This window comes from Oreochromis niloticus, linkage group LG8, assembly GCF_001858045.2.
Source record: "Oreochromis niloticus isolate F11D_XX linkage group LG8, O_niloticus_UMD_NMBU, whole genome shotgun sequence".
NCBI classification, from domain to species: domain Eukaryota; kingdom Metazoa; phylum Chordata; class Actinopteri; order Cichliformes; family Cichlidae; genus Oreochromis; species Oreochromis niloticus.
The window spans coordinates 13,584,241-13,828,033 of NC_031973.2; the positions used below are offsets into that span (position 1 = coordinate 13,584,241).

Below are 243,793 nucleotides of genomic sequence, written 5' to 3' on the forward strand. Positions count from 1 at the left end.
GCTAAACACCGACTTCCTCTTAAAGAAGTCCTTTCTTGAAATTTTATCAGATGCTGATGCAGCCGATAGTGTCTGGAAAATTAGAGCTAGGCAGCTTCATTTAACGGTGTAGTAATAACTAGTAATTTTAAGTGAGAGGACGTCAGGGCTGCTTTACAGGACACCAAGACATAGAGAGCGACATGACAGGAGTATGAAGTAGCTACCCAGGCACTGTACTGGATTTGTTGAGTTTAATATTCACATTATAATTTCCAGGCTTTTTGCTGAGGTAAAAGTGAGACAATCAACCATATGGATGATGCTTTACGCAGGTTCAGTTCTAAAGAGGTGATAGACTTAAGATTAGAGGTCAAATCTCTTCCCAGCTGAGGAAATCTGGGCCTGGATCCAACAAATAGCATCCAAGTGTCCTAACTTAACCAACCTCTGCAGTTTGTCTTTGTGGCTCCTGCCTCTCCCACATAATACGATGATATTCAGGAGGATTAATTGTATTATTATGATCATTATTATAATAAACAGCAGAATTTGGATAAATGGAAATCCCAAATTATATTTAATATTAAATAGCCACAACATGTAAAATGATGTAAGATGTAAATTTCCTCTATTCTGAAATGTTTTGAGGCTTTAATTCAATTACAAATGATAATGTGGTTGACACCATAATTTCTCTGCTCAAAGTCATGAAAGTGACATTCACAAACACAAAATAACATAAAGCGCTTGTTATATTGTAGCTGTTAGCTGTCAGTGTGGCTAAATCATCTGTGTATGGTGAGGCCAGAGAGACACTGCTTGGATGTCTCTGTGCGCATGTGTGTGTTTTTTATATTTCCGTATTACACAGACTAATATTTTAATATTTAACCGTAACATCTGTGTATCGCTGATTTTATAAAACCTGAAAAATGCTGCACAAACTGTCATTCACACGGACAAAAAAAAATCATGTCTTTAGTGGATTCCTATATATTAAAATATGTAAATGCAACTACCAAAGACCTGATTTTAGATACAGTAAGACGAGAATCTGCCAGGTGTGCAGATTTCATTTAAAGTTCAGTGAAATAGACCCGTGCTGGCCGCTGTCCATATGTTTCTGCATTCTCCCACTCACACATTAGACATCCCCCAGATGTACACGCAGCATAACACAGCAAACACACCATAACAGAAGGAAAACTATTTGCATGTCCACAGGAGAAGCTCAGACACTCAGTACTCACTGATGAGGATGCAGTTAGGTAGAGGGTCAATTTTTTAAATAAAACACAAGTTTTTTGTATGCATGCATTTGAAACACTGATGCATTAAGAATTACACCTTTTATTTCAAAAGAAGCAGTTTCAACTATTATTAAATACTCTTTTTTAAAATGAAGGGTGCATAGGTTACAAAAAAGACCAAAATTAAAATAACACCAATGGAGATTGTTATCAGTGAGATAATATTATGCTGGCCTGAAAAATCAATCAAGATAAAAATGAAGACAAAGAAAAGATAGAAGGAAAAGAAAATTAAAGAAGAAGCTTTAATATTTAGCTAAAATTTAGATTTGTCAAAAACAGCAATGTATAAAATTTCCCCCTTTTAATGCATAAACCTGTATGAAATTTAACGCCGGAGGAAAGACAGGTATCATAAGAACACACACACACACACACACACACACACATACGACAACAATTAAGATGTATGTATATGAAACGTGGCCCGTCCTTCCTGTTGTGTCTTTCTGCTTGTATGTGCTGCTTCGAGGAATCAGCAGTGTGGGGTTGTAATGGACTAATGAACAGCTGTCACTGAATTTAAACACTCTCTCACACATACTGAGACTACCACAGTGTCTCTCATGCATGCAGATGCTCACAACACACACACACGCACATACACATATGTGCAGACATGTATACACACACAAGCTCTTCTATCTCTTTAGTCGCTGGCCTTGACTTAGCAGCCACCCACAGGTTTCGACTTTGTGTGGCTCTGACCTCTAAGTGTGCATTTGTACCTGAGTTTATTGCTTGATGTGCATATAAAACACTTGTTTTCCCCTGGTTTGAAAAAAAAAGAAGTCTTTGATCAGAACAGGCCAGATGTTAAATTTGAAAGTGTTCTCTGTCTTGTTGTAGACCTGCCCCTGATTTTATTTTACTGTAAATACGAGGCTTAGATTTACAGGGAAATGATGCTGTGTACAGTGATTTCAAAAATCAGCGGTATGATGAGCTGTCTTTACATATTCTTATGTCCTTAGAATCACATTTAAAGGAATGCATGTTCCAGAATTTTTCATTTTTTTCACATGCTGTCAGCGCTTTTACCATTAGCATCAGTAATCAGTATCAGTGTAGTATTTAGCAAAAATAAAAATATACAGAAAAGAAATTTCAAAATCTAGCTTTGTTGGATTGGAACATACTGAAATTATTAACATGTTAAAACATATTCAGACTCGAAACAACAGATTTGCACAACACAATCAGATATTAAGACAATAAAAACACATTCAGTTATTTCCAACAAACAACGTGCTTTCAATCAATTTTGAGAAAACAATAGCCTTTAATTAAATATCTACTATGTTCCACTTAACAAGAGATTTATAATCCCACTTGTTGTGATAAAGAGGAAAATTCAAGACAGTTTCTACCTTTAATTTTAAATGCTATACTTCTTTTTCGTCAAACATAAAGACACATAATAGCCCAATGAAGCAGAGAGTGTATTTGTTCACATTTCTAAAGAAAGAAACAACAGTTTAGTATTCAGATCAACATAAGCTGTTTTTATGTGAACTTACTGAAGATTAATAAAGGTTTCTTCTCCTGGTCCTCAGAAAAATGTACATAGTAATATCACATTGATACATGACTGGAAATACTTACCGAGCTGACACAACAAACAGATGCTTTGATTTACAGTTTCACTATTTTGTGTGTTAAGGTATTTTGGTAATTTAGTTTCACGTTGCACCCAGAGTTATGTAAGATCCACAATGTTTATTGTGTTTACCTGGTGTAGCAGCTTACCATGTGTAAAATGTCAAGAGTGTGAAGCGTTGCATGTTCTGGCTTTGCATGAAACAGTTGCATTTCGCTCTATCCTTGTTTTGAGTTTATGATCCTCCAAATAGACATGGATCTCTCTGAGGTAAGTGCACTTCACTTTCATGCTGATTATGATGAGTTTGCCAAAGCTTTATAATTTGAGCTGTTCAGTATTATGTAAAGCAACAACTGGCAATCATGTCCTGATAATTACTGTGTATTGTTGACCTTTATTAACATAATCTCAAATCTCTCAGGCTGTTTTGCACAAGTCAAATACCGCGGTTTGAGGCTGAAGCCAGTGCCGAAGTGCAGTGCAACCAACAGTCGCTGGGTGCTGGATTCATATCAAATCTCAATCTGATTTAAAAAGTGTCAAATTTTCAAACCAATTAGTCATTTCAACAGTCGGTTTCATTGTGGTTTCAACAGCTAAATTTATAGCGTTGATTAATGTGCTGGTGATCATATAATATTGACTTTTTGCAAATGAGAAAAATGACAGACTAGATCACACTCTCTGACTTTTACATTGTGCTTGATTTCATTAGGAAGACAGCGATTTCCAGGAAATGAATGCAAATGTACAGTAGAACTGACGTGGTGTTTATGATACTGGCTGTTTTGTGTTGCTCACTGTTGTCGTTCCACCAACTGCTGGTGTTGTAGCTACACCAGCAGATTCCTCTTTATTACTCCTCAAAGGCTGACAGTGAACACTTTTCAACTTATTAGAAAATGCTAACATGCTAATCTGCCTTTTGGAGTTCCAGATACGGCATCAGTTTGTGTCCATTATGACAGATATTCCAAGATAAAGTTGTCATGTCAGTTGTCATGCATGGCACCCTTTTTTTGTTTCTGACCCCAACCAAACCCCTTTGTCATCGTGAATCTAGCCTTCATTGGGCTAATTTCAAGACATTGGAGTGACAGAAATCTCTCTGGAAGTCTGCTTGTTCAGGCTAACAAGCTAATATGCTTTGTCTCAGGCTTTTGAAACTTTTTGTGATTGATGTGTGATTTTTTTCACTTTCACTTTTACTTAAGTAAAGCAGTTGAATCAGTGCTTTTACCACTTTTACACTTTTAACACTCGTTTTTGTACTTAAGTACAGAATATCTGTGCTTTGGCCACCTCTGCTTAAGAGAAGGCAGCAGCAGGGAGAATTCCATGGTTTGATTTAGGATTTGAAGCTGTATCACGACTGCTTTAGCGCATAGTTCAGGAGGTTAGTTTGAGTTCTTGCTGGCAGAGTTGGGACTACATCTGAGGAGGCAGAGAAATCATTTCAGAGAGCTGATTGACCTGGAGCAGTGTCTATCCTGTGTCTTACTACTATTGCACATTTGGAGCTTTTAGCGCACTTGTTGCCAGATGCAGTGGTCTGATTGGTCAGATCTGCTTATTGAGTTTGGTTTTAAAAGAATAAATGACGCAAATTCAGCCTGCAAATGATGCGGCCTATCTGAATGGCTGTGTAGAGAACAGGACAGTCTGAAAAATATTTTTAACGCACTTAATATTGGCACATATTTTATGGTTCTGGTGTGTAAAGGCCTCTTGTGCAGTAGCTGACTGTGACCTTATTACTATTATTCTTATTACTAAGAATTCCTCATGTTAGTGTTTCCATTTGAGCTAGAGGTAACTCTAACTATGATAGGAATGCTTTTTTTGTGGAGTGTGAAGGGTGAAACCTCAGGTGGAAATTCATGGTTTCAAACAGACGAGAGCAGCGCCAGCTGAAAACTGAGCCCATCTGGCTCCAACGTAAACCAGTCCATTACGTTACACCTTGTTACAGCCATCTTTCCTCTATCTACATGTATACATAGACTATGGCACTGACATGGACTCTGAATATTTGCAACCATCTCTCATAGGTCAGTGTCACCTTTCTCTGCTCTTCCATCTAGTTCTACATCTCTTTTCTTTTTCTGCTGATCCATAGCCCCCATTCCCTCATCCTTCATTCTCTCCCCACATGCTAAAAAAAAAACAAGATGGAGTGCGTATCCCAGTGGAAGCCTTGAGACAAGGTAATGCCATAGCCACCCATGCTTTTTCAGATTAAAAGAGATTATGAGGAGAGGAATGAACAGAGTAGCTCTCACGTCACATCACAGCATGTGGGAAGGGGTGTGGGTGAGGGGCTCGATGGGCATCCATTGAATTAAAGAAAGACATGAGGGTCGCATTGAGACATGCTGGTATTAAACACATGTCCATGCATATGCACACATGAATGCATACTAAATGTAAACAATAGCACAGACCTTGCATCCAATTCAATTGCGAGTGACGTATCAATTTCACTTAAAATATGGGTTTATCTCTGCTGTGTATATTAATGCGTCTTTTCACTACTTTTATTCTCATGCTAGGAAGTGGTATTAACAAAAGGTAATAAGTGCTTCCTATCAAAACTACAGATGAAAGACTTGTGTTGAGCACCTGGCAAAAATACACATTTATAAAGCCGCTTTGTTAAAAAAAATTTCAGTGTGCAACAGCTGTTTGTGAAATGATGAATATTAAAATCTTTGAAGGGCAGTACCCCCCACCACCACAACTTTTTTTTTTCACCATGTGTCACTCAGTCCCAACTCAGTTAATTCCCATAAATGATAGTGAATATAATTTAAACATTATGTAAATTGTATGTTTTTAGTTGACTGTTTTGAGTGCAAATTAGTATACATTTGATGCTCCAGTGAGCATTTATTGCAGATTTATGGCAGGAGAAGAGCAGAAATCTCACTCGATTCAGCAAGTGCATCAAATAATATTTCTTTAAGCTCAGACAAAGAAAATGAGGAGATGGTGTTGTAGCGTGATAAATAGTTACGGAGGAGTTTGGGGCGGAAGCATGGGTCAACAAAACATCTGACTTTTTCACAGGGGTCTTCTGCTTGCTTCCCATTTTCTACTTATCAAAATATTTGGTTTTGAAATGTTTTTTTTCTTCTCATCTGTGTTTTGTAATGGTTTATGACTGCAGTGAAAGAAGTGATGAGATTGAGACTTCACATCGAATGAGACATGTCTATGTGTCATTCTTAGGCTGCGACTGCAGGGAATGAAAAAAATGAAGCTAATATGGAAGTAATAAAAGCTTCAATTTTATAAATGGCTCCAAAAATGAGCCATTCCTCATGAATTCCCACTTTACCGCAGAAATAAATATGCTTGCAGCCTGCAACTTCATGACAACTGCATTCTAATCCCCCTGTTTAAAAGATATTAACTCTTACAGGCATGCATTATTAGGAAGCTCACTCATGTGATTAATAAGTAGTAATAGTAGATGGCTGCTAGATGTTACCTCACCGAATTTGACCTTTGGAATGTCCTTGTGGTTTTGGTGCATTTTAAATCTAATGATCTGATAACTAACAGGTCGTCTGTGCTTAAGTTCTTCTGTTAAGTGAAATTCTAATTAGCAGTTTTGTGTTTGTGCTTTGTACCTAAATAGGCTAGAGCAGGGGTTTCAAACATGTGTCCCCAGGGTCAGAACTGCCCTGCTGAAAAGTCCAGTTTGGCCCCACTGGTAGGCAGTCACAGTGTGAAAATTGCAGTGAAATCACCAGTTACTCCATATGTGGATTGACCTGAAAGCAGGCCTGCCTCAGCTAAGGATGACAGAACCTGACATTGTTCCCCAAAATGAGAGGTCACACCAATAGCTCTGAATAGCTCTCAAGGAATCCTGCACTCTATATGCCAATAAAAAATTTCCATCCTATCACACCATCTTCTGATATAGCAACACACATGGTCAGGGGCGTAATTTCTAGGGGGGTTATGACCCCCCCCAGTAATCAGACCCAACCAATATAACCACCCCAGTAAAATTAAGAATTATCTTGCATAAATAGGCTGTTGATTTTCTTTACTCATTTCAGGTATTACCAGCAAAATAGTTGCATGTTTACCCAGATTTATTTATTTATTTACCCCCCCCACCCACCCAATGTTCAGCACAAAGTTACACCGATGCACATGGTGATACTGACCCCATGATACTGCGATGGTTGCCCACTGGTCAGTGAAATTCTGACCTCCTTTTATTGAGCAATTTGAAACCTGCCTCATCCACAAAAATACATTTATGATGTTTTTCACCAGCATCCAAAAAAGACATGTTAGCAAGAGAAACACTGATTACAGTACAATGATAAGGACTCTCACAAACAGGCTTCTTGAAACTGAACATACCTGTGCAGTTGTTTTACTCTGTTTACAGTTTTTTTAAAATGCACATTGCATAGCTGCTTTAGGGGCATTTGTTGTATTTTAAGAATCTGTGCAGTGGGTGGCAAACTTATTGTTTCCACATTGTTAAAGATGACGCAGAGCGATTCTTCTTCACTCACTATGTGTTTATTCACCACTCTGAATTTAATCATTAGTTATTATTAATCTCTGGCTCTCTTCCACAGTGTGCCTATTGTCCTGTCTTCCTCCCCTCACCCTCAACCAGTCATGGCAGATGGCTGCCCCTCGTTGAGCCTGGTCCTGCCAGATGTTTCTTCCTGTTTAAAGGGAGTTTTTCCTTGCCACTGTCACCAAAGTGCTTGCTGACAGGGGGGTCATGTGATTGTTGGCTTTTTCTCTGTATTATTGTAGGGTCTTTATCTTACAGTATAAAGCACCTTGAGAAGACAGTTGTTGTGATTTGATAAATAAATGAAATTGCATGAAAAACAGAATTGAAATGTCAGGGACATAAAAGGTATTTTTAAGATTTTGACAAATTGAATCATAAAGTGTAAAATAAGTAAAAACTTGACGTGTGAAGGTTTTGTGTTTTTGATGAACCACTGTGACGCTCTAGTCACATATCACATAGAACATGATGCTTATGCTGGACTTGTTTTTTAACATATCTCAGACTGTTCATCATCTGATTTGGAAATGTGGTGGTTCAATAAAAGAGAATGTTTGCTTGCACATCTTTAAATTAAGATATGATTATTACGCAACTCTTTTACTATTTCAGCTCACTTGAGATCAGATTGGACTCAAGTAAGGCCCAGTAACTTAAGTGAGTTTGACACTCCTGGTCTAGCTGCACCATGCTCACAGCTTCACAACAATCTTCAATGACTGTTGCCATCTTTTATACACATAGTTGTTGCAGTATATATGGGGATTTTTTTTAAAATTAATGACACATTATGACAGCAGGCTGGCATATTTTATATTGGCTTAACATAAAATACAGTGACCATGCGCTTTGTAATGAAGTAAGACATCATCCAGCTTAAAGGTGACATATGAATGTGTTTGTTTCTCCAACAAGAGAGCTCAACCGCTATAAAGAGCAACTCTTTGATCTGTTGTCTTAAAAAATGTGATGATTACAAGAAAAACAGAAAATATCATTAGACTTAGCCTTTGTCTTATCTGATGATGAAGATGGAAAAGCCCATCAGCAGCCCCAGCAGCCACGTTTCAGCTGTGGTACGGTTGAAAAATCAAAACCAGTCAGAAAATGGGCAGCCATCAGAGCTGAACATCAGAGCGAATGAGGAAGTGCATCAGTAGCCACAAGGATGAATAAATCAACACTTTCCCCTAAATTAATCTCTCTCAAGTTGAAATTTTATTATAGGCGAGCTTGGACATCTCCATGGTAACAGGAATTCCACCGCCATTCCCAAGTGGATTCACAATCAGCATGTACGGACTGACAGCGTGACATGCTGTGCACACTGCGTACGCTGTACACCTGTGCACAGAAAAGGAGGCAAAAGGCGCGCAAACTCACAAGCCATCACGCACACGCACAGTTCCATCTCCCATCAAACTGTACAGGACATCAGAGCCGTTGTCGCTTGAAAGTAAAAATCAATTCTTCAGTTTTACAAAAATTATTGCTTCAACAAACTGACAGTTTAAGTTTTCTGCAGGTAGAAACAAATGCACACACACACACTCTCCCAGACAGCACACAAAGAAAGAGTGCACTTTGAGTCTGCTGTTTTCTTAGTCTTTCCAGTTGGCGGCGGCCAGACGCGGCAGAGTTGGCACAGCCAGAGTCAGAGTGCCAGGGGGAATGGAGCGCCACATGGCATGTTCATGGCAGGGCCAGCTGGGGGGAGGGAAAGTGAGGGTTGTGTGTGTGTATATATACATGCATGTGTGAGTTGCATGGGGGGTGATGGAGGGGTGGTTTTGCATCTTAAATTCCACAACATCTGTTCAATAGGCAGAGCCATATATACCACTGAAGCTGGTGTGCTCACAGGCAACCATTGTAATTGGGGGGTTGGTGTGTACATGTGTGTGGGCATGTGTGCCGTCTGTGCGTGCCTAGGTGTTGTAGAAGAGGGGAGATGAGGATGGGAGAAAGAGATGATGGGTAGGGATGCAGAATTTTGAGGGTAAGTTTCAATTGTTCTCCTCTTGGCTCAGCAGCTTTCAATGAAATAAAGGCTGGCCCAACAAAAAAAAGAAAAAAGCACAAAAATCAAACGAGCGCTATTAAATTCCCCTCACATATGGCCGTTTTGCTCGAGGCTGATTTATGGTGTCTGACGTGAGGATCACAATTTGTAGTTCATCACAACAACTGGGTTACGAGTAATTTCAGCATCTTCTTCATACAGCCTTGATGCCAGCAAGCTAGCTGTGTACTGGCACGTGGGGAGTCATCACTCTTCTCCAACGCTGGAAGTCCACAGACAGACACTGAGTGGGCACAAGGCACTGGGGCAACGGCTCCTCACCCAGCTCGATGAGAAGCGGGAGTCTGAATATGGCCCTTGCTTCACACATGCAAGGCGGGCACACACATGGAGATGCAGGCACACTCGTACAAGCACGCTAACATACATCTAGTCCCCCTCCTCGTCATCCCTGCTGGCACTTTGAGGAAAAGTACCTCCTCCCACTCCCATTTATCTGCCCCCACTCCACACCCCCCGCACCCCCCACCCCCACCCGTGGCAGCCGACGTCCCTCGCAGCGTGGCGTACCATCTGTTGCCCCCCCTCCACCCCACCCACCCCCCAATCTCTCCCTCCAACACCATCCCAACCTACTCCCCCAAACTTCCTCCGCCTTCCTGCGCCATCTTAGCCGTACGACACCTCTCTAGACCGGATCTGGGAACCACCAAAACAGGAGGACTTTTACTGTACGTATGTATGGATGCACCATGACTGAGGAAACACCTTCATGTACTATGTTTCAAAAGACAAATAATTACAAAGTGATTGCATAAAAAGAGTGCACACGCCATCCAGGCGGATAATTCAGCGACATAAACCTTGACATGCAACACTATATTGCAAACTACAGATGAAGTTGTACAGCAGGAGAGAACACATAGGGTTTCCTGATTGCTCTCATGAATGTTTAATCGGTGAGGGTCTAATAGGGATGAAGTCTGTAAAACCTCCTCCAGCACCTCCAGGCAAAAAGTGAAGCCATGCCAAAAGCCTAATTAAATGTTTTTTAAACCTTTCCCCTTGGAGAGGACACAGAGTAGTTTCACCCCAGAGTGTGCCTGTGCTTCAAAGAGGTGGGTTAGTATGGGCTGTATGTAGCCTACCAACTACATAAGGGCAGTCTGTGGTAAGCTTGTGCACCCAGGGTGAGAGCAACACTCACAAAACCTTCTCTATATTAATACATTTTAAGAGTGGGTCTTTCTATAATGCACCAGAATTAAACTTACATTCATGACATTGAATTCCACTGTGTCTGAAGGGTATTGATCACATGACAAACTAGCAAGTGTTGCCATTTTGCCTCCCTTGCCTTTCTAACAGAGTGCAGAACACACAAAATATTAAATGGAGTTACTGTTATAACCGCTGATATCCTACTATCCTAACCACAAGGTCACCTAATGTCCTAACACCATCAATTTACAGTATTAATTGATTAATTCTCCCTAACCAAAATAATAAAAAATAAAAACTAATGTAATTTTGTTAGCACCTAATGCAATCCAATAAAATTTAAATGAAAAAATCAGTTAAAACCTTCTACTTTGTGGTATAGGTTGCACAGAGTCAAGAGCTCTGGTTATCCCTGGTAAAATGCTGGCACTCGGGCTAAGGGTCATTCCAGCTGATTCCACAGATTAATGCAACAAATTCAAATTTATACGCCACATTTGCCAAATCAGAAAGTGGCATGACTCCTGACCTCAGTGACCAGTCCACCCTATTTCTGCGGAGCTGGAAAAATGGGCTGGAATTTAATATGCATGTTTCGGTAAACCATTTAGACTGACATACTGATTTGGCACAGATCCGATATTGGCTTTTTAACATATACATTCCAGTCAGTGTGCTAACGTGCTGTATTGCAGGTTCTTTGAAGGCTTTGTATGAACAATTTCTACAATGTCTGTTTTTTCTTTAAATAAAACAAAAATCCAACTGTTACATTTCTTGCACTTTTGAATTATTTTCATCATTCCAGCAACAAGCTTGGCAAACACACAAGTATTGTCTTCTCGAGTCTATAATTAGGCATTCATCTTGAAAAACCAATATCTGATGAACCCTTTGCATGGGCGGATGTAGGGGACAAGTGTGGACAGCAGAAAGTACCTAAACAGAGGAAGATGGATAGACAAGGAAAGAGCCACTGCTGTTTGTCCATTCATCTCAGGTGTATGTAGAAGAGCTCAACTATGACAACTCATCCATCAGCCACAGGGAGACTACTGAGCCTCCTGGAACGGAACCAAAAACCACCTCTATCCATCATGCTTCTCTTCTCTTCTCTTCTCTTCTCTTCTCTTCTCTTCTCTTCTCTTCTCAAAAACAAAATCAGGTTACTTTTACTTTTGACTGAGATTGTGTCCGGTGCTGACAAGCGGCCAAAGCGCAGCTCTCGTGTGGGGTGAAAAGATTAAATATGGAAGGGGAGCCAGAGAGACAGGGCAACAAAACATGACAGGCCAGGAGGACATGTACAAAACAATGACTAAGGAAAAAGCCTTAGAGCATGAAGAGAAGAGTGAAATAAAAAGGAGAATGACAATGAGAGTGTGAAAAACGTGTGTACATATATGAGGAAGGGAGAACGCTGGAGCAAGGTAAGCAGCTAAACAGCAGCTGTCGACCTAATTCCTTCTTAACGCAGTGCTTGTGCTCTGATTAAGAAAGCGATCTGGCCTTTAATTTTCTCCTGACACTGGCTAATGCTCTGTATCTCAATCGCCCATTCTGGCTCTCCCTCTCACAACTATATGTACACAACAGCTTGCACTGCTTGTCAGCATCCTCCTAGCCGACTTAAGAAGTGTAAGAGATTTTTTACAAAAGGAAATCTAAAACTCTCTTGCAACTGTGTTCAATCTTTAATCAAAAGGGAATAATTGTATTATAAAAAGATCTTTTCCCCCCGAGAGTCATAATGCACAAAATGAAGAAACATAACTTAACATGCTGATAAAAATTATCAAAGCAACAGAAGTGGAATGGCATGACAGCTAAACCATCTCATAAGGAAGGGCACAGATTCAGGTCTCTATGAACAGTCGCGTGTCTTGTAGTTGTTTTCTTTACGAATGTGAGTAGAAAATTTTACTCTGGCATAAACGAAACTCAGCAAAACCTAAGATTTCATGGTCATTTTATGGTTATCAGTGTCAAACCATTAGCTGGTACCCTTTGAGTCCCTTGCGCCAAGTTAGTTGTACAGGCAGCCAGATCAAAAACTGCAGTGTGAGTGGGAAGTGAGAAAATCAATTAGGAAAAAAAAAACATTCTCACATGCTGTGGGGGGAAAAAAGGCTCATAGTATAAACTGCTACATGTGTAGAGTTTTGTACCGATACTTTTTAATGCTTCTAATTGAGGAGGAATAACTTTTTATCTCCATTTCCACAGCTCCACCAGTTGAAGTCTGTAGGGTGCTATATGCTCCAGCAGAAAATATCTGTGTGTGGTATCAGCTCCAGTAAAAGACATATAGCATAGAGTAAACAACAACAGAGATAACTGCACATGTTGCTGTATGCAGGAGAAACCCAACACAAAACAGCAAACTTTAAACAATGTCAAAAATAAGTAAATATGATACAAGTAAAATAAAAATAAATAAATAATGGAAATGTTTCCTCAGTCAGAGGACTTCATCCACGACGCTTTGCATATGAACAGAGCACTGAAGTGACTGAGAGAACTGAAAATTAAAAGGTGGAAATAAACCCTAAAATTCGGTCAACACAAAAGAATAGATCTACTGTCATGACGCACATATTAATTTGATTAATTACATGCTTCACAGAGAGAGATGTTAGAGTGTTCAAATACAAGAAAGAAACTTGTCAGCTTCCAAAACAATCCCAAATGGGACTAAGAGCTTTCTAAATTTATGTGTACGCACATTTGTGCATGCTCATATAAATGCTAAGGAGAGCAGACGGAAGAGAAGCCAGAGAATTACATGCTACCAGCATCAGAGCCTAATGTGGCCAATACAAAAAAATAAAACTAACAATAAAGAAATAAAGTGAAATCCCACAAATTTTGTGGAAAAGTAGATTGTTGCATGTTGCGATCTAACAGTGATGCGTCAGGTGATATCAGACACTGATTTCTCCTCAGTGTCTAATGTGAAATCAGGTGCTTTAGATTTGTTTGAAGTGAAATCACACAGAAACGTGAAACTCCTCTTAACAGTCTCTGTTACCATAAGAAGTGACTGAGTGACGGATCAATTTCCAAGTACACAAAATTAATCTGCTGGAGGTGAAAATAAAACCTGAATAACATTTTAAAAAGACTAAAAAAGGCTACAAGTTTAGGATGAAGCTGTACACAGTAAAGTATCATACAACCTGTAGAAATGTCAGTAAGTCATCATGAGTAAAAATATTATGCTATTGAAGAGGTAAAATGATTGTAATCATTGAGAAGTAATAGAGTTGTCTCACACGATTTAGTAAAGAACACTGTTCAAGATGGCATGTGCTTGAAACAAGCTCAACGATTCCAAACCAGCAGCCAATCAGAAGTCGAGATAGCAAAGAGGGTTTATTGAAATTGACATTTTTAATTTTGTTTTCTTTTGAAGTGGCAGAATAAACAGTGAGCTTTCACACTGTGGACAAAGGATTTACGATACGACAAACAAACATAAGAGCGGCGATAAACCTTCGTCAAACACGAGGTGTGTGTGTGCGTGCTTGGTGCAAACACACATGCCAATCGGACTGCCATGTGGAGTGTATGCGAGAGAGGTGGCGTTGCTAGGAGCACCAGGTTGTGTGCAGACAGTGGTAGCAGAGTAGAGACGGCAGCAGCAGCCTGGCAGTGGAGAAGAAAGGAGTGGAGCAATGCCAAGAAGATTCCCCCAGAGAGACCGTAGCAAGGAGAGAATGAGGCAGACAGAGAGGGAGAGAGGCACGGACAGGGCATGCTGATATGATCATGTGTTTCCACCGAATGACGGACGAGCAGTTCACTATCAGCAGATAAACATCTGAACCCTGGTATTAGTGTACTGTGACTTCACTATGAGGCCAAGAGGGTCATTAAAAAGCAAAAGCGCACTTGCTGCAGCTTTGAGGAGATATAATGTTAAGGCATTAATGCTAGGAAGTGGTGATGATGAAACAGCAGGAGAGGGAAGCTACAAGGTTGACTGGAGGGATGAAAAAGCCCCTTCATCTGGGCTCATTTTTGTCACCACTCCTCATGTCACCTATCAGTCAAAATATAAATGTTTGCCTATTTCCAACCAGGCTGCATCACTGCCTCACCTCTGCGTGTTACCCTGCTGAGCCTCTCCCTTGTTTTCTACGTGTCGTCTCCTTTTCCAATTTCTCTCTTCCTCCCGCGCTCTTCCTTTCCTTATTTTGTCTTTAAACGGAGAGTCGTGTGAACAGGCTATGCAAATGAGATGGTTATTACCCCACTGCTCATCAAGCCGCACAGAGGAGACATTAATAGGCTGATGAATATGCATGTGAATTTGTTAATTAAGTTAATTATTCTGCTGAAAATGCATTCGTCTTCCAAGGACATCTTCCCCAGGATTTCAACCTGCTCCACTCATTAGTCATGCGATATTTCATACACAGAGTGAGAATGAGAGAGAGGGAGGCAGACAGTGGGAGGGAGAATGAAGGGGAGAGGAGACAATGCTGTTTTTGGAAAGTGGGTGCCATGAACATGTGGGGTTATAAAAGTATGGGGTAAAAATAATGTATTTTAATGTCATCAGCGCTCACAATGGGATGCGCCATAACTACCCATAATAGCAAACCGCATCCTGCTTTCCAGATATGGCACATTATTCCCAAAAAGACCTAGCTGGAAGTTTATACTTTTAGAGTTTTTTACATCTATTTTTTGCGCTTGCTTCTACCTCACTGGTTACTTCTCCCTAATTGCTTATTAAAACCCTCTTAAATGAACTTTTTGTGCCAACTTTCCAACACATTAATTAATTGTTGTAGCCAATTAAGTGCCGTTGTGCAAATGAGCCTCATCACAAATGGTCCTATAGGGCTAACCCCTCCTTTCTCTCTCCCGCTCCTTGTCTCTTACTCTTCCCTCACCACCCTCCCCCTCTAGTCTTCCCAGCTGCCCGAGCACTTCAAGGCACTCGGTGCCAAAGAAGCAGAAACTGTGTCCTGATAATGCTTCACTGTTTTCTGGACTGCTTCCAGCCTTCAGGCTCACTGATCTCAAACTTGTACGATAGGTGGAAAGCAAAAAGCTCAGTTGATTCCTTTTTTGTCTGGCACATTTGTACAAGAGCATCTTAATAAGGCCGCTTCTAAACCCACCGCCAAACCATATAGAAAGTGCGCTGATTGCATTGTATGCTTAATTTGTCTGGTGGCTATGAATTTTCAAGCAGGCATGCATGCATCAAATAATTTATCTTTATTCATTGCAGGTAATATGAGAGTTCACCAAGAGAGGCTGTGGGAAAAAAAAGAAGGAGGGTAGTTAACTTCAAAGCACTCAATAAGGTTGCCAAGCTGTTCACACATCTTCATCCCCTGTGTTAAAGCTGGAAACATGCAGAGGAAATCAAATACATGTGTATTAGGAGATGTTCTCCACAACAACACTGTGAAAATATACAAAATGTAAAAACACTGAAAATTAGTGGTTGATGCACAGCGTATATATGTTCACCACCCCACACATACAGCTTATATGTAGGTGTATGCATACATATAATATGTATATTATATGCATGCATACACACATACTATGCAAATCTTTTGTGTACTGGATGTAACATCAGGTTTCTTTTAAAATAATGGCACATCTTTGCACCAAATGCGGAAAGCAGAAAAAGGCTGAATCGGATCAATAGGTATGTCCAACATTTGCCTTTAAGCATGTGCCGAGGTTAGTATCTTCTGTTGATTTAGGCTGTCTCATTTGCTTCTGCTTCTTTATGCAGTTCCATCCTGACTCAGTGATGTTGAGACCAGTGTTTTGTGGAGGTCATACCATCTGTTGCAGGACTCCTTGTTTGTCTTGCTGAAGAAAGTTCTTCGTGACTTTGGTTGTATATTCTGTGTAGTTGTCAAGCTGCGAAATGATTTTGGGGCTCTGTTAGGCTACACCCTAATGGTGCCATATGATGAACGAGCATCTAAACATTTAAAGTGTGTAGAAATGTTGCACAGCAGTGCACGTGGAGCGTATGTATGTGTTCACATGTGTGTGTGTATGTTTTATCTATTCGTAAAATAATAAAATGTGATAATAAATGGCTCATGATGTGCAAAGAAGCAATGTAAATGTGGCCTAAATGTGAAATTTGTAATGTGTAATAATGTGTCAAAAATGTACTGCCAATAATGCCTCATGAGATAATACCTTTTCTGATTAATGTGACATTTCTTAGATTATTATTATTATTATTATTATTATTTCTACTGCTGTTGTTGTTGTTTTCCTTTGGGGTTTTTTTTGAGACATTGTGGCATTCATTTTGTAGTTGAGACAATGCGAACATTTTTCCATCATGTTAACAACATGCAGAGAAGCGTTTCTCAGCACAGGGGCTGAACTTTCTCTTTTTTTCTCATGCCTGGCTCTGCCCACTCTGCTGCCATTCGGACGTGGCACTGATACACCCACCAGGAGGATTAGGGAAGGTTTAACACCGGTGCCAGCCTCACTCCCTGTGCCACGCCATCCCTCGGCACAGAGGGGGGTCCCGCTTGGCATGGCAAGGTGAACTAGCCTCTGATTGATGGGCATGGTTTCAGCCTGCTACTGTGCTCCCTAAGGCCCGTGCCTCCTTTTCCTTTTTCCTACTGCTGTCTTGGCAGCAGTGCCCAACTCCTCTTCCATGCCAGGCAGCCAGCTAAAGCTCCTGGTGGGCACATCAATTACATAGCGGCACCTCCCCTCTTTTCTCATGTCTATCTGTGGGTCTGTCTACTGTCTCAGACGATGCCAATCTGGTCCCACTCCATTTCCACTGCTGTCTATAGCTATCTCCTGTGTTTGTGTGTGTACGGCTTTATAGCCTACCCATGTTCACAAATACATCTTTGCATATGCACAAATGCACATGAATCCTATTCATGCACACACCCCGTGCTTTCCTCTTAGGCAGGTCATAATGGTTGGTGGGAAAATCCTCCCTAGAGAGCACTCTGCCACAGGCTCAGCTGTACAATAGGCTCAGGTGTGTGCCTGTAGTATGTGCTTGTGTGTGCAAGGCATGGATGCTTTTGCTCTTTAATTTTTTTAAATTTACTGCTTGATTAAACAGCCTATTTCTCTGACTGCTTTATAGTAGAGAGTATAAAACAGTCGAAAAAACAAATAAACAAAAACAACAAAAAACATTAGTAATGTAGTGCATTATTTACATGATTATTTCAACCTTCCTTTGGATTTTGCCTGTTAGTTGCTGCTGGCAAATCATGAATCATTTACTCACAGCGACCGTACGCCATCTGCAGTATTCATTTTGCCACTGTCTTACTATAAGCTGAAAAGGCTTTTATTTTTGAAGCGATAAAGGCAACTGTTTCGTTTCTCCTGGAAACGTTGTGATAAATAACCCAAAGTAATTGTTACAACGTGCAAAATGGTAAGTCAGAACTTTAAAATGTTTATACTATTTTAAATGTGCTCGTGTGTGTTATATATACACACAAGCATGCAAAAAAAATTGATACATAAAATTAAAAAAAAAATAGTCTGGAGAATACACACAAATAGGGAAAGGACTCACCCAGGAGAAAAAAAATCGCTGTCCCTCGCTTGCTATGACGAGTTTATAGTAGTACGGAAGCCCGGAGAGGATGCTAGGAATCCAAAGCGGGGAAGTCGAAGTGGAGAAGGGGGGTACAATGGCGGCGGGGCCTGGTGTTTCTATGCAGAGCTGCAGCCCTGCGAGGGAACTTTCTATTTCAGTTCAGCAGGGAGGAAATCAGACTCATGGTGATCGGGTTAAAACCGAAGAAGTAACGGGTAAGAACGCGACTCGTGCGTTATTTTTCGTTGCTTTACTGATAATTTATTTTGCGACTTGGGCTATCAATGGCTAACTGCTAAATCAGCCCACTATGTTGGCGAGTACTGCTGCTTTTTGTGTATGTTTTATAGATTTTAAATCTATCTGTGGGTACCATATAAACACAATAACCCCAGATTGTTAAGTGCGGCTTATCTGTACAAGGATTGGTGTTATTTTTTTGGTGTGCTTAAAGTCACGTTAGTTGCCTATCTGTAATCAGCTAACGGCTAACGTTAGCAACTTGCTAACGTCAACTTTCTGCAAACACCGATGATAGGTAGGTCGTGCAAGACAGGGCTCTGAATGTATAAACACCACACAAGTTTTGCTTACCTATTCAGTGTGTAGAGCAAAAAATGTCAGTCTGTCCACCAGTTTGGCAAACTGTGTAATAAGCTGCAACATTATAATAGCTCATTATCGACATGTTTTGACAACACTAGACATCCTAGACTAACAGCCTGGTAAAGGGATGCCAACACTTTTATTTAAAGTTGTTGTTGTTGTTGTTTTTTCCCCCAAAGAGCTGACAAATCCTACCACCCAGCTAATGTATAAAAATCATGCCAGTGGCCTACCTACGTGAGACATCTGCCTGGGGCACAAATAGTACAAGTGGGAGAAAGATGATGATAATGATGTTGTTGTCATGCTCTCATGTCACTCGTGAAAATATAGAGGAAAGAAAGTATTTTTATACTTATATTTGTTACAGTACACATTTGGCTTCCAGTTTGTTTGGAATTCGTAGATGATGATAATACCTACAACACTATTAGACCTCGGGCCACCAGGATGGGCTGTGCTATGTTGATCTATCTATCTATCTGTCTATGTATCTATCTATCTATCTTTGATCAGTGGTCTTTGATCAGTGGTTGTTGATCAGTGGTCGTGACATATTGCATATTAATAATCAAGAAAGGGACCTCATAGCCCATTGTTCGCCAGTGGTCCTAGTTGCAGTCATTAAACAAATGTACTCTTTGTAAGGTTGAGGAAACCTGCAGTCAGCTGAGACTGAAGAAGTCACTTGGATGAGTGACAAACTGTTTCTCCTGCTGAAAAAGCTACATTTTTGGGATTCCTGCTGATCTACATTCAAAAACATGCACAAAACTTTTTTTTTTCTGCATAGAGTTATACTAAATAAAAATGTGTTTGTGTGTTTTAAGTTGCTATTTTATTTCTTTAAGTTTTATTTTGTTGTTTTTATTGCCTTAAAACGTTGTAAAGCCACATGTGGTAACTTCAATGTTTACCACTTCTTAGACAAATGCCACATAGAAGTTTGAACGTGAAGTTTTTGTATAACCTTTCACACAGGTGTTGATTAACCAAAATTATTTCTAAACAGTATAGTTTGTGGTTGTGTTTTTCTCAGAATAACAAGGATAATAGAAACGCCCATAAAGATATACAATATAGCTTAACAGCAACTCCATTAGCTGTTAAACTGACAAAATAAAAATGTGTTTGTTTGATGAAATTAGTTTTGGCCAAGAGGAATAGTAAAAACTTTGTCCTTGTATTACATAAATATGGTTATTCTGGGTGGCAAAAAAGATCATAAACCTCTCCTTTAAAATGCAGAACAGAATAGGAGTATGAAATTTGCTTAAAAGTTATCTAAATGCATGTATTTTCTTTTTAATTTAGAAGCAGAGAAGCAGAGTCGCATGGCAGCTCTGCTGGAGAGGCTTCACGCCAAACACAATGCTTCCCGGCCATGGCAGGAGACCTGCAAGGTTGTGCGTCAGGCCATGGTGAGAGAGACATACACCTTTCTATAAGTGATTTGTACTAATTTCAAAAGCATTATTTTACATCAGTAAAGGCAGGAAAGAGGCATCTGCAGCAAGGCCCCTGTGATAAAATCTGTGGCGCCTTTGTGAATAGAAAGCCAAAAACATCCTCAACTCTATTTCTTGAAACAGTAAAAGGCACCACCTAGTGGTGCAGTTTAGCTCTACAGAAAAACCAAGTGTTTTCATGACTTAGAAAGACTTTGACTTTAAGGGGAAAGTCATACAATATATTCTCTACAGTTGTATAATATACCAGTTTTAAAAGGCCTTAACAACATTATAAACACACAATATCCACCGTGACCCATCTGTTTACTTAACAATCCCACATCAGGTCACAACTTAACAAGTAATCACAACAGAGAACACGTTTAATGTCATTAAACATATAATAGCATGAAAGGTATTTTCTTCAGTAACTTAACTTCTGGATAAATAAAGCTGTAATGGTGGCATTTAAATTCTTGAACCCAGTGGAGCAAGTGGAAAACAAATTTTAGATCTTGTTGATTAAGCACATTTTTTGTTTAATGAACTGTTTCTCTTTCTTTCCTCATAATGTGTCCCAGGAGAAACGTGGTGTGATGAATGCAGCAGGTCACCAGCTCCTGCTCAACTGCCTGGAGACTCTGCAGAGAGCTTTGAAAGGTGAGGATGTCAGCTGATTGAAACACAAGGGAGAGCGAGTTGACCTTTTTGTTTAAAAAAACAAACTGCTTTCTTTTTCAGTCTCATCACTTCCCTCCATGACGGATCGTCTGGAATCCATAGCTCGACAAAACATGTGAGTCTCTTAAGGTTTTGGAGGTGGTAAACCTAAACACTGAAAGCAGTGGAAGCTTAACAATGAAAAGCCTTTAGTTTAATATACAGTACAATACAATACAACTTTACTTCAAATGAGAATGAGCTTCTTCATTGGTTAAGTGTGCTACATACAACACATTGCATGATGTTTTTTATTTTACAGTTTTGCTGGCATTTATCCATTGTGAACGTAGTCAGCAACAATATTTATATTTTTGCCAATATACTAAAATTGTTTTAGCTAAAGCACAACAGGAAATGGAGTATAGAAAAGTCATAGCATTATTTTGTAAAAATTTTTTTGCCTTGTTTGCGCAGGCTGGGCTCCCACCTGAGTCCCTCAGGAACGGAGTGCTACATCACAATGGACATGTTTTACGTGGAGGTGCAGCTAGACACCAGTGGCCAGCTAGTGGATGTTAAAGTGGCTCATCAAGGAGAAAGCCCCACGGTCAGTCTAATCACTATGCGGTTCGATAAATTAGTAATAGAAGGCCTTGGTCACACAGGTCTAGAGACCATTCAGTGCACCATTGCGACCTCCACCTAATGGGAAAAATACTAACCAATCACAAGGAGGTTTCCAGTGCAGCACAGTATACCTTATTGCAACTACTGGGAATCTTTGGCAACCGTTTGGAATACACATTTTTTCCCCTTACAACCAGTGGTTGCCGGGGGTTGCCAACTGGTCTCTAGCTGGCTTGTGTGACTGGGAGAGGCAAATTACATTAAATTAATTTCCACTTAAGTGAAGATTCAGTAATCTTTTTTTTCTTTAATTCTTGGTCACAGAGTTGTCCTGAGCTTTTTCAGCATTTAAGGTGAGTAGAATCCACAAGTGTAATTCAAACTATTGTGGATGATAAGAGACAAACCTGTAGTGCATGGTGTTTCATTTCTGTTAATGATTAAAAGTTAAAATTGCAGTTACCTGTTAGAGATTCCTGTTTAATAGCTGACTGAGCCACTTTGTTTCCTTTTTAACAGGGAAAAGAACTTTGAAGAGTTTTCTAAACATCTCAAGGGACTGGTTGATTTATACAAGCTTCCTGGAGACAAGTAAGTAGGCTTGCAGGCTTTGATGTTTGGTTTAGGCTTATCTAAAAGCGTGAGTAGATATTTCGTTCCACATATAAAATTGAATTTACATGTGCTCTCTTCCAGATTATGAAAGATTATCTTTTCTTCCATTGTTGAGTTATGAATATGTAATGTATAACTTGGTTTAGGCTTTTTAACTGCTGAGAGACCGGATAGCTGAAAAGAAAACAGTCAAAGACCAGATTAGTGATAATTTTTTTTATAAGATGCATGTGCCATACATCTCTGAATATTGTTTTCATACGTCTAATAATATTTCCTTTCTATGTATCAGTAAACTGAAAACCAAGATGTACATAGCACTCCAGTCTTTGGAGCTTGATCTCACAAAGATGATGCACATGTTTAGGTAAGTGAAATAAGTCTTTAATTTACTGTTTAAGTTGCCTTCAGGATCTTTGGACTTTTCATGCTCATCACATTTCTGGGGGCTTTGGTTGTGTGCTATATGTATGTGCTTCTAGAAAATGTCAAAGCATGATAAAAAATAAATCCCTGAAGATTTAATCAGTTTGAACCTGTGGTACTGTTAAAAGACCAGGTACACTAATTTTATGAGGGGTTGGGACACCTATTGTTAAAGATCACAAGGGTCATCTCTTATTATAAGAGACTGTATTTCTGTACATTTGCCTAAATTGTATAAATTAATAATTATGACCGAAGCACTAAATTTGATCATCTCTATTTTAATGCAGTCTTCTTTGTTTTTATGTTTTCTAGGTTAGCTACCAATGCTAATACAGTAGAAACTATTCTGCATGGGAGTGTGGGCTTGCTGACAGCCAGAAGTGGTGGTCACCTTGTTTCTCTCCAGTGCTATGTGTCCCCTTATGACATATTTGAGGAGGGAACAGGCACACAGCTCAACCTAATGGACAACAATGGCAAGTGCATGCAAGACATTGATGTCTTTATCAAGAATAATCTACCAGTCACGACCTGTGTAACTTACTGGATGCTTGTTGTTACAGTGCCGCGCTCTCTGGGTGTCAGTGTCTCTGTTACAATTGAAGGAACCTCTTCTGTCTATAAGCTCCCAATTGCTCCACTGATCACAGGATCCCACCCTGTTGACAACAAGGGGTAAGACAATGTTTACCAGTGTTTACAAAGTCCTCCAGTGAGCAACTCTAATCTGTGTAAAACCTGCCATTATGCTATACTGGGAATTGTTTATAAATTCACCACTCTTGCAAATATTAGGCAGTTATCATGGGTAATTGATTTTTTTTCTTTATTTTAGGACACCTTCCTTTTCCACTGTGACCAACTCCAACTGTGTGGACCTGCCAGCTTGTTTTTTCCTTAAGATGAACCAACCCATGCCCTTTTCACTCTCTTTTATTCAGAGGATGGGCAATGCTACTTGTGAGTTTACCTTTTGCATGTTGTATTCACTATTCATTAACACACATATAAAATATTATTCTTTGTTTAAAAGGTTTAACCTTAATCTCTGTCATTTTTTTTCCCCAGCCATCCCAGTATTTGAGACCCCACCCACCTTGTCACCTCTTTACCAGTTAATTGTCCAGAGCCAGCTCCAACGTCTTGAGGAGGGCAGCTCCCCGCCTCCACCCCCGCACAACATGCACTTTTATTCTGTGAGCAGACATTACGTGCCTCCACAAATATCAGCGATGTGTTGTAAATCTCTAGAATCTTTTAACTTGCACGTTATTTGGTTTAGGTCTGTCCACTCACGTTGGTTACCCCCAACCTCTTCTTTTGGCTTTAGAATTGTCTCCATTACTTGTATTTATATATCACAGTTATCACAATTTCTGTCACTGGAAGTATCTGAAAACTTCTATTTTTCTTTCTAAGGTGTTACCTGATCAGCAGCACTGTTACTTCCTGAATGGCGATGCCCCAGTGCAAGATGGTCGATCTCTTCAAGGAGCACTGGTGTCCAAGATCCCCTTCCGCCATCCGGCACAAGTACCATTCCTGTTGGATATCATTCGGCATCAGGCAGCCTATAACACCTTGATTGGCAGCTGTGTGAAGCGGACTTCTATCAAAGAAGGTAGGTGGCTTCTGATTTTCTGTATTTATTTCCTGTTATTAACATATGTTCTGTTTTCTGACATATTAAATTACATATAATGAGTGTCATTGTTATTTCAGACAGTGCAGGACTGCTGCAGTTTGAGGTGTGTCCTCTTACTGACTCAAGTTTCAGCGTTTCTTTCCAGCATCCAGTGAATGAGTCCCTGGTCTGTGGTAAGCACATACTTTCCCTCTTTTTTTGGGAGGTTTTGGGAAATAAAGTTGTTTTACTAAAATAGATACATTTAAAGAAAATCACAGCAAACATGATGTTTAGTAACAAGTGCATTAATGGTTTGACACAAAGAGAAAAGACAAAACTCATCAACATGTCTTTATACAACTTTTTTTTCTCCCAGTAGTCACTTACTACAAATACTTGAAATCCTGATAGAGAGCTTGAAGTTCAACTTTAATTTGTTTATATTTCATGTATTCATTTTTAAGTCAGAGGTTCTGACTACTGAAATTGATGTGACACTGTTGGAGTGGTTGATATTCATTAATTATTTGGGAAATTGGTCTTCTCTGATTGTATAATGGTTTTACAGAGAACTGCTTTTTTTACATGGTAAAGTATCTTGGGTTGAGTATATAAAGGTTTTCCCAACTCATTGCACAGAAACACAAAGCCAACAGTTGCAAAGTTTTTTATAAAATTTCCATTGAGTTAAAGTTTATAATTTTAACTGGAGCACTTGACACATGACTGCAGCATGTTGAACCCTTATCTCAAACCTATGTTTGCTGTTTGTCTCTTCGCTTTTGGCTGATCTAAAATGTTGACTGAAAGAAAAATCATCCTTGCAGTCACTTCAAGGTTGATTAGCGGGCAGCCACTTGAAACTTTTAGCTTTGGAGTAGATTGCAGTCTGAAGGGGTTCATGTGTTCATCTGCTGGAATATCTTTTGTTTTTTGTGTAACTCTTCTCTTCTATGTGATCTCTTTCCTTTAGTGGTGATGGAGGTGATTGACTCTAGACAGGTGTCCTGCAAGCTATATAAAGGAGTGTCAGATGCTCTAATCTGCACTGATGAATTCATTACCAAAGTGGTCCAGAGGTGAGATGCTAATTCCTTCTAATCGTGTGGTTATGCACGGATTAGTACATGGTTGGTAATTATTTCCTTCCTCTTGTAGATGCATGTCCATCCCTGTAACCATGAGGGCAATTCGAAGGAAAGCAGAAACCATTCAAGCAGACACTCCAGCCCTTTCACTAATTGCACAAACAGTGGAGACTATGGTGAAAAACAACCTTCCACCCTCTGGTAGTCCCACCTATAACATGGTAACAGCTGATGGATCTAATCCCATGGGACTGCCTGGGCTTACAGGGGGCAACACACCTACTGGAGGAGGGCCCAATTTTACAGGTCCAATCACTTCTCTGTATGGGATGTCCCGAACTGACAGGCAAGCTCAAGGAGGAGAGTGCCTAACACCAGGAGCTGTGGCTAGCCAGCAACAGATGCAGCAACAACATCAACAACAGCAGCAAGGTCAAGGACATTCAGATGACTACAGCAAAGTCACACAAAATCCCATACTGACAAGTCTGTTACAGATAACTGGAAGTGTGGGTTCTAGTCCCAGCTCCCAGAATGCACCACAGCCCCACCAAACTCCACCTCCAACATCTTCCCCTGCCAGCAACACCAAGAATCACCCCATGCTGATGAACTTGTTGAAAGACAATCCCACTCAAGATTTTGCTTCACTGTATGGGTCTAGTCCATTAGAGAGACAGAATTCTTCTGGTTCTCCACGGACAGAAGGCATGGGCGGAACCTGCCCTGGAGGTAGCACGAAGGGAAAAAAGAAGCGCCCACGGGGGAATGAAAAGGGTGGCATGCTGCCTGGAACAGCTGGTGGTGGTGGAGGCGGTAGCTTAGGCATGAAGTCTCAACAGTCCTCTTCCATGCCACAGCACCACCAGCACCATCAAGTCACTCATGAGGATGATTTCCACCGTGAGCTCCTCTCTATGGATGTGGACGCATCTCAAAATTCTATCTATGATGTTAACTTGACTAGTGATGGCTTAGACACACCCCATAGCATTACTCCTGCACCAAGCCAGTGTGGAACACCACCGTCTGGTCCCAGCATGCCTTATTCACAGTCTCATGTCCAGTCTCAGCAACAGCAGCCACCAGGTACCGTACCACCTCGTATGGTCCGTCTCTCCAGCTCTGATAGTATTGGACCTGATATCACAGAAATCTTGTCAGATTTACCTGAACAAACTGGCAAAGGCAGTGGTGGGAGCCATGGGCAGCATCCAATGGGCAGCGGTGGGGAGGATGGAGGTGCACTAGGTACCCCTATCCGTGACTCTTCGAGTTCAGGTCAGGGTAGTGCAGTGTTTGACTCAGCAGATATTTTCAATACCAACAGCAATGAGAATCCCTTCACAGACCCCGCTGACCTGATTGCTGAGGCGGCCGGAACTGTTACCACTCCCACCAGTGACTCTTCTTCTACCAACTTCTTCCCCGATGCTGCGGACTTCAACCCTGACCTTCTTACTTCAGGCCATGGTTTCTCCCAGAGCTACTTTGATGACAGTTCTCCAAGTGCTGATGGAGACATTGACCTTGTCAAGGGTTTTGGGGGAAGTAGCCAGCAGAATACCCCATCAGGAACGCCTCAAAATCCTACTCCACATGGACAGAGCACTCCAGAGCCTTCACTAAAGGACCCTTTTGATATTGGGATGGTTTTTGGAGGCAACAGTGGTAGTGGTAAACCACTTCTGGGACAAGCTCCTGATTTAGGAGACACACATGGTGGAGGGTCCCAGAGCCCCCTTTTGAGCATGGGCCTTGGAGGAACATCTAGTGAACCAAAAGTTAAACAACAACAGGGTCTCATGCGGCCAAAAGATGAGAATGGGGGCAGCGGTGGGAGCAGTTCTGGGATGGGAATGGGGAGCAGCTCAACAGAGGGAAAACAGGTGAAGCGTAGCAGGACTCCATCCAGTGAGGGAAAATCTAAAGATAAGCCTCCCAAACGCAAAAAGCTCGATCCTGATGGAAAATCCCCTTCTCACAGCTCAGGAGGGCGACCTTATACACCACCTAGTGGTGGCTCAGGCTCTGGTAGCAGCATAAGTGGAGGCGGTTCCAAGTCTCCTGGTAGCTCAGGACGCTCACAAACCCCCCCTGGAGGTGCCACACCTCCAATTCCCAAAATCACTATTCAGATCCCAAAAGGGACCATAACTGGGGGCAAAACCTCTTCCCATAGTGGATACACCTCCAGCAGTTCAGCCACAAGCAGCACAGGAGGAACTGGAGGAACCAGCAGCAGCAAAAGCCATCATTCACACTCATCGTCCTCTGGAAAGATCAAATCCAAGGAAGGCTCCATGACACAAGGCAACAGCTCCAAACCAGGGAGTGGAGGAGGTGGGCCATCCCAGTCTAAAGGCTCCTCCCAAGGGATGGGTGTTGGCAAGCCAGGATCTTCACCAATCACCAAACATGGCCTGTCTGGGCCTGGAGGTACTGGCGGAGGAATAGGAAGTGGTAATAAAGTTAAGCCTCAGGGGGGCAAGCCTCCTGGTTCACTTATGAATCCCAACATAAAGCCCAACATTTCACCTTCCCATTCTCGTTCCAGTAGCTCTGGTGAAAAATTATCCTCCCCTATGAAGATGCAGCAGTCCCAGGTTCCAGGAACTCCACCTTCTTCCAAGGCCAAATCCCCCATGGGCTCAGGAGGTGGCAGCTCCGGAGGGTCCAAGTCTTCTTCTGGTGGAGGCATGAGCTCACAGAAACCAGCTGGGGGGAGCTCTTCATCTGGTTCTTCATCTTCTTCATCATCCTCCAGTTCCTCGTCATCTTCAGGTTCAGTGGGCTTCTCGGGAGGCTCTCAGTCTCAGTATGGCAGTGGTGGAGGGGGAAGTGGAAGCGGTGGAAGTGGTGGTGGAGGTGGTGGAGGAGGCAGTGCAAGTGGGGGTGGAGGTGGCAGTGGTGGAGGGGCTGGCCAGAATAATGCAAATAACCCAAACGCCAAAGGAAAGTCTCCTAGCCGTAACAAGAAACCCTCTCTAATAGCAGTCATAGACAAGCTGAAGAGTGTTGGAGGAGGAGGAGTAGGGGAGGATGGTTGTGAGGTAGGGCCACCAGTAGGGGGATCTGGTTCGGCATCTACTCCTGGTGGTGGGTCTGGAAATGTTCCCAGTGGGCCTTCAAACATGGCGCCTTCCAAGCATGCCTCATCCTCTCAAAGTGGTGACTATAAGCGGGAAAAGTCTGATAAAGAGGCAAAGGCAAAAGTGTCAGTGTCGGGGGGAAGCAGTGGGGATAAAAAGTTGATGGACCCAAAAACAGGTGGGGTAGGTTCGACTGCTTTGGCCAAGATTATAATTAGCAAACCAGACGGTGGCTCTCCAAGTATCAAGGCAAAAGTGACCCTACAGAAAGCAGGAGAAGGATCTGGTGACAATATGCGTCCTCAGATTTCTAGCCTGAAAGCTTCTCCACTCTTCAGTGGCTCGACTCCCAAACATGACCGCTCCTCCCCCAGTCACAGCCGCTCACCAGGATACACCCCACTTAACCAGGATAGTGAGAGCGAGTCAGGAAGCAGCTCAGTGGCTGAAAAGTCTCACCAGAACAGCCCCAGCTCGGATGATGACCAGACCATGCGCCCACTTCCTCCCCAGGACTACATGAGTTCTATTCCCCTTAGCTCAGGTGAGAAACATAAGAAACACAAGAAGGAGAAAAAGAAGCAGAAGGAGAGGGAACGGGAGAGGGACAGAGACCGAGAACGGGACAGGGACAAAGAGAAAAAGAAATCTATGTCCATGGGGCCGTCTTCTCATCCATTAAAATCGGACAGTTGGTCAAGGTCTCCCATCTCAGCTTCAGAGTCATCTTTGTCCATGTTAAGTTCAGATCGGCCTTCCCGGCCGAGCCCAATGTATATGAGAAATGAAGATGATGACCTCATGGACTCAGCTCTCACTGGCAACCTTTAATTTGATGTAGAAAGTGCTTTGATTTCACTCATTTGTTGTCAAATTTTAACCCATTCCTTTTAAAACGTAAAGTAAACTTCTATTTATTTTATTCAAGCTGCAGATTAGAGCTGGATATAGGAATATTAAAGCTCTGTAACTGATCATTGAACTGTTAAAGCTGTATTTTAGTTTTGTATTTTACTGTATGAATACCGATGTATAATGTTGGGGAGGTTAGGATGCCAGGTTTATGTGAATGTGAACGCTACACATAAAAAGCCACATCCGAATTGAGAAGTTAACCATTTTTGTCTTTCCTGTGATGTCAGATGTTTTTATTTTTTTTAGTACGTTTCCCCATTTCTTTATCCATGTAATCCATCTACAGTCTGCTTATGTCATAAAAAACGATGGGTTGCTATTATACAGTATGACATCTATTGAAAGTTATTGTAAAGACAGAAGCGTACAGCGGTTACTTGCCTTGTTTTTCACAAAAAACTTCACATTTTTAGTTTTTTGATACATTTTAAATTGTTAACAAGTAAATTAGTGTAGGTAAAAAGACTAACTGAAAATGATGATGATGCCGATGGTGGAGTAAAAGAGACATGCAGTTATTTTTTATAACTGGAATTGTTTTTGAAGGTTGGAATAAAAATTTCATATGTGAAACAATTTCCTCATATTAATATGTTTTGGGAGATTTGATTACTGTAACTTTCTGTCAAACAAAAATCCCAGTCGCAACCATTTAGAGAAAGCGAGGAAAGTGTCCGTAGCACTAGATGGCAGCAGTGTATCAGGCTCTATTTGTGGCTGCAGAATTACAGGGTGCATTATAATGAGTCATGTTCCCAAAGGTAATGTGTGGAGGTTAAATGGATTTTCGCATCTTTATTCACAGGTATTATAAAGGATGATTTGTAGATTCAGAGTGCAACTAAAGGTTTTTTCTTGGCTCACGATGGGCCCATTTTGAGCCTCCAAATTGACAGAACTAAGAGATGTTTATACTGTCATATTTAACATCAACAAAATACTTGTGTTGACGTAATCTTTCTAAGAAACTAACAGGTGTTAAGACCTAACAGTACAGATGTGCCAGATTGAGTTGGTGTAGTTTTTTGATTTGGTGCTATAAAGAAGTATGACTTTGTAGCACCAGATACATACCTGGTTACCCTTTAACTCAAAGCAACATCTGTGTATCACTGTATACCACTGTGGTATGCATTGTCTTTGCGAAATTATTGGACATAAGACATATACTCTTTAACAAGTAGCTGAGGTGTACTTAGTAAAGCAAATATCTAATCAACCAATAAGATGGTAGCTCAACTCCATGAACTTGTGCATGTAGATGGCCTGCTGAAGTTCAAACTGAGCATCAGAATGAGGAAGAACGGTGACTTAAGGGACTTTGAATGTGGCACAGTTGTTGGTCTCTAGGGTTTACAGTGAATGGTCTGAAAAAGATTGTGGTGTAATGGCATGGGAAATATTTTCTTGGCACACTTTGGGCCCTTATTATCAACTGAGCATTACTTAAACACAGCCTAGCTGAGTATTGTTGCTGACCATGTCCGTCTCTTTATAATCACAATGTACCCATTTTCTGATGGAGTATGATGGAGTCATGATGCAGCTACACATAAAGCAAGGTGATCAAGTTGTGGTCAGGCCAACATCACCATCCATAGTAGCAAACTTCCAGCACAGCTCAAAAATGTGTTAGCTAAATTAGACTTTAAAAAATGGGGCAGTCTAAAATGTTGGGTTGCTGAGTATTCTAATAAAATTTGAAATTGTCAGGACTTTAAATTTGTATCTACATTGCACTGAAGAATGGGATTATTCATGCCAAAGTAATCAATTAATAGAGGAGAAATATAAATAAATATTATGTGCCACGTGACCAGTTCTGAAACCTTCCAGTAACATTGCAGTCAAAGGAGCTTGGAAAAACTGACTGAGAACCTTCACACACATATTCCAGTAACATCACACGGACCTTTAGTCAACATCAGGCTTGTGCCCGAGAGACGATAAAAGACTTTGCACAGGATGAGAGGATTATGGGAAGAGAAGGAAGTATGTGGATATATTCCAAGCAGTCAGAAAGTGTGAGTGACAGGGTCAACAATAGAGAAATTAGCTGTGCTGGAGAAAAAGGGCAGATCAGCAGTTTCAAAAGGTTGGCAGGGAATATCAAGTCAAAGAGCTACAAAGGGAGGATGGAGAGAAGCTCACAGCTGGAGGATGGCGAAAAGATGGCTTGGTAGAAATGAGAATGTTGATTATAAAAACTTTGGCTGAAAATGCCACTTTAGAAACTGAAACAGGAGTTCAGCTCTGGGCTACTGTCTCCATAATGAGGGCACACATTCAACATATCGTTTTAGGGTGATGTTTTCTCTTTTGGTGTAAATGAAATGATACATTCATTCACATCATTAAATGTATAAACTGTGTTTGAGGCTATCGGGAAACTGTCTCTACAACATGTCTCTACATATACTGAATTAAATAAGGTGAAAATAAATGCATCTCATGGTTTTGTTTAGTTTTGAAGCCAAAAAAAAAAAAAAAACCACAAGTCAAATTCCTAGCAGTCATGAAGAAAAGATGCAAATAGGTGCTTTGAACGCTGAGACAGAAGAGGAACAGACTGTGCTGCAGCTCAAAAGCAGGAAGACTTGATTCCTTTATTATTCACAAGGACATGATAAACCACATTGGCAGTAATGACATTCAAGCAACCTCCTGCTGTGGTGTCGTAGGGTACTTAGCTGCATATGACACCCTGCATTTATCCTTTCCACATATACAGTACAAAGGATCAGATGACTTCGCTTTGGGGCCCTTCAGATGGGGCACTGGGGACATAGACAGGAATGTGAAGCCAATCAAGGTGCACATGGCTGACAATAGCGTTTTTTCTTATTCTTTTTTTAAATCATTTTTTAAAATCATAAAATAACCATATTAATTTGTGGAAGCTATACAGTTTAGCACTGGCTTCTGGGGAAAAAACCCCTTCAAAAAACAGCCCAGTCAGCAAACCCAAGGAAAAGTGAGGTAATGTTTCAGAGGATCAGCTTGCTAAAAGGTTTCAAGCCAAGCTTGGTTTCATGTGTTGTCATTTGAGACATGAGGCGAGGCAAAGGTTAAAAAGATATTTTTTCCATCCATACAGGAATATGTCACATTGATTTTGTAGAATATCAGCAAAATTATGAAGTGATTTGATTCATCAAAGTGCTGAAACTTACTGAAAGTTACTGCAGATTTGTTGGCTGCACATCTGTGGTGTGAATCTCCTATTCACCACATCCCAATGGTGATCTATTAGATTGAGATCTGGTGACTGTGGAGGTCATTTGAGTACATTGAACTCATCGTCATGTTCGGGAAACCAGTTTGAGATGATTTGAGCTTTGTGACATGGTGTGTTATCCTGCTGGAAGCAGCCATCAGAAGATCGGTAGAGAGTGGTCATAAAGGGATAGACGTGGTCAGTGACAATACTCAGATAGGCTGTGGTGTTTAACAAATGCTTAATCTGTATTAAAGGAGTCAAATTGTGACAAGAAACTATCCACCACACCATCAAAACACCTGGAGCCTGAACCACTGATACAAAGCAGGATTGATCCATGCTTTCATGTTGTTAACACTAGATTCTTACCCTACCAACTAAATATTAGACACTGAGGTAGACCGCGCAATGTTTTTCCAGTCTTCTGTTCTTAAATTTTGGTGAGGCTTCAATATGCATACCCTTCTCTCTCCTTTGAGATTATTATTTGGAAAAATCTCAGCAGCAGTTTGTGAAAAAGTCAACCATGCCACATTTAACGTCACTAAGATCACCTTTCTTACCCATTTTGATGCTCAGTTTGAACTTAGCAGGTCATCCTGACCATATCTATATGCTTAAATGCTCATTTACACCACTGAGCCCTGCTCTCAAAAACTGACAAAGACGTAACACTAACTTTCAGCACTTATTTCTCAAATCCAGATACACAAAGTTTTAAAAACATGTTTAGTGACGTCTTCTGTAAGTTTGGAACTTTACGTCACGGGCTTGGTTGGTTGCTGTCAATAGACTTACATTAGCTTATTTTACCTAACTAGTAACAGAACCAATAACTTAGGGGAATATAAGGACACTAAAACTAAAAATTAGCTTAAGGGGATCACTTTCGTGCTGTCCCTGGCTGCAACAATGAGTTTTATGTTTAACCACTGTCCACTTTGACACTCTGTCTCTTAAGCACTAAGTGTTGTTTCGTTGTTTGGCTAGCTACACTGACACGGGAAAATCCACCTGGATGATTAGATACTATTTTGTGTCCCCTGGAGCTTTATTCTTTTACTCCGCAGCACCACCAGCAGGTAAAAGCTTAACGACAAGATACGAATTACCTGCCAATTGTTAGCATTCTGATGTTACTGTAACATTAAGCTTAAAGTGCCACTGTAGCTGATTGCAGCCTGTGGTGCTAAGAATCTTTGCAGCCCAGAAAGGATGCCGGCCAGATTTCATGTTGTGCTGATTCTCTTCACTCTGATCCTGTAGTACTCTTAATTAATTTCATTTCTAATTCCACCATTATTCTGTTCCACATAATATGATTACCAATTCACTCTCCTCTCCTCTCGCGTTCCCACATCTGTTTTGTTTCTTCCTGTAGCTCATCCTACACCATCCCTCTCTCCTTCAGTGGCTCTACTTTTGGTTTCTTTTGGACTCCTTGCCTGTCTTCGTGTTCTGCAGCCAGGCTCATCTGTCTCACATGCTGTTATGCATCACTGTGCATCACTTTTTTTCCTTCCCAGTTGTAGCAGATTCCTTCAATTTCAGGTGTGTAAGACACACAAGGTTCATCTAGGGAGATGACTTCAGCAAACTGCGGTTTACCCTCGAGCACACAAGGAAGAGCTGCAGTTCACGACTGTTGATGAGCTGTATAGCATGGAAATAACCTCCCAGCTTATCCTGTAGATAAGCAAGCAAGAGGGAGGCAGTCATTTGCCAGTTAGTTAAGCTTTATAGCTGCACACAGTCAGCTTTTGGAGGCACTGGAGGAGGAGAAGGGGTTAGAAGAGGGTGAAAAGAAGTAAGAAGTCAAAGGAAAGATGGAGGAGAAGAGAGAGATTTATTTATGCTGCATCCTTAACTAGGGATGTTATTATAGCACAATAAGAGCTGTAGACAAAGTCCAGATTATACTGTTTGGAGTATTCAGCAGCTTATAGGCTGAATCATTTTATCAGTACTGAGCGTAACCCGCCAAAAAAACGAGTTTTATATTTATCAAGGATATTTTTAATTTTTCTCCATGTTGCAGTGGTTTCACTGTGCCAGTAATCAACATATTTGTGTGTGCAGACATGTAGATCAGCATCACTGAATATTAATTGTTCTGTTGAGAAATGGTAACTGAATGGGCTGCAAGTGAAATTGAATTTAACCGCTTTTCTTAGGCAAGTTGCTGCAGCTGAAGCATGAAAGCTGTGGATTAATTTGTTGAATCGAATTCCATTATTCAAACCGCTTATGCAAGTTCATCAGTAGTTTGCAATTTCATTTTCCGTCTGATAGTAAAGTAATCATTCTTGCTTTGACCAAAAAACAACAGCGAGCAGAATGACGTTTCCTTCATGGCATAACATGCTTTGAGGGAAAAATTGTTGGTTGTGTAGCTTTGCAGGTCTTTTTAAAATGCTGTGCTGAGGAAATTTTCCCTAACTGCATCAAGTTTTCAAGTAATGCTGAGGCAAACTGAAGTAAGCGGCTGTAAAACTGTGTCGCTTGTGAAACATCAGCAAAAAGGAAGGAAGTGAAGGTACACCTACAGTTCATAGCCACCGTGTCACTAAGCATTTCACTGTGTGGTTTCCCTTTTTAAAGAGCTGTTTACAGTGAGAAATCAGGATGAAATATGCATATGACTTAGTTAAGTGACTGTAATACTAGTCTATACTGTCATGAGTGGCAGAAGAGGACCTAAATGTAGACTTCTGAGGCAAAACGCAATAAACAAACAAACAAAATCAACATTTATTTAGCTGGACTATTCAGTCCATAGCAGAAAATTAATTGCAGAATCCAAAGAAGCCTAACAAACAATAAGACAAAGGGAGACAGCAACTCTGCATACACAGAATAGCAATTAGGGAAGAGTGGAGACATCTCAGAGACACAGCTGAACTAAATCAGATAACAAGACATGGTGAGGTAAAACTAAAACATGGTACCGGAGACAAATGACTATCAAAATAAAAACAGGAAGTAACAAGACAGAAAAACACCACACGGAGACACTAAGACTTGACAGGGAACAGAGAGCAGGTAAAACACAATGTAGCCTCAAGGACTTAAATCTATTTTATGATAACACTAAAAAACCCCAAAATGGATAATCCAGAAACACAACTACACAAATCACAAATAAGAAAACTCTTAAGAAAGGATTAAGAACAGCAAAACCCAAAGTGCTGGGTCAAAGAACCCACCACTCAGTGTAAGGCTTATATCACATCGGCCCCAAATGAAAATTTTAATGTTTCTGTGATGGTTAATCATGTGCTGAACACATACTAAGGCACTAATACTAAAATCTAATCATTATCGGTAACCACAAATGTTCAAATTTACTGTTTTACAAAAATCCTAAAAAAAGGGTAAAGCACATTAATTTTTTTAGTAAGATACTTGCATTTCTGAATAGATGAACTAGTTTTACTGGCTAAATGTTGTGCTTGAAGTCCAGTGTGCCGTCTCAAATTTGGGTATCAACACGTGAATTCAGATTGTTTTTTGTTTAATAAATAGCAATATATGTCTTAGTTCTGAACACAAATGTTCACAAACTCCTGAAAGTGTTTGCATTTCCTGTTTTTATTACAGGTGGTCTAATAAATTAATTAAGCAAATGTTTATATGCAGCATTATCTCTCTCTATCTCTCTCTCTTTCTCAAAACCAAAAGAGCTGTGGGCACCTGTTTAAACTAAAAGGCAGGTATTTGTGTCAGAGTGGGTCACTTGGCCCTTACACCACTTGTTTGGGAGTCTATTGTCTCTATACTCCCAGTGAGGCTGGGGTGTGAGTCAGCGAGTGGCAGTGCCAACACTTTTTGGCATGTTGAACACAAATCTCAGTGTCATTCTGGCCAGCTGCCTATCCTCTCCACCTAGCCTTTTCTTTAGCCATCTCCTCCCCGACTCGCTCACAGAATCACTGCTGCTGACAATGTTTTTTTCTTCAGTTACTCTATTGCTGTGCACTGCAGACGCATAATGTAATGTGTGTCCTGCTCCAGAGTGAGTTCAGATCAACTTTATAAGAAGACATCTTTTGAAAGTCTATCATATTAGTTATATTTTGCTCTCATGAGAAAGAAAATATTGCTAAAATTTAAGACTCTCTCCAGTTAAAATGACGTTTATAACTTTTCACTAACACAGTGATACCAAAAGCTTGTGTTACCTACAGTTAGTGGTGCTTTTTAGGTACACAGCAAGTACATCATGTAATTTAAAAAGCTGTTGTGTTTGCATCTCATAATGTCTTCTGCCAGCATTTATCAGACTCATGGCTAAAATGATAAAGATTCCTACCTTCCACTGCCAACATCCCCTCAAAATGCAAAATGGAGTTTACATCATTATCCAAAGTAAGAAACCGAGTGGGTGTAATTGTGGACGTGATAAATTTTCACTTAGTTATGAGCTTACTCAGTATGAGCAAATGACATTTTGCTACTGTTGACACACACACACACACACACACACACACACACACACACACACACACACACAGAGTAAACACTTTCATTCCACACCTCTAAAACGTTTTCTTGAACCCTCAGCCTTAAAGCTGTAATGACCAAACAAAATAGCTTTCATAATGGGCTGAATTTTGAGCTGGGTCTCACAGGGAAAGAAAAACACATGTAATTATTGGCATAGAGTAAATAGAGTAAATCTTTAGGCAACAGCAGTCTGTGAAGAGACAGTGTTTGGCACAGTAGAACTGCCTGTGAAGCTAAATATAGCTGCCACATTTGTTTAGCGAATTATTCCTATGCAGCTTCAGCAATCGAATCTAGTTTTGTATGTCACATCTTCTTCTTCTTCTCCCCCCTTTAGGGATCACCACTGTGGATGATCTGCCTCTGTCTCACTCTGTCCTTAGCATCCTCTTCTGTCACAAAAGCCCTCTGCACATCCTCCTTCAGTGCATCCATGAACCTTCTCTGATTTTTTCATTTCTTGGCCGCTCCATATTCAATCTATCATTTGTCTAGTATATCCACTACCCCTCTTCTGCACATGTCCAAACCATCTCAAACTTGTCTTCAAACTTTGTCTTCTTGTTAGCGCCACCGTCACTAAACCATACATCTAAGCAGGTCTCACTACCATCTTATAAACCTTCCCTTTCTCTCTTGCTGCTATCCTTCTGACACAAATCACCCCTGACACTCCACCCTGCTTACATGCACTTCTTACCTCTATTGCACACTGTCCATTGCTCTGGATGGTTGACCCCATTCGACCTTCACTATCTCTACTGCCTGCATGCTCGCCTTTCTATGTGTCTTCCTCTCATTCACACACATGCATTCTGTATGGACTTTCATTTCTCTGCAAACATCATAGTCCTCGGAGACTCCTGCCTGACCTCATCTGCCAACCTGTCCTTCAGCACTGTAAACAATAAGGTTCTCAGAACCGACCTCTGATGTAATCCCAACCCCACCTTGAACCCATCCATCGCTCTTACCTCACCCTGTCTCGCTGTCCTCATACATGTCCTGTACCAACCTCACATATTTCTCTGCCACTCTGGACTTTCTCATGCAGCTTCACTCTTGGGACCCTATCATATGCTTTCTCTAGATCCACAAAGACACAGTGCAGCTTCTTCTGACATTCTCAATACTTCTCCATCACCACTTTCAAAGCAACAAAAAGCACCAATTGAAACATTTGAAGCTGAAGTACTGAAACTGGTTTCTAAATACAATTATGATGATGATTATTTGACCAGCCTTGTCTGCTTCTTTACAATGATGCCAACATCCCCTCTGCCCAGGAGTTTGTTCAGTTAACTGACTATGAGTATAGGAACTCAGTTGTCAAGAAACAACTGTTTACAATAGTAAATGTACCACATTGGATTTACATTTTTGTTGCAAACCCTATGGTTCCCAGGAGGGAGAGCATTTCACATTTTTTGGTGAAATAAAAACCAAATATTTGATGGTTTACCATCAAATTGATGACTTTCATCAGATATAAACCTCGGGCAGAATTGGGTTTGAATTATATTTGATACCCTGTCTTTTCACCACTGTCAACACATTAGGTCAAATTGTAGATAATATAGAGTTCTTTATAATAAATACTTCAACATGTAAGGAAGCTGTATGTTTATCTCACAGCCATCATGTAATGGCCGTTCATTTCTTTTTCATGTCCTGCTCCCTGAGCTTGTAGTGAGCTGTGTTACTCAGCAGGTAATATGCTTTCTTGCTCCAATTAGGTCAGAATCATTTTCACATAATCAGATTACGGTCAGACAATTTAATTTCTTGTTGTTAATAACTTCTAAAATTGTTATTAAATTATACCGTAGTTAAAGACAGGTCTGCGTTTTCTCCACCTGTCACCATGTCTGTTTGCTTCTGCCTCGTAACACAAGAAAGGATGAGTGTGAGTCTTTCATCTTACAGTCAGTTACCTGAATAGTGTCGCAGTGATGTTCGCAGCAGCTTTTTACTGGAGGGGAAAATGACACATTCCTTGTAACCTCATGACAGTTGTGGTGTATAAATAAATCATACTGTTTTTAGCAAAGTCTGACATCTCTTTCTTTATATTTATATATAAAAAATTTTTTTTTTTTAGAGGACCGCATCTACAGTGTGATCATTTTGAATGAAATAAGATTTCATTCTCTACACTTGAGTTGGTTCCTCTTATTTCACCATCGCTACTCTCTCACCCCGAAAGTCTCACTGGGATCCTTTTTTTTCATGATGGCTCACACTTTTATAAATTTCATAGTTCACACCTGACCTGGTAGAGCAAACACTGGGGACTCTGTGTTTTCACATTGTCATTAAATACTGTCACTTTGTAAATAGAATGAAAATAGAGAACCACACATGAAGTTGGAATAAAAGAAAGGAAATAGATCCGCTACAAACAAAGGCAAAAAAAAAAAAAATCCACACAGAAAAAGTGGGCCACGTATTCCATGTGGATCAAGTTAGCAATGAAAAACTCTTCAAAGTGATAAATAAAAAAACAAGGCTGTTTCACACATGAGCAAACGTTTGCTTGTTATATCATGAAAGAGATTTGTCTCCTATCAGGAATTAGTAGGTTAACATTTGACCCAGATACAGCAGGGATCTGAGGTTGTTCATTACATCAAAGACTTTAAATTAAGCTTTCTCATTTAAATAGAAAATGATCTTTAAAATAACACACTTTTTTACTCAGTGGTTTCAAGGCTGAGTTGGCCTCATGAGACAACTGAAATATGCAACTTGTCTCCTATTTTCTTATTGCAGGCTATTCAGATTCTTAATAATCTTCTGAAGCTTGTTGCACTTGGCAACTTTTTGTGCTACAGTGTCCAGCATTGTTATTTCCATCTCTTCACAGAGAACCTTTAGAGCTGCATGACATGTTTTTATTCTGTGAGCAGTTTTCTAAAGATACCAAGTCCTACATACTTCCCATTACACAAAACCATTTAAAACTACAGCATCTCTTAGAGATTAGTTTAGTTTCCAAGAAGTAAGTTTGTGTTGTGATAGCTATGTCTGCTCTCAGGCTGTGTTGGCAGCAAAGAGATTTGCACTGTGTGCAGCACACGAGATAACATGTGACTGTCCTTAGTGACCTGCACAGGCTGGCAGATACTCTCAGACTTTGCTATGTAACTGCTGAAAGTGTCTGTTAATCTATGCTTAGTCTGATCAACGAATTTAGCATTTCAATCCTATGACTGTCATCGCTTTTATAATTGTCACACTCACAGTGGTAAGGTTTCATTTAAAGGAACAAACAGACCCAAAGGAACTAGAGATACTTTCTTTCTATATTTATATTAGGGCCACAAGGCGATGCAGTGGTTAGTACTGCCATTTCACAGTAAGAAGGTCCTGGATTTGAATCCAGCCTTGAGCCTTTCTGTGAGGAGTTTGCATGTTCTCCCCGTGTCTGAGTTCTCTCCAGGTACTCTGGCTTTGTCCTACAATCCAAAGTAATGCATGGAGTTATCTTGGTGTTTCTAAACCGGGTAAAGGTATTAATGTGGATTTAAATATTTGTCTGTCTCTATGTGTTAGCCTTGTGACAGACTGGGATAGTGATCATCAGAAAAAGATCAGAAAAAAATCCCTGCAGTCAGTCACCAGCCACAGTTTTTTTGTGGTCCCTCACAGTTGTTGACATATTTTTCCCTTCCGTGACTAGGACCTAAATGGGATGCTTATTTGAGACAATCTATCAGGTTTTCTGTTGCATCATTTAAGGCTTTATTTAAAGGCTTTATACAGCTTTTCTTCTTTCAATATGCAATACGCTTTTGCTGCTGAGAAGACAAATAAACAGACTTCAGTATGACTGAACTGAAGTGCAGCTGAACAAATACACAATGTAGTTCAATCAAATTATTTATTCTTATAATCATATTTGATTTCTTTAATATGACATGGATCAGACAGAGTGATAAAAGAGATATTTATGTTGCATTTATCTTGTGTGATTCCTTGGTTTTGAAGATAGAAGCAGCGTTCAACAACTGTGGGTGTATAATGGATGGAAGTGGGTGACAATGATAATTCATCTTTTGGTCTACACTGACATGATGGCATTGCACAGATGCTGCAGAGTCATGATGTGTTTGAACTTCACCAGGTTATCTCGACCATGTCTACATGAAAGAATGGTGAATGAACTGGTACTTTTACTCCACATTTTAACTCAGGTAAGCAATCAAAGCACCTTCTACTACAACTTTAATTCACCCAATCACTCATATATTCATACAGAGCTTTGTGACTTATGTCTTTGAAAAGCACTATATAAATAAACCTTACTTACTTGAGCCACAGCTGACCCATACATTGATGCATCCAGTGGCTGGTTGGATATTTGCATTGTCAAGCAGTACTTAATATAGAGGCCGGTAAGTGTATATCACTTTTTCAAAATTTAAGTTCTTTTTGCTTCTGAGACCAATAAAAATGTTTTAGCTGACAAGGTCAGCAGATGACTAATGCATTCATTACAACTCAATGTTACCCAGATGAATTCTGGGGTATAATGCTTGTTTAATGCTTAATAAAATCTGTTGGCCACATACAGAGAAACCCCCCCGGCCTGAGCGATGTGTGCATTCTTTTGAAGTCGAGGGTCTGATGATAGAAAGATAAAACTTGCATCAGGAAGGTCATATGCAGCATAATCTTCCAATAATGGCATATAAGGACAATGACTAAAGAATTTTGATTGTGCTTTACAATGACAGCAACCCAGCAAACTTACAGTAATCCTCCTGAGGATTATGATAATGTTGACATTATTATCCATGAGTTCGATAAAGTCCATAAAGTGGATTGAAGAGCAGATAAAAAACAAGGTGGAGTGGTAGGTGTTACAAGAAAAGGTGCTTTAACTGAAAACGTACCTAACAAATCTTTAATCTAAAACAGGGAGCTAGCAATGACCTGATAAAGACAGAGGGAGAAGAACAGGCTAAATACAGATTAACACAAAGTCAGTGATAGGAGAATGAGAACCCCAACTAAAACCAATCCAGTTCTTCATCTGTTTCTTACTATATGGAATAAATTGTACTTATTGGTGGCTAAATGGCACCACAAGCAGCTGGAGGCAACGAACACAGCCCAAGCAGAGCCCAACTGAAGCATTTCAGAGCAAAACCAAAACTGTCTGGCCACCCAGTGCTGGGAAGCAGCTGAAGTCAGCTGTCTCTCCAGACTGCCTGCTGGGAAAATACTGTTTTTCTCCTGGAAACAGATGAGAATCAAAGTTAGCATAGATGACGAATGATAATTTGGAAATGAGAGGGAGTGTGCGGATTGACAGATTTAAAAATGGGAGAGGAGAAGGAAGAGAGGCTAGATAGAGGGGAAGCAAAAGAGAAAATAGGGTTATGCTAATTTGAATGGATGGGGAGATTAAATAGAGGCATATCAGGTCATGTGCCTTCTAGAGACTGGGCCCTAATCCCCTTCTCTCGCTTCTTGCAGCTCTTCTTCACACACATAGAGTACAAATGCACACATTCATATACACAAGATGACGTAAAAAGACTGGTGCACTGTGCAGAGCATTTTAGATGACAGTCGTGAAAATGGAGTAAGACAGCTGGAACTGCAGGGAAAAGAAGAAAGAGTGAAGAAACAACATGTGTAAAATATTTTATTTTGCTTTTTTCTTCTGTTGCCAATGCACGCTGTTGGTCCTTCTGGAATATCTGCTTTGAGCAAACTTCACATGTGATAAGGATTTATGTTATTTTTTATTTTTTGCTAAATCAAGGCTTGTAATCAAACACATATTTACCTTTAAACCTGAATTAGACATCAAACATACACGCTGAGAGACAGAGAATCAGTAAGCATATGGAAGATAGAGTATCATAAGTAGAGCGAAAAAGTACTTCCTTAAGCAAATATTAAAAGATGATGCTCCAAAATAGATATTGGCAAGAATCCTGCCATGACATGACAGCAAAGGACATCACCTTTGTCTAATAATAATTATTTGGCAACCAAGTGTTTTCAGTGGCTAATAAATGTAGCAAAAACATGCATACAAATGTGGACATTTAGTTGTACATACTTATCTGATGCTCTGCTGATGATATTTGCAAAGCAAGAAATAGATAAAAAGTACAGATGAGTTCTGTGACATGTAAAAGGGCAAAAAATAATCCTAATCATAAGGAAATGATTACATATACCTATGAAGTATTAAAATGTATGCACGAAGGTCATAACCTCACTCTGTTCCTTTCTAGAGCCGATACTAGCTCTATACCACACACACAGTTACCCAGAGGAGCCCTTGAGAGTCCTTATCAGCTTTTTCATGCATTTAAGATAAGATAATATGGTCTTCAATTTACATAATTTCCTGCTCCAAAATAACACAACATTGTAGCAGAAATGGAGAAAGGCAGGCTCTGTCAGTGTACTGTTAAACTGCTCAAGGCCAGCTATGATTATTTCAGACAACTGCCACTAAAAAAACTGGGACATGGTGTACAAACATCATCTGCCTCAGAGAGAATATTTTGGTGAAGATAGATGGATAGGTAGAAAATGTTGTATAAAAACATTTCATTGTGTATATTTTTAAGTCTGAACATAAATAAAACTAGACAGAGCATCATCACAGCGTGATATGTTTCCTCTATGCTCATTGTCAAAGTGTTTAGTTTTCAGTATAGTATCTAAATATTAATGAATCATTAGCAGTCGGTGCCACTGCTTTGTTCTGAGTCCTTTCTATAATTAGCTTGTTTTTATGGAATACATTACACGCTGTATACAGGTTGTTGCAACAAACACAAACAACCTTGCATGATAAGAGAAGTTCTATTATTGGAATGAAAAGAACTTGTCGACTATGAAACCAGACAGTTTCACATGTAAGGCTGATAATAAGTGACAAAAACACACACACATATACACACACACAGAGGCAGGCAAGAGAGGGGAGGAGCTGTCCTTGGTGCTGAATCAGCCACCTGTGCTTTGCTGCTGGTGCTCGTTGTGAATTGTCTACGCATATAGTATTGTATTGTTTTAAAATATACTCTTTTTTTCTTCTTGTTCATTTCAATTTTTTTAATTAGACTTTAATTTTAAATACATAAGATAAAATCTATAAAATCAAATACTTGTACATATTTATGAGAAATTACTGGGTATTAGAATAGTATGCAAGTGCAAGATATATCAGTCATGGGTATGCATCAGATAATTTGCTGATTTGTATCCATACGCATGTGCAGACACCTGCTCACAAAATTTAGAAGTGCAAACCTTTTATAAACACGGTTGTATTTGCCTCCATACCTCCACTATACTACTTAAGTGTCCATTTGGCTATAAGCATTATTCTTGTGATGTACAAATAAACATTCTATTGGACGAGATTCAGCCTTATTGCCTTTCATTTTTCATCAACCCCTGCATATTGCCCCAGTAGTGAATGCAGTCTTGCTTTCAGGAAACTGAATGAGATCATATTGTATGCAGCCGTTTTCAGAGGGGGAAGAAGTTTAATTTCACTAATGAAGTAATAATATTAAATTTGCAGGCTTGCAACCAATATCCTGTGCATCAGGAGAAGTGTATTAGCATCGCACCACACTTAAACATCAACAACATAATCATGCTATTTTTATATGCGATATATTGGAATTGTCTGCCTGGTGCAATATTGTGGAAGTAATCTACTGTTTGCTGGAGCAAATTTAAACAAGTCAAAGTTGACAAAGTTTAACTCCAAATAATAAAACCACTTTTTATAAACACAGTCAGCTAAGAAATCTTTCATTTAAGTAAAATAAGCTGTCGAAACACATCATTCCACTGTTGAGCGGCCATTCAAGACATTTACACAATTTTATTGGCCCTTACTCTTCACTGTAAGCAAAAGCCTAACAACAACATAGACGCTGAATATCTAAATACGATGCTTATAAGGAGAATTCAACAGCTCTCACCTGAATCTGGTACTGCCCCTTCATCATCATAATTTTCCAGCCTATAGAATTCAGCTCCTCTGCTGCTTTTGGCGTAGTTTCGTTGGTCTCGACCAATCAGGACGAGCGGAACACTTGTGACGGTGAAATCAAAGTTGTTGTAGGAGCGCGTGTGCGAGTGAGCGAGCGAGCGGAGAAAAACTGGCCGGTGTGAGAGAGAGGAGAGAGGCGGCGGAGGGAAGTGGACGAACCGGCAGGCTGCAGCTGTTGGATATTTTTCCCACCGCGTCTTCAGAGCGAAAAAAAGGACGGAGACAGCTTTAAAGCGCATTCCTAGATGGATGCTGTCGATAAGTTAGCAGTCAGAATTCGTCCAGGGGTGCTGCACGAGAGACCGTAGGGATGTTTGCACCTCTGCATGCGTAGTTTCCAGATTCCTCTGTCGCCGTGGACTTGCCAGTTGGTTGAGTTTTGCTGAGGAAGGAAAATTTTTTTAAAATAAAAAAATGACAGAAATAAGCGAAAAGGAGAACGAACCTCAAAACCGGGACCTTCACCGACCACAGGCTACTGTGCCTAGTCAACAAGAATCAAAGGTAACGGCACACACCTGTGTAAAAACTGGAGGATTTTTTTTTAAACAGTAATTTGTTACTCAAAGAGGACTGTTGTTTATATCCTTTTTTCTTTACTGTTTTATGTAGCGGTCTTTCAGTTTAAAATAAATAATTTTTAATATGTAAATTGGGACTAACTGCGAGTATTTACTTTCCCACGAGGCTAATTCTGTAGCGGCTTGCATAACAACCCTAACCCGCTTTAATTCAGGTAATTAGCTTGGCCTCAGAGTTGGAGAGCAGAGATTACACAGAGGGGTGTGAGCTTTGTCTGGTATGTGTGCACAAAATATCAAAAGCTGCAAGTAAACAAAGAAAGGTCCTTATTGCTTGTTTAGCTTAGGCCAGAGAAGGATGTCCACAGTCGTTTTGTGTACATGCTGTAAATATTAGAAGTACAGTGTCCCAGAAGAGGAGTCCTCCTTGCTGCCAAACATGGAATCCAGTCGCCCTTTTATAACACCTCGTGTCTGGTTAAATGGATGTGCCAACACTTCTTCTGTGCTTTATCTGCTAATGTTGGCAGTTATTTGATTAAGTACATTAATTTAGGCATTGGCAGTTTGCAGACATATGAGATTACTAGACGTACAGTGCATTAGTTATCACTAATGTACACATGGAGGCTGGGAAGAGAGACTGCAGCAGCCACCTTTAATAGTCTGCAAATAGAATTAAACAAGTCTCCCCTTGAAGAAGGTTTAATTTTGGTTCCACTCATTTGTGCTCCAGTTCTCTCGCTTAAATCTATGCCCTGAGAATACCTGAACAAGGTTTGGATGCTAATGCTTGTTTTCAGGGACCCTGCTTGTTTTGAGGTTAAATTGATGAGTCCAGTATCCTTGGCTAAATTCAGAACCATTGTAAATTTTATGGGAAGCAGCTGCTTTTATTGCCATTACTACTGCTCCTGCGATTAGCCTTATTTTAACCTTGTAATATGAGTTCATTGTAGTTCATTCTGGCGTAGTGTTTTAGTTTTCAGCCTTGTATACTGCCATCTTGGCTATACTTCCAACCTCAGTAGGATTTTCCCAAATAAGTGGGGAAAAGGAGTATAAATAAGAAAATTTAAGGTCAGATTTTTATGGCAAATGGCCTTTTGGATGCAACCCTGAAGGCTTTTGTGTCTCCTCCAGGACTGTAATAATAATAATAATATTAATAATAATATTAATGATAATAACAATAATAATACTAGTAGTAGTAACTAAGAACAACTAATTTTTTTTTTAAAAGGACATGGAAAACCCTCTTTAAAATAGGACCAAATGATCTGGAAAACTGAGTGGAGCTCACATCAAGGCATCGAAAGCAACAAATTTTTTGGCACTACTCCACCTATTTCCAAGGTGCATGGAGGAGACAAACATCTGATGACACAAAGACTCTAGTGACACTTAAAGTATTAGGGAACAACTTTATTACGCACATCTATTTACACATCAAGGCATCTGCCATTTTCCATTTTTCACTAACTAGATTTCAACCAAATTTGCTCTGACTAGTATTTCTTAAACTTTCGACCTGGAGTGCTAATGTATACTTGCCTACAACATTTAAATCTAGCTTATGGTCTCTGCACTGGTAATGTCACACCAAACATGACATTACCACAGCACCGTATCCATATATGCTGGTGCTTGAGGCACTGGACTTGCTGCAGTCTTAAAATGAAGGTGTTACCATTCAGAAGAAAGCTCTGCACCAGCTCTGGTGCAGGAGTAAAAGTTGGGAGGCAAGTTTTCCCTAGAAAGTTTTTTTAAGCTGTATACAGGGTAACAATTGTGAGCATAAACTAGGTGTCATGCTTCTGCCTGCGTTGCTCTGCAGTTTTGTCACCAAAGTTGTGTCGTTGTGAGGTGTAGTTACATTTTTTTTCATGTAAGGTGAAGTGGAGGGTTTCAGAAGAGTTTGTTGTGTTTGGTTGTGTTGTACCTCTGGTTTAGATTTAAACGAGGGTTGTTACCTGCTTTGTAACTTTGAAGTTTTATTTGAATTTTAAAAGGACACGCCAATCCGTTTTTCTCCGAATTGAATCTGAGTAAATTTCCAGTGACTAAACCAGCTTAAATCCCTCACCAACATGGATCTAAATCTCCAACGACAGCTTTAATTGCAGCAAATATCACAGTAACAAATCACATTATGCCCGTCTTTTGTTGGTCATCACCACAGGGACCTGAAACAGGCCTGGCAGGAAGGGCTCTTTGTTGTTGTTACTTGACTACAGACGGCACAATGGATGGTGGGCAGTGAGGTGCGGCGTGAATTTATGAGACAATCAGCTAGCATATGTTTGCTGTGTCCTGCTAGTGGCTGGGTCATAATTCATGCGAATGGTTGTCCAGACAAAACAGAAATGGGAGGAAACAATCCTCTGAGCTACGTTAGCCATGTCGCCCCGTTGTTTGCAAAACCAGCTGCTGGCAGCCATGACCTATTCCCATCTCACAGAAGAATAAGGAAGAGGAAAGGGGAGGGGAAAGATTAAATATGTGATACAACTGGGGTCTCTTTAAGAGTAATCTACTTGAGAGTATGTCTAGAGATTTACTTGTTTTTTTTTCTTCTGTCACTCTGAATATTTTTACTTAAATCTTCTCATTTCATAACAGTTTCTTCCTTCTGCTCTCGCCCTGTTTCCCCCGTTCTGACTTCTAACAACCAATCTTTGTATTCTTTCTCATCTCTTTAGCAGCTCTCCCTTATGTCTCACTCATTTTCCCCTCTCTCGCTCTCTCTCTCTACACTGTCCCTCAGCTCTCAGAGTATTTATTGCACCGCTAAGTGGGCCCACTGGCTTTCTTGAGTGCTTCTAATAGAGCTAGTGACAGAGAATGAGTAGTTATTCCACCTCCTCCACCTACGGCCAAGGTGATTGCTCCAAAAATATTATTATTCCTCTCTAATCACTTGGAGCACATGTTGTACAAGTTTATTCAGTATTGTATTTGCTTTTGCTTTTGCCTTGTTGTCTCATGTAAATGCACTTTACATGAAGCTAAAGGCTCAAGTCTTGGCATCCTGGCACTGTCCAGAAGCAGCAAAATCAATCCTTCTAGCACCTCTAGGAAGACCAACAACTCAACAATTATGGCACACAACAGTCTCATCGCGGCACGAGTTGTTAAAAACTGTAGTTTATCATGTCTGTAAGGTTGCATGTAGTTATAAGGCTCCAGGCTTTTTTGCCAACCTCTGTTTAAAAGGCACCTTTAAGGTTTTCCACTCCTGTTTTTTAGCATCACAGATTCTGGAAGCAGCTGAATTTAACGACCAATTTAGCAACCTTTTAACAAAAGTGCACTAGCAATTTGCTCCATATTTAGTTATTGTGCTCATTCTATAGCACATTTGATCATGCACATACAGGTATGGAGAGGTCCAAAAGTTGAAGTCCATCCCAACTAGTCATCTCAAACATAATACTCCTGAGGAACTAAAGACCCAGTCGATTACTTTAAATTTGGATGTTAATGTCTTCCCAATAACAGGAAAATCCTTAATGTTAGCATATAGCTCATAATCTAAAATTCTAATCGGATTATTATCTGATATTCCCATGTAGTATCATTATGTAATGTTGGCTTTGGCCCATCAGCTGACCCGTCCATTCATCCATCCATCTATTAATTGGAAGGTTGGTTGACTGGCTGTTCTACTCTGCATGCCAAAGTATTCTTGTGCAAGATGCTGACCCTCAAGTTACTCTGCAGTGTGTTCATTGGAGTGTGAATGTGTGACTGTTAAATAGAAGGTGCATATGAAGAAAAAAGTTGCTTGTATGAATGGGTGAATGAGGCATGTTGTACAAGCGCGTTGTGCTCAAGTAGAATAGAAACGTGCTCTATAAGCACCAGTCCATCCATTATTGTTATGATTGCTTATGACACAATTACCTTTTAATTGCATCCGGGTTACTGGGGCAGCAGTCTAAGCAGAGATGTCCAGACCTCCCTCTCCTCTGACACTTCTAGATTTCTGGGGAAGCACTGAGGTCTTTCCACACCAGCTGAGAAATAATTTCTCCGGCTTGTTCTTGGACTGCCCCAGGACCCCCTCCCTGTAGGACATGTTGAAAGTGCCTCATCCAGGACATACTTAGGAGGCATCCTTGTCAGATGCCTGAACCAATTCAGTTGGCTCCTTTGTGGAGTAGTGGCTCTATTCTGAGCTGTAATGAACTCCTCACCCTTTCTTATCCCAGAATACCCTACATTAATTCTGCTATCGTAACCATGATCTTTCAGTATCTACCCTCTGCTTGTAACCATAAAATGTTAAATACTTAACTATAAACCATAAATTATAAATGCCAGTTGAATATGTAATGATTTACACAAAGTAGGTGTCGTGCAGTATTGTGCATCTGCAGATAACACTTATTATTATTATTATTATTATTATTATTATTATTATCATTGTTATTATTATTATATTAACTTGGTGCAGACTTCTGTCACTCTTTGTAGTTTTTCCTTTTTTGCACCGTTTACTGGACTTTTTTGATGGGGGGCCTTAAAATATCACAGGAGAGAAAAACAGTGTCACAAGTACAATATGAAAAAGAATGTATTTTTTTAATATCAGAGCATGTAAACCTATTGCTGTAGAAAAATAAAATTTAAAACATGTAACTGTTCATAATATGGGTTCTTTAAAACACCACTTTTGTTAAGTAGTGGATAAAATGAGAGCTGTGCTCAGAATCAGCTGCTACATAAAGTTTAATATTCACATTAGACTTTGCGTGTAAATGCTGACAGTGCTAGGTGCCCCGGTCCACAGGGAGTTACACGGACCACCACGTTTTCAGCCAACACAGAAGACATTTTTATGGAGGTAAAGTTATAGCGCAATTTCTGTCTGACTTTGCCCTTCACAGTCACTTCTCAGAGCCCTCCTCCTTCTGCTGTTCCTCTCACTAACTTGCTTATCAGCTTTTTTCCTCCTCTTTAACTAATTAATTCTTTGCTCTCCTCTTAGAATATCACTTTCCTTTCTCTTTCATAATTACTCTGGGCAATTTAAATAAACTTGTAGTTGAAGTTCATCTGTATATCTTTTCTTTTTGCGTTTCCTGTGCCATAGCTCTTTATTTCTGTACATGGTGACTTTTTCCAAAGTTCAGAATGGGTAGATGGCTATGGGTGGTTGGAAGGATAAAGGGGATTTAGGGACTGGACTTCAAGCCGGAGTTAGCAGAATTGACTGAACAAGCAAAAAAGAGAAGCGTGACAGTGATCATCATATTATCAATAGCTAGAATTTAGATGGTTAAACTAAACTATAGGCTCCACTTATTTTTGATCCAGACTTTCTTTAAAGTGTTAATTAGAAACATGAATTTTAAGATTTGCAATATTTCCTCTTCATGAAACAAACCGCACATAAATGCACTGCAGCAAATTAGATAATGATGATCTTCTTCAATAACATTTTGTATAACTAAACTCCTTTTAATGAGCACTCAGTTCATACAGTCTGATTATACTGTGTAGATGATGTTTCTGGACAAAGTGTATTCCGTCTCCTTGTGTTTGTTTCAGCTGCATTGCTGCTGGAAGTATCATTCAATTAGAAGTGAGTGAATGATGCATCTTCCTCCTGACAGTCTGTGATGTGTTGTTTTTCGTCTGTAAGATAGATGGATTTGTCCTTCTGACCTTTGAAAATAACTAGAGAGAAGCTTGCAGGGAAGGCAGATAAATGGTTGGGAGACAGATATTTACAACAGCAGGAAAAAGTGGATGTTCTCCACAAACTGCAAACTGATAAACCAACTCCTCATTCTTAAAGCCTCACTGTTGTACTTATGTATCTCGCATTGTTTTGATTGATGATGAAGTCAGTAAATTACTGTCCTTGATTGAGTTCAGAAATGCTGCTGATTCAGCGGAGTCCCGTGTACAATGTCAGGGTGGAGCCAGCGGGGAATAAGCAGGGACTTTGTTTAGTACTGACCTTAGGTTATTGCTTTAGGGATAGGGAACTTCTAGGTTATTTTCTCTTTTCAAATATAAAGCTGTTAATGTAATGAGATGGAAGAATTGAAAATTCATAATTAATAGTTTTTATCCTCAGCTCTAAATGGCAGACTTGCCTTGACCAAACCTGGGAAAAAAAAGTACATGTGTGATGTAAAATAAAATGAATTTATAACAATTACTTATCCTTAAGTTGCTTGTGTTGCTTGGCAACTATGATGTAACTTAGTCATCTACTGAAGAGGGTACTTCTAGTACTGCATTGACATTAAAATAATAAAAATACAGCCTTGACTTTTTCTTAGAGGCTGAGACAAGTTTATCAGCTGAGTAGGACGTTTCACTTTCCATATGCAACCCCAATTCCAATAAAGTTGATGCTGTGTAAATAAAAACAGAATTCAATGATTTGTAAATTCTATAAACTTGCATTTGGTCAAATTAGAACAAAAGAATTTATCAAATGCTTAAACTGCGAAATTTCACTATTTCATGCCAAACAGTTTGACTCAGTTTGAATATGATGAAGCAACATATCTTAGGACATAGTTAGGACAGGGGCAACAAAAGGCTGCAAATATGGCGGCCCTGAGAGGTCAAGTGCACTGCAGCCTAAGAAAACACCAACAAATAGAAAAATACTGCAAAGGCACACGAAGCACAATCCAAGTTGAATAAAACACAACAGAAGTAGAAAATATCAAAACCTCACAAAATATATGGAAGTAATTTAGGGGAAATGAAGTGTTGATAAGAAGTGGAGGCTTCGTTGGTATTCAGCAATCCACACAAAGCTGGATCTTGGAGATTCTAGAGCAACTTTTAAAGCAAGTGGGCAATAATTTGTTGACAGGTGTATATGCAGCTATTTTGGCTGTAACCCCAAAATTATAATGACTAGATCCTTATGCACTCTTCCTTTCTTGATCCTTGTTATGATTATTGATCTAGTACAACAAGCTAATGGAACAGGACTGTAGAGGTTTCAAAACTTGACTTTGAATCCTTTAAGATTTCTTTAGCATTAAAGCAATCCAGCACTATTTGTCAATACTTCCACATGTACACAGAAAAAAAACTTTTAATGGTTCATTCAGCTTCTTTATCTTCCGGTAGCTTATGTTGTTATCACAGTATAACTCGGTTTACCACATTCAGATGAACCTGTCAGTCACAGAGGTTGTGTGTGCACTGAATCTGACAAATCACTTTAAGGCCCCTTCTTTCATTGGACTTTGCCCTCCTAAACTGTCAAAAGTCTGAGTAATTTGTGTAAACAGAGTTCAGCTTTCAAAGCAGAGCTGCCTGTGAGAGCACGAATCTGCTGCAGCGTTAACCAAGCAGAAGCTCTCACCAGCGTGATGGCTATTTTGTGTGCTTGGGCTGCTGAGTTCTACATGTGCAGAACTTAACCACGTGGCGATGAAAACCTGCACCCGTGTAATTAAATTATTTGCTCATGATTACATTTAATCTTACGTGGGACTTCTGACACAATATAACTCCAGAGTCTGCAAAGAAGATTAACAGAAATGTAGAAATGTGAAAGGAAAAGCAGTGCCCTGTTGCTTGTTTCTATATAATTTATATATGTACATAATATTTTTTTCTAGAAATTTAGGAGAATAAGAAGGTATGTCTGTATTTTTATTTTCAAGATCAAAATGCTAACAAATTGTACAGGTTTTCCAAGATCCCATCGGCCTTACTTTCCATCAAGCTGGTTTAAAACAGCTGAATAATAGCACAGAGATGGTTGGACTGCATATTAATTATTGCTTTAACCAATTAGTTCTTCTTGTGGTTACTGTTTATTTAATGAACTAATTGTGCATATGCCCACCTACAATGGTGGCTTAGTGTTAAGAGGCTTATGTTTGGCCTTTTTTTTTTTTTTGTGCACATAAATACTGTCACACGCGATGTACCTCAGTGAAATGTTAGGAAAGTATTGGAGAAAAATAATAATCATATAATTACTAAAGAAAACTGGGTGACTTCATTGTCAGAAATGGTGTAATTTTGAAATGAAGCATCTTTTGGAAACCTGTGTCAAGTGTCAAGAAAAGTGCAGTTTTGTATTGATGTTACATCAAAGTAACACCTTGCGATAAGTGTTTTTCCTTAGCATTGTGTGAACATCAAAGAGCCATTGTGATCGTCACCTCATACTAACTACAAAGCTGCTTGTGCAGTTAAGCCCTTTAAATGGCTGGATTTGGAGATGCAAGCTGCTTTTGCTGCACACTTTGGCAGACAGGCTTGTGGGCTGGTGGAGTCTGCTTGCATGGATTGCTAAAACATAGGACTTCAAACAATAGCCAGATATTTTGAAGCCACACACAGAGCTGTGAATGTCACGAAAAGGGAAAAGACGGGAGAATTTGCCTTGAGTCTGGCCTATTTCTAATCTTTACTGTCTTGTTTCCTATTGGTTGATGGACACAGCCAAATGCCTAATACAGTCAAAATGAACTGAGTAATGTCTGGAAAATTTAGAAGCCCTCCAATTTTAACAACTTTCTTCTCTTTGCTATGATTTCCTTTGGTGTGAGTGTGTGTCTTTCTCCAATTTTGGCAGGTCAGCTACATAACCCTATTACTACCACTTATAGGGTGATAATGCAGATCAGGGCAGATTACTTATCTGATTATAACCACTCTTTTAAAAAAGAAAATAATTACTAGGATAGATTCAACACCTAGCCCTGGAAACAGGTTTGATCTGTAAGCTTATTATACAGGTAATTTTAGGGAGCTTTAAATTTATCTGCGTCTGACTCAAAATTATATCATGATTCTTCAAGAAAATTTGTGATACTATTTCTGACATTATAGCTAAAAAATAATGAGCTTTTAGTTGATGCTTGCTGGCGGCAGCATTCATAAATGTAAGTAAATGAAGGGAATTTTCCATCCTCCTTTTCCAGTGAGATTCTGTCACTGATGACACGCTCCCTAATTAGAAGTGTGAATCTACCCAAACAAGGTGCCAGCACCAGCATTAAAGTGCAATAGTAGTGACACAGCATGAGTCAAATGTAAGCACAAAAGTCACCTATGTTGTGTTTTTCTTGGGTATTTTAACTGAAAGTATGAAATATGTTATTCATTGTTAAATTAAAGCATGAAGAAGTTAACTTAACCTTTTAATTCTACAGGGGCTGAACAATATTATCACATAATAAAACTGAAAACTATTTTCTACCTGGGATGTTGCATCTTGGGTTGATCTTTTTAAACCAGCTGCATCAGTCACTTCCATTCATCGTTTGCTCTTCCTGTCATGTGGAGTGTAACTGACTGCTCTAGCAATGCTCAGTGGAGTCATTTGGTTACTTTTGGGTGGCACGTCATCGGCTGCTAGTATCTCCTCTTCATAGTCTGGCTATGCTTGTTTTATGATTGTTGGTGTTGATGTTTTTTGTTTTATATTTTTCATTTTTAGCAGGTACTAAAGGTACCAAATCATTATTGGAAGCTGACATGCCGATCTTGCTTTCAGACATTTCCAACCTTTTCCCGTTGTGTGCACTAGAGAATGTAAGCAATGATAACAATGATCTTGCAAGATGACACTAAAAATAAAAAATCTGTACTGTTACTACTGTGAGCAATGTGTCATGGTACTGCCATAATGCATAAATTTTGTGATGCATCACAATAAATTGTGAAAGGTGGGAAAGGTTAAGGTCCTATGGCAGGCAGGTTGAAGATTGCAGCCCTGGTATAAATGTGAATGTGTGAGGGGAAGTGAGTCTCCATAGATGTAAAATGGAGTCAGGTAGGGAGAAATAAGCAGGTAATTTATGACACATTGAGATAAAAGTAAATGTTGTTTCATCTGAATAGGACTCTGGATTATAAACAATGAGAATCAACAACAAAACCGACAATTTTACCTCTCGGGGTGTTTTTTGAATGAAGTGACAGAACTTTTAGCGAAGGCTCCTTACACATATACACATGGAAAAACTAGAGTTTGGACTTGTTTGGGAAGTTTGTTCTAATCAATGTGACCTGTGCTGCGGTTTGTTCTGGGAGGCATTTCCATTGGCACAAAAGGTTGTTTGAGTAGATGCATTTTTCCCTAACAAGGGCCAGCTGATGGAGTGCCTAATGAGGTCACCTTTAATTCACATCTCAGGTCACTGCAAGAGCACCAAACATCAGATCCCACTGTGTTTAATGAGACTTTGAGAATCACAAGCAGGCAGAGATCTCCTGAGAACAACACTGCAGTGGGCTTGAGATGCCTAAAGGCTACAAGACACTACAACTGTCCTAGTTTGTACAGACAGAAACAATACCAGACCACATTAAACAAGCATTTCTACATAAATACAATGGTGTGCAGTTATAAAGTGTGACTATTGAAAAATGTATGTTTGTCAAGATAACAAGAAGACTAAAGACCGGGGAATGAATTGCTTATCATAATGTAATTGATCTACTTGGGGTTCAGTCATTAGTCAGCTGTTAGCGCTTTAATCTTATTGGCCCAAACTGAAGAAAAAGAAGAATTTCATAACCAAACCAGGCTCATAAACCTGATCTAATAAGTGCCTATGGATATATTTACGACTCAAATCACATAGTTTTATGTATTTGCACCCAGTTCGCACTGGGACAGCTTCTTGCCAGAGGAGACCAGTCAGATTTAAGGCAGCTAAAACTGAATGGGCACATGTACTGAAATGCTTACAATTAATTTATTTTTTAAATTTTATTTGATCTACTTTCATAGTAAAATAAATATCATCTCTATACAAGCTAGATGACCTGGGGCATATTATGTAATCTGTCACCAGCTGCTGGTTCAGTTGAATAATCTGTTACTAGAAGAAGGTTTTTACGAATAAATGATGACACCCAGCAGGGATTTTGTCTTCAAACAAAGTTATCAAAGTTATTTTGAGGCATTACATATACCTAGCTTAAATTTTAATGTTAATAAAAAATGATTTACAAAACTGTCATAATGTATCCCAATCATTTCAGATTTTAAAAAAGTGCTTAAAAGTTTTGCTTGTTTTCTGCGAAATAAGAATTTTACAGCTTTTTTCCCCCTTTATTAATAATTATGCTGCCGTCTTTGCTATCACAATTCTCTTATAGATTTTAATTCAGGACTTTTTGAGTGTCATATCTTTCTTATAACGTCCCTGTTTTTAGAGGACATTGTTTCTCAGATCAGATAACTACAAACCTCTTTTACTACTCCACATGACTTTGTTGGTGCATGAGTTATAAATACATTTGCCTTTATATTTGACTAAATATTCACTTGATGCTGTGTTGCGGGGGTAATTAGGTGACAGTCATAGACTTTGCCAGTGCATCAGGATTGGAGGACAAGCTCATAGATAGATGCAGATGCTCTCTGTAACAATAAAAACGGAATTTAAGCAAACATCTTACCTACCAGTTATCCCAGATGAATAGATGTGCCCCCACAAAATGTAAGTAAAGTATAAAAAGAAAAAGAAAAATCAGACACCGCCTCTGTGTGCAAATGCGATATAAAGTCAGCAAGTGCAAACAGCTTCATACAGAACAATAAAATTGTGAAATTGTTTGCAGCTGATGCAGAAAAAGTCGAGGAATAAGATTTAAAGTTGCATTTAATTATTTATTTATAGCACTCATCATCTAGGAAGTGCAGAGACTTTAAATGCTGAAAAATGTCTTGGTGTTTTTCACAAACTTTAGACGCTCTTACACTCTGAACAGAGGTTTAGAGGATATTCCAGGAATGGTGCTATTTTCCAGAGAACTTACTGGTCAGTAGGTAGTAATTTCATACCTGTTGATCTGTAATCTAGAGTTACAAAACATTGTCAAAAACCTTTTTAGTCTTTTGCCAGTAAGTTAAAGCTTATCTCACATATGGTAAACCCTTCTCTCTGAAGTTGATTGGTGTCAGATTTGGTAATAATTTGTCAATATTTAGGACCACGGTTATAAAAATTCACATTAAAATACCATATTTTTGTAAGGAACCAAGATAAATGATTTCTGATTTTTTTTTTTTCACCTTTGTGACCTTTAACCTGCAAAAATGAAACTGACAAAACAAAAATAAGTGTAACTAATATGGTTACATAAGTGTGCACACTGTTATAAGTAGGGGTGTTGGTAAATTCAGAATTAACCCAACCTAAACAGTAGTCAGTACACACCTGTCATCAGTTAAAGTGACTCTATTTAAAGTTACATGAATTCCAGTTGTTCTAGTTGGACTTTCCTGACATTTATTTAGCTGCATTTTACAATTTCACATGAATCTCACTGTTAAAAGGTATCAGTGAGGGGAAGGGTACAAAAGACGTTTAGGTAAAGTCTTTTAAAGTTACTGTGATCCAGGGAATTGGGTGATGGCTACTTTTTGAAAAGAATCAGGAGATTGTTTTCCGTTATTGTGCCAGATTTCAGTTCTTTACTAAGGTCGAAATATTATTCCTTTTCTGCTCAGCCCCACAAAAGGCGCAGGAGCATCAACTCCATCTTGGTGGCAGCAGGATGACTTTACCTCACACAGGCATCTTGTCTGAACGCCCACACCTCCCTTCTTAATCATTAATTTATCCAAGTATTCCCTACAACAGCCTATTTATAGAAGGCTTCACCAAACATCTCTGTGCTCATTTTCAAAGTGCAGCTGAAATACAAGGCAGAGTCTAGGTGGTGGTGCGATATTTTCATCTCTTAACATGTTCTTTCCTCCATTTCTTGCTTCTGTTTCACTAATTCTTTCAGTTTTTTTGACTACACACATACTTTACATGTGTTCTTTGACAGACTGCAGCCTGTTCTAATACACTACGTCATAAATGCTGTGATGAAGTAATTGCTCTCAGCTGTTTAGTGTGATGGCTTTCCAGTTCTGTGATCTAAAAATAGACTTTTCACCACCTTACAGAGAGTAATTACAGAGAGTAACTGTAATTAATAGGCTATTGCTTTTGAATTGTTCTTGGATTGTTATAAGATGTATAAAATCTGTAAAACAGCAGCTGTTCTAACATTATCCAATAATAGATAATAAGAGTTATAAAGCCTAGGAGATCATGAGGATAGTGGTGCATATCCAGCAGAATGCACTGCAGACCCCTAATTTCAGAGGGTCAGGCAGCTGTAATTTTTGTAATTTCTTGATGTATAGATACATTCATTAAATAATTAATTATACTCATTTAATCAGTCTTTTTGTCAGCATGCTTGAATATTCACAGAGCATGATCAGTGTCCCCCGACATGTATTATAAAGTCAGCAGAGCTTAAATCAGACTGAACCCAGTGTGTATCTCAGGTAATGATTGTTCACACTGTGTGGCTGTGATGCATAAATGCACACTGCCCATGTGCATGTGGACAGAATATTTATGGACCAGCACTGACCTGGGCCCTGAAAGTCAGTTTGATATATTCGAGTATGTAGAGAACCAAATATTAAATGCATATGTGATTAGTATGCTGGTTTCACAGCCTCCACTCTTCAGATGGCTTTTGACAAGATTTTATAACCTTGCTGCCAAAATGACATTAGTGAGGTCAGCCCCTGATGTTTGACAATAAGGTCAGACCTTGATGGGATTTAAGTCAGGCCAGTAAAATTTCTCTTCAGCAAACTGGAAAAAACGTTTTGTTATGGGCTTTGCTTAAACCCTAAGGACACTGAAGCAGGAGAAAGTATTCCTCAAACTGTTGCTGTATGCCACAGTGTTTACATTTCCCTTAGCCGCAAGTGTAAATTTGTTGTATTTGTAATGATTTGACTTATTATTTCAGTGAAATACGTGTTTGAGGGAGTTATAAGTAGCTTGTTTCATGTGAAAGAAGAGAAGGATTAAATCTTGAGTGTCTGTTTTAATCATGCAATCAAAAAAATGCAGAAAATGGATGTGTTGACAACTAGATCAGCAAGTGTGGAACATGCTGTCTTTATCATTTCTTTTCAGCAGGACAGGAAGTCTTGCCTTTGTTCTTCACACTAGATTGTAAAGATAACCATAGTTCTTTTCAAGCCACATAATGTATTGCCATTTTTTAGATGTGAAATTGATAAGGCAATGGAATTCAAATTGGAATAAACAACATTATGATTTTTTTTGTTTTGTTTTATTCAGGCAGATCTATAACCAGACTCTTGTCAATATGCTGTTGTAATTTGGAGTACTAATGCCCAGATTTCATGATTATTCAACCATGTAAAGCTACGTACCAAATATGTTTGGCAGTCAACTAGCTATTCTTTCACTTTTTTAAATTGGCTCTGAATCCCGGCTTCTGTCTGTTTTTATTTAATCTTTTTAAAAGCTTGGGGAGATAAATAAAGCCATTGATTATCGGACATGTGTTGTCTAGTTTGTGCTTGAAGAAGTTGTTCCTTTTCCTTGGATGTGAAGCAAAGACAGGCATTCACTACAGAGAAGATTAACAAAGTCAGACAAGTTAAAAATCTAATAGAGAGGAACATCCATTACTGAATGGGCCACCAGTCATGCCAAGAAAAGGCCATTAAGGAAAGCATGGACTCAGCTCCCTGTAGAAAACATTTGAGAGAGGAGCTCACTAATGGGTCAACAGAGAGGACTGTTTTCATCACTCAAACTAATTGGCATCTGTGAATCTGTAGCTTGAAGAAGGAAAAAAGGAACATGCTCAATGATATTGATTGGGTTTTCTGTGAAGGAGTGCAGCTGGATGATTTCAAAGCTCAGAGACGCAATAAACCTGATGAAGAGGCTCTCCACATATGAACATAAAGAGGTCCAGTGAAGCTGCAATGCTGGTCTTACTGCCTTTGAAGAAATGTCTCGCCTTTTGCTGGAAATGGTTACACAGGAAGAAAACTAATGCTTAGAAGTAACAAGAATCCAGAATTGAATATAAATTTGGACACGCTTCAAGTTTGAGGCACTGCTCTGTATATCAAAATGGTGTCTTCAACCAAGTCACAAACGCAGACCACTAATGAGCTCTGTGCAAATCGAGGAGGTCTCACGGATCCATTATGTCCTTGCTCCCATTCTCCAGGCCATTCTCTTGATGTATGAATCCATATCAGTTATTATTTTCCATAAATTGAGTTCCATCACTACCAAGTCCCTGTAATTATTTGTCATTCTCACTTCCACTTTATTGTGGCCAAAAGCGCTGGATGGTAAGCATACAAGAAATTGAGGCAAGTGAAGTCAAAGATGAATACCGTGCTTGCCATGCATCACTGGCTGTATCAAATGCATAGCTGCAGTCTGCTCAATAAAACTAATCAAACATGAATTTTAAAGGGTATTGACTTGGGTGAATTTGCAAGGGAAAGCATATTTGCCATCTAAGGAAAAGAGAATAGGGGAGTGGGCTGGGCTGAATATGGAAGATCAGAAGTCAGCCTAATAGTGCAAGGACAGAAAGGGTACGACTATTTTTAACAGACTAATATTTAAACATGGCACATACACTTTAGTTGGTTGCCTGTTTGTTGTATCAAAACCCACTGCTATTGTTCCTACTTTAAATCTGGTGCCACCGCACAACATACACGATCCTCAATTAAATACAAGGTGGGTGTTTTAACGTTTGAAGTTGCAGTCATTGTTCTAAAAGCCCTTGGAAAAAGTATAATAGTCCTTACTTAATCTTTAGTAGGGACATAGAAGTCCATATTAAAGAGGAAATGATTGAAATTATGAATACATTCAAAGATGAAATGGATTGCATTTACATTTTGAAAGAAGTTGTGTTGTCAGCGAATCTCAGCTCTAGGCATATTTTTAGGACCTTTTAGCTCACCGTTTTTGTCTTCTGGTCCACCGTGTTACTGTTTTGATTCCACACTGCTCACCACCGACCAGCAAACGACCACCAAAAGCCTAGTGGATGCTAGTGACTACATGATCAGTATAGGACATTAGCATTACAGGCACAAATATATACATATACATATAACCCCAAAAATATTTGGTTAAATGTCCCTTAGCAAGTTGGACCTCAACCAGACACTTTTGGTAGTCGTCAGCAAGCTTCTGAAAGGATTCTGTCTGGATATTTGACCACTCTTCTTGGCAGAATTGAATAGGGTTGTAGGGTTTCCTTTCTTTGTTGGTAGCCCCTTAGTCCATGGTGATGTAAAACTCCCTTCATTGTGGGCAGTGATGCTGGTTTTCCAGCACTCCCAGTTCATAGCAGGCTTGAACCTTGGTGGTTTCCTGGGTTGTTCCTAAACATCCTAACCAATTTCCTCAATCATGATAGCTAATGAACTTAATAGAGACTGGCCTTGTCAAGTTAAAACACTGTATAATCTTCAGAATCACTTACTAAATGATGTTAAGTGCATGCATGTCTATATTTGAGGCTGTATGTATGATTTTGACCCCATGTGGATTATAGAAAAATTAAAATTGTTTACTCAGCTCTTGTTTTAACATGTATGCTGTGCAATCATTTCACTCTGGGCCTTTTAGTACTTTTGTCGCTTGCTTTCTCAGTTTTCTTGAAAACAGTTATAATTTTATGTGCTGTTGAAGCCTGACTAAATATCTTTAATGTTTTTTGTTCTAGCTGCAGCGGCTGAAACGCTCCCTCTCCTTCAAATCGGTCATACGCAGCAAGAGTGTGGACAACTTTTTCCAGCGCAGCAATGGTGAATCACGGCCACCTTTATGCCTAACTGCCACATCGGCACCACCGGCATCCCCTCCCCCCATGTCTGAGTCCCCCCTGGCCTATGAACACTCTCCCTCTCTCTCTCCATCTATCAGTCCTAACCCTTCATTGTCATCACACTCCCCATCTGTCAGTCCTTCACTATATGGGACTTCCAAGATCCAGCCAAAGTGTCAGGCCCAGCCAGTGCAGCCGGTCAAGACCCACTGTTTCCAGGAGCATGTCTTCCGTAGGCCTACAAGCTGCCAGCGATGCAAACATACAATCCAAGGTAGGTCAGTTGTGCCACTTCAAGAACGTCCTATTCACAGCAAAAAGATGCAACCATGTTGGCTCAGAGTGTAGGAATTAGATTGTTATCAATCTGTTTTCTGATGTTTACTTTGATTTAGAGTGTTAGGGGCTGTTTTTGTTTTTTTGTTATTTGTATCTGTCCGTTGATGGAAATAAACATGACAAAGAAAAAAGGCAAATGTCATTTGAAATTCAAAGACAAGCTGATATTCTTGAGTGTTCTAAACAACGGTTTACTGTCCCTGTCATGATAATGCACAAAATATCTAAATGATCTGTTTCAACAGATGTTCTACCTTTGCGTCAGTGTGTGAGCAAATATTCCTAAAATGGTCATCTCAGACACAAGCCACACTCAGGACAGGCAGCCAGTCATAAGAAAGCTGGATTAAAGTGAGGAGAATGAGAGCTAAAGTGGCTTGTTTTAGACAGAGTATGATGTGAAGGAGTGCCAGGATAAAAAAGGATTGGTTTGAACCGTTATCATGCAAAGTTACCTGTCTAGATATAAAAACATGAAACTGGAAATGAGCATAATAGGTACCCTCTAATGGACTATAGCTCGTTTCTCATTATTACCCAGTCACTGTGGGCAGTTTGCAGTCTATTTGCTCATTGGTCCCAATGAAACCTTCCGACAGCAGGCTCTATGGACCTCTGTACATGCTTCCACTGGGAGTTGTTTTGCCTTCTTGTTCTGTTGGCATGCTGACCTTTCTCAGCAGTGCCGTTTGTGTAAAATGGGATTACCAGTAACATCCACCAAACTGGTGTCTTTGTGTCCCTTTGTCTTTGGATGGTAATCAGTATAGACTACTTTTAAAACCATGTCAGTTTACGCACAAAGGCCATTTCTGAAGGTGGATATACTAGCTGTGCCTAATATGTAACATTAGTTTTCTGTAACATTTTGCACACAAACTACATGTGAGTGACAGAGCTGGTATATTTTATACTTGATACAGGACCCACAAATGAGGCACACCTCATCTTTGCTACCATTAGAATACCATCGCTAGCTAACGATTGATTCAAAGCTACAGAAACATTTCCTAACAGGCTTATTGTAACACGTGTAATGTTTGGTGTTAATACAGGAAACTCCAAGCAGGGCCTACGTTGTAAATCTTGCAAGATGGCCACCCACCTCTGGTGCTCCTCCGAGCTCTCCCAGCAGCCCTGTAATGGCAAGGTAAGGCTCTTTGCACCTTCATCAGATTGTTACACTTTAAGATTGGTTGAATGATGGCATACAATTTCAGTGGAAGTGTCTGAAATACCAAGATTTAAATATTTTACAATTATAAAGCACTACTCCATCACTAGTTCAGTGTACCTTAGTTGCTTTGCTCTTTACTGCCATCATCTCCCAACAGCTCTGCTTGATGTGGCCAAAAATTCTTGTCACTTAGTTAATTACCTTTCTATATGATGTGTTCTTGCATAGAGAATTTACTGAAAACGAGCATGTTCTCTGTAGAATGGAGACTAACACAGATTGCATTGTGCCAGCAGCTTTAAACAGAATCTGGATGCTGTAATTGTCTCTGTCAGCTGGCATAGTGTTTTGTCTTGGTAATATGCTTAGCCTCAGATCCCCCCCGTCTTGTTAAAGAGGATAAAAGCCTTTTTCAAACCAAACCACCAAAGACAAAAAGGTATGGGTTATAATTGGAATCTTTATTGATGTTTTCACAGTAGACTGAGACTAAAAGTGTGAAGCCTGAGGGGGAAAAAGCTGTGGATGACACTCAGAGTATACGTAGCCAGGTCCAAATATTTCCTCACACATGTGCTGCTCTTCTCACATGACGTCCTCTTCTCTCCCTCTCTCTTGTCTGGATGCTACATTTCCTTCCTCCCTTCTCAACTCAGTTGGAAAATCAATATCTCTCTGTACCAGCTGGTCTGGCTAATTCAGTGTGAAATTCAGTGTGTTTGAGGCGTACAATCCCTTGAGGATATGACACGGCAGGCTTTCGCCAAGCCTTCGGCAGTGTCCTTTTCGATCACTGCACGGTCATCAAAGCAAGGATTAGGCATTTTACTGAAACTGAATGGAGTTCAAGGCTACATCGACGTACATTAAGGGGTTCACTGACTCCGAACCAAAGCATGCCGCCCAAAAGTTTTGTGTACAAAACATACTTTTCAATGTAAATTGCAGTTGGATTACAATTACTGTGTGTCAATTTCTCAGGTACAAGTCATAAATGATCTAAAATTGGAGAAAAAATGTAAAGGGAACAAATTAAAGTCGGAAAAACGTACATGTGTGGCAATTCATGTAAAGTAGCCAGGTTTCCAATTCTGTATACATGTTACTAAATTTAAGTCCCCAAAAACGGGTGCTCTGGTGCAATCATAAGTCTTTTCAGGCTTGAACTCCACTGTCTTTTAAGGACATTTAAAATAATAAATCTATTTAAAAAATCACTTAACATATTCTGTGTTTTTGGGGGGGGTTTAAAATTCATTTTTACACTTTAAAATGTTTTATTTATATTTATGCCCAAGTCTCCAGTGTGTTTATCTGTTCTAGGGCAGCAGCCAGAACACTAATAACTAACAGAGTCTAACGATACCACCATGGAAATGTATAGTTACTGCTTTTTAAGCCTTCTTGACTGGAAATTAATCATAAGTGATCCCAGGGACAGTAATGTCATATCATTGTTATAATAGTTACATGACCCAGAAGAAGAAAGGAAAAAATTAAAATCTTAACAAATGAACAGGATACTTTTTTCTTTTGAAATTTATTCTCTTGGGTTTGAGTAATGAAAAAAATCTTAAACAACCATCATTACACGAGGAGAATGGTCAAACAAAAAAATCTGAAAAAGTGGCTTAGACCCTAGAAAGCACAAGAGAGATATTGATGACTGCGCTCTTCTTGGCTCACTCTCAACCCATTTGCTGAGTGCACCGATATATGACCAATTACTTTAAAATGTCTCCAGAATCAAGCAGCTTTAAATTGGCTTGGAATCATGACAACTTTTTGCTAATCAATGCTAATTTGAATTAAAGATGAATTACAGTATTATTAGAACTAGGCCTGCTGCATTGCACAAAATCGTTGCTTCTGCGTGAAGTCTTTCTACAGTTTAGCAATCAGAATCCAGTTTTGATCTTAAATAAGTGTGAACTTTCAGCTTGTCTGCTCCCCTAAAGACTAAGCCATTCCAGTAATACTGTCACAATTGTAATATATTGTGATACTTAAACAAAACCTGTTTTCAGTTAAAAGAAAATATGATAAGGGTTAAATACAAATAAATAAAGGCTGGGTAAAAATTAAAAACATCTGGGGTTGACAGCTGTCCTTGTCTTAGAGACAGCAGGTATATGTAAAGTGATGGCCTGCTTGCTTTTGAAATAAGGAGATGTGCATAGAAATTTAAGCTACCGAGTGATCCAGGTTCTGGATAAATAAAGTTACCACTCACTCTTTAATGTGAAAGAAAGGTTTGTGTGCTTAAGAACATTTTCTACCTACAGTTTTGAGCACAGTTTATTTTAATTAGGAGCGTTTGCTGAATGGTTGAGTCCAGTTGTCTCTCAGTAATTAGCAAAAGTGTGAGAGTGAAGCATTTGCCATATTTATTTACTGAGACCTCTGGTTTTTTTGTTTGTGTGTCTGTGTGTGTCCAAACTCCTGTAAAGAACCTTGTGATAAACAGATTAAAACAAGGATGATATTTAAAATATTCAGTGAAAAAAGACAGCATACAATACCAGGACTTGGCTGGAGTTGCTTATCTGTGTCTCTATGCTAAAGGTACAACAATGCATAAAAAGAAGATTAATGGCATAGACTTAAAAAAGAAATAGTGAATTGAATAATTTAGGCAGTTTATGGAGGAGATAGCAGGCAGATTAATTAATAATAAAAATACAAAAAGTACAAATGTAACGATTTTATTGAGAACTTATGACTTAGCCTTATCAAAGCACATAAGGACAGAGATAATCTACTTACCTGTAGTTAGTACTAGCAACAGGAAGTACTAATAAGTACTACAAATGATATAATTCTGGGAGTAAAACTATATATTATTGTTGTTAATGAGGAAGTTTGGCAATAATTGGCCTTTTTTTCATCAGTCTATGATCATCTGATCTATAGAAGTCTATAGGAGACTATCCAGGGTAAGCTCATTAGCTAATGAGCAATTCAATGAGCAGTTTCACATTCAGATGTGCCCCTTAATCAGATCCAGATTCAAAACAAACCACTGGATGACATCATGGTAGCTACATCCATCTTTTATCCTGTCTATGGTGCACTTTTATGCTGAACACAGCACGAGTCTATGACTAATAGCAGGGCATAGTGGACGAAGTCACCTCACTGAGAAGGTGTGCACCTGCAGCATTCTGCTCCTTTTTTGTTCCTGTAACGTCTGATCAACTTTCAGAAAGTGCAGTAATGATCATTGTTTAGTTTTGTAGACGCACCGATAGCTGTGCACACTGTCAAACAGGTTTCATTTCATTATAAAAGTCAACTAATATTTTGCCAGTTAAATGCCATCAATGGCCATAATGTTAAAATACAGTGAGAGTAAACATTTGATTTGCATCCCTTTTTTTCCCTGTAACTGTTACCACATGCATTCAGTCTGTAATACTTCAAATACACAAACTGCAGTACTCTCATTAGTGGGTTTGATTAGGCAGATATGTTCAGATATTTATCTGAATGTGTATTTCTGATATTGTCCCTTTTAACAAAAAGTTTAACTGTTCAGTTTTATGCAGTCATTTCTGTCTAGAGCTGAAGGTTATTTTCTGGGAACAAGCAGATTAAAAAAGAAATAAAAAATTCTGGGCAAGATCTTGTCTGTCTGGCTTGAAAATAGCCATCATCTCCTTCTGTACCTTAAAGCAGCATTTCACTTTTGAATGATTTCTGCACTTTTTAGATGATCTACAATCAGATATGTTAAATGATCACAGCTGCCAGTTTGCAATATATTCTTTATTCTTTTATTATTTTTAAAATTGTAGATCCTGGAATAAATCATTAAGTGATAATTGGGGTTGGTAGATGGCAATTGTTTATCAGTAATTTCTGGTATGGTGTGCTTTGACCTTGTGAAATATTTTTGTATAGAAAAGCATCTCATGAATTTTTCATGAGATTGTTTTAATCTAAAAATAAAACACAACCTTGAAAGTGCTGTTTTTTTTAAAGTACAACTGTACTAAAAGTAATTCAGAGATTAAAGCCATTTACCTGATATGTTATTTTCAGCATATATCACAAAAAGATGAAAGAAGAAAACAATCAAAGAGCTTAAATAAAGCTGAGATTCTTTAGAAACTGTTTCTATTTTGCATCCCTTTCATGAAAAACAAGGCTTTGGAATTTATCTCTGAGTCACATCCTGTAGCTAAACATGTTTCTCTTACTAAATAAAGAAACACAATCAGATATCAGAGGAGTACAGTATCAGATCTGTACTGGTGAGCTTCAGTTTGACAGTGACAAACCTTTGTGACGAATTAATGCAGAGACCACGTGATTAAATCTTCCTGAAAGCAGGCATATAAAAGGTACAGCAGTGTTTTTGGACATTTCTCCAACAAATCATCTAATGCTTAGTGTAGTGCTAACACACTTTGCTTGTAAACGTAATGCTAACAAAAGTTAACACCTTGTCACTGGTTACTCAGGGGGGGTCAGTACTGAACCACTGCCTGCTCATTCATCAGGAATGCCTTCCTTCATGCTACAATCCATAAAATTAAGGCCTCTGGTGGAAAAATATGAACAATATTTTGCTTGTTTTACGTTCAAGACACATGAACTACCTTAGTATGTGCTTTGATAAATATCCCTTCATTTTTGCCATATTTTAAGGTGCACCTTTACAGTCTAATGTTGTCCTACACGACATCCCAGCAGTAATATTTTGCCTTTGTTACATACTTTGGACCATTATCTATTTTTATAAAAACTGACACCACCTATGCTTTCAGTCACCAGATGATGTGTGAATATCTCTGTGATGCTAGTGGCATCTGACAGAAGAGTTGTATTTGATTGCCTGGATGCAAATGTGCTGCAGCAGCAGAAGACCACAGCCGGTGCCACTCCTGGTAGTTAAGAAGAGTAAAAATTAGCTTCTCAAATAGAGCAGTTCACCAAAATTGAACAATAGAGGACTGAAAGACATTGTCTGATCTGTTGAGAGCAAACAACATGAAAGCATGGAGCTATCCTGCCTTCAGCTTTTGGTGGTTTATGAAGATGGCGGTGATGGTGTGGGGGAGGTTTTCTTGGCACATTTGGGCCCCTCAGTACAAACTGAGCATCATTTAAACCCCACAGCCTGCCTGAGTATTGTTGCTGACCATGTCCATCCCTATTAAGACCACAGTGGCTGCTTCCAGTAGGATGACACACCATGTCACAAAGCTCAAATAATGTCAAACTGGTTCCCTGAATATGACAATGAGTTTGGGCTGCATAAATCGCTTCCAGAGCCACCACATCTGCGTTTTATTTACTGCAGTTTGTTTTAGTATTTTTTACATGGGTAAAAAATAGTTTTATTTAATTTGAATAAAACTCAAAGAAAATATATAATTTGCAGTTTCGAAAAACACAAACAAGATTTTGAGTGCATTCACATTAGAACCTTTTCAATTACTCAGAGTTCATGAGTATTTTCTGTAAGTATGTATAAGTATGTTCTGCTTTTCCTTGATAAAGCCTACAAAAGCATTTTTCCACTTCAAGTAACGTTTCTCCCTTCCTCTTTCCTTCTCTGCTGTCTCTCTCCTGGTATGTCAGACAGGAGCTTTTAAAAGAAACTTCAGCTCTCCTCTTCTTACCATTGATCCACTGGGTGTGGTTAGAGAGGCTCCTGCTGCGCAGGGTGAGTGATGGAAGCACAGACTGATTTATCTCAGCAGCAAATAACTAGACTCTGAGGATGACTAACCATGTCTGCGGCCTTAAATGCTTTTTACATGAGAGGCGTGTGTGTGTATGTGTGTGTCTCAGTATAGCATCATCTATAAAACTGCACATATGACAATCTTTTTCTTTTTGTCTGGTCATATGTAGAAGCAGATAATAGCACTGTTGACCCTGTGTATGAGGCACTGCGCTACGGGATGACACTGGCTCAATTGAGTCAATCCAGCTTCAGTAGTATCTCAGAATCACCCTGTCATGAGGTATAAAAGCACACAGGCAGACACACACACATAAAATAGACTGACAACCCTCATCATTCAGAAAAATCTATGTTGACATAATTTCTTGCAAGAATATTATTCTTCCTGTCTTCATCACAGGAAGAAAAACTGCAAGACAAACTAGAAAACCAGCCTATAGCTGAAGAGGATCACATCCCAGGAAGTAAGTCAAATAATTTTCTTGAATACAGGAAATGCATTTTGTTATGTTGTCATGCTAAAATTCCTTGAGGATTATTCTTAACATGACATCAGATCTCAATAGGAAATAAAATCATGCTGGGTATCTATTTTTTAATTGTAATGAAAATTATCAACTTACAGAGGACTGAATTCAAAAACACAGTTTCATTTTCCCAAAATTTAATTGTGTAGCCTCCTCAGCATTGTCAGGAATGCTTCTAATGAGATGACGGATAGTGTTTTGGGGGTCTCCTCCCAGATCTGGACCAGGACATCATTGAGCTCCTGGACAGTCTGAGTCAGGGTGCTGTTCCCTAGACTGTATATATTTGTGCCTCCCTCTCAAACCATCACTGACCCACCACCAAAACTGATCATGCTGCATTATGTGGTACAGGCAGCATAACATTCTCCACCGCTTCTTCAGACCTTTTGACATCTCTCGTGTGTGCTCAGTATGAACATGCTTATTTCTTTGAAAACCACAAGGCAGTGGACCTGCTTTTATTCTATGGCAAATGAGCACAGGGCCCACTAGAGGATACTAGGCTCTCAGAAACAGACTTCATGAGGGTGGCCTGACTTTTTGGTCAGAAGCATTCACACCAGCGTCCTGCCGGAGGTCATTTTGTAGCTCTGGCATCATCCTGTTCCTCTTTGCACAAAGGAACAGATACCGGTCTTTCTGATGGGTTAAGGACCTTCTACCACCCTGTCCCGCTCTCCTAACTGCCAGTCTCCTAGAATCTCTTCCAAGCTCTTGAGACTGCACTGGGAGACACAGTAAACCTCCTGGTAAATGGTGCATATTAATGTACCATCCTAGAGGAGTTGGACTACCTGTGTATACTCTATAGGACGCAGGTATTGTCTCATGCTACCAGTAGTTTCTTATTCAGTAACAATTTCCCTTTTTAAAAAAAGACTTGGTAAACTCTCATGCTGGACAGATATAGGCATTAGTTGAGTATTTGTTCATCACTGTTGGGTAACCGGTCACTGTGCTCAGCCAAGAAATAGTCCCTTGCATAACCCCCCATTCTTTTCTTTTAAAGCTATTTTTAATTTCAATTTCTAACACTAAATGAGACACAGCATGTCCATGTGTGAGCTTTAGAGCTTCTGGTAGATTTATTTTCCTTTTTTTTTCCTTTTTTTTTTTTTAGGGGTAGGGTTTGACATTTTTCCTCGCTTCTGGCAGCTGGGCTCTAGTTTCAGATTGCGTTACTTCAGACTCGTATTGATTGTTTACAAAAACAAACAAAAAACCAAAGTATTCCTTGTTGAGGGTCTTTGTGTAACATTTTCTGACTACATACTGACAAAAGAAAAAACATGCACCAGTACATTGTCCTGAAAGTGATACTGTACAGGTATTGTCAATGGATTAATCTAGAATTTTTCATTAAAAGAAGTTTATAGTATCTGAATACTGAGTGAAAAAATGTGTAATGCATAAAAAACACTTTCTGAAACAATACACAATTTGAGTACTTAAAGAACAAATGTTCAGCTCTAATACATTGTGACGTGTTTCTGGTAAAGGACAATTGCAAACTAAATGTCAAAGAGTTAAAGGACCACATTAACATAATATACAGTACAGTGTAGAGGTGGTAGTGTGTGTCTTCTGTACTTTTCCTCTTTGACTTTAGTCCCAGGAGAAGAGATCATCTCTGTTTGTACCGCTGCCACTTTATAATGAATGACCTTCCCTTCTGCCTTATTTGCTTGCCACAAAGTGACAAGAGCTCTCCCTCTTCCTGTGTCTTGTCTTTTCTTTCTTTCTCTTACACCACCGCTCTTTCATGATTTTACTTTTTTTTTGTCTATGTGACCTTTCTTTGCCTGATACATATTGTCTGTCTTTGGTTTCTGTATCTGTCTCTCCAGTGCTCACCCCTCCTGAAAGCGAGAAGGCTGATTCAGAAGAAAGGGTCAGTCTAAAGGTGTGTAGTCAGCATTCCTCTGTTATTTCAGCTTTTTTTTTTTTTTTATTAGTACAAATGCATTCTGTCAAAAAAATATTTTTATGTTTCATGATTCCACAAGAGAAGCATGCAAAAAAGCAATCTTGATTCTCCATCTGGTTTTTGTTTTGTTAGACTCCAAAACGAGTGGAGGTTCGCTCTATTCACACCTATGTGGCGCTCTACAAGTTTCTGCCTCAGGAGAAGAACGATTTGGAGCTGCAGTTAGTAAAATTCCTTTGTTTACTGTTTGTTTGTGTGTCATTTGTTGTCAGATTGTTCAGTTCCGAGAGATGAGAAAGTGTGTACCTGGACAAAATTTTACTGACATTCACCCACCATCTGCCTCCCCAGCAGGATGATTGTAGGGGGTTGCATGGTTCGGTTGGAAAGGGAGAACGTGCTGGGAGGTCAGGAAGGACAAACAGCTGCACTGAGTGTTAAAAAAGGAGTCTTTGTATGTCAGTAGGTGCAGGAATCTGCTGAATGTGGAATTACATCCAACAGTAATATGGAGGATACATCTGTGCAAGAAGACAGCACATCAGGCATTTCTTTACATGGACAACAGTCCACTAAGGCTACGTTCACACTGCAGGTCTTAATGCTCAATTCCGATTTTTTGATCAAATCCGATTTTTTTTGTCTGCTTGTTCACACTACAAATAAAATGCGACAGCAAATGTGCTCTAGTGTGAACGCACAAAGCGGCCCGCATGCGCAAAAGAAGACATCACACACAACGCGCTCTGTTTAGACCCAGAGCAAACAATATTGTTTGACTGATGGCCCTTAATATAAAGACTTCGGACTTTACGTTTCCCAATTTTTGCTTTAAGTTATTTTGTTATTTACATAATAATGTAAATAACCTAATAATTACCCTTATTGCTGTTTTAGAGAGGAGCGGTGCTTCAAAGGATAGTTGCAGATTTCTGTCAGAATTTGCAGATTATACAGTACAAATAAAATGTTCACGTTGTCTTCCCAACAGTTTCACTGACATCTACACTGGATGGCCAGGAAGCGTTCGCGATGTCTTCTCGGGCGCTTCTCCGGCGCTGATAATTGGCGTCTGTCCTGTGTCAGTGACGTAAAAGACGGATTTAATGCGACATGACCGTTCAAACAGCAGTCGCTTTCTAAAACATCGGATATGGATCAGATTCAGTACCACATACGAAAGTGACCCAGATCGGATTTGAAAATATCGGATTTGTGCCGTTCACACTGTCATACCATGATCGGATATGGGTCGCACAGGGTCAAAAAAATCGGATTTGATGCACTTTCGCCTGCAGTGTGAACGTAGCCTAAGAAAGCTCAGTAATGTTATAAGTGTTCAGACATTGCTGGACTCATCAGTCTGGTAAATTGATGGCATTCACTTACATTTCAGGACACTTAAATGTTATGTTTCTTATGGCTTTATATAGACAAAGTGGTTGCATTTCTATTAATGAATATTATCTGAATAAACCCTAATTAACTGCACTTTTCTTGGGATCTCAGCACACATGTCTATATCTGTACTGTACTGCATCAGCCACTCACAGAAAAAGCTCAGACAAACCAATATCTCTACTAGGTTGGGAAGCCAGAACTATATGATAGACAAGTATTCTAATCTTTTTAACAATTAGCGACAGTTTATTAGACATCAGAGACCGGTGCTGTTGTAATTTTGTTTGAGAAGTGTGCAGACACAAGTCAGTAAATGTTGGTTGGAATAAAATAGCCCTTTATTGTTATTGTATATGTAAGGTGAAATTATGGGTGCTTAGTCCCAACTGTGCAGGAGTTTAAAAAAATCAGGAATAAATGGCAAACAGAAGAAATATATACAAACTAGAAGAATACATATACAAAACAAGAGAAAGGCACACTTTGGAGAGCAAAGTGTTTGGAAGCAGTGCAAAGGACTGTTTGAATATAGAGTCTGTGTGAGAGTGGCCTGAGTGATGAGGGTTACTCAGACCATGGCTCAGATTAATGAGATGGGTGAGCAGGGGTGGGGTGTGGGGGGATAGTGGGGGTTTTTTTAACAGTCTGAATGACCCAGGGGAAGAAGCTGTTGGTGAGTCTGGAGGTGTGGGACCTGATTGACCTGAGGCGCCGACCAGAGGGCAGCGGGTCAAACAGGTGGTGGGCGGGGTCACCTGTGATGGCCCTGGTTTTTCTGAGACCGAAGGATCTGGCGATGGCCTCCAGAGGTGACAGAGAGCAGTCAGTGATTTTGGGGGGGGGCATTGTTAATTGCCCTATGCGCAGCCTTCCTGTTCTCATTTGTGGCCCCTGCGTACCAAACACCAAGGCAGTAGCAGAGCACACTCACCACTGAGGAGGCAGTAGAAGGCCAGCAGCAGCTTACAGTCCAGGTTATTCTTTCTAAGGACACGGAGGAAGTTTAGCCACTGTTGGGCCTTAATAAGGTCAGCTTATTAAAGTTAGGTCAGCCTATTAAGATTGCTGTTGTGACTTTAATGGAAAACTGACCAAAGTACACGGTCCGGCATGAAGCCAGCTATTCCAGCTGCCTTCAGACTAATGGAAAGAAGCGTCTCGGGCTGCTGTGATATTTACGGGATTATACATAATAGAAGAGGGAACAAATACATAGTGAAGTCCATTTTCGTTATGTAGCACATTAAAAAAAACCCACCAAGACACAAAAGTGTTCCAGTTCAGGCAAACCCCTTAAGACACACACTAGCCTGAAAATGGTCAGTGATATTCTCCTGCTGTATACTTACTGCCATTATTAGTATTTTGAATGACATTTGAAAAACTCTAAATGGTTTACATCAATGTAAAAATACCACCTCCACAGTTCTTAGTTTGTAATAAGGGTTCATAGACAGCAGAAGTATTGTATCTTGTATTTCCTGTTGTCTATAGGTGCCAATATGTGTCGAATTACTATAGCCAGGACTAATTTTTAACTGTATATCTAACACTGCCAACTGTTTAGTCTTTGTTTTTGGAGGGGGGGTAAAAATAGAATAAAATTACAAGTGAACATCAAACTTGACACTATTGCTTTTAAAGTGGTAAAAATCCTCCTCAAAGGACGCTCAGCTCACTGCACTCTGGTCTATATTCTATTTTCTCTGCAGGCCTGGTGACAGAATTCAAGTCACAGATGATTCCAATGAAGACTGGTGGAAGGTAGGCTTTATAAAACAGACTTTATATTTAAATGCACCGAAGTGTTATCTATTCAATAAATCATTCGGAAGCATTACATTTTCTTTTTTTTTTAACTGAGCCAGTGCTTTTGTAAATAACATATTTACTTATCCAGGCTGTCTCAATATATTCATCAGAATCACACACAAATGGGACCCTCAGCTCGACATTTGAACTTCCTTTCAAAGCAGAGCTGTTTGGTCACAGTAACAGAGTTGATAGTTGAGCCCTGAAGTAAGGCAGGTGTGACTGTTAGCAGAGCTAGTTAGCATGAAGAGGAAGAGGACAGATTGCAATCTGTGTTTTAATGAGACGGCAGACGATTTTAACCTTGACCAGCAGAAGGACAGACAAGTCTTCACATAACAAAATATCAGAGAAAAGTACAAGCTCGTCTTACCTACACGGTGGCAGCAGAGGAACTGTTTTTCTGCAGCTAATTTTAGTTAACGAAGAAGCCTCAATTAAATGAATGAAAAGATCATCAAGGGGCTCAGGTAAAATTTACTGTAAATAAATATTTTGTTGGATTTTTATATTTTCCTTGTTAAAGAGTACAAACCAAATTACTTCAGACAATAATATTTGTGACTTGATTTAAAAGTGGTACAATTCTTCATTCAGAATGTGTGTAAACTGATTCAGGACAGACTAGTGACTTCAGCAGCTACAAATGCACAAACAGTGCTACTGTTATTTCAACAAAAATAACAAAAAACATACAAACCACCTTCCAAAAGAGATACTTACACTCTGCAGAAATCTGCTGTTTCCCTTTCATATATGCTTTCAGTTTAAGCAAGGACTCAGCCAAGCCAGCAAAATGGGTAAATTTTGAGTTGTGCGACTCCAGCACTCCTGGGTTTTGCATGCTTGTGTGCCAGAGTCTCTGAAGAGAATAGCAGGGGATTAGGGCTTCACAAATACAAAAATGCTTTTTGGTCTAGTGGCTGTGTTGCTAATTAGGGAAACAAAAACTCAGAAATCTCTTTTTAATTTCAGATTTCTTGCTAATTGTGACGGTTCATTCAAATTCATTTTTCTTATTGAGGTACAAATGTGATGCATATTTGAGGGCTGCAGAGGAAGCTGCCTCTGAGTAACATACTCACATGTTGGAACATAAGCAGACATGATATGAAATAATTTACCTTAAGCTAGTGAGCAAAGTTGAGTGAAAACCCAGTGAGTGAGATCTATTTTTATACTACAACCAATGCAGAGCTTTTTTTTGCTCTCTCTGTTTAGACTAACGGGCTAAATGTTTGTGTATGTGTGTGTCCTTGGTTGGGTGTGTTTGCCAGGGGAAAAGCAGAAACAAGGTGGGATTTTTTCCGGCCAACTTTGTGCAGCGTATCCGCCCTGGTGAGAGGGTGTGGAAGGTCACCACTGGTTTCCACGGCAACCGAGACAAAGGCCAGATGACTGTGAAAGAGTCCCAGGTGAGACTGTAAAATACACACGGTTTCTCTTGCACGCTGAAAGCCTTTTAAAAATCTATGCAAATGAATGCAAAAAACTGCTGAGATTACAGAGGACTGCATGTTATGACTTTTCTTTTCGCCTCAGTCCAGAAACTCACATTTATTTATTTTTTTAATTTCACTTGCCCTTCCACCTGCTCCATTGTCCTCTCTTCCCGCCTTTCCTCACCCTCTGACTCTCCCTCTGCAGATCTGTATCGGGAAGAACGAGGAGATTGACGGTTTCCTCCGCCTGAGCAGCGGGAAGAAGAGGGGCCTGGTTCCTGTGAAGTGTCTGCTAGAAATATGACGGTGCTGCTTTCGCCTTGACCCTCATTTTGTTACAGTGATGGAGGAATACTCAGGAGTGTTTGGCCAACACCTCACTGACCACCAACCACCCGCCTCCATCTCTAAAATGTGGCAGTGAAAGCAGTGTGAGTGGAAGATAACTCACAACTTTGCTTTTTACCGCAGTTTAAGACTTAAAGGATGCAGGGGCTTCCTTGCAATTATTTAGAGCTACTTTTCTTGTAGCACAGCTTTCCTTTTTTTATACCCTCCCAAATGAAATGTAGCATTATGTGGAAGAGGATAAGCGTGCAGGAAGTCTGGCTACCTCAATAGCCATCTCCATTCGCCATCTGTTTGTGAAAAAGAAGAGAGGACTTTTTAATTATGATGTCGAGGCTTGTCCAAGCCTAGAGAGACATTGTAAGCAAACTGTCTTAATGTCATTGTTTTTGTAGAGGAAACGAGACATTGTGAAAGTCTGTAGCCGTTTATTGTGATGCATTGTGCAAACACACTGTTTGGTTGTTTGTTGAAACCCTGTTAAACCGCCTGGATTTGATAGATTTAGCTGAGAATTTAAACCATATTTGGATGTGCGGACTGCAGCTCTATATGAGCAGATTTTAAATCATGATATGAATTGATGATATGGATATGTGTCGCTCCTGCTCCGAGTAGAAAAAGATTCAGGTATTACATTATATATAAATGTAAGTCTTCTCGGCTACATCTTTTATTAATGACACACACAGATGCTGAGATTTTTACATTTCAGACTGCTCTCCGGTGATTGGAATATCGTACATTTGTGCTCTTCACAGCTCTGATGTGACAAATGCTTTGCGTGCACCTCGGGGAGTTTCTTCGTCAGTGTACCCTTCAGTCGCACTTTCTTTACACACACAGATTTCATAATTCACTCTGTTCAGTGTAGCGTTAAAAAGCAACCACTAGAATCTGCTTTCTGTCATCATATACACACCAAGCCATGTCTATCTGTAGGTAATGTCCTGTAATATTCGCTGTCATATCTAGTTGTGCACTTCAGCATGAGGATGGTGTCACTGTTAGGACTTTTTGATGTGCTTGCTTTTCCTCCTGGACAGAGCAGAGCAAAGAAATAATCCGGGATGATTTATTAAACTCTTCCAACTTTCAGTCTCTCAGACACTCAAAAGTTTATTTATTTTAAATCAATGGCAAGTTTCTCCCAGCACACATAAGTGATAAGTATTAAAGAGAGACCAGGGTTAGGAAAAAGACAAAATCACCTCACGACACTTGGTTTATTGCTCTGTCATTTAAAAACAATAAGGCAGTGACGGACTGCCTTGGTTGTGGCAATAACTGTAAATACAATTATGACAGTATTTGTAAATAGCCTTAAAAATATTGTATATAGTGGCTCTGAATAGCACTCTGCTTAAGAGGTTTGCAGCTATCCAGGAACCAACTAAGGGCATTAATTTCACAGTTACAACTTACAGGAAATTACTATTTATTGTCTTACTTACCTATGTATGCATCTCTTTGCTCAATTAACAACTACCCCTGTCAGCACAAGTCTTACAGATACTATGCACAACAGTTCTAGTCACTCACCTTATTTTATACTCTGCTTATTTCCAGTGTATCCACACGTGTGTCGGTATGCTTTTGCAAGGATTTGAATTTGGACTTGCTTTTACATCTTGAATTAGTCTGTACCATGCTACTCTTAAACATTACCCTCACTGACTAGAACCAAAATTGGCTCAGGATCAGTATTACCAGGTGAATCTCAAATCTAAATGCGCACTATCAGGCTAGTTCTCTGCATGGCTAGCTGCTCTGTGATCTTCACAGCTCTCAATAAAGTTAAATGAACTCTAAAATGCTGTGTCTTTTTGTCTTTGTTATCCGATTTTGTGCTTTCAGTTTGAAGTCAACAATAGTTGTGGAGAGTAAAGATTTGGTAGTATAACCTATTTCTCTGCAAATCTTTGGTTTTATCACTAAAGGCGGAAAATTGGTGCTTTAATTTAGTGCTTTTAACTCTTGACCAAAATGTTGAGTCTTCTCAGTGCATTTATATTTATCACTAAATATCAGGGACTCTTATGTTGACATAAATATTAAATATAGCTGTTTTTTTTAACTCATAAATGTTCACTTTTACAAGAGGGCTAGTGCTTTAGGAAGCATTTGGGTCATTTCCTGAAGAAGTAGCATGGACTGCACATGAAAAATTGATTCAGCACTGTTGCAAAGAGGCATCAACATTACGGGCATGTTGGACTGGTCCTCTTCCTTGTCTTGAATTTCCAGAATTTAAGTGTAGCTCATCTGACTGTGTTGTTCAATAATTTATAAATAATCAAATGATTATTAGCTAAAGGTTTATAGTAAACTGTAATTGTCTTTGCTAGCAGCTCTGTGAGGCCTTGAGCAACGATTTTAAGAAAATGCTAACAAGCTTGTGTTTATAATGGATAGCCTTAGCATGCTACATTAGCTAATTTCTACAAAACGCCAAGCTAAAGCCAATGGGAATGCTGCCAATTTTGGAGAAATTTTGTAAAATATCCAAGAACTGGACACAGTTTTGCCTGACGAAGCTGCTACGACTGAAGGCAGGAGTAAATCCCTTTTTCTAAGTAACACTCCCATAAAAAAAATAGGAATGCTACTTTAGAAAAAGCAGCCTAACAGTCATTAGATTAGCTTTCATGCTCTGGTGACCAAGTACTTGCTGAGATATTTCACTCAAGCCATCTACAAAGACAATATGGCTAAAAAAGAGGAAAAAATGTATATGTTGCTATGTAATATAAAGCATTTATTTAAAGCTGAAAATATTTGCTGTAACTTTACATTTACTGAGTAATCTTGCATATAAAATTGATACTATTCACCCAAATAGAGTGTCTCCATTCATGGCCACATCAGTGAAGTACATTGAGAGCTTTGATTTAAAGTGACAACTGCTTGTTCTTAAAGACCATGAATAATGTGATTAACTCCCAATAAAATTAATTGGTGACGGAGGGGCTGCTGGCCAACTATATACTAAGCAGGCATAGAGAGTGTTGTGTGTCTATGAATGTGTTACGGTTGTGCGTGTGTCCCTGCTGTAGAGCCAGGAACATTTCTCAAACCATGACCCAGTTCTGTTATCAAACTGGATCAAATGTGATTTTCATCTCTGCAGAGAAGGAGACTGAAGAGTGTGCGACTGGCAGTACATCAGGCAGCGCATACATTTCATAAAAATTGCTGACTGTGGTGCTCCGACACTGCTCTCCACTTACTGTACCGCTCTGCTCTCTCTCTCTTTCACTATAATGAGCTGAGGAAGTTGAAGCCTTTTTTTTTTTAAATTCTCTTTGTGTGGCTCGAGCAGCAACAACAAACCAAGGATGCACAGATTAGTGGCCGTGTCTTCCTTAACAAATCATTTTCACTCTGCTTTCACGCAACATCCATCAACATCAACGCTGAAGTGTTCAGTTCGGGCGGCCATAATTCTACACCACGTACATAAAAGAGACTGCTCCCAGCCCCAGAAAATGATATGAAATGGCTCATTAAATGTGTGATAGGTTATACAATCATGTCTCATCCTGTAGATTTCACACTTACTTCTATGCATCTTTAAAAAATGAGCAGCAGCTGGGCAGATGCACAGCAGGAGTGATGACAGGAAGAAGGAATATAACAACAATGCAAATTCTAGAAGAAAATCCAAGCTCAAAATAGCAATTGATAATAAAGGCAGGCAGGAGAAAAGGGAATGCACTGTCAGTGGAAAATAAAGCTTTCTGGCGCTTGCTGACACCTTACAAACCCCTGCATCAAATACACAAAATAAAAATAATCTCCAATCCCTCACTTCCACTAAGTCTACAGGCGAGGATATTAACATATGAATCTGTGGAAGGTTTGCATCATGAAATTATCACTTCAGTTTATGAATTACACATTTTAACAGCCCACTTTGTGGATGTAGTTCAGTCAGCTCAAATGGTGCACATATATTATGTAAAAATTGCACAGTGTGGTTTCTTGAGCTGGGGATCAGGTTCATGAAGTGCTGAGCATCACTGGCAGCGTAGCACAGAAACAAACTGGCCAAAGTGCTCACACCTATATTCCCTTAAAAAAGAAAGTTTCTGGAAAGCTCTATGTACAGAACTGTGAAAAAGTAAGTACACCCCATGATCCATGATTCAGTAGCTTGTAGAACCACCTTTAGCAGGAATAATGTAAAGTAATTGTTTTCTGTATGACTTCATCAGTCTCTCACTTTGCTGTAGAGGAATTTTGGCGCACTCTTCTTTGCAGCATTGCTGCAGTTCATTGAGATGTATGGAGATGTGTTCGTGCACAGCACCACAGCATTTCAGTTGGGTTAATGTCTGGACTTTGACTGGGCCATTGCACTGCCTTGGTTCTGTTGTAGATTTGCTTGTTTGCTTGGGATCATTGTCCCGTTGCGTGACCCGATTTGCTTCAGTTGTCCGACACATGGCTTCGCATTTGACTCTGTAAATACTTTGGTATACAGAGGAAATCCAGTGATCGGAAAGTGCCCAGGTCATGTGGCTAGAAAACAAACCCAAATCATCACCCCTCCACCATCGTACTTGACAGTTGATATTGGCCAGAAATCTCCGCTTTGGTCTCGTTTGTCCAAAGGACATTGTTCCTGAAGTATTGCTGTTTGTTCAGATGCAACTTTGCAAATCTGATCCATGCTCCCATGTTTTTCAGAAAGAAGAAGCTTATTCCTGAAAGCAGTTGTAAATAACCTATACTTTTTTGGTCTTCTAATTCTGTCCTGAACTTGATACTGTCTTGAACTTTAATATTGAACATGCTAACTGAGGCCTGTAGAGACTGAGGCGTAGCTCCTTTTTTCTGAGCATTGTACTCTTTGACCTTGGGATGAATTTGTTGGGAATTCCCCTCCTGGGATGATTTTGACATTGAGTTGACACACAGCTGAATGCTTTAAACCAGAAAACTGCCACAACCTCTGCTTTTATAGAGGATGCAAGACACTTGCTGATGATCGGTTGATCATATACATTTGATTAGCAGGGCCTGGCTGTTACTTACCCTCTTAATTCCTATGGAAGCAGTAAAGGTGTACTTAATGTTTCATATAACTGCACAGAGTTTTGCATTAGACTATTTACAAAGTATCCACTGAGCAAACGCTACATCTATGTTGGCAACTAGTAGGAGTAACCTGTTTTTGACTGTTATCAGCTGTAGACTAGGATGTAGGATTCATTTGGTTTTTGAAAATTCTTTTAGAAGACAGTGGAACCTCCTTCACATAAACCTTTTTAGCAGTTTACAGACAGCAAAAAGAGTTAGCTTACTGAATGAACGTTTAAATTAGTGTGTAAAACGCCTTCACAAACAGTGATCCCTATTTATTCTCACATTATGGCTCTGTAGCTGCTAAATTATGCACTTTGGTTACAAGTAATGGTATCTCTTGTATTTGGCTTTGCTAGGAATACAGTGCGCACCAAGTTCTGAGAAATTTCCATTTAAAACATCTGAAACTGCAGAGTTGGTGACCTCTATGTTTTCTGATAGCTTGCCACTAAAAGCAGTGTGCTTGTAGTTATGTGAATAACAAAATAGGCTGCAGATTATAGCAATTTTAAATAAGAGGACAAGTAGCCTTGGTTTAAGCATGTGCTTAAATCTCATCTCATCCTTTATCATGTAGCAAAACTTCCTGTTCTCAAAGAAGTACACAAAATAAAAAATATGTATAGCAGTCTTACAAATCATTAAAAATGTAATAACGGCATGTCTGTCGTGTCTGTTATGTTTCTTTCCTCCTCTCTGTCACATGCAGTCAACACCCCATTGTTAAAATCGTGTTTACATTCAGACCCACAGCCAACTGCACCATTAAAAATGGAGAAGGTACACGGAGGCTGCATGTTTAATGCATGGTCTCATCTCCTGGAACTGAGGCTACCTCCGCTTTTTCGGGATGCTGCTTGCACAAACACACTTTTAGTGACAGGAATGAGCATCACATGGCAAAGTCCTGAGGTAAAAGATGGCACAATGAGTTCAAGGGCTCTAAGTCTAGTGGAAAGTCTCGGAGTAGATCTCAGAGGTTGAACAGGACAGACAACGTAGGCCTGGGGGGGTGACACATGAAAGCTGTCTTTGAAGCACGCTACACTGGGAATGGTAGATTTAAGGAATCACATATGCTCCTTTGCCTCTATTGACGAACTATTTCAGGGAGGCCCTGGGTGATTTACTCGTTATTCAAGTACATAATAAAAAAGAGATCAAGCAAGTGTTATGTATGAGGAATTGATTAAGCATTAAGCATTAAACCAGCACACTGTGAACAGTTTCCATAATGGTCCACGGCATATAACCCCGAAATGGCCACCTACCAGCCCCTCACAGCCAGACTACATGAATGATTGTATTTATAGTTACATCTTTTAAATGTAATGATAATAAGGAATCCATAAGCTGTTTAAACTCTAACAGAATTTACTGTTGAAAAAATATTTTCTGGTTGTAGCGTGGCTACGTATGTCCCCCAGTCCTGTGAGCTGGGGTAAATATCTACGCCGGATGCCGGTTTGTATTCCAGATGGCTGTTTCTTTGCTTATGACAGATGTTTCTCTGAATTAAGCCCATGACACCAAATGAAAACACAACACTGTGTTTCACTCTTGCCGATCCACCCCACCTCCACACCTGCCCTCAAGCTCTTGCTCCACACTGTCACTCCACAGCTGCATGGTGTAAGAGGATTAAACTCCACAGCACTTCACCCAATGCACTCTTTAATCAGTGATGACAATCTCTTTTTTTCTCCCTCTCTTACCTCTCTGTGTTTAGCCTTCGGGCTGTAATGTAGGTTTGATATGACTGGTGGCTTCATGACTTGGAAAAGGACAATTTGGGGAGGTCAAGCAGGACAAGAGGACGTGGATTGGAAGGACAGTGTTTTTATTTATCAATTTCTTTTGATCAAAAAGGTTAAAAAGGGTTAGTTTCCTGTTTTGTTTTTAATCCCAACAGTACAGCTGCAGCTCTGCATTAGTTACTCATTCATTTAAAATTGAGTTTCCACCTCCATAATCACTGGGTAAACACACTTTTTGTTACTTAAGTGTCCTGTTTTCCCAGTTACTTATTTCTATCAGTTACAAAATTGTGCATTCATTTAACCATTAACATTCTGTCCTAACTATCAAAAAGCAAAAAGTGTCTCAGTCTAATCCAAATCTAAAAAGGCAGGCTATTCAGTAGATTTAGAAAGTGTGACATTTAAACCAACAGAGTGGTGCCTTGAAATAAAAACCTTTTTAAAGACATATTTCTGCACAACTACATTGGAGGAAACAATTATTTGATCTCCTGCCAAATTTGTTTAGTCACTTACATTTTAATAAAGACAGAATATCAACAACAAATCTAGAAAAAACACATTTCATGAAAGTTATAAATTGATTTGTATGTCATTGAGTGAAATAAGTATTTAATCGTCCATTAAAAGGAAACTACCATAAAAAAATAGAGACTCACAAGTTCAGCAGGGAATCAAATAATTATTTCCCTCACTGTATAACCTAAAACAAAACTAGATTTTAACATAGATAGACAAAGAGAAACCAGTTAAACCAGAGAGACAAAAAAATGTACTTTCATTCATTTATGTGGGAAAATATTTCAAAAAATTTATTTTATTCTGCTTTGAATAATTTTTTTTGTTATTAGTAGAAAAATGGCCTACTTTTAAATCTTGAAAATTTGTTTTTTAATTTCTTGATATAATTCAAAATGAATTTTCCCTTTAATTATAACAGGTCAGATGGAGCAAATGCTGAAAGCATCCCTTTTGGTCTCATCTGTTCACAAAACAACAACTTGGACAGGAAGCTGTGTTCTTTCTCCTTACAGTCCTGCACAAACACTGTTGTTGTTTAGTGTTCCCGTGATGGTGGACCCATAAACATGAACATTAAACAATGTGAGAAAGAAACTCAGGTGTTTCTACGTGTTCCTTGGTGACATCCTGGACTGTTATACCACTCACTCTTAGTGTTCTTTGTTGAGTGACCACTTCTGTGGAGAATCGATGCATTGAATTTCTGCGTTTCTACATTTTTAGAGAGCAAAATTTAAAAAAAAAAAAAATGTTTGGAGATGCTTCTGTGAGGTTTTACCCCAAGACTTAATAAATTAGCCTGGTCCCTAACAGCTCTTAAAATTAGTAAAAGAGCTGCCAATAAACAACAAGGACATGTCATATTACACTGTCTCATTTATTTATTTAACAAATTGTGATCCAAAAGGCTGAAACAGTGTGTGAAAAGCTAAGTACTTTCTCCAAAGTGGAGATTTTCGTCCATAATGCATAGAAACATGTTTGGAGTAAGCCAAACACAGCATATCAGCACAAACACCTCCACCAACTGTGAAGCACGGTGGTGGAGGGGTCATGATTTGGGTTTGTTCTGGAGCCTTAGACCTGGGCAGCTTGCAGTCACTGAAATGACCATGAATTCCTCTGTATATCCTAGAGTCAGATGTGAGGCCATCTGTCTGACAGTTAAAGCTTGGTCAAAATTGAGTCATGCAACAGGACAATCATCTCAGTCACAACTTTAAACCTACAGCAGAAATGCATAAACAAACACCAGCAAACCTCAATGGCCTGAAGGAATGTTGTAACAGTAAGTTACCAAAAAGTGGCCAAAATTCCTCCACAACAATGTGGGAGACTGAAAAAGTCGTCCAGAAAATGATCACGCTATCTACTCAGACAGGTTGCACTTTCTCTCTAAACTGGAGTCGGGAGTTGAGAGATGTATTAGGTTACCAGATGCTACTTCTTCCTCTTCACTGTGTCTATATTTCGGTACTACTAAATTTATGTTATATCACCAAGTGAAGCACTGACTTTGCTGATTTACAGTTTTTGCCTAAGCTGTCTGTTGTGGGTTTCAAGGGCTGCATTAGATTAGAAACTGTTTCTTTTATTTATTTATTTTTTGATTAATGAACTTGTGTTCTGTAATTTTGTATGCTCTTCTATTAAAGGTTTCCAAAGCATATGAATCTTTTATGTAATAAAACATGGCAGAGTTTGGTTTTAACTAGTTGCTGTGCTTTGCTTGCAGCACTAAGACTTAAGAGCCTTTTGATCTAAGATGTTTCCTGCAGTCTTGTCGTCTCAGCTGGACAGCTGTAATGTTTCTCTCAGCCAAACATGAGTGCGTTGCCACAGGTCCTCTTTATACCTCAAGTCCTAACCTCAGCCCTCTCTGCCTTTAAATGTTTTCCTAATCCAGCATGCTCTAAAATCTTAAAAGCATACTTCAAAATCCATTAAGTCGCTGAGAAAAGGATTTGAAATCCACAGGACGAGTTTTCTTTGTGCTTTCTCTCTCCATGCTCTCACTCACAGTGCATTTGTGCATCTGAAAATATAAATTTTTTATCTACTCCGCCTCAGCGCTTTCCTGTGCCTATACATATATATTCCATTCTGTGACGTTTGTCTGGGTCTATATTTTGAGATCAAAATATAGACCCAGACAAACGTCACAGAAACATCTATTGTTTACATTACAATAGGCTTATTACAGTCAAACCCTCAGTTTAGTGCTATTCCCACAAACGATGCTGTTAAATGTTCCTGCTACAAATAGGATAGAAAAATTTATTCCATTCAGTTTAATGTGTGTCACAGACTTTGGGGTGTGTGGCTTCACAGTGCAGGGATTAGAGGATAAGTGGGACTGCTCTGTTTTGTTAATGATGCTTTGCTTGCTATCTGTTACAGCTTTTTCCCTCTCCTTATCCAACTCAACAACTCTGTTATGACAAACAGAAAGATGAAAAAGGAGAAGCTATTCAGCAGGCTGAAGAATCAGCTATACGGGGAAAGAGCTGGAGATAGGGTTAGCCTTGCCTGGTATGTGTTTGGAAAGCTTCTAAGAAACAAGAGGACAGGAATGACAAATAAGGATCTAGTGAGAGAGAAAGCATGAATGCTGGGGGAAAAAATCTAACTAGATTCAAATCATAAAAGACTCAGAACTCTCTGACTTTCATCAGTCATCACTTCCAAACACTTTCCTGAACTGCAGTCATCACTTTCAAATGAATGACTAAGCTGTGCTCACTTCCATGAGTTGACATGTTCTCTAATGAATGAAACTGATTTTCTCCAGCATTCAGATTTATAAAATTTACTTTACTAATGTTACCCGGCTGGCGTTTTCTGAGTCAGCTTGTTTTGAGTTCTTATTTTTTTTTCTTCTTCTTCTAATGAGTCCATCTGGCCCTCCAGCTCATGATCACAAATGATTTTCATACTTGGAAAAATTTGCTCAAAAATTATTTTGATGCTTTAGGTGTTTTTTTTGTGACTCTCATCATTTGACCTTTTCTGCAGCTCCAAACCTTATTCGCTCATCTGAGCCAGTGTTGTCGCTGGCCTGTTGTTCACCTCAAGCTTTTAACCAGTTCCCTCTTCAAAGACTTCTTTTCTTCCCATCCTTAATTGCATTCATTTCTAAAGTGTAATATGTAATTTCTTCTGTAGATAATGTATCTCTCTCCTCTGGGGGCTCCAGGTACATATTTCTAAATGGGTTTAGGGCAGAAACAAATCCCTGTTAACAGTTTTGTGTTTTTAACTAAACACAGAATTCATTAAATTGCACAGATTTCTTGCCAAATGTGAGAAGATGAATCATCTGAACACTCAGCAGAAAACAGTTCCATTTTGCATTTTAATCAGTTATTGATAAATGACTTTATCTGACTCATTTATCATCAAATGAAACTTTTAGTTTACTGCAGCTCAGATTCATTTTCCTCAGTTTTGTTATTAAGCTCTGTTTTCACTTAAGCTGTCCCTGTTTTTTTTTTCCAGATTATAATTGACAATTATATTTGTGCCTGATTGAGTCCTAAGAAGAGACTGACTCCTAAGAGCTAGTGAGGAGCTGCAGCGAAATGACACACATGCATACACTCAGTGACCACTTTATTGGGTATACTTTGTTATGCTAGTGTAAGGTTCGACCCCTTTTTGTTATCAGAATTGCCTTAAATCTCCAAGGAATAGATTTAACAAGATGCTACAAATATTCCTTAGAGATTTTGGTTCATGTTGACATGATAGCAGTAAGAAAATACCCCTCGCACCATTATACCAACAGTAGCCTGACCTGTTGATATAAGGCAGGATGGAGCCATGCTTTCACGTTGAACAGGAAACATTTTTCCATTCTTCTGCTGTCCGATCTTGAAGCCTTTGTGTGAATTGTAGCCTCAGTTTTCTGTTCTTAGCTAACAAGAGTGACAACCGGTGCAGTCCTCTGCTGCTGTGACCCATCAGCTTCAAAGTCATAGATGCACTTCTGCATCTCTTTATTATAACCACTGGTTATTTAAGTTACTGTCACCTTCCTATCAGTTTGATGCAGTCTAGCCTTAATTCTCCTCAACAAGGCTTTTCCCCCCAAAGAAGTGCAGCTCACTGGATATTTTCTCATTATTGGACCATTCACTGTAAACCCTAGATATGGTTATTTGGGGGAAATCCCAGCAGAATAGCAGTTTCTGAAAAAATGCCATCCTGATCCTTGGTTTGAACTTCAGCAGGTTGTGCTTCAAAAAGATTAGCTGATTAGATATTTGCATCAACAAGCATTTGAGGAGCTGTACCTAAAAAGTGGCCGGTGAGTGTATAATATAATGTATATGTTTTTCTTGTAGACTAGCATTTTACTTTAATCCAGGTTTTCCACAAGATAAGAAACATACAAGGAATAAAAACAGAGAAGAAGAGTGTAAGTGTGGCACAAAGAACTAAGAAAAGGGCAGCTAATGGTTTTGTCAAAACAGCAGTGGTGTCAGTTAGCACCACTGAGATTTCTCTCTCATATTTGAATCTAATTTCTTATCAAATTACAGACTGCAGCCTACAGTCTGCTTGATATGATGTACCCTGACCTCTAACTGGACACTTGAGAACCCAGTCTCCGTATGTAATCCCACACTGTGGTTCACAGAGCAAGAAAACCAATAGATTAGTTAGAAGGCAAATAGAGGACATTCTCAGGTTAAAACAACTACAGTGTTCAAGGTGAGTCCGATGTCAGAGCAGTAAAATTATATAAAAGTTTTAGTAAAACTTTTCTTGCACACAAATTAAATACAGCCTCTGATTTTAAAGGTAAGCATCCTGGCGTTCCTGTTTCTGAAAACTGAAGAAAATGAATCATGATGTCTCCGTTGTTTGCAGGTCTGCCCTTGGTCTGATTGCGCCTAAGACAGCATTTGGAAGTGGAATTTGAGTCTTCACACAGAAATAATTTAGAGGAGAGATGAACTGTCATATATCTGGTGTAAACGAAACAACAGAACACTTGACATGATGCCGGTTGGCACACACCAAAAAATTCAAGTCGAACTTTTTAACCTGCTCTTTTCAGGAGCAGCGTTTGATTGCTTTCTAGTAGTACTGCTAATTTGTGCACACAGGATCCCAGTGGATCATCAGCGCAATCACTCTCATCATATTATACTGCAATTTCTTTGATTCCGTGTGGATTTTGATATTGAGCTTTGTCTGGATGTCACTAAATGAGCGCGAGGCAGTGTGAAAGCGTAAAAGAGCAACCCCTGGTGTTAAGAAGACAGGCCTGAGGCGTATCTGTATAAGATCAGAGCGACTGCCTGTCTGATTGATCTGTATCAGTGAGCACTGTTACAGTAATCCCTCCTATCAATCAGCAAACGAGAATGAGAGAATTAGAGCTCCTGAATTTTTCCCTCATGCTTTGTGTCTCTGTCAGTCTATAAGCAAGAGTGATTAGGTAATAGAGTCCACTGAACATGTGGGAAGAGAAAATAAAAAATAATGTTGAAAAGGATTAAAAAGATTTACAGAGGACGATGACGTGAACATTTCATATGTGACAGTGCTCGTGTTAATGTGTGGACTAACAGTCATTGTCTATGTGATACAGAGGCTGACCGACAGTTTAGTATGCAGCAAAGAAGAGAACCAGTCCTACAGTGGAAAGAGGGTAATCAAACAGGCGAAAGCAAAGTAATTCGTTTAGTCGTTAGATAACTGTTTTTATATTTTAAAATAATCGTCCTTTAATCACTTTCATCTCTTCATTTCATTTGTTATGAAAGCCCTCCTGAACTCTTGAGTGTGCTCCATTTGTTTTGCCTGGGTTGAAGGCCAACTGTAATAAAGAGTGCTGCTTGGTTTCAGCTCATATTCCTCTCCTTATCTAATCCCATTAAGGCTCACGCTTCAGGAAATAGGAGTGCCTCCTGGTAATGAAGAAATACATTAACGGAGCTGCAAAATGGCCTCGCTGTACAAAGGCTGTTTTCTCCTTCAGTAATCCCTGCGACATATTCCTGCAGAGCTCCCGTTTATTTATAAAGATCGTTTTGTCTGTGCGGAGCAATTTGGTAATGACCGCATACAGCTGAAGTGCATTTTAAGCAAAAGTGTTGTGCATAACGCTGCTTTGTGAGAAAATTAAATCAGGATATCAAGGTAAGCAAGTGAATTATGCTGTGTAAACCTTTATTCCAGCTACTCAAGGCCTTTGAAACCCAGACTGTAGATGTGAGGGCTCTTCACTGCCAGCTTCAAAAGCTTGAGTGTCCCATTGTTTATGCATGACTGTCAGTCACAAACATAGCAGCTTAAGAATAAGGAGGAGGTGGCAGAAAATTTTAAGTGACGAGTTTACACTCCAATAAAGTGTACGGGGATTATTTTTTATTTTCTAGATTCCTGTATTTACAATGATCTGAAATGCTGAATGTGCTTTGGATAGTAAAAACTCCCCTTTCTCTCATGCACACACACTTGCACAGCACAGCAGCAGCCTGTCTGTCCCAGTTACCACTGGATGCATCTGCACACTTCAGTCACACCTTCTTCTGCATGCAGGAGAGATGAAATCCTTCAAGGCTCAAGCAAGAAATAAGTGGATGTCTGGAGTGTCAGTAGCACAGGTTTAATGGGGCTAACGGTGGTTGTCTGAGCTTCTGCTACTTTGGTGCCTGCTTTCAGGAAAAGGGAAGCAGGGAAAATAATTTAAAATAAGCAGCTTTTATGGAGCAGACCATTGAGTATTTAATAATGCATGAAGTGCACGAGTTGCTTTACAAAATTAATAGACTTTGTTATAGAATTACAGCCAGTTAATGTGAACACATTCCTTACAGGCCATCTTCAGAAAAATCCAATATGGTGAGGGCTTCCTGTTACGTAACACTGCTCCTCACTATCAGCCAAGTCTGCATGACATCCAACCCAAACTTCAGATGCTCATACTCTAAGGATGAATATGACTTGCGAACGTTTGCCTCAGCAAGGAAGTTACTATTATATTTATAGATGTTTCAGGAGTTGCCTTATAAAATATGAAATTCAACAGCGGCTAAATTGTTGCTACTTCTACCTTCCTAAAAATGCACACAGGCTTGCAGTGCTTTTGCTGAACGAACAACAAATTGAACTGTAAGTTGTATGTGGAAAAAGTGGAAGATCTTTGTGTTTGTTGTTACCAAGTTGCTCATCTACCATTTTCAATAATACCAGCTAGGAATACTGTGCTGCGTGATCTAGTTGCTGATTGAAAACAACTATTTTTACCAAACAGTTCTCTTTCTAGTTTAATTTCCTCTGGCTAGAATGAGTAGGCATACACATGGATGTATTTGGTACTCTGCTGCCACCTGTCGTAGTGTTCAGAACATTACCTCAGTAGTCTGCTGTCTTTTCATAGCCATATTACAATATATATGGCCATGTTAAAAGAAGAAGAGGGCTTCTCTCACCTCTGTTTATTCAGGTATATATAAATCATAATCAAAATGAAATGTTTTCCAAAGTATTCTTTTCATGTCAAATCATTTTTAATATCAAGGCAAGAACATTACTGATAATATTTATCTTATCCAAATTTATTCACAACAAAAAGCTGATCCTCACAAGATTTTAATACATTTTAGATTCACTTTTTTGTAGTTTCCTCCTCCTTTGATAAGTTCTTGATGATCTCTTCTTTCTTAGCCTGGAGACGCTCTTCTCTGCGTTTGCGGGCTTCTCTTGTCTTTGTGCGCCGGGCCTCGGCCTGGTCACTGCAGGACAGAAACAAATTAATTTCAGTGTATAAATGTTGCTGCGCTTGGACTGAAATAATACAAGAAAAGAAGAAGGGGAAACATACGCCAGGAGCTTCTTGCGAGCCTTGTCAGCCTTTAATTTGTGGATGTGCTCCATCAGGATGCGTTTGTTTTTGAAGACATTACCCTTGGCTCTTAGGTAGAGACTGTGGTACCTGGAGGACACAAAACATTACTTATCTATCAATGAAACTGACATAACACCTTATTCATGATCAGTGAGTACATCAGTGATGACATTCACTCTTACATGTGCCTGTCAATTTTTTTGGACTCCCTGTAGCGACGAAGAAGACGTCGCAGAATTCTCATGCGCCGCATCCATGACAACTTCTCCGGCATACGAGCATTGGCCGTGCCCTTTCTCTTACCTGGAAAGAAAATTATATTACTGAAATAAAACTCCTATCTTACTCCAAGTTCATACTGAAACTACCACTACTTGCAGTTTCTATAAGCAGTCCTCAACATGTACACACCACTTGATTTTCTTTTCCCAAATAAGCAATTATTAGCCACATTATTAGTGAAAGCAAATTTGGGGAAAGATAACAATAACCTAACTACTCACCATAACCCGTGTGACGTCCCTTGCGGCGTGCCAGCGTGTTCTTGCGGCAGCGTGCACGGGAATGAACAGTCACAGGTTTTCTGATGATCAGTCCATCCTTTACCAGTTTTCGTATCTGCTGGCCTGTAGCCCAAATAAAATTCATTTAAATTAAAGCGTAAATTTAAGGAGCCCAGAGCCTGCTACATAAACAAAGGAAACAACTCACGAGAGTTTGCGTTGGCAATCTCATTGGTCTCGTTGGGGTCCAGCCACACCTTCTTTTTACCACAGCGCAAGACACTGGAGGCCAAGCGCTTCTGAAGCCTGAGCATGCTGGAAGAGCAAAATCATTATATAAGTACTGTAGGAAATTGTTTTTTAGTTTAATAAAAACTAACAAAAACCCCCAATATTACAGCAACAAGAAGTTTATCATTTGATTTGGTTTTATCTAGTTAAGTCCAGTGTGGATATAATTTAGTAATAGAATTTATTATTCTATTACTAATACTAATTCACTCTGGTAGTGACAGAAAACATACATGAAAAAATATGTCACATTCTACATTTCTGTAGTACAATCTTATTTGTTGAGATGGAATAAACTTTGCCTACCCATCACCATTCAACTAAGAAGCACTCTCGAGTGTGTTCATAAGCCATTTTTACTTCATACCTAATTTTTTATGCCTATACAAGAAGGTGTGACCTTGACCAGTCGAGCGCCTAACGCTAAATACCATTTAAATTATTTTCTTCGAGTGTCATAAACTGTTACATAAATGGACAAATCAGCTACTGAACTCCCATTTGAGTGTTTTTTGTTTTGTTTGTTTTTTTGATGAAAGGCTGTAAAAGATTGAAACGCCATTTGCTGACTTTTAGATGTGCAGTAAACTTGTTTGTTTACTGGTTGGTTTTCCACTTGGGAGAAGGAGATTGTAGCCCAAGTACCAAAACACATGACAACAAGTAATACCTCCACCTTGCCGAGATAATTGACTTTCATTATTAAATCTGTTTTATTTCACTCAATCCATTCCTCAGCTTGTTGAAAAAAAAGTCAAAACACTGCAGTCTTTACAGCTGATGCCTGGCTCAGTAGACGGGCTGTCTTCTAACATGTTGTGACATGTCTCATTATATTAGCACGGTTTGCTTACCAACACAGGCCATAAACGCATTCTGGTAGAAATGAGCGAATTCACTTAAAGTCAACTAGACAGTTCTCCCCGCTGTTTTAAATAAAAAATCTCTAACACTTCCTACACTCTGCTTAGAAATGAAAAGCTTAATTAAATTTCAAATATCCAGCTTACCTCATGGCTGCCGCTAGCTTGATAGAAACGAAGGAAATAGAACGTCTGTGACACTACCATTATAGCCATTGCCATGGGTGAGACAACTGTGGCTGTAATATATAGAAATGTAAATACAACAAATGTTCATGAAGTGACAGAATAGTTAAATAATTAACTAATAATTAATAACAAATAATTAATAATCTTAATATTTTGGCTTTGGTATATTGCGCCTTAAAATAAGCCACCGTAACTCTATTGATGTAGCACAGTGGTACGGTCCGATAAAATGCTTGTATCAATCCGCCCACTAGAGGGCGCGTTAACCCAATGTTTCAAAGACTGCATTTTTAAAACTTTTTTAAAACGCTTTGCCAAGATGACACATTTCCACATCAAATAAAAAAAATGGACAAAAAAAAAAAATACTAACGAACCTTTATATTAAGTGTTTAATGTTGTCAAATTGCAACGCAGAGTGGTCAAAGTGGCGTCGCGCTGCCCTCTTCTGGCTGGTGGCAGAGCGGCACCGCTGCTTGTACCAAAACAAAACCACCGCAAGTGGTCCTCCCTCCTGTCACACATCCCCGTGTGTCAGAGCTGTGCTGTCCGGTGTACCAAGGACAGTGGAGCTAGTGTGTTACAAAAGAAGCGCACCGAAATACTCAGCGGCCGGCTGTTTGTGGATAAGCTTACATTTTAGATATGACTCAGCGTAACACTGTTGTCAAGGTAAGTGAGAGTCCATTCTCGCGAGCGTGGCTGGAGAGCTAATGCTAACAGCTACATCGTTGCATTATTAGTAACTGTTAGTAACGCCGGTCCTGTCCTGTCATAGAAACAGTAACTGTGTCGTTAATATGGACTTGTTGACACGGTTGTGAGAGATAATTACTTATCATTTAGAGCCGTTTTTCACAGTAAAACACGACATAGTCGGTCAACTTTACTCTGACATTGAGTTCGAGACGACCCCCGGCAATGTGGGATTTGACATTTTTCCATGTCCCACCCGCACTGAGGTACACCGGGCTAATGCTAATCATTTAAGATTCAGACTAGATTAAGACATTGAGTGGAGGACAGGTTAAAGTCACTCCTGTCTTGGAGACCATCGTGAATACCGGCGTAATCTGTAAGATGAGATGTGCCTCATGAAGCTCGGAAGCATGCCATGCAGCGTGCCACAGACGGTCACGGAAGCTGCTCACATCACGTTTTAATAACTTTACGCAACAACATCCAAATGTACAAACTGGAGACTTTTCAATAATGTGTTTCTACGAGGTGTCGGCTGTAGCTTAACAGTACCGCGTTACCGCGGCCAAGCTAGACATGAGCATGGCTGGTTGGTACTATTGTTGTCTGATCAGCTAGTTATCTGAACTGACCATCTGTCACAAAGAGACCTCTCCTGTTTGACCTGCTTATTGCAAGGCAGGTCTGAGCCTGTCTGCCGGATTAACCCAGTGGTTTTCAGTGTGCATGAACAGGCATGATTTTGCTAAAGGTAAATAAAACGTGATTGTGTGGCAGATGGCCCGGGCCATACTTTGCCAGTGTAATTCGATAGTAGCGCCTCAGCGTGTTGTTTTTTTAAATAATTTCTTGATGATACTTCATTTTGAAATTACTGATTGAATCAAATATTTGACGACGTTATAACAGATAGTGGAAATTAATACAAACTAATGTAGATATATCCCATAAAAATTATTCAAATTAGTTTATAGGATTTGCATACGTTGAATGTTATTATCCGTGTACTCATTAAACTTTAATGCAGTGTAAGGGCTACCTTCACCTGTTATCTAATCCCTCAAGCTCCTCATTCTTGGAGGTCTTTGTTTTTCTGGAGTACTCTCGGCCATTGACCCCTTTGAAATCCCTGCTTCCCTCATCTGTGTGCACATCACCTACTACAACCACGACACCACAGGAGGACAATGTCACAATGTTCATTCATTCATTGAAGCTTGTTAGGCGGGGACATTTTTGTGAAGAGGCCAGTCTGCTGACAGTCAGACGTATTATTCAGAGAAAGATGGAGCAACAGTGTTCTTAACTGACACACATACTGTACAGTCTGTGTAAGCATTCATTCATAAAATGACTCATTTCCAGGCTAATCGGAGACATTCTCTTAATTACCTTTGTGCGATCTCTTCACATCTTCTCTCTTTCCTTACTGATGTCTAGCTATCCCCTTACCTTGTTTCTTCAGGAAGGTTCAGTGTTTATGTTATGTTTGGTTCATTGTAAAATCCTCCAGCATTGTGTGTTTACTGTAAATTTTGACTTTGTTTCAGGACGCTTACCAGTGTTATGCAGGACAACTGGTGTGTAACAAAAGCAAAGTGTCATTTGAGACACATTAGACAAATTATGTTTAAAATGCCAAAGAAAAGCTTCCCACTATGTTATTTTTAGATTGCTATTTTGTGTAGTGACTATTTCTACATAGTCACTGATAGGGATGCTCCAGTTGTGTAACTGTGAGCTGATACTCATGTTAAAATGGGCCTCTATAAAGCTTGACTTGACTTGACTTGACTCTGTCAGACATCATGGTGAACTGGTGACTTGTCAGATAGCACTGTTCAGCCAATAAATCAGTGCATACATAGTAGTTGATGTTGTTACTCAGTCTAACTGCAGGCCTTTGATAAAATGATAATTTTTCTGTGCCATAAACCTGCTGCTTCCCAAATTAAAGGCTTTATTTGGTTCCCTTTTTTGTTTTTTTCCATTGTCAGATATTTAATGTGTGCATTAAGCCAAACCAAAAAAAGAGCAGCGTAGTTTGGCTGCATATATCTGAGTTTGTGCATTTAATTTAAGGTTCTTGTTAGCTGGAGTTGAGTACAACAGCTGTGTCTTGAGAGCAGATGATGATCTCAATTTACATCTTTAGAAGTGCATTGTTTGGTGTTTGAAAATGTGTGTGTTTTCTAAAATGAGGAAGTCTTTGCCCCATCTGTGGTCACACTGCTATTTAAAATGGCTTACTCGCATATCAATTAAAGAAGTAAAACTTTGACTTCTCTGTTAACTAGTCCCACCAGACTGCATTTGAGATGTTGGAGTGATTAATGTACATTATTACCCGCTGCATCTTGTTGGTTTTGCCAGTATAACTTCCAACTTTTCTTAGAAAATCAGGTCTAACCGGAGCACGCCAGCGTTGACTGAACCTGAATAGCACAGAGATGCCTCATGTGGGAGGTGCTGACTTTTGGCTTTAAAGTTGAAAGGAAGCTGTTAACATCTGGTTGTTCACCATCATTGCTCATGCAGTCAAAATGCTGAGCAGAGGCAGCTTGTGAAGGCGAGCTAAGCTATGTCGCCCACTGTAGCTTAATACATTGCTGCAGTGAGGGTTGTATTTTTCCACCAGCTGGATTTAAACGCTGTGCATTTTCTTTGTGCTACTCTCTAATATTCATTGATCACTTAAATTAAAAAAAATGTAACTGTATAGTATTTGTGTGTGCTGTCAGCTTGCCAGCTAGTGGTGTGTGACGAGGAGGGAGAGGAAGGAGACAGCAGAGAGCATGGAGCTGTCAGATGGCTTGCTGCTGCAGGTCAACAATGGAGAGCAGTGGTGTAACCGCTGGAAACATCCCAATGAAGAGTCGGTAAGCAGCAATTAAGTTTTTTTTTCTTCATTGTACATTCAGAACAGATCCATGCATCCCCCCAAGATCAAAGGCGATAAATCCCATCTTAGCACACACTGTCCTTTCATGTGATGCTTTTGCTTCATCCTAATCAATCTTTTTTTCATGCATTTCAAGGACCGCAGCACCAGAGGATCCCTTCAGTCCTGCGTAATGTCGCCAGCACGTGGAAGGAGGGTCTGCTGAACAGAAAGAGGCCCTTTGTGGGGCGCTGCTGTCACTCCTGTACACCACAGAGCTGGGTAAAATTACATCGCAGCTAATTAACTGTGACTTGAGTTAATTTGCTGATTTCTGGTCTTTTTGTAAAGAAATTGGCCAGCATGTGGAGTGGACAGTTCCTGCTAGACTCGATCTATCCTGGCTGTTCGAAAAAGCAAGCAATCCTCTTAAAAAAATCAAGATTAAAATTAATTTTAGATAAGTCATTATTATTCATATAATGCATTCAAATGTAATTTGATTATTTAATTTTATTTAAATTATATGTGGGATCTCAGGTTGTCTTCCTGTGTTTATATGATATGGGTGAAAATCTGAAAAGTGGTTACAAGGCATTTTCTAGGAATGTTTTTTTTAGACATAAATCAATACTTAAAACACCTAATATTGGGTTTAGTGCAATAATATAAAAATTAGCTATTAGAAAAAGACATTCTAGTTAAATTTATTTTCTTAACAAGAATTAAAGCATAACAAGCTATAAACTAACGCAAAACAAAACTAATTCGAGTTGCTTTCTCATTGTTTATCTTTTTGTTCCTTGCAGGAGAGACTGTTCAATCCCAGTATTCCATCTCTGGGTCTGCGGAACGTCATCTACATAAACGAGACCCACACTAGGTAAACAGAGCTTATCGCTTCCCTTCCACTTTAGGAACATTCTTCAACTGAAACTTCACGTCGTGCTTTGGCAGAACAGGAAAGTCTCTACTTGCCTTGTCAGTCCATTCCCACCAAATGCAGTTCAGATTGAGGGTGAAATTCTTAACAACCAGTGTAAAATAACTGGATTTAAGAATTACTCTCTGGAATTGTGGAAAGGTCGACAGATGAATAATTTACGGTGTTTGTCAATGGACACCAGACACATGCACCCAGTGGCTGGCTTTTGTTGACAATACTCAGTAAGATATATGCCACCATGCTCCAAACTGAATGGGGAAAGCAGAAATAAGTTAATATCTAGTTCTATTAGCATGTAAACAGAGATAATGATGTACTGTACTCAGCATGGTTGGGTTAGCATAGTTTGCTTTGCCCTGACACAATCAGTATTATGTTACTTAAAAGCTCATCAAGGTATAGCAAACCCAACCTGTAACACAGCTGTTGATGATGAAGCTGTGTGTTTGGGTTATTCAGGTTATGCATTGTTCTGCAGTTCCTGGAAATGTGATATTACCATGAAAAGTCGTGCAAGTCTTCCTGACTGTCCCTTATCTGAAAGTTGATTTATGTCTTTAATTTATCTGTTTTTGTGCTAAAGGCTAGGCTCATGTTTATAACACAGCTTACAGCATATATCAGAGTATATTTGAGAATCTCTTCTCGTATGTAAATATGTGTCATTTTTGTGGTTTTATGCAAGCGTGTTTCTGTGCGTGCTCATGCAGACAGCGGGGCTGGCTGGCGCGCAGACTGAGTTATGTGCTTTTCGTTGTGGAGAGAGATGTCCACAAGGACATGTTCACCAGGAACGTGGTGGATAACGTGCTCAACAACAGCAGGTAAAAGTCAGGATACAGGAACTGCAGCCCACATCAAACTTTATGTTTCAATCGTAGCTAAATTTGAGATATGGTGGACATAAAGAAACCATTTTTTTAGAGAAATGGAGACAATGCGTTGAATGTTAGAAGAGGCAGCTTTATGTTTGTGTTCTTCTTTTGTTGATTGCAGGGTGGAGAATGCTATTGTGACAGTAGCAACAGACTTGGATGCTGCAGCCAGCCAGCCTGGCCAGGAGCACAAAGCTGTCAGCAAAGTAAAGCAGAAAGCCAGGGCCTTCCTCCAAGAGATGGTTGCTAACATTTCCCCAGCCTTTATTAGGTATTTGTACTTTTTAGTTTATGACAATATTGTAACGCCTTAAGTAGTCCCTCTATGTATTGTTCTGTTCTACATCTTAATTTTTCTTTTGGATCAGGCTAACTGGTTGGGTGCTTTTGAGGCTGTTTAATGGCTTCTTCTGGAGCATCCAGATCCACAAAGGACAGCTGGAAATGGTGAAGAAAGCTGCTACAGAGGTGAGGGGCAAATACACACATGAGAAACTGTCTCAGCACAATCTGCTACACAAAATGAGTAGGACTGTGTTTTCCATTAATATTGAAAACTTGTTTATGATTGCTGAAAACGTTAACAGCTAAACCAGTAAAGCTCAAAAACTGATGTAGTATTTCATGTACATGGTCTTCTTCACTGATTGCTGTGTCTCGATCAACTAGCGAAGCAGCCTTTATTTCTGACCACTGAAGAGGCTTTGTGAATGTAAATGATTGATAATTGTAAATATACATAAACTAGCACTATTTAAATACACTCCACTTTATTAGGTACACCATGCTAGTACCAGGTTGGACCCCCTTTTGATTTCAGTACTGCTTTAATTCTCTGTGGCACAGATTCAGCAATGTACTAGGAACATTCCTCAGAGATTTTGAACAATGTTGACATGATAACATCACACAGTTGCAGCAGATTTTTTGGCTGCACATCTGAGATACAAATCTGTCGTTCCACCACTCTGTAAAGGTGCTTCATTTGATTGAGATCTGGTGACTGTTGAGGCCATTTGAGTACAGTGAACTTGCTGTCATGTTCAGGAAACCAGTTTGAGATCATTTAAGCTTTGTTACATGGCGTGATATTTACACTGGAAGATGGGTACAGTGTGGCCATAAAGGGATGGGTATGATGAGTAGCAATACTCGGAGCTAGGTTCTAGTGTTTAAATGATGTTCAGTTGCTACTACGGGATCTTGACCTTACCATCCAAATCTTGCAGCAGTAATCAAGTGTTCAATTCAACTCAAAGCAGTCTGCTCATTTTTCTCTGGCCTCTGACATCACCAAGGTATTCTCACTCAAAGAACTGCTGGATGTTTTCTCCTTTACAGGAAAATCCCAGTAGATCAGCAGTGTCTGAAATACTTAGATCAGCTCATCTGGCACCAACACTTAGGTCATTTAAGTGATTTTGAATGTGGCTTTTCTTCCCCATTCTGATGCTCGGTTTAAACCTCAGCAGTTCATCATGGCTGTGTTTACACACCTAAATGCATTCAGTTCCTGGGCTGTTATTGGGATTGGCTGATTAGACTTGTGAGTTAACAAGCAGTTGAACAAGTGTACCTAATAAACTGGCTGTTTAGCTGAGTGTTTAGTTGCTTGCTTGTGATATTTACAAGGTGTTTTCTGTCATTGCACATTTCTCATAGATACTAAAAGTGCTCAACATTGATCGTATACAGACTTCTTAAAAACGTGTTAGGAGAAATTGCTTATTTCTCTTTTCTTTGCAGCAAAATGTGCCGATGGTCTTCCTCCCAGTTCACAAATCCCACATCGACTACCTGCTCATCACGTTGATTCTGTTCTGTCATAACATCAAAGCCCCGCACATCGCTGCTGGAAACAACTTAAGCATCCCCATCCTCAGGTAAACATGAGGCCTTGTGTGAAGATTGATCTGGAAATAAGGTGTACTTATGTTTAACTCAAACAATAAAGAATTCCCTGGAAATATGTTCGATAGTTAAATCTTTTTTATAATCCTGCTTCAAGTAGCATTTGATGGTTCAGCACTGATCCTTTTGTACTACATGAGTATTTACAACATGGGTTCCCTGAAGTGTCAGGATGAGTCATCCTTATATTTTAAGTGCTTCGGTATCAAACTGTCCTCCTTTTCCATCATAGTCACACCTTAATCCAAATTAGTACCTTGAGGAAATTACTGATTAAAACTGTATTTGCTGACAGCTGTGGAGTTTGTGTTTGCTGTTGCTGCCCATTCAAAAGCTTGGAAACTACTTGATAAAACTTTTTTGTTTTCAGCACCCTGATCCGTAAACTTGGAGGTTTCTTCATACGACGAAGAATGGAAGAGTCTGCAGATGGAAAGAAAGACATTTTGTACCGATCGCTTTTGCACGCAGTAAGTCTGCAGAGAGGGTTTTCTTCATGTTTTCTCCTCTGTGTGTTCTTTTCTATTGAGTAATGAGAGAGTGAAATGTTTTTGTTATTTAAGCCTTGTCTTTTTTTCCAGTTTTACTTTGTAATTAGCATTATATCTTCTAAAGAACTTATTTTGACTCTGCTACAGTCCTGTCATTTCTAAGCCCAAACTAAATTTTTGGGTAAAAGTAACCTGCTTTCCTTCATTGTAGTGACCCATGTGTCATCGGTTTCGCTCTCTAAGCATATTGGGTGGGCTTATACATCATCTAACCTTTTATTTACAGGTTGTAACCCAGTGTTAGTGATTATAGGTTTTTCTGTATCACATGACGAGTAGATGTTCAGGCCTGTGTTGCAGATTCATAGGTTTTTGTTAGTGCTTCGCCATCAAAAACTACTTGGAAGATTTTCAGTGTGTTTTCTACAAAATAGCGAGGAAACTTAGGTGGTTTATTTAATTGCATGGGTTGATCTGAGTGGCAAATTTTCTTCGTTTGTATCTTCAGAAGGGGTTGGCAATAATTAACAGTGTATTGTGCTTGTAAGATAGGTTCGTATTGTGTCCTTAAGATGAGAGTTATCAGCTCAAGACATGAGCAGCTAGTAGAAATGATGAGCTGAAATTCAATCCTGTTATACAAGCAATATTTTATCTCTTTTTCTTGCTAAAGAGTGCACAAGTTGCAGCTGTAATTATTCAAAGTGGTCTAAGTAATTTAATTTGCTAAAAAGTGAGATTTTAATCTGGCACGCACGTGTCACTTACCAGAATGGAATTAACTTTCACAGGCGAGCTGTAGAAAAAGGTCACATGCTGCTCCAACTCCAGTTGCTCCCATGAAAACTGAACCTAGACGTCCCGGCTTACTTTGAATGCCACGGACTGGAGTTTATTTCAGGACAAAGCTTCTATTCTCAAAAGTGTCTGCATAGTTAAGACAGCTGTGTACACACTGTACTCAGGAGGATATCATTATACAGCAAAGCTACCTCAGCATGCACCCGATTTCCTACACTTTGAGTCAAATTGTTGTTGCTGCTATTCATGTTTAACCTGCTTACCACAGTACTGGCATGGCCTTGACTTTACTCAACTGTCACCTTGTTATTAAATGAATTTCCTGCTTCGGGACGTCAGCAAATTATATTTTCACCAAAAATACTGTGACCTTTACATGCAGTTTTTTTCTCATTTGTCTGACACAAACCTTTTCTGTATTCACCTGATCATTTCCTTGTTTCGTCATTGTCGTAGTACACAGAGGAATTGTTGCGGCAGCAGCAGTTTTTGGAGGTCTTTCTGGAGGGGACTCGGTCGCGCAGTGGTAAGCCATCTCCAGCACGTGCAGGCATGCTGTCCATCGTGGTTGACACAATGTGCACGGGGGCCATCGGAGACGTGCTGGTGGTGCCAGTTGGCATCTCCTATGACCGCATTATTGAGGGAAACTACAATAGTGAGCAGCTGGTGAGTGTCTGGATGACGTCGGTGGCAACAAAGGTGTTTTTTTTTTTTAATCATGCCCCAAAAAACAAACAAAAAAATACACAGAAAAATAAATTACTTGGATTTTGAATTTGTGACTGAAGAAAATATATGTATTTCTGGTGGTAGAGCCAAGCATGTTTTGACACAAACTGCTTCAGCTGTGTCCTTATAGCTATATTTTTGGAAACTTTCAAGTCTGTCTTGTTCTAGGGCAAGCCGAAGAAGAACGAAAGCTGGTGGGGAATAGCATGTGGTGTGTTCAGGATGCTGAGGAAGAACTACGGTTGTGTCCGCGTTGATTTCAACCAGCCCTTCTCCCTGAAGGTGATTAATCACACTAAAAAGAGCTGAAAATCTTCCATGTTTGTTTTTTAAATTGAATATATATTTATGAATACATATGTCACATTTATGTCAATTATAGGAGTACTTGGACACCCAGAGAAGCCGTCATAGTCCACCACCTGTATCTCTGGAACATGCTTTGATGCCCACCATTATTTCTGCAGAGTTAGTACAAATATACACACACGCTCACTCCGTAGTCTCACATGTCATGACCTTCCTGGACAATCTTCATGTCCAAGCTCTATACCTCCCTCCTGCTACTTCATGGCAGGCTCTGTGACATTCGAGAACGGGTCGTTAGTTAGCCCTGGCAGGGGTCAGATCAGTTCAAAGCTGTCTCTTCATAGTAAAAATGAGCGATAAAGCACTGTTGCTGGGATGATTACAGTCTGCCCCAGCTGGTCTACAGTCAGTTTCAAAACTTGTGCCAACAGTGGTGATTAACAACCATCTCAAATCTTTCGAGACAGATTGTATGGAAGACTCTTTTCAACACTCACGTGAAATAGTGGCATATCACGTTTTGCTAATGGCATGGTTGGATGAGACATGCAATGACTCTGGCAAAAGCCAGGAAGTAAAAGAGTAAGATAACCACCCCGAGGTCACGTTAGATAAATGATGGCAAATAATTGGTAAGCTATTAACTTGAGATCAGATGAGTACTTTTTTAACGGCAGGGGCAGATTGTTTGTAGAGAAGTCGGACACAGGGCACTCTCACGCCACTTTGTTCCTCTTTTGTCTGTTTATTATCATTCATCTATGTTTATTTGGGTTTTAAATACTGTATCCCCGTGTAGTGGCTGTATATTCTAATGTGTATTACATTTTACAGTACCTAATATTATTATATTCTTACATTATTGGGGGTTACGTACACTGCAAGCTTCCAAAAATGGAAGTGAAAGATGTCAACTGACATCTTAAATTATGTATACTGTATGTGACACAGTAAAAAAACATGTTGGCTTGTTGTTATTATCCTTCCAGGCCTGATGCTCAGCTGTTTGATGGACAGGAGGAAGAGCAGGTGAACAGAGAGCTGCCTGAGGACATCTCTAGACGACAGCTTATCAACAACCTGGCCAAGCACGTTCTCTTTAGTAAGAAAATCACAACCCGCAGATGGTGGGTTTACTACATGCATGATGACTAGGAATCATAATTTAAAGTCTTCAGTAAGCCCCCCTGCCCCTTTAATAAGCACATAAGTCTCCTTTTCATCCTGTGCTAAAGGTGCACCTGCTCACAAAGGCAGCACTCATGAAATACAGCACAGCACAGCATCAGTCCATCCGCTTCACATCACTCTGGGTGTTTTGCCCTGGGATAGCACTCCAGAAACCGGTTCTCCCCAGCTCATTCAGCTGCATTCTCCTACACTAGCTTTTTTTTCCTTTTTTTTTTTAAACCAACAGCCTATCACAGAGCCACCAGCTGGATGGCATGTTGTTTTTAGCCAATAAGGTGAAGGGGAGGATGGAAGCACAGGGGAGGGGGAAGAATGCAGTACCAGCTTAGCTGTTCATAAATGTCCTGCACCTCTAGGCTTGATTACTACTTGAGGTGATCTGTAGTAACCCTGGTCTTTACACGCTCCCTCACATACTCTTTCTTTCTGCCTTTGAGTGCTATCAATATAATCAGCTCTTTTGGGCCTATTTAATATTTTGTTTTTAGTAAGTCAAACTCTGATGAATTAATTAAAATTATATTTTAAAAAACACAAGTATATAGCTTTTTTACATCCTTTCTCCCCAGCCTATTAAATCAGACAGCCACCCACCTTCAGTTGGGTTCTGTCTGAGGTTTCTTTATGTTAAAAGACTTTTTTTTTTATGTCAACACTTAATCAGGCTCAAGGTTGAATTGTCTCTGTAATACTCTGTAAACTTTCCTGACTTGATATCTGCTATGATTGGATGCTATACATATATACACATACATACATATATAAAAAGGAACTGAACACAGCTTAGTTTGGGGCTTACAGCATTGTAGTCTTGCTTTCTGTTGTGTGTTGCTTATTATACCCTTTTTGTATCTCCTCCTCATAGCGGCCAATAAATCGTCAGCAATCATGTCAACCCACATTGTGGCTTGTCTACTGCTGTATAGACACAGACAGGTACGTATAGCTGTTGCCTCCTCTCTCTCGTGTTCTGTCACTGCCAGATATACCAGCTCACATTTTTTAAAATCCTGCTATTACTACCCCTTCTGGTATTTTGCTATGTTTTTTTCCCTTGTTCCTCTTCCGTTTAGCAGGTATGCACCTTCCTGGGCATGGCACTTAAGTCATAAATATAGGAATAGATAACTCTGTTAGAAAATCGTATTTCTTCCTGCATTCGCTTTCATCGCCTCTTGCATTAATTGTGAGACTCTGCCCTCTACAGACACACTAATGTCATGACATCTGCTCAGTGCTGCGTACAACCCCAAAAGCCCTTTTGTAGTTTTTTTGTTCGTTTCTTGACTTTTATTATTTTGAAGTGAGCTTATTATAATTCACCAATATTCTTTTTTTTTTTTAAAGTTTCTGATGTTGTTGTTTGTTTGTTTTTTCTGCTCGTTTTGTGTCAGGGGGTGGTGTTGTCCAAGCTAGTGGAAGACTTCTTCAACATGAAGGAGGAGATCCTGTCACGAGACTTTGACTTGGGCTTTTCGGGGAACTCAGAGGACGTGGTTATGCGTGCGCTCCACCTCCTGGGGAACTGCCTCAATGTGACCAGCAGTTCTAATCGCAATGGAGAGTTTACCATCGCACCTACTCAAACTGTACCGGCGCTTTTTGAGCTCAACTTCTACAGCAATGGCCTTTTCCATGTATTCATTTCTGATGCAATCATTGGTAAGTTATGCCAACAGTATTATGTGCTGTTTTGGTACATCATTGTGGTTATTATTTAAGATAAAAATACTGAACGTGTAAAGAAAGCTTGAATAATTAATTTTTTTAAATAGTTAGTTTAAATTGCTGTTTGAAGTTAATGTGATGTGACAGTAAATCTACGTTCAGCAGTCCTAAACACACCTCTACCTCCCCAGCCTGTAGTGTCCTGTCGCTGCAGCGAGAGCTGGTCATCGAATCAGAGTCTGCTCGCCAGCCTGGCAATCCCAGTAATCTTCTTCTAAGTCAAGAGAGACTCATCCGCAAGGCCGCTGGTCTCTCCCACTTCCTTATCAATGAGGTGGCTGTAGCACCAGTAAGTCCTGCATATTCCATCTTTATCACTCCAAATGTCTGCACACATTTTACATAAGCATCCATGATATTATGACTACTGCTGTTATCCACCTCATGTCCACTTCCTCATTTCTTCAGCAGTGGACATGTTTACAATCAGAGTCCTTTTATATATGCCAGACATTGTTTTGTGCAATTGTGACAAGATAATTAACCTTCACTTTATCTCTGTGTGTTCATTGTTCATCTGAATATAAGACATTCCTGTCACTGTAATTAGTAACTGTAAACTACGCTGTTTATAAAGATTATTTACAAGGTTTGCATATTAGTTTACACTAGTACTGATGGAACAGGTTTGTTGACAAGTAGTTGTTTGTAAAAGTACATTTTCAACTCCTATGTGGTTTCATGTTTTAGCGTCTCTGCATCTCTCCTGTCTGTCCCACAGCCCTGCCAGACCATTTACCAGGTTTTCCATGACACAGTAACCAGGCTGATCCAGTATGGAGTTCTTTATGTGGCAGAGGTGAGTTTACAGGTCGTCAGCCGCTGGACAAAAATAACAGATCATGGCGGCTAATGTCAGAAGTTGAATGTTTTGGGAAGGACTCTTAGCGATAGTTGCTATTGGGTAATGAAACTTTCAGATCATCTGATCTGTTTTTGTGTGTCAGGAGGACCAGGAGGAACTGAGCCCAAGCCCCACAGATGAGCCGTGGCCCAAAAAGTTTGCTGAGCCCCTTTCCTGGAGAAGTGACGAAGAGGATGAGGACAGCGATTTTGGAGAGGAGCAGAGAGATCGCTACCTTAAGGTATACTTACGTGCACCATTTGGAATTTTACAGCCAACACAATCGCCACAGCATTCACATCCAAACATCCACTGTTCACCATCAAAAATGACTTTATTTGACTTTTGGTCTGTTTGTGTTGTCTTCCAGGTGAGTGTTTCTGCAGAGCACCAGGAGTTCTTTGTCTTCCTTCAGCGGCTGCTCAGCCCGGTGCTGGAAGCCTACAGCGGGGCCGCGATCTTCGTCCACAGTCTGAGCCAGCCCATGGTCGAGTCCGACTACACCCAGAGGCTCTTCAGATACCTGCTCACACGCACAGAAAGAGGAGTGGCTGGTTATGGTAATATCCTAACATCACCCACATACTCCACAATGTAGTGTGTTACGTCCCACTTGGAATTGAGAAAATTGCTAAAAAATGAGAAAATGGTTATTCCAGTCATGATTTTTTAGGTGCTGGGAATAAAGTCCAAAAGTATAAGTAGTATTCACATGAAAAATAAGAAATTATCAGCAGATTAAAGAAGGATTTAGCTAGTGACAAATTTTAAAAGTAAGATCCTGTCTCTGGTTTATGTATTTCAAGCACTTCATAATCTTATTCTCATTTCATTCAGGTGAAAGTGCAACTCATTATCTGGTTAAGAACACCGTGAGGACATTCAAGGAGCTCGGGGTAAGCATGTGTGCGTTTGTTTGTGTGTATTTGGGGTATGTGCAGAGTCCTCCAGCTGAACCTCCTGTTTTCTGTTTATTCTCCAGGTCCTAAAGGAGAGGAGAGAAAACAAGGTGACGACTCTGGAGCTAAGCAGCACCTTTCTACCTCAGGAAAATCGGAACAAACTCCTGCAGTACATCTTAGGTTTCACTCTGCTGTGACCGCGTCGTGCATCACCCAGCTCGGACCCCAGGCTCCTTCCAATAAAGGGCTTCTACTGGTTACTTCTAAACAGTCCCAGGTGCTACTCTGTGGAAAGCTTTACCAGGAAGTGCCTTCACGTAAAAGCAGCTAACTATCAGCTGTTAGTCGGAAGAGACTTGAAGCCAGTCTTCCCTTTCTTCTTTTTTTTTTTCTTTGTGTTTCAGTCTCTGACTCCCTATGTTAGAACCGCACAGCTGATTTAACACGTGTATTGAAGGGGTCCCTCTAGGAATCGTTCGTTGTGAACTTTGCAGGAGAAGTCAAAAGGTTTTAATATGAAAAAAAAAAGTTTAACCGTGCAGTCTGAACAAAGCAAAGCTGCCTTTTGTCTATACAAGTGAACAAGTAAAATATGCATATAAAATAACTGTAAACATAACCAACAACAGAGGCATTTTTATGTTAACTCTTTGTGCTTGTTTAAAAAGTTGCCGTATTCTCTCCAGTGCACTCTAATATCTTACAGTTTAAAATGTGTTTCCTGTACATAGAGCGTAGAACAACTTCATTTATAGTGCACTGAAATTATTGCACTCTGGTGTAATCAAAGATAAAAGTTCGCTGTTCTCAGAGAGATACAGTGCCCCTGCAAAATGTGTACATATCCAAGGTTTCAGTGGCAAAATGTATGAATTTAAATCTCCATACAGCGAAGGTCAGTTATTTCTAGTTGCTGTTTTTTTTAGATAAAAACAATCAGTGTGCAGTTTGGCCCATGAACAATATTTACTTAGTGAATGCAATACGTACCTGTTGAAAGTCTGCCATAGTTGAGGCCTAAAATAACGTCCACCCACAGTTAAGTGCATTCAAACCACTAATATCTAAGTGCATTCACTTACACTTTTCATATGAAAAGTGACTTTGATCTCTTTTCTTTTTGCAGAACACCTCACTTTTCGATGAATGTTACACAGCACAGCACTTAAAGTAATGAATACCAGCCATCACACCCACTTTTATTCTAATAACAACACGCTCAGACACTCTGTGGCATGCCTTTCAGGGAAAGCAGATATTTGGGATTACCACCTTTTTTTTGTTTTGTTTTTTGTTGTATCATTAACACGCTGTATAGCCTTTATAGCATTGCTGCTGAAAGAGCAATAGTTGGGCATTTGTGAGATAAAAGTGCTGCATAGTGTGGTAAAATAGTGCAGTTCTTTTGAACAGTTGGCTAATTGTGAGTGCAGTATAGTGTTCTCTTTACAGACCTCTGTAAGGTCAAAAACAAACAGGAAACAGGAAAAATGCTGTCATCCGAAACTTCCAGGTTAAATTATTCTTTTTTCATGTTAGATATAGCAGTGGAATTTTAAATTCCATCATTAGTTACATTCTTTAATAAAATCAATCTTACACTGACTTACATTATGATAGAGTTTAGGCTACCAGTAAGTAGATATTACCTATTCTTCTTCCTATTATTATTGTTATAGTTGCAGTACATTTAAGTGTTTCAGTGTTGGAATCAAAAAGTCAGATATGCCTGACTGTGAAATTTTAAATGAACAAAAAGCAAAGTGGCTGAAGTTAAAGTACGATGGTGAAACAACAGCATTGTGCATTTGGCTGCGAGTTTCTAATTCTGTTGTAAAGTAACTTGATAACACAAAGTCGATCATTAATATTAAGTCAATATTAAGTGTGTCTTTCAGTTTCAGTTTGCAGTGAATATGAATATAAACGTAAACCGCTCCTCTTCTTGATGGCAGAAAAAAGAGGAAGCAGCAAGTTTGAAAGCGTGGGAGGAAGTGTAATGAATTGCCATCATTATTGAATGATCGTGAGGACATTGTTGATGTGTCAGGGCAATAGAAGAATTGGGACCTTTAAATAAATATTTCTATTGGGAAATACGTGTGATAGCTCAACACTTCTTGTTACAGGTCATTGTAATGTTTATTTTTCATATTTTTCTAAACTTGTAAATGAAAAAAAAAAGTTACATATTGGTGAAAGACACCTAAAGCATGTGGAAGAACAGAAGAGTATGTTACTGAAACAAGAATGTGCTCTGAGAGTGTCACGAGCTTTCTAGCATTTCTGAGCCCTCGGTCTGTACAAGTCTCCTCACCAGGGGACCCATCTGCCATGATCCAACCACTATACGTACTGTACTGCATGTTTCCTCTGGTCGCCTTTAATCATCGGCACTTCAATGTGAACTCTGCTCAACCTGATAATAATGGTCTTTTACAGCCTTACCGCTGTGTACGTCGTGTAAGTTGTGTTGATGAAAGCGAGCTGTATGTGTAGAAGATTAATTGTGTTACCTCTTGAATGTTATCTAAAAAGGTCATTGTGATATTGTCAAATACTCGATGGATGTGGTACAGATTTATAGTTTTTAATGAACTGCTTGTGGGATACTGAAGCTGCATTAACCACATCCCACTACTCTGTATAATGTAGGATAAATGCCTGTATCTGGGAAGCAGGTGCCTTTTTAATGCACTGTAGTATTCTTTTGTTGTTTGTTTTTCTTGTTCTTTTGTGCATGTTAATAATTTTGGGAATCCAAAAGAACACTGTAGATGGTAACTTGGAAAAAAAATACACAAGTTGAGAGAACATGTTAGAATCACCAGCTACTAAAAATATGTCACTTTTCTTTTTGCTTTATCGAAGCAAAGCACAATTGGCATTGTTAGATTTTGTTTTTAAATAAATTAATGATAGATTAATGATGGTGTTGCCTTTTTATTTCTTCTATTATATCTAAAAAGCAGTTTATCAGTGGATTATTTTTCTGGTGTGTGAAAGGAGTAAAAGGTTATAGTTAACTAATGCTTAAATAAAAATGAGTTAGGAATGGTAACTACAATGAAAAATTAAATAAGAATAAACTATAGTCATGTTAAAGAGAGAATACACCATATTTCAGTTTCAAAGTTCAACAGGTCAATTATTTAAATACAACCTCAGATGAACAACAGCGTGACTTATTACACTGTGTATGAAACACTAAGTATATCCCATCACTCTGTAGCTTGTAGAACAAACTGTAGGTGGTAGGTTTTTGTTCATTACTGTACTTCTAACAGCTGCTTCTGACATCCCAATTTCTCTCTGCAAAACATTCATATCTTTCAGTTTTCTGTAGTATTTGGAGTGAACATAACTCACAGTATGTCCAAATAAGTAGAAGGCGATCAAATGATGCAAACACATTATTAGCACATTAGAGCTAATTTTGTTTATTTATGTCTAAAGAGATCAAACTGCTAAATAAATACATTAAATTCTCTGGTTGCAGATCTGGTAATGTGAGGACTTTTGATGCATCTGTCTGTTTGTATAGACGTCATTATGTGTCAGGCTGAAGGAGGAGGCAGGCTTGCTTTGTTGGGCCTGTGGGAGGATGCTAGGAGGATATATAGTGGATCGAGACCATGCGAAGCCTAGTGGCAATGAGGACCAAACAGAGACGACAGGTGTGCGTTCTTCTACCGAACAAGCAGCACCTGGATTGTGCTGTCACGGTGAGTGACCACAGATCCTTTCTGTAGCATATTTTCTTGTTTGGTATTTCACTGTGACACGTCACATGGACACAGAAACCGAAATTACACTCGTTAAGATTGCATTGATCTGTCAGTGGGGTATATTTATTTTTAAAGCAGTGGAAGAGTATTTTATTAGAAAAAAATACATATTAGCAACAAAGCCAAAACACTGAAAGCATGGACTCTCAATATGTTTTATGTTTTCTTTCTTCTTCCTGTGTGTTTATAGGTAAAAGCCAGAGGCCATGAGGTGTTGAACAATGTGTTGAAGCATCTTGGTGTCAGTGATCTCCAAGTGTTTGGTCTGGCTGTTATGAAAGGTCAGTTAGTTTCTCTGCGGGAGTTCAGGAGCAAATGTTTTTTATTCATTAACTTTGGAACGCTGAGATTCTGGGAGGCTGCTGATAGTGAGTGAACCTGCTGTAACATATAATACATGGAAAGCCATCTCCTATCAGCCGTAAACAGCATTACTGAGCGCCATCAAACATATGGTTTACAGGACAAATATGGCCAAAACTGAGTTACTTTACTTGAGCGTGCAAGTTATGTCGAATTTTTTCTTCCTATTTTTTCACTCTTTCCTGTACAGCATGAAGTGTTGTGACAGGAGTTAACCTGCCTCAACTGTTAATTTTGCCGCCCTACCAAGAAGTGTGAAATATGGTCAGTTTCATAGCTGTTCATAGATGCGGTTCTTTGATTAAGACAGTTGCATTTCTTTTTAATGACAGTGGAAAAACTGAGACATATTGTTAAAATTGCACTCATTATTTAAGACACATCAGCTTGTTTGTGATCCCATAAGTGTGAATGTTTTAAAAATGTATTTGTTCTTCTTCAGAACAAACGCAATGGAAACAAAAGGCCTTTGTACTGATAGGTTGTTAGTCAATATTTTTACTTTTCTGGGCCACATGCTGTGAAACTGAGCCTGACATCTCTGATTGAATGTGTGCTTTTTTTCCTTTTTTTAAGATAATGATTATCTGTTTCTTGATTTGGACCAAAAGCTGAGCAAGTACTTTGGGAAACGATGGAACAAAGGATCTTTAATGGTTAGTTTTCCATTTCTTTTTTTGGTGTAGTGTTTGCACTGTTGAAACAGAAATCACCAGATTTACAAATGGCTTCTGTGCTGTAATGGCAACACTGTGAAAGCTGAATTTAATGATGTCACTTCAAATTTCAGGTTTTCCTGGTTTTATTGGCAGTCATGATGATTTGCATATCAATGATCTCAAGCACATCTTGTGGCTCATTGTTATGCACCGGTGCTGGTTTCAGTAGTTGTGCAACTTTGCGACTGGGGAAACCTGCGACAGATAAGACTGTATGAGTACTAAGATGTTTCTCCCAGTGAAAACACTGCATCCAGATAAAGTCCACCATTGGACTAACATGTCAAACATATTAGAAAGATCTGGCTTATTTTAAAAGTTCTTTTATGTCCGTGGGTTTTTTTTTTTTAATGATTTATCATATTGGTCAAATATTACCTAGACTGTCTAATAGCAGAAACGATAAACTGAGTACTCTCTTTACTGATCCCACCTTTCCAGGTCCCATTTATCTTATTTCTGAGAGTCCAGTATTATGTAGAAAGTGGGCTGCTAATTTTGTAAGTTTGTTTTCCATTACCTTCTTTTTCCAAGATTAATAATTTCCACTATAAGTGTTGTTTAAGTTTGTGAAAATATTTGTGGAAAAACTAGACAGCTGACTCAACCTGACAGACTTCATAACAGGAAAAGAAAACCTCCCTGTTTCTTGCAGGAGCACCACAGTGCAGCAGCTCTACTACACTGAGCTGAGGCAGAAGGTGCTGCGTTCACAGAGCCACCATCAGGAGGCTTTGTTCTTCCAGCTGGCAGCCTCTGCCCTCCAAGCTGACGTCGGCGATCTGGCACAGGGAGAGGAGACCGAGGAAGACGGAGAAGAGAAGAAGCAGGAGAGAAAACACAGATGCTACTTTCTCCCTGAAGATTACTTCCCCTCATGGGTAAAAAAAAGAAAGAAAAAGAAGTGTAGTCTAACCTTGACAGAAATACTATTATATATATATCTCTGTGTGTTCATCTTCTCAGCTCATAAAGCACAGAGGGAGAGAGTATTTACTTCAGCACAGCCCAGTGCTGCATGGTGAGCTGAGGGGGGTGTCTCGCAGGCAAGCCATCCTGCACTTTATAAAGGAAGCCAACGGGCTGCAGGATGGACCTGTCACATTCTACAGGATGAGAGAGGTCAGACAGTGTTTCAGTTAAACAAGGACAAACTCTGATGTAAGGATGTCTGTTTCTTAGTTTAAGAGAGACTAACTAAGAAACTCCTGTCCTGAGATGTTGAATATGGAGCTATCAGGCAGTTGAAAGGAAAAGGAAAAGAGGTCACATATATCAGACACTCCATAAACTCGTACATTTCAGAAAATCTTCAGAAAAATGTCCTGCAGTGTGAAAACTGTTACAGATCTCGTAAAAAGCCCCAGTAATAATCCTTTGGCATGCTCTAGTATTATTTGTCTGCCTTGGTCATTTTAGAGAACTCTTTGTGAGTCATGTTTGTTATGTGAGCCCATGGCTTTGTTAAAAAAAACTGCTTTATCAACTATTATTTTACACACAGGAGGAAAAACAGCCGAGGAGTTTAATCCTCCTCGGTGTGACAGTGAAAGGAGTCCATATTTGCCAGGTGAGTCGTTTTCAATGACAGTCTCACACATAATTTTAAATAAAGTTTATGAACTTATTTTCACATGTACATATAGATTCTTGATCTGAATTTGTGTTTTTTAAGGAGGTGGAAGGGAAGCAATCTTTGTTGTATGATTTCTCCTGGACAGGTATTGATCGCTTCACCTTTCAGGTTAGGTTCTAAAGACTGCACTATAATCAAAGTATACATACATTAAAGGTCACATTGACCTGTATGTAGCTTTAACCGTACCACACGAGCTCATCCTCTTTATGTATGCCTCTTACTTTTCAGGGCAACAGGTTTGAAATCACTGCTGTGGGCTCTTTGTGCCTTCCTAAACTGGTTTATTACACTAAATCGGCTTTCCACTCTAAACACATCCTGAGGCACCTCCGTGACAGTCACCAACTCCACATGAACACCAGAGATGCAGTCAGTTACATCCAACAGCTGGAAAACATGGGTAGTATGTAAGGCTTTACTTTACTACAACTTATCTAAGACACGACTGAGTCAGCTATCTTGGTCTGAAACCAATATCATGTAATAATAATAACAATAAGTCTTGTAAGTGATTTTAAAAGATTTGAGATCACAGTCTCTTACACAGTCACACTCCAAAGGTGCTCTCTTTTCTGTCTATCTTCAGCCAAAGAAGCCTACATCTGTGACACAGAGTGCCTAAGAAAGAGTCTCCAGTGCGGCAACCTCACATCTTCAATGTCTGACTGCAGTGATACATTGGAAACAGCTACTGCCTGGTTTAAAGAGGAAAAGGAGGAGGATGGAGGCTCTACAACAGGTCTGCTAATGGTTGAAATGTTTGTGTAGATGGTGCAACATTTGCCACTCAGACAACTTGTGAGTGCATTTATGTTTTGAAACTGGTAAAAACACGTTTAATTCTACCCAGCAATGGTTTACAGCAGTAAGTCTGCAGACCTAATGAAGGAAGAAAACAGCTGATGTTGCTGAAATGACCGAGAGGGAAAGTTTAAAAGCTCATTAGGCAAATGAAAGCAGAACTACTTTCTTAACTTACTTGTCGTACTTTTGCCTTGAACTCAAAAGCAGTTGTTTGTTTACACGGATGCCAGAGTCTGAGCTGTGGTTGGACGAATCAGAGGAGTTGTTTGTTGATGATCCAGCTGAGGTGTCCTGGCTGGCTGAGCTGCTCCATGGTGTGTCTGTTGACGCTCCTTTGATGTTACCCTCTTTTTGCTGGGCAGGTGAGTCCAAAAACCACTATGACCATTCTAAAATAACAGTTTAATCATGTGTTAGTTCTGTGTAGCATGTGATATTGTGTCCTGTTTTATCAGCTGTCACCATGGAAATGAAACAGGTGAGCAAACTGCAGGTCTGTCTGTTTGAACATTTCCAGCACGATCCTGCATCAAAGCCAACATCCTTCTCTGTGATCTTCAGGTTCTGTGGAAGAAAACTGATGAAGGGATGTCTGTGGACTAATTTAGAGTCAGAGGATGCAGGGATTCATCACCTGTTCTTCATCTCATGACAAGGAGACACCTGTTGGAGTTTGTTGTTATGGAGCGAAAATGCTGAAAGGATACAGCTGAGTGTTATATTTTGTTTGCTTAGAGGAAACCTCATTATATGTGCTAAAACAGAAGCCACATAGTGACCTGAGTGCAGCCCAAAGTTGCAGTAATTACACTTCAGAGATCGATGTATACAGACTAAATCTTGCCCACAAAGAGGTATAATATTGTTTTAATACATATTTACAAACTAAATGTATTAATATATCAATAACATAATAAATGCAACACTTGGGACATTTTTGTCATTCTTTGAACAGTGCTATTAAAATCAATGCTGACTTCTGTTCATTTGCCATTATAAGCATTTTACAATTAAAAAAATGTTTAAGTTAATATGTCAGATTTTATTCTGTTTTATGATTCAGGTGAAATTATGTTGTCAGGCTTCCACAGTGTGGCATTATTTCCAAACAATCAGAGTCCATGCCATGATGTGAGAGGTCTAAGGTGCTGTGTTAAGGGTGCACTCTCCTCTGGAGGTGTGGGTTCAAGGCACACTCCTGTTGTTGCATTAAACCAAACAGATATAAAGGAGCTTTTCTGAAAAAAAAACAACAACCTAAAGATCTGTGTACAATATCAGAAGGTTAGTAGCAAAATAGGAGAGCAATGCACTGTGTAGGACATATGGAAGTATAGTGCTGAGGACTCATCTCCCTCAAAAACACAATGATAAAACCCTGCCTAATACTAAGCGCTCAGAAGATTGTTTCACTGTCAGTATTGACAGCTCTGCACATTGACTGCTGGGTGAATCCCATCTAGGGCTCTCCTTGGCTCTCTTCTAGTTGGGTGTAACGATTGCCCCTGCGGTGATCCTCCTGGGGCTCTCGTGCTCTGGGGGGCCTCTGGATGTTTGGGGCCCAGGTCTTCTCTATGCCTGCTTCATGTCCTTGGGGGCAGGCTGTGGCTCCCCACACCTACCTGTTAAATAGTTGAATTGAGTAACCTTATGAACACAAGCGTGTTCACACAAGTGTACAAACAGGTACTCACTATCTTGGTCGACTGCTGCCTCTAAACATGTATCATTAATACTGTGTGCTGCTCAGCATTTTTTTTCTTCACTCCCTCTTCTTCTCTATTTTTATCTCCCCCTTCTTCTGTTAACTTTCTCCCCAACTCCACTCCCCTCTTTCTTTCTTCTCCCCTTTCACCCATATTGTCTGTTCTGAGTCTACTAAGTCAAAATAAAAAAAAATCCTAATCAAATTCTAATAAAATATGACTATAAAGTGGACCAGTATAGCAAAAGCCGCAATGGTCCACTTGGGAAATCTGTTGGGCGTTTTGCCTGATTGCTACACTGAAAAAACTGAAAAATAGACAACAAAAATACAATATCAGCATTTTACCATTAAAATATATTTTAATCACTTATTAAAACTGTGTTTTAGTTTGCTTTCATCCAAAGCATCTTACAGTTTTATGCAGAATTTCATTTGACGAGATCACATTGTGTGGCTTCCAAAATCTGTCTGTAAACTTTTCATGTTGTGGGTCCCATGGTGTAATGGTTAGCACTCTGGACTTTGAATCCAGTGATCCGAGTTCAACTCTCGGTGGGACCTCATGCATGTTTTTTGTAAGCTTTCCTTTCCTTCTTCACATCACCTGCTACATGTTCAGTAGCAGTTGATTCATTTAGGTGGTGAGAGGATCCACTTGTTAGTTCCATAAAACATCCAATGACAGTTGTCTTCTAGTCCTGAGCGCACAGAAAGCATACATGTTGTCGGGGGTGCAGGTTTGTCAGCATTTGTAAAGAACTATACTACAGAGTATGTGTTCATTACATAACCAACTTGGATTCCAGTACCCAACACTCCTGGATACGCTAGTATTCACTGACAGCAGTTGTATAGAGGTATTTTAGCATGAGTATGAGTATTACATGTCATTCAAACACTTACTGTCATAAAATAAAACAGTTTCCTCTACAATATCTTGAACAAAGGTAACATCTTCACTAACTGTTGGCTGTTACCTTCTCGACTTAAGCTGTTTTGTGAATGGTTGAGTCTTAGGCGTCAGATCATTCGAATGCTTTTTTTGTTTGTTTGTTTAGTTAGGATAGCCGAGTGTTCTAAGGCACTGTGTTAAAATTAGAGTTCCAATCCAACTCCTGACAGTTGGATTTTATCTTCAATAAAGGTTTTCGTCCAAATCTGCTTGCAAAATCTGTCTGTAAACCCTTTACGTTGTGGGTCCCATGGTGTAATGGTTAGCACTCTGGACTTTGAATCCAGTGATCCGAGTTCAAATCTCGGTGGGACCTCATGCGTGTTCTTTGTCAACTGCTACATGTTCAGTGGCTATTGATTAATTTAGGTGGTGAGAGGATCCACTTGTTAGTTCCATAAAACATCCAATTTTAACAACAGTTGTCTTCTTGTCCTGAGCACACAGGAAGCACACATAATATAAACATTAAATTCTGTTTAACACTAAACACTAAAACTGATTTCTGACTGGTATACAGCAGTGACAATTGCTCAACACAAAGAAACAAAGTACAAAACTAGAAATAATGGGTTCTCCAAGGAAACCCACTGAAGAACAGTAACACTAAGAAACAACAGAAAGCTGAACTTAACAAATATCATTGTTCCGTGATGCGCAACATGAGCTTTGCACTTTTTCAGAGTTTCCACAATCTCTCTGTAAATCCATGCAGTAGGGGTTCTGCTGGAGATTTCTCCCTGACAAAAGGAAGTTTTTCCTCCCCACTGTTGCCAAGTGCTTACTCAAAGGTCTTTTGGTTGTTGGGAATTTCATTCATTTATTACAGGTTTTTAAATGACAATATAAAGCACCACGAGGTGACTGCTGTTGGAATTTTACGCTATATAAAGAAAACTTGCAGGAAATGTTTTTGACCACTGAAATTTGAAATGAGCACACGGAATATTCACAAGACAGTGTCTACACTGGTTGTATCGGTATTGGGATACACCTGCAGATGTACTAACTGAGGCTACTGCATGATTATGCAATTCACTCTAAATAATGATGCTGTGTCAAAGCTTTTTGTGACAATTAACTGTCTTTGGATGGGTTTTTTTTGCATTTGCCACTGAAATTACCACTCTTGTGTGATAGGGTTGCATGACTGCTTGTCATAAAATGAATAATAACAATGAAATCATCTCCTTTACTTTTTTAAAATTCATGGACTTCTTCCCAGTTTTCTGACACTTTTATTTTACTGTGTAAAAATGTGCAGGTGTGCTTCCCGTGTGACTGTTTCATTCCCAAATTTTGGCTCCTGGGACAATTGATTTTGTGAAACATTAAAACTCTGACAGATGCATGTCACAGATATATGAGGTCAGTACTTTGCACAAGGATATTTGGCATGTAAATCACGTAACATTTCAGTCTTATGTGTAATAAGCAAGTGATATCAGGAGTGGGATTTGAACCCATGCCTACTTAACATCTAAAGCACATTTGTGAGGTTTTAGGTTTAGATCTATGAATTTTTGCAGGCTGAGATCCACTTGGTGAAGGAAGTTGTAATGGATGTCTGTGAAGGTTCTCAGTCATCCAGGTGATTGCAGTCTAAGGAGCTTGGAAACTTCTTTAAGTTGCTTGAAGACATTTCACCTCTCATCCGAGAAGCTTCTTCAGTTCTAGGGTCAAATGGTGGAGAGTTCCAGATTTAAGGCCTATGGGAGCGTCCGCCCAAGATGGACGAGGGACCCCTAACGATCCTCTCTCTAATGACACGAGCCAAGGTGTGAAAACGGGTGTAGGTCACAATCAGCCAAGGATTTGGGTGAGCTCGTTGTGAAACCTAGCCCTAACCTATCATGTGATTTCCTGAGGTCAAATGGCCCATGATGTGAGTGGGCGTTAAGGCTTCTGGGAAGGTATCTCCACACTGGATTATAGATGTCAGACAGTTGGTGCCCTATGCCACCACCTCTTTTCAAAGATGGTCATTCACCGTGGACATAGATGTAACGGAGCAGTCTGTATCTGGAGTGAATTTGGCTGTGTGGAACAATTGATTTTGCCGAACATTCAGACTCCGATAGACGCATGAGAGAGGTACTTGAGGATATTTGGCATGTAGATTAAAGCTTACAATCACCAACCAGGTAGGCGACCCCCAACACCAACTAAACCAGATTTCAAGTTGATAATTTATCAAAGCAGTTGCCATCTAGTGGCAACTTCTTTATTGAAGGAAGACATCACATAACATGTCAGTCTTATGTTTAATAAGCAAGTGATGTCAGGAGTGGGATTTGAACCCACGCCTCCAGGGGAGACTGCGACCTGAACGCAGCGCCTTAGACCGCTCGGCCATCCTGACACATTTGCACTTGTTCATACAGAATCCACATGACAGGCTAGCAGATCAAGACACCTTTACAACTTATCATATTTGCAGACTATTACACCTCTGCCTTACCAACACATATTTTAAAAACAACGAGGGTGTCTACAGACAAAAACATGACAGTGTTGGTCTTTATGCAAATGTCCTGCTTATAAGGAAACCTGCATTCAGCTGAGATTGAAGAAGTCACTTGGATGAGTGATGAGACATTTCTTCAACTATCTGATAAATGAATGTGACCAAGTTGCAGTACGGAAAGGAAATGACTTCTAAAGCACATTTGTGAGATTTCAGGTTTAGATCTATGTATTTTTGCAGGCTGAGATCCACTTGGTGAAGGAAGTTGTAATGGATGTCTGTGAAGGTTCTCAGTCATCCAGGTGATTGCAGTCTAAGGAGCTTGGAAACTTCTTTAAGTTGCTTGAAGACATTTCACCTCTCATCCGAGAAGCTTCTTCAGTTCTAGGGTCAAATGGTGGAGAGTTCCAGATTTAAGGCCTATGGGAGCGTCCGCCCAAGATGGACGAGGGACCCCTAACGATCCTCTCTCTAATGACACGAGCCAAGGTGTGAAAACGGGTGTAGGTCACAATCAGCCAAGGATTTGGGTGAGCTCGTTGTGAAACCTAGCCCTAACCTATCATGTGATTTCCTGAGGTCAAATGGCCCAGGATGTGAGTGGGCGTTAAGGCTTCTGGGAAGGTATCTCCACACTGGATTATAGATGTCAGACAGTTGGTGCCCTATGCCACCACCTCTTTTCAAAGATGGTCATTCACCGTGGACATAGATGTAACGGAGCAGTCTGTATCTGGAGTGAATTTGGCTGTGTGGAACAATTGATTTTGCCGAACATTCAGACTCCGATAGACGCATGAGAGAGGTACTTGAGGATATTTGGCATGTAGATTAAAGCTTACAATCACCAACCAGGTAGGCGACCCCCAACACCAACTAAACCAGATTTCAAGTTGATAATTTATCAAAGCAGTTGCCATCTAGTGGCAACTTCTTTATTGAAGGAAGACATCACATAACATGTCAGTCTTATGTTTAATAAGCAAGTGATGTCAGGAGTGGGATTTGAACCCACGCCTCCAGGGGAGACTGCGACCTGAACGCAGCGCCTTAGACCGCTCGGCCATCCTGACACATTTGCACTTGTTCATACAGAATCCACATGACAGGCTAGCAGATCAAGACACCTTTACAACTGATCATATTTGCAGACTATTACACCTCTGCCTTACCAACACATATTTTAAAACAACGAGGGTGTCTACAGACAAAAACATGACAGTGTTGGTCTTTATGCAAATGTCCTGCTTATAAGGAAACCTGCATTCAGCTGAGATTGAAGAAGTCACTTGGATGAGTGATGAGACATTTCTTCAACTATCTGATAAATGAATGTGACCAAGTTGCAGTACGGAAAGGAAATGACTTCTAAAGCACATTTGTGAGATTTCAGGTTTAGATCTATGTATTTTTGCAGGCTGAGATCCACTTGGTGAAGGAAGTTGTAATGGATGTCTGTGAAGGTTCTCAGTCATCCAGGTGATTGCAGTCTAAGGAGCTTGGAAACTTCTTTAAGTTGCTTGAAGACATTTCACCTCTCATCCGAGAAGCTTCTTCAGTTCTAGGGTCAAATGGTGGAGAGTTCCAGATTTAAGGCCTATGGGAGCGTCCGCCCAAGATGGACGAGGGACCCCTAACGATCCTCTCTCTAATGACACGAGCCAAGGTGTGAAAACGGGTGTAGGTCACAATCAGCCAAGGATTTGGGTGAGCTCGTTGTGAAACCTAGCCCTAACCTATCATGTGATTTCCTGAGGTCAAATGGCCCAGGATGTGAGTGGGCGTTAAGGCTTCTGGGAAGGTATCTCCACACTGGATTATAGATGTCAGACAGTTGGTGCCCTATGCCACCACCTCTTTTCAAAGATGGTCATTCACCGTGGACATAGATGTAATGGAGCAGTCTGTATCTGGAGTGAATTTGGCTGTGTGGAACAATTGATTTTGCCGAACATTCAGACTCCGATAGACGCATGAGAGAGGTACTTGAGGATATTTGGCATGTAGATTAAAGCTTACAATCACCAACCAGGTAGGCGACCCCAACACCAACTAAACCAGATTTCAAGTTGATAATTTATCAAAGCAGTTGCCATCTAGTGGCAACTTCTTTATTGAAGGAAGACATCACATAACATGTCAGTCTTATGTTTAATAAGCAAGTGATGTCAGGAGTGGGATTTGAACCCACGCCTCCAGGGGAGACTGCGACCTGAACGCAGCGCCTTAGACCGCTCGGCCATCCTGACACATTTGCACTTGTTCATACAGAATCCACATGACAGGCTAGCAGATCAAGACACCTTTACAACTTATCATATTTGCAGACTATTACACCTCTGCCTTACCAACACATATTTTAAAAACAACGAGGGTGTCTACAGACAAAAACATGACAGTGTTGGTCTTTATGCAAATGTCCTGCTTATAAGGAAACCTGCATTCAGCTGAGATTGAAGAAGTCACTTGGATGAGTGATGAGACATTTCTTCAACTATCTGATAAATGAATGTGACCAAGTTGCAGTACGGAAAGGAAATGACTTCTAAAGCACATTTGTGAGATTTCAGGTTTAGATCTATGTATTTTGCAGGCTGAGATCCACTTGGTGAAGGAAGTTGTAATGGATGTCTGTGAAGGTTCTCAGTCATCCAGGTGATTGCAGTCTAAGGAGCTTGGAAACTTCTTTAAGTTGCTTGAAGACATTTCACCTCTCATCCGAGAAGCTTCTTCAGTTCTAGGGTCAAATGGTGGAGAGTTCCAGATTTAAGGCCTATGGGAGCGTCCGCCCAAGATGGACGAGGGACCCCTAACGATCCTCTCTCTAATGACACGAGCCAAGGTGTGAAAACGGGTGTAGGTCACAATCAGCCAAGGATTTGGGTGAGCTCGTTGTGAAACCTAGCCCTAACCTATCATGTGATTTCCTGAGGTCAAATGGCCCAGGATGTGAGTGGGCGTTAAGGCTTCTGGAAGGTATCTCCACACTGGATTATAGATGTCAGACAGTTGGTGCCCTATGCCACCACCTCTTTTCAAAGATGGTCATTCACCGTGGACATAGATGTAACGGAGCAGTCTGTATCTGGAGTGAATTTGGCTGTGTGGAACAATTGATTTTGCCGAACATTCAGACTCCGATAGACGCATGAGAGAGGTACTTGAGGATATTTGGCATGTAGATTAAAGCTTACAATCACCAACCAGGTAGGCGACCCCCAACACCAACTAAACCAGATTTCAAGTTGATAATTTATCAAAGCAGTTGCCATCTAGTGGCAACTTCTTTATTGAAGGAAGACATCACATAACATGTCAGTCTTATGTTTAATAAGCAAGTGATGTCAGGAGTGGGATTTGAACCCACGCCTCCAGGGGAGACTGCGACCTGAACGCAGCGCCTTAGACCGCTCGGCCATCCTGACACATTTGCACTTGTTCATACAGAATCCACATGACAGGCTAGCAGATCAAGACACCTTTACAACTGATCATATTTGCAGACTATTACACCTCTGCCTTACCAACACATATTTTAAAAACAACGAGGGTGTCTACAGACAAAAACATGACAGTGTTGGTCTTTATGCAAATGTCCTGCTTATAAGGAAACCTGCATTCAGCTGAGATTGAAGAAGTCACTTGGATGAGTGATGAGACATTTCTTCAACTATCTGATAAATGAATGTGACCAAGTTGCAGTACGGAAAGGAAATGACTTCTAAAGCACATTTGTGAGATTTCAGGTTTAGATCTATGTATTTTGCAGGCTGAGATCCACTTGGTGAAGGAAGTTGTAATGGATGTCTGTGAAGGTTCTCAGTCATCCAGGTGATTGCAGTCTAAGGAGCTTGGAAACTTCTTTAAGTTGCTTGAAGACATTTCACCTCTCATCCGAGAAGCTTCTTCAGTTCTAGGTCAAATGGTGGAGAGTTCCAGATTTAAGGCCTATGGGAGCGTCCGCCCAAGATGGACGAGGGACCCTAACGATCCTCTCTCTAATGACACGAGCCAAGGTGTGAAAACGGGTGTAGGTCACAATCAGCCAAGGATTTGGGTGAGCTCGTTGTGAAACCTAGCCCTAACCTATCATGTGATTTCCTGAGGTCAAATGGCCCAGGATGTGAGTGGGCGTTAAGGCTTCTGGGAAGGTATCTCCACACTGGATTATAGATGTCAGACAGTTGGTGCCCTATGCCACCACCTCTTTTCAAAGATGGTCATTCACCGTGGACATAGATGTAACGGAGCAGTCTGTATCTGGAGTGAATTTGGCTGTGTGGAACAATTGATTTTGCCGAACATTCAGACTCCGATAGACGCATGAGAGAGGTACTTGAGGATATTTGGCATGTAGATTAAAGCTTACAATCACCAACCAGGTAGGCGACCCCCAACACCAACTAAACCAGATTTCAAGTTGATAATTTATCAAAGCAGTTGCCATCTAGTGGCAACTTCTTTATTGAAGGAAGACATCACATAACATGTCAGTCTTATGTTTAATAAGCAAGTGATGTCAGGAGTGGGATTTGAACCCACGCCTCCAGGGAGACTGCGACCTGAACGCAGCGCCTTAGACCGCTCGGCCATCCTGACACATTTGCGCTTGTTCATACAGAATCCACATGACAGGCTAGCAGATCAAGACACCTTTACAACTATCATATTTGCAGACTATTACACCTCTGCCTTACCAACACATATTTTAAAAACGAGGGTGTCTACAGACAAAAACATGACAGTGTTGGTCTTTATGCAAATGTCCTGCTTATAAGGAAACCTGCATTCAGCTGAGATGGAAGAAGTCACTTGGATGAGTGATGAGACATTTCTTCAACTATCTGATAAATGAATGTGACCAAGTTGCAGTACGGAAAGGAAATGACTTCTAAAGCACATTTGTGAGATTTCAGGTTTAGATCTATGTATTTTGCAGGCTGAGATCCACTTGGTGAAGGAAGTTGTAATGGATGTCTGTGAAGGTTCTCAGTCATCCAGGTGATTGCAGTCTAAGGAGCTTGGAAACTTCTTTAAGTTGCTTGAAGACATTTCACCTCTCATCCGAGAAGCTTCTTCAGTTCTAGGGTCAAATGGTGGAGAGTTCCAGATTTAAGGCCTATGGGAGCGTCCGCCCAAGATGGACGAGGGACCCCTAACGATCCTCTCTCTAATGACACGAGCCAAGGTGTGAAAACGGGTGTAGGTCACAATCAGCCAAGGATTTGGGTGAGCTCGTTGTGAAACCTAGCCCTAACCTATCATGTGATTTCCTGAGGTCAAATGGCCCAGGATGTGAGTGGGCGTTAAGGCTTCTGGGAAGGTATCTCCACACTGGATTATAGATGTCAGACAGTTGGTGCCCTATGCCACCACCTCTTTTCAAAGATGGTCATTCACCGTGGACATAGATGTAACGGAGCAGTCTGTATCTGGAGTGAATTTGGCTGTGTGGAACAATTGATTTTGCCGAACATTCAGACTCCGATAGACGCATGAGAGAGGTACTTGAGGATATTTGGCATGTAGATTAAAGCTTACAATCACCAACCAGGTAGGCGACCCCCAACACCAACTAAACCAGATTTCAAGTTGATAATTTATCAAAGCAGTTGCCATCTAGTGGCAACTTCTTTATTGAAGGAAGACATCACATAACATGTCAGTCTTATGTTTAATAAGCAAGTGATGTCAGGAGTGGGATTTGAACCCACGCCTCCAGGGGAGACTGCGACCTGAACGCAGCGCCTTAGACCGCTCGGCCATCCTGACACATTTGCACTTGTTCATACAGAATCCACATGACAGGCTAGCAGATCAAGACACCTTTACAACTGATCATATTTGCAGACTATTACACCTCTGCCTTACCAACACATATTTTAAAAACAACGAGGGTGTCTACAGACAAAAACATGACAGTGTTGGTCTTTATGCAAATGTCCTGCTTATAAGGAAACCTGCATTCAGCTGAGATTGAAGAAGTCACTTGGATGAGTGATGAGACATTTCTTCAACTATCTGATAAATGAATGTGACCAAGTTGCAGTACGGAAAGGAAATGACTTCTAAAGCACATTTGTGAGATTTCAGGTTTAGATCTATGTATTTTTGCAGGCTGAGATCCACTTGGTGAAGGAAGTTGTAATGGATGTCTGTGAAGGTTCTCAGTCATCCAGGTGATTGCAGTCTAAGGAGCTTGGAAACTTCTTTAAGTTGCTTGAAGACATTTCACCTCTCATCCGAGAAGCTTCTTCAGTTCTAGGGTCAAATGGTGGAGAGTTCCAGATTTAAGGCCTATGGGAGCGTCCGCCCAAGATGGACGAGGGACCCCTAACGATCCTCTCTCTAATGACACGAGCCAAGGTGTGAAAACGGGTGTAGGTCACAATCAGCCAAGGATTTGGGTGAGCTCGTTGTGAAACCTAGCCCTAACCTATCATGTGATTTCCTGAGGTCAAATGGCCCAGGATGTGAGTGGGCGTTAAGGCTTCTGGGAAGGTATCTCCACACTGGATTATAGATGTCAGACAGTTGGTGCCCTATGCCACCACCTCTTTCAAAGATGGTCATTCACCGTGGACATAGATGTAACGGAGCAGTCTGTATCTGGAGTGAATTTGGCTGTGTGGAACAATTGATTTTGCCGAACATTCAGACTCCGATAGACGCATGAGAGAGGTACTTGAGGATATTTGGCATGTAGATTAAAGCTTACAATCACCAACCAGGTAGGCGACCCCCAACACCAACTAAACCAGATTTCAAGTTGATAATTTATCAAAGCAGTTGCCATCTAGTGGCAACTTCTTTATTGAAGGAAGACATCACATAACATGTCAGTCTTATGTTTAATAAGCAAGTGATGTCAGGAGTGGGATTTGAACCCACGCCTCCAAGGGAGACTGCGACCTGAACGCAGCGCCTTAGACCGCTCGGCCATCCTGACACATTTGCGCTTGTTCATACAGAATCCACATGACAGGCTAGCAGATCAAGACACCTTTACAACTGATCATATTTGCAGACTATTACACCTCTGCCTTACCAACACATATTTTAAAAAACGAGGGTGTCTACAGACAAAAACATGACAGTGTTGGTCTTTATGCAAATGTCCTGCTTATAAGGAAACCTGCATTCAGCTGAGATGGAAGAAGTCACTTGGATGAGTGATGAGACATTTCTTCAACTATCTGATAAATGAATGTGACCAAGTTGCAGTACGGAAAGGAAATGACTTCTAAAGCACATTTGTGAGATTTCAGGTTTAGATCTATGTATTTTTGCAGGCTGAGATCCACTTGGTGAAGGAAGTTGTAATGGATGTCTGTGAAGGTTCTCAGTCATCCAGGTGATTGCAGTCTAAGGAGCTTGGAAACTTCTTTAAGTTGCTTGAAGACATTTCACCTCTCATCCGAGAAGCTTCTTCAGTTCTAGGGTCAAATGGTGGAGAGTTCCAGATTTAAGGCCTATGGGAGCGTCCGCCCAAGATGGACGAGGGACCCCTAACGATCCTCTCTCTAATGACACGAGCCAAGGTGTGAAAACGGGTGTAGGTCACAATCAGCCAAGGATTTGGGTGAGCTCGTTGTGAAACCTAGCCCTAACCTATCATGTGATTTCCTGAGGTCAAATGGCCCAGGATGTGAGTGGGCGTTAAGGCTTCTGGGAAGGTATCTCCACACTGGATTATAGATGTCAGACAGTTGGTGCCCTATGCCACCACCTCTTTTCAAAGATGGTCATTCACCGTGGACATAGATGTAACGGAGCAGTCTGTATCTGGAGTGAATTTGGCTGTGTGGAACAATTGATTTTGCCGAACATTCAGACTCCGATAGACGCATGAGAGAGGTACTTGAGGATATTTGGCATGTAGATTAAAGCTTACAATCACCAACCAGGTAGGCGACCCCCAACACCAACTAAACCAGATTTCAAGTTGATAATTTATCAAAGCAGTTGCCATCTAGTGGCAACTTCTTTATTGAAGGAAGACATCACATAACATGTCAGTCTTATGTTTAATAAGCAAGTGATGTCAGGAGTGGGATTTGAACCCACGCCTCCAGGGGAGACTGCGACCTGAACGCAGCGCCTTAGACCGCTCGGCCATCCTGACACATTTGCACTTGTTCATACAGAATCCACATGACAGGCTAGCAGATCAAGACACCTTTACAACTGATCATATTTGCAGACTATTACACCTCTGCCTTACCAACACATATTTTAAAAACAACGAGGGTGTCTACAGACAAAAACATGACAGTGTTGGTCTTTATGCAAATGTCCTGCTTATAAGGAAACCTGCATTCAGCTGAGATTGAAGAAGTCACTTGGATGAGTGATGAGACATTTCTTCAACTATCTGATAAATGAATGTGACCAAGTTGCAGTACGGAAAGGAAATGACTTCTAAAGCACATTTGTGAGATTTCAGGTTTAGATCTATGTATTTTGCAGGCTGAGATCCACTTGGTGAAGGAAGTTGTAATGGATGTCTGTGAAGGTTCTCAGTCATCCAGGTGATTGCAGTCTAAGGAGCTTGGAAACTTCTTTAAGTTGCTTGAAGACATTTCACCTCTCATCCGAGAAGCTTCTTCAGTTCTAGGGTCAAATGGTGGAGAGTTCCAGATTTAAGGCCTATGGGAGCGTCCGCCCAAGATGGACGAGGGACCCCTAACGATCCTCTCTCTAATGACACGAGCCAAGGTGTGAAAACGGGTGTAGGTCACAATCAGCCAAGGATTTGGGTGAGCTCGTTGTGAAACCTAGCCCTAACCTATCATGTGATTTCCTGAGGTCAAATGGCCCAGGATGTGAGTGGGCGTTAAGGCTTCTGGGAAGGTATCTCCACACTGGATTATAGATGTCAGACAGTTGGTGCCCTATGCCACCACCTCTTTTCAAAGATGGTCATTCACCGTGGACATAGATGTAACGGAGCAGTCTGTATCTGGAGTGAATTTGGCTGTGTGGAACAATTGATTTTGCCGAACATTCAGACTCCGATAGACGCATGAGAGAGGTACTTGAGGATATTTGGCATGTAGATTAAAGCTTACAATCACCAACCAGGTAGGCGACCCCCAACACCAACTAAACCAGATTTCAAGTTGATAATTTATCAAAGCAGTTGCCATCTAGTGGCAACTTCTTTATTGAAGGAAGACATCACATAACATGTCAGTCTTATGTTTAATAAGCAAGTGATGTCAGGAGTGGGATTTGAACCCACGCCTCCAGGGAGACTGCGACCTGAACGCAGCGCCTTAGACCGCTCGGCCATCCTGACACATTTGCACTTGTTCATACAGAATCCACATGACAGGCTAGCAGATCAAGACACCTTTACAACTGATCATATTTGCAGACTATTACACCTCTGCCTTACCAACACATATTTTAAAAACAACGAGGGTGTCTACAGACAAAAACATGACAGTGTTGGTCTTTATGCAAATGTCCTGCTTATAAGGAAACCTGCATTCAGCTGAGATGAAGAAGTCACTTGGATGAGTGATGAGACATTTCTTCAACTATCTGATAAATGAATGTGACCAAGTTGCAGTACGGAAAGGAAATGACTTCTAAAGCACATTTGTGAGATTTCAGGTTTAGATCTATGTATTTTGCAGGCTGAGATCCACTTGGTGAAGGAAGTTGTAATGGATGTCTGTGAAGGTTCTCAGTCATCCAGGTGATTGCAGTCTAAGGAGCTTGGAAACTTCTTTAAGTTGCTTGAAGACATTTCACCTCTCATCCGAGAAGCTTCTTCAGTTCTAGGGTCAAATGGTGGAGAGTTCCAGATTTAAGGCCTATGGGAGCGTCCGCCCAAGATGGACGAGGGACCCCTAACGATCCTCTCTCTAATGACACGAGCCAAGGTGTGAAAACGGGTGTAGGTCACAATCAGCCAAGGGTTGGGTGAGCTCGTTGTGAAACCTAGCCCTAACCTATCATGTGATTTCCTGAGGTCAAATGGCCCAGGATGTGAGTGGGCGTTAAGGCTTCTGGGAAGGTATCTCCACACTGGATTATAGATGTCAGACAGTTGGTGCCCTATGCCACCACCTCTTTCAAAGATGGTCATTCACCGTGGACATAGATGTAAGGAGCAGTCTGTATCTGGAGTGAATTTGGCTGTGTGGAACAATTGATTTTGCCGAACATTCAGACTCCGATAGACGCATGAGAGAGGTACTTGAGGATATTTGGCATGTAGATTAAAGCTTACAATCACCAACCAGGTAGGCGACCCCCAACACCAACTAAACCAGATTTCAAGTTGATAATTTATCAAAGCAGTTGCCATCTAGTGGCAACTTCTTTATTGAAGGAAGACATCACATAACATGTCAGTCTTATGTTTAATAAGCAAGTGATGTCAGGAGTGGGATTTGAACCCACGCCTCCAGGGGAGACTGCGACCTGAACGCAGCGCCTTAGACCGCTCGGCCATCCTGACACATTTGCACTTGTTCATACAGAATCCACATGACAGGCTAGCAGATCAAGACACCTTTACAACTGATCATATTTGCAGACTATTACACCTCTGCCTTACCAACACATATTTTAAAAACAACGAGGGTGTCTACAGACAAAAACATGACAGTGTTGGTCTTTATGCAAATGTCCTGCTTATAAGGAAACCTGCATTCAGCTGAGATTGAAGAAGTCACTTGGATGAGTGATGAGACATTTCTTCAACTATCTGATAAATGAATGTGACCAAGTTGCAGTACGGAAAGGAAATGACTTCTAAAGCACATTTGTGAGATTTCAGGTTTAGATCTATGTATTTTTGCAGGCTGAGATCCACTTGGTGAAGGAAGTTGTAATGGATGTCTGTGAAGGTTCTCAGTCATCCAGGTGATTGCAGTCTAAGGAGCTTGGAAACTTCTTTAAGTTGCTTGAAGACATTTCACCTCTCATCCGAGAAGCTTCTTCAGTTCTAGGGTCAAATGGTGGAGAGTTCCAGATTTAAGGCCTATGGGAGCGTCCGCCCAAGATGGACGAGGGACCCCTAACGATCCTCTCTCTAATGACACGAGCCAAGGTGTGAAAACGGGTGTAGGTCACAATCAGCCAAGGATTTGGGTGAGCTCGTTGTGAAACCTAGCCCTAACCTATCATGTGATTTCCTGAGGTCAAATGGCCCAGGATGTGAGTGGGCGTTAAGGCTTCTGGGAAGGTATCTCCACACTGGATTATAGATGTCAGACAGTTGGTGCCCTATGCCACCACCTCTTTTCAAAGATGGTCATTCACCGTGGACATAGATGTAACGGAGCAGTCTGTATCTGGAGTGAATTTGGCTGTGTGGAACAATTGATTTTGCCGAACATTCAGACTCCGATAGACGCATGAGAGAGGTACTTGAGGATATTTGGCATGTAGATTAAAGCTTACAATCACCAACCAGGTAGGCGACCCCCAACACCAACTAAACCAGATTTCAAGTTGATAATTTATCAAAGCAGTTGCCATCTAGTGGCAACTTCTTTATTGAAGGAAGACATCACATAACATGTCAGTCTTATGTTTAATAAGCAAGTGATGTCAGGAGTGGGATTTGAACCCACGCCTCCAGGGGAGACTGCGACCTGAACGCAGCGCCTTAGACCGCTCGGCCATCCTGACACATTTGCACTTGTTCATACAGAATCCACATGACAGGCTAGCAGATCAAGACACCTTTACAACTGATCATATTTGCAGACTATTACACCTCTGCCTTACCAACACATATTTTAAAAACAACGAGGGTGTCTACAGACAAAAACATGACAGTGTTGGTCTTTATGCAAATGTCCTGCTTATAAGGAAACCTGCATTCAGCTGAGATTGAAGAAGTCACTTGGATGAGTGATGAGACATTTCTTCAACTATCTGATAAATGAATGTGACCAAGTTGCAGTACGGAAAGGAAATGACTTCTAAAGCACATTTGTGAGATTTCAGGTTTAGATCTATGTATTTTTGCAGGCTGAGATCCACTTGGTGAAGGAAGTTGTAATGGATGTCTGTGAAGGTTCTCAGTCATCCAGGTGATTGCAGTCTAAGGAGCTTGGAAACTTCTTTAAGTTGCTTGAAGACATTTCACCTCTCATCCGAGAAGCTTCTTCAGTTCTAGGGTCAAATGGTGGAGAGTTCCAGATTTAAGGCCTATGGGAGCGTCCGCCCAAGATGGACGAGGGACCCCTAACGATCCTCTCTCTAATGACACGAGCCAAGGTGTGAAAACGGGTGTAGGTCACAATCAGCCAAGGATTTGGGTGAGCTCGTTGTGAAACCTAGCCCTAACCTATCATGTGATTTCCTGAGGTCAAATGGCCCAGGATGTGAGTGGGCGTTAAGGCTTCTGGGAAGGTATCTCCACACTGGATTATAGATGTCAGACAGTTGGTGCCCTATGCCACCACCTCTTTTCAAAGATGGTCATTCACCGTGGACATAGATGTAATGGAGCAGTCTGTATCTGGAGTGAATTTGGCTGTGTGGAACAATTGATTTTGCCGAACATTCAGACTCCGATAGACGCATGAGAGAGGTACTTGAGGATATTTGGCATGTAGATTAAAGCTTACAATCACCAACCAGGTAGGCGACCCCCAACACCAACTAAACCAGATTTCAAGTTGATAATTTATCAAAGCAGTTGCCATCTAGTGGCAACTTCTTTATTGAAGGAAGACATCACATAACATGTCAGTCTTATGTTTAATAAGCAAGTGATGTCAGGAGTGGGATTTGAACCCACGCCTCCAGGGAGACTGCGACCTGAACGCAGCGCCTTAGACCGCTCGGCCATCCTGACACATTTGCACTTGTTCATACAGAATCCACATGACAGGCTAGCAGATCAAGACACCTTTACAACTTATCATATTTGCAGACTATTACACCTCTGCCTTACCAACACATATTTTAAAACACGAGGGTGTCTACAGACAAAACATGACAGTGTTGGTCTTTATGCAAATGTCCTGCTTATAAGGAAACCTGCATTCAGCTGAGATTGAAGAAGTCACTTGGATGAGTGATGAGACATTTCTTCAACTATCTGATAAATGAATGTGACCAAGTTGCAGTACGGAAAGGAAATGACTTCTAAAGCACATTTGTGAGATTTCAGGTTTAGATCTATGTATTTTTGCAGGCTGAGATCCACTTGGTGAAGGAAGTTGTAATGGATGTCTGTGAAGGTTCTCAGTCATCCAGGTGATTGCAGTCTAAGGAGCTTGGAAACTTCTTTAAGTTGCTTGAAGACATTTCACCTCTCATCCGAGAAGCTTCTTCAGTTCTAGGGTCAAATGGTGGAGAGTTCCAGATTTAAGGCCTATGGGAGCGTCCGCCCAAGATGGACGAGGGACCCCTAACGATCCTCTCTCTAATGACACGAGCCAAGGTGTGAAAACGGGTGTAGGTCACAATCAGCCAAGGATTTGGGTGAGCTCGTTGTGAAACCTAGCCCTAACCTATCATGTGATTTCCTGAGGTCAAATGGCCCAGGATGTGAGTGGGCGTTAAGGCTTCTGGGAAGGTATCTCCACACTGGATTATAGATGTCAGACAGTTGGTGCCCTATGCCACCACCTCTTTTCAAAGATGGTCATTCACCGTGGACATAGATGTAACGGAGCAGTCTGTATCTGGAGTGAATTTGGCTGTGTGGAACAATTGATTTTGCCGAACATTCAGACTCCGATAGACGCATGAGAGAGGTACTTGAGGATATTTGGCATGTAGATTAAAGCTTACAATCACCAACCAGGTAGGCGACCCCCAACACCAACTAAACCAGATTTCAAGTTGATAATTTATCAAAGCAGTTGCCATCTAGTGGCAACTTCTTTATTGAAGGAAGACATCACATAACATGTCAGTCTTATGTTTAATAAGCAAGTGATGTCAGGAGTGGGATTTGAACCCACGCCTCCAGGGGAGACTGCGACCTGAACGCAGCGCCTTAGACCGCTCGGCCATCCTGACACATTTGCACTTGTTCATACAGAATCCACATGACAGGCTAGCAGATCAAGACACCTTTACAACTTATCATATTTGCAGACTATTACACCTCTGCCTTACCAACACATATTTTAAAAACAACGAGGGTGTCTACAGACAAAAACATGACAGTGTTGGTCTTTATGCAAATGTCCTGCTTATAAGGAAACCTGCATTCAGCTGAGATTGAAGAAGTCACTTGGATGAGTGATGAGACATTTCTTCAACTATCTGATAAATGAATGTGACCAAGTTGCAGTACGGAAAGGAAATGACTTCTAAAGCACATTTGTGAGATTTCAGGTTTAGATCTATGTATTTTTGCAGGCTGAGATCCACTTGGTGAAGGAAGTTGTAATGGATGTCTGTGAAGGTTCTCAGTCATCCAGGTGATTGCAGTCTAAGGAGCTTGGAAACTTCTTTAAGTTGCTTGAAGACATTTCACCTCTCATCCGAGAAGCTTCTTCAGTTCTAGGGTCAAATGGTGGAGAGTTCCAGATTTAAGGCCTATGGGAGCGTCCGCCCAAGATGGACGAGGGACCCCTAACGATCCTCTCTCTAATGACACGAGCCAAGGTGTGAAAACGGGTGTAGGTCACAATCAGCCAAGGATTTGGGTGAGCTCGTTGTGAAACCTAGCCCTAACCTATCATGTGATTTCCTGAGGTCAAATGGCCCAGGATGTGAGTGGGCGTTAAGGCTTCTGGGAAGGTATCTCCACACTGGATTATAGATGTCAGACAGTTGGTGCCCTATGCCACCACCTCTTTTCAAAGATGGTCATTCACCGTGGACATAGATGTAACGGAGCAGTCTGTATCTGGAGTGAATTTGGCTGTGTGGAACAATTGATTTTGCCGAACATTCAGACTCCGATAGACGCATGAGAGAGGTACTTGAGGATATTTGGCATGTAGATTAAAGCTTACAATCACCAACCAGGTAGGCGACCCCCAACACCAACTAAACCAGATTTCAAGTTGATAATTTATCAAAGCAGTTGCCATCTAGTGGCAACTTCTTTATTGAAGGAAGACATCACATAACATGTCAGTCTTATGTTTAATAAGCAAGTGATGTCAGGAGTGGGATTTGAACCCACGCCTCCAAGGGAGACTGCGACCTGAACGCAGCGCCTTAGACCGCTCGGCCATCCTGACACATTTGCGCTTGTTCATACAGAATCCACATGACAGGCTAGCAGATCAAGACACCTTTACAACTGATCATATTTGCAGACTATTACACCTCTGCCTTACCAACACATATTTTAAAAACGAGGGTGTCTACAGACAAAAACATGACAGTGTTGGTCTTTATGCAAATGTCCTGCTTATAAGGAAACCTGCATTCAGCTGAGATGGAAGAAGTCACTTGGATGAGTGATGAGACATTTCTTCAACTATCTGATAAATGAATGTGACCAAGTTGCAGTACGGAAAGGAAATGACTTCTAAAGCACATTTGTGAGATTTCAGGTTTAGATCTATGTATTTTTGCAGGCTGAGATCCACTTGGTGAAGGAAGTTGTAATGGATGTCTGTGAAGGTTCTCAGTCATCCAGGTGATTGCAGTCTAAGGAGCTTGGAAACTTCTTTAAGTTGCTTGAAGACATTTCACCTCTCATCCGAGAAGCTTCTTCAGTTCTAGGGTCAAATGGTGGAGAGTTCCAGATTTAAGGCCTATGGGAGCGTCCGCCCAAGATGGACGAGGGACCCCTAACGATCCTCTCTCTAATGACACGAGCCAAGGTGTGAAAACGGGTGTAGGTCACAATCAGCCAAGGATTTGGGTGAGCTCGTTGTGAAACCTAGCCCTAACCTATCATGTGATTTCCTGAGGTCAAATGGCCCAGGATGTGAGTGGGCGTTAAGGCTTCTGGGAAGGTATCTCCACACTGGATTATAGATGTCAGACAGTTGGTGCCCTATGCCACCACCTCTTTTCAAAGATGGTCATTCACCGTGGACATAGATGTAACGGAGCAGTCTGTATCTGGAGTGAATTTGGCTGTGTGGAACAATTGATTTTGCCGAACATTCAGACTCCGATAGACGCATGAGAGAGGTACTTGAGGATATTTGGCATGTAGATTAAAGCTTACAATCACCAACCAGGTAGGCGACCCCCAACACCAACTAAACCAGATTTCAAGTTGATAATTTATCAAAGCAGTTGCCATCTAGTGGCAACTTCTTTATTGAAGGAAGACATCACATAACATGTCAGTCTTATGTTTAATAAGCAAGTGATGTCAGGAGTGGGATTTGAACCCACGCCTCCAGGGGAGACTGCGACCTGAACGCAGCGCCTTAGACCGCTCGGCCATCCTGACACATTTGCACTTGTTCATACAGAATCCACATGACAGGCTAGCAGATCAAGACACCTTTACAACTGATCATATTTGCAGACTATTACACCTCTGCCTTACCAACACATATTTTAAAAACAACGAGGGTGTCTACAGACAAAAACATGACAGTGTTGGTCTTTATGCAAATGTCCTGCTTATAAGGAAACCTGCATTCAGCTGAGATTGAAGAAGTCACTTGGATGAGTGATGAGACATTTCTTCAACTATCTGATAAATGAATGTGACCAAGTTGCAGTACGGAAAGGAAATGACTTCTAAAGCACATTTGTGAGATTTCAGGTTTAGATCTATGTATTTTTGCAGGCTGAGATCCACTTGGTGAAGGAAGTTGTAATGGATGTCTGTGAAGGTTCTCAGTCATCCAGGTGATTGCAGTCTAAGGAGCTTGGAAACTTCTTTAAGTTGCTTGAAGACATTTCACCTCTCATCCGAGAAGCTTCTTCAGTTCTAGGGTCAAATGGTGGAGAGTTCCAGATTTAAGGCCTATGGGAGCGTCCGCCCAAGATGGACGAGGGACCCCTAACGATCCTCTCTCTAATGACACGAGCCAAGGTGTGAAAACGGGTGTAGGTCACAATCAGCCAAGGATTTGGGTGAGCTCGTTGTGAAACCTAGCCCTAACCTATCATGTGATTTCCTGAGGTCAAATGGCCCAGGATGTGAGTGGGCGTTAAGGCTTCTGGGAAGGTATCTCCACACTGGATTATAGATGTCAGACAGTTGGTGCCCTATGCCACCACCTCTTTTCAAAGATGGTCATTCACCGTGGACATAGATGTAACGGAGCAGTCTGTATCTGGAGTGAATTTGGCTGTGTGGAACAATTGATTTTGCCGAACATTCAGACTCCGATAGACGCATGAGAGAGGTACTTGAGGATATTTGGCATGTAGATTAAAGCTTACAATCACCAACCAGGTAGGCGACCCCCAACACCAACTAAACCAGATTTCAAGTTGATAATTTATCAAAGCAGTTGCCATCTAGTGGCAACTTCTTTATTGAAGGAAGACATCACATAACATGTCAGTCTTATGTTTAATAAGCAAGTGATGTCAGGAGTGGGATTTGAACCCACGCCTCCAAGGGAGACTGCGACCTGAACGCAGCGCCTTAGACCGCTCGGCCATCCTGACACATTTGCGCTTGTTCATACAGAATCCACATGACAGGCTAGCAGATCAAGACACCTTTACAACTGATCATATTTGCAGACTATTACACCTCTGCCTTACCAACACATATTTTAAAAACAACGAGGGTGTCTACAGACAAAAACATGACAGTGTTGGTCTTTATGCAAATGTCCTGCTTATAAGGAAACCTGCATTCAGCTGAGATGGAAGAAGTCACTTGGATGAGTGATGAGACATTTCTTCAACTATCTGATAAATGAATGTGACCAAGTTGCAGTACGGAAAGGAAATGACTTCTAAAGCACATTTGTGAGATTTCAGGTTTAGATCTATGTATTTTTGCAGGCTGAGATCCACTTGGTGAAGGAAGTTGTAATGGATGTCTGTGAAGGTTCTCAGTCATCCAGGTGATTGCAGTCTAAGGAGCTTGGAAACTTCTTTAAGTTGCTTGAAGACATTTCACCTCTCATCCGAGAAGCTTCTTCAGTTCTAGGGTCAAATGGTGGAGAGTTCCAGATTTAAGGCCTATGGGAGCGTCCGCCCAAGATGGACGAGGGACCCCTAACGATCCTCTCTCTAATGACACGAGCCAAGGTGTGAAAACGGGTGTAGGTCACAATCAGCCAAGGATTTGGGTGAGCTCGTTGTGAAACCTAGCCCTAACCTATCATGTGATTTCCTGAGGTCAAATGGCCCAGGATGTGAGTGGGCGTTAAGGCTTCTGGGAAGGTATCTCCACACTGGATTATAGATGTCAGACAGTTGGTGCCCTATGCCACCACCTCTTTTCAAAGATGGTCATTCACCGTGGACATAGATGTAACGGAGCAGTCTGTATCTGGAGTGAATTTGGCTGTGTGGAACAATTGATTTTGCCGAACATTCAGACTCCGATAGACGCATGAGAGAGGTACTTGAGGATATTTGGCATGTAGATTAAAGCTTACAATCACCAACCAGGTAGGCGACCCCCAACACCAACTAAACCAGATTTCAAGTTGATAATTTATCAAAGCAGTTGCCATCTAGTGGCAACTTCTTTATTGAAGGAAGACATCACATAACATGTCAGTCTTATGTTTAATAAGCAAGTGATGTCAGGAGTGGGATTTGAACCCACGCCTCCAGGGGAGACTGCGACCTGAACGCAGCGCCTTAGACCGCTCGGCCATCCTGACACATTTGCACTTGTTCATACAGAATCCACATGACAGGCTAGCAGATCAAGACACCTTTACAACTGATCATATTTGCAGACTATTACACCTCTGCCTTACCAACACATATTTTAAAAACAACGAGGGTGTCTACAGACAAAAACATGACAGTGTTGGTCTTTATGCAAATGTCCTGCTTATAAGGAAACCTGCATTCAGCTGAGATTGAAGAAGTCACTTGGATGAGTGATGAGACATTTCTTCAACTATCTGATAAATGAATGTGACCAAGTTGCAGTACGGAAAGGAAATGACTTCTAAAGCACATTTGTGAGATTTCAGGTTTAGATCTATGTATTTTTGCAGGCTGAGATCCACTTGGTGAAGGAAGTTGTAATGGATGTCTGTGAAGGTTCTCAGTCATCCAGGTGATTGCAGTCTAAGGAGCTTGGAAACTTCTTTAAGTTGCTTGAAGACATTTCACCTCTCATCCGAGAAGCTTCTTCAGTTCTAGGGTCAAATGGTGGAGAGTTCCAGATTTAAGGCCTATGGGAGCGTCCGCCCAAGATGGACGAGGGACCCCTAACGATCCTCTCTCTAATGACACGAGCCAAGGTGTGAAAACGGGTGTAGGTCACAATCAGCCAAGGATTTGGGTGAGCTCGTTGTGAAACCTAGCCCTAACCTATCATGTGATTTCCTGAGGTCAAATGGCCCAGGATGTGAGTGGGCGTTAAGGCTTCTGGGAAGGTATCTCCACACTGGATTATAGATGTCAGACAGTTGGTGCCCTATGCCACCACCTCTTTTCAAAGATGGTCATTCACCGTGGACATAGATGTAACGGAGCAGTCTGTATCTGGAGTGAATTTGGCTGTGTGGAACAATTGATTTTGCCGAACATTCAGACTCCGATAGACGCATGAGAGAGGTACTTGAGGATATTTGGCATGTAGATTAAAGCTTACAATCACCAACCAGGTAGGCGACCCCCAACACCAACTAAACCAGATTTCAAGTTGATAATTTATCAAAGCAGTTGCCATCTAGTGGCAACTTCTTTATTGAAGGAAGACATCACATAACATGTCAGTCTTATGTTTAATAAGCAAGTGATGTCAGGAGTGGGATTTGAACCCACGCCTCCAAGGGAGACTGCGACCTGAACGCAGCGCCTTAGACCGCTCGGCCATCCTGACACATTTGCACTTGTTCATACAGAATCCACATGACAGGCTAGCAGATCAAGACACCTTTACAACTGATCATATTTGCAGACTATTACACCTCTGCCTTACCAACACATATTTTAAAAACAACGAGGGTGTCTACAGACAAAAACATGACAGTGTTGGTCTTTATGCAAATGTCCTGCTTATAAGGAAACCTGCATTCAGCTGAGATTGAAGAAGTCACTTGGATGAGTGATGAGACATTTCTTCAACTATCTGATAAATGAATGTGACCAAGTTGCAGTACGGAAAGGAAATGACTTCTAAAGCACATTTGTGAGATTTCAGGTTTAGATCTATGTATTTTTGCAGGCTGAGATCCACTTGGTGAAGGAAGTTGTAATGGATGTCTGTGAAGGTTCTCAGTCATCCAGGTGATTGCAGTCTAAGGAGCTTGGAAACTTCTTTAAGTTGCTTGAAGACATTTCACCTCTCATCCGAGAAGCTTCTTCAGTTCTAGGGTCAAATGGTGGAGAGTTCCAGATTTAAGGCCTATGGGAGCGTCCGCCCAAGATGGACGAGGGACCCCTAACGATCCTCTCTCTAATGACACGAGCCAAGGTGTGAAAATGGGTGTAGGTCACAATCAGCCAAGGATTCTAAATGATATGATGATGTTTGTTAGGCATGATGGCAACTATGATCATTGTAGTACCACTAGGACTTTCAAATTTCACAAGGTTACATTCACACATAGTTATTTTTTTCTCATATTACTATTTATTAGCTATGCATCCCATTTTCCCTTTGAATATACAGGGAGTGCAGAATTATTAGGCAAATGAGTATTTTGTCCACATCATCCTCTTCATGCATGTTGTCTTACTCCAAGCTGTATAGGCTCGAAAGCCTACTACCAATTAAGCATATTAGGTGATGTGCATCTCTGTAATGAGAAGGGGTGTGGTCTAATGACATCAACACCCTATATCAGGTGTGCATAATTATTAGGCAACTTCCTTTCCTTTGGCAAAATGGGTCAAAAGAAGGACTTGACAGGCTCAGAAAAGTCAAAAATAGTGAGATATCTTGCAGAGGGATGCAGCAGTCTTAAAATTGCAAAGCTTCTGAAGCGTGATCATCGAACAATCAAGCGTTTCATTCAAAATAGTCAACAGGGTCGCAAGAAGCGTGTGGAAAAACCAAGGCGCAAAATAACTGCCCATGAACTGAGAAAAGTCAAGCGTGCAGCTGCCAAGATGCCACTTGCCACCAGTTTGGCCATATTTCAGAGCTGCAACATCACTGGAGTGCCCAAAAGCACAAGGTGTGCAATACTCAGAGACATGGCCAAGGTAAGAAAGGCTGAAAGACGACCACCACTGAACAAGACACACAAGCTGAAACGTCAAGACTGGGCCAAGAAATATCTCAAGACTGATTTTTCTAAGGTTTTATGGACTGATGAAATGAGAGTGAGTCTTGATGGGCCAGATGGATGGGCCCGTGGCTGGATTGGTAAAGGGCAGAGAGCTCCAGTCCGACTCAGACGCCAGCAAGGTGGAGGTGGAGTACTGGTTTGGGCTGGTATCATCAAAGATGAGCTTGTGGGGCCTTTTCGGGTTGAGGATGGAGTCAAGCTCAACTCCCAGTCCTACTGCCAGTTTCTGGAAGACACCTTCTTCAAGCAGTGGTACAGGAAGAAGTCTGCATCCTTCAAGAAAAACATGATTTTCATGCAGGACAATGCTCCATCACACGCGTCCAAGTACTCCACAGCGTGGCTGGCAAGAAAGGGTATAAAAGAAGAAAAACTAATGACATGGCCTCCTTGTTCACCTGATCTGAACCCCATTGAGAACCTGTGGTCCATCATCAAATGTGAGATTTACAAGGAGGGAAAACAGTACACCTCTCTGAACAGTGTCTGGGAGGCTGTGGTTGCTGCTGCACGCAATGTTGATGGTGAACAGATCAAAACACTGACAGAATCCATGGATGGCAGGCTTTTGAGTGTCCTTGCAAAGAAAGGTGGCTATATTGGTCGCTGATTTGTTTTTGTTTTGTTTTTGAATGTCAGAAATGTATATTTGTGAATGTGGAGATGTTATATTGGTTTCACTGGTAAAAATAAATAATTGAAATGGGTATATATTTGTTTTTTGTTAAGTTGCCTAATAATTATGCACAGTAATAGTCACCTGCACACACAGATATCCCCCTAAAATAGCTAAAACTAAAAACAAACTAAAAACTACTTCCAAAAACATTCAGCTTTGATATTAATGAGTTTTTTGGGTTCATTGAGAACATGGTTGTTGTTCAATAATAAGATTATTCCTCAAAAATACAACTTGCCTAATAATTCTGCACTCCCTGTATTTTAGATTTTCAAATACATCTATATTTTTTTTTGTTTTTACAACTAGAGCAATGTCACATGCCACACCGAATGACAACCCTGAATTCCAAAAGCTTCCAGAGAAAAAACAAAAATATACTCAACTGATCAAGCTAGAAGTGGCTTATAATCATTAACTGTATATTAACTATATATCCATTAGTTCAGTTCTATTTAGAAATCTTAAGCTGAGCAATTCCACAGTTGCCCTGACCTCTTTATCACCCAAAGCCTCTTTGCAACCAGAGGAGTTGCCTCCTTATGGTCATTTGGCAGTTCTGCCAAATCACCCAGAAACAATATCTATTATAGTCATATACACATCAAGGTCTTTCATTAATACTTAGTTGCATCAGTTAATTTGACCTTTCCAGAAAATTTAATTTACAGAATGTGAGATAACATATGCAAATCTTCACAAATAAATAAAATAATGTTATTAAAACCTTCAGTGTAAGACCACTACATAACAGCACTAAAGAATTCCTCTGAAGCAACACCAATCTGCTCTTCAGCAGGGATAAGCACCATATATCTGTACAGAAAAAATAATTTTTACACATTTATGTTGTCATGTTTTTATCTCTTTAGCACCTCATCTCACTCTCTCTATAAATCACAGTTAAAATAAATTGTTTGGTTTTTGTGTGTTTTTAACATAGTGTAAGCTGATGAACTTTCTCTGCAAGAAGCTGTCATAATTTATGTTATCAGTACATTACATTCACTGCCCCAGAAAATGAAATAAAACCCCACGTCACGCACTGTCTCTGCAGTACGGTGTACATTTTTAGGACATCCTCAGGTCTCAGACAAAAAACTGTCAGGTCTCAGGTCTCAGACAAAAAGTCGTCAGGTCTCAGGTCTCAGAAAGTCAGGTGTCAGATCTCAGAAGTCAGGTGTCAGGTGTAAGGTGTCAGGTGTCAGGTGTAAGGTCTCAGGTGTAAGGTCTCAAAACACAAGCTATCAGACACAGAGAAGCCTCCTTCAGGTGGCGCTGTTGTCAGGTCCCAGCCAATGACTGTAGCAAACATGTACAACGCAACAGCAACTGTCAGGTCTCAGAGAAAAAGTCGTCAGGTCTCGGGTCTCAGAAAGTCAGGTGTCAGGTCTCAGGTGTCAGGTGTAAGGTCTCAGGTCTCAGGTGTCAGGTCTCAGGTGTCAGGTGTCAGGTCTCAGGTGTCAGGTCTCAGGTGTCAGGTCTCAGGTGTCAGGTCTCAGAACACAAGCTATCAGACAGAGAGAAGCCTCCTTCAGGTGGCGCTGTTGTCAGGTCCCAGCCAATGACTGTAGCAAACATGGACAACGCAACAGCATCACTAGTTTCCCGGATATCTGATGAACTTGGGTGTTTACACAAAGCTGAATTCTTTACAAAGGACTTGTTACTAAGAATTAGAGAATTGCAAATTTTCTCTTTTTATTGCAAGAAATCAGATCAAACGATTCCAAGTACAAAATATTGTAACTGTTTTAAATTAAAACAGCTTTTACAGTTTACTCTATAATAAATGTTTTTTTGTTGTTCTTAAAAAGAATTATACTTCTTTACTGGATGGGTGGATGACTGAACGTGTAAAGCGCTTTGGAGTCCTTAGGGACTAGTAAAGCGCTATACAAATACAGGCCATTTACCAGGCCAGGCCATTTAATGAGCAGTAAGAGCTTTAAATTTGTTTTTAAAACCAGAGCAACCCATAAAAATAGATCCAAGACTTAAAAATAAACTTTAAAGTAAGTTATCACAGAAAAAGAAGACCAAACCAGTGTCTTCTAATCACAGATGTTATTTAAGTGCAATCTTTGTCCTGAATGTAGTTCTACATGACACTAAAATCAAGAAGTTTTATCCAGCGCGCAATGCCACGGCCACTCAGCAGTCACATTTGCAACAACAATAATCTGTTAAAAGCTACATAAATTGTAACCCACTAAGTTTTAGCACTAATCCTGGTATAGAAAAATGAAACAAACACACACTATTATTTATTTATTTATTTATTTTTATTAAGTAATGTTTTTTTAGTTGAAGCCAATTAAATATTTAATAATGCTGTGTTAGAACAGGCACTTTAAAGCTCTTTGTACTGTAAGGTTAAAACCCTACAGTATTAGAGAGAAAACCCCAGCAATCAAACGATCCCCTATGAGCAAGCACTAAGGCGACAGTGGGAAGGAAAAACTCCCTTTTAATAGGAAGAAACCTTCAGCAGAACCAGACTCAGGGAGGGGCAGCCTTCTGCTGTGACTGGCTGGGGGCATAATTGTGATGTAATTTTATGCTAAGGATACTGAATTTTATGAGAGAAATGCTGCAACAGCATGTGCTGTTTGTTTGTTAAGTTAGTGATTTATGAAGTAGTGTATGAGAAATGGTATTAAACTTAAAATTAATATTACAGAAATCACACATAGTACTGTACCTATTATACAAATTGGACGTAAAAAACTTCTGATTGTTTGATTCAGGGCTGAAATTCCTCTGTGGGCAAGGGAAAACACATATTGAACAATTGCTGTGTACAGATTGTTCAATAAGGTAAATGGTGCTAGACAAATATTAAGGATGTGCCTGATGACAAAAATTACTCCTTGGCCCACAGACACAACTAGAGCTCTAATAAAGGGATAAAAAGCTGAAAGATTTCTGTGAACTCTGGAAACAACAGTTTCTTCATCCTCTCTTTGACGAATTTCTTGGACTATATTTTGTTCATTCTCTTCAGATCTGTTATCTGAAGAGTCAGGAAGGCCAACATTGGTGGGTGAGGTAAAAGGCACTCGAAAAATATTAAAGATGTGTCTGTTCACAAAAAATATTCTTCGGGCCACAGACACGCCTGGCATTCTAATGAAGGAATAAAAACCTGAAAGGTTTGTGTAAACTCTGGAAACAATAGTTTCTTCGTCCTGTCCTTGAAGACTTCCTTGGACAACATTTTGTTCATTGTCTTCAGATCTGTTATCTGAAGAGTCAGGAAGGCCAACATTGAATAAATCAATGTTGTAACTCTCATTGGTGGGAGACACTTCATGTCCACAGTTGTTTGTAGAAACACTGGTTGTAGGAACCTCAGTTATTTCAGAGGTGGGTGAAGTAAAAGGCACTCGACCATTATTAAGGATGTGCCTGGTGACAAAATGTATTCTTCGGCCCATAGACACAGCTGGAGCAATGCTGTAAATCTCATTGGTCAAAGACCCTTCACGTTCAAAATTAATTATAGAAACACTGGTTGTAGGAACCTCAGTTATTTCGGAGGTGGGTGAGGTAAAAGGCACTCGACCATCATTAAGGATGTGCCTGGTGACAAAATGCATTCTTCGGCCCACAGACACAGCTGGAGCAATGCTGTAAATTTCATTGGTCAAAGACTCTTCACGTTCAAAATTAATTATAGGAACACTGGTTGTAGCAACCTCAGTTGTTTCAAAGGTGGGTGAACGTTCAGTTTCACTAGTGGTTAAGTCAAATAGTGCTTGACTAAAATTAACAAGGTGCCTGGTGACAAAATTTGCTGCTTGGCCCACAGAGTCAACTGGAGCTGTAATAACAGAAAAAAGAGCTGAAAGATATGTTTGAAGTTGGGAAAAACTAGCTTCTTCTTGCTCTCTTTGGACACTGCCTGGTACAACATTTTGTTTATCCTCTTCAGATCCATTAATATCGGAAGATTCAGGAATGCCACCATTGAATAAATAAGTGCTATAACTATCACTAGCTGGAAACTCGTCATCTTCAGTGTTGTTCATATACACACTGGTTGTAGGAACCTCATCTGTTTTAAAGGTGGGTAAACGTTCAGTTTCTCTAGTGGGTGAAGGAAATGGGGTAAATGGTGCTCGACCAATATTAAGGAGGTGCCTGGTTATAAAAGCTTCTCTTAGGCCCACAGGCACATCTGGAACTCTACAAGAGGAATAAAGATTTGGAACATTTGTTTGAACTCCAGAAGAAATAGTTTCTTCTTCCTCTGTTTGAAGACTGCCTGGGACAACATTTTGTTCATTATCTTCAGGTCCGTTATCTGAAGGATCAGGAAGGACGGCACTGAATAACTCAGTGCTGCTGTAACTTTCAGTGGTGGGAGACTCTTCAGGTTCATAGTTGTTTGTAGAAACACTGGTTGTAGGAACCTGATCTGTTTCAGAGGTGTGTGCATTTTCATCAGTGTTTACAGAAACACTGGTTGTAGGAATCTCAGATGTTTCAGAGGGGTGTGATTGTTCATCTCTGGAATTAGGTATCAGTAAGAACCCATCAGGCTCCAAATAAGATTCGTCAAGCATCTCAAAGCCGTCAGTATCTGAAGAATTTGTACGACTGAACACTGAGCGCCACATATTTGCAGAAGACTATCGATTCAGCGTTAATTTTGTTAAAATGTGTTTTCAACACTAGGTGCAGTAGAGTGCCTTACCTTGGGGGTATTTATGAGCTCGCTTTCTAAGACTTCAAAGGCACACGTGCCGTGACGTCACAGTACACTTACTCTTTGAAATTCATTCGGTCACAAAACGTGTTGAACCTTCACGTTCATTAAGCTGCCCTTAAAATTATCCTGCTGTTATCTGGGAATAGCAACCCAGACAGGAAAAGACCCGGGGTGTATCCGCCCTTGAGATTACGGTCCCACTGTCTTACTCGCACCCAGCGTCTTACTCGCACCCAGCGTCCAACCCCTGTGGCGTGTCCAGCGGGGTGGCCTGGGGGGGCACAGGCCACCCCCCCAACCAGACTGGCCACCCCAGGTGCCACTCCGAAGCTAAAACAATAAAATTCAATGAAATATCAAATGTACGATTATGTTTTCACAGTGAAGCTCAGATATCCGAGTGTAAGTGAATGCAGCATCGGCTTCTGAGCTATGAGCATCACCTAAGCAAAGGAAGGAGAGCCAAGCACGAAGACAGCACCTTTTTCGGCAAAAGATTAACAGTTTAACAGTTTGGACTGGCCATCGAGCATACCGGGCATTTGCCCGGTGGGCTGATGACTTATTTATTTATTTTTTTTGTAAGGGCATGAACAATGAGAGGTGGTGGATTGGCTAGATGCTGGCCGATGTGTAAGAATAACTCAGTTGTTTGGTGGTGGCTATGGCGGAGCTTCCACAGAGGCCAGCAGGTGGATGAGTGAAGGGGAGGCAGGAGGAGGAGAGACCCGAGGCGGCCGCCAGTCCGATTGTCAGGTGAACTGAACTTCAGGTAAGAAGTTATGACCTGCAGTCTATCTGGGTCAGATATAAACCAAGTTTAGATGGAGTTTATTTTCGTTATGCTGACTTTTTACAGTCAGTTACAATAACTCGTACTGCGTACTAGCTAACATGATGGAGTTTCTATACAGCTGGGTGGGTGCCATGATGTTACTGATAGTGAACTTTATTCATAAGGTTAGTTAGTAGAGTTGCCAACGGCTCCTTAAAAAATGGAATGGTCCATCATTCAGAGAAAATATTACACGTTTCGTATTGAGCTGAGAAGAGACGCAATTTGTCGCGGACTTCAGCTAGAATGGAAAAAAAGACACAAAGCTGGAGCTTTTCTCTCTTGTTTGTTTATCGCCCACTTTGCGCCAGAAAGAGGAAACCAGCGGATGTCGCGCTAAACAACAGCAGCACCTTTAAGCTTGATCAGCTATTGTTAGAATTTATTTAATATTAATTTCTAGTATCAGCTGATGTTTGCTGGAGCCACTGCTGTGAAAGCTGCTGGTCATGATGGTTTGTATATCTGGTGAGAGGGAAACATGAAGATGAAACCAGGAGATGTCCTTACTGAATCATCAGAGCTGAACAGGTGATGGAGAAACAGGTTTACCTTTTAGGTGACATGAATGAGTTGAAGGGAAGTTATGAACTGTTTCTGAGAGAAAAATAACACCAGGATCCTTTTCTAAGTAGCTGACAGCTGGTAACTGTGCAGGGGCGGATCTAGCAAAGTTATGCCAGGGGGCCAGGTAGGGCATTAACAGGGAGAGGGGAGCACAAAGATATACTTTCTTATTCTCATTTAAAATATCTACCTTTTATTAAATAATTATCTGAATCTTGCGAAAAACGTTTTTATCTGACGTAAAATTTATAGAAATCATGCATAAACCAACAAGACAGTGTACATCACTGTCCAGCCCTGCAGGTTAATACTGGCAGTGTCACCATGCCAGCTGACTGTATTTCATCATCAGCCAGTGTTGTTCTTTATACATCAATATTACCAAAGTTTACCATAAGGCAGCATAGAAAGTATTTACTTGCTTTCAGGTTTCATTCAAAAGTTAGTCTTTTCATTTGTTTCCCCACTTTTTTCTTGTTTCAAAATCAAACACCAGTTTGTAAGAAGATTATCTTCTCTTTTTAAAAGGCAGATAAAGTTTTGCATTGGCTAATTTGCCAATTGTATGTTAAAAATGTTCGTATTTTAATATCCAAAAATGTTTTTGCCCAAAACATATGTGCACTATATGTCAGTAAAAATACTATGCAAATATTGCTGTCCTTGAATGCTGAATAAACACTGACAAAGCACTGATTGTATCTCTTGCACTTTATCAACGCAGTATCTAAAAACTTTGCACCGTAGTGGTTAAAATCTCATTCTAATAAGAGTTAAAAGCTAATTCAGTTATGGTTAACGGTTGGTAGAAGTTTTTTTTAACATTATCTGCCAGTTACATCTGCCACCCTTCTCCAAATCTGTGCCCCTACCTGGCCCCCCCAACAAAAATTTTCTAGACACGCCACTGTCCAACCCGCCTAGAGACGGAGCGCCATCAAACAGCGGGCCCACGACGATCAACAAACGACGCTAAATTATTTATTTATTTTTTGTTTTCAAATTTTACGGCTTGCTCTCACATACAAAGCTAAGGACTGGACGGCAGCGCTTGTCTAAAGTGCCACCCTGTTAACGTGGAGTGAAATTATACTGGTCGGAGGTATTAAAGGTAACTGCTTTGTGTTTTTATTAAGAAATGTAAGATTGCGGGAAGCTAAATTAGCTTATAACACATCAGCTACTAGATATTAGCTAAATAAATAACGGAGGACTTTACGGTATGGTTCTGTAACCGCGTGTTAATTTACTTGTTTGACGTGCACTGTACAGTTACATTCAGTTCTGTACATTATGCGCTACCGTTGCCTTTAAGTATTATGTTTTTTCTTACTTTACGACCCGATCGTCAACTTGGTAAGCAACTCTGGCGGATGGGGCTGTGAGTACACATGGCCTGTATTTTTGGCAGAGCAATTTTGCGTAAGCCCACTGACACTTTTACACGTGATATCATGCTATCCATCCTCCTGCGGGCCTTCAACACCTGTCATCCTGTCAGTGCCTCTGAGAGGAGCGACCAACTGCTGCTACAATCTCTGCTGGGTGATTAAGCATTTGGATCAAAGTACTCAGACACTTTACACATAGAGCTCTATATGGATACACTTTTTTGTTTGTTTGCTGGCCAGCTTCTCCAATTTAATTTTAAGGACTGTTTAGAGACATTTTCTCGCAATTTGTTTTGGACATTATAGTTTTGTTCTCAATAACTGAAGTGGAATATGCATGTGGCCCAGGATTAAGCACAAATGGGTTGTAACACATCATCAGTGGAAGTGTTGTAACTGATACAAACATTTCTTTCCATTTCAGTTCTATTAATAAGTTAAAGGGGGCAGAAATTCAGACTTCACCATACTAGCTCAGCCTGTTCCCAGCAAGATCGTTCCAAAGGTTAGTTGTTCAATATTCAACCTGTCTTTACTAGTAGAATCTTTTTACAACCATAGATGGAGTGTTTTTTTTGTTTTTGTTGTTGTTTTTAATCATCAGATTTGTTAACAGGTTGGTGCACATTGCCAAAATAGTGATTGATAAGCTTAGTGTTTACAAAACAGTCATCATTCACTTTTTGGAGGCTGAATCCAATGATGAAGGACTAACGTAGAAGGTGAAGGATCACTTGGGCTGTGATGAGGCGATTACCCTGACAGACAGCCAAGGAAATAAAATACCGCACTTCGCAAGGAGTAAGCTCTGTGATAAAAAACCCATTTCTTATTTAAGTTTTTTCCATTATAGTTATTAAATACTTTAAATCTAGAAATACATTAAATGCCCTTTCCCAAGGTTCCCATTAGTGGAAACAGAAGTCCAGAAAAATCTTTCCTGTCTCTCAGGATGACTTTGTGGACTTGAAGAAGAAAAGCTAAAGCAAGGTAATTTATGTAAAGTCAAACTCGCTCTGCCTCTCCATCTTAATCTGCACACATGCATAAAGTATTAAAAGTCAGTTTACTTGACTAATAGATTAAAAATGAAAACCTGAATTCCTCATTGACAGATATGGAAAAGATATTTAAGCATTTGGTATTTGCACCATTTTCTGTCTTCCTACATTTAAGTCAAAGGGCTGAAAACAGTCTGAGCGCACAAAAGTTCACTGGCAAAATTAATCAACTAAAGCAAGCAACCGAGCGCCTCCAAGACATCACTTTGCCAGTAAATCAGTTATCTGAGCCTGCAAAGACCACACACACACACAGAGCAGTAAAGATTGATGCCCAGCTGCATTCTGTAAAGGATGCCTTATTCTGCCTCATTTGCAAAGGTAGAGCAAGTACAAAAGATTGTCTTTATTTAAATTTCTTAGTTTGCAGTTGAAGGAACTAGTATAATTTTCTGCATCTTTGGGTTTTTTTATAACCTTGTAGCTCTAATGGAGGAGCCCATTTTTTCACATGTTGCAAATGTCTAGTCGGATGCTGATGTTGGATGTGTGGAGCAGCGTGGCTGTTAACTGCAGATCACGGTCTGCAATGAAGAGAAGAATTTGATTGTAAGGTACACGAGGTTGTTTCAATAGGAATAGGCAAATGTCTTACTAGAAAGCTACAGAGGCTGTAAAGGTTGCACTTCATATAACCACCACAGCAGTTGATTTAATTGATTTGGCTATCCTACAGTGGAGTAAGTGCTTTGTTGGACAGCATTAGTCCACACTCCACACATTAGGCTTTCGGGTCCGCCTTGTTTCCTTCGTTCACAGACCCATACTTCAGGAAGTGAGGGTTGTACGTGCGCAGAAATTGTGCCCTTTTGGATAGGGGTTGTCACTCTCATCTTCATTTTTGCATTGTAAGAACTTCTCCATATATTTTGCTAACTGCCAACGGTGGGCAGTTAGCTTCTTCTGCTTACTTAATGAGGCTGATTAAACAACTCCCACCAAGCGGTGGGAAGCTGTATTGTAACTGAGATTTTCATGGACAACAGTAGTCCCTGGTGTCTTCAATTAATAATATATGATGTCTCACACCCCACAAGCGTAAAACTAAACATTTTTTGTGCCCCTTAAGGTGTGGCTTGCGGCCCATGTTTAAGAAACACTGCTTTAGAGGACCTATGACCTCTGCAGCTTATTAAGAACGCATTTGCCCATTCTATTTGATGTGTGGTTTTCTTTGTAATCACATTAAAACGTGTTTTAATCCCGTTTGATGTTTATCACAAGCTTTGGAGCAGTAGTTGCTAACTGCAGTTTAGCACTTCATTATAGAATTATTAAAATAAATAGTTGCATGGTTTCCCGGATATCTGATAAACTTGGGTGTTTACACAAAAGCTGAATTCTTTACAAAGGACTTGTTACTAAGAATTAGAGAACTGCAATTTTTCTCTTTTTATTGCAAGAAATCAGATCAAACGATTCTAAGTACAAAATAATGTAACTGTTTTAAATTAAAACAGCTTTTACAGTTTACTCTATAATAAATGTTTTTTTTTGTTGTTCTTAAAAAAATATATAATTTTTTATTGAACACTACCGTAACAAGTCACACACAATTTCTGGTGATGTCAATAAGAAATATAACTGCATCTTTAAATGTTCCATAGTTATGATGAACCAAATTTTGGTACAGTGACCACAAATCAAAATGAGACCCAAACTCAGTTTCATTCCACTGTTTGGCTTCTTCAGAGGGGAAAGGCCCCAAAACCAAAAATTGCAGTCTCTTTGCAGGTGATCCCACCTCTTGTTGATAGAAATCAGCTGCAGCAGCACCAGTGGGCAGAAGAACCTCAGGAATTTTTACAGGGCACTCCCTTTAGTCAGTTCATTTGGTATTCCATTTCCTGCAAGACACGAAAGATTGTTTAAAGGGGTTACAACTGCATGAGTTACAATTTACTTATGTAAATATACGTATAATCTATATTGAAGTATAACAATGCTATTAGGCTATTCACCTATTAGGCTTCACCTCCTATGTGAAAGGCTCTTTCACATTGGATTTTTTTCACTGGTGGTTTTGTTTTATTCACCAAAAATAAGATAACATGCCAAAGACCACCCTGTAAAAAAAAACTGTAGAAATGTAGAAATCACATGTCCTGACCAGTTAATCTTTGAGTATTTGCTACCTCGCTATCGACGGTCTCATCAATAAAATATGAATCATAAAAAAGACACGATAGATGACATAATATGATATTAAGAACAAAATGTATTGTCCCTTAATAATCCTATTTTATCTGATCAGCATTTAGCATTTGACAAGGAAATTGCTGATGAATGTAAACCTTGAGTAAAAGGACCTCTAGTGGTCAATCCCAGTACAGGTAAACGCTGCATTTGTGTTAATGACCAGTAAGAGCTTTAAATTTGATTTTAAAACCAGAGCAACCCATAAAAATAGATCCAAGACTTAAAAATAAACTATAAAATAAACTTATCAGGAAAAAAAGGAGAAAACTAAAACACTGGCTTCTAATCACCAATAATAGTTTTAGCACTTACCCTGGTATAGAAAAATGAAACAGACACACACCATTATTTATTGATTTATTTTTTTTAATTTAGTAATTTTTTTTCAATAGAAGCCATTTAAAGTCTGTTTAATAATGCCATGTTACAACAGGCACTTTAAAGCTCTTTGTACTGTAAGGTTAAAACCCCACAGTATTAGAGAGAAAACCCCAGCAATCAAACGATCCCCTATGAGCAAGCACTAAGGCGACGGTGGGAAGGAAAAACTCCCTTTTAATAGGAAGAAACCTTCAGCAGAACCAGACTCAGGGAGGGGCAGCCTTCTGCTGTGACTGGCTGGGGGCATAATTGTGATGTAATTTTATGCTAAGTATACCGAATTTCATGTTTGTTTGCTAGAATTAGTGAGTTACCATGACGACTATTTTAAGTATGATTATAAGTAAAACTAAAAGTGCAAGTGCACCGATTACTGAAGTCATCCAAGAAATTATATCTAACCATCTTCTGATTGTAGGAATCAGGCCTGAATTAGCTCTGTGGGGAATGGGAAACATACGCTGAATAATTGCTGAAAAATGATTGAACAGTGAGGTAAATGGTGCTCCACAAATATTAAGGATGTGCCTGGTGACAAAAATGACTCCTTGGCCCGCAAGCACAACTGGAGCTGTAATAAGGGAATTAAAACCTGAAAGATTTCTGTGAATTCTGGAAACAACAGGGTCTTCGTCCTCTCTTTCAAGAGTTCCTTGGACAATATTTGATTCATTCTCTTCAGATCTGTTATCTGAAGATGCAGGGAGACCAACATTGAATAAATCAATGCTATAACTCTCACTGGTGGGAGAATCTTCATGTCCAAGGTTGTTTATAGAAACAGTGGTTTTAGGAACCTTAGCTGTTTCAGAGGTCTCACTAGTGGGTGTGGTAACTGAGGTAAATGGTGCGTGACCAATATTAAGCAGGTGCCTAGAGATAAAAGCTTCTCTAAGGCCCACAGGCACGTCTGGAACTTTACAAGAGGAATAGAGATTTGGAATATTTGAGGTAAATGGTGCTCGACCAATATTAAGGAGGTGCCTGGTGATGAAAGCTTCTCTAAGGCCCACAGGCACATCTGGAACTCTACCAGAGGAATAGAGATTTGGAATATTTGAGGTAAATGGTGTTCGACCAATATTAAGGAGGTGCCTGGTGATGAAAGCTTCTCTAAGGCCCACAGGCACATCTGGAACTCTACCAGAGGAATAGAGATTTGGAATATTTGAGGTAAATGGTGTTCGACCAATATTAAGGAGGTGACTGGTGATGAAAGCTTCTCTAAGGCCCACAGGCACATCTGGAATTCTACAAGAGGAATAGAGATTTGGAGCACTCGTTTGAACTTTGGAAGAAATAGTTTCTTCTTCCTCTGTTTGAAGACTGCCTGGGACAACATTTTGTTCATTATCTTTGGGTCCGTTATCTGAAGGTTCAGGAAGAATGGCATTTAATAAATCAGTGTTGCAACGCTCACTGGCTGAAGACTTTTCATCTTCAGCGTTGTTCATATTAACACCGGTTGTAGGAATCTTAGTTGTTTCACTGGAGGGTGACTGTTCGTATTCAAAGTTGTTTACAGAAACACTCGGTGAAGGAACCTCAGTTGTTTCAGAGGTGGATGACTTTTCCGTTTCACTAGTGGGTGAGGTAAATGTTGCTCGACCAATATTAAAAATGTGCCTGGTGACAAAAATGACTCCTCGCCCCACAGACTCAACTGGAGCTGTAATAATGGAAGACAGAGCTGAAAGATTTGTTTGAACTCTAGAAAAAAAAGTTTCTTTGTCCTCTCTTTGAAAACTTCCTTGGTCAGCATTTTGTTCATTCTCTTCAGATTTGTTCATATCTGAAGATTCGGGGAGGACGCCATTGAATAAATCAGTGCTGTAATTCTCACTGGTGGGAGACTCTTCATGTTCAAAGTTGTTTATATAAACACTGGTTTTAGGAGCCTCATCTATTTCAGAGGTGGTTGCCTGTTCATTTTCATAGGCGTTTACAGAAACACTGGTTTTAGGAACCTCAGACTGTTCATCTCTGGAATTAGATATCAGTAAGAAGAACCCATCAGGCTCTAAATAATATCTGTCAAGCTCCTCAAAGCCATCAGTGTCTGAAGAATTTGTATGACTGAAGACTGAGCGCCACATATTTGTAGAAGACTATCGATTCAGCGTTAATTTTGTTAAAATGTGTTTTCAATACTAGGTGCAGTAGAGTGCCTTACCTTGGGGGTATTTATGAGCTCGCTTTCTAAGACTTCAAAGGCACACGTGCCGTGACGTCACAGTACACTTACTCTTTGAAATTCATTCGGTCACGAAACGTGTTGAACCTTCACCTCCCTGAACGTTAGTATTAACCATTAAGCCAACCTTAATATTAACCTGCTGTCTGGCATCGCAGACAGGAAAAAACCCGGGGTGCATCCGCCATTGGGATTACGGCCCCGCTGTCTCACCGTCGATTTACAAACAGCACACTCCCCTTTTTTAATTATTTACTTTTTGTTTTCAAGATTTACGGCTTGCTCTCACATAGAAAGCTCCGGACTGAACAGCAGCGCTTGTCTAAAGAGCTATCCTTTTAACGTGGAGTGAAATTGTACTGGTCGAAGGTATTAAAGGTAACTTCTTCGTGTTTTTATTCAGAAATGTAAGATTGTGGGAAGCCGAGTTAGCTTAAAGCACACTGGCTACTAGCATATTAGCTAAATAAATAACGGAGGCTTGTATTTTTGTATATATTTCTATGGTGCTGTAACCCAGTGTTAATTTACTTGTTTAGCTAAATAAATAACGGAGGAGTATATCTAGCGAGTTTTTAGACCCCCTTATTGACTTTTTTTTTTTTTTTTTTCGAAAAAAGCGACTAGCGACAAATCTGGTGACTTTATCTGGTGTTTTTGAAGTGTTATTACGAGTTTTTGACGTGAAAGCACGTATCACTCTTACAAGCAACGGGAGCTGCCGTGGGCACCTCGCCCGTGCCAAAGCACTCACAGGCGGCGGTCCTAATGCAGCAGTCGCCCCCAGCTGCTGTCAGAGCAGGAGATGTTTACACTTACGCTTCCAAACTGCAAATGAAATGCGCATGAGCGAAGCCGCTGCTCCCGCTCTGCAGGTCGGGAGAAGCGGTAGATGTATATTGTTCTTTGTTTAAAATAAATCGATGCACTAAACTACACCATTCCAATCATTGCTAACTTAGAAATCGGATGTCCTTGCAGAGCCTTAACTCCATCTTCTACATCCAATTTCGACTGAAGCTGTCTGGTGATGCTTGCTATGTCCATTTTTGATTAATGTAGTTTGTTAACAACGTTATGGTTAAAAATGTTATTTTACTCTTAGTTTTTTTGTGGATCCCAAGGTTTAAAACTCATTAAAAGACACACACAGACACATAAACAAAAAAGTAACTCTGCCAGAGTGCCTATTTCGGGTCACTTTTCCCGGTCACAAGTCCGGATAAAGGAGGAGGGTTGGAATTGTGACATTAAAAAAAACAATAATTGGTAAAAGAAATGTAATTTGTGGTTCTAAATATATACTAAATGCTTTTAGGGTGTTTTTATTGACTTTATGTCTCTTCCACGATGTTATTTCTCTCTCTTACAGGGTCCTTTATAATTACATGACCAATTATGCAAATTAGGCGATGACGTAATCTAGCGACTTCGTCCTCCAGCTTCACTGTTTATATTATGCTAACATAGCTGTGTCTCTAGTGATCACATAGCAAGTAATAGCAAAGCTGTACGTCTTAATTTGTTTCAAAAATCCCTCAGTCAGAACATGGTATATTATGTTTAGGTGGAAACTAGCGAGCTAACTCGCTGCTAACTTCTAACTCTGTTAAATTTCATAAATTCTGTTTTCATGGATGCCTGGATGTTAAACTTAATTGTTACAACTGGTAGAGCAGCCACACTGATGATTTTATTACAGATGAAAGAATTTAGACAGTTTTTCAACTCTCAGTAATGCTGCAGTGATCATTTGACTTAGAGACCTGCAGTGGAGTTTGGGCCCAGACATGGCTAATGACATCAGACTTTAAGACCGGATAGCGATTTCCCTTACTTAGGAGTTGGCAACACTGCTTTACAGTATGGTGCTGTAACCCAGTGTTAATTTACTTGTCTGACTTGATGTACACTGTACAGTTACATTCAGTTCTATACATTTTGCTCTACAGTTGCGTTTAAGTAATATGATGTTTCTTAATTTACGACTGTATCACGACAGTCAACTTAGTAGCCAAATCTGGTGGGAGGGGCTATGAGCACATGACCTGTATCTTTGGCAGAGCAATGTTGTGTGAGCCTGCTGACATTTATACACGTAATATCCTTAAAGTCACTGTTATCCATCTTGCAGCTGGTGAGGAGGCGTTCCTTTCGGGCCTTCAACATGGACCGTGTCCTGTCATCCTGTCAGTGCCACTGAAAGCGAGCATCAGCTGGCTGCTACAATCTCTGCTGGGTGATTAAGTATTTGGATCAAAGTACTCAGACACATTACACATAGATCTCTATATGCATACATGTTTTTGTTTGTTTGCTGGCCAGCTTCTCCAATTTAATTTTAAGGACTATTTAGAGACATTTTCCCGCAATTTCTTTTGGACATTATAGTTTTGTTTTTATATACATAGAGGTGTGATCATTGACTGTAGAAAACATGGACGATGCGACAGCTCCCCAAAAATGAAGCTAAAACGTCTCTATCGCCCCCTGGTGTCTGGCTGCAGTATAGGTCATAAACCCCGCCTCCTCCATGTTAGCAGATGGGACTGGGGTCAGACTAACATAAATTAATTCTCCTCAGATAATTTTTTTCCAAAGATTCTTTCTTTTGTTATCAATAGTTCTCATCATGCTGATTGATGTCCAAGGGGTCTCCATTCCCATAAGTTTGATTCTAATTCCTACTGCGGTGATGTTAAATTGGGGTGAAACATCATCATAGCAGCTTTGACTGGCAGCTGCAGTCACGGAGAAACTTGCGTATCTCTGTTCGGGAATAGCAGATAGAGCGTAGGCTCTGAGAGGAATGCCAGCGTTTACGCTACGAAAACACGACCGACTGTTTTAACCTGACAGCCTGAGGTGTTCTTCAGTAAACTGGACTACCCGACAGAAGGACCCGAGGCCCTGCTGCACTTTTTCGGTAAGTTAAACGTGTTTGTAAGCTAATCTGTAACTACCGTCCTTAGGTCCTGAGACCTAGCTAGCTAAAATGAGCACTCGGCTGTCGGGGTTCGTTTAGCTAATCTGTGCAGGTGAATGAATTTACTAAAAAAAGTCAAGACAAACGCCCCGGGCTACTCAGTCACTAATTACTGTTACTGTACTTTTATTACAAGTATTATACTGTAAAAGCAACAGGCTGCACTCTGCTTCAGCTCCTGTGCAGAGCTGAATATTAAATATGTGCAAACAACAGCATGTTTTCAGTCTCTTGCCACATCTTTAAAGACAGTAACATCTTTTTTAAAAGCTTGTACTTCAGTAACTCCTCATTAATCTGGAACTATGGATTAAAGTACTGTAGTGTACTGTAATACTGAAAAAAATGTAAGAGAAGAACTTCAGATCCTGAGTGTGTGGGGACAGAAGGATCAGCTTTATTTCAATTTTGAGGGATAAAATTTATATCTGAGTTTGATGGTTCTGTTCTCTTTGTGATTACAGGAGCTGCCCTCAGATTCAGACCTCAGCACCACCCAGTGACAGCAGACAGATCATCCATCATGTTCACATGTTAACTGCAAAATGAACAGATGAAAACAGTGCAAAGGTTAAAGTACCACACGTGCTGTAGTGAAAGCTGCAGCTTTATTGATAAAGTTAAAGACAAAAAAACAAAAGGATTGATCACCCCTGTAGCTGTGTCACTATATATCAGCATTAACAGGACCTCAGTTTGGTGTTTCACAAAGCTGCTGATCTCAGACCTGCACAGCTTCCGTTTTAAACACTTTATGTACTCAGCTGCATGAAGAGCATATGAGATTTTCTCTAACACAATTAAATAAAACCTGATGAAGGTCAAAGGTCGTCACTTGTATGTTGAACTACTAACTTGTCATCTGGAATTCTTTCACAGTTTTTTGCACATAGTGTGTTATTTACCATAAAGTGATTCAGAGTTGTTCATACCAGAGTAACCAGAGAGGATCATATATTTTTAAATATATAACTTTCTACAGGACTGAATATAATATCTTTATGTAAAAGTCCGGAGCCTCTGGCGAGTATCCAAGTATTTATAACATTACACAAACCAAAGGTCTCCATCACAGTGTTCATGAAATGCTGGGTTTATCCATCTCCTGGGGCGGGCAAACAGAGGAGTGCTGAAGATTTCCCTGTGAGGGAGCTGCTGGTGAAGATCATGAGTCCTGCTTGATCAATGCGATGGGCTTCAGTCTTCCTGGTGTTTCTTAAATGAAGCCTCTTTCAGTGGGTCAACAGAACTTCTGGCACAGGACAGCTGTGATGAAGAAAGGGAAGAAGTTTCTCCAAACCTCTGGAGCCAAGAAACCCAGCTTGGTCCTGATGGTCTCCCTCACTAGTTTCTCCCCCGGGTGAATGTAGCTGTTGATAAAATATGGACTCTATTATTAAATGAAAATAACAAATTAGACTACACTACTGAAACGTTCTGCTGATGTTTTTAAAGTTTCCATGTTACCAGGCTGTAGAGGGCTCTGAAGATTTAAACCGTTTTAGATCCATTACACTCACAGTCTTATGTTAAAATCTCAAAGGACAGCATTATATTTTTGATATTAACAGTAACTCTGGGCCTCTGTAGAGTGTGCAGATGATCTCATCCCTGTCTAAAAATGGATAAAAAAAAACATAAGAAGTGCTGAATCCTTCAATAACACGGACTATTAAGAGTATTAGGTGTGTAGCATCGCTAACTAGCTAGCAACAAGCCTCCAACACAGTGCATATGCTAGTGGCTAATCTAACTAATGAATTAACAACAGAGTGATTTTAGAACTATAAGATGATAAGCTGTGTGTCTTTTTTTATAACAGTGACATGGTTGTATTTACCTTAATTAAAGGAGTCGTCAGCCGCGGTAAACCAGCAAAAAAACTCGAGCAGCCGGGCTACGTAAAAAGTGTAGGCGGCGTGTTTGCGGTCACATCCAGCGGGTGTGTGGGCGGGAGCGTTACACAGTCGCTCCACCTCAAGTCACCCCTGCGCAGACTCTGGCTCCAAATTTGCAAGATGGCAGCCTCCACAAGCAGGATATTTTTGCACAATGGGAGGAGGCGGTGTCGCGTCGTCCATCTTTTCTACAGTCAATGGGTGTGATCAAAACATGTTTCCTGTTTAAGTTTTGCCATTAAAGTTATTCAATACTTTAAATAAATATATTAAATGCCCTTTCCTAAGGTTCCCATTAGTGGAAACAGAAGTCCAGAAAAATCTTTCCTGACTCTCAGGATGACTTTGCGGAGTTCCAGGAGAAATGCTAAAGCAAGGTAATTCATGTAAAGTCAAATCACGCTCTCTCTCTCTCTCTCTCCCTCTTACGCTACACACATGCATAAAGTATTAAAAGTCAGTTTACTTGACTAATACATTAAGCCGTTTGAAAGCCTCAAAGTAGGGGTGGGCGGTATAAACGGTATACGGTAGAAACGATATAAATTTGGCCAATGGTAGAGATTTTGACTATACCGCGATAGCGCATGTTGATGGTGTCATCAAGCTGCGCCTGTTTTGGTCAAAAGCATTGCAGCGGCTGCAAACAACATCATCTGCAAATTATGCCAGGTGATAACCACCAGAAACCCTCACGTTAACTTTTATCGAGTGGAAAAAAGGTAGTGGTCATCCTTCACCTTCACTGTGCTAATGTTATGCTAACGTAGCTGTTATGCTAACGATCATGTAGGACATCATTATATACCAGCTAGCCCAACTTCAGTAACCCTACAAAAGTTACTGCTGTTTAGTTTTCTGTCTTTATTTATGTTGGAAGTGATAGCAGAGCTGTACGTAAGAACAACCAGAATTCATACAAAGACACTGTTGATTTTTGAGAAAATTAAAGTATTTTAAGTGTGCCTTATAGCGTGTAAAATACGTTATACAGAAGAAAGGAATATATCACAATATATATCGTTACCACACATGCTTCATATTTTACCGTGATATGGATTTTAGGCCATATCTCCCAGCCCTACCTCCAAGACATCACTGACCGTAAATCTGAAACTGCAAAGACCGCACACACATTCTGTAAAGGATGCCTTCATCTGCCTCATTTGCAAATGGTACAGCAAGTTCCATTTGCAAAAGTTTCTCTTTTGTTAAATTTCTTAGTTTACAGTTGAAGTAACTAATATATTTTTCTTCTTCTTTTTTTTCCAACCTTGTAGCTCTTATGGAGAAGCCCAGTTTGCCACATGTTGCAAGTCTCTTGTCGGATGCCTATATTGGATGTTAACTGCAGATCGCAGTCTGAAATGCAGAGGTTAAGGTACACGAGGTTAAGAGTCTCCATGGTGCTCTGACTCTCTTTAAAGAGACATAAATGTGTAACTCATGTAAAATTGTTTGAATAGGAACAGGCAAATGTCTTACCAGAAAGCTACAGAGGCTGTAAAGGTTGAATTTCATATAACCATCACAGCAGTTGATTTAATTGGTCTAAGTTCTAAATTACAATAGCTTTTACATTTTACTCTGATGTATAATAAATGTTTTTTTGTTATTCTTAAAAAGAATTATACTGCTTTATTGAACACCCCCATAACAAGTCACACACCATTTCTGGTGATGTCAATAAGAAATATAACTGCATCTTTAAATGTTCCATACTTATGATGAACCACATTTTTGGTACAGTGACCACAAATCAAAATGAGACCCAAACTCAGTTTCAGTCCACTGTTTGGCTTCTTCAGAGGGGAAAGGCCCAAAAAACAAAAATTGCAGTCTCTTTGCAAAGCTAATCCCACCTCTTGTTGATTAAAAAAACTTATCATGAAAAAAAAGAAAACCAAACCAGTGTCTTCTAATCACAGATGTTACTTAAGTGCAATCTTTGTCCTGAATGTAGTTCTACATGACACTAAAATCAAGTTTTATCTTGTGCACAGTGCCACGGCCACTCAGCACAGTCACATTTGAAACAACAATAATCTGTTAAAAGCTACATAAATTGTAACCCACTAAGTTTTAGCAGTTACCCTGGTATAGAAAAAGAAAACAAACACACACCAGTATGTATTGATTTGTTTTTTTAATTTGTAATGGTTTTTCAGTTGAAGCCAATTAAAGTCTATTTATAATGCCATGTTACAACAGGCACTTTAAAGCTCTTTGTACTGTAAGGTTAAAACCCCACAGTATTAGAGAGAAAACCCCAGCAATCAAACGATCCCCTATGAGCAAGCACTAAGGCGATGGTGGGAAGGAAAAGCTCCCTTTTAATAGGAAGAAACCTTCAGCAGAACCAGACTCAGGGAGGGGCAGCCTTCTGCTGTGACTGGCTGGGGGCATAATTGTGATGTAATTTTATGCTAAGCATACCAAATTTCATGTTTGTTTGCTAGAATTAGGGAGTTACCATGATGACTATTTTAAGGTAAGATTATAAGTAAAACTAAAAGTGCAAGTGCAACAATTGCTGAAGTCATCCAAGAAATTACATCTAACCATCTTCTGATTGTAGGAATCAGGCCTGAATTGGCTCTGTGGGGAATGGGAAACATACGCTGAATAATTACTGAAAAAAAAAAAAAAAAGATTGAACACTGAGGTAAATGGTGCTCCACAAATATTAAGGATGTGCCTGGTGACAAAAATGACTCCTTGGCCCGCAAGCACAACTGGAGCTGTAATAAGGGACCAAAAAGCTGAAAGATTTCTGTGAATTCTGGAAACAACAGGGTCTTCATCCTCTCTTTGAAGAGTTCCTTGGACAATATTTTGTTCATTCTCTTCAGATCTGTTATCTGAAGATTCAGGGAGACCAACATTGAATAGATCAATGCTGTAACTCTCATTGGTGGGAGACTCTTCATGTCCAAAGTTGTTTTTAGAAACAGTTGCTGTTTCAGAGGTTTCACTTGTGGGTGTGGTAACTGAGGTAAATGGTGCTCGACTAATATTAAGGAGGTGCCTGGTAATAAAAGCTTCTCTTAGGCCAACAGGCACATCTGGAACTCTACAAGAGGAATAGAGATTTGGAACATTTGTTTGAACTCTGGAAGAAATGGTTTCTTCTTCCTCTGTTTGAAGACTGCCTGGGACAACATTTTGTTCATTATCTTCAGGTCCGTTATCTGAAGGTTCAGGGAGACCAACATTGAATAAATCAGTGCTGTAACTCTCATTGATGGGAGACTCTTCATGTGGTGGTGGCTGTAGATCAGGAGGTAGAGCTGGTCACCTACTGATCGGAAGGTTGGTGGTTCGATCCCTGGCTCCTCCAGTCTGCATGTCAAGTATCCTTGGGCAAGATACTAACCCCAACTTGCGCTCCGATGCATCCATCGGAGTATGAATGTGTGTGAATGTACTTAGAAAGCACTGAGTATAGATAAAGTGCTTGGGTGAATGTGGCATGTTGTATAGAGCGCTTTGAGTACTCCGTGAGAGTAGAAAAGCGCTATATAAGAATCAGTCCATTTACCATGTCCAAAGTTGTTTATAGAAACAGTTGCTGTTTCAGAGGTCTCACTAGTGGGTGTGGTAACTGAGGTAAATGGTGCTCGACTAATATTAAGGAGGTGCCTGGTAATAAAAGCTTCTCTTAGGCCAACAGGCACATCTGGAACTCTACAAGAGGAATAGAGATTTGGAATATTTGAGGTAAATTGTTCTTGACCAATATTACGGAGGTGCCTGGTGATGAAAGCTTCCCTTAGGCCCACAGGCACATCTGGAACTTTAGGCAAGGCAAGTTTATTTATATAGCACAATTCAACAACAAGGTGATTCAAAGTGCTTTACAGAGACATTGAAAACAAAACAGATAAAAAGCATGATTTAAAATTGATTAAGACAAGCAAACAAACAAACAAACAACACAGTATATAAAATCAAAAATCAAAACAGTAGATAAAATCAAGAGGAATAGAGATTTGGAACATTTGTTTGAACTCTGGAAGAAATAGTTTCTTCTTCCTCTGTTTGAAGACTGCCTGGGACAACATTTTGTTTGATATCTTCAGGTCTGTTATCTGAAGGTTCAGGAAGAATGGCATTTAATAAATCAGTGTTGTAACTCTCACTGGCTGAAGACCTTTGATCTTTAGCGTTGTTCATATTAACACCGGTTGTAGGAATCTTAGTTGTTTCACTGGAGGGTGACTGTTCATATTCAACGTTGTTTATAGAAATACTCGGTGAAGGAACCTCAGTTGTTTCAGAGGTGGATGAGGTAAATGTTGCTCGACCAATATTAAAAATGTGCCTGGTGACAAAAATGACTCCTCGCCCCACAGACTCAACTGGAGCTGTAATAATGGAAGACAGAGCTGAAAGATTTGTTTGAACTCTGGAAAAAAAGTTTCTTTGTCCTCTCTTTGAAAACTTCCTTGGTCAGCATTTTGCTCATTCTCTTCAGATTTGTTCATATCTGAAGATTCGGGGAGGACGTCATTGAATAAATCAGTGTTGTAATTCTCACTGGTGGGAGGCTCTTCATGTTCAAAGTTGTTTATATAAACACTGGTTTTAGGAACCTCATCTAGTTCAGAGGTGGTTGCGTGTTCATTTTCATAGGTGTTTACAGAAACACTGGTTTTAGGAACCTCAGACTGCTCATCTCTGGAATTAGATATCGGCAAGAAGAACCCATCAGGCTCCAAATAATATCTGTCAAGCTCTTCAAAGCCATCAGTGTCTGAAGAATTTGTATGACTGAAGACTGAGCGCCACATATTTGCAGAATACTATTGATTCAGCGTTAATTTTGTTAAAATGTGTTTTCAACACTAGGTGCAGTAGAGTGCCTTACCTTGGGGGTATTTATGAGCTCGGTTTCTAAGACTTCAAAAGCACACGTGCCGTGACGTCACAGTACATGTACTCTTTGAAATTCATTCTGTCATAAAACGTCTTGAACCTTCACCTCCCTGAATGTTAGTATTAACCATTAAGCTAACCTTAATATTAACCTGCTGTTATCGGGGAATGGCAACCCAGACAGGAAAAAACCCGGGGTGCATCCGCCCTTGGGATTACGGCCCCGCTGTCTCACTGTCGGGCCCGACGATTAACAAACAGCACACTCCCCTTTTTTAATTATTTACTTTTTGTTTTCAAGTTTTACGGCTTGCTCTCACATAGAAAGCTCCGGACTGAACAGCAGCGCTTGTCTAAAGAACCATCCTGTTAACGTGGAGTGAAATTATACTGGTATTAAAGGTAACTTCTTTGTGTTTTTATTTACAAGATTGTGGGAAGCCGAGTTTGCTTAAAGCACATTGGCTACTAGCATATTAGCTAAATAAATAACGGTGGCTTGTATTTTTTGTATATATTTCTATGGTGCTGTAACCCAGTGTTAATTTACTTGTTTAGCTAAATAAATAACGGAGGACTTAACGGCAGCGACTTTGTCACTACATCTAGCGAGTTTTTAGACCCCCTTATTGACTTTTTTTTTTCTAAAAAGCGACTTGTGTCAAATCTGGTGACTTTTTCTGGTGTTATTGGAGTCTTATTATGACTTTTTTTTTACGTGAAAGCACGTATCGCTCTTACAAGCAGCGGGAGCTGCTTGTTCCTCGCCCGTGCCAAAGCACTCACAGGCGGCGGTCCTAACGCAGCAGTCGCCCCCAGCTGCTGTCAGAGCAGATGTTTACACCTACACGTCCAAAGTGCAAATGAATTGCGCATGAGGGAAGCCGCTGCTCCCGCACTGACTATAACGCAGGTCGGGAGAAGCGGTAGTTGCACATTGCTTTGTTTAAAATAAATCAATGCACTAAAATACACCATTCCAATCATCCGTTCAACCTGAGCCTGTCGCTGGGGAAAGTCCCACAGCTGTGGAAGACCTCCTGTGTGGCACCGGTACCAAAGACCTCCCATCCCAAGGACCTCAGCAGCTACAGGCCGGTAGCCCTGACATAACATCTGATGAAGACCCTCGAGAGGTTGGTTCTAAACCATCTGCGCCCCCTGGTGAGGTCTTCATTGTTTCCGCTGCAGTTTGCTTACCAGCCTGGCATCGGGGTGGATGACGCCATCATCTACCTCCTGCACCGAGCTATGATTCACCTGGAGAAGCCTGGAAGCACTGTGAGGATGTCAAAGGAAAATCGTGTATATGTGATCAGCTAACATGAAATGTATTCTTTTATTGATCACTAAGCAAACCACATGTCTACGTGACTTTTCACCTAATAACTTTTGACATGAACTCTTCTGTGATAAACAACTTACAGCTTCCTCTTTCTGTTTTGGAACATACAGACTTAGAAAAGGGGAACCTCAGCTCTGAGTTCTGAGAATAACTTTATCTTTGTACACACACACACACATACAGACACACAGAAAAGTATAAATAAAGCACGCAGACAGTGATGACACGCAGATCCTGCGTTCCATGGTTGCCCTCGTGAGTTAAAGAAATCTGTAGTGTTTGTGTTTTCTAACTCAGATGTCTCAGCTGAAGAACGGCAAGGTGATTTAAAGAAATCCCCTGTCATTTAATTTGGTCCTTCGAGCTTAGCGATGGAAACAACAGACACATTTTCGTGACTCCAATAAGGTCTGATTGCTGTATCCTGACGTCGTGGGAAAGCCAGCACCGAAGTCTGTCGACAGCCCTCTCCAGGTAGAGGTGAAAGCCCTGGGCGTAAATTCCCATCCAGGCCGGTCCTGGTCCACGACGCTGGGATCCAGACGGCCTACAACCAGCAAAAGATGACTGAGGGTGAGAAAACACTGTTTGGTCTTAAACCGCCAGAAGGATTTAGAGAAATGCGCAAAATAGGTTAGTTGTAGCCGCAATTACTCCGTGATACGCGTAAAATAGGTTGGAAGTAGCCGCAATTACTTCATAAAACACGTGAAATAGGTTGAGTTCGCCGGAAGGAACTAAATTTAGGCTGGGTTTAGAGGTAGCCACAATTACTTCGTAATAAATTATATTTAAACTGGTTTCAGAAGTAGCCGAAAATACTTCGTGACAAATCAGCGCGCAAATGTCTATCTGTGTGTATGTATATGTGTTTTGGAAGTAAGTTGATTTTACAGTACAATAAGTTGCTGAACTACTTCCATTGATGTACTTAAAGATGAACAAAAAGCCGCACCAACTACAGAACAGAAGAAATGGTTAAAGTGTGGAGCACAACTAGAAAATGATCTTATGACTTGTGAAGGTAAACCAATACTCCCCAAGTCCCTACACAGAACAGCAGCATTGGTGACCCATGGGGTGACCCATGTTTCAACGGGAGAGATGGTCCAAGTCATAAACACACACTTTTATACTCTGAATTTTGAAACTTCAGCAAAGGAATTTGTGAGGACATGCATGATCTGTCAAAAACATAATTCACAAGGCAATTTGAGGACAAAAAGAGGACATTTCCCCACACCACCTCATCCATTTCACACCATTCACATGGATTTTATTGAATTAAGTGAAAGTCAAGGCTCAAAATACGCTCTAGTGATTATAGACGTACTCTCAAAATGGCCAGAGATTTATCCAGTGAAAAAAGCAGATGCAATCTCGGTTGCAAAATGTCTATGCAATCATTTCATTCCAACATATGGTATCCCTGCTCTGATAAGATCAGATAATGGGACACATTTTGTCAATGATGTGATTAGTAAAGTCTCTGAAGCACTAGGATTCAGCATAAGAAACCATTGTGCTTATCACCCACAAAGTGCAGGGTTAGTAGAAAGAACTAACGGCACCATAAAACAGAGACTCGGAAAATGCATGGAAGAAACAGGAAGACCATGGCCTGAATGCATAGGCCTAGTAAAAATGTGGATGAGATTAACACAAGGCTCCCAAAAACTTACACCTTTTGAGGTTGTTCATGGGAGACCTTTTCCTCTACCAGTGACAAGTGAACCTTTAGACAAATCTGTCAGAGAAACAACTCTGGCAGAATGGATGGCAAAACTACTAGAAAATAAGGATATTGTTTTGAACAATAAACTGCCGTACGAATCTTTTCCAGTCTCTTGCAGATTAAAACCAGGTGATTGGGTCCTGTTACGTGTGCTCCAGAGGAAAAATTGGAGCTTGCCCCGCTGGGAGGGCCCATATCAAGTGTTATTGACAACACCCACAGCCTGTAAAACTGCAGAGAGACCCTCCTGGATACATCAGCGCCACTGCAAAAAGGTTGAGGTCCCGGGAAGCCCCGACACCAAGGAGGAAGCACATTAGGAAAGCCTCACCTACGCTTGGTTGCTTCGGGGGTGAGGGGGGGCAGTGCTGATTGGGCCCCCGTCGGGTAAGCCCGCACTCTAATCTCCATCCGATCAACTTTAGGGCAGCCAGGTGCAGGTGTGATGGACCTATGTGCAACCACGGGAAGGGGAACCTTCCTGGTTACCTTGACTACAAAGCTCACCCTTACAGGACCCCAGCTGATGCCAACAGCAGCTGAGCCACGAGGCAGACAGAGAAGATGGACGTACGACAACTTACACCTAATGGACATGACACAAGATCACATCCATCCTTGGATGAAAAATGCCTGATACAGATATGTCTTTAACAAAACCACAGAGAAAGACTGTTACGTCTGCTCACACATGCCGAGCATTAATAACTGGTTTTATTTTTCTTTACTTATGTTATTCCTTGTTTAAAAGCTGTAATTTCACAGATGATAAGTTTATCATTCACAGCATACGCAGATGTACTGAAATCAATGAAGATTATGAAGACTTCTTTTCCTATTTGATAGATAAAGATGAAGTGTAACTAATGATGTAGTAACTGAAAATGTGAAAGACAAGTAGTTACTCACTGATGAATTGTACATTTCATTTTCTGATCAACAGGAGGGAATGTCAAAGGAAAATCGTGTATATGTGATCAGCTAACATGAAATGTATTCTTTTATTGATCACTAAGCAAGCCACATGTCTACGTGACTTTTCACCTAATAACTTTTGACATGAACTCTTCTGTGATAAACAACTTACAGCTTCCTCTTTCTGTTTTGGAACATACAGACTTAGAAAAGGGGAACCTCAGCTCTGAGTTCTGAGAATAACTTTGTTATCTTTGTACACACACACACACACACATACAGACACACAGAAAAGTATAAATAAAGCACGCAGACAGTGATGAGACGCAGATCCTGCATTCCATGGTTGCCCTCGCGAGTTAAAGAAATCTGTAGTGTTTGTGTTTTCTAACTCAGATGTCTCAGCTGAAGAACGGCAAGGTGATTTAAAGAAATCCCCTGTCAGAGGATCATGTTCTTTGATTTCTCCAGTGCTTTCAACACCATCCAGCCACAACGTCTGAGGGACAAGCTGGAACTATCAGGAGTGGACCACCACATGTCCCAGTGGATACTGGACTACCTCACAGAACGGCCACAGTATGTGAGGACACAGGGCTGTGTCTCTGATATGCTGGTCTGCAGTACGAGGGCCCCACAGGGAACTGTGCTGGCACCACACTGACACCGGTGAACATTCAGGGAGTGGACATTGAGATAGTGGACTCGTATAGGTACCTGGGTGTTCACCTCAATAATAAACTGGAGCCACAACACTGATGCTCTTTACAGGAAGGGTCAGGGCAGACTCTACCTGCTGAGGTCATTTGGAGTCCAGGGAGCGCTTTTAAAGACCTTCTATCACTCTGTAAATGGCCTGTATTTATATAGCGCTTCCTAAGGACCCCAAAGCGCTTTACACATCCAGTCATCCACCCACTGGTGATGGCAAGCTACATTGCAGCCACAGCCACCCTGGGGCGCACTGACAGAGGCGAGGCTGCCGGACACTGGCGCCACCGGGCCCTCTGACCACCACCAGTAGGCAACGGGTGAAGTGTCTTGCCCAAGGACACAACGACCAAGACTGTCCAAGCCGGGGCTCGAACCGGCAACCTTCCGATTACAAGGCGAACTCCCAACTCTTGAGCCACGATTGCCATTTTTTGTAGTGTGGTATGTTGGAGCAGCAGTTTATCGGCAGCTGAGAGGAAGAGGTTGGATAAACTCATTAGGAAGGCCAGCTCTGTTCTGGGATGCACCCTGGACCCAGCGCAGGTGGTGGGAGACAGAAGAACTCTGGCCAAAATAACATCTCTGATGGACAGAGTCTCCCACCCCATGCATGTAAATGTTGCTGAACTGCAGAGCTCCTTCAGTGACAGACTGCTGCATCCTCAATGCATGAAGGAGCGTTCCCGCAGGTCCTTCCTCCCTGCAGCTGTCAGACTGTACAATCAAAACTGCTCCCAACAAACATAACACATCTTTCTGTTTTGTGTCTTGTGTACTGTTTGTTTGTATATGTGTCTTTCTTGCTGCTGTTACACCCAAATTTCCCCTTGTGGGACAATTAAAGGATTATTCTATTCTATTCTATTCTATTGCTAACTTAGAAATCGGATGTCCTTGCAGAGCCTTACCTCCATCTTCTACATCCAATTTTGCCTGAAGCTGTCTACTGAAGCTTGCTATGTCCATTTTTGATTAATGTAGTTTGTTAATAACGTTATGGTTAAAAATGTTCTTCTTTTACTCTTACTTTTTTGTGGATCACAAGGTTTAAAACTCTTTAAAAGAGACACACAGACACATAAACAAAAAAGTAACTCTGCCAGAGAGCCTATTTCGGGTCACTTTTCCCGGTCACAAGTCCGAATAAAGGAGGAGGGTTGGAATTGTGACATTAAAAAAAACAATAATTGGTAAAAGAAATTTAATTTGTGGTTTTAAATACATACTAAATGCTTTTAGGGTGTTTTTACTGACTTTATGTCTCTTCCATGATGTTATTTCTCTCTCCTACAGGGTCCTTTATAATTACATGACCAATTATGCAAATTAGGCGATGACGTCATCTAGCGACTTCGTCCTCCAGCTTCACTGTTTATGCTAACATAGCTGTGTCGCTAGCGATCACATAGCACATCATTATATACCAGCTAGCCAAACTTCAGTAACCCCACAAACCTCACTGCTGTTTACTTTCCTGTCTTCGTTTATTTTGGAAGTAATAGCAAAGCTGTACATCTTAATTTGTTTCAGAAATCCCTCAGTCAGAACATGGTATATTATGTTTAGGTGGAAACTAGCAAGCTAACTCGCTGCTAACTTCTAATTCCGTTAAATTACATAAATTCCGTTTTCATGGATGCCTGGATGTTAAACTTAATTGTTACAACTAGTAGAGCAGCCACACTGATGATTTTATTACAGATGAAAGAATTTAGACAGTTTTTCAACTCTCAGTAATGCTGCAGTGATCGTTTGACTTAGAGACCTGCAGCGGAGTTTGGGCCCAGACATGGCTAATGACGTCAGACTTAAAGACCGGATAGCGATTTCCCTTACTTAGGAGTTGGCAACACTGCTTTACAGTATGGTGCTGTAACCCAGTGTTAACTTACTTGTCTGATTTCTGATGTACACTGTACAGTTACATTCAGTTCTATACATTTTGCTCTACAGTTGCGTTTAAGTAATATGATGTTTCTTAATTTATGACTGTATCACAACAGTCAACTTGGTAGCCAAATCTGGTGGGAGGGGCTATGAGCACATGACCTGTATCTTTGGCAGAGCAATGTTGTGTGAGCCTGCTGACATTTATACACGTAATATCCTTAAAGTCACTGTTATCCATCCTCCTGCTGGTGAGGAGACGTTTCTTTCGGGCCTTCAACATGGACCGTGTCCTGTCGTCCTGTCAGTGCCACTGAAAGCGAGCATCAGCTGGCTGCTACAATCTCTGCTGGGTGATTAAGTATTTGGATCAAAGTACTCAGACACATTACACATAGATCTCTATATGCATACATGTTTTTGTTTGTTTGTTGGCCAGCTTCTCCAATTTAATTTTAAGGACTATTTAGAGACATTTTCTTGCAATTTGTTTTGGACATTGTAGTTTTGTTTTCATATACATAGAGAGGACTCAATAACAGAAGTGGAATATGCATGTGGCCCAGGATGAAGCACAAATGGGTTGTAACACATCATCAGTGGAAGTGTTGTAACTGATGCAAACATTTTTTTCCATTTCAGTTCTATTCATAAGTAAAGTGGGCAGAAATTCAGACTTCACCATATGCGCTCAGCCTATTCCCAGCAAGATCCTTCCAAAGGTTAGTTGTTCAATATTCAACCCTTCTTTACTAGTAGAATCTTTTTACAACCATAGGTGGAGTGTTTTGTTTTTTTGTTGTTGTTTTTAATAATCAGATTTGTTAACAGGTTGGTGCACATTGCCAAAATAGTGATTGATAAGCTCAGCATTTACAAAACAGTCATCATTCGCTTTTTGGAAGCTGAAGGCAATGTTGAAGGACTAACATAGAAGGTGAAGGATCACTTGGGCTGTGACGAGGCGATTACCCTGGAGACAGCCAAGGAAATGAAATACTATCTCAATTTCCCCTTGGTGATAAGTAAAGTCTCTCTGACTCTCATACTGGACTTCACAAGAAGTAAGCTGTGTGATCAAAACATGTTTCCTGTTTAAGTTTTGCCATTAAAGTTATTATATACTTTAAATAAATATATTAAATGCCTTTTCGTAAGGTTCCCATTAGTGGAAACAGAAGTCCAGAAAAATCTTTCCTGTCTCTCAGGATGACTTTGCGGAGTTCCAGGAGAAATGCTAAAGCAAGGTAATTCATGTAAAGTCAAAATCACGCTCTCTCTCTCTCCCTCTTACACTACACACAGGCACTAAGTATTAAAAGTCAGTTTACTTGACTAATACATTAAGCCGTTTGAAAGCCTCCAAGACATCACTTTGACCGTAAATCAGCTATCTGAGCCTGCAAAGACCACACACACACAGCAGTAAAGATTGATGCCTAGCTCCATTCTGTAAAGGATGCCTTAATCTGCCTTGTTTGCAAATGGTACAGCAAGTTCAAAAGATTGTCTTTAGTTAAATTTCTTAGTTTACAGTTGAAGTAACTAATATATTTTTCTTCGTTTTTTTTAACCTTGTAGCTCTAATGGAGAAGCCTAGTTTGCAACATGTTGCAAATCTCTAGTCGGATGCTGATGTTGGATGTGTGGAGCAGTGTGGCTGTTAACTGCAGATCACGGCCTGAAATGCAGAGAAGAATTCGGTTCTTTTCTGACTCTCTTTAAAGAGATATAAATGTGTAACTCATGTAACATTGTTTGAATAGGAATGGGCAAATGTGTTACTAGAAAGCTACAGAGGCTGCAAAGGTTGCATTTCATATCACCACCATAGATGGAGTTATCCTACAGAGGAAGAGGAACTTTAGAGGACCTACAACTTCTGCACCTTTTAAGAATGCATTTGCCCGCTCTTCCGTTTGCCAAAAAAAACCTCAAAAGTAAATTTCTGCAGAAAACAGATATCCAATAGCTATCCAGTTATTTGAGAATCTAAGATTTCCAAGTAATTAAAAACAAACCAATTAGGTGTTTATAGACGGGCAACCTAAATTTAAATTGCTTAGTTAACAAACCAGGTTAGCAACATAGCCAGTAAAATTAAAAGAATCACATCTGGGATTTTGTGTGCATTCACATCTGCTCGGATGAGTCATTTGTTTTGGTCATTTTTCCCAAAAGAAAAACAAAAGTCTTTCATGTATGTGTCCTGGAAACGATGTTGGGCGCTGGAACCAGCAGGAGGCAGACACCTGACTTTGGGGTGTCATCCCAGGGTCCTTTTTTTGTGTATTTTTTGTGTAACATATCTGACATACATAAGTACGTTAGACTGAAAGATGCAGAATTCTGACAGTCAGAAAATGCTGTTTTATGCTGAAGCACAGATAAGACATTTTTGAAAATCATGGACTTCTTCACAGTTTTCTGAAACTATTTTACAGTGTGTAGGTGTGCCCCCCATGTGACTGTTTCGGTCCCAAAAGTTGGCTCACTGGTAACACACCTCCAGGCTGTGTAAGTGCTCTTTGACCAACAAGGAGATTGATGGAGTGCTGCGCCAGTCACCTGACCTAAACCCAACAGAGATGGTTTGGGTTGAGATGGACAGCAGAGTGAAGGCAAAAGGTGCTCAGCATCTATGGAAACACCTTCAAGACTGTTGGAAAACCATTTCAGGTGACTACCTCATGAAGCTCATCGAGAGAATGCCAAGAGTGTGCAAAACAGTGATCAAAGGAAGGGGTGGCTGTTTGGAAGAATCTAAAATATAAAACACTTTTTTGTTTACTACATAATTCTATATGTGTTCATTCATAGTTTGATGCCTTAAGTGAGAATCTACAATGTAAATAGCCATGAAAATAAAGAAAAACATTAAATGAGGTGTGTTCAAACTTTTGACTGGTAGTATATATGAACCCTTTTACGTGACCACAAACCTCCACACTCACGTGTTTTATGTAAGAAATATTTAATGATAATCTAACTTGCAGACTGATTTTCTTTGTTGTGCAATCACAACCACGGACTCTGTAGCATTATCCAGGCAGTGGTACTGCATTTAAAGCAAAAACAGATAAATAACATATAAGTTTAATTTTTTTTAGTTGGTATTTCCAGGTTTATTACGTCATGATTTAGTCAAACCAATCAGCGTCTAGTTCTGACCCAAATACGGAAGCAGCACAGATAGCGGCGAAAGTAAAAGTTGACACGCTTTCTTGGGCGTGGAAATGCAGTCCAAAGGCTTTTTATAGATATGAATTATTAAAACCACGGAACATCACGTCTTATTTAATGCTTCAGATGTCTTCCTCTTGGTTTCGCGTTGCACTTCCGCTTTGTTTTGCGGTTTTATCGGTCGCCCTGACCATCAGCGGAAAGACTCCCGGTAAGCGGTGAATGAGTGCGTGAAATAGCGAAATAAAAATCATCCTGTCTCGACAGGATTGCGCACTTTCACGGTAGACTGCGTACTCTTGTTTGTAGATGAGAAGAAAGGTAACGGTATAATGCTGACTAACAGCGCCCCCACCTGGCTCCTCTGTGTTTTTGTGTGTCTTTTGTAACAGCCATGCCGCCCCCTCTCCCCGCTGTCATCGGTGTGTGCTCTGTAGCCGGGATGGCACTCATCTTGAAGATAAAGGTTGAAAACCGGACGTTAAGCAGTCTTCTGAGCCAGCATGTAGCGGTAAAGGTTGTAGGCTGGCTGGGCAGGCGACAGAGACGGAAACTTGAAGCCGACACACTCAAAGTGAAAGAAATCCAACAGGAGACGCTGCTGAAGCGCTTGCGTAAAAACGCAGATACGTATTATGGAAGACAGTACGACTTCAGCTCAATTAAAGGTAAGCAGTGAAGTAGATGGCGTTAGTTTAGCAAGCAGGTAGTGTGAAGACATTTGTGCTTATTCAATGTTAACGATTGGGAAGACCGGGGTGACACATTAAAGGAAAAAACTCGTGCCACCAGCTGCCACCAGACCCCAGAGTCCTTAAAGAACGACAACAAATCAAAACTTCATATTGATTTGATTCCTATTTTAAACGTGTTGCTATCCAAAAATAATTAAAGCTGCATCTACCTGTTCACTATTTTTGTTTTTTTGTGAGCAAGTCAAGCTTTTTTTTTAAATTTAGTTTTAAACCTGTGTTATTAAAGTTATTGTTTTCAATGAACAAATGTCCCCGATATATATTCAGCATACAGGTGACTGAAACAGCATTTCATGCATTCAGTGGAATTTTGCTCGTTTTGTAGACTTAACTCTATGTGCTGATTTGTTATTTAGTTGTGCCAAAAAAGGTCATGTTTCCAAATGAATTAATTTTATGTTATTACTGTAATATTTGTAGGAAATATGGGAGGAAAGAATAATAATGCTGTAAGTCAAAATGAGTTTATTTTTCTCATTTTTTGTCAGATAATTGACACTGAAAACACATGTAACCTGTACACCTGTAGCCAGATGCAATCAAATACAACTACCATCATTTATGTTTCTATGTGTATTATTAACGTTACATTCGTATTTTTTTTTAGTATCAATTAAATTTTATTTATATAGCGCCAAATCACAACAAAAGTCGCCTCAAGGCGCTTCATAGGTACAGAGAAAAACCCAACAATCATATGACCCCCTATGAGCAAGCACTTTAGCGACAGTGGGAAGGAAAAACTCCCTTTTAACAGGAAGAAACCTCCGGCAGAACCAGGCTCAGGGAGGGGCGGGGCCATCTGCTGCGACCGGTTGGGGTGAGAGAAGGAAAACAGGATGAAAGCCATGCTGTGGAAGAGAGACAGAGGTTAATAACAGATATGATTCAATGCAGAGAGGTCTATTAACACATACTGAGTGAGAAAGGTGACTGGAAAGGAAAAACGCAATGCATCATGGGAATCCCCCCACTCTTTTCATTCCTGTTTTCCAACACCCTTAGTATTGATGTAAAGAGTACTACCCTATTTCTATGATCATCTGAGATGAAAATTATCCTGATTACCACAGAATTAAGATGCTTCCTTGTGACTTTCTCTTTTTCTTTCCCATCCATAAGTTCATTGCTTCACTTCAAAATAGTTTTGATAGAGAAGCTGCTGCATGCTGTGTGTCTTGCTGGAGTGTACATTTACTTGTGTCCACGGTTCACCTGTCTATGCCCTGTGCACATATAGAAGCAGTACCATACAGTCTGTGGATGTGAGTGTGGTTTCTGAGAGGTCCACCAACTCATTTCTGCTTGTTGTAATGTTGCTGTTTAAACTATTCACAGCAGGCCAGTGTATTAATTGACCCTGAGTATACTGGGAAATGTCCCACAATGCAGCAGGTCCTGAGAATTGTGATGCTGAAATTGGGGACTGTTTGATACTTGTGCTTAAAATAAGCTCAAATGATGAAAGATAAATGAGATGTGTCAATACAGTTTTGATTTAAACCATGAAATCTGTTTATTTTATAGATATTAAAGAATTTCAGGCATGCCATCCTATTACTACATACACGCACTATCAAGACCTAATCAACCGCATCGCAGCTGGAGAAGAGAAGCTCATCATTGCAGAGAAGCCATTAATTCTGGCCATGACCTCCGGGACATCAGGATCCAGCGCCATGCTGCTCAGCACTAAGGACACCAACACTGAGTTCTTCCTGCAGGTGAAGTCACTGCTTGATGATGGTGTAGCCCATGCGCTGCGCATGAAAATTTTACTAATAATACTCTCTGTGTGTTTCCATCAGGGAGTGACTGTGTGCTTAGATGCCATGCAGAAGGCATTCCCTGAGACCAAGAGCCTTCAACGCACCACCAAGTTCTTTTACGCTCCTACTTTTCGGCAGTCTGAGGCCAGAATTCCCATCGGACCAAACTCCTCGACACCAGCCTCCTCACGCCACATCCTAAACCTGTACACGACTCCAGCACCTGCCTTCGAGGTACAATCAACAAGCCTAACAAGTGGTCAGCCTTTGTGTGACCGTTTCTGTAAAAATATCTTCTGTTTCTTCAGGTTCCCAGTGAGAAGGACACACTCTATTTGCATCTTCTTTTTGCGCTGAAAGATCCTAATGTGGGAACTCTGGAGTCCAACTTCGCTTCCACAGTTTTCTATGCCTTCAGTGCCTTACAGGTACCCAGTTGTTTGTCATGAATAAGTTACTTTTGTTGTTTTTACGTGTTTTTTTTTTCTTTTTTATGCGAGTAGAGGCATAAAAACAGGACTTAATGGGAAACCGTAAAGTATGTAAAGTAATCATGAATTCCACCCTTTAAAGAAAAGCATTAGCAATCTTATTTTTTGTCTATTTTAAGAGACAACATTTCATTGAGCAGTAGCAGGCTGTTGTTGTCCGTCATATTTGCCTCATTTCTCTCTCACTGGGACATCATCTAGTAAAACAAGATGAAATCTTGAGTCAGGTGTTTAGCTCCCACTGACTGATTTAAACATTTGTGTTAATTACTTTCATGAATAAAGGCTTAGGCAAGTCGTTTCTGCCTAATATGCTCTCGATCTCATAGGAGCGTTGGCAGGAACTTGTGGAGGACATTGAACGGGGGAATATCAGCACTGCTCTGTCTCTGGAGCCCAAAGTGAGGGCCAAGCTTGAAGCGCTAATGAAGCCAGACCCACAGAGAGCTGCCCAGCTCCGGGCCCACTTCCAGGATGGCTTCAGGGGGATTGCCAAGCGCCTGTGGCCTCATCTGAACCTGGTCCTGGCAGTGGACTCAGGCTCCAATCAGATCTACGGTGAAATGTTGAGGGAGAGTTACTGCAAAGGAGTGCCTTTCTACTCGCCCTTCTATGCTGCTACTGAAGGTAAGAGCCTTCATTTACATTTTTAAGCTGTTTAATTAAAAACCGTTGCAGTTGGGCATTTGTAGGGTTTCTATATGTGGGTGAGGTCAGCATTTGCTCTCATTATCTGTGCCCCTGCAGGTTTAATTGGGGTGAACCTGTGGCCTCAGGAGTCAGAAAGACGTTACTTGCTGTGCCCTCGCTCAATGTTCTGCGAGTTCCTCCCAGAGAGCAGCCTGGATGAGGAGGCCCCTCACACTCTGCTGATGGAGGAGGTGAAGGAGGGAGAAAACTATGAGCTGCTTGTCACAAATGCTTCAGGACTTTACAGGTTCGATTTCATCTACAAACAAATATAAATAACTGCAGCTGTATGTTTCCGTCCTCATGATTGTGATGGGTCACACTGCATTTTAACATGTTCTAAATCTGGTTAAGGATCAAATGGAAGTGTCCATGTTTGAAACGTCACGTTTTCACTTTACACTCACCGGACACTTTATTAGGTACACTTTACTAGTTACACTTTACTAGTTTTAGGTTGGCCCCCCTTTTGTCTTAATTCAGCAAAGATTCAACACGGTACTGGAAACATTCCTCAGAGAATTTGGTCAATGTTGACATGATGGGAATCTCCCATTCCACAAACGCTTTATTGGACTGAGACTTTTGTGACTATGGAGGCCATCTGAGTACAATGAACCCATTGTTCAAGAAACCATTTTGAGACTTGATTGACCTTTGTAACATGGTTACTAAGTTTCTGAGTGGCTCATTAGATATTTGTGTTAATGAGCAGTTGATCAGGTGTACCTAACAAAGTTGCCGATGAGTGTACAATCAGATTTGTCCAGTGGCTCTGTATAACTGTCACTGCAATTAAAATGTAATATTACAACTATAACAAACTCTCATATTTACCTGTATATTTCTCTTGTTACAGATATCGCATCGGAGACATTGTAAAAGTTGTTGGATTTCACAACCAGTGTCCCATCGTGGAGTTTCAGTACAGGTACAGCACTGGGCAGCCGTACAGTTTTTCTCATGCTGTGTGTGTGTATATATAAAACATGACACGATACTTTCTCCTTGCTTCCATGCTCTGTTAGACGAGGTCAGATGCTGAATGTTCGAGGAGAGAAAGTGTCAGAAGCGTTGTTCCTCAGTGCTTTGAAGAAGGCCGTCGCTCAGTGGCCAGGAGCTCAGCTGGTTGACTACTGCTGTGCTGAGAGCGGCATCCTGGGTAATATTTGTTCTTGTTTATACCCTTAAATCATAGAAGAAGTTTGAATATGATGCGAAAACTATTGAACCCTTTGCACCATATTTTATTTTATTTATTGTGGCATTGCAGGAGATACAATTGGTGGCTCGGACCCTCACTACCAGGTGTTCTTAGAGCTGAAAGGTGTGAGGAGGCTTACAGAGGAACAACGACATAAGGTAAGAGAAATCCTAATGAAGCTTCACCAACAGGCAGCATGTTTACAGTCTGTCATTAAATCACTCTACCTTGTCTTTCTGTTTGGTGTTTCCTCTCTTGCTTCCCAGCTGGACATTTCTCTCCAGCAGGATTCGGCCGTCTACAAATCCTTCCGTATCAAAGGCAGCATCGGGCCAATGAGAGTGCAGCTGGTGGCAGAGGGAGCGTTTAACAAACTTCGTAAGCAGATGATGGCGTACTCGAGCACCTCACCCAATACGTTCAAAATGCAGCGGGTGCTGCGCAGGAAAGAATATGCTGAATTCCTTCTGGGCAAAACGATTTCCTGAGATCACTTACAGACTCTGTGATTGGATGATTTTTTTCTGTTTTAGCTTATTTATGACTGACTTAATGAAGTGTGCCTGTGGGAGATGTTAACCATGATGCATTATCTCTGATTTTTAAACAATAAAAATGCACTTTTGACTGTTTTTATTTTCTCAACTATATCTCTAAACTAGTGCCAAAATATCCCAGAAGTCTCATCTGTACAAACCCCCCCCCCCTTTTTTTTTTTGCCCCGATTCAGAAGTTTCCCGAGTATTTTCTTGTCATACCAGGTCATACCAGCACCAGAAAATCTTTGAGCTGTGTTTAAATGTAAGCTTCAGTTACCACTCCTGAATAAATTTCACTTCACTTTTCTCCAATGTTTTTTTTTTTTCTGGGCAGTTAAAGGAAAAGCAAAATAACATGCAGTTAATATCTTGTATTTTTAATGGAGTTGCTTAAGCTTTCAATTTATACCATCTGTTACTAAATGTTGCACCATCTAATGATCCCAGTTTGTGAAATTACCTGTGATGACTAAAGCAACATTTGGCAAGATTTAAATCTTGTACACTACTGTTATATGGCTGAATTTTGTGCTGATGAAGGTAATTATGCTATTTTTAGCTTAGTTAATTATCTGACATCATATGGTTATTGGTGGAAGTCATGTTTTTTAGGTGGCTCTCTTTCAGATTGTGCAGATTTGGCCAGCTTCTAGTTTCATCTTAGAGTCAAGTGGATCCATCAGACCAGAAGAGCTGATTACTGGTAAGCATCCTTGGCCTCTAGACTGTAACTGATGATGCTTATGAAAGCAAGAAAGCCTTCAGTATATGCCTGCTCGCATTGTTCACCACCTGTACAGCTTATTTCTTCAGTTACATCATAAACAGTGCAATAGGAGTGTCAGGACTCTGTTGTCACCACTAGAGGGAGCTAGTCTAATATGTAAGACATGAAGCATAATGCTGTCTCCCACAGGTCCAGCATTTAACTGCTTGTCAGCCTTAACTGAAGCAGTGAATTCTTGCTGATAGCTCTGACTGTGAGTCTCATTTGAATTAATATTATCTTCTTATAAATAATCAAGATTTTGTAAAAAGGGAGCAAACAAAGAAGACGGAGAAAGCACATATTTATATGTATGTTGACTAGACTAATCCTCACATCCTTATTTAATTCTGTGAGATTTTCTTTTGCCATCTTTAGCCTCAAAGAAAGTCTGAGTGTGAATAAGCCCCGGTCTGAGCCAACAGTTTCTTTCCTGCAGGTCGATTTGTTCACAAAGTGGGCTAATATTTTTAGAAACGCCCCATTTCAGCAGAGATTTGACACCGTTCTCGCTTTATTTTGGCTTCATAATGCCTCAACTGTATATACAAGTATTACATTTTGGCTTAAGAAAGCTGGCAAACAGCACTGCATGGAAGAACTTAAAACAATATGGCACTAGTTTGATTTCAGGCCTTTTTCTTAAGTATCCACCTAAAAAAAAAAAGGTTAGTTTCTGTGTATTTCACAGTTGTGTATATGAAGCATTATTGGGGTGGTTTCACATTAAAATGCATTTCTTGGCAGGTACTTTCATTCTTCCCTTTGCTGTTTATTCATTCCAGATTGCCTTCTATCTCTTCTCGGTTGTTTAGTTAGATGGTTTGTGTCTTCCTCTGCCTGCCGTCCTCACACGCCCAGAGGATTTACAGACACACAAACGCTCAGAGCTCGCGATCGCACATCTGTTCTCTCACAAGTTAATTCATTGTAAACAGACAGATTTGAGAAAGGCAGGCTTGACTTCTCAATGGGTTGCAGGGGGGAAGTGTGTTGAAGTGAGAGAAGGGATGCTGCGGGATGTGTGAATCGGCCTGGCTGCGGAGTTTATCTGGCATGCAATTTAAATCAGGATTAGGGTCGTGGATTTTCATTCAAGTTTAGTAAATTACAGTTAGTTCAGTCAGCAGAATATTCAAGGAATTGATTTTCAGATGTTATTATGTGCATAATTAAGGGGCCAAAGTGAATTTTACAAGCACACCAGCAGTTCCCTTAAAACTGAGAACTATGGGAAATGTAGTTGGGGATAATATTTCACCTGACCCTCTGTGCGTCACTCTGTCACATTAGACCGAGGAGATGATCGTGAGCATGTTTAATGTATTAGCCTCTTTATTAGTGACAAGCAGCGACGGATGAACTACAAGAAGAAGGGACAATGAGATGTCATTAAAAATAGAAAACAGTGAATGGCTGCCAGGCTTGAATAGGATCCGAGAGAGGAAACAATACTCTCTTAAAAGCCTCCAAGCTTCTCTTTTACTTTCACTGTCTTTTTTTTCTCCACCTTTTTTGTTTCTCCTCCAAATCCAGCTCACCTCTGCTCCCAGCAATTAACATTTAATGTGTTTGTGGTTTTGTTTAATTATCCCCTAAAATACCCACCTTCGGTGGATGTAACAGCTTTCATCTCTTCTCTGATGTGGCTATTCTCAGAAGTCTGCAGCTGCTTTCAGAAATGTTAGTCAAGATAAAAACAAATGCACTTTTTTTCACTGTGAAGATTAAAAATGTAATTTCTGGTGAGAGGAAACACCCACACTGCTGCTGAATCTGCTAAATCTTTCCAAGATTACCAACCCCCACAAGAAATTTCTATTATATTTCTTTCCTCATCATTTTTGTTTACTTGACTCCCAATCTGCATAGAGATGCATTTGATGGATGGAGCAGGAAATATGTAGGGAAGATCTCATTCTTTTTATCTTATTTTGCTATATTAGTGGGTATTATCATGTATGTTGTAAGTCTTTTGAGCCACAAAACAGCCATAACAAAAGATTCTTGAAGCCTATTGACTTCTAATTGGAATATGGAGGATTGTAGGATTTATTCTCGGTCTTTCTCTTACTTCTTGACAAAACAAAGCAACTGTAGGTTTTCATTCGGCGCCTCATACACATACCAGTGATTTAAAAAGTACTGATGAATGTGCTAGTTAAGTAAAAATGCTGAAAACCTCCTTCTAAGTTAATAACATACCGATCAAAATACGATAATACAGGCCTATAATATTAGCCGCATGACCCCCCAAATAACCCCTAATATTAGGTTTCAGGTTCAACATTTAATATTGATCACATTAATTAATAGCAATGGGTCGTCTTTCCCCGATTACTACAATTTTAATGAGATTGATTTTGACAGGATTCTTCGAACACAGAGGGGAGATGATTTATCTTCCTGATGAGAACGTTCTCTGTCTAGAGGTATTTCCCCTCGTTGGCTAAGCCGTATTGCTTTCTTGGGTCAAAGTAAGTTAGGTTTGGGGTTTTTGGCATCGCGTTGTCACGAAAAACATCTCCAGGCTTATCCTTTTAATCCGCTCTTAGCGGCTTTTATCCCAGAGTCTTAACTCGCTCATGGATACTCCACAGGGGGTGACAGGGCAAAGGCAACCAGCCTCATTTTTAATAATCAAGATGGAAATAAACAAAAAAAAACCCTCTAGGAACGGTGTTTTGAAGCTGTGGCTCCTTTACTCTGCAACTTGGATGAAATAAATAAATTAGAGGACTTTGACAGTCACCCTTTAACCAGGCTCCTCTGACAATACAGCACACAGTCCAACAGAATACAAAAGGCTTAGTTAACCGATGTGCAGGTAATCCATCTTTCCTTGCTTTGCAGACATGCCCACAAAAGCCATGTGCTGATAGTACCACTGCTGGGTGTGATGGTGCTGTCAGATGCTCCCAAAGCCTCCTCCCTCCTTCTTTCCTCTACCTCTCCCTTTCTTCCCTTACTCTCTCTCTCCCCCTCTCTCTCTCTATACCCCCACCACAGATGAAAACAGGTCCCTACAGAGGATGCCTGTATCTCATTGGCTGATATATCACCGGAGCGGATGGGAGCAGGAGTGAGGGAGAGGGAGAGTAGCGAGGAGGGGAGAACGCTCAAGAAGATGCAACTACTCCCCCACAGCATCCTGACACATCACTGAGCATCACTGAAAAGAGGTGTAGACACATGCTGTTATTTTTCGTCGCACAGATTTGCGGTCCTCTTTTAAATGGAAAGCGCTACGCACTTGGAGGATAACTTCCTCCACACTGCTGCCGGGATCGGCACTCCGACTGAAAGGTGCAGACAAGCAACAGCTGGGCTCACTGTTTTGAAGCTCTTTGGATGTCAGAGTCAGTTGCACTTGATCCCTTCGTCAGCTGCTCGTGACCGTGACTCTTAATTTTTCCTTTTCGAGACTGCACCCGAACCTCTGCATTGTTGGAGTGAGCTATTTTAGTCCTCCCAAAGCCGCGCTGTTGGTTTACTGAGAAGGCATCGCTCGGGGAAGGGTGGCAGCATTTACTGTAAATGTGCGTCCCTGCGGCTGGTGCCGGAGAGTCACCCTCAAAGTCTCACGCACCTGCTGAGACTCCCTGGAAGCTACCTGCTGTGCCTTTGGGATGGTGTGACCTCAAGCCAGCAGGTGACCTTCCTAAATCGGGGTCAAGATGCCGGTGATGAAGGGCCTCCTGGCCCCACAGAACACCTTTCTAGACACCATCGCCACACGCTTCGATGGCACACGTAAGTGTCCTGTGAGGCTCAGCTTCTCTGATAAATGCTCACTCTGTGACCTGGTGGTTCAGGTTGCTGACTTGGACTTAGCCTTCATCTATTGTGAGGTCATTTGTCTCCTCTTTTCTTGTCAGTTTTTAAAAAACAGCTAATAAACTAAAGTAATAGAAGTTTTGTGGCTGGCATTAAATCAAATGCAGACTCCTGTGCTGTGTTTTCACTGTGAGAGACCCCACTGCCTGAATTAAAGTGTGTTTCTCTTCATCCTCTGCTTTAAACAAACTTCCTGATTAAAATAGCATCTGCTGCTGGTTCCACTGGAATAAAAAAAAAAAAAGAAAAAGTTTGCTTGCACTCGACAGCTCACATTTGTTTCACACATTTAGCTTCACAGTAGCCGAGCAGCCATTAGGCAGCACTGCCATTTTTGCTTAGCTCGTGCCTCTTGTTTTGTACCTTGTGCCCCTCTCAGGGGAGGTTGCGGCTCGTTGTAAATAAATGCCACGGGGACGTCTGTGTTTTGTTTGTTTGTCGATTCAGCCTGTCCTCCCTCGGCTGGTTTCAGCAGCCAGATTGAACGGATGGCTCGCTGTGATTCTTAGAGCTCAGTCTCCGTTCCACTTGGGGAAATATAAACACAGTGAAATGGGAGACATTACCGTGTAAGTGATGTGCAGGGTATGCAATTATAGCTTCAATTTGTGAGCCGGGTATTCTAATGAGATATCTCTCAATTTCTTAAAGCGCACTTACACTCGGCCCATCAGGAATTGTTCTCGTATCTGAGCGCTAAAGGAGCTGAAAATACAAAAGTGGAGTTTTGTGAGCTGAGAGGATTCACACTCAGTCTAGAGATGCTGTGACTACTGCACAGTTCAGCTGGAGGGCCAGGAGGTCAGACAGGCCCCCATGTGCCCTTGAGCTAATCATTTCACTGTTGACAGTAATGTTGAGAAACATTCAGTGCTCTTTAGGGTGTTTCAGGGTGTCACAGGACTCTTCCACATTTACTTGTATTTTGGTCGTGCAGCCATTAGATCTGGAGCTGAGCCCACTTCTAAAACTTCAGAATTAAATACAAATGACAGTAAAAAGGTGACAAATTAAAGAAAAAATATTGTCTCAGTAACATGGTGGACCACTGAGTGCCCTCAGATCAACCTCATTGTTCATTAGCTTTAATTCTACAAGTCTTACAGTCTCCCTATAGATGTTTCTCATTTAATAGATATTTCCTTACTTGCTGAGAGTACAACAACTTTGTATTGATTTGACACTTCCTTCTAAGTCAGCAGCCACATACAGCTCATTTTGATCTTAAGTGGTGTGGATCAGTGAAACTTCCCTTTCTGTGAGCATGAAGAAGTTTAACTACAACTTTAACCCCTGAGATATATAAAAATAAGAAAAATAAGTGCAATTTCAACAGCACATCTCTGTTTTAGATAAAGAAAAACTGTCAGCATGACTCTTTAGGCTTGAAGCAAGATAAATATGTAACATTACAGAAAACGTAATGGTATCTCATTGCCCAGACTATTCTGTAATTATATTATTTACTTTAAAATAGTATGAATAGCCATAGGAAAGGAATTTATCAGTAGCCAGAGCTGTGAAACGTATGAAAATATGGTTAAAAGCCCAAACTTTACACACTTCACATTTTCCAAAGCCGTCCAGTGGACCAGATTGAAGTCTTTGTTGGGCCGAATCTAACCTCCAGACCTTATTTTTGACCACCCCTCCTCTAAGTGAGCCCAAACCACAAAAGAAGATACCTCCCATGGGTTAACTAACCCACAGATGCCCTTGCTGTTAGTTAAGTGTTCAGGTTTTCCTTTAATTTTTCATCTGTTTATATATACTGTAGTGCCTGTTTTGAGTGTGTAACATTCATTCAGAATAAAAGATAAATCAGTAAAAACATGTAGCCATTAGCGAGACGTGCATCTACATTTTTTTCCAACTCATTCTCATCCCTGCCATAAGGCTGTGGCTCCTACAGGAGTGGCAGAGTGCCCACTGCTCAAAATAGCTTCCTTCCTGTTGCCCGGGTGACAGGGTCCTGCCACTTGACATGGATGATGCTCGAACACTTTGGACTTGGAGAAAAAGATGGTCGACTAAAGAGAAAACACTTGAACTTGCTTTCTAATTAAGGACTTGTAAGCAGCTGGTCTCTTGTTCCAGAAAAGAGCATCTTAAAACAAGTGGCATTGTGGGTCGTGCACCTGCAGTCTCTCTTCTGTGTCGCCCCCAACTGCCGTCGGTCTGGTGCATGCAGCATTCATTAGAGTGTTTGTTTTTGTGGGTTTCACTTGGATGTTTGAGCTTCACTGGATAGATTTTTGACACAGGGCGTCTGGATTCATATTTTCAGGATGGAAGAAAAAAATAGTCTGATTTGTGATACTCCAGTTCGATTTGCTGGAAATCATTATTAGGAGTCCTAAAATATGCCTGGAGAAGATTTTTTATTATTTTTACAAGACTTATTTTAATGTCAAATTACTCCAAATTAATTGTATTAATTTAAAATGTAAGTCAAGTCAAACTCAAGATTCAGTTAAATTTGAAAATGAATCTTCATACACAGGAAACATGTAAAAAGTAGCAGGTCTCAGTTTAAATCAGGCAACACATCATCACTAAATGTGCAGTTACACAAAGACAACAGACCATCAATCAACCACGAAGCCTGCTGCATCATTTACAAGTGTACAATATTGAAAATAAAGTCAACGAAGTTCAGTTAGATCAGCAAAAAAATTCTCTTCATGAAAACATACCCCTTGGCTAGACTCACCAATTACAGTTTATATTAGCTCTTTAGCTACTTCATTAGGTACATGTTGCTAGTTCCAGGTTGGACTCCCTGCTGCTGGAAACCTTGTTTGAATATTTGGTCCATATAGATGTGACAGCTGCACATCCATGATGAAAATCTAACGTTCTATGTTGTCCCAAACGTGCTCATTTGACTGAGATCTGATGACTGTGGAGACCATCTGAGTACAGTGAACTCATCGTCATGTTCAAGAAGCCAATTAGAGAGTTGTGAGATGGTGCGTTATCCTCTGAAAGAAGAAAGTCAGAAGATGGGTACGCTGTGGTCATAAAGAAATAGACATGGTCAGCATCAATAATCAGGTAGATTGTGGAGGTCAAACTATCCTGAGTTGGTATTAATGGACCAAACTATGCCAAGAAAATAATCCCCCACACCATTACATCACCACTGCCAGCCTGAAACATTGATACAAATGCTAAATGGCCTGTATTTGTATAGCGCTTTACGATGGATCCATATTTTCATGTTGTTTACGTCAAAGTCTGACTCTACCATCTGAATGCTCCAGCAGAATCAGCACTCATCAGACCAGGCAGTGTTTTTCCAGTCTTATGTTGTCCAGTTTTTGTGGCCCTGTGTAAATTGCAGCCTCAGTTTCCTGTTTTTAGCTGACAGAGGTGGCACTTGGTGTGGTCTTCTGCTGCTACAGCTCATCTGCTTAGAGGTTCATTTAGAGATGCTCTTCTGCATACCCTGGTTACAGCGAGTGGTTATTTAAGTTTCTGTTGCCTTCCTATCAGCTCAAACCAGTCTGGCCATTCTTCTCATTTCCCTTTGAGAACTACTGCACAATGGATACTTTCTCTTTTTCACACCATTATCTGTAAACCTGTAGAGATGAAATTCTGAACAATTCAGACCAGCCCATCTTTCACCAGCACCATGTCACATTCAAAGTCACTTAAAAATCCCCTTTCTTCCCTATTCTGATGCTCAGTTTAACCTTCAGCAGGTTGTCTTGAACATGTCTGCACAAAATGCTTTGAGTTGCTGCTAATGAATTGGCTGGCTACATATTTTCCCTAACCAGCAGCTGAACAGGTGTGCCTAATGAAGTGGCTGATTATATTACGTGTTATTTATGCATTATTTATGCAAACAAAATTATTTGTAGGTTTCTATATGAAACCTGTGCAGTCTTTTACTTTTACAATTTCTGTAATGTTAAATAAGTTAATAGTATCACATCATTGTACACTGAACACCAGTTTCTTCTCTAATCTAATATTTTTACAAGCAATATGCAATGCAGTTTAAAACATAAACTGATGACGAGGTAAAAGTTTCTTACAGCAAAAATGGCTAAGTCCATCAGTCTGAGTAAAGAATGTATTTAGATCAGCGGAACCAAAAGAAGCTCCACTGCTGAGTGAGCAGCCTAGCAGTCAAACATTGTCCAAAAATTTTATTTAATGTGCCACTCCAACTAAGCCCCTGCCTTGACTGCCATATATAATAAAAGCAGCATCTGAGACAGTTATTTCATCATTATGTTCCTGCATGTCCATGTAATTATTTCCACTATGCAAAACAAGGCTGCCTTGTGCTTTTGTGCATCTGTTTGCTCTGATGGACCAAATAATACATTATCTTAAAAGCCCCAAATCTTACAGTCATTATCTATTGTGCAGCTTCACATTGAGCATTTTCCGGGTGTTTCAGGGTAATTTCTCCACCGAGAGGTTTTTTTGTGTGTTTATCCTCATAAATATTGATGTGGCTGTGCTTGACCTTAGGAATAACAGTTATTAAAGCGAAAGCAATTTTAAGTTGCTTATAATTTAACGGTTCCTGGTCTGAGACAATTACCCAGCTGAACCGCCCTGCGGTAAGCAAAATGTCAGGGCAGGTTAGGTCGATAACCTTTGACACACACAGCACAGTATTTGGCTCACAGCAATGTCAGCGTCCATGTTTCCCAAAAGGAGATGTCTCCCTGTGTGAGTGCCTGTGCTCAAGGCAACAAAACCACATCACGCTCTTTTAAAAAAAAAAAAAAAAAAAAAAAAAAAAAAAAAATTCTCTTTGTTGGTTTGAATAGTCTTTCTTTTTTATTATTATTATTTCTGAAGGGCATTTATAAAGGATCATAGGTCAGGGTGAAGTTACAATTGCAGTTCTGGCTGTAGATTTGTTTTGCACGTCAGAAGTCTGGATGCTGATTGTCAACACTGGCTAAAAACCAGAGTTTCCATTATGTTGGTGGCACAAGCACTGTGCTCTGCCTGTGTGTTAGAGTATAGATGCCCATCCTTTATACCCAACTCCACCTCCCCGAGCTCTTTTACACGACCTCCCCAGCAGCATTTTTACACTGACAGCAGTACTCGCCCTGTGGGGCAGCGTAACCACGGGGCAGCTGCTGGCAAAGATAAGAAGTGGGTTTATTTTCCCCCCAAACACTTTTCTAATAAAAGGCAGCTAAAGAACCAAAGAGGAGCCAGGAAAGAATGTCAGGCTGAAGCTTACGGAGCTCATTGTTACCCAGCTGATGAGCGGGTCTTAATAGGCAGCTGCAGAAACCAACACCAAATAGAAGCCAGATGATAGCTGAGACTCTTTTGTGGCTGTATCCTTTGCTGCTCTTTTTGTTTTGTTTTTTTAAAAGTCAGTGGTAACAGGTGGCAAAGTTTGATCTGTACATTTGGAATAGGCTCTGCTGTAATTGTTCAGGTTGGTGGTTGAGTCCCCAGGTGGCTTACTCCATGTATGTCGGTGTTTTCAAGCAAGACACCAAAATAAATCTGCTTCTAATGTGCAGGTCTGCACCTTACATTGCAGCTCCGCCTCCATCGGTGTGTGAATTTAGGTGTGAGTGGGTGTGAGGCTTTGTAAAGCACTTTGCACTGTTCTTGGTATAAAGGCGCTACGTAGCTGCAGTCTTTTTACCTTTAACAGGAGTTAGATCACGACTGCACAGATACTTTTTTTCTGTCTTTGCGTTTAATTCAAACATCTTTATTAATCGTTGACATCAAAGTGACTGATTTTCCCACGTGCCTCTTTGTCAAACCAGTGACCCTTTCCCCCTGCATGCCCACTCCTTCTTTTGCTCTCACCCATCTGCCCCAATAAGTAATTACATGCTACTGAGTGGTAATTAGCTTCTGAGGAAGTGGCCAGGCCTCTTGGGCTTCATCTGTCTTTTATGCACAGAAGAACTCTTATATGGACACGAGGCCGGCTGCTTGATGTTAGCAGTAGCATGTAGTGTTATCATGTCAGATTACAGTTGTAGCGAGTCAGCGCAGATGTGTAATTAAGGAAGCCGGAGCAGCTGAGCGGCTACTGGAAGCAATATCCCTCAGAGGATTACAGACTAAGAATTGAGGCATTGTCACAGCCACACACACATATATGCACACAAACGCATGCACAGACAAAACTGTTTACAGTGCGGTTCATGTGGTTGCTGGATAGCTAAACTTATTAATGAAGAAATAAATATGCGACTGTAGAACTGAAATAAATAAGGTGAAATAAAATCCCAACTGTCATAGGCCTCTCGCCCTATGACAGTTGGGATAGGCTCCAGCGCCCCCCGCGACCCTGAAAAGGATAAGCGGAAGCGAATGGATGGATGGATGGATAAAATGATTTACTGTGAAAGTGAACCTACATCCAAATATTGGATTTATTTAGATAATGCACCATGTCATAAAGCTCAACTCACCACAAACTGGTTTAGCCTCCTTAGCCACCAGTTCTCAAGCCAACTGAGCAGCTTTGAGATATGGTGAACCAGGAGATTCACCTCAGTGTTTCCAGCACCTTGTTGATTGTGTGCAGGAACAATTAAACCAGTTCTGAAGGCAAAACAGGTTCCAAATCCTTATTAGAGAGATGCACCTGATAAAGTGAGTGTATGACAAAGCTGGCCTGGTGTTATCCAACACCTCTAAAGCTCAATAATATAAAGTACTATATCATGTCCAATATACATAGACCAACTGTGGAAAACAGTATAAAAGTATCAACCGTTTAATCAATCTCTTTTTAAAGAAAATAAACATAATTCTCAAAATAGTGCTTAAATATAGGGGTTTTTTTTGTTTGTTTTGCTTTAATTGGTGTTTTGAAAGTCAACCCAGACGTTATCATTGACCAAAAGCCAGTAGGATTTTGGATTAATTCGCATAAAATAATCTCTGTGGGAAATAAAAGTTTATGAGACTTTTATTCAGCAAGTTAGTCTTTTTCACCTGCAGTAACAAATAATTTCCCAAATTTAGGATAAATAAAGGATATGTTTTCTTAATGAAGTTGACAGCACCTTATTTAAAAATCATTTAAAACATTTCTGACAGCTGTAACTATTTAAAATCTTTTACCACATGACATTTTAAATGACAAGAACGCCATATTTTTATTTTGTTTTGGGTTTTTTTGCATTCGTGAAATGAAAGAACATCAATATCTCAAATTCTTTGGATATTATAACTATTTTTATAATTACAAACAAAATTGAACTATTGTGAAGTGGAGGAAAAACTATCCAATAGCATGTATAGTATACACCTATTTAACAAAGCACCTTTGAAGCTCTGCACCTCTCAGAACTTACTTTGATAATAAAATAAAATAATTAGCAGCCTATTAGCTTTATACATTAAAAGTAAACAAAAAATAGGAAAGTTTCAATTTGATTTTGACAAAAGTCCAGCAGCAGATCAAGCATACCAGGAAGCCAGCAGCGTTGGTGGTGAAAGCAAACAAATCTGTCCACACGCTGTTAAATTCTCTATTTTCTTCTGTGTTTTTAATTTTTAAAAATTTTGAAATCCATAACTAGATACTGTATTTTTTTTGTTCTATATCACTGCATACCACCTTAACTGAGGTTCACAGGGAGTCAGTAGAGATGGGCAACAGCCACAGGTTCAACACCCCTTATCTCACACCACCAGCCACCAGCAACAATTGCTTGACTTAATCATCAATTAGTTAATGAATACAAAAACCTAAATGTTGACTGAAAGACTGATTGCATTGCATTTGAAGTAAAATGCTAACTCATTTGAAAGTTTTAGTACACTTTAAGAAAACCTTTCCATTTGCCCATCCATAAAACTTTGCACACCTCCAAACACAGCATAAAAGTTTTTCCCTTCATGGCCCGTTGGTTCTAATGTTTCCTTACAAAGTGATTAATGACTACCCCTGCCCTTGACCTATTTAAAGGACCGATTTAGGGATGCTGAGTAGAGATGTACCTATTCTTAGGTAAACATTACATAAACCAGAGATGAATGCGGTTGCTCTCTGACACTTGCTGGCTCACTGAGTTAGGGTGTTAGGAATTTATAGAACATGAAAAAGAGGCCATGTTTCTTTTTTTTCCAGCTGGATAGGCAATCACATCTTGTTCCACCATTGTTTCTAGGGTGAAGGGGTTTTTTTTAGATGTGAAACCGGGGAGAAAAACTGAGTTTCAGGACGCTTTCTAATCAGTTGTGACTTTACCTGCAAAAAAAAGCTTCATATACAGTATCATAAAAAAATAACAGGTGTGAATCTTTGTTCACAAGATCTGCAGCAGACTATGGAACAGAAATAGTACAGTTTCTCCTTGCTGAACACCATCAAGCCATAGCATAGACTGGCATAAAACTTCCTCTGCTTCCTGATGGATCAGACTAATGCCTGTCTCCTTCTATAATTCCACAGTGACAGTTTAGTTGCTGCTCGCTGCACACCCAAGAAAGGTTGTCACCGCTCAGAAAAGACATCCCCTGTGGACTGCTTTCTGTTCAGCCCGGCCAATTAAAGTGCTAGATTGTGGAAAGTGCAGCAGCAGCTGTTTAATACTCCTTAGACTTTCTCTCTGTGAAATCGTGAGCATACAGAGCAGTCTATTGGTCTGTCTGTCTGTGTGCTGCCTCTTGTTCTCTGTGCACAAAATCTGCGGTCTGATGTTTTCAATTTGACGGCAGAGACAAGTCAGTTACTTTGCTGAGGCCTCAATAGTGACTTGTTCAAAGAAATAATGAGCAAATATGCATAAATACTTCCTAGATTAATACAGCAAATTCAGTATAAAGATGAATGACCTTTTCAGTAAAGCAGATTTCAAACCACAGATATTTTTCCATACCCTTAAAGTCAAAGTAGTGTGTTTTCTAACATCTGAAGCATCTATTCTATGAGATCCATGCTGTAGCTACTGCTTATGAACAACATAATGCAATCTAAAGTAGTAAAGCCATACTTTTTGTGCTGACAGGTTCAGCTACAGTATCTGTTAACGCTTCCAGCCTCAGGCTGTTTATTTTGTCTGCAAAAGTCATTTTCTACCAGACTATGTTTCAATCACCACATTCTGCCTGGAAGCCTGTAGGTGAGGAGTCACAAATCTAGTGTAAGCTGGTGGTTGTTTGACACTCGCTGAGCATTTGTAAGGACACAAAAACTGGAGACTGATGATTGTTTTCTCTTCTTTGTTGCGAAGTTGTGAAAAGAGACTGAAATATGGGTTTGACTGTGTGTCCTAAAGAGGAAACAAATCAGGAAAACAAAGTGATAATATCAGCTCAGTGACTGAAAATACCCAACATTATCCAGATTAAATAAACATTATATAATATGGTTACTTTTTTTTTTATCTTCACAACAATGAGTATGCTTCTATGTATTGCATTTGGAAAATCTGGATTTCTCACACTGTGTTGCATTACAGTATTCTTCGCACAAGTCATTCTGGTAGACACATAGCCACAATGTTTGCCAAACAAAGGAACCTCACTGCAGCAAGGTCACATGCTTGTAGCAAGCGAGGGAACATGTGACATCAAACTCTATCCTGTCATCATGATTAACATATGTAGATATGCAGAACAAAGGTAGAGCCTTTGAATACTACAGCCTTGAGTTACTGGGATAAGATTTCAGACCGGCAAACGCGTTTTGCGTCTTTATGTCCTGCAGACATAACTAAACAAGAGCTGTCCGTGGTGCTGAAATGGAACCAAAGCAAAGCTGTTTTGTTGCAGAATTAAACAACTGCAGAGGCAATAACCACACCATGCAATCCACATGTAAACTAAAGCAAATATTCCACCACGTCAATGTCGCATTTACATGCTTAGACTTTCTGCAGCTTTCACTGAAGTACACTGTATTTTCTAATCTGCAGCTCCATAAATGTGGCCTCACATCAGTCAAACATAGAACAAACAGGTGAATGAACCTGTTCAGTCAAATTAAACTGAGTCATTCACTCTGGCACGTTATGGGATGAAATTGAAAAGGTGAAATTGAGTGTGGCTTTATATTGGTCATTCTTAAAGCATTTGCTTTCTTTCTCCAGTCATACTTCATATTTATGTTTATATTCCACTGGCACATTTCCATTTTCCTCCATCTCTCTATTATCCACTCGATTTTTAAATTGAAGAGTCAAGACTCTTCTCGGTTCATATCCTCAAATTAGCGGTAAGCCTAAAGCCCAGTGGGAAAATCGGTCACTAACCTTTGTGGTGCTCATAAACCCCAGTCGACTGTTTTATGTCATACTGTCTGCAGTGCATAATGCCAGTTTCTTTCAGTATCATTCAACATTCCTAATAACCACCATCAAAGATCCGAAATGCACTGATGAAGGCCTGGGGAAATTAATTTCGGCTGAAATTGAATCCACACTAAACTCTGATTCATGTTTTCTTTGAAAAGCTTTGACGTAAATTCAAAGAACTAACTGGACTTTGATTCCCAGTGTGAAGAAGAGATAATGTATTAAACACCAGGCTAAACATGATGCATGAAGCTCGACCTTGCTTGTTACTGACATTCATATCAAAAACCTCTCCGTTTCACAAACGCATGTCAAAAAAAAAAAATCTGCCTCTGCTTCTATACTTCTAACACATCTTTACCTTCTCATGTTCCCCATCACAGACAGTAATTTCCTGCTGGGTAATGCCCAGGGTCACCGTGGGTACCCTATTGTGTACTGCTCAGATGGCTTCTGCGAATTGACGGGCTTTACAAGAACTGAGGTGATGCAGAAGAACTGCAGCTGCCACTTCCTGTACGGGGCCGACACCAGCGAGCAAGTGGCCCAACAGATGGAGAAGGCCCTGGAGAGCCGAGAAGAGTACCAGGCTGAGGTCCACTTTTACAAGAAGAACGGTGGGTGCATACCGCCGAGGCTGTAGAGATAAAGTAGATCCCAGCTGCTCCAATATTATTAACTATATTATTTTGGTTTGATCAACCTGCAGCCTGATCAAAATGAAAAATGTTTTTTTTCCCTCAACATTATGAAGAGTGGATTTATTTTTAGATGAGAGCTGAATGTTCTGGTTGAATTATGAATGCAGAATTTAAAAGAGCGGTTAAGCAGTGCCCTACGTGCTTTTTAGAGAGTTGGTGTTCCTCAATTTTCATTATAATTAATACAAAACAATAAGATTAGGGGAGAGTAAGAGGTTCTGAGAGGAGTAGTGTACCCTATTTCCACAGCTAAATGCGCTTTCCTAATGCAGGATAAGGTACTGTACGTAGTGTCTTGAATTACCTCCTTCCTTCTAACTTCTGGCTAATCCTTCTGGCTCTGAATATGATGTCATGCATTAGGAGAGAACATACAACACTGTTTAAGCCTCCTTGATTGGCAAGCAGGATTATACTCATTCGACAGAGGCTCAAACCTGCTTCCTCAGGGTGTGTGAACTGCTTATTATACAGTTGGACTGTCAAATCAGGACTTTAACAAAAACACGACTGCTTTTAATCTTTTTATTCTCTTATTTTTTAGAGTAAAGCTAGTAAAAGTAAGGCAATACTGCTAAAACTGATTTTTAATCCACCACAGTTAATAAAAAATAGACACCAAAAAAGCAGAAAGCTAGAACAAAGACTGTGAAAGTTAAAAAGGAAAATGCAGTTTTAAAGCTAGAATCTCACTTGGCAAATGTTCACGACTGGTAGAGTATATAAAGAAGTCTGTCACCGAAGGAATTCACTACACGTACACTCTAGTTTGTACAATTTGCAAGCACGAACACTCACAAATGGCTTGCTGCCTGTTGTAGTTATACCGACAGGCTTGCAGTAAAACACCACCATCTACAATGTTTTCTTCCCCTTTCTTTCCTCCCTGTCTGTGCTTGACACATGAACAAGCACACTAGAGACACTGAAGAAGATGTGAAACATCTGTTTGGTGGCAGAGCACAATTTCTACAGAGTCTGCTAATGAGCATACTGGTTTCTGGTGGGGTCTTGGATCTGTGCTGTTCCTTCCCTCTCTTACTTGTTATATCCAACCCTCTAACTTTCTCTTTCACTTTGTGTTCTATCCTGCAGATCACTGTCCACATCTAATTTGGGGCATATTTATAGAAAGGCTATGCCATATGCCAAGGATATGACAAGTAGCCGCAGTTCAGCGATGGTGACGTGATGTGTGAAATTGCACAACCTTGGCTTGAGAAACTGATGCCATTAAGGAGATACATTAACAGAGGCGATGGGGTGCACAAGACCCCACGTGAATTTGATTGCCAATCAGGACCTCTAGACCACAAAGGTTTGGCTCAATTAAATTCAAATCAACCAAAGAATCACCACAAAACAACCAAAAGGATACAAAGGGATCACAAATATAGAAAAATACCACTGTGATGAGCCATAAAGAGATTTTAAAGAAAGACAGGAAGAATGCACACGGTCCAAAATAAATAAATAAAAACCAAGGACACAGTGAAAAAATAAGGCCCCAAATACACAGAAAACAATCAGTTGTGAGCCTCACTGAGACTGAAAACAAGTACAAAGAGAAAGTCCACAGAGAGTCTAACCACACAAATGCCACAAACTAAAGACAACCAGCAAAAAACAGCTCAACTAATCTCAGGGAATACAACCTATGAAGAGTATGCCAACACCTGAGTTTCAGTTTACCAATGGGACTCAAACTGATATCTGGTCTGGATTAAAGTCATCAAAAGGTGGAAGGAGTCTGTGTCAGCTACACAATAGGCTGTACGACATTAAATCAATAAAGAGAAAGAAAACTAAACAAGCAAAGCTTCAATAAACAGGACAACTATCCCCCCAAAAAATAAATAAAAGGGAAGCAGGGACCCGAGGATGCTGGAGAGTAAAGGAAGGAGAGAGGGTGGAGCAGAAAAAAGAAGGAAGCAGGAAAGAGGAATAAAAGACAAACAGCCAAAACAAACTCTCCAACTAAAAGGTGTACCTCTTCCATCTCTTGCATCTCTTTTCTCCAGTGGGCACATTGTTTCATTAAGGCTATTTGGAGGTACAAACAGGTTTTTTTTAATTAATATGCCATCATATTATTCAAAGCCCTTTTTTATGCAACATCAGCTTTTCTTTAAAGGTCTGCACAGCACAGGATGAACATTTGTCTCCATTCTCCGAATAAAGTGAAAGGAAAACTATTACTAAATGATCATTTCTGCTTCTGGTGCAGGTGTGGCCTTCTGGTGTCTGTTGGACATTGTGCCCATAAAAAACGAAAAGGGCGAAATGGTTCTCTTTCTCTTCTCATTCAAAGACATCACTGACACCTACGAAAAGGGCCACCTCAACAGCAAGAAGGAATGTAAGTTGAAAGGTTTGTTTATATGGGGAGGAAAAACTGCTTTTATTTGCTTACTAAGAGCATGATTTACGAGTGGGTCGTGCTCGGGCCCCTAGCTTTCATTTTCTCTGTATGTTCCTGTTCATCACTGTCACATCCTACACAGCAGTTTTGTTTGGGCTGGCAGTTGTTCATTGAACTCAGAGAGTTGTTTTCAATTGGGAGTTTGATTCGGGCCGCAATGTGTCTTCAAGTGGAACCTGAACACAGTCTGCCACAAATACCAATGCCTGGTGGCGCTTGTGTTTTTGTGTCTTAGCTGTGTAGCTACACCAGAGAAAAAACTTCAGGTATTGAGTTGGATGCTACTGTTTTTTTTCTCATATATCGCCATCTCACAACAACGTTTACAGCCTTGTGACTTATCTGACTCTGTGTGACAGTTTCAGAGGACAAGATGCACAGGAGGAAGAGCAATTCTCACTTCAGTGAGGCCAGGAAACGTGGACACACCATGCTGTACCAGCTGACCAGCCAATTCTCCAGTGGAGGCAAAGGAGAGGTCAACCTGGGCGGAGTGAGTATACCTCTATCACTCATATTTGACTGGATATGACGGGGGGTTTTCTATTTTTCCCTGCATGTCATCTATAAAGATAAACAGAAGTTGCTTAGACATGCAGCACCGTCACACCTGAGTTTAAATTATTAATTCTGATATCTAAAACATGAGATTTTAAGAGGACATTATAAGGGAAGTCTTGGCCCAGATTCTAAGAGTGTGGCTTAGCTCTGTTAAAAATTAAACTTATGACTTTGCTATTTTTGGTGCTGTTTTAATCCTACTTTTTTGTATGCAAGCTGTTGTTTGGTGGATTTAAATGGACAAAGAGCAAGGTCAGTGCGGCAACTGTGGTTGCTTGCAAGATGGCTCTCACTGCTGGTGAGGGGCTATTGGTCATAGAGTAAGCTGAATGCATCTTTCTAATCATTTTTAAAAAAAAACATGCCGACACCTCCCAAACCTTTGGGTTATAAGTTATTATGGCAAAGGGCTGTTCTCATAAATAACCTCTACTCTCAGCTTCAAATAAGGCTGCTCTGTGTAACACTAAAGTATCATACAGAGTCCTGGGAAAGTTATTTTCAGATTTATTTAACTACCTAAAGTTGGGTAGCTGACCCTCTAATTTATTTATTAGCAGGTTCTAGCAATGCACAGTCAATTGTATTCTCACCTGTAGTCTTTTTAGTCGCTCACCTGAAAGTTTGTTGCGCATCCCGTCCTCTTCACATCACCAGCAGTTACTTACACTCATTTTTGCTTCACGTCACCAGATATAATTCACTTTGAAAGGTTTCACGTTGCCACAAATCACTTTCAGTGTCATGATTAAACTGGAAAAAATGTCAGGTTTTTTTTCCTTCCTTTTATTTCTCATAATATCAAGTGGGCAAAATTAAACAATTCTATGTGAATTTACACCTTTTTTTTAAAAAAAACTTTGATTTCTTTATTCAAAGTAATCTGTCAGTTGAAAGCAGCATCAGGAAAGGCACTTTATATCTTCTCTGTTCCTCAAAGCTTTAAAAATTAAAAATATCTACATAACAGTTACATAAAGATTAAGTAATCAACAGAATATAAGCTTCATATATTTAGACAGCTTTATACAATACTGGAAATAAATAATTAATTAAAAATATTCCAAAAATATCTGCATGTTGAAAATCTTTGATGGTTTATCAGTTAGACAGCACTGGTTAGCAAGATAGCTATTATGTCTAAGATGCTAACAAGCTTAGCAAAAGCCAAAACTTTTAATTTCCCTGGTTCCAGTTTGTGTCATACTTTTCACACTTACACTCCACCTACAGTAGCCAGTGTTGCCAACTTAGTGATTTTGTCGCTATATTTAGCGAGTTTTCAGACCCCCTTAGTGACTTATTTTCTAAAAAGCGACTAGTGACAAATCTGGTGACTTTTTCTGGTGATATTGGAGACTTATGACAATTTTTTGACGTGAAAGCACGTATCACTCTTACAAGCATACATCATTCCAATCATTGCTAACTTAGAATTCGGATGTCCTTGCAGACCCTTGACTCCATCTTGTACATCTGATTTCGACTGAAGCTGTCTGGTGAGGCTTGCTATGTCCATTTTGATTGTTAATGTAATTTGTTAACAACATTAACATGTTCTTCTTTTACTTTTAGCCTACTTTTTGTGGCTCTCAAGGTTTAAAACTACTTAAAAAGACACACATACACAAACAAAAAAGTAACTCTGCCAAAGTGCCTATTTTGGGTCACTTTTGCCAGTCACAAGTCCGGATAAAGGAGGAGGGTTGGAATTGTGACATTAAAAAAAACAATACTCCCTAAAAGAAATTTAATTTGTGGTTCTAAATATATACTAAATGTGTTTAGGGTGTTTTTTAGTGACTTTATGTCACTTCCACAATGTTATTTCTCTCTCCTACAGCGTCTGTTACAATTACAGAGGCATGACCAAATTAAGCGATGACATCATTTAGTAACTTCTAGCGACTTTTAGGACAGCCAATAGCGATTTCCCTTAGTGAGGAGTTGGCAACACTGACAGTAGCTGCCAGTAGTTTGTAGATTAGTCCATCACTTCCAGGAAACTACAGTTAGAAATATTATCTGCCAACATTAGCGGTTAGAAATATGGCGATCACTGACTGGTCACTAGGGCTGTGTGACTGAGGCCTTATTCACTTGATTCTTTCATTGTCACCATGATTGTCACGTCCAAAATGGTCAACATGTTAATGTCCCTTGACTGCAAAATCTCAATATGGGTGTGTGCTCACCAAGTTAGCCAGCCAAGCTAGGTTAGAAAGCTGCATTCACAAACTATACAGGTGCACTGCACAGACATACTGTACATACCCGCAAATGAGGACTACGTATTGCACAAATTTGTTGGACAACAAGCCATAATATTATCAGGTAGTCCATTAAAAATGCTTCAGTATGCTCTAACAGCACCCAGAATAAGGCCCAGCAGATCGCTGTGGGCTTCAGCTGCCTGTTCATGACACCTGTCAATCAATGTGGCACAGCCTAATTCAGCTGGATAAAAAAAATCCCCCCAGTCAGAGTTTGGTTGGCCAGATCCCAATAAACTAAATGTGGGCCAAACACTGTCTTTCTGTATGACAAAACAGGCCATGTCAACAACAGTGAGAGGTTGAATTCAAATTTTTATATGTAACTTAAAGTTAAAAATACAACAAATTATTAATGTTCTCTGATTTTCATTAAGCATGTACATCCCAAATATATTACTTGTTCAATTCTCAGTCTAAACAAATAAGGATTAAAGGACGCTTAAATTTGCTTCGTTAGCTTAATTTTTAGTGATTTCACAGTGCCTACATCCATTTTTTATTTCAAGTCTGTGGAGGCTGCTATACACCACCATGCATTCACTGAAACTGCAACTAGGCCATGAATGTAATCTATAAATTTAAATAGAATGTAAATGGTTTAGAAGAGCAACCTGGCTGATATGTTAATGTAACTAAATAAATTCCCTGTTTTCTGTTTTAGGATATTTTGGATAATTTGGATATCAAATGTTTTGCCAGCCCTTTTTAGATAGGAATACCACTATTTTGTCTATCTTTTTTTTTCCGTGTGTGTGTGTGTGTTTCAAGGGCCTTTAGAGACCTTTAGCTGTGGTTATTATTTCTACATAAAAAAGGCATTTATAGGCTTGAATAAAAAGTCATGCCTCGCTCCACGCTGTGATATTCATGAGAACAAGCTTCTGTTTTGCCCTCAGATCCAAACGGGAGCAGTTTTTCTGACAGAGCACCATTTTGAGATAATCCCACTCATTCCCCGCAGAGGTTCGGTTACTGACCGAGTCTGCATTCAAACCTGTCCTTCAAATATGTGTTTGATCACAAGGGACTAAAAGCAATTCAAAACTTTTCAGGGATAAAGGTTTTGTGTTTTTTTCAAGTGAACCTGTGAGACATCTGCGACTGGTTCAGGCAGAAAACATTCAAAATACATTTTTTGAATAAAAAGTGGTGTGTGTTTTTAGAGGATCATTTAGCTGTTAAGTGCCTGAAACCAAAGCACTTGTTAATTTTAGTCCAGAAATTGAGTGGCCCAGTAAAATTTTGCAGCTGAATATCATTATTTTTAAAGTGTTTCTGCCATTTTTACACTATGTCGCTCACCTGACACTGAATTTTAAGCTCTCACAGCAGTGACACACGGACAACTTTAAAAAAAAACAAGAATCTCACACAGAAATGCCCTTTTTTAATTTCATTGCACATAATTTTGCAGGTATATACTGCTCAAATATAAGAAGTTACAGTAAAAGTCAGAATAACTCACTACTGAAAGCTCATTTATATTAGAAAATAAAATAAACTGTTACTAAGAACCCAGGAGACAAGACATTTACTTCACATTGCAGGTAGTAGTGTCGACTTTTAAATCATTATGACCAATCAGAGCGTGGATAAGACAATGCCAGCACTTTGAAAGGGTCACATTGGTATTTAATTGAGAAATCAAGCATGTTTACACTCAGTTGAAACAATTCAATTCAATTCAATTCAATTTTATTTATATAGCGCCAAATCACAACAAAAGTCGCCTCAAGGCGCTTTATATTGTACAGTAGATAGCACAATAATAAATACAGAGAAAAGCCCAACAATCATATGACCCCCTATGAGCAAGCACTTTGGCGACAGTGGGAAGGAAAAACTCCCTTTTAACAGGAAGAAACCTCCGGCAGAACCAGGCTCAGGGAGGGGCGGCCATCTGCTGCGACCGGTTGGGGTGAAGAAGGAAAACAGGATAAAGACATGCTGTGGAAGAGAGACAGAGATTAATAACAGATATGATTCGATGCAGAGAGGTCTATTAACACATAGTGAGTGAGAAAGGTGAGTGGAAGGGAAAAACTCAATGCATCATGGGAATCCCCGGCAGCCTACGTCTATTGCAGCATAACTAAGGGAGGATTCAGGGTCACCTGGTCCAGCCCTAACTATATGCTTTAGCAAAAAGGAAAGTTTTAAGCCTAATCTTGAAAGTAGAGATAGTGTCTGTCTCCCGAATCCAAACTGGAAGCTGGTTCCACAGAAGAGGGGCCTGAAAACTGAAGGCTCTGCTGTTTAAGTACACTTTTTTCAAATTGCTTGGTCTTGTAATTTTCCAATAAAAACAGTTCATGCTTTGTGCAGAGAAACTGCAGGCTTTAAGAAAAATAGGAAAAAACGAAGTGATAGCACTCTGCTGTATGCAGCTGACCCGCATCTTGTTAATACTTCCAAAATCAAAAACTCGACTGCTGCTTTCAAACCTGACCTGCGGGTGCCTTCATTGGAATCAGTGTGCTACACCTCCCGCCATCTGCCAAGCCTCCTGCCGCACTCTTTTTCCACCTACTTACAGATGCCAGCGCTGACACCATACACACACTGATCACACACACACACATTTGAAAGTGCACACACATTTCACAAAAACATCCAAACATAGGAAAAGAGGAACATATGACCATAAAATCAACATTCAGATTCTATGCCAGCTCTCTCGCTCGCTCGAGGATGTATTTTTAAACCATTTCTCAGGAATATTAATACAAAGTCAACACATTTCTGTCTCTCATGTCCTCCCCTTCTCACACATGCACACACTTTTTACAAACCTCCGTTATTCCCCTACTCCACCTCTACTACCAGAATAATCGTTTTAAAGTGTTGAGCAAATTCCCAGAGAGATTAGATTATTCTTTTCCTATGAACACCGAGCCAAGGGCATCTTCGCTAGGGACAAAATAGTTGCAGAGAAACAATCGATAGCTCACGATCTGATATGTAACTCCTATTGCAGCGAAGGGAAGACAGGTGTGTATGAAAAGTAGCACATCAGCAGACCAGTGAATGCAACACGATCAAAATCCACAGCAAAGCCAAAGACAGAGGGTGAATTTTAGTTTACTTTTTTTAAACTTTTGAGTTAAAATGTGACTTCAGTGCACAATAAAATCCCACACAAGCCAGTGCTCTTGCCTAATTTATTCGTGACCTTAGGGACTGATAGTTGCATAAAAAGGCAATTTCCAGCAGCATCATATCTTTCTGAGCCAACATGTGATGATGCAGTCTTATAAACGCGGAGGCAACGAGCATGTGTTGATGCAAAGCAGAAACATCTGCTGTTTAGAATAAAAGCGACATTTTATTTCTTTAGGCTATTGTTTTGTGTTTCTCTGACAGCTCATTGGATGGTGTCTGTGCGAGTCTTTCAGTCACTTTTATCTTGCAGACATCACCAGTGTCAAAAACAAAGCAAAAAAGCGGTTTGTAAAGGGATTATTTTCAAAGCAGTATGCAACAGACAAGATGAAATGTGTCCGCTTGTTTATTTGCATGAGCAGACTTTTTTCATCTCAGCATTGAGTGCATGTTCAGTTAATTTTATCTGGGTTTTGCGCAGTTTGGCACATATTGTATTTGCATGTAAGTTTTATTAATTGACTGGTTGCACAAACAGACTTTATAACTACAATTTTGTAGGCACTGCTGTTCATTTTAGAGACCTGTTAATGCACCCGCCTGTACATTTACATAACACTGCTGCACATTAACTATCATTTTAATAAGTGAATGTGCTTCTCTGAATGGCAAAATGAACAAATAACAACTTAAGAAGTGATTGGATGGAATATTCTGGATGCTGCTTTCTGTTTTGTTCATGCAGTTATTTTAGTGTTTGGCAATGCTTAATTTTAAAACCCAAGTGCTGTCAAATTTTTTGTTTGTTTCTTTTTCCTTTTTGTAATTTTGTACTTGTTTTTTTTTTTTTTTTACGTACATTTGAGAATGAGAGAAAAATATATGAAAAAAACAATACAGAAGATTATTTAATACATACTGGATTTTTTTTTACAGTCCTGTTTCCTATCTATCTATCTATCTATCTATCTATCTATCTATCTATCTTAAATATATTTTTTATATATATTTTTGGGAGGCGGTGTTTTTGGCCTCAGCTACATTTGAATATGTGCTAAAACGAAAAAAAAGGAAAAGGTGGGAAAGATAACCACTGATGAGTACATTAACTCTACATATGTGCAACTGTACATAAGGGCAGTTAATTCACTATAAAAGAAAAAATTTGAAAAAATGAAGAAACTGAAACCAGTTTTTCTTGAAAAAGTCAACATAACATAGCCGTGTGAACTACATCGATTCATTTATATTGAATAAGTGGATCAAATGCTACACGAGCCTGATGTCTACAGCAAACATGTGAGACATTGCTTTGTGTTTATCTGTTAAATTCATAAACTGCTGTTTATGAGGAAATTACAGTGCCTGTCTATTCACGTCTTACCCCAAACCATCACCCATCCTACTCCCCCTTCTTTTTTAGCTTTAACCACCGTTCTCTGCATTTCCTCTTCCTCTCCATCTGTCAGTCTAACCCATGCTCTAACCTCATCTCGTTTTGGCTTCATCCCCCTAGATCCTGCTGTCTTTCTGCATATACTCCCATTTTCTTCTACTTAAATTGTGTCGCCCTTCTTTGCTAGTGCAGCTTACATACTGAACTGTGCTTTTAAAACGTTTTTTATATGTAATGCTTACATTTTGAGTATGTACACTTAACTCAAACACTTCCATTTTCTGTGAGGTTAGCAACAGTTTGAAGGTCAATAGTCCAGTGTTAGAATGATACAACAGCTGAAATAACAGAAAAATGTGATTTATAATACTAATAAAGTCTAATAATAATAAGATTTTTTTTAATATTGGCTCCTTTTTCACTAATTTTTAGCCCAGTTCTTGTACCGGACCATTTTCAAAGTAATGTTAACATTTACCTTTAGCTCATTCAAGCATCAAAAAGGCACCGAAACCGAGGGATACACCAGTGTTGTGAGTACAGCTAGCAAACAACTTAGCAAACAAACAATTTTAAATTGAATTCTTAGGCACTTTATTAGAAAACACATTTAAAAAATTTCATTTTAATTTGTTTAGTCAAATCTATGAAAAGGACCAAATGTAGCACAGGCATAAAACAGTTTTTCTGCTCTATCAAGATTAGCTATTAGCCAAAAGAGTTGGCGTTTTTCAGCATACATGAGGAAACTGGTGCCAGGACTTCAGTTAATCCATCTACTATTCACTAAGGCTTAATCAAAAAAGCCATTCTTAAGGAAGAGAAATGAGGAGAAAAGACTGAGGTGTGCTAAATTATACTAGAAGTAAACAACAGCTCTTATAGAGTAATGGATCCAAATGTGAAATTTTTGGTTCAAAGGACTTCAGGAAAGTAAAGGAACCATCTTTAATACACAGTTGAGACTCTGTCATGGTTTGGGTCTGCATTTCAGCCAGTGGGATCTTATCAACACTGATGAAATGATGAATGCAAAAAACCCACATCCCAAACACACTGCCAATGCAGTAAAAGCATAGCTGGATTGAAAAACACACACAGTGGAACACAATCGGTCATGGATTGGCCTCCCCAGACTTCAGTCCTCAATATTATTGAAGCAGTGTGAGATCATCTTGACAGAGAACAGAACAAAAGGTCGCCAGCATCCAGAGAAGAGCTTTGAATGTCCTTCAAGAAGCCTGGAGAGCTATTCCTGAAGACTACTTAAAGGAATTACAAGAAAGCTCGACTAAGAGAGTTGAGTCTGTGTAGAAGAATAACTAATAATAATAATTCCATGTGTGTTTGCACATTTCACCAAACAAAGTGCAAAGAAATGAGGAGTGGGTCAAGACTTTTGCACAGTCCTGTATTTCTGCGTATGGTACTGTTGATCCTTAAGGCATGTTGATACTTTTCATATTTTGAATGCAGGGCTTACTTATTGTGATATTGATGTTTCTTCTTAAGTAAAGAATCAATATCCTTCCTCCACTGCTTTACTCTGACTATTAATATATTTTCTTTTTTTTTCCTCCTTCACTGTCTGTATCTTAGTAGCTGTTAGCTAACAATGGTGTGCTCTGCCTCCACATCAAGCCAGCCATATCTATTTTGACTAGATCTCTATTTGTAGCTCATCGACCTGTCAGGCAAGGATTCGTAGCTTTGCTCAAACACATGTAGACACACTCCAAATCTTTAAATGGGACCACAGCCAGAAAACCAAAGCAGAGGTGGCAACTTGCTGCTTAAAGATTTATGATTTTGAAACAGAAAGTTTACAAATCTGTTATATTAGTAGCACATTTCCACATACTAAGTAGTGTGTAATAAAACTGAGGCACACTGACAAGCAAATCAGACTCGATTTCAGGCAGCTCCACGTCCCAGGGGAGAGATGTTGCCGCTTTTCACATAATTGGAAAAATAGTGCCGTCTGGAGCCTCATGAAGTTGTGAAGCAAACACAAAAGCTGACCTGAGCTTTCACATCTTACTTTCTCTCTTTCTTTTTTTACTTATTATTTCTGCTCTACACTCACTCACTCACTGTGAATGTTTATCTCCAGTCTCTTGTTGTTACACAGTTAAGCAGACGACACCTTGATTGCTGATTTTGCCGAGCTGAACATAATATTGCAAAGTCCATTACGTGCAGTTATCCAGGATTTGCACAATAAGTTCAGACTCAATCAGAATGCATAATCTAGACAGTATAATGCCCTGTTGTGACATTTGAATTATGTTTGTGGACATTTCAACACTAACTTTGCTATGTAGTAGTTTGTGGTTGAGGGTGAGGGGGGTCACGTATTAAGCCATGTGTATCTCCTAAGCCCAAAGACCGCTGGGAGATGTAGTTGGAACAGTAGCCCCAACGGCTACAGTTTGAGTTAATGATGTGTGAAGACCAGCTGTAGCTGTGTGACATGCACTCCCATGCGTGCCTGCAAGTGCTAGGCTTTTCTTTCCTAATCACTGCGATGTGGCTCAACTCCCTGCATCGAGAACCAAAAGTCTGGTGGGCTTTGCGACCTCTGTGATGTAAGGCAAATGAAAAAAAAAAGAAAAAAAGGAAACAGTCAGGGTTTCGCTGACATTGCTTGAACTGTCATCAGAGTGGACACAGCTGTTGATGATAGAAAAGGATTTAGACAGAGACCAGGAAACCCACTGATAGTGTGATAATACAATCTTTTGTACAATCGTTTAATACGTGGTTTCAGAGGGAACACTTGGATCATCCTTTTTTTCCTTGGAAACACTGGAGTATGTCATCTCTCTGCTGTTTCTCCTTTTTTTTAAGTAAAGGTTGTCTGTTGTCTTCCAATTACTCAAATAGAATCTGTCATTTTCCTCCCAGGCGCCCAGGCAGCATCAGGGCCAATACACAAAATCTCACGTTAAGCCTTAATTAACCAGCTTCTTGTTTTTGGGTTCACCTGTTCCCAAAGTGCTCACACTGTTTTTAGATGGGATTACTGCTCATTTATCTCGCCTTTCCTTTTCCCTCTCACTGCTGTCATAGGTAATAGCTTCTCCTCATGTCTCCCAAACACGGTTAAGGCTATTATGTGGCAAGTGCATGGCCCCATTTGGAGAGTTGCAGTCTCATTATGCTTTGAATGGCTTCCCATTTCATCTGCAATACTTTTCACCACTGGATTTTCACAACGATAACTGCAATGCACGGTCAATGCAGTGGTATGCCGCGTTTTTCCTCATAACAACATAACTACCACGACACTTGGATACCTGAGATTTGAAGCAAGAATGACATTTGGAAGAGTGAAGCCGAGCCACGTGTGAAATTATAGACACTCACTGTGTTGTTACTGCCCAGACATTGTAGAGGTCTTATCACTGGGTACAGGAGAAGAGATAACCAGCAGCATTACCATATCTGTTTCACTTGAGTTGCCTACCACAGTGAATCATCAGCGGTCAGCGCACAAGAGAGGGTGTTGACATTTATATTGTCTGTTTCTGCTAAATCTTGGCACCGTGGTGTCCATCACAATACTCCACCTCGTGACCATCTGGTTATCCAGTTATTCATTTATGCAGCTCCTCAAGTGCACTTTGTGTGTTTTGGTTATTTATCAAGTAAAGCTTCAAATTCAAGAGGCTGTGGTTTCCCTTTATCGTACATGTTTGCAGGAATATTAAAGGTTGTGCTTAAAGTTTGAAACTTTATTCACCTGTTTGTTTACAGAGCATGATGGACAAGCCTGCGATACCGGAGTACAAGGTGGCAGCGGTGCAGAAGTCACGCTTCATCCTGCTCCACTACAGTGTTTCGAAAGCGCTGTGGGACTGGCTCATTCTGCTGGCTACCTTCTACGTGGCTGTCACCGTGCCCTACAATGTCAGCTTCACGCCACACGATGATGCCATCACAGCTGCACGCTCCACTATTGTCAGTGACATTGCAGTGGAAATGCTTTTTATTATAGGTGAGTTTTTAAAGAAGTTATTGGGAAAGTTGATTAGATTAAAAACATATCAATTATGAAACTCTAGAGAGCTTCCAGTGTAATATCTAATGTCAGTATTGATGGGTTTTTGTCCTTTTTGTTGTTTTGTTATTATTTACTCTCCTTTTGTTCCAGGAAAACAAAGAAATATTCTTTATTAAAAATAACTAACATGTTTTAAAGTCTTTCAGGTATTCTTCACACTGTTTTTCAACATTCACCCAATGCAAAATTGATGTGACACAACAAATATTGGTCCACAACACTGGTTTGTCAAAAATAGACTTTATCAGTATTCCAAATATGTCCCCGTATCTCTGCTCACGATAAAACATGGTCACATTTTGCTGTTTTGAAAGCATTTTTCAACATGCTGGCGTAAGGTTTTACTCCAACATCTATCCATTTGTGCTGTCTATGGCACCATGGAAACCAGAACAATCCAAGCAGCCTTTTCTTAGAAATGTCCCCTCTTATTCAGGTTACCTGGGTTTAGGAGTCCCATCAGGATGTACTTGGTCTCTTTGAGGGACTCCTCTTAGTTCAATAAAGCACCCAAGGGATAAATTAAGGTGGCTGGCTTGCAACACGCTCCTCTGAGCATGGGTTTGGAGTTTATGTCAGATTCCTGATGCCATCAACTTGGCACAAACAGGCATGAGATTGCTTGTTTCTGAAAGCTCACTTACTTAGAGTCTACCCATTTCTAGTTAAATGAATAATTAATGAATTCCACATTAAAGCTGAAAGGGGCATGAAAGGGGCTCAATTCGCTCCAGGAACACGGTGTAATGAAACATCTTTTTAATGCTTTTTAATGTATTTGTATGTGTTTTTTTAATTATTTAATTATTTATTGTGTTTCCATAAATGCTAAATATTCAATGAAAAATAAAATGTGCATCCAACGATGAGCTTTCATCTCAGTAAAAATACATAGTTTGTAGGACAACTGAGGTGTTGCTAATTCAAATAGCTTGCATGTTACATGCTTGCTTGGTGACGTCAAGGTTATATGTTTCTTGCAAACAGACCCTGAAATTGTAAAATAACTATGAAACATCCCAGATGTTTAATAATTTTCCCACCGTTTCATTTAGACCTGCTTTAATTCTTTGTGGCATAGATTAAACAAGGAACTCCTGAGAGATTTCACTCAACATTGACACGATAGGATCACACAGTTACTGCAGATTTGTTCCACCAGGTTCAAAAGGTGCTCTGTTGGATTGAGATCTTAGGACTGTGGAGGCCATTTGAGCACATGTTCAAGAAATCAGTTTGTGATGATTCGTTTTGAGACATGGTGTGTTATTGTGTCTGTGTATATTCAGGCCTGCTTATTTTTTATTTTTAATATAATTACATATTTTCAGACATCATCATGAACTTTCGCACCACCTATGTGAGCCAGTCAGGCCAGGTGGTGTATGAGCCACGCTCTATTTGCATCCACTACGCCACTACCTGGTTCTTTGTGGATCTGGTGGCTGCCCTGCCCTTTGACCTGCTGTACGCATTCAATATCACAGTGGTGAGTACTACTGGACAGTCATATGTCCAGCCTTCTTTTTTGTCTCTGCATCCATCTGTGGCTGTCAGCATTACCATCAAACTGATAACTTGCTGCCCTGTTGTTGCAGCATGGCTGCCTCTGTGACAAGTAAACCATATGTACTACATTTCACAAACAATAGAAAGTGTTTGAGTGTTGATATTTAGCTTTCTACTCTCTTTCCTTTCTCTCCTTTTCTCTGTCACCCCTCCTCCCATATTTGCCTCAGACCTCCTTGGTCCACCTGCTTAAGACGGTACGCCTCCTGCGCCTCCTTCGTCTGCTCCAGAAGCTTGACCGCTACTCCCAGTACAGCGCCATGGTGCTGACCTTGCTGATGTCTGTGTTTGCCCTGCTGGCTCACTGGATGGCCTGCATCTGGTACATGATTGGACGCAAAGAACTAGAGACCAATGAGAATTGGGACATAGGTGAGTCTAGTTGTGGCCTTGCTGAAGTCCGATCTCTTGAATTTTTGGTGTTTCATCTAGCAAGGGCGAGACATTAAGACATTTTTCACCATTTTCTCATAACATAAGCAAAGCCTGTTCTGATTTGATTCAGTTTAAATAGGTGTGTAAGTCGGCTGTTTCCTGCAAAAACTGAGTAGGCATTTGTTTTGTCCCTACTATGCTATAAATAGTAATTGCTTACTTATTGGGTGTCTAGCTCTGCTCTGTGGTGAGACAGTACTCTGCTGCTCTAATAAGAACAGCCTGAAACCAGATCAAAAGCTTTTACAAAAAAATGGCTGGTAGCAAGCAGCACACTGATGTGTCAGTGAATGATGCATGCTTTTGTATGTACATTTTGGCTGAAGGGAGGTGAAGTCACAGCTGCTAATTAAGGCTTAGCACTATTTATCCCTGGAGGAGTAGGTCTAATTCTAGCCTGTTCCAAACCAACATACCTGGCTCCTGACGCTGCTGATCATCTCTTTCTAATACACAGAAAGACACCCACATGCAGGCACAAACATACATTTCTGTATTTCTCTCACATTGCACTCCGATCTTGCCACTACCATCCATATAAAAATAACAAGAGGTTAAACTTCTGGACGTTGCTCTCTCAACGCTACTCTCTAACCTCCTCTTTCAAGGTTGGCTCCATGAGCTGGGCAAACGTCTGGAGACGCCCTACGTTAACAGCACAGTGGGCGGCCCAACAGTGCACAGCTCCTACATCGCTGCCCTCTATTTTACCCTCAGCAGCCTGACCAGTGTGGGCTTTGGCAATGTCTGTGCCAACACCGATGCTGAGAAGATCTTCTCCATCTGCATCATGCTCATCGGCGGTACGTCTGACACCGGGGTACATTCTCCCTCTGGCGTCCTGGCATAACGCTGCTTCTGTTTGGCATGCGAGTACAACAAATTCAGCAGGAATCGAGTTGAATGGTTTGGCTGGCCTTTAAGACACAGCTTGCTGTCGTCTTCATATCCCAGAAACAGCTGAAATGGCAATTATTGGTGTAGCATGTCAGAAGATAGATAAGTGTTTGTTTTACTGCTTTTCTGATCGATGATGAAAGCCAAATTGTAACTTGTGGCCTCTTTGTGGATCAAAAGTAGATCATGACTGGGCAGTGAGCCATATAATATACACTTTATGAGAAAAAAACAAAGTATTGAACCACATGTTTTTATCCTTGAATTCAGTTTTTTCAGTCTCATTGCCACAGGTGTATAAAATCAAGCATGTAGTCATGCAGTCTGCCTTTACAAGTGTGTGAAAGAATGGGGATCATGGAATATTAGATGTGTAAAAGTCACCAATGCTCTGCAAACCTCCTCCTCTGCCATTAACATCAGCACAAAACTGTGACTCGGGAGCTTCATTGCATGGGTGTCCATGACCAAGAAACTCCTGTAGGTGTAATGTGTAGGTAGCCCAGTACTTTTATCCACTTAATGTATTTCAATATGTTAAAAAACAAAAATTTTATAAAGGAACAATAGACTTAAATCTTTCATTTCTTTGGTATTTATTTAATATTGTTAACCTTTTTTTTAATCAGGAGGTAAAACTTAAGAATTTAAGAATATCTTTGGGCCCACACTTCAAAATAGGATTTGAAATTGTAATATGTTACATATTTACACATCCCACCTTTATATTTACACCTTTGTTTCTGTCCTTATTACAGCACTGATGCATGCACTGGTCTTTGGTAATGTTACCGCCATCATCCAGCGTATGTACTCGCGCCGCTCTCTCTACCACACACGTATGAAGGACCTGAAGGACTTTATTCGTGTCCACCGTCTGTCCCAGCAGCTTAAACAGCGCATGCTGGAGTACTTCCAGACCACATGGTCTGTCAACAATGGTATAGATGCCAACGAGGTAGGAGTCCCTTTCTTGTTGCTGTCATGTAATATCTTTGTACATGCTGTTATCTGCCTTCAAGGAACTTCACCGCACCGTTTTCGATGGCAATTGAACAATGAACTCTGCTCTAAAATTCATTGCCAGCCCTTTGAAGCTGTAATTGTTTGTGCGCAGCACATGGTTCCCTGTACTCCATCAATTGATATCCTATTGAAATTCAAAAGAGGGTGACTGGAGGCAACACAGTCCATTCACTAATTACTTATCAGTGTCACACCTCATTACATCTGTCACAAATCCCCAGCTCCTGCATGACTTCCCTGATGAGCTGCGGGCCGATATCGCCATGCATCTGAATAAGGACATCCTCCAGCTGCCGGTCTTTAAGGGGGCCAGCCGCGGCTGCCTGCGCTCACTCTCTCTTCATATAAAAACCTCATTCTGTGTCCCGGGAGAGTACCTCATCCGTCAGGGTGATGCGCTGCATGCCAACTACTTCGTCTGCTCTGGCTCTCTAGAGGTGCTGAAGGATGGCATGGTGTTGGCTATATTAGGTCTGTATTGTTGTCAGACTGCATTTTTGGCGTCATATTTTTTGTATTTATTTTATATTTTTTGTACTTTAAAGTGTAACAGGGAATTTATCATCTTTTGGATTTTAGGGAAAGGAGACTTGATTGGCTCAGACCTGCCTGGAACAGACCAGGTAATCAAAACCAATGCTGATGTGAAGGCGCTTACCTACTGCGATCTCCAGTACATCAGTGTGCGTGGCCTGAAGGAGGTTCTGGAACTGTACCCCGAGTATGGCAGCGTGTTTACCTCCGACATCCACAACAACCTCACCTATAACCTCCGTGAAGGCAGCCAGGACGAGGTACCAAATACACACAAAATACTGGTGTTGATTCGGCGCCTTCAAACCTGAAAAACCAGCATGCCTAAATTCTTATGTCATTCTATGCCATGAAGAATTATGACATTAATGAAGATAAAAGCAGCTACAAGTTGGAACTAGCAAGTAGCAAATGCTGCCATTGCCAATCCACATGGGTCCATATCTTCAGCTGCTATTCTGTAATCGTTTTAACAATCCAAACTTAAGCATTGAACGATTTTAACTTTAGAGGAAAAAAGTAATTGGCTTCATTGGATATTTAGTTGAACTCTACAAACAAAACTGATTTAGTTTTTCATGTGTGACTGACAAAACTGACAAAGATCTCCAAGGACATCCGCAACCTCCCCCTCTCAAGCATTATGTTTTTTGCTTCAAGCATTCCTCTTTTTCGAATTTGGCTTTTCTCGTTGGTTTTAATCATTTCTTTTTCTCTTTTTTCTTAGGTTGATTTGTTTAGTTTGGGACGCGATAGGCATCTGTGCTGGTTGTGTTAATTAGCGGATGTCTTTTTTGTCAGTCAGGCTCAGGGAAAACAACTTTAATTGTATTAATGAGCACTTCAAAGCAGACTGATTGTGTTTGGTAGACTTGTTCCATGAGGCGACATCAAAGAGCAAAATGCCACCTTTAAGTAACCATTGCATATATAGGTATATATATATATATAGGTATATATATATAGCAGAAGTACCTGTGACCTAAGAATGAATGTTTAGTTGTGCAGAAACCGTGTATGTGTTTAAACATAAGCTATGTTTTCTAAATTAGACAGGCTTCTCTGAAGCATGGCTGATCATGAGTACTAGCACTTCTCTCACGCCATCTGCTCAGGGTTTTTGCTCAAACACAAAGCCAGGGGACAGCCACCCCCTGCAAGGATGAAGGAATTATTTTGCTACCTGATTGCCAGACCACACACACACACACACACACACACACACACACACACACACACACACACAGCTGTACTGGTATCATCGGCATCCTCACAGTGGGTCTTTTTAAGATGGGAATTCCTCTAGGAAGGGAAGTCCTTTAACTCCTGAGAGTAACTTCAGTATTATATACTGACTGCACAGTAATCAGTCAGTTGCAGTGAAACAGTGCCAAAGAAACAGATTGTAGGAATCCTTATTACAATATGTGGTATCCACAAGGGACTACTTTATCTTCTGTAAATGGAGAAAAAGCAGAATGCCAGATGGAAAAAGCCTTTTTTTTCCTGTCAATTCTATAATTTAATTTCAGCTTCTGTTGCTGTGCTGTCTGTGAAATTATTTTTAGCAGTTTTGGGGAGAAAATGTAACAGTTTTTTACTCAGCAAACCAAGCTGAGTGTCTCAGCTGGAGAAACTAAAAACATCAACTGCAAGTCAGATACACTGAAATTGTAATAATCAGCCAATTATGCAAAGAACACTCTATACTGGTATAATTATAAGTTTGCTATTACATAAATCATTCCAAAGCACTTGTGGTGAACTTGCATCTCTCACTGGCTTTATGGAGGATTACACTGCGTAGTTACTTTAGTTACTTAAAGCTCATCAGTTATTTGTCCAGCCTGGATCTTGCTTCACTTCATAGCAAAAAAGGCTTTAAAAATGCTGCACAGTCTACTGACGCAATACCAAATGGCAGACTTACTTTCAAAACATTAACAGTAAAAGTAATGCTTTGTCAGAGTTGTCGGGTTTAAGGTCAGGTTGAATGGTTTGTTGTAATTGGGGTCTAAGACCCAGGAGTGATGCTTATTTCTTAAGGGAGGTGAGCTTTGAAAGATCAGGGATGACTGCGCTGTCCTGGGCAGAGTGGGAAGGTCACTCCACCACCGGGGATCCAGCAGAGTGTCAAAATTTGTTGGGCTATAATGACCGTGCCGCCACAGGGAGGGTTAAGTAGTCTGTAGTCATGGCGTGTGAAGAACAAGCCGGTCGGTCTGAGTTATGGGGATGTGGCTCCCTTTGGAGCCTCACATTGACAAAAACAGTTTAACAAAGTTGACAAAGGTACCCGCTGCTAAGCAGTGATGACAGTATACAAAAATGATATTAGTTATTAGGCACAAACTTTGAGTTTTTAGCATGACAATACCAACCTGGAGAGTGCAGAGCACAGAGACAACTACTATCTCAGATGACCCGTCCACAGACCACATTAATGTCTCTGGAAGTGCAATCTTCCACTGTGAGAGCTCATAGACAGCTCTATTTGGGTTTTCTGGATAACTCTGTTTCAACTTGTTGGACCCAGTAGATTCAGTTTTAGATTTTCTAGACTCTAGAAGTAAAAAGAAAAGCTCTCTACTATGCAAAACCGTCTCTACTTACTTGACAAACAGATACGGTGTGTAATTTTATAAGTCAGTCAGGAATAATTTGATTCCATCCCTTTTTGTGAAAGATAGCATACTTGTGACTGAAATTCCCAGAATCCCCTGTCCCTGCAAACCTACTTTGCTATGTGGGACACTTGTTGCATTAGTGCTCCTTTAATTGACTTGGATGTTCAATGTAAGTTGGAACCAATGTTTCTCACTGGCTGGTTAATCATCCCATGTTGCTCCAGGGTTAGTTTCCTTATGAGGAGTGTTTGCCCCTGTTTTCAACAGATTCATGCACGTTTTCACTTCGCCTCCCACATAGCACCACTTTTTTTCTTTTTTTAACCTCAGTATTGTGCATCACCGAAAGATTAAATTTAATTCACATCCTCACTGGTTTCCCTCATCAAAGTGCATCGCTGGCATGATGTTGCTAGAGTGGCAGGCTGTGGCTTGTGCTGTCACATTAGCCATGTTGTCAGAAGCACATTTTTCCACACACAAGGGAAGGACTCACGCTACCACAGCTTTATTTGCCACCCAGCTGGTGATTGCTAAGTTGCTAAAAATTTCTAGCCATAGACACACACACACACACACACACACACACACACACACACACACACACCAGGGAAAGACAAACTTCCCCTGGAATCCCGGCGCAATCGAGCGTAGAAAGAAGATTGAGCGTGTAATTCAGCTCATGTGGCAATGGCTGCATCGCTGGCCAAGTTCATTTAATTAGTGGCACCAGTGGATGAAAGAGAGACTAACAAATTTGAATGTAGACACTTTTGCTACAGAAAAGTAATCAGTGAAATGTATTCATTTTTTGGGATTTCACTGCAACAGTTAATCTAAAATGTTCAAGGTTTGATACACAGTAGGCTGAATGAATAAATTAATGTATTATGCCTTTCTTTCTTTCTTGTGTCTTTCTTTTTTGTCAACGCAGGGCCTCCGAAGATTTTCAAAGTCACCGAGGCTTCCACACGTGAGTTCAGTGCAAATTCAGTATCCTTCTAGTCAGGTTTCACATTTTCAGATTTCCTTACCATACCTGTAAGTTATAATAAATATACAACAATTGGTATTGAATTTTAATCTACAGCTGGCAGGGCCTTGGAACAGCTGTTGTCATTACCTGTGCTGTGTATTTTTGAGATTTCATCCACCCTTTTTTTCTGGAACTTACTGTAATGCTAGTGAGTACTGTAGGGGGACTTGTGTAAGGACTTCCCCTACATGAAAGCAGCTCAGTCTCTCAAGCTGGCTCACTAACTGGGTCAATAGCTCCTTTAATGGGAACTCTTATGAGCTATTTTGCTTACTGTGTACTGAACTTATCAGTCTGCTTTATTGCTGTATCATTAAAATACTATTTACAGTGCTCACTTTGTCTGTTTTAAACGGCTGTGTAATACAGTTCTGTTGGCAGAAGTGTGTCGACTACGGCACATTTCTAACCTTATTAAATTAATGATGGACATACTATCAGCTGTAAATACATAATTGTCCTCATCGGCAACTTTAAACCATATTAGATGTTTTAAAGTTGACAGATAGTTTGAACAGAACAGTTTTTAAGATATGTTTTAGTTCTTTTTTATTTTTTCATTAAAAAAGATAAAACAAAAAGTCTTCTTTGGTGTTTGTTATGCATAAATAGATAAATATAAGAGCTGAGTCTTAAGTCTGGATCTGAATTTATTCTTGCTTTAATTTAAGATGAATTTTCCAAGATATGCACATTTTTATCTATATTACATACAGTAGAAGCTTTTTTTCCTCTCACTGAGAAAGAAAATTCTTATGGGACTGAAAAAGTTTTTTTTTTCCCCATTCGCAAGTTAAAATTTCTAATTATTATCTCAAAATCTGGTAATTTGAAATTTCAAGATTTTTGTCAATTTTTAGTTATTTTCTAACACCATCTGTAGCCCAGACCCTGACCCTTACCCTAACCCCTAAACCTACCTATAAGGTCAAATTATTGACTCAAAAATTTGAGAAAATAAACTGAAATTTTGACTCACAAGTAGCAGATTTTTTTTTTCCAGTTGCAAAAATAAGCTCCTATAATCTTTCATTAGTTAAGAAGCCTTCGAAAAAATTCATGTATCCAGATCCAGATGTGACTCAAAGAGTTAACCATTTAACTAAATCAAGACAAAGTCCCATTTCAGTTAAAATTATAATGCAAATCCAGATACACCATCCAAAAGCAAATAGGTCTTCTTACTGATCTTGCTAACAAGCAGAGCTAACTACCATCACTTTACTGTTTTTATCTCACTATTTTGAGAGTGTACAGTTCAGTTGCTAACTCTCCATACTGTACTTTTTGTGCAGGAATCCAGGCTTCCTTCTATTGTGGAAACCAAGACTGATGACCCTGACGACTCCTTCCACCTGTCTCCAGCCACCCGCTCCCGCCGCAACCTCCTGCTGCCCAACTTCACCAGCCCCGTTCGCCGCACCTCCCTGGGGAACCTGCTGGGGGACGAGTTGCGGCAGTTCAACGCCCTGCGACGCTGCCGTTCGCCAAACCTTAGCCGCGGCTTCCTCGGACAGAGCTCCCCTCAGCCACCTTCGAAAAAAGAGCACACGACTCCTGTCTTAGCCCCGAGCACGGCCTCAACCGCAGCTGAGGGAGAGTCAGGAGCTGAGCAAAAGCCTACAAAGCTGCTCATTCCAACTGTCACTTGTTTTGGGCCACCGGATCTTAGTCCCAGGTATTAGTCATATTTAATTTCAGTCCTCAAGCAGAAAATAAGTAAAAACACGAAGGCTATATTAATGTCATACAATTCAATGCAGTTTAATAATAATATGTACTCGGTAACTATAATACTAACTAAAGTACTTTATGACTGTTCTATGTGTGTTTTGATGATACATGAGGAGCATAATTTTTTTCTTCTACTTCAAAACAATTTCACACTGATTTCTTGAATGTTTATATAGTCATCTTGATTTTAATACAGTCATAGTATCTCCAAGAGCATCTGAATGAGGCTTTGCAGTAATGGACTGAGCAGAAAGCTGCAGATGGAGTGTATTTGCATTGCATATTTCAACAGATGTTACCGCATTTCATAACCATCACACCTTATACTCCTGATCCAGCTATCTGTATTCATAATGCATCCCTAAGTCACCCAGTAAGTTCTAGGTATGGGTAAGTGCTGGTTCACAGAGCTCAGGTGTCCGCCCCTCCAGACTTGTGCTGCTGTCTTCATGTTCAAACCCACATGGGTGTCTGCCAGCAGCAGCTCTCATGGCACATCGCTCGGTCGTCTCTTGGCTCCAGTGATAATTGAAAAAGCTCTACTGTTACATTAACTCCGTTCTCCCTCCTCTTCTCCCCTCTCGCCAGGGTTGTAGATGGCATCGAAGACAACGGGAGTACGTTCCATTTCAACGTGGAGCACAGCGGGCCTAATGCCAGCTCAGAGAGCAGCAGCACCCAAGGTAAGTCAAACCACCCACGAGCTGCTAGGGTCACCTGGGTGCCAGATGGCTGGAGGTAAACTCAGGAGTTCAAATAGTGGATAACACGAGGCAGGTCTGCCTGCTTTAGGGGGAATATGAGAGCACAGCAGAATGAAATGACAGCCAGGTGTCCACAGAGTCAGAGAACATGTTAAAGGACAACTGAGGTCAAAGCAGGGCTCTGGCCATCTGACCTCAATCTCCACGCATGGTTGCTTTCCTCCTAGGATTACTATCAGTTTCAGTTCAGTAGAGATTCAGCTAATTTGCTTATTAAAGGGAGTGCTTTGGTAGCATAGTCTTGCAACTTGCATCTCTTTAGCTCCTCTCTGGCGATCTCCAGTTTCTGTTTTGATTGCAGACAGTTACTCCTGTCTGCCTATCATCATCTGCTTGCATGTGGACACTATCATACTAGACCAAGGTTAAATAGAAAGCCAAAGCACTTTCTACAAAGACTGCAAAACCAGGATAAAGTTAAGCACTATATAACACTATGCAATGTGCAGCTGTATTAGATTGCATAATATAAAAAGGTTTTCCAAATATGTGTTGCATTATGCACTCCAGCAGAACAGCACATTAAACTCTCTATACACCTCACAAAACTGCTGTTACAACTAACACATCCCACTCACCTCAGACAGTTACCAGAATTTTAATGCATGTACAGTTTGTGAATTTTCTGTATTAGTGTAAAACTATAACCTAAAATATCATCCTTTTTCTTGCAAGTCATAAAAGAAGAAAAGAAGGACTAAATTAAATGAAAAAAAATCACTTGGTCTCTTTTTTTTAGGAAGAAGAAGGAAGCGTTAGATACCTGTTGATGGGAAAGTGTGTGAACCTCTAAGAATAATTGGAAATTTGCACGTGAAATTAGAGTGAGGTTCTTTCAGTCAGTAGGCTGACAATCATGACTCGGCTCCTCTTTAGTATTGTTTAAAAAGAGATTTAGAGCTGTGTCCTCCCCAGTGTTTCAGTCTCGACATGGGAAAAACGAGGAGCGACTGGTCAGTCGAGTCGAGATCTTTGTCGTGTGTACAGATAGAGAATGCTCACAAAGAAACCATGGGTAACATCTAAGTAGCTGAAATCCCTTCTAATAATGATGTTCATGTTTATGAGCCCAGCATCAAGAGAACAGTGAACAACAACGGTGTGCATGCAGGACTGCAAATAAAGAGAACGGGACTGTCTGTCTGCACCACAAAGCTATTTAAAACTATGTTTTGTGGATGAAAGAGAAGATTAAATTTCCTCCATCAAAAGTTACCAAAAGCATTGAATTGCAATGACTCCTGGGACTCAGAGGGTCACACCAGCCACTCAAAGCGAAGGATCACTTATTTTTGTCCATCGTAAAAAAATATATTTCTATTTTGGGGATTTTAAGTGAAATTTGGATGATGTTCTATTTATAGAGAAATTTAAACATTACATATGCATGTGTAACTTCCATCAGCACATACTGGGGTCATGCAACATAATTTTGCTTTATATTAAAATTGATCAATCCTCCTGGGAGCTAAAACTCCTCCTATTTTTCTTCTCCTCGTTTCCTCAGACACCACACAAAATAATCCTGCTCTGCTCCTGGAGACGGAGGAGGTCAGGCAGAGCATCAGTCAACTCAACCTTCAGGTGAGCTACAGCCCCTTAGCCCAAATTAAAATTGATAGCACCGAGGATAATGTAGCCCTGAGTGTGAATTCTCACAGATCCAGATCCAGAGCAGTTTGCTCAGTGCTCTCCTTCTTATTATCATACATTCTGTCTTTGGTAGTGACTTAATATGAAACACAGGAATAATTAAGAAACAAAATCCATCTTATTTTATGTTGTATGTAAAAAGCAAAAATTATAGAATCACAAGCTTTACTTTTTTTGTCACACAGATAAATTTGTAGCATCTCATCTACTATCGGTCTGCTTGGTGTATGTAAAGGAAAAATATGAAGTGAGATGAAGCGGACTTGATACCGGCCTATACCTCAGTCTCCCCCTGCTCTCTTAATCTGAATGTAAATAGAGCGAAAGCAGGTGCAGCAGGAGTATCCAGATGGGTGCTGTCTGAAGTCAATATTAATTAATCAGCAGGGCACTTCTGCAATGCAGAGGATGGCTGGTAGTGCTGACTCAGCAATTTAAAAAATAGTTGACAACCTCTCTCTACTTGTGGCCCTTCTGGCCCCCATCTCCATTTTGTACATCCTTAGCTTTCTGTCTGCTTTATTCTCTGCTAGGGTCACTTACCTGCTCTTCTTCCTTGATTTCACAAGTGCTTTAGAAGACATCTCTTCAAGAGAAGATTTCACCTTTTTTATAGTCCTTGGAAGGTCATCAGAAAGTTATAGCTTGACATCAGCCTGAGAGTAAACTTTAAAGAGAGAAGCTGATTAATTCATTAATTAAGCAGCGATAGAACCTTATCATTTGTTACCTTAATGTTTCCCTTGAAAATTTACCTACATTGAATATGTTGCAAGTCTTTAAATGTCATATGTAAACTGTAAGTGCTCTCTACACAGATGGGCACGTTAAACCAGGAAGTCTCTGAGCTCACCAAGAGCCTGCACCACATGATGCACATCCTCCAGGCTCACGTATCTTTTCATCACTACAATGCCTCTTTCCCCTCCCATCCGTGTGGTGTCCAAATGGCGTCCAACTCTCCCAGAGCCTCCAACAGCGGCATGCCTTTTAGTCATGGTTCAACCTTCCACCTCCATAACGTTCCCGGGAGCCACTATTCCCACCAAAGTGCCCCAGCTGCTGGCCACTGGAGCTGCAGTGGAACTGCTGAAACCCCAACAGAGAGCCATCAGCGGCCTCAGTCCTGTAGTCCGCCTGCTAACCCCTGTCCGACACTCTCTCCAAAATCTTTTCCTAAATCTGTCCCGTGTCATAGCTCTGAGAGCATGACTGCACATCTGTGGACCAGCCCATCACTTCTTAGCATCAGCCCAGGCTTCCATGGAGGAAGTCCAGGCCTTCCACCTCATGCTGGACATGAAGACAACAGACCCCTCGGTGCTAGCTCAACTACCATCAGTCAGTCCCAGCCCACTTTGTGCCTGCAGCCTCCCAGTGATAATGATGAATACTCTCGCCTTTTGTCCAGTGTCCCTACAGGAATGTCCACACACAGCCTGCTGGACACATCGCCCAGTTCTTACGCCAACCTTAATCCTTTAAAAGCCTCAAATGAGGCCATGTGTGTCCTGATGTCCACCCCGCCGTCTCACCCTCTGATCCAGGATACCTCAATCTTCCAAATTAAGGATTCAAACTCCTCTCTCCACCCTGTCTCTTCCTCTCCACCCACATTACCATGCCAGCCTTTTGGGAGTTCTGTGGATTCAGGATCATTACAATCTGATGTTATCGAGCCCCATCTCCCACTAGGTGACCCATCTGCGGTGGAGCACACCAGTCTGGAATGCCTACTGGGGAACACAGGCTCTTTGGAAAGCAGGGACAGTGGAAGTGCATCTTCACGAAGGTCCAGCATCGGCGTTCAGACTCAGAGCACAGAGCAGTCGTGGTGCCTGGACCTCACGGATTAATATTTCCACATCTCAGCAGCAGACTGGAACAAACCAGAACCCAACATGAAATTTCTAACATGCAACTTCTTCATGCAACAGTGTTTTCTGAGACTCTGGCAGAGACTGTCGATGTGTGCTCTGTTTCCCCACCTTTTACTTCCCATGCGCCCTTATTACTCAAACACCACGCAATTTACACTATTTCTATGCAAAAGCATGTATTTTGTGCTTCATTTTGGCTTTACTGAAGTGTGTCTAAAAAAGAAGAAAGCTCACGACAGTGGGTTCCAGTATATATATTGTATATTTTTTCCAACATCTTCAGAGCAACTTGCAGTTGATAATACCTGTTACCTCCTTGCATGGTAAAGTAATTTATTCTTTTTCCTACGGAAAAGGTTTCCAAATTAATGTGTAAGCATTCTACATGACAACCAGTTGATTGTGTACACAGGCGCTGTATTTACGTGCAGACAGGTCAGGATGATTTGCTGTTTTAAGAATACAGAGGAACAAAAATGAAACATGCCTCACTTTGCATGTAGAAAGTAGAGTATGTGCATCACACGGCGTAGATTGTTTATTGTTTTTAATTGAATGTCTTTCTCAGTTCAGCCTTCTGGGTTGTTTTGTGAATATTTGGACAATAAGTATCTAATATTTAAACTCCACCAACCAGTACACAGTACTTTCTTATGATTTCAGTTATAATTATGTTAGTATCTCCTTTTAAAGCAGTCTTAAAACGTCAAAATTTCCTATTTTTCCTCACTAAAGCGTTAAATAGAGCAAAACAATGCAAAAGAAAATCTTCCTCAAGCATTTACAATAAACACACCATAGCTGCTCATAATTTAAACATAAATAAAAAGATTTAGCTTCAAAGAAAAAAAATAAAGTGGGTCCCATAAAATATTTAAACTAGTCTTAATTTACGAAATAAAAATGCCTCCGAGGGACAAAAAGATGAACTTATGACACTTATAAAATATTCAGAGTATTCAGGAACTTTTGAATGATTTCTCTCTGGCTGACAAAATAAATATGCAGAAAATGTGCAACTGTGTCCTTTGCTGTTGTGTCACACTTACCACTGTTTATGCAAATGATATTTCAGAGACAGAAAACATGTCAGAATAACCAGCATACTGTGTGCTATATATGACTGCTTAGTTGCAATAAGCCATCAGCAGTCAGGAGACCGGCATAAGCTTGGCTTTTGGAAGGAAAATTGCTTTGGAATTATTTAAGGAGAAAATGCAGTTACCGGTTATTTGTGTCAAAGCTTGAGAAAAAAGAAAAAGACAGAAACTGGATTATTTTTTACTGAGGCAAAGCTCTGAATTTTCTTGGATTTGGATTACGATGCTTTGCTGTTATTTGACAGGTTATTTGTGGTTTTCAAATCTCATGGTATTGCATACATATATCAGTATAAAGACTTTTATATGCCAAGACAGGTCGTGTTTTTGCGGTTTTCATCAAACGTTCCCTGTTTAGTTTTTAGATGATTAGTACTGATGCCTGAAAAAGACCAAAACTCACAATTAATAGACATCACTGTATTTGTTTAGTTTACTTTATTATTACTCTGGAAATTTGATGATTGTCTGGTCTGATTATTTCTTAATAATTAAGTTAAATTTGCAACCTCGAGTTTAACAAAATGAGAAACGAGAAGGCTGCAGCAATTCAGCTTTGAAATAAACGGCTTCATTTTTGATAACTTTGAAGAAAGGATTAAAGAGGAAAAAACTTGTTTTTTTAGAAACATGAATGTGTCTACAAGTTGAATAAAATTTCAGATGACCACAGAAGAACACAAAGTCAGCACCGTGCTTTCTTAAAAGAAGAGGATTTGCAGCTGCTCTGCGTCTCATTAGGGCCTTTGAATGCAACGGGTTTTTGGTGAGCGCTGATTTATCCCCGTCCTTACTCGCCACTCAATCTGATTATATAAGTGAATGTACAATAATTGTGTTTTTCAAAAGAAGCTGTTGATGAAACTTCCCAGACAAGAAAATAAGCGAAAAAATGATCTTCTTTGCTGATTGGAAGAGTAACTCTTCATATCTACATTTTTATGTAAATTTGGTTCATTATTAACTCATTATTTACACTTTCTAACAGAAGCAAAGGTTGTTTAACTGGAAAATCTGTTGGAAAACATCAGAATATAATGCAATTCCTTCAACAGGATATTGTGCATTCCCTGTAAGTTGTGTCAGTGTGTGTTTTCCTAGGACCCACCATGTGGGTGTTCCAGGTGTTCAAGGTAATATTACACTGAGCATGCAAAAGCAATGCAAATATTACACAACAGGTCAGAAGAATTGGTTGATTGTGCTTTATACGTGTCCTCACATCATGTTGTTACTTTGCGCTGCATATGTTGCTTATACAAACAGAACAATTGGTGTGCAAATATATTTGCACATTCTCTTGATGAGTCAAGTGGTGTCACAGTGTGTTTTTGCAGCATAACAGTCTGATCTTGATATTTCTCTCTGTGTTTGTGCAAAAACCCACATGAAGTTTTGAGTTAATGATACACTGGATTTGCATCAATTGCACAACAACAACAAATAAAAAAGGAGGATGGAAACCCAGCTGACACACATTTCAGGAATCACTCTCCAGAAGGATCATTCATCAGGTGAGATGTGTTTGTCTTTCATTGTGTGGATTATGGAGGAGCTTAAAGAGTTTGATCTTCTCACATTTATTCCCTTTTTTCATACAGAGATTGGTGCAGTGAGGCGAGGCATCGTTAAGACATGAAGACTGTGATTGTTGCTGTTTTGGTTTTGCTGGTTGTCAGCCAGAGTGAGTTAAGCTGCAGCCTGTTATATATATGCATTATTTTCCATATCTGTCAATGAGGCATATTTGGGAGACTCCGCTACTGTTCTATTTACTGTATTTAAATTATTGGCTGTGAAAATGCTTTGCTACAGTGATTAAACCTGATTTGTTTCTTTTCTGTAGCATCACAGTCTGATCTTGATATTTCTCTCTGTGTTTGTGCAAAGATGAAGTTTTGAGTTAATGATACACTGGATTTGCATCAATTGCACAACAACAACAACAAATAAAAAAGGAGGATGGAAACCCAGCTGACACACATTTGAGGAATCACTCTCCAGAAGGATCATTCATCAGGTGGGATGTGTTTGTCCTTCGATATGTGGATTATGGAGGAGCTTAAAGAGTTTGATCTTCTCACATTTATTCCCTTTTTTCATACAGAGATTGGTGCAGTGAGGCGAGGCATCGTTAAGACATGAAGACTGTGATTGTTGCTGTTTTGGTTTTGCTGGTCGTCAGCCAGAGTGAGTTAAGCTGCAGCCTGTTTAAAAGCTATTTTCTATATCAGACATCTGCCCATGAAACAAGTGAGCCTTGAGAAGCTCTGCAACTGTTCACTTTGAATTAGATATTGTTTTGGGGTTTGGGGGGGGGGGGGGGGGTTTTAGATTTTAGAGATAAGATTGCAGCTTTGTGAATGCTCTACTATCAAACCCAGTTGGTTTCTTTTTTTTTTAGGTGAAGCCCTGAAGTGTTACTGTGGAGGTCTGTGGCACTGCCCAAGCTCTGTGCAGTTCTGCCATGGCTTTAACAATGTCTGCAGCACTGTCTTCCTTCATGCAAAACCCTCATTTGGTTTACTGTGCAGAAAAAATACAGAAAAAAAGTTTAAAAAGTTACAATAGATGATTTCATACCACCATGTTTTCCTTGTTTCCACAGCTCCCAGATATTCCAAAAGTTGCATGAAGTCAGATGTCTGCAGGACAGTGACTCGGCCTGATGTATTATCTATCCATTGCTGCTCAACTGATCTGTGCAACAGATACTAATGCCTGTAAACACGTTTACTGTCATGTAGTGTGCATTCTGGTGTTCTCATAATAAAGAGCAGTTTATTTCATCTTTGGCTTTTATATCAGTTCTTATTTTAATAATTTTCTATTCTCTAGAGAATTAATTGTGGGGGATTTTCTTAAATGACAACATCACTTCATTACATTAATGTTTTTGAACTATTAGTTATTTATTGAACACAAACTAGGTTAGTTATGGCCAATTTACAGAAGTGCTCATCAAGAAATATGGTTTGTCAGTGGTTTGTTAAAGTAATAATTTCTGATTTTACATACAAAAAGCTGTTATAGAAACCTAACCAAAAAATTGAAACACTGAGGACATTAAAATGTGAATTAAAATTGCATGTTGTTACCAGCAGCCTGTCACACAAACATATATATTGTTCCCATTTATTTAGTAGAATCCATGAAAAATGTCAAAGTTAATGCAAACTAACTAGAATTTTGCCATCAACAAAGCATATCCCAAAGAGCTATCAGCTGATAACGGGACATCTCAGCACGGTGTCCAGTGTGTCCTTAAAATAGAGGGAAATTGGACAAATGGAGAAGAAAGAACAAGTGGCAGGCCTAAAAAATATCTACAGCAGGTGAACAGTATCTGAAGGACATTAAGAAGCAGGAAAGAATCCAGCAGACCTGACACATACATCTGGCCCTTCAGTTGATCCATCTACTGTTTGCTGAGACCTTGTCAGAATTGGTCCCAGTGGATGGTTGGCTGTCAAAAAGCCTTTCTTAACCAAGGCAAACAGGAGGAACAGGTTGAGGTGTGCCACGTTACATAAGAACTGGACTGAAAATCAAAAGATCCAGATGAATTCAAATTAGAAATTTTTGGTTCAAATCATCATCACTATGTCCAGAGGAGGTCAGGGGAGAGGTGTGGCAGTGAGAGTGTCTACAGCAATCTTTAAACCTTTGAAACTCAGTTGAGACTCTGTCATGGTTTGTGGCTGCAATTCAGCCAGTGGTGTTGGAAACGGTATTGTCAGATGTGACTCTATCATGCAGTACTATCTGGAAAACATCTGATTGACAATTTTCAGCATGACAGTGATCCCAAATACACTGCCAATGCAGTAAAAGGATCAATTAAAAAACAAACAAGCAGTGTAACACTGTCAGTCATTGATTGGGCTCCCCAGAGTCTGCAGCTCAATATTTTTGAAGCAGTTTTGGATCATTTTAACAGAGAAAAGAACAAAGGGCAGCCAACATCCAAAGAAGAACTTTGAATGTCCTTCAAGAAGCCCGGAGAGCTAGACTATTTAAAGAAATTACAAGAACGCTTGCCTAAAAGAGTTCAGAATGTGTTAAAGAATAAAGGTGATCATACCAAATATTGATTTTCAAGCTTGTTAGAATTGTACAAACTCTGTTTTTCCCTGAAATGCTACATTTTAATTTATCTTTTAAGATGTTTCAATAAATCGCTGCACCTTATTCCAATTTTCCAAGAAAACATAAAATAATGAGGGGTGATTTGACATTTCTTCTATTTTTAATTTTATATTATGCCAATACTCAGTAAATAGAAGCTCTGGTTTTTCAGTGACACCATCCTTTGAGAAGTGGTTCCATGGTGTAATAGTTAGCACTCTGGACTTTGAATCCAGTGATCTGAGTTCAAATCTCAGTGGAACCTCATGTCAAATTAATGTCTTTGTAAATGCATACTGGATTTCCATGTATGTTTGCATCTATTTCACATTTTCCTGACAAAACATAAACAAAGAGATGTGACTTGAGAATTTTGCACACCTCTTTACGTATGCTGAGACCCTTTTGGTTTATGTAGCTAAAACAGTTTTTTGTTATTTTATTAGTATTCAAAGATTGAAAGATTTGTTTTTCAGACGTTTTTCATCTGTTTGTTTATGTTGTAAAACAGCTTCTCTAATTGATTGCTTACTGGAAATCTTCAGGGACACACTGATCTGAAAATGTCCCTTATGATTGCACTCTGGTATTTCCAAGATCAATAACAAATCTTCAAACTAAACAATTCTTTGTATTTGAAGAGGCTTTATCATGTTCTTTATAGCCTGTTACAATTTGCTCACCTATTTATTTATTTATTCATTTGTAGTGTTGGTCCAAATTGGCTGATTGAGCTTTATACGTGTCCTCACATCATGTTGTTACTTTGCGCTGCATACGTTGCTTATACAAACAGAACAATTGGTGTGCAAATATATTTGCACATTCTCTTGATGAGTCAAGTGGTGTCACAGTGTGTTTTTGCAGCATCACAGTCTGATCTTGATATTTTTCTCTGTGTTTGTGCAAAAACCCACATGAAGTTTTGAGTTAATGATACACTAGATTTGCATCAATTGCACAACAACAACAAATAAAAAAGGAGGATGGAAACCCAGCTGACACACATTTGAGGAATCACTCTCCAGAAGGATCATTCATCAGGTGGGATGTGTTTGTCCTTCGATATGTGGATTATGGAGGAGCTTAAAGAGTTTGATCTTCTCACATTTATTCCCTTTTTTCATACAGAGATTGGTGCAGTGAGGCGAGGCATCGTGAAGACATGAAGACTGTGATTGTTGCTGTTTTGGTTTTGCTGGTCATCAGCCAGAGTGAGTTAAGCTGCAGCCTGTTTTATACATGCATCATTTTCCATATCTGTCAATGAGGCACATTTGGGAGACTCTGCTACTGTTCTATTTACTGTATTTAAATTATTGGCTGTGAAAATGCTTTGCTACAGTGATTAAACCTGATTTGTTTCTTTTTCCAGGTGAAGCTCTGAAGTGTTACTGTGGAGGTCTGCGGCACTGCCCAAACTCTGTGGAGACCTGCCTTGGCTTTAACAATGTCTGCACCAGTGCCATCATTTATGCAGGATCTAGTAAGTCAAAACCCTCATTTGGTTTAGTGTGCAGAAAAAAAAGAACAAAATTAAATCAGTTACAACAGATGATTTCATACCACCTTGTTTTCCTTGTTTCCACAGCTCCCAGATATTTCAAAGGTTGCATGAAGTCAAATGACTGCAGGATAATGAATCAGCCCGGTGTATCATCTGCCACTTGCTGCTCAACTGATCTGTGCAACAGATAAATGCCTGTAAACACGTTTACTGTCATGTAGTGTGCATTCTGGTGTTCTCATAATAAAGAGCAGTTTATTTCATCTTTGGCTTTTATATCAGTTCTTATTTTAATAATTTTCTATTCTCTAGAGAATTAATTGGGGTTGTTTTCTTAAATGACAACATCACTTCATTACATTAATGTTTTTGAACTGTTAGTTATTTACTGAACACTAACTAGGTTTATTTTGGCCAATTTACAGAGGTGCTCATCAAGAAATATGGTTTGTCAGTGGTTTGTTAAAGTAATAATTTCTGATTTTACATACAAAAAGCTGTTATGGGAACCTAACAAAAAAAAATGAAATACTGAGGACATTAAAATGTGAATTAAACTTGTCAGTCAGTCAAAAGGTTGTGCTTTAGCCAGAAACGGGAAGCTATATTTAGATTATTATTAATATCCTTTTGTTATTCATTTATTGGGAAAGTGCATCAGAGCGTTATTACATGGGTGTTAGAAAATTAAATAATCTGCAGCCCTCTGAAAGGCTGAAATGACTAAACAAAGAAAATGATCAAAACAGAAATAAACGACACAAAGAGACTGTTTACAGATGTTTGTATATATATTTTTAATAAATGCATACAGAAAAAAAACACTGATGTAAAAGATGGGATCTGATATTTACAGTGCAACAAAATGAGTTGGTATGATGTACTGACCCCAATACTATACCTCATGCACAGTATGTTATATTCCTGAATTAGTCTTATGTGTAAGAAATATGGTAAAAGTAAAGACACAGGTCTGTATTTAATTAGCCAACACTAGAGGATTTTTTAAATTGGTTTCATTACTTGACAGAAATTACATTATGAGTTAAGTGGGATAGAAATAGCAAAGAACAGACAAGACCAGAAGTAAGCTTGTCCTTAACACTGACCTATGAATCATAAAAAGGCAGTATACCTAACAGACAACTTACCAAAGAATCCATTTTAAATTGTATCTTTATGCATGTTGTTACCAGCAGCCGGTCACACAAACATAGAATTTCTTCCCATTTATTTAGTAGAATCCATGAAAAATGTCAAAGTTAATGCAAACTAACTAGAATTTTGCCATCAACAAAGCATATCCCAAAGAGCTATTAGCTGAAAACGGGACATATCTCAGCACGGTGTCCAGTGTGTCCTTAAAATAGAGGGAAATTGGACAAATGGAGAAGAAAGAACAAGTGGCAGGCCTAAAAAATATCTACAGCAGGTGAACAGTATCTGAAGGACATTAAGAAGCAGGAAAGAATCCAGCAGACCTGACACATACATCTGGCCCTTCAGTTGATCCATCTACTGTTTGCTGAGACCTTGTCAGAATTGGTCCCAGTGGATGGTTGGCTGTCAAAAAGCCTTTCTTAACCAAGGCAAACAGGAAGAACAGGTTGAGGTGTGCCATGTTACATAAGAACTGGACTGAAAATCAAAAGATCCAGATGAATCCAATTTAGAAATTTTTGGTTCAAATCATCATCACTATGTCCAGAGGAGGTCAGGGGAGAGGTGTGGCAGTGAGAGTGTCTACAGCAATCTTTAAACCTTTGAAACTCAGTTGAGACTCTGTCATGGTTTGTGGCTGCAATTCAGCCAGTGGTGTTGGAAATGGTATTGTCAGATGTGACTCTATCATGCAGTACTATCTGGAAAACATCGGATTGACAATTTTCAGCATGACAGTGATCCCAAATACACTCCTAATGCAGTAAAAGGATCAATTAAAAAACAAACAAGCAGTGTAACACTGTCAGTCATTGATTGGGCTCCCCAGAGTCTGCAGCTCAATATTTTTGAAGCAGTTTGGGATCATTTTAACAGAGAAAAGAACAAAGGGCAGCCAACATCCAAAGAAGAACTTTGAATGTCCTTCAAGAAGCCTGGAGAGCTAGACTATTTAAAGAAATTACAAGAACGCTTGCCTAAAAGAGTTCAGAATGTGTTAAAGAATAAAGGTGATCATACCAAATATTGATTTTCAAGCTTGTTAGAATTGTACAAACTCTGTTTTTCCCTGAAATGCTACATTTTAATTTATCTTTTAAGATGTTTCAATAAATCGCTCCACCTTATTCCAATTTTCCAAGAAAACATAAAATAATGAGGGGTGACTTGACATTTCTTCTATTTTTAATTTTATATTATGCCAATACTCAGTAAATAGAAGCTCTGGTTTTTCAGTGACACCATCCTTTGAGAAGTGGTTCCATGGTGTAATGGTTAGCACTCTGGACTTTGAATCCAGTGATCTGAGTTCAAATCTCAGTGGAACCTCATGTCAAATTAATGTCTTTGTAAATGCATACTGGATTTCCATGTATGTTTGCATCTATTTCACATTTTCCTGACAAAACATAAACAAAGAGATGTGACTTGAGAATTTTGCACACCTCTTTACGTATGCTGAGACCCTTTTGGTTTATGTAGCTAAAACACTTTTTTGTTATTTTATTAGTATTCAAAGATTGAAAGATTTGTTTTTCAGACGTTTTTCATCTGTTTGTTTATGTTGTAAAACAGCTTCTCTAATTGATTGCTTACTGGAAATCTTCAGGGACACACTGATCTGAAAATGTCCCTTATGACTGCACTCTGGTATTTCCCAGATCAATAACAAATCTTCAAACTAAACAATTCTTTGTATTTGAAGAGGCTTTATCATGTTCTTTATAGCCTGTTACAATTTGCTCACCTATTTATTTATTCATTTGTAGTGTTGGTCCAAATTGGCTGATTGAGCTTTATACGTGTCCTCACATCATGTTGTTACTTTGCGCTGCATACGTTGCTTATACAAACAGAACAATTGGTGTGCAAATATATTTGCACATTCTCTTGATGAGTCAAGTGGTGTCACAGTGTGTTTTTGCAGCATCACAGTCTGATCTTGATATTTTTCTCTGTGTTTGTGCAAAAACCCACATGAAGTTTTGAGTTAATGATACACTGGATTTGCATCAATTGCACAACAACAACAAATAAAAAAGGAGGATGGAAACCCAGCTGACACACATTTGAGGAATCACTCTCCAGAAGGATCATTCATCAGGTGGGATGTTTGTCCTTCGATATGTGGATTATGGAGGAGCTTAAAGAGTTTGATCTTCTCACATTTATTCCCTTTTTTCATACAGAGATTGGTGCAGCGAGGCGAGGCATCGTGAAGACATGAAGACTGTGATTGTTGCTGTTTTGGTTTTGCTGGTCATCAGCCAGAGTGAGTTAAGCTGCAGTCTGTTTTATACATGCATCATTTTCCATATCTGTCAATGAGGCACATTTGGGAGACTCTGCTACTGTTCTATTTACTGTATTTAAATTATTGGCTGTGAAAATGCTTTGCTACAGTGATTAAACCTGATTTGTTTCTTTTTCCAGGTGAAGCTCTGAAGTGTTACTGTGGAGGTCTGCGGCACTGCCCAAACTCTGTGGAGACCTGCCTTGGCTTTAACAATGTCTGCACCAGTGCCATCATTTATGCAGGATCTAGTAAGTCAAAACCCTCATTTGGTTTAGTGTGCAGAAAAAAAGAAAAGAACAAAATTAAATCAGTTACAACAGATGATTTCATACCACCTTGTTTTCCTTGTTTCCACAGCTCCCAGATATTTCAAAGGTTGCATGAAGTCAAATGACTGCAGGATAATGAATCAGCCCGGTGTATCATCTGCCACTTGCTGCTCAACTGATCTGTGCAACAGATAAATAGCTATCATACATAATATTTTCCAGTGAATAAATAATCCAATCTCATATATTGTGTTATAGAATTTTCACAATAAAATCAACTAATTATACATTTACACTCTGTTATGGCCATTTTTTCATTTTTCTGATGACTTTCAATAACTGCAAATCCTTTGTTAGTCTGGTGTTCCTTAGAATAGATTACTTCACTTTATTGTAATACAACTATAATTCAGGCGAGAAAAGAAAGCAAAATCAGACAATAACTTAAATTTTCTGCAAAACAAAATACGGTTGTATCTTTGAGTGTGTTCCAGATCCCTCCAAATGTTATTTGCTTTCCAATTGCACCACCATGTGGCATTTAACCATGTGTTCTTTCTGCATAGAGATGATCTTTGTTACTAAAGTGTCACAGGAAAAATGTTTTTGTTTTTCTCAAAATGTGAGAAAGGTTTTGGAGTGACTGAGTCAAAGTCTGGACATGAATCCGACTGAAATGATTTGGCATGACTTTAAAGGCCATTCATGCTCAAGAAACCGCCAGTGTGGCTGAATTAAAACAATTCTGCAAAGCAGAGTTGGACAAAATTTCTCTACGGAGTTGTGAAAGAATCATTGCCAGTTATTGCAAAAGCTTGATTGCAATTTGTGCTGCCAAGGGTGGCACAACCAGTTATTAGGAAAGAAGAAAAATTGGTTAATTGTGTAAATATCTCTGAAAATATAAATAGAATTAACGAATTCCTTGGCTACACAAATGTGTCTTTTAAATCGCATAAAATCTAATTTTATTTCTAATTTTATTTTTAAAAAAAGTCAATTATGACATGGAAAGTTGGATCAAGTCTTTTTCGGATTATGAGTTTTTGAATTTAAACCTTTGTTGCAAATTACCCAAGCATTGCGAAATAATCTTCCTCTAAAAGTCATTGCAAGTGTTTCTGTCATTGATCATTTTAAAATAGTACAGGACTGAGCTAGCTCCTGCTGACGTTCTGCAATCCCCGTATTTGATTGGCTGTGACATCACTTCACATGACAAGCGAATCCAGGAAGTGTTTTTGTTACTGAAGGCGGAAGCATATATTCCACAGAAGCTGGAAGTCTTTTAGTGGAAGGGGAGAAAACGCTGTTAACGAGAAATAACATCGTTTTAAGTCACTCTACACACGGTACAGCGAATCTTGTTTTTCGTTGTCGGTAAGAAACCCAAAACTTCCTGTTAGCCGATTAGCATTATGAACTGATTTGATCGTCGTTAATACAGACGAGCTTTAGCTTCGGAGCTAACTGTCTGACTGATGGTGTTTTTGTCCGTTTAGACGGTCAAAGTTAAACGACCAGCGGGTTCACCCGGTGCTTATGGACTTGTAACTACAAATACGCACACTTAAAGTATTTGTTAGTGTCCTGTTGACTACAGAAGCATTTCAGCTTGTGAGACAGCATTAAAAACAGAATGGAGCTATTTCTAGGTTGTTTTAGCTTAACTCGTCAGCTGTTACTAACATGCCCAGACTTGGTCTTTCAGGCCGATATCGATATCAGTGTTTGAGAGTTCAAGGCTGTATGTGGTGTCCTTTTCCATTTTATCATTTAAGTGTTTTTTTTTTGTTTGTTTTTTAACCAAACAACATTTGCTGTTGCTAACAAATAATTTCAGATAACTGTGGCGGAGACCTGCTCAGCTGTACTTTTAGCAGTTAAAAAAGTGAAGCAGCCTGCATGTAGATCTATGGTTATGAACTTATCATGACAGCGACTGATGTGACTCTTTTGTGTCAGTTCGGTATTGTCTGATAGAAGAGCTGACAGGCTTTATAACATAATTAATAATAACTTATATGATGAATACTGCGTTGTTTCTACGCTATAATCGGGGATAAACAAACGTTAGTCGAGCAGAGGTATGAGAAAACAAGTGTTATCTACAAGCTAACGTAAAAGTCAGTCACTTATAGATATGTATTCCTAAAATTTGCACACAAATAAGGTTCAATTTGTTTTTAAAAAAAAATGTTTCAGGCTTGCCTGGATCACCGCTGTTTTTGCCACCCGGAGTGTGATTTCTGACCTCGCTCACAATCGGCGCGTGGACTTCCAACCCTTCCCAGACTCCGAGTATTTAGTTTGTTCCCTAACAGTCTCTGTCAATGGCTGGACGTGGTGGTGGAGGACCGAACAGGCCTAATGGTGCTGCAGCAGCAAATAAAATCTGCCAGTTCAAGCTGGTCCTGCTGGGGGAGTCAGCGGTGGGGAAGTCGAGCTTAGTGCTGCGCTTTGTCAAAGGGCAGTTCCACGAATTCCAGGAGAGCACCATTGGAGGTGAGAAACACGTTTCTAAATGAAGGAAACTGATTTTGTTTGGACGCTGTAGGTGTTTCTCTAGGTAGATTATATTGCTGTTTGCATGTTAAGTGAATATTGTTTGAAATTTAGGAATCTTAGTGCTGTATCAGGTTTGATAACTCACAGGGGTAAATGTGCCTTTCATATTCCTCTCAAGTATTCCCAAATGTTAAATGTCATTTAAAAACAAGCATTTGTAGAAGAGCTTTCCTTAAATAACATTGCTGAAATTTGGCAAATGTTTCATCAAAATAAAAGCTGTTCACATAAAGTACATGCATTCACTGGTCAGTATGTTAGGCACATCTTGCTAGTACCAAGTTGGGCCTCCTTTTACCTTCAGAACTGTCTTAGTTCTTCATGACATAGATTCTACTAGTGCCGAAAACATTACTCTGAGATTTTGGTCCATATTGACATGATAGTATCACACAGGTGATGCATATTTGTCAGCTGCATATGTATGATGCAAACCCCTGTTCAGCCACATCCAGAAGGTGCCCTGTTGAATTCAGATTTGTGACTGTGATGACCATTTAAGTCCAGTGAACTGATCGTTGAAGAAACCAGTTTGAGATGATACGAGTCTTGTGATGTGGCGTGTTATCCTACACAGAGGTCATACATCTATAGATGTGGCATTTAGAATTATATGAATTTGTGCCTAAGCTAATCTGAAGTGATGCAATGCCTCCTAACTTATCTTCAGATCAGATGTGAACAGGATAGTCTTCTAGGAAGATCGAGTGTTTCATTTATTTATTGTTTTCGTTTTCATTCTCTCTGCAGCCGCTTTCCTCACTCAGACAGTCTGTCTTGATGACACCACTGTGAAGTTTGAGATCTGGGACACAGCAGGTCAGGAGCGCTACCACAGTCTGGCTCCAATGTACTACAGAGGGGCTCAAGCAGCCATCGTGGTCTATGACATTACCAACACAGTAGGTTTCACGCACAGGGTAACAGTTACAGTATCTCAGAAAACTGAGTACACCCCTCCAATTTTTGTAAATATTTTGTTATATCTTTTCATGGGACAACACTGAAGATATGACACTTTGATACAATGTAGTCAGTGTACAGCTTATACAACAGTGAAAACTTGCTGTCCCCTCTAAATGACTCAACACACAGCCATTATTGCCTAAACCGCTGGCAACAAAAGTGAGTACACCCCTAAGTGAAAATGTCCAAATTGTGCCCAATTAGCCATTTTCCCTCCCTGGTGTCATGTGACTCATTAGTTTCACAAGGTCTCAGGTGTAAATGGGAAACAGGTGTGTTGAATTTGGTGTTATTGCTCTCACACTCTCTCATACTGGTCACTGAAAGTTTATTAGGCACCTCATGGTAAAGAACTGTCTGGGCATCTGAAAAAAGAATTGTTACTCTACATAAAGATGGCCTAGGCTATAAGAATATTGCCAACACCCTGAAACTGAGCTGCAGCACGGTGCCCAAGACCATACATCAGTTTAACAGGACAGGTTCCACTCATAACAAACCTCGTCATGGTCGATTAAAGAAGTTGAGTGCACGTGCTCAACGTCATACACAGAGGTCTTTTGAAAATAGATGTATGAGTGCTGCCAGAATTGCTGAAGAAGTTGAAGGCATTGAGGCCTGTCAGTGCTTAGACCATACGCCTCACACTGCATCAAATGGATGTCTCCAGATTTAAACCCTATTGAGCATCTGTGGGGCATCCTCTAATGGAAAGTGGAGGACCGCAAAGTCTCTGCTCCATGATCTCATTATGAAGGAGTGGAAGAGGATTCCCGTGGCAACCTGTGAAGCTCTAGTGAACTCCACGCTCAATAGAGTTAAGGCAGTGTTGGAAAATAATGGTGGCCACACAATATATTGACACTTTGGGCACAGTTTGGACATTTTCACTTAGGGGTTTACTCATTTTTGTTGCCAGTGGTTTAGGTAATAATTGCAAAAATGTGAGGGGTGTACTCACTTTCGTGACATACTGTATGATGGTTGCAGATACTGCTTTGTTTATTTCATTTGTTTGATTGTTTTGTTGCTCCCAAAAGTGGAAGAATGCAAAATATGCTGATAATCAGTGATCATTTTGAAACAATCACTGAAAAAACAGTTACAATTGTTAAAGTGTGTTTTGGCTTTTACTGAAGGATTCAAGATTCTCACTTATTTTTGTTTGTTTTTTTGCAATTAACCTGTAATTATGCAGTCATATGAAAAAGAAAGCAACACTGTCTTTCAAGTCTAAGGTTTTACAAATTTAAAAAAATCATCTGGTCCTCAGCAGGTTCTAAACTGATTTAGATATAACCTCAGATAAAGAGCAAAACATGATACATTCATTTGACTAAAACCAAGCCAAAATTAAAAAGCAATGTGTGAAAAACTAAGTACATCCTCACTGTTTCCATAGGAATTAAGAGTGTAAATAGCAGCACTTTAGTTGATCATTAGTAATTGTGAGCACGTCTGTAAAAGCAGATGCTTTTCAATTTTCTGGTCTGGAGCATTCGGGTGTGTGTTTACAATGCCAAGGAGGAAAGACATCAGCAATGATTTTAAAGGGTCATAATGTCATGCAAACAAATGAAATTTATTATTCTCAGTAAAATTAATACTCACATGTGGAAAACATTAAACACAGTTTCTAATCTTCCAGCAAATTCACAATGCACTGAACAAACCACAAGATATGCGGAACAACGTCCTTTGAATAGATAAAACCAAAGTGGAGATGCTTGTCCATAATGCACAGCACCACTTTTGTGAAAACAAAACAGCATATCAGCAGAAACATCTCATACCAAGTGAGAGCACAGGGGAGGAGGGGTGGTGATTTGGGCTTTTGGCAGCCACAGGAGCTGGACACCTTGCGGTTCTTTATTCAACTATGATCTCATCTGTATACCAAATTATTCTAGAGTCATATGTGAGGCCATCTGTCTGACAGTTAAAAAATAGCTAAAATTGGGTCATGGAACAGGACAATGATTCCAAGCACAACAGCAGATCTATAATAATGATGTCTAGAAAAAGAAAAGAACTCAGATGCCTCGATGGCCCAGTCAAAGTCCAGACCTCAACCTCATTGAATGCTGTGGTAGGAGCTTAAAAAGCATTGCATAAACAAAGCAATGAAGAGTGGGCCAGAATTCCTCCACAGTGATGTGAAAGACTGATAGCATCATACAGAAAATGAGGTGTGCTTAATTTTTTTACACACTGCTTCTGCATTTTAGTTAAATTTTTGTTAAATAAATAAAAACTCTGTGTAACATGTTGTGTGTTGTTTCTCACCTGCAGTTGTATTTACCTAATATTTAAGATTATTTTAACGTACATGACAGAGGGTGTGCTTTGACTCAGTGTAAGTTAATTTTAAACATACGCGTGTGTGTGTTCGTGTGTGTTCATGGGCTTGTGGGCTTTTTGAGGTCACATCAGCTATGCTAGTATGAAGTTTAAAAAAAGAAAACATGTTTGACCAACATTAAAGATAGCTGTAGTGCTAAATACTTTGGGGAAATGCAAATTAAGTTTGTTGGTTTTTCAGGACACTTTTGATCGTGCGAAAAATTGGGTGAAGGAGCTTCAGAGGCAGGCCAGTCCCAACATAGTGATCGCTCTGGCTGGCAACAAAGCGGACATCGCAAACAAGAGAGCTGTCGAGTTTCAGGTATAAAGATGCATATAGAGGACTTAATATAAGCAAAAAATCTGATGTTTAGAGGCTTCATTTGAATTTGTTGATTAACTTTTATGTCTAAATCATGTTCTCAGGAGGCACAAGCCTATGCCGATGACAACAGTCTGCTTTTTATGGAGACCTCAGCCAAGACTGCTATGAATGTCAATGAAATTTTCATGGCTATAGGTAAGTAATGCATTTAGTCACATATTCCAGTTGACCAATTTGGAATCACCAATTAACCTAACATACGTGATAGATTTTTTTTAAAAAAAGTGTATTGGTTTATTGTCACCTTTTGGTGCTGTTTTGGTGTTTCGTAACTTTATTTTGAAATATCTGTTCCCCTGTCCCCGTAGCAAAGAAGCTACCGAAGAGCGAGCCCCAGGGTACAGCTGGACAAGGTGGGCGGACAAGGACAGGAGTAGATCTAGAACAAACTAACCCTCAGGGCAGCAGCAGCAGCCGGTGCTGCGGCGGCAACTAGGAAGCAAGAAAAAACGAACTTGGTGAACGAGCCCTGAACATCATTTTAAGGACAGCATGTAGCAAAAAGCCAGAGAGGCAGGAGAGGGCAGAACCACTCGCCACTTCCACAGTGAGATTACAGATGAGATTATCTGCATCCCGTTTGATTAAAGGAACTTTTGTAAAGCAAATCATAAGCTAGAGGGAATTCCCAAGATCCCTCACTACTTCTCTGTCTTTTCCTTCTGTGTCTGTCCGCCTCCCTGTTGATCTTTAGCATCTCTCTGATGATCGAACGCTGTTATAAATGAATTTGAAGCATGATGCTGAGGTTGTTGGAATTGTTGGAGTGAATGTATATCTGTGTGTGTGTGTGTGTGTGTGTGTGTCTGTGTGTGTCTGTGTGTGTGTAGAATATGTATATTTATATATGCACACACGTTTTCTACTCCTGTCATTTGCCTATATTCAGTGGATTTAAAAAGAAAACGACCCAAAAATATTAATCCTTAAATTACAAATGGTAGAGCGATTTAATCTTTTTTTCTTAATGCAGCATAAGGTCCCATTTTCACCTGACATTAGCATGTGTAAGTTGTCTTGATAGTGACAGGTGACATTTGGAGTTAGCAGTTAGCCCTTGTATAAAATCATCTGACCGTGTCCTGACGTTGTCTCTATATGCAGGTTAGTCGGGTTGGTTGGTTAGTTCACAAGTTAAAAAAAAAAAGATGGATCTTTTATCTTTGCAAGTTGCCCATCTCTGTGTCCAGAAATTAATATTATCCATTTCTGGAAAGAGGAGATAGAAGACTTTGAAGGTTCTGCTTAACATTTCAGTTTAATGATGCGAGCAGGAAGAGGCAGAACTTGTTGGGTAGATGATTTTTTTTTAACTTAATGTTGTTAGGCTGCACTGACTGCATTTACACTAACAGATCTAATCAGAGTGCAAGCCAAGCACCTCTAAATGTGGCCTGGATTGTCTGATTACATACCGATCACAGTGCATAAAATTACACCTGCATTCCTTATACTTTCCCATCATTAAATTATCTAGTTGCAGATCACATTGTAATGCCAGGTGTAGAGGTGGCTTTGGTTATTCTTAATAGGGAGTTGGGTAAGACTGTTATAAGAAAAGCTCAAGACTTTGCTTGCTGAGGGTGGTCGTGATTGGAGGGGCTACACTTCTGAAGAGGCTGTACCATAAATGCAGTTGTTTTCTTGCATTGTTTTATTGCTAACTGTAACACCGGAGAGTTGCTAGCCTTTTTTTAAAGAAATGTGAAATAACTTGTAAATCTGAAATGAAATAAATAACATACAAGATTCACTTTGTTTTGAGTTGTTTTGGAGTGTACTTTTTTTTTTCCCACATACAGACCGGCCTGTAAGTTGTTGTTTTTTTGTCTTTTGTTTAGTTTTTTTCTCCCAATACTTTGTGCCGTGTGACCTGAATAGCACAAGTGGTTAATAAAATGGATCAATTGTGCTGGAGTTACAGTGACAAGTATTCACAGCGTTTCACGTGTTCCACATTTGCCTTAATTTTTGTTACATCCTTATTCCAAAAATGGAATAAATGTATTTTTTTTACCTCAAAACTCCTACACAGATTATACCATATAACAAAGTGAAAAAAGTTTGATTGAGATTCTTGCACATGTATTAAAAATAAAGTTGGTTTGACATAGTTTGGAAAGGCCTATATCTGTCTATATGACCTCCCATAGCAGACAGTGCATATCAGAGCACAAACCAAGACATGAAGTCCAAGGAATTGTCAGTAGACCTCCAAGAGAGGATTTTATCAAGGAACAGATTCGGTGGGCAAGGGTACAGAAAAACCTATGCAGAACTGAAGGTCCCAAAGACCACAGTTGCCTCCATCATCTGTAAATCGAAGAAGTGTTGCTCTGTGAAG

General features: G+C 40.1%; 12 protein-coding genes, 2 long non-coding RNA genes and 22 other non-coding genes across 48 annotated transcripts; 15 read left to right on the top strand and 21 right to left on the bottom strand.

Moving 5' to 3' along the window:
• Nucleotides 1-18,314: 18,314 nt before the first annotated feature.
• med1 (mediator complex subunit 1) lies at nucleotides 18,315-29,971 on the top strand. Its single transcript, XM_003441836.5, has 16 exons — nucleotides 18,315-18,500; nucleotides 20,206-20,312; nucleotides 20,924-21,002; nucleotides 21,084-21,138; nucleotides 21,480-21,612; nucleotides 21,957-21,985; nucleotides 22,152-22,223; nucleotides 22,540-22,614; nucleotides 22,989-23,152; nucleotides 23,240-23,351; nucleotides 23,512-23,636; nucleotides 23,745-23,872; nucleotides 24,096-24,297; nucleotides 24,399-24,494; nucleotides 25,277-25,382; nucleotides 25,462-29,971. Exons 1-16 carry the CDS (start codon nucleotides 18,332-18,334, stop codon nucleotides 29,312-29,314), a joined length of 5,505 nt encoding a protein of 1,834 aa, XP_003441884.2. The 5' UTR covers nucleotides 18,315-18,331; the 3' UTR covers nucleotides 29,315-29,971.
• A 15,561-nt stretch (nucleotides 29,972-45,532) lies between these two features.
• On the top strand, nucleotides 45,533-78,131 carry LOC100705665 (SH3 and cysteine-rich domain-containing protein 2). The gene is made up of 11 exons (XM_005471311.4): nucleotides 45,533-45,672; nucleotides 62,250-62,625; nucleotides 63,746-63,840; nucleotides 69,457-69,541; nucleotides 69,733-69,845; nucleotides 69,966-70,029; nucleotides 71,943-71,998; nucleotides 72,155-72,243; nucleotides 75,136-75,187; nucleotides 76,513-76,650; nucleotides 76,883-78,131. Exons 1-11 carry the CDS (start codon nucleotides 45,583-45,585, stop codon nucleotides 76,979-76,981), a joined length of 1,257 nt encoding a protein of 418 aa, XP_005471368.1. The 5' UTR covers nucleotides 45,533-45,582; the 3' UTR covers nucleotides 76,982-78,131.
• A 13,706-nt stretch (nucleotides 78,132-91,837) lies between these two features.
• On the bottom strand, nucleotides 91,838-94,173 carry LOC100706003 (60S ribosomal protein L19). The gene is made up of 6 exons (XM_003441837.5): nucleotides 94,067-94,173; nucleotides 92,974-93,080; nucleotides 92,766-92,888; nucleotides 92,445-92,565; nucleotides 92,239-92,349; nucleotides 91,838-92,149 (listed from the first exon to the last, which is right to left on the bottom strand). The coding sequence occupies exons 1-6, from the start codon at nucleotides 94,069-94,071 to the stop codon at nucleotides 92,023-92,025; spliced, it is 594 nt and encodes a 197-aa protein (XP_003441885.1). The 5' UTR covers nucleotides 94,072-94,173; the 3' UTR covers nucleotides 91,838-92,022.
• Nucleotides 94,174-94,508: 335 nt separating this feature from the next.
• On the top strand, nucleotides 94,509-111,194 carry gpam (glycerol-3-phosphate acyltransferase, mitochondrial). Its single transcript, XM_025909648.1, is given in 22 exon segments — nucleotides 94,509-94,780; nucleotides 97,549-97,686; nucleotides 97,846-97,860; nucleotides 97,863-97,970; nucleotides 98,498-98,571; nucleotides 99,345-99,458; nucleotides 99,631-99,780; nucleotides 99,878-99,977; nucleotides 101,256-101,392; nucleotides 101,791-101,890; nucleotides 103,169-103,381; nucleotides 103,613-103,726; nucleotides 103,827-103,912; nucleotides 104,743-104,855; nucleotides 105,810-105,880; nucleotides 106,339-106,606; nucleotides 106,804-106,961; nucleotides 107,394-107,471; nucleotides 107,620-107,757; nucleotides 107,887-108,076; nucleotides 108,354-108,412; nucleotides 108,499-111,194. Coding segments are annotated over 21 exon segments (2,487 nt in total). The 5' UTR covers nucleotides 94,509-94,780; nucleotides 97,549-97,602; the 3' UTR covers nucleotides 108,616-111,194.
• A 227-nt stretch (nucleotides 111,195-111,421) lies between these two features.
• On the top strand, nucleotides 111,422-116,654 carry LOC100706196 (FERM domain-containing protein 6). 7 transcript variants are annotated; one of them, XM_013269459.3, is made up of 13 exons: nucleotides 111,423-112,143; nucleotides 112,397-112,487; nucleotides 113,146-113,225; nucleotides 113,730-113,788; nucleotides 113,944-114,169; nucleotides 114,255-114,410; nucleotides 114,793-114,858; nucleotides 114,964-115,032; nucleotides 115,156-115,330; nucleotides 115,514-115,666; nucleotides 115,936-116,093; nucleotides 116,187-116,209; nucleotides 116,293-116,654. In XM_013269459.3, the coding sequence occupies exons 1-11, from the start codon at nucleotides 112,054-112,056 to the stop codon at nucleotides 116,067-116,069; spliced, it is 1,299 nt and encodes a 432-aa protein (XP_013124913.1). In that variant the 5' UTR covers nucleotides 111,423-112,053; the 3' UTR covers nucleotides 116,070-116,093; nucleotides 116,187-116,209; nucleotides 116,293-116,654. The 7 variants fall into 7 exon arrangements, with proteins under 7 accessions (XP_013124914.1, XP_013124915.1, XP_013124913.1 ...); XM_005471306.4 differs by having other exon boundaries at nucleotides 111,426-112,143; nucleotides 115,962-116,093; XM_013269460.3 differs by lacking the exon at nucleotides 116,187-116,209 and having other exon boundaries at nucleotides 111,422-112,143; nucleotides 116,249-116,654.
• A 1,274-nt stretch (nucleotides 116,655-117,928) lies between these two features.
• On the top strand, nucleotides 117,929-118,000 carry trnaq-uug (transfer RNA glutamine (anticodon UUG)). Its single transcript has one exon. It is a non-coding gene; the product is annotated as a tRNA-Gln (tRNA).
• Nucleotides 118,001-118,635: 635 nt separating this feature from the next.
• On the top strand, nucleotides 118,636-118,707 carry trnaq-uug (transfer RNA glutamine (anticodon UUG)). The gene has a single exon. It is a non-coding gene; the product is annotated as a tRNA-Gln (tRNA).
• A 1,963-nt stretch (nucleotides 118,708-120,670) lies between these two features.
• Nucleotides 120,671-120,753, bottom strand: trnal-cag (transfer RNA leucine (anticodon CAG)). The gene has a single exon. It is a non-coding gene; the product is annotated as a tRNA-Leu (tRNA).
• Nucleotides 120,754-121,848: 1,095 nt separating this feature from the next.
• On the bottom strand, nucleotides 121,849-121,931 carry trnal-cag (transfer RNA leucine (anticodon CAG)). Its single transcript has one exon. It is a non-coding gene; the product is annotated as a tRNA-Leu (tRNA).
• Nucleotides 121,932-123,024: 1,093 nt separating this feature from the next.
• On the bottom strand, nucleotides 123,025-123,107 carry trnal-cag (transfer RNA leucine (anticodon CAG)). The gene has a single exon. It is a non-coding gene; the product is annotated as a tRNA-Leu (tRNA).
• A 1,093-nt stretch (nucleotides 123,108-124,200) lies between these two features.
• Nucleotides 124,201-124,283, bottom strand: trnal-cag (transfer RNA leucine (anticodon CAG)). The gene has a single exon. It is a non-coding gene; the product is annotated as a tRNA-Leu (tRNA).
• A 1,092-nt stretch (nucleotides 124,284-125,375) lies between these two features.
• trnal-cag (transfer RNA leucine (anticodon CAG)) lies at nucleotides 125,376-125,457 on the bottom strand. The gene has a single exon. It is a non-coding gene; the product is annotated as a tRNA-Leu (tRNA).
• Nucleotides 125,458-126,547: 1,090 nt separating this feature from the next.
• Nucleotides 126,548-126,630, bottom strand: trnal-cag (transfer RNA leucine (anticodon CAG)). Its single transcript has one exon. It is a non-coding gene; the product is annotated as a tRNA-Leu (tRNA).
• Nucleotides 126,631-127,724: 1,094 nt separating this feature from the next.
• Nucleotides 127,725-127,807, bottom strand: trnal-cag (transfer RNA leucine (anticodon CAG)). The gene has a single exon. It is a non-coding gene; the product is annotated as a tRNA-Leu (tRNA).
• A 1,093-nt stretch (nucleotides 127,808-128,900) lies between these two features.
• On the bottom strand, nucleotides 128,901-128,983 carry trnal-cag (transfer RNA leucine (anticodon CAG)). Its single transcript has one exon. It is a non-coding gene; the product is annotated as a tRNA-Leu (tRNA).
• A 1,094-nt stretch (nucleotides 128,984-130,077) lies between these two features.
• On the bottom strand, nucleotides 130,078-130,159 carry trnal-cag (transfer RNA leucine (anticodon CAG)). The gene has a single exon. It is a non-coding gene; the product is annotated as a tRNA-Leu (tRNA).
• A 1,090-nt stretch (nucleotides 130,160-131,249) lies between these two features.
• Nucleotides 131,250-131,332, bottom strand: trnal-cag (transfer RNA leucine (anticodon CAG)). Its single transcript has one exon. It is a non-coding gene; the product is annotated as a tRNA-Leu (tRNA).
• A 1,095-nt stretch (nucleotides 131,333-132,427) lies between these two features.
• Nucleotides 132,428-132,510, bottom strand: trnal-cag (transfer RNA leucine (anticodon CAG)). The gene has a single exon. It is a non-coding gene; the product is annotated as a tRNA-Leu (tRNA).
• A 1,095-nt stretch (nucleotides 132,511-133,605) lies between these two features.
• trnal-cag (transfer RNA leucine (anticodon CAG)) lies at nucleotides 133,606-133,687 on the bottom strand. The gene has a single exon. It is a non-coding gene; the product is annotated as a tRNA-Leu (tRNA).
• A 1,092-nt stretch (nucleotides 133,688-134,779) lies between these two features.
• trnal-cag (transfer RNA leucine (anticodon CAG)) lies at nucleotides 134,780-134,862 on the bottom strand. Its single transcript has one exon. It is a non-coding gene; the product is annotated as a tRNA-Leu (tRNA).
• A 1,095-nt stretch (nucleotides 134,863-135,957) lies between these two features.
• trnal-cag (transfer RNA leucine (anticodon CAG)) lies at nucleotides 135,958-136,040 on the bottom strand. The gene has a single exon. It is a non-coding gene; the product is annotated as a tRNA-Leu (tRNA).
• Nucleotides 136,041-137,132: 1,092 nt separating this feature from the next.
• trnal-cag (transfer RNA leucine (anticodon CAG)) lies at nucleotides 137,133-137,215 on the bottom strand. The gene has a single exon. It is a non-coding gene; the product is annotated as a tRNA-Leu (tRNA).
• A 1,095-nt stretch (nucleotides 137,216-138,310) lies between these two features.
• On the bottom strand, nucleotides 138,311-138,393 carry trnal-cag (transfer RNA leucine (anticodon CAG)). Its single transcript has one exon. It is a non-coding gene; the product is annotated as a tRNA-Leu (tRNA).
• Nucleotides 138,394-139,488: 1,095 nt separating this feature from the next.
• On the bottom strand, nucleotides 139,489-139,571 carry trnal-cag (transfer RNA leucine (anticodon CAG)). Its single transcript has one exon. It is a non-coding gene; the product is annotated as a tRNA-Leu (tRNA).
• A 1,095-nt stretch (nucleotides 139,572-140,666) lies between these two features.
• Nucleotides 140,667-140,749, bottom strand: trnal-cag (transfer RNA leucine (anticodon CAG)). Its single transcript has one exon. It is a non-coding gene; the product is annotated as a tRNA-Leu (tRNA).
• Nucleotides 140,750-145,180: 4,431 nt separating this feature from the next.
• Nucleotides 145,181-156,149, bottom strand: LOC109203125 (uncharacterized). 2 transcript variants are annotated; one of them, XM_019362171.2, is made up of 2 exons: nucleotides 154,291-156,149; nucleotides 145,181-145,396 (listed from the first exon to the last, which is right to left on the bottom strand). In XM_019362171.2, exon 1 carries the CDS (start codon nucleotides 156,087-156,089, stop codon nucleotides 154,296-154,298), a length of 1,794 nt encoding a protein of 597 aa, XP_019217716.1. In that variant the 5' UTR covers nucleotides 156,090-156,149; the 3' UTR covers nucleotides 145,181-145,396; nucleotides 154,291-154,295. The 2 variants fall into 2 exon arrangements, with proteins under 2 accessions (XP_019217716.1, XP_025765823.1); XM_025910038.1 differs by lacking the exon at nucleotides 145,181-145,396 and adding an exon at nucleotides 154,120-154,251.
• A 168-nt stretch (nucleotides 156,150-156,317) lies between these two features.
• LOC102083327 (uncharacterized) lies at nucleotides 156,318-162,364 on the top strand. The gene is made up of 4 exons (XR_002063058.2): nucleotides 156,318-156,565; nucleotides 158,322-158,426; nucleotides 161,360-161,448; nucleotides 162,352-162,364. It is a non-coding gene; the product is annotated as an uncharacterized LOC102083327 (long non-coding RNA).
• Nucleotides 162,365-163,535: 1,171 nt separating this feature from the next.
• On the bottom strand, nucleotides 163,536-165,364 carry LOC109203142 (uncharacterized). 3 transcript variants are annotated; one of them, XM_025910041.1, is made up of 3 exons: nucleotides 165,048-165,364; nucleotides 164,751-164,872; nucleotides 163,536-164,136 (listed from the first exon to the last, which is right to left on the bottom strand). In XM_025910041.1, the coding sequence occupies exons 1-3, from the start codon at nucleotides 165,245-165,247 to the stop codon at nucleotides 163,553-163,555; spliced, it is 906 nt and encodes a 301-aa protein (XP_025765826.1). In that variant the 5' UTR covers nucleotides 165,248-165,364; the 3' UTR covers nucleotides 163,536-163,552. The 3 variants fall into 3 exon arrangements, with proteins under 3 accessions (XP_025765826.1, XP_025765825.1, XP_025765824.1); XM_025910040.1 differs by having other exon boundaries at nucleotides 163,536-164,001; nucleotides 164,616-164,872; XM_025910039.1 differs by having other exon boundaries at nucleotides 163,536-164,331; nucleotides 164,616-164,872.
• Nucleotides 165,365-172,444: 7,080 nt separating this feature from the next.
• On the top strand, nucleotides 172,445-175,409 carry LOC102083253 (uncharacterized). The gene is made up of 5 exons (XR_269449.4): nucleotides 172,445-172,898; nucleotides 173,188-173,267; nucleotides 173,377-173,609; nucleotides 173,704-173,792; nucleotides 174,127-175,409. It is a non-coding gene; the product is annotated as an uncharacterized LOC102083253 (long non-coding RNA).
• A 306-nt stretch (nucleotides 175,410-175,715) lies between these two features.
• On the top strand, nucleotides 175,716-181,482 carry ghdc (GH3 domain containing). Its single transcript, XM_003441921.5, has 11 exons — nucleotides 175,716-175,939; nucleotides 176,121-176,396; nucleotides 178,011-178,207; nucleotides 178,292-178,486; nucleotides 178,561-178,680; nucleotides 179,073-179,370; nucleotides 179,491-179,680; nucleotides 180,293-180,364; nucleotides 180,462-180,595; nucleotides 180,707-180,795; nucleotides 180,904-181,482. Exons 1-11 carry the CDS (start codon nucleotides 175,846-175,848, stop codon nucleotides 181,123-181,125), a joined length of 1,887 nt encoding a protein of 628 aa, XP_003441969.2. The 5' UTR covers nucleotides 175,716-175,845; the 3' UTR covers nucleotides 181,126-181,482.
• Nucleotides 181,483-181,616: 134 nt separating this feature from the next.
• On the top strand, nucleotides 181,617-225,742 carry kcnh4b (potassium voltage-gated channel, subfamily H (eag-related), member 4b). 2 transcript variants are annotated; one of them, XM_005471304.2, is made up of 17 exons: nucleotides 181,617-181,879; nucleotides 184,952-185,695; nucleotides 196,431-196,664; nucleotides 198,976-199,107; nucleotides 199,530-199,663; nucleotides 210,265-210,505; nucleotides 211,903-212,060; nucleotides 212,311-212,512; nucleotides 213,184-213,378; nucleotides 214,231-214,430; nucleotides 214,720-214,969; nucleotides 215,078-215,292; nucleotides 218,594-218,632; nucleotides 219,991-220,373; nucleotides 221,018-221,112; nucleotides 222,701-222,777; nucleotides 223,665-225,742. In XM_005471304.2, the coding sequence occupies exons 2-17, from the start codon at nucleotides 185,620-185,622 to the stop codon at nucleotides 224,700-224,702; spliced, it is 3,669 nt and encodes a 1,222-aa protein (XP_005471361.1). In that variant the 5' UTR covers nucleotides 181,617-181,879; nucleotides 184,952-185,619; the 3' UTR covers nucleotides 224,703-225,742. The 2 variants fall into 2 exon arrangements, with proteins under 2 accessions (XP_005471361.1, XP_025765519.1); XM_025909734.1 differs by lacking the exons at nucleotides 181,617-181,879; nucleotides 184,952-185,695; nucleotides 196,431-196,664 and adding an exon at nucleotides 198,721-198,801.
• Nucleotides 225,743-227,947: 2,205 nt separating this feature from the next.
• LOC109203120 (short neurotoxin 3) lies at nucleotides 227,948-235,430 on the top strand. Of its 2 annotated transcripts, XM_019362161.2 has the most exons (5): nucleotides 230,867-230,998; nucleotides 231,086-231,168; nucleotides 231,330-231,440; nucleotides 231,546-231,648; nucleotides 235,379-235,430. In XM_019362161.2, the coding sequence occupies exons 2-5, from the start codon at nucleotides 231,120-231,122 to the stop codon at nucleotides 235,380-235,382; spliced, it is 267 nt and encodes an 88-aa protein (XP_019217706.1). In that variant the 5' UTR covers nucleotides 230,867-230,998; nucleotides 231,086-231,119; the 3' UTR covers nucleotides 235,383-235,430. The 2 variants fall into 2 exon arrangements, with proteins under 2 accessions (XP_025765520.1, XP_019217706.1); XM_025909735.1 differs by lacking the exons at nucleotides 230,867-230,998; nucleotides 231,086-231,168; nucleotides 235,379-235,430 and adding an exon at nucleotides 227,948-228,016 and having other exon boundaries at nucleotides 231,546-231,724.
• trnaq-uug (transfer RNA glutamine (anticodon UUG)) lies at nucleotides 230,148-230,219 on the top strand. Its single transcript has one exon. It is a non-coding gene; the product is annotated as a tRNA-Gln (tRNA).
• On the top strand, nucleotides 233,880-233,951 carry trnaq-uug (transfer RNA glutamine (anticodon UUG)). The gene has a single exon. It is a non-coding gene; the product is annotated as a tRNA-Gln (tRNA).
• Nucleotides 234,651-235,480, top strand: LOC112847676 (short neurotoxin 3-like). The gene is made up of 4 exons (XM_025909736.1): nucleotides 234,651-234,726; nucleotides 234,812-234,894; nucleotides 235,056-235,166; nucleotides 235,276-235,480. Exons 2-4 carry the CDS (start codon nucleotides 234,846-234,848, stop codon nucleotides 235,380-235,382), a joined length of 267 nt encoding a protein of 88 aa, XP_025765521.1. The 5' UTR covers nucleotides 234,651-234,726; nucleotides 234,812-234,845; the 3' UTR covers nucleotides 235,383-235,480.
• Nucleotides 235,481-236,405: 925 nt separating this feature from the next.
• On the top strand, nucleotides 236,406-243,202 carry LOC100706267 (ras-related protein Rab-5C). 2 transcript variants are annotated; one of them, XM_005471303.4, is made up of 6 exons: nucleotides 236,406-236,539; nucleotides 237,393-237,692; nucleotides 238,506-238,657; nucleotides 241,264-241,386; nucleotides 241,491-241,584; nucleotides 241,758-243,202. In XM_005471303.4, exons 2-6 carry the CDS (start codon nucleotides 237,521-237,523, stop codon nucleotides 241,883-241,885), a joined length of 669 nt encoding a protein of 222 aa, XP_005471360.1. In that variant the 5' UTR covers nucleotides 236,406-236,539; nucleotides 237,393-237,520; the 3' UTR covers nucleotides 241,886-243,202. The 2 variants fall into 2 exon arrangements, with proteins under 2 accessions (XP_005471360.1, XP_003441886.1); XM_003441838.5 differs by having other exon boundaries at nucleotides 236,408-236,567.
• The last annotated feature ends 591 nt before the right edge of the window (nucleotides 243,203-243,793 follow it).

Bases quoted from the DNA above. Each gene is read 5' to 3' on its own strand.
- ghdc (XM_003441921.5), top strand. From the start codon at position 175,846: ATGCTTCAGATGTCTTCCTCTTGGTTTCGCGTTGCACTTCCGCTTTGT. The intron at 178,487-178,560 runs GTACAATCAACA...CTGTTTCTTCAG, and splicing joins CTCCAGCACCTGCCTTCGAG to GTTCCCAGTGAGAAGGACAC. The intron at 179,371-179,490 runs GTAAGAGCCTTC...GTGCCCCTGCAG, and splicing joins CTTCTATGCTGCTACTGAAG to GTTTAATTGGGGTGAACCTG.
- LOC100706267 (XM_005471303.4), top strand. From the start codon at position 237,521: ATGGCTGGACGTGGTGGTGGAGGACCGAACAGGCCTAATGGTGCTGCA. The intron at 241,387-241,490 runs GTATAAAGATGC...TCATGTTCTCAG, and splicing joins AGAGAGCTGTCGAGTTTCAG to GAGGCACAAGCCTATGCCGA. The intron at 241,585-241,757 runs GTAAGTAATGCA...CTGTCCCCGTAG, and splicing joins TGAAATTTTCATGGCTATAG to CAAAGAAGCTACCGAAGAGC.
- LOC100706196 (XM_019362552.2), top strand. From the start codon at position 112,054: ATGCGAAGCCTAGTGGCAATGAGGACCAAACAGAGACGACAGGTGTGC. The intron at 112,144-112,396 runs GTGAGTGACCAC...GTGTGTTTATAG, and splicing joins ACCTGGATTGTGCTGTCACG to GTAAAAGCCAGAGGCCATGA. The intron at 114,170-114,254 runs GTAAAAAAAAGA...TCATCTTCTCAG, and splicing joins AAGATTACTTCCCCTCATGG to CTCATAAAGCACAGAGGGAG.
- LOC100705665 (XM_005471311.4), top strand. From the start codon at position 45,583: ATGACAGAAATAAGCGAAAAGGAGAACGAACCTCAAAACCGGGACCTT. The intron at 75,188-76,512 runs GTAGGCTTTATA...TGTGTTTGCCAG, and splicing joins CCAATGAAGACTGGTGGAAG to GGGAAAAGCAGAAACAAGGT. The intron at 76,651-76,882 runs GTGAGACTGTAA...CTCCCTCTGCAG, and splicing joins TGACTGTGAAAGAGTCCCAG to ATCTGTATCGGGAAGAACGA.
- med1 (XM_003441836.5), top strand. From the start codon at position 18,332: ATGCTAGGAATCCAAAGCGGGGAAGTCGAAGTGGAGAAGGGGGGTACA. The intron at 21,139-21,479 runs GTGAGTCTCTTA...TTGTTTGCGCAG, and splicing joins TCCATAGCTCGACAAAACAT to GCTGGGCTCCCACCTGAGTC. The intron at 23,873-24,095 runs GTGAGCAGACAT...TTTCTTTCTAAG, and splicing joins ACAACATGCACTTTTATTCT to GTGTTACCTGATCAGCAGCA.
- LOC109203142 (XM_025910039.1), bottom strand. From the start codon at position 165,247: ATGAACAACGCTAAAGATCAAAGGTCTTCAGCCAGTGAGAGTTACAAC. The intron at 164,873-165,047 runs ATTTTATCTACT...ACTTGCCTTGCC, and splicing joins CCAAATCTCTATTCCTCTTG to TAAAGTTCCAGATGTGCCTG. The intron at 164,332-164,615 runs ATGGTAAATGGA...AGCCACCACCAC, and splicing joins TTCTATAAACAACTTTGGAC to ATGAAGAGTCTCCCATCAAT.
- LOC112847676 (XM_025909736.1), top strand. From the start codon at position 234,846: ATGAAGACTGTGATTGTTGCTGTTTTGGTTTTGCTGGTCATCAGCCAG. The intron at 234,895-235,055 runs GTGAGTTAAGCT...TTCTTTTTCCAG, and splicing joins TTTGCTGGTCATCAGCCAGA to GTGAAGCTCTGAAGTGTTAC. The intron at 235,167-235,275 runs GTAAGTCAAAAC...TTGTTTCCACAG, and splicing joins CATCATTTATGCAGGATCTA to CTCCCAGATATTTCAAAGGT.
- LOC109203120 (XM_025909735.1), top strand. From the start codon at position 227,968: ATGAAGACTGTGATTGTTGCTGTTTTGGTTTTGCTGGTCGTCAGCCAG. The intron at 228,017-231,329 runs GTGAGTTAAGCT...TTCTTTTTCCAG, and splicing joins TTTGCTGGTCGTCAGCCAGA to GTGAAGCTCTGAAGTGTTAC. The intron at 231,441-231,545 runs GTAAGTCAAAAC...TTGTTTCCACAG, and splicing joins CATCATTTATGCAGGATCTA to CTCCCAGATATTTCAAAGGT.
- LOC109203125 (XM_019362171.2), bottom strand. From the start codon at position 156,089: ATGTGGCGCTCAGTCTTCAGTCATACAAATTCTTCAGACACTGATGGC.
- kcnh4b (XM_005471304.2), top strand. From the start codon at position 185,620: ATGCCGGTGATGAAGGGCCTCCTGGCCCCACAGAACACCTTTCTAGAC. The intron at 185,696-196,430 runs GTAAGTGTCCTG...TCCCCATCACAG, and splicing joins CACACGCTTCGATGGCACAC to ACAGTAATTTCCTGCTGGGT. The intron at 199,664-210,264 runs GTGAGTATACCT...GTTTGTTTACAG, and splicing joins GAGAGGTCAACCTGGGCGGA to AGCATGATGGACAAGCCTGC.
- LOC100706003 (XM_003441837.5), bottom strand. The intron at 92,566-92,765 runs GTGAGTAGTTAG...TTTTCTTTCCAG, and splicing joins GGGACGTCACACGGGTTATG to GTAAGAGAAAGGGCACGGCC. The intron at 92,350-92,444 runs GTAAGAGTGAAT...TGTGTCCTCCAG, and splicing joins AAAAAAATTGACAGGCACAT to GTACCACAGTCTCTACCTAA.